General features: G+C 37.7%; 4 protein-coding genes across 5 annotated transcripts; all 4 read right to left on the reverse strand.

Moving 5' to 3' along the window:
* Positions 1 to 7,290: 7,290 nt before the first annotated feature.
* LOC114103581 (synphilin-1) lies at positions 7,291 to 155,404 on the reverse strand. Of its 2 annotated transcripts, XM_027949317.2 has the most exons (12): positions 155,052 to 155,404; positions 79,070 to 79,172; positions 65,849 to 65,921; positions 46,656 to 47,524; positions 44,883 to 45,062; positions 36,544 to 36,657; positions 28,382 to 28,507; positions 24,236 to 24,405; positions 19,620 to 19,712; positions 17,978 to 19,046; positions 16,594 to 16,664; positions 7,291 to 7,878 (listed from the first exon to the last, which is right to left on the reverse strand). In XM_027949317.2, exons 2-12 carry the CDS (start codon positions 79,124 to 79,126, stop codon positions 7,794 to 7,796), a joined length of 2,907 nt encoding a protein of 968 aa, XP_027805118.2. In that variant the 5' UTR covers positions 79,127 to 79,172; positions 155,052 to 155,404; the 3' UTR covers positions 7,291 to 7,793. The 2 variants fall into 2 exon arrangements, with proteins under 2 accessions (XP_027805118.2, XP_027805119.2); XM_027949318.2 differs by lacking the exon at positions 16,594 to 16,664.
* Positions 88,887 to 89,858, reverse strand: LOC114103551 (uncharacterized). The gene has a single exon (XM_027949287.2). The coding sequence runs from the start codon at positions 89,856 to 89,858 to the stop codon at positions 88,887 to 88,889; it is 972 nt and encodes a 323-aa protein (XP_027805088.2).
* A 96,769-nt stretch (positions 155,405 to 252,173) lies between the features above and the next one.
* LOC114103544 (zinc finger protein 475) lies at positions 252,174 to 255,245 on the reverse strand. The gene is made up of 2 exons (XM_027949278.2): positions 255,071 to 255,245; positions 252,174 to 252,325 (listed from the first exon to the last, which is right to left on the reverse strand). The coding sequence occupies exons 1-2, from the start codon at positions 255,243 to 255,245 to the stop codon at positions 252,174 to 252,176; spliced, it is 327 nt and encodes a 108-aa protein (XP_027805079.1).
* A 21,502-nt stretch (positions 255,246 to 276,747) lies between these two features.
* Positions 276,748 to 277,800, reverse strand: LOC114103540 (zinc finger protein 474-like). Its single transcript, XM_027949269.1, has one exon. It carries the CDS (start codon positions 277,798 to 277,800, stop codon positions 276,748 to 276,750), a length of 1,053 nt encoding a protein of 350 aa, XP_027805070.1.
* Positions 277,801 to 288,358: the final 10,558 nt, after the last annotated feature.

A 288,358-nucleotide genomic window follows, 5' to 3' on the forward strand; every position in this document is an offset into this window, starting at 1 on the left:
TTAACCATGGATTGCATTCTGCTGGAAACTTATCACAATCTGGCAATTGTTGGGAGTGTGACATCACAGGAATTTTTCTCACAGATGTGTGCGCAGATCCAGATAAACATGGCAGTTTGCAGTAGAATTCCAGGGACCTTGTCAGACAAGCCACAAATAGAATGGTTCCCTTCTTCCTGAAGTTTTCACAGATTTTAGGAACTGCTGCAACAATCCAGTATGTGGGCCAAAAAAGGTAATCACCATTAATAATGTAATGACAAAAACTCCTCAATCTAACTTCATTATTTACTCCCTGAACCTGCTATTTACTGCCTGTAACAAGATTATTAAAATTTTAAGTATGATTATATTTAAAAGTATATCTCTCAAAATAGATAAATATAAATAAATGGTACCAATAGGAGAAAATGACTTTAGCAATTTGCTTACATGCTCTTTATACTAATTTCATATAAATATGGAGAATAATAATGTTCATCTGTGAATAGCAAAATTTTTTGAGTAAAGGACAAATTTTATATATATATATATATATATATATATATATATATATATATATATATAGAGAGAGAGAGAGAGAGAGAGAGAGAGAGAGAGAGAGAAAACACGTGCACTAAAGGGGCAGCTCTCTTTCACTTCTTATGAGCTTTCTATACCTTGAATTCAGATAACATATTTTCTGTGTTGTGGAGTCAGCTTTCCTCCACAAATACCACCTCCCCGTCCTCCAGCTCCTTTCTTCATCCCACTAAGCCAGGATCTGGTCCTTGAGCCTGGAATTTATAGACCATAAGGGAACAGAATATGACTTTTTGTAATATAACTCAAGTTGGGGAAAGAAATAAAGACTCTTACCGTATGTTACAGGGAACTCACATAGTAGCTCTGAGTTAATCTCTGCAGTGAGGAAGATGGACTGTGTCCTTAGCACCCCAGCTGCAGAATCCTAAGCACTACCGTCTCCCTACCAAGCAAGGGAGGGTCACGGAGTGTGTTGGGATAGGTCATCTGAGAAGCAGCCATAAAACCAAAATAGATGTGCAAGGGATTTATTGGGGGGACATGCCCGAGAAGAGTAAAGAGGGGAGGAGTAGGAGTAGGTAGAGCCCTCAGGCAGTGATGTGCATCTGATACTGTGAGTTAGGAAGGAGGATTGGGCAGGAAGAACCTCAGACTGCAGCACATTTTGGAGAAAGTTTTGACCAGGTCAAGGGGAGTGCCAGGCCAGATTCCCATGATGGGAAGATATGCCCTGGTTCTAATACCTCTGCTGTGCTCGGGCACTGGCTAAGAAAACCAGGGAGGGAGTAGCCCTGGGCTGAGTGCATGAGCAGACTGTGTTCCCATAGCAGGGCCTCCTGAGGAGAGCCCTGAGTATGGCAATTCACAGTGGCCACAAGAGGAATGCATTGTGCTGAGCAAAGAAATGGTCAGAGGAAGCCTCACAGGGTCTAGAACTCAGGTCCTAGATTCAAGTTACAGCAAGAAGACAAGCAAAATAACACAGAATTTCTAAAACTCTGCTTTCTGTGGGTTCAGAAATATTGCCTGCTTCAGGAAAGAACTGAATGAACATTTTCCAAGTTTCTCTGAGTTTGACAAGCTACTGGTAAGGCCATTTGGCTGTGGATGTGTTGTATGTGATATGTTTTGATTCTCATTTTGCAATCCTCATTTTGATGCTTAATTACAGTACATGAGGACATGGGTAGCCAACCACTGTACCTGAATATATTTGTCTGTCTCTTGTTAAATACCAGCCTTACAAGGCAACTACTTGATCTCAGCCAAATCTAGAGCGATTCTTTCATCAACATTGCCCTCTGAGATGCTGAGGCCCATAGGATTCCTTATCTTTCCATGTTTGTGCATGTGAGTTCTCCCATCTTTAGTAACAATGAACATTTTGGAGGTAACAATTGTCTTAAGCTTTGAACCAGCTTTGCCTGCACATGGAGTGTTGGTTTGAACAATCACTTAAATTAAATTGAATGAGCAAGATTGGGTGGGTAGGAGGTAATGGAGAAAAAATAATGAAAACATATGTATTTATTTCAGGTGACTTGTTTTCAGAAAGGCTAGGGTGGCTTATAATGGAAGACACATATGTTTTAACCATTAAAATGATTAAAAAAATAAGAACAAAGGAAAGGCATGGAGTGGGAGAAATAGGTACTTTAGAGATACCTAGGCTAAGGATTGCTACTGAGATTAAATGCAAACTTTACTTTTGACCTTTTCCTGGCAGGCAAGTCAAAAAGGAAAATATAAGTTATATAAGGTTCTTATTAGCTAATAAAAAGAAACATGCCAGTTTATCTAGAGGCATATTTTCCCCTAGCACTAACTCTAAGAGGAATTTATTTTATGGCCCCTTATAGAACCATTGACTTTTTAAACATCTGATGGTTTCAATAACAGTTTTACAAAAAAAAAATGGAAACTTTTTTTTCTATATGGCTATTTCCTAATTTGATTTTTGATAAATGCCATAGAGCAGAGATGATATTTCTGCAAAGACATGGGGTATAGTTCACCCATCAGCAACAAAATGAAGTCGATGGATTACATCTGGGCCCAGAGTGTATGGAAGGATCCTGGGAATGGCACATTTTAATACTTATGACACAGGCTACTATATTTTCAATTTAACATTGTTACCAAACAAATGAAATTATACTCAAATAGAATATAACTTTAACTGCATTTCTTTGAAATTTGTCTAAATAGTTCTTCCCTAATGCACATATTTTGGCTTGACCCTGGACCTTCCTAATGGGAGAATGGTCTAAATTCCACATAGATATAATGATCTGAAATCGATTACAGTATGTCCTCAAAATATTAAGAGATAAACCACTTTGAGGGATGTGTGAGGTGTTTTTTAAAGACGAGTCCTCTGATATACACATCACTTTAAGCACAAAACACAACTAAACAAGTTTCTGTCCTACTCTGGGACTTCTTCAATACTTGAGCATGCTAAAATTCTGTCACAGATGGAATTTCCTGGTAAATAGATTATGACATCCAGATTAGTGTGCAGGAATTATATTGCAGTGGCTCTTGGGATCAACATTTATGAAAGGAAAAGAGGGAAAAGGTAAGGAAATGGGATTAGGCAGAGGAAGAAGCTGGGCCAAACCCATGATTAGTTATTAAGTTGAGATGGCTCTTTGGAGTTGTCCAGAGTTGGGTGAAGGGCTGGACCTGTGTATTTCCATACTGACCAGTCATTGCATACAGGTTGCCTGAGGAAGGGGTATGCTCTTGGGGAAGGGTGTGTTCTCTTCAGCCAAGGGTGATTCTTAGAGAAGGTTAACACATGAGGGCTTTGGGCTTTCAGTACTGTCAGCACTTGGGGAACATATCTTTTGTTTCAGAAGGTGGTTTCACATGGTTGTATAGGATTTTGTATGCACTGTTCATCTAACCAGCAAAACATATTTTAATCATAGAGCACAACCAAATGTCCCCCAGACTTGGCAGTAAATAGAATACAGTGACGTGCAATGCTGCTTTATTTCAACGACATGCATGTATACTCTGTCAACTGAGTATGAACACTAGGTTTTATATTTGGCTAGTCCTATGCCAAGTCAGATATCAGTGATTTAATCCATTAAGAGAGTTTATTTTTACTCAACAAATAATATAGGGTACAGTTCAGAGCTTGTACAGGTGCTCAAGAAACAGATTCCTTCCTATTTTCTACTTCTTGGCATGAGATTTTTATCCTCAAGACTAAACAGTCTGTGTTCTACACCAGAGAGAAAGAAGAGTGATGTACAAGGCACAAAATATTAGTGTCAGGTAAACTTCTTACTGTACAATATTTCTTGAACCCCCTCTAGGAATTTTACTTATCTTTTATTGACCCCAGATTGGGTCACAAGGCCATTCCTAGTTTCCAGGACATCTGGGCATGTTGATAATCAAGAGGAGTACCCAGCAAAGTGCCTGGTATTGGCTCAATCACCATTTGCTGAATTCATCAGCATACAGAAAGATGCTTCTTCTACTTACATGCACGGTCAGGAGGGAGTGGCAACTCACTTTGTTTTTGTAAAATACCTGGGTCTGGCATGATTCTACTTCCTGTAATTCCTTTGCCAGTATTCTTTCAAGGAAGATCCTGTATGTGAGGTTTTGAGATTTTATGAACAGAGGGTAGAGAAGAGTGAGGGAAATAAAAGAAGGGAGGGAAGAATGTAAGGGAGGGGAGAACGTAGGAAGAGAATGGAAGTGGGAGAAAGACACAAGGGAAGAAAAGGAGAGAAAGGGGAAAAAGAAAACTGAGGAAGAAATGAAAAGAAAAATAGATACATGGGTTGAAAAACTCATTAGCAGGTATTTACTAACCACCATCTATGAGAAGTGATGTTGAGATGCTGTTGAGATCAATGAACTTCTCATCCCACTAGGACATGGGAATCAAGTGCTGGAAAAGTCATGTAAAACTATGCAGTAAAGAAAAAAGGGAAATAAAGGTAACACAGGACATAAAGTTTGGCCCATCAAAAATGAGTGTTATGAGCAGTAGACAGAGAGGGTGAACTCCATTTTTATGGGAGAGGGGTGGAAATGGTACCAACTCTTGAAATAAATTTCTTATTCTTACTTAGCTTTATCAACTGATCTCAGTCTCAAGAATACATTGGGCATGGAAGAAAACACCTTAAACCCATTGTGTATCGAGGAAATTAAATATTTTTTTGTATCACAGAAATTGAGTATTTTTATAGTTATTTTCTTTATCCTGTATCATCATGTTGTTTCTGATTATCCACTTCGGAGAAAATTTTCTCAAAATCTTACTTGAAGATATCCTTTGAGAGTCGCATCCCTACTCCCAACCCATGATGCACATCCAGAACTTTGTTAGGATCAAAATCTTGATACTAATGTTTAATGAGAATAAATAATGGAAATTCAATCTGTTCAAAGTGGTGATGGTTTGGTGTCTTGTTATCTTTTCTAAGAAACATTCTTAATTTGATGTGTTCAACTTTGGAAATACAAATCTCTTTAGAGACATTAAAAAGCCAATCTTTAAAAGATGCTGACAGATGTTGTGATTTTTTTTTTTAACACTGGAACTGAGTTTCCCACTCTGCTGCATGTAATTAGGTACGCAGATAGAGCTTTACTCATTTTATTAGCCCAATGGGAGGGAGTTGGGCAGGAGCCACAAAGCTCTACTTACTAAAAGGAATCCCACTCTTTTTCTTTAACATGTAAATGTGTTTCAATTCCTATAGAAAAATAAGTTTGTGTTTTCATTTTTAAAATGCTACAGAAGACTAAGTTTGTGGTAAGAAAAACCTCATCTCTATCAATTTCAAGTAACCACAATTTATCCATTTCATAAGGAACTTGGACAGTAAAGATACTGTACACATGTAATTTAATGGCCAGCATTTTTAGTGTCTTAGCAACATCATTATACATAGAAAGCCCTGTATTGCAGTCTGGCCAATTTGAATCTGTTCAACTTTTATATTTTACCTATTTTATTCTTTGTTCTTCTTTACTTAATACTGTAGGGTCTAGGGCTGGGATTGTGGCTCAGCAGTAGAGTGCTTGCCTAGCATGTGTAAGGCCCTGGGTTCAATCCTCAGCACCACATAAAACTAAATAAATAAAGATATCGTGTCCAGCTACAACTAAAAAATAAATATTAAAAAAATACTGTGGGGTCTAATATGTTATTGGCATCAAACAGTTGAATTGTCAGGTAATGTCTTTTAAACTCTTAGAATTTTCTTTGCTATGTTTAATTGATCCATCTGTCTTGCTTAGACAATCTCTGCAGAGTGCCCAGATCCCTTCATCTTTCACTTCTAAGAACACAGTTTCAGAACCAAACTAGGACCTCCTGGGGACAGAGTGAGCACTATTTGAGTCCCTTATCTTTGCAGGTCCCATCTGGGCCCAGTCCTAAAAGTCACCATTATGTGACTCATGTCACCTCTGAACCAAGCAAAAACCACAGGAAATGCTATGGGCTTGCCACATATTCTCTTATTAGAATTTCAAGCAACAGGAGAGAACCATGAAATATGAGGATCAATCAAAGAGGGTAGATGAAGCCAAAGGACCAAAATCTGAGATATGGTCTCTTATTTGAGAACAAGACTGTGAGAAACGCAGAAGTACACATGGCACCAGGCTCTAATAGCAGGAATTTACAGGGCCCAAACAAGGACAGAGCCAGCTGGCTAAAATCCATAGACATGTTGCTCTCTAAATTGGAAGGAAACTACCTCCTAGATGTGCATGTAGGCCAATCTTGCCCTTTTCCAGGTTTCTTGAGGAGGCCCTGTCCCCAGTCCAAGACTGAAGAGTCCTCTGGAAGTAGAGCCAACTCCTGTGTATTAGCCCCTGTGTATAAGTCAATGCACTAATGAGATAGCATAGTGTAGAACGGACAGGATAATGAAGTGGGCTCATGAGCAAAATTGTACCAAAGCCTAGCTATGCTATTTACTAGAAGTGTTACATCGGACACAGGACTTAAACTTGCTTAAGTTTAATTTTCAAATCTATAAAATGCAAGTAGTGGCATCACCACATAATAGTGTTTGGTACATCAAAGGCACTCAAATATTAAAACCTTCTTTCATACCTCACTGCATCTCATCAACCCCAGGCTGATCCACACAGGGAAGATTGCCTCTAGATTCAGTCTGCTCTGCATACTGGGTTGCACAATGGTCCACATGAGACTACCTAACATTGCTAGCACACTATGCTCCCTCCTACTGGTAAGAATACATTCTACTTTCAAACTAAAACTTGTCAGACCTCTTATAGGCCATGCCAATGCTTTGAAAATAAGACTCTTGAAGTTTCAACAGAAATATATTTTTACATGATAAGATGAAACCTTTTGGAACTTACTGCTTACATGGATTGAAAGAGCTGCATCAACAATAAGCCTCTTATGAACTGGGGCTCCACACTGTCTCCTAAAGGGATTAGACAAGGCTTATAATGTGTTGGAAGCAAAAGAAAAAAGTGACCCAAGAAGGGACTAAATCCTTGGTTGTCATTTGTATTTTCCCATGTCAGCGCCAAGATCTGGGAAAGCAGAAGGATTGGCTTACTTTACTTTACTTGTCGGATCCTTTAGTATTTAATGAAATATAGAATGTTTTATTTGACCCCTATGGGAAAACAGTTAAACCGAGCAGTTTGTTCTTGAAATCAAATATCAGCAATCAAAATACTTTCAAAGTCCCTTAGAAATCAGAACATCACAGATTTATTAGAAAGTTGGTGCCCCAAGCTTATAGGTGGCTGTTAACATTGTTTTTTTTTCTTTCCTTTATACAAAAAGTAGAAATGACAGAAAAAACACTCGTGACAGAAAACAATACCACTGACCTGGTCTCATTGAGGAACAGAGCCAACACTGCCCATGTTAAGGGAGAAGGGAAGTTCAACCAACATTAGCGAATACTCATGCAACTGTTGAAATCCAAGACAGTGTCAGTGGCTTGGTGAATGTCCTGTGCACGGGGTGCCAATCCAACATTAAAAACATACATATGTTAAAAACAGTCATGCTTTTAAACAGCATCTTGTGAAAAACAAGATATATATATATATATGCAGATATCACCCAAAAATGTATATGACATAGTCTAATATAAATTTAAGGCATCCTGATATTCTGTTCTTCGGCTGGTGAGGCATTGTTCTTGTGGTTCTGTTTCCACAGAGGATAGTCCAGTAATTTCCAATGGTGTCCAAAGGGCATCAGTGAGAGAGAATAGAAAAGGGCTTTACAAAAAGAGTTCTTTTGACTCTGGCTCAGCAATGTGCTTTATGCTGTAAGATTTCTTCACTGTTCTATTGATGTCATTATGTCTAAATAGAAAAGAAACCACAGGCCAAAATTAGATAAAACTATGGTCCAGTTACAAGACAATGCCACTGAACAGTTCACCAAAAATTAAAATTATCCATACACAAACCACAATTGAAGAACACTTCATTCCAAAAGGCAAATTATTTTCTTTTCATGTATACCACTCTTTCAACAATAAAAGCAAGAGTCATATCACAACACATACTTGCTGAGCACATTTGAATTTGGCTCCAGAGTAATTTCTCAATCACACTGATTGGAATCCAGGCATCCTACAGTCAAGAGGATTTTTATCAGATCAAGCGAGTTAGAACAGTACTGATGGCTGAATGGAGGCAAGAGATTTTCATACTTGATTAAAACAAGATCTCTGGTGACACATTTTATTTTCCAGTTAGTTTAAGGAAAAATGCTTTTTATTTGGGTAAGTGATTACTAATTAGCATGTTGAAAAACCATAAGTAGGTAAATCCATGAGAAAATAAGGCAAATAGGGAGTGATAAGGCTGTTTTCCCCTCTATACATGATACCTCCCAAGTACATGATACCTCCCCCAAGTACAGGCTGGGGTTGTGGCTCAGTGGTAGAGCACTTGTATGAGGCACTGGGTTCGATTCTCAGCACCACATAAAAATAAATAAATAAAATAAAGGTATGGAGGTGTCCACATACAACTAAAAAACAAAAACAAAAACAAACTCAAGGCATGGAATAGCCTTGATTTTTAAATGAATTATCCTCTGAATAAGTTCATTCATTTTTTATTTGAGTTAAAAAGCTTTCAGAGAGAACCTACCTCCTTATGGTGGGAAAGCCTACACACCACTAAATTCCTGGGCGTTGCTACATAAGAGAAGACCAAACTGTTTCTGGTAATGGTTCTCCCTGACATGAGAACATGCTTGGATGCAGAGAGCCCCAATTGTGGTTTTCCGACCTCAAAATCTTGCTTGCTTACTACTATGGCTTGGATATGGTATGCAGGTTCATGTGTTGAACTTTAATCCCAGTTGTGAGTTATCAAGAGGGTGGAAATAATTCAACTCTGATACTTAGAAATGGGGATTTGGGGAGGTCATTAAGATTAGATAAGGATATTAGGGTGGAGCCCCCATGATTCAGTGCTGACAGTTTTATAAGAAGAGGAAAACCAGAGGATATTTATATCTGTGTTCCCTAATTTCCACCATGTGATGCCCTGCACCACCCTGGCACTCTACCAGCAAGAAAGTCATCACTAGATTTGTGACCCATCAAAATCAGATGTCCAGAAATATGAGCCAAAATAAGCCTGTTTTCTTTATAAAGTTACTAAGCTTCCGATATTTTGTAATAGTAATGCAAAACAGACTAATATGCCACTTAGCTTATTCATAATGTTCTATAAGCATTTGATCATCATCATCGGAAAGTTATAATTCTTATTTCTATTTATTCCTCTGAATAAAACTTCAGAGAATTATCAGTGTGCAAGTAAGGAAAAGGAAAAAAGTCAAAATAAAAACTTAATTTTTCAAAAGATGCTCTAGGGACTTCTAATTAAGCATGATAGATTAAATGCACACATTTATTACCTTTCTTGCAAACTAACACTTAAATTTAAGTAAGTAAAATTTAAAAAGGCATAAGCCTATATGAATAAGGGAAATGAGAGAAAAAAGATAAGAGACAAAATATCTATATTTCAGAAATGAGGTGAATAGATATTTGGAATTAACAGAAAAGAGAAAGCAGAAACCTGGGCCTATCATTGGGGAACCCATAAACTGATTTGCACTTCAAGATGCAGCAATTAGAAACAAAACATGCTGCTGAAGATGCTAGTAATTATGTGAAAGAATGGCAAGCTCTCTCTCTAGTACATAAAGACCTCCAACATTTTACCTGAAAAAAAGTAAAAAGCAAAACTGTATATGGTAAGCTACCTCTATTGTAAAAAAAGAAGACAGAATACACACTTGTATTTGTTTATAAAAATTTAAGTAAGATTTGTATATATAATGCTATAAAAAAGGAACCAAGATAAAACCAATAAAATGTTATTGGAAATTAACACTATCACTGCAGAAGTTAAAAAAAAATTGGAAGGGAAATTCCAGTAAATGTCCTAGAAATTAGAACTAGAAAAAGCCAAAGTATGGATAAAGATAGATTAGAAAATGTGAGGATCAATCTGGTATATCCCACATTTTAGAATACTAGGATTTCCAGAAAGAAAGAACAGAGCAAATGGAGAAGAGAAAATTTTCAAAGAAATTATATAAGACATTTTGCAGAGTTGAAGCACATAGGGTTCCAGATTGGAAAATACCTGTTGTGTGCCCATGGCCCAGGAATGAAAGCAGATGCATATCACAGCAAAGCAAGAAGAAATCAAAATAGTGAGGATAAAGAGAAAACCATAAAAACCTCCAAGAGATTAGTGATCAGAGAGGAATCGAAGTTCTCCATAGGCACATTGGAAGCAAAAGAAAATGAAATAATGTGTTCAAGAATCTGAGAGAAAATAATATACAATTATTCTATACCCAACCAAACATGCCTAATCTAGTAAATCGAGATATATTCAAATATGTAAGTTCTCAAGAAATTTAGCATTTATTCATCTTCTTAAGATGGGAAAGTGTATTTACTAGACCACAAGAATAACCTCTCCCCTCAAAAAGAGGAAAAGTCAGATGCAGCAAATAGAGTCTACACAGGAGAGAAGTAGAAGCAAATTCCTAGATGACACAGTTGGGAGGATCCAGGATGACAGCTGTGTGGCAGTGCCAGAATGCAGCTGCAGACTCAGGCAGGAACCCAGAGGAGGGATCCACAAACAGACACAGTGAGAGACACCAGAGTTTTTTGAAAGAAATGAAAGACGGCTTTTGTCTCAAGCAAAGTGTTTAGAAATATATGTGTATTAAGAATTGTACGGGCTGGGGATGTGGCTCAAGCGGTAGCACGCTCGCCTGGCATGCGCACAGCGCTGGGTTCAATCCTCAGCACCACATACAAAATACAAAATAAAAAGATGTTGTGTCCACCGAAAATTAAAAATAAATATTAAAAAATTCTCTTTCGTTAAAAAAAGAATTGTAATGCAAAAAAATGTACATGTATAATGGTATAAATTGATGTGAACATACTTTATATACAGAGATACGAAAAATTGTGCTCTATATGTGTAATAAGGATTGTAATGCATTCTACTGTTGTCATGTATTAAAAAAATAATAAAATCAATTAAAAAAATGAATTGTAAAATAAGGGATCAAAATTATTTCTAGGGAAAACATAAAATTATATGAGAAAGAATATGTAACATAGTATATAACATGGATCTTTTGTGATTAATATTTATGTAGCCATAATCATAGTAAATGCTGAATACTGATTTAACCCCAATATGTAACTTTACTAATGGCGGAAGAGAGGAAGTGAATGTGTGGGGAGGTGACGAGAGTTGGATGCTAAGACAAATTTGGTTCATTGGTAAGAATATGGACTTTGGAGCCAGGCTGATTAAATTCAAACCCCGGTTCCAACGATTTATAATCATTGTTACGTATCAGGCAAGATACGTAATCATCTGTGCCTGTTTGTAATATGTAAAATTTGGATAATAATAGTATCTGCCACACAGGGTCACTGTGAAGATTAAATCAGCATATGTATGTAAAGCATCTGGAATATTCTCTAGGATATTTTATTTTTGTCTTATTTTTGCAGTGCTAGAGATTGAATCCACGGCCTCATGCTAGCTAAGCAAGCACTCTGCCATTGAGATATATTCCCAGCTCTTCTCTAGGATATTTTAAGTGCTGTCATTATTTTTACTTTCTATGGTAGGATGCCAGTTTATAACAGGGATAACATCTGAAATTAAAAATTCATAAGGATGTTTTAGAAAATAATACTAGAGAAAATATCTGAAGGGAAAGTGGTTAATTCAGAGGGGTAGAAATAGAGAATGGGGTGAGTTGAGCACAAGGAACAGTAAATTTTTATTATAATGCTATTATTATATGTATTATTATATCTACATCATCTTGACAAAAAATAAAATTAAAAGGTTTTTAAAAGAAGGCTTAGGTTGTAGTCTAAAGATAATAAAGTTTATTTAGACTTTGATGGAAACACTTCTGCTTTAAAATGAGGTGCTGTATTCAAAACCCCCCAAAGAATACTCTTCTTGCAGAACAAAACCCAGCATGATTAGAGTTGAATCTAGACCAAGTAAAATGCTATCCTGAGACATTTATATGAATAATATAATAATAATTCAGTTCTCCCCAAACCCTTCAATTATGTAGTCCTGAATCACCAGTATTCAAAGGAACAAAAAGTGTTTGGGTAATTCTGGCACAAATCATTCAGATAATTTGCTGCTCCTTGATTTCATTTTTGGATATGAAATCACATACTGAGTGACCAAAATTGGAAAGGAGAAAAGGCTTACATTTAAATATCAGTTTTGCAAGTAATCGAGTATGCTGATTCATCTAGGCACAGATTCCATATTTCCACAGCCCCTGGAGACCAGACACACGCCAACAGGATCAGTGTGAAATGGTCCACAGCATGCAACACATCTCCACTGATGATAACAGAGAATGGGATTTTTGCTATCTTCCTTAAAGCTTTACTGAGAGCACCACTGTACATTCCACCTACTAAAAAACTGGGGTTCTGGTTTAAAGTTTGAAAACTTGTACTTGAAATGCTCGAACTAAAACTCACTGTAGGAAGAACAACTTGTGACCCCAAAGGGTTAATACAGACAATGCTTTCTTCTATGAGATAGACTTCGGTATTTTTCCTCTCATTTCTCTTTTCCTTTCCCTGCCTCCTTTTTCTTTCCCTACCTCTGCTTCTCTGCAAACATTTATGAAGTCCCTCCCATGTGCCAGGCACCAAGCTAAACCCTGGGAGAAGCCAGGGAGGTACAATGGAGCCATCAAGGAGCACTGCTTTCAGTAGTATTCTTACTGCTCTTCTCCCTTTAACACAGCTTACCATGCTTTAATTGTATCCTACTTTAATTCTCTCTTGAGAGTTCAGAAATCATGCCTCATTCTGGTATCGCAAAATGTGTGGCTCAGTGCTAAAGATGCTGTTGAAATGAATGGCCAGGTAAACCAGGGATGTGGCATCCAGGAAAGTTTCTACCTCTGTGCTCTGATCTCAGTGTAGCAAGGAAAAGCCTAATGACTGGCTGGGGCAGTGATGCTTGGCAAAGGCACTAGGAGGTGTCCAGCTAGAGTCTCTATTTGGTTTTCTTAAGTCTCCACCAACCAACCACTTCTTTGACTTAAAAGAGTTTGTAGACAGACTCTGCTCTTTTAATGTACAAAGATGCCCCTAATGGTGGCAGACATGTAGTATGAATATGACATGAATGGAATATCTCCCCCATTTGGTATGATGTAATTCACAACTGGACTTTGGGGAGTGTGGAAGGGAGGGTGGAAATGAAGAAAGGAGTTGTTTCTTCTTAGGTTTTCTGATTGTCATTAAACCAGAAATAGCATGATGAAAGAATGTCGTGGTGGGATGAGTGTGATTTCCAAGGCAGGTTCCCCTTCTGCACCCTCTATGGGGCACAGCAGATGACCACTGTCATAGCAGATGTCACATCATCATGGGCTTAACAGTGAAGTGGCTTTTGAAGAACCTTTTAATCTGTGCAAAATATTTGATGTTAGCTCTTGGCTCTGCCTATATAATTCCCAGTGTGACTAATTCCTTGGCAGTACAATCCATACTAATGGCATTTATTGCTTAAATGTCTTTTTAAGGAGTCTCCCCTAATGCTGGAGCTAGGATCAGGGTTTCATCAGGAGGCTGAGCCACCATGATCAGAGAAGGTGTCACTGGCTGTGGCCAGAGATTACCACCTTCTGCCTATTGCTAACTGGAATCAACATGCACTTCAGCGTTAGGGATCTCAGACAGACTTAAACTCTGGGAAAAAAATGTTTCATTGGCATTTTAAGACCGGTAATTGCAAAAATTCCCTTTGAGTTGTAATAACGCAAAACAAACTTATCTTTCATAAGAAAAAGTAAAGATAAATCTGCTTGTTATAAACCAACTCATCCTCTGCAGTTGAAACACACTAGGAAAGCTGTTGAAAGCAATAAGGTTGAATCTAATTTTAAAGGGCATTGAAAAGAAATTTAGATTCTTTGCTATCAAACTGTGACCAATTTAGAAAAACAAATAGCAAACAGAACTCCCTTACAGAGCTGACATTCTTTAAAATGTTCTATTTATTGCTCCAATTTTTCCTTTACTAGGAAAAATAAAAATTTCTTAGGAACTGAAATGAGATTTCATATATCTCTGGAATTGAGATCCATTGCCCCACTCTTCCCCAGGCCTCTGCTGACAGGACAGTGACTTTTAGGTAATTCCTGTGACCTGAGAGGAACCATCTGGTCTTCAAGTAATTCTGGAGCCAAGAATTGAGGCTGTTGATAAATACATGGGCTCCTTTCTTCTTGTAGTTGGGTCCCACTGGTGAAACGAGGCAGGCACTAGAGTCAATCAGGTATTTTTCATGCCAGCATTTTACTCTAATCTTAATTTCTCCAAGGATTCTTTATTTGAAATAGAGAGACCTGTCCTTGATTTATCTAAGGAATGAATCCGGCCAGTTCTCTTCACCTGTGTGTGATTATAAGTGAATCAGTGAAACATTTTTCTCTGCAATATGAAGAAAACTAGTGTCTCCTTTTTTATGGAAACACATGACAAATTAAAACTATGATAAATTGTAGGTTAATTTATAGGTTAGGGAGGAGAAGGGGTCAGGATACTTATTTAATACATTATTTTTACTTCTGGGTTTCTAAGTGGTTAGTGCTGAAATCAAACTTTGCTAATACATAAAGCCAGAGAATCTGGAGTGTGCAGAACTGAGCCATTGGAGGGATGGTTCCTTAAGCTGAGTGGGAAAGTGCTAACCTAGTGTCAGATATCCGAGTAGCCCCATAACCTCACTTTGTGCTCTGATTTTTGTAATCCTATTATAGCAAATTGCTCAGCTTTGTTCCTTTGCTTGTAAAAAGACAGGATGAAATATTTCTGGCAGGAGAATCTATTGTGATACTAATTGTCTTGTTCCCAGTGCCATAGAAGCCTGGAAGAAATGAGAGGTATTCATTTTCCTTCCTGCTCCCAGGGAATTTGCCAAGTGTGCTTCCTTTCCTGGGGGTGTTGCCAGTGACTTCTGATTAAGGACAAAAGAGAATTTCCCAGGCAGCAGAAGACACATTCAACCCAACATGGGGACAGAGAAGGATATAAGCGTGGGGAAACTGTATTGAAAGAAATATAAGTGGGTTACTCCCGGTGTCTGGGAGGGGAGTATTTCTTCCTCTTCCCTTTCTACCGCAGGCCTTTGACTCTCAGCCCTGGCCAAGATTCTCTGCCCTAGGATGGCTGGAAGCAGTCCAGGTACCTGCCTTCAGGCCACATGTGAGTGGTACCCAAGCAGACCACGGGTGACCAGCAAACACTGAATCTCCAAGGCTCTTACTTCAGTTTACTAATTCATAAGACCTTTAGGGCACCCCCTCGCACGACTGAGATTTAATCTCCCTCTAGCCTGAGTACAGACTTAGAGCAGATGAAAGCTGATTTAGAGATGGGAAAAAAAAGAGAGTTACTTTCTTGCACTTTAGTATACTGAACTAAAATCCAGATGAATAATAAATTCTCTCTCTCTCCTATCTCCCTCTCCTCCTCCTCCTCCTCCTCCTCCTCCTCCTCCTTCTTCTTCTCTCTCTCTCTCTCTCTCTCTCTCTCTGTCTCTCTCATACACACACACACACACACACTACACACATTCTTCGGAGAATTTTGGAAGAGTGCTTAATGGCATGTCATGGTTTAATTATTTACATGATTTAAAAGCAATAGTCTCCTTTTAAAATGGGTTTGGGGAATTAACTTTACTCAAATAAACCAGTCAAAAGACAGTGAGCTCATTAGCTCCCCTTGGGCTGCTCACTTTTTGCTCCTCCGCTCTCCTCCTGGTTAGGAAATTGTGCATACTCCCAGCACGGGGATGAACACCATGCTGCAGAAGGACTCTGCCCAAGGAGGTACCCCAATCACTGGGGACCCGATCTTCTCTCTTTCATGCACAGAGCCCATGCATTTTGTATTGGTTACTAATTCTGGGAAATTGTTTTTTTGGTGGGATTCTGGATAGGGATTGTGGTTCAAAATGCTAAGCTAGAGAAGTTTCAGCCTGGCAAAGCTTGCTTCTCCCAAGATTAGTAGGATGGTGATGAAAGGAGCTTTCCATCTATAGTCAGCCCTGAAATAAAACTCCAGCTCTGTTTCAAAGTTCTGATTCTGATTGGAGGCTGACTCCTTCTATCCATGACAGGAAATTTAATTTCAATACTTACTTGGTACTTGACTCCATTAAAACAAAGACCAGAAGCCAAAGTCAACTAAGAAACACAGCAAGTTTGTGAAATGAGTAGATTTTCTGACTGATGCTGGAACACAGCCCTTCCAACAGATACTAGTTACCTAAGTCCTAGTTACCATCTGCCCCTGCTTCTATTTTGGGGGCAGAGTTGCAACTTTCTTCTTCCTTGGTGTCATCAACTGCTGAAAGGTTCTACAGGTCCGTAATTTCAAAGCTCATGCACTTCAAAGCAAAGCCATGGCAATGCTGCACAATGCATCTCCAGGCACCACATACCGTGCATAGTTACGCAGATGCTCTTCAATCAGCGTGTTAGAGGAAAGATGGATGCAGCTGCTGTACATCTCCTAAAGAGGTGCAATTAAAATCATCTGAAAACATGCAACAAGCTCAGCACATGCACAGCCCCAGTAACACAAAGCATGCTGGAGACAGGGCAGAGGACAATAGCTGGAGAAACACTTTAGAGAGTAAGGAAACTATACAGAGGATTCTCCATTTTCTACTGATTAAGAGAATCTATTAAGTTACTTGGAAAAGTTTTATTTGAACAATTTAAATTTTGACATATTTAATCCAAGAGGTATGGTGTCTGGGCCTAGATGGAACAATCACATGCTAAAATCCATTATAACAAGGGCAATTTACAAAAAGAAATTGGTATATAATATGAAAATTGTTATTCAATCAATGGATTGGCTGAATCCATTGATTGATTTGGTAGCATAGAAAGAATGGGGACAGTTCTTAAGACTTTGGTGTGATTAGGATTTTACCATTATTGTCAAAAATATGTTATGAAGATCTGACACTCCGCTGGGTGGTTTATCTAGATAGAGTGTGGATGATCTGGGTCATTTTTTTCCACAGAGAGTTGTGCATTTTGGTTGCTCTGCTGTATTCTGATGGTGTGGGAAACACAGAGCATGCAGAAAACATTGTCTAAAAAGACGTTGGAAATCTCTGATTCAATGGATGCAAATCACAAATTATCATGCATGGGTTTCCAATAAAAGCAATTATCAGATGTAGTTTATGGCACACTCTGCCATCCCCTGTGTACTGGCAAGCATTTCAGACTCCTGCAGCCTCCAATCAACACTAGGGGTCTGTGTTTTAAAAATGCCAGTGTGGAGGCCCCCATGGTGTATTCATTTCAAAGGTCATTTGGAAGTTGAGTAGTTGAAAGTCTTATAAATAGAGTTTCTATTTATGTGCCTTTTAATTGGGCTTGAGAGTAAACTATCCAGTCACAGGGAAAGAACAAGCTCTTCCTGAGGCAGAATCAGTGCCAGCAAAGGACCTGGTTTTACATCAACTGGAGGTTTCATCTTATAGAAATGCCTCCAAGACTAGAACCCCTACCATCCAAAGGTCAAGCCATTGAGGAAAATCAAGAGACCAGAATATAATCTCTTGAGATTTATTTACCTAGCTGTCTGGCTGTCTCTCCCTCCCCCTCTCTCTTTCTCTTTCTAAAGGCAGAGCAAGTGGTATAGGTACTCTCACATGATATGTTTCATTAGAAACATGAGTTTGGCTTTAGGAGTGTTTCTGGGGATTCCCTCAGAGTGGTACAGGTCAGCAATCTGTAGGGTCAGGAACAACTGAACCAATTTTAGGGCAAAAAAAAAAATCATATTCTCCAAAGATCACTCACTGCCTTATTCTTTCCTTTGCTAGCAGAACTCGCAGGGTTTCCCTTGGCATCTGTCATCTTCCTTCCAAGTGAGGTTAAGGGCAACGTAGAGGTCTTCAGCTGGGTGGCTGCCTGATAGTTGTTATTATTGTTCTGGTTGCCACTCAGCGTCTCCATGATGGACCGAAAGGTTCCAAAAGGCCTTTTCAGTTGTTCCCCTGATTCACTACTTGTGGAGGTCCGCTGAAGGGTCCTGCCCTTATCTTTGTCTTTTTCTCCATTCAGTTCGAGGTTAGTTTGCTCCATCTGCACCACAGGCTCCTCAAAGGTAACTCTGAGTTTCAAGTTCTGAGCTGTCCGGCGTTTGGAAGAGGGAGACTTGAGGGCGCTCTTGGGACTCATGGCGACCTTCTGGGCCGCAGTGCTGTCAGGGCTGCACTGAGTGGGCTCTCCAGAGGGCTGGCTTGGAGGAGTGTTCCCCGAGACTGGACACTGGGGTTCCAAGTCTGGTTCGCTGCTCTCTGAGGTGGGAGATGGGCTATGGCCCTCTAGGGATTTAGAGGCCTTGGTACTAAAAGGAAACCTGCGTCCTGATGCCAAGGAGTGCTTCTTTATCATCAGGTGTAAGCTTTCTGCGCTGTCTATACTCTCCACGCTCTCCACAATGGGCTGCGGCCGGGGCCTGTCAGCCTTTCGCACAGGGGTGTTCTTGGGATCCTCAGAGTTGTTGGAGTCTGTGTCAGACTCACTCAGTGACCTCTGCATCAGCTGCCTCAGCCTGGCTAACTTGAGTTCCCTCTTCTCTAGAGGGATCTTTTTCAAGTTTCTAGAGGACGTCTGAGCATCCTGGAATTCCAAAGACAGCTTTTCTTGGGTACAAACGTTCTCTGAGATTTCTTTTCCCAATAACTGGCGCAGGATTTTATCAGAATCTTCGTCTTTTGCTTTGGCCCTAGCTCGGCTGGATGCTGACAGGTTTCCAAGGACCTGAATCCCTTCTTGGACTCCTGGTTTGCTTTTGGCTGTAGACTCATCTTCAGCGTCTGAAGATTTCCACTGGGGCTTTCTGGAAGCTGGTGAGGAGGGTGAGCTGAAAAGTGAATGTAGGACATACGACATGACTTCTTACTGGGCTAAATAAAGTGACTCAGCTATTTAAATTTTGACATATTTAATTTTGAATTTACACATAAACAAGAAAGCAGTTAAAGAATGATCACTTAATGACTTCTCAAAGCAATCTGCAAATACTCCATAGTTGCAAGTGTAGCTAAAGTACAGCATGCCTTTTACCTTAAGGCTACCAAATTTGCCTGTTTTACTGTTTACACATAATTTTGCATATTTTTCCCAATTAATTCAATTTCCCACAACCTTACTAACCTAAATATCCTTATTCCTGTTTCATAGGTCAAGAAATGAAAGAGACAGAGTAGATGAATTTGTTGTAGAACAAAATCACAGGGCGGGATCTGAGTTCAGGTCTTTGGATCCTAGGTTCATTGATTATTTCACTGTGACATTTTTTTTTTTTTGTTCCTGTTTATAAGAATAAAATGTTTTCTGTTGTCATTTTCTTAAAAGACTTTAAAAGGAAATCTAGAAGAAGGTTCAGGCATTTAATATATTTAAGAACTCCTTACACCAGTGTGCCTGGTCTTACCTGGGTGAGGAAGGGAGAGACTTGCCCTCTGATTTCTGGGCTTCTAGAAGTTGCTGGAGTTGGTTCTGCAGTGTGACTCGCTCCATTGTCTGTCTGCAGAAGACAAATAAAACACGGCTCTCGCTATAAACTAGGATGCATAAGATTTTTCAGTGATTTGAAATAAGACACACTAAATTAAAAAGCCTTTAAAAAGTACATAATCTTTTTCCTCAGAGTTTAGAAAGTTTCCTAAGAAAAGGATGCTTATTATGCACATTAGTGAAAAAACTGTAGCCTAAATGCTCATCTGTAAAACTAAGAAAATCAATTAAAATTACTTCTAATAATGTCAGCTATTAAAATGATAACATATTTGACTATGTATGGGCATTCAGAAGGTTTGTCTAATATATATATTTATTAGATGCAGGATACAGGGTATAAAATTCATTTAGAAAACACAAGTTATTACAGAAGTTGAAACAAATAAATCAACTGAGTCTTGCTTTGTAGAGATAAGCAGTATTTGCAGAGCCCTGTAATACTAGAGTGGTACCCCCAAAGATGTCCATCCATGTCCTAATCCCCGAAAGGTGTGACTGTGTCACCTTATGTGACAAAAGGGAAATAAGTTGTGTTATCAGCTGATGTTCTAATAGGAAGGTTTTACCAGTTCTACCAATGGCCTGGATAAACAGGACAGGACTTATCCTAAAGCCTCTAGAAAAGAACACAGCCACAACACCTTAATTTTAGTCTGGCAAGACCCTACTGGCCTCTGACCTACCAAGTGTTAAATCTGTACTATTTTAAACCAATAATTTTGTGATAATTTGTTATAAACAATGGAAAATGAATAAAATTAGCATAAAAGATGATAGCAAATCTCATGAGCTAGGGCATAGGAGGGAATAAATGAGTTACAAGTGCTAAAGCAATGACCATGCCTTGGATACCAGGAGAAGCCCAGTGTTCTCCTTGCAGGGGGTCACTGCAAACAACAGCCAGTGTCGGCCTAAATCTAGTTCTGTGGAGTCAGATTCTGACAATACCTTTCCATAAACCCCAACACTTTCTTTCTTTTTTTTTTGAGATGCTATCAGTTATATTCCTAATATTTCATTCTTAAGCCTGTGATCTCATTTTATCTTACTTATTCTGCCAGACTCACCTATTGAAAACTTAGTTGCTAAAAGAAACTAGCAAACTTTGTTAAAGGGCCAAAGAGTAAACATTTAAGGCTTGTGAGCAATACAGCTTCTGTCACTATTCAACTCTACCTTGCAGCATGCTACATCCTTACACATGACATACACAAATGTGTGTGGCTGTGTGCTAATAAAACTTTTCTTATGAAAATAGGTGGTAGGCTGGATTTGGTCCAGTCTACAGTTCATTTACCTTGGATTAACCAAAAATACATTAGAGCTTAGTGAAATTGGATAAAATGGATGAAGAAAGATTATATTCTTTTTATTTGTTTGTTTTTGTTACCAAGGGTACTTAACCACTGAGCAACACTCCCAGGACTTTTAATTTTTCATTTTGAGGTGGGTCTCACTAAGTTGTTTAGGGCCTTGCTAAGTTGCTGAGGCTGGCTTTGAACTTGCGATCCTCCTGCCTCAGCCTCTTGAGCTGCTGGGATTACAAGTGTGTGTCACTGCACTTAGCAGAAAAATTATATTCTGTTTGAAGGATTTATTAGGTGTCCTAAATGAATTATAACACAGTCAAAAAAATTATTAGGGGGCAGTTGGGTTGACTGCTGGCTGGAATCCCAGCTGTGAATGGGGAAGAAAGATTCTAAAGAAGACCTCAAAAAGGACCAATCAGCTTTAATCATAGAAAATATATGAGAATAAATCCTACTGTATGAGTTTGCTAGAGCTGTTGTAACAAAGTACCACAAACCAGGTAACTTAAGCAGGAATTATTGTCACATATTTCGGGAGGCCTAAGAAGTCCACAATGAAGGTATTGGCCAGACAGGTTCCTTCTGAGGCCGTGACAGTCTGGTCCATGCCTCTTTCTCACTTTGGGGGAGTTTGCTAAAAAGAACTTTGGTGTTCCTTGGTTTGTAGATGAATCACCCTGATTGCTGCCTTCATGTTCTCCCTGTATATATGTCCCTGTGTCTACATTTTCCACTTTTATAAGGATAGCTGTCATCTTGAATTAAGGCCTACCCATATGACCTCATTTTATCTTGACTACATCTGGGAAGACCCTGTCTATCTATAAATAACATCACATTCTGAGGTACTAGGGGTCTGGACTCCAACATAAATTTTTGGTTGGGACAGAATTCCACCCAAAATATTTAGACTTGTTGACTGGGACTTCACTAGAACTGAAGGTTGTCGTTCTAAAGAATAATTGTTTATTTAACTATACAGAGCTGGTGAAGGTATCATAGTAGGAAGACATATCAATTCTCTCTCCTCAGAGTTTTGCATTGAGAAGACTAGTATTTTGTATCTGCATCTGCCACTTTCTGTTACAGGTGCCCCACTGCCTGAGGGCACTCTATCAAGTGGATTTCTCTGTTCATTTCTAGTGTTGCCAACTTCACTGAGTACCCAGGAAGTGAAAGACTAGGGTCAACAAGATAACCTCTCACATTGTCACTGGCCTAACTGGAGACAACTGGAGGGATGCTGTCTCTTAGTGTATATGTGTGTTTTAACCCATGATCACCAACAGAGAGAACAGCCAGGCTGCTAAATTGGAGCAGTTCAATAAAACAGACACATAGCTCATGAAAGCTTGTCAGATTCCACCAGATGAAGACTGAGGAAAATGTTTTCTAATCTTTTCTCCATTTTAGAAAAATATTCTGTTGTATCATTTTGAAGTTCCTCATTATGGATATATCCATACACTGGAGGAAATGAATATTGTCAGAGAATTTTGGAAAAACATTAGGCAACATATATCCACATTTTCGAGATGTATGCTTTCTGTTCTAACAATTCCCTTCCTTAGAACTTATTTTTAGGAGTATCTACATAGATACATAAAGATATAGGTATGTTCACTGTGGAAAATAACTTACTGAATTGTTCATTACTTTGTGCACATTTTTTCTTCAATTATATTGAGACCTTTAAGCCTACCTAGCTAACCTGTCCAGGGAAGTTTTGTTTACTGGACAGAGCATGCTTCGAAGTAGCCCTTTATCTTAAATTTCATTTTATTTTCTATGAAAAGTCTCAACTCATTAAAAAGATTATTTTGGGTACTGGCAGGGGTAGGGATATAGACTAGTACCTTTAAGGCAAGAGAGTGAAAGTAGAGATAAGGGAGTTTTCCCCAGGTTTAGAGAAGATAAGAAGGTCCAAGGCTTTGCCATATTGTTGCATGATTTAGACCAATTAAGGCCTCTCCCCTGCCCTAGCCCTTTTATTTAAATGAGCTATAACCAGGGGACACACACACACACACACACACACACTATACACATATATTTTAATATTTTTTATATATATTCACTATACTATAGATTTCACTAGTTTATGTATATATATGTACATATATATGTATATATATGTGTGTGTGTGTGTGTATATATATAAATAAATTGAATACTGATTCCAATTTCCAGGGAACTCTCCCTAATACCATAACTGTAATTTATTGGTATGCTTTGAGCTCCTTCATCCTTCAGCTTGCTGGAGAGCCACCTGACAGATGTTCATCTGGCCCCCCTTTCCTCAAGCGTATCACGTGACAATGCTTCCCTGACACCCAGAGATGTAATGTGTACCCATTTAATAATCATATCAAGGAAAGAACTGACTTCAGTCACAGAGTGAACACTTTTCTATTCCTAGGATTCATTATTTTTTTATAGTAAATTTGCTGGTGATGGTAACCAAATCACTTACTGTAATTTTATCTATCTATCTATCTATCTCAGGCCACGGAGAGGGCTGAGGTCAGCCCTTGGAAAGCACACCAATAAATTACAGTTATGGTATTAGGGAGAGTTTCCTGGAAATTAGAATCAGTATTCAATTATATATATATATATATATATATATATATATATATATATATATATATATATAATATGCTAATATATTATATATAACATTATATATATATTATACATATATATTTTATATATGTTATATATAATATATATACATATATATTATATGTATATATTTATATGTGTTATATATAATATATTATATATATATGTATATGTATATATCCATCCCTAACCTTTTTTTCTCTCTCTCATGATCTTGATGATCTCCTAGAATATTAAGTACAGAAGGTTGAAGATGATACATATGTGTGCCTTCAATGTCCTGCTACATAATCTGGCCCTGAGATGTGAACATGAAGGCTCTCTCTCCTTTTTTATTGTGGCTCAAATTCCCTTTTTAGGGAGCTTGCTCTGCACTTTGTGGTTTAAATATCATTTTGCTGCTGCAGAGATGGCATGTTCAGCATGAACACTGGATGTGAACACTTAGGATGGGGGAAGAAAAGAAGAGAGGAGAATGCTGGAAATTCCCTCTACCACTGGAATGAAGGGAGCTCACCATGGCCCTTGGCCTGAAATCTGTTCATGACAATGGCAAATCATAACTTTGTTCTCACAGAATCTCGAGGCCACTTACTCCTTTAGCTGCTTGGTTAACTTTACCACCTGTGAGGCTAGTGACATGCAGGTCTCGACCACCACCAGGTACCGGGAGCACAGGGTGTGCCCCTGACGTTCAGCGCTCTGGGAGGGCTTTTCCCCAGCGTGATTCTGCATGGTGACGTTTGCTCCATACTCCACCAGGGTCTGTCAGAAAATGCAGAAACATGGAATTGTATCAGGTCCTCCATCTAAACATTTTTTAATGACTGTAACAGGATCAAGAAAGAACTCTTGTTATTCCAAAGCCCGTGGAATTGGGGGTGGTGATACCAGTACCTAGAAAAGAGAGCTGCTGGAGCCTATTTAGGGTTGAAGTCTGCCTCCTCCCTTCAGAGCCTACAAAGGTAGAGCTGGACCCATCCTACTATCCAACCCTACTGTACCCTAAGGGGGAGAGGTCTGGGAAAGGGAGGAGGCTGCTGCTGTCCATAGAGCTCTTTCCTTCCTGAAAGGTATAATGCTTGTGGTGGTTGGGTTCCAAAAGAATTGTTCATAAATTCAGAGATGCCTGTAAGATGGGAGGAATGAAATTCTGCTTATCTGTTCCTATTTGCTTGGGCTTTGATAGCTGGTTTTGTAACAACCCTTATTGATCTCTTGCTGAGCCCACCTGACCAGAAATAAAAAGAACTGAAGAGATGGCATGGCAGAGATTGGGGAAGCTATGAAGCAGCCCAGACCCTTACCATGTGTTATGGCCAGGATGTGTTTGTGGACTGAGCAGACTTTGTAGAAGGGAGCTTGGTGGGAACTTGCTTTCGGCATCCCCCATTCACACACAAAAGGAGAGGGTTCTCCAGAAGCACTTGACAGTGGATTGCCCCATAGGGTGAAGAAATTTATAGGAGAGGATGAGGCAAAGTGGGGGGCCAGGACTCCTATGTCAGGTACTGGTGGGGAAGACCCTACCACGGCACCCATCAGACAGATGTCATCTGAGGGTTGTCATAGAGCATGTCAGTGATCACAGCCAAAGAAGCAGTGACAACTTTCAGGGAGGACATGGCCTTTCCCAGTTAAGCAAAGAGACACTTGACTTTTTTTCTCTCCATACCTTCTCTTTGTCTTTGATACTGCAGCATGGAAGACAGAGGGGAGCAGGAGCTAAAGTGGTGTGTTAAAAGCAGATCAAGCCTCACTCCTAATCCTACATCCTTAATTTGGCTGGGGGTGGCGCTGGGAGAATGCTTTGAATCAGAAATAAGATTGAGGTTTTAAGCTGGTTTGAAGTAAAGTTTAATAGTCAAAGACAAGCCTAAAGCTATGGAATCTGGTCGAGGTATCAAGAGTAGAGGAGGAGATTTGATGCAGTGTGGCAGAAATCAATACTTTAAAAGCATAAAAGTTTTATTTAGTTTCTATTTATACTGTGATGCCATTAGACTCCACACAAAAAAGCTGTCACATCAATATTAATTAACCACCACAATCTGATATATTCTTTGACAGTTCATGGTGCGATTGCAAACCTTTAGATTTATTTTGGTAGTAATGGTTTTTTCCCACACACAATACATCTATTTAAATTCTTAGGCTACTTAAATCTGAAAGAGCATTAAGGAGCTTCTTTTTCCTTTTGGTTTATGATCACTCACCATGAAAGGTCAAATCACTATAAAGCCATTGCCACCTTCCTCAAGGGGTGTCCCAGAGACCCTGTCAGCATCGAGCTCTCCAGGAGACTGAGTATAAACACACACTGTTATTACTCCCCTGGACTCTGACCTCTGCAGTTTTCTTTCCACTGTTTTCCTTCCTCAGTCCCCTCCTCACTGCATAAGGCCCCTTGCTCACTCTCTCAGTCTCGTTTTCTTTTAAATCTCACATCCAGCGGACAGACCAAGGTTATCCAAGTTTCCACATCCATCGTATCTAGCGCCAAAAACATCATTTGTGTTAAGTGGAGTGATGAATGCTCTGGAAGGACTGACAGCCTCCCTTCACATGTTAAAAAAAAAAAAAAATAGGCCCACACCTGTAATTCCAGCAGCTCGGGAGGCTGAGGCAGGAAGATTGGGAGTTCAAGGCCAGCCTCAGCAAAATCGAGGTGCTAAGCAACTCAGTGAGACCCTGTCTCTAAATAAAATACAAAACAGGACTGGGGATGTGGTTCAGTGGTTGAGTGTCCCTGAGTTCAATCCCCAGAACCCCCTCCCCCTATTAAAAAAACAAACAAACTAGCATCTTACATAGAATTAGTGATAGCAGCTGGATGTCTTTGGCTTTCAGTTATTAGTACAAGCTGATAAAAAGTTTATTCCAAGACTATTTAACATTAGAGTATCTTGTGAAAGGGAAATATATGATTTTCAGTGTTCATTCAATTATCTTTTTGCCACAAAAAATAATGCTACTCCTTTAATCTTTTTGCAGATGTTGGGAAGAATTTAAATTTCTTTCCTTTATATACTTTCCAGTTTCTTACCATTCCTTTTATAAACTGGTGTCTGATGCCTTAAATTAGAAGATGTGTATTTTGCCAACAATAATGGGAAAATGTTCAGACACTTTATTTCCTATCAAGTCAATTCTTCAAAGAGCAGTTTCATGTGAGTACAAACTATAGTAAGCTTTCTGCTGGATCTCTGCTTTTGTTTTTATTATTAATCCCCTTTTTATATTCAAAGTTTTTCTGTGTAGTCTCCTATTATTTCCTGAGTCCTCTCTACTTTCTTGAGTAAATGGTTCTCACTGCTTACTTTTCTATTTCAAATACAGCCTAACCTGCACACAGTAGGGCATCAACAAGTACCTGTTGAATAAATGAATACACAGGGTTTGCAATAAAGGGAATAATGCGTACATAATCCAAAAGGAGTGCTGCTTTGTAGAGGTGGAAAATGTGTTACATGTTACAAGAACATCACATTTTGAACTGTATGAAATCGCTGAGGTGGAAATACTTTCTCCAGTCATGGCTTTCAACCATGTGTTGTCAATTTCCCTTTCCCTGAGATGTGGGGGGAAAAAATTCACAAATGTTCAGGCATTTTCAATGATAAGAATGGTCTGATTGGCCTGATCCTGGTAACCATAACTTATTGTCAAAAATAAAATTTCAGGCCAAACCTAAACTTCAACTTTGTCTGCCAAAGTCTTTGCTGTCCCTACACTACTGCTCCTCGCCCACCTGTTCCTCCTCCTCCTTAGGTCACCCTCTCTCTTTCTTCTGTCCCTGAGGGCCTTCAACATTTTCCAGGTGGAAAGTTCTATCCAGTTTTCACATGCATTCTCCCCCCACCTTCTGGGATGGCTCTCAGTGCCATGTGGAAAGTGACTCAGCTTTGGGCAGCTCTGTATTCTGTGGCATGATGAGATACCATTGCCTCTTTCTGCAGGAACCCATGCTTCTGGAGGGCTCCTCACATGGACTGGAGCAGGCAGAAGAGCCTCCCTCCCTTCTCCTGTGGCTCTGCTCCCCAGTCTTTTAATATCATCTCACACATTGAACACAAGAACATTTGGAAGGGATGCTGGGCTCAAAGCATGAGGCTGCTTGAGGCCTCTGGGTGGAATGGTTAGCCGACTGAGGCCCTGCCTAAGGTCCAAGAGGATCAGAACAAGGGGAAAAACCCTACAAGACCGACGATTTTTTAGTCTCTCAAGTGGGCTTCTGTTGTCCTCATTAGTGCATCTCTCCTCCCCAGGTATGCGGAAAATAGGACAGATTTTCCAGAAATGTATTAGAAGGATTCTTCATAGTAGGGGAGCAGTAGTCTAGCAAGAATGTGCTGTGTTTTCCCCCTTTCTCTAAAGTAGGGCTGAACTTCTCAAATGCATTCAAAGAGGCTCAGGTTTAGTTAGGGGTCCAAAAACATGGATATATTTTTTTATTTAGTCAGCATTAGGGCTTTATAGTGATGTTACTTTGGACTATTGAGAGAGCAGTACAAGTCCCTTTCAACACCCTCTGATGCTCCAGGAGAAACTCTTAGGGCTATTTGTGCCTACATGTGTGTGGATTTTTAGAAATAAAAATCTGTAACATTATAATTCTTTATTTACATCATAAAACAAAGGTGAACTAATCCAGGCATTCTCCCAGTGAGCAAAATTTCCATTTTTTTAAAAAAATTATTTGATAGCTCCTTCCTGTCTGCAGAGCAGCAGCACTGCATACCTGGATGCACCCGAGGTAGCCGTGCTGTGAGGCGACGTGAACAGCACTGTTGCCATCCTGGTCCACTTCATCCAGCGAGATACCTTGTTCTTGCATGAACTGAAGAAGCCACAACAGAATCTTCTCCTGTCAACACAAGAACACTAGGAATCACTGGAATATCATGCAGAGAAGCCACATATGAAGACAGAGGAAAACAAGACTCTAACTGGTGAAGAGTATGTAAAGGAAACTCACCTGTACCAAAAGAAAATTTCCATTCAGTACAAACTGAAAAATCCACAAATCTCTTACCAAAAATGAACGAAAGAGGAACACAAAGGGGATTCTAAGAGCAGGATGTTACCTTGGAAATGCTCTGGTTTTATTTACTTATTCTACCGGTGGGAGAACAATTCACAGAAAGTTGAAGAACTTCCTAAAAGTCACACAGCTAGACAGATCCAAGGTTGGAACTAGAATCAGGTCTTTTGGTTCCAAGGCTCTCAAGACAATGTTTTGGCTATTGTGTTAAACTGCCTGTGGGTTTCAAGTACATTCATAAAACCTTGGACTACTGAGATAGCTAGCTTTTACTTTTAAATTTATAATTCTTACACTGTGCCTCCTAATCCCATACCTCTGGCAAATCAACAGACTTAAAAAAAAGAGATAACACCTTAAATTGTCAAGATAACCCCACTGAAATACAACCAGAAACTGCTTGTTGGTGGTGTTTTAAAGGCAAAGTTTTTTTTCTTCTTCCATGTTAAAGGAAAGGGACCAAAAGCTCTGAACATAAACCTTTCAAAGGCAAAATCGTAGAGCAGTCAGTCTGTTTCGTCACCATCTGTTTGCATTTTACCCAGTGTTTTGTGGTATTTTTGTGTTATGCTTGGCCTTCAGAGAAAGCAGGGGGATGGGATTTCACTGTTTTAAAATAGAAAAATTAAATATAAAGTTAAAAAAAATATGAGAGTGGTAAAAACAACAGCATGAAGTTTAGTGGGTGGAATTTGACATTTAAAAAGATGATCATGTGTTTGAAATAGCCTTGAACTTCTTTCTTCTTAGCCTTTTAAAGGATTTTTTTTTCCAGTTATTTGCTCAGAGTGGTCATGAACTTTTATACTTTCCTGGATTAAATTTGCCTTTATCTTCCAAACATGCCAACTAATCTGCTAAAGGAATGTTGGACAAAAACAGCCAGTTCCTTTAATGTTTCACCTCTTATGCTGGGGGACAGGGTGCTGTTTATGAAGGTATCTGAGACATCAGGGACAGACTGAACATTTGCACCACACTCTTTCCAAATGAGCAAGTAGGGAGTAAGGAGTCCTAAAGAACAAGATGAGAAAAATGTAATCACTGCTTATAGCCTCCCAAGAATGCACCTGGGGAAGCAGGGTGAGTGTTAGCTGCAAAAGCAGACAGACCCTGTAGAAAGTGAAACCCTTAAGGATCCCCCAAGAAGGAGCAGAGCCCTAAGGTGAAGGTAGGGAGTTATATATAGAGTTTGGATATTCTGATATGCTTATATTTTGATATGCTCACATATTATCTATGCAAACCTGGAGAAAGTTGGAGCTGACATTTTGGTCCAGAACAGGTAATTTTTCCACATGCATGAGGTAAAACCACTTCCTTTACCTTTCCTAATTGGGTAGGAAAGAAATATTGCATTACTTTTACTTGGAAACAGATGATTGTACTATGTAATTTTTCTTTTTTGAGAGAGAGAGAGAGAGAGAGAGAATTTTAATATTTAATTTATTTTTTAGTTTTCAGCGGACACAACATCTTTGTTTTGTATGTGGTTCTGAGGATTGAACCCGGGCCGCATGCATGCCAGGCGAGTGCGCTACTGCTTGAGCCACATCCCCAGCCCCTGTAATCTTAACTCCTTAAAAAAATCTCAGTGAACCAGGATTGCAAGTTTGAGGCCAACCTAGATGACTTGGTAAGGCCCTGTCTCAAAATAAAAATAAAAGGGATTAGGATGTAGCACAGTGGTTGAGTACTACTGGGTTCAATCCCTAGTACCATAAAACAAATAAACAAATCAATGAGAACCTCAATGAGAAGTACTTTAGGATAAAAGGCATAACCAACCATTCTACAGTCAATGGCTAAGACATATGGATACTGCATGAGGAGGGCGGCCTGCTGTGTCCTCACTGGTGAAAAAAGATGGCGCAACCATATGCAAAATAAGCCTCTTCGGTGGGTCATTTTTAAGCCACAGTAACTTGGTTTGCTCCATAATATTAGAATATGGATTCTTAAAACTATAGACTGAAAGAAATTTTAGGGAATCATGCAGTTCAAACAGTCCTACTTTATAAATCAGAAAACTGAGGGAGAGGACATTTTTGTGTACTCTGATTTCTAGCAGCTCATTATTTAGTGCAAAGGAGTTTAAGGTATTTATCAATGTATTATCTGTACCTTCTTTTCATGCAAATTTTCTTATTTTTTTTTCAGACCCAATTATATAGTATTGTGGATACTATATTTGGATAGTCCACCTGCCCAAAGCATCATTTACTAAAATCACAGTATTCTGACTTTTAGCAGTGGGTGGGTGTAGGCAGTGGAATACAGCATTTCATAAGACTAGGAATTTTCCTGTTGTGGAAATCTGGGGTGAATCTAGGGCTCTTTGCAGAAGCCTGGTTACCATGCAGAATGAGACACACGAGGTCCATGTGAGCCAGACACAGTTCCCTGGCTCCAGAGAGCTCTACAAGCCAGGATCAGTCTGTATAGTTACAATAAACTCCCTTATTTTCTTACAGTGACAATTAGAGAGTTTACCTAATTTAAGACTTACGTAAAGGAAGAACAATTTTTGATTGTTCAGAACAAGTCAGGTGTTTGCCCAACAACTCCAAGTTAGTTTGGTGTTTTTATAGGACAATTTACTTTCCAAAGAAGATAGGCAGTTGGCTTAGCCAGTATACAAAAATAAAAATCCTTCCCATTATACCACACAGAGAAGTACTACTAAAAGAAATTAGCTGATTATATGCCTGGTCTTTTAACCATTCTCATTTAGGATTTCTGAGATGGACATAGAGGTGGCTAGCATCTGTAGTTTTGGTAAAACCAGAGAAATTCTGCTTGGGTTCTGGGGAACATACCTGTGAGATGCACAATTTAAACAATACCTCATGAGAAGATCAAAATATATATGGCCACTTTCTCCTTATTAAAGCACATGTGTATTTTATCTATAGGAAATTGTGTCTACCTCCCCTTAACCCTTTAACATATCTCCCCCCTTTCTCTCTCTGTTTGTGTCTATAGGGAGGAGAAGTTAAAGAAACAATATAACTTTGATTTTCATTTCCCTGTATTACTTTCAGAGAGCATCCAATGCTGTCACATAGATGAAAAGGCCCTCTGCATTACTTCCATTTCACAGAATGATTTTCCAACTTACATTTCATCCCTGCACCCACACATGCATCTCTCTGTTCAACTTGCATCTACTGACTAAAAACTTCCTTCATGTACCAATTTCCTTTTCTAGGGATTTTCTGATCTTTTGGTAACCTGATATAGTATTGTATTTTATGTGTTCCCAAAGGCAATGCAAGTTGTTTAAAGAGGCAATTAATACATGTAATTTATGAGACTTGCTGGATAAAGTCTAATAGAAAATTTAATTGAAAGTATGTCACAGTTTTATTGCTGGTATCAATAAAATCTCAATAGTTTGTGGTGCAATCACAAGTTCTGAAAAGAGTCAGCTTTGTTTGCAGCCATAGATCATCAAATCTACCATGCCATTGATTTTAAGATTCATTCCAGTTTTTGAGAAGTTAAAATGTAGGGGAAAAATGGCCAGCCATAATTTCATAATGTCATTTATTGAAGTAAATGTAGAATCTGGAGATGGTAAACTGTGGGGGGAAAGGTGCATGCAAAAATTGATTAAATAGGTTGAGGCCCAAATAATTCTTTGGCAAGTTTCTCTTATTTCTTTAGCTATGGTGAAATAAGTAAATAAATAATACTGATAGCAATAAAATAACAAATTATAACAGTCACAACTGTCAATATTTATCTAGTACCTTCATTGTATTGGGAAGTATGTTTGTTTTTTACTCAGTCTTTTGAACAATGTTATAAGGAAGGATCTATTATCCATATGGAGTAGATGAGGAAAGTGAGGTCCAGGGAGACCTTTTCTTCTTTCCTTTATTTTCTGTAAATGAATGTTTCTACGGCCATGCAGCTAGTAACTGGTGACTAGGATTTAAACCCAGACAGCTTGAGTTAGGGACCAATGCTTTTCTTGACTCTGCTTTCTATCTATGAACACAAACATGCACAACTACTCATTCCTCCACTGCCCTTAAATCTAAAGGACATTCTCTCTTTTTCAGGCCCATGGGTCAAAGAAATCACTGTTAACTGCCTGTCAGACTGTGGGCTGTGGAGTTCTGGCTCAGTTGGGTTTTTTTGAGATCAGTATTTGCAGAGCAGATGGATGCCAATGCTAATCAAAGATTTTTCTATTTTTCTCTCATCTGAAAATGTAGGCAGCACTTTCAGGTTGTTTACTTATTTCTGCACCATGGCAGTGAGACAATAAAGTCAATGGAATAATAATGTCAAGGGAATAGTCTCCTTTCTAAAGTCAGTTGGGGAGAAACGAGAAGAACAGAGCCTGCAGGAGCATCCCTCTTGCGGACAGGTCTACTGCTGCTCAAGCATGGGCATTCATAGGAATTGCTGAGCCTTTCCCTTTTCAGAAAGTGCTCTTTGAAAGTATCTGTTTCAGGGCAAACCTTTAAAATGGAGAATAAGTACAGCATAGGCAAAGGTGCTCTTGGTAAATGCTTGATGTTGGGATGCAATTTTTGTAGAAGGATGTCCTGACCAAATGGCATGTAAATGATTCAGAAACAAGGAATTACAAGCTTGATGTTGAAAGGCACAGAGAGCCAGTGACCAATGCAGAACAGGCTGATGCCCCAAGCAGCTGCAGGTGGGAATCTCTGCTGGAAGAGCCTGGATGCAACCTTCATGTTTGAATAAAAGAGCCCAACTTACATGGGCTTTGAATAGGAGCTTCGAATCAACATGGTTGTGACTCAATTGTTTTGGCAGCAACATCCCTCTTCTGGGATGGCAAGGCAGGCTTGGCTAAGGACACCTGCTTGTTCCCCCAGTCTCCCCAGGCTTTCACCTTGGTGCTCCCCGTGGCATGTTCCGCTAGGCACCATCAGGCAATGAAATAATTGTACCCTCTGAGACTTCAAGTGTCAAGAAGAGGAAAATCAATTCCTATCACCCAAAGATCTATCACTCCAGGAGGCCACTAAAAACTGCTGGCTACCCTGTGGTACTGAAGTCTTTAAAGGTAATTTTTACAAGAAAAAGGACACAAATTGGGAGTCGAATGGAGCCCATTCTTTAAGAATCGCTATGAGGGGCAGAGGGCAACTAAAATAAACGGAGAGAGGAATTTTCCTTGGTGCTATCTTTTCCAGAGGTATTTACTGAAGAAACAAAATCAGAACACACTCAAGTGCCTGCTTGATGTAGAAAAACTTGCATGTGCTGAATTCATTAGAAAACTGTTCAATAACAGTCTTCCTTGTGAAAATATTAGCCTTGTCATGGTTCCAAGTTCAGGCGTCTCTGCAGGTTATCTGTTACATAAGTGGCTGTGGCGGATATAGGACGGCTGGACAGAATTCACAGATCTAAAGGGCTTTTATATTTTCCACTTGGGCAGGAATGCTCTCCTAAGGGTGCTGCCCGGCTGCCCCCCCAACCCTCAAAGTTCTACTTAAGGTCAATAAAAAAATGCTTATCAGCTTGAAATAATCTAAAGATTGGTAATAAAGTAAAGCAAACGACACAGCTCTTCCAACAAGTCAGTAACTTCCATAGTTTCCTCTACTTCAGCTACACTTTACCCAGCCAGTCTCAGACAGGCCCCTTTCTTTTGTGGTATCCCAACAGATTCAAAATTATGAGGAACCTGCTGTGAATAAAGAAACTAGTATATATGAGCAACATTTCCCAAGATGAAGAATGCTGAATCTGAGATTCACTGAGAGGCTCAGAACAACTCTATCCTTTCCTCCTTGACTCTGGTAAACTCTGCCACAGATGTCTTAAAGTCCTTGTTAGGCTTTATAGGCAAAAGGACTTAGGAACATGAAACAATTACCCACACAATTTAATAAAATTCTGTTTTATACTGAAAGTGATTTATAAAAATTAACAGTGATCAATCCTCCTGAGCATTTAAAATTTCTATTCTTCCTTTTGCCGTTATAAGCAAAATAGGGCCACCTAAGCCAATGCCTATCAATCACTATTGGTTGTTTTTAGGACATTGTGGATGGGGACTAGCCAGTAAAATGCATGAAGAAAACTGAGTAACTGAAACATTTCAGACAGTGGCTTTTACATGTCTTAAATGTTCTTCCTGATCCTTTCTCCATTTCATAAATTTGCACAGTTGCTCACTTCAATGAGCAATGAAGTACTCTGTATATCAGTGTATTTATTGTTAGACAAAATGTAAAAAAGTCTTCTTCAGTTGTATCAATGCCACTGTTACAATCTGTACCAATTTTCTACACAGATGGGGACAAATAGAAACTGGCCCTGGAGTCTGAGGACCAGAGCAGAACTCTAGTCTTTTCTCTTCTAGCCATTAGACCATGTATAAGTCATTCAACTTTCTTTCTTCAGTCCCCTCATCTATACAATGGGGTTAAAAACATCTCATAGAGTTGTTTTAAGAACCAGATAATGTATACAAAACCCAATAGTATAGAGCCTGGCACACATAGGAAACATTATGTGTGTGTATGCCTCTGAATATATAATTTTATACATACAAAGTTTATTTATATTGTTTGAAATACATTTGTATCTGTATTAATTGAAGTTACTAAGGTAAAAAATAAATGATCAGTTAAAAAAAATAACAAAACTATCAGCTAGCATGACTCCAACTAATGAAAGACTGGTCAGGCTCAGTGGTGCACACCTGCAATCCCAGCTACTCAGGAGGCTGAAACAGGAAGATTCAAAGTTCAATACCAGCCTGGGCAACTTAGCAAAACCATGTCTCAAAATAAAATGAAAAAGAGGGTGAGGCATAGCTCAGTGGTGGAGTACTTGCCTAGCATATGCAAGGCTCTGGGTTTAATCACCCCCTTCTGTTAAAAAAAAAAAAAAAGACTGTGACAATATTCTTCAGTCTATTTTTTGAATTTGGGACTATTATGTTTGAAAAATCATAATCTCTTATTGACAATACCACAATTTACTGCCACTGGGAAAGTTTATGAAGTCAAAGGGATATAGTTATATGCATGAGAGGCGATTTTCTTTGCCGCAAATGTGATTAAATCTATTTTAATGCAGTTGCTGACTTTATTATTTTTAAGACTGAAATTGGTATTTTGTGGTTCCAATGTTGTTACAAGATAATTTATACTCATCTCCCTTAAGGGAAGATAGGTTTTTTAAAAATTTTTCACTCTATATACTGGATTCTGATCTGGGTATATCAATTACTCATGCTGGGATTTCCTAACAGAAATTAGTTGTAACTAGTTAGTGTGCTCATCTTTACTTGAGCAGACTTCCTTGATTAATGTCTTACAAAGATTTTCCTTCCAAATGTGGGTTTAATAAAGTATAGCATTTTAACTTTTGGTAAATGTTAAATGTACTTATTATAAAAATCTGAAAATATTGAACAAAAAAGAGCCACTTATAGTTCTATCTCTGCAATAATGACTACAAATATGTTGTACCATAGGTTTTTTTTTTCTGGTTTTACTTTCTATTTCTCTTTCTGTCTCTTCAAATTTCAAAGTTGGCACCAAATTATGGGAACAGTTCTGTATCATACATTTTAATTAATGTTACATAATTAGTTATACACACGAGAGGAAATTTCATATGAGAATTCCATCATATGAATATAGCTTTATTATTTATCCAATTTGCTATTCTTGGGTTAACAGGTTGTTTAAAAGTTTTTATTTTTTCATTAAAAAATGCTACAATTACTATCATTGCTTAAAAATCAATGAATATATTTTGAATATTTTATGTTTGGATTTTGATGAACAAATAAAAAGAAAACAAGTCAATTATATGGTGCATAAAGGGAAGATAACTTAAAAACTCCATACCTGGCCATAGCAGCCTGCATAATGAATAAGGCTTGGAAAATCCTTGGAACAACTCAGTTCGGCAATAGCTTCTGTTTCACTCACCATCCAGCGTACACACTCCAACTGACCATTCTAGATTTAAAAGAAAGAAAGTCAAAGTAATTCAGGTTTTAAAAATATCTCTGCACTCTTTCATGATCCACTTCTTTCACAATCGACTTCTTTCACTCTGCTTAGTACTTCTGAGATTCATCTAAGCTGCTACTTTTTATCAGTATTTTACTCCCTTTTTTATTGCTGAAAGTAGTCCATTGTCTCACTAGATCATAATTTGTTTATACACCTATTGAGAGTATTTGGATTGTTTCCATTTAGGGGATATTATAAATAAAGTTGCTATAAATATTTTTTTTGTGAATATGTCCTTTCATTCTGATAGGTAAATATGGAATTTACTTAGTCTACATAGGGTAATTTCCAGTTTATGACTGGAATTTCTGGATCATGTGTTGGTGTGTATTTGACTTTATGAAAAACTGTCAGACTGGTTTCCAAACTGGTTGACTACACTATCACTGGGAATGCTTGAGCATTCCAGTCGTTTCATATACAAGCCAGCAAACAATGTCAGTTATCTGTTATTATTAAAGTTTGTAAGCTAGAGCAACTATTTTCTAATACCCAAATAAAATAGTATTGTATCTGTTAATGAAAAATTAACAATCCATATTTAAAGTGCAAGAAATAAAATGAAGAATTGACAAATAGGATGGAATTGAACTAAAAAGCTTCTTCACAGCAGAGGAAACAATTAAGATGAGAAGAGGGAGCCTACAGAATGCAAGAAAACTTTGCCACCTGCACCTCAAATAGAGCACTAATCTCCAGAATATATAAAGAACTCAAAAATCTTAACACCAAAAAAACAAAAAAACTCAATCAATAAATGGGCAAATAAACTGAACAGACACTTCACAGAAGAAATATGAATAGTCAACAAATATATAAAAATTGTTCAACTCTAGCAGTTAGAGAATGCAAATTAAAACTATACTGAGATTTCATCTCACTTCAGTCAGAATGGCAATTATCAAGAATATAAGCAACAATAATTGGCAAGGATGTGGGGAAAAAGGCGCATTCATACATTGCTGGTGGGACTGCAAATTGGTGCAGCCAATATGGAAAGCAATATGGAGATTCCTTAGAAAACTGGTAATGGAACCACCATTTGACCTAGCCATCCCATTCCTTAGTTTATAACCAAAGGACTGAAAAACTGCATACTATAGGGACACAGCCATATCAATGTTTATAGCAGCACAATTCACAATAGCTAACTGTGGAACCAACCCAGATGCCCTTCAGTAGATGAATGGATAGGGAAACTTTGGTATATATACACAATGGAACATTTCTCAGCATTAAAAGAAAATAAAATCATGGCATTTGCAGGTAAATGGATAGAGCTAGAGAATATAATGCTAAGTGAAGTTAGCCAATCCCACAAAACCAAAGGCGGAATGTTTTCTCGGATATGACGATGCTGACTCATAATGGCAATGGAGGTGCAGCATGGGAGGAATGGAGGAACTTTAGATAGGGCAAAGAGGATGGAAGGGAAGGGACTGGGCAAGGGGGTAGAAATGATGGTGGAATAAGTTAGACATGTAGGAAGACAGAAATGGTGTGAAAATACTTTGTGTACAATCAGTGAATTGAAAATTTGTGCTCTATATGTGTAATATGAAATGAATTGCATTCTGCCATCATGTATAACAAATTAGAATAAATATAAAAAAAAGAATACAAGCTACAATAAATGTTGGCTGAATGTGTGGAAAAAAGGTACACTCAAACATTGCTGGTGGGGACTGCAAATTGGTGCAACCACTATGGAAAGCAGTTTTCCTTAGAAAATTTGGAATGGAACCACCATTTGAACCAGTTATCCCCCTCCTCAGTTAATACCCAAAGGACTTAAAATCAGCATACTACAGTGACACAGCCACATCAATGTTAATAGTTCAATTCACAATGGTTAAAGTATGGAACCAACCCAACTGCCATTCAACAGATGAATGGATAAAGAAAATGTATACACATGGAATATTACTTAAACATAAAAAGAATAAAATTATATCATTTTCCAGTAAATGGATGCAACTGGAGAATATTATGCTAAGTGAAATAAGCCAACCTCCCCCACCCCCCAAAAAAACAAAGGCTGAATGTTTTCTCTGATTTGTGGATGCTAGCTCACAATAAGGGGTGAATTGGGGAAGAACAGAAGTATTTTTGGATTAGACAAAAGGGAATGAAGGGAAGGGAAGAGGAATGGAAATAGGAAAGATAGTAGAATGAATCAGACATTACTATTTATATATATATATATATATATATATATATATATATATATATATATATATATATATATATATATATGATTATATGACCAATGTAATCCTACATCATGTATAACCAGAAGATAAGTTACATTCCATATATGTATAATATGTCAAAATTCATTCTACTATCATGTATAACTAATAAGAACAAATTAAATTAAAAAGGACAAATTAAATTACAAAGGATCTGAAAAAGTATAGCACCTACAATTATGTGCATTATATATTTGATAATAACAATAAGTAACTGTTAATGGTTTATGTATTATTATACTTTCATCTTTAGAGTGTACTCCTTCTACTTACTAAAAATAGAGTTTACTATCAAAACACACACACACACACACACATATACCAGGTAAATATCTTAATTGGTCAAATGTTAAAATTTTAAAAAGGAAAATACTCTTATAAAAGAATCAGTTTTTCATTGGTAAATGATAAAACTACCAACACACAAGGTCAAACAGCCACAACTTGGCACATTTTTTAGGAAAACAAAATGATTCTTAGGATCAAGAAGAACAGGAAAGTAGAAGTAGGTAAAAAAAAAAAAGAATGTAATTTTCTTGGAGTCTTTATAAGAGGTTTTATGAAGCCAGATATTATTCTCATCATTTTTTAGAATTTACATTTCTCTCCTATCTTGAAACCATTATTGGGTTTTACTCTCAGGTACTGTGAGAATTTCAGAAAATTAACAAAACATTTAAACAATTACAACACAGTTCATATAGAGGAAAAAGAATAAGAATGGTTGTGGGATCTCATGAAAATCATCTCATGAAAATCAAAGGGTGAAAAATGGAGTAGATGAAAGGGACTAGAAGGAGGGAGGAGGGAAGGGAAAGGGGCAATATTCTGGAATGACATTGACCAATTAGGTTTTTATATTCTGTGCATGTATGACTATGTAACAATGACTCCTGCTATTATGTGGAATTATAATGTATCAATAAAAATGTGGAAAAAATGTAGTCCACATATATTTGTTGAGGATTTTCAGGACTACTTATAGTATGATAGGCATATTCTAATGATTAAGACCCACACAGACTCTGGATTGGATTTAAATCCCTAGCCTGTCACTTAGTTACAAGATGTTGGGCAAGTTACTTTATCTCTGTAATAAGCAATGGATTCATCTGTGAAAGAGGGTTAATAGTAACTACCTCCCTAACATCACTGTGAGGATTAAATGAGATAAAGCATGCAGGCTTCCTAAGCACAGAAAACTTTTACCTTCTACTATTAGAACGCTTCCTTGGACTCTGATGGTAACTCTGCAGACAAATGAGACATTTAATCAGCTTCCTAGTTTGCACAGCATGGAACACAGAAAAGGAGTTAATGTGGGCATAGAGCCAGGGAAGGATTCAAAGAGGGTAGCATTTATGTTAGTATAATAGGATTATTGTCTTTTTATTTTAGAATCCTAATACTTATTTTCTCAAGGTGAAAAACTCTATTCTAAAAGCTAGATAGAAGAGGTGATCTGCTCATTCTTTATCCTTCCTTATTTGGATAATAGAATTTCAGTCAGCATTTCCCATCTATTTGCATGCAAATTCAGTGCCCTCTTTTTGAGATATAGTCATGTGCTACATTATGATGCGTCTGTCAACTTGTATATACTACTGTGGTCCCCTAAAATTACAATGGAGCTGAAAAATATAGCACCTACAATTATGTGCATTATATACTTGATAATAACAATAAACAACTGTTACTGGTTTATGTATTATTATACTTTCATCCTTAGAGTGTACTCCTTCTACTTACTAAAAATAGAGTTTACTATCAAAACACCATATCTTGATTCCATAAGAAGGCCACTTTGACCTATGCCCTCTGTGATGTTTGTACAAGCACAAGATTGCCTAACAACTCACTTCTCAGACCATATCTTTATCATTAAGTGACACATGCCTGTATTTGCATGATTAGATGTCCTTCTCTGTGCTCCATCTTGCTCTGGGAGGTTGGGTTTGGCTGATGGAGATCAGGAAAGCAGAGTAAGTTTCAGCTATCCTCTGCTCCTGGCTTCCATCTAGAGGGTTTCCAACTGGCCAGATGAGTCCTTCCTCCTACTAATGGATTAACTGACAGTACTAGGATTACTTTGATGCATCCAAGATCAAAAGCTGGCCAGTCCTTTCTGATCAGTCTCTCTAGTTAAGGTTCTTGCAACCATTCCTTCCCCAGCCCCTCCAGGCTTTAGGGTGGTAAGTGTGCTCTGACTGTTGCTGACCCCAGGAGACTGCACTTTCCAATAGACTCCCTTCATTCACTCCACCCACAATTTGGTGTATAATAATCCCGTCATTACAGACTTCCTTTAAATTTGAGTATGTCCAATGTTTCTATAAGAAGCAGACAAACAAACCTACTATATATTTTGTTTCATTCCCTTTGAATAAAGAAAGGGATAGGAATTCTATTCATTAGATACAAGAAAAATGGTTCAAATAAATTGGTATTTATACAGCACACAGAAATATGAGGCAAAGTTTTAGTAATTTCTTTCTCTCTCTCTCTCTGCTCACATTTGTTTCCACTCTAATTTTTATTATTTCCTTTCTTCTGCTTGCTTTGTATTAAGTTTGCTCTACTTTTTCTAATTTCCCAAGGTATATGATTAGGCTATTGCTTTGAGATCTCTTTCCCTTTCCTGCATCTTTTACAAATTCCCTTTAAATACAGCTTTAGCTGCATCCTGTAAGTGTTGTATTTTCATTTTATATAGTTTCTAATTTCCTTTATGGTTACTTCTCTGACCTATTAATTATTTTAGAGTATATTAATTCTTTACACTTATGGATATCCCAGATTTCCCTTGGTTATTTATTTCTAATTAGATTCTACAGTGATTGGAGAGCACAACTTTGTATTTCAATACTTAAAAATTTACTGAAATTTGTTTTTTATCTTAACATAGGATTTATCTTAGAAAAATTCCATGTACACTTGACAAGAATGCGTACTCTGTTGTCATTGGGTAGAATGTTCTTTTAGATGATTATTAGGTCTAATTTTTCAAGGAATCAACTTTTAAAATAAATAAAACACTGCTAAGAAGGCAGAAGAAATTATTATATCACTACTATGAGTTTGAAACTAGTATCACTTGCAATAAATATAAATACCAAGAAAAGAAACAAATGAACCAAAACATGATCTAATTCTAGCAAGAAATTTTTGCCTATCAAATTCTCTGGGTCTGGGGTTGCTCAGTGTGTTAAAAAGAAGTCAGTAAGGTTATGTGTTTGAAGTCATCTTATCACCAGACCAACACTGTGCTTTTGGGCTTAATCAGAATGACTGAAGAGAAGAATAACTAGGCAATTAAGGTCATTTTATTCCAGGTCTTTTTAGCTACTAAAATAATTTCTTATTAGTTCCATTTTAGAAAACAAGATTGCTTTAGTATTAGACATTTTAGAAATCCTTCTCCATTTCTTTTCTTAACCATCTCCAGAGGATACCAATAATGTCCTGAACTCTCAAAATATCTACTGTTGGGTCTTTCAAAAAGCACTCAATAAATTCTGCATGTGACTGGCATAATATATTATGTTTCCTTGAAGGAATTTAAGAGTGGGGGAGAGATGTTTTTAAGTTCTGATATGACTTTAAAACCCCCTTTCTCAGGTAATCTTTTCACATAATACCTTATCTCTGACTTTGCTCCCTGTCAGCTAAGTCATACTATCCAAGAAACTTCAGCCTGTTTGTACCAAGTGTGTTTGTCTTTAATGACATCAGGGCTCTGAGACCCTGTGTGTAATGAGGTGAAACACCTGGGTACTGGTGTTCAAAATAAGGCCCCCAAATGGAAGAATGATGACCCTCAGGGCTCTCTCAACTTCATCAGTGTCTATCAAAATGCACTGAATGGAGAGAGGCAGGACATACATCAGGACTGATTTCTAAAGGGGGTGGTGGTGACACTTATTATGAAATATTTGTTCTTACTGCTTTTACAAATTCTAGATTAAGTAATGGAGTGGAAGAGCACATCCACTTCTACAATCATTGTCCAGAAGTAAAAATGAGAAACCTGTGACACCAAATCAGTAACAGCTTTTGGGTCTTATGAATTGGATATTTGTCTTTTATTCAAATAAAAACAAAAACATTGTTGTTTAACTTTGCAGACTGCTTATGATATATGCATATCTTATATATCTTATATGATAACAATACTTTGTTGACTACAGGAGCTTGGGTATGAAAGAACACTCAAACATGTATACAACAGGAGGTATTTATGCTGAAGATTGGCTTTTTTTAACCATTAAGTTTCCTATGTATCTTTCTTCACAGAGATTTTAAATCCATCAAAACAAGCATGAGGGTGCATAAACTAAGAAAAACATGGGCTTTTGTCCAACTACAATATACCATTAGTTATGAAAATTACATTTTTATAAACAATAAAGCAGCAAGGCAAATGTCAACATTCACTGGGATTCCAAAAATATTTTATTTGTCATTGACACATGCCCATTGATGATCACATGTAACCCCTGTTTTCTTACAGAACTTTGTCACAGGACTAAATTTCAAATTTGCCAACTTGCACTGGTGTTACTGATGACACACCTGTCTTATCTACCAGGTTACCAGCTCTATAAGAACAAGAGTATGCCTTATTTAAATATGTATCTCCAGTGTCTAACTGGAGATACTAGATAGATGGGGTACATTCTGATAAACTCAACTAGACCAAACCCTGACTTCACATTTAATTTTCATCTCTTTATGGTGGCTGTTGTAGTTGAGTTGCTTGAGTTGACATAGCATTGTTCACAGCCAAAGGAAAATTATACCCACTATGGTCATAGGTTTCTTATTTTATTAAAATTATTTTTTATACTGTTTTTGAAGTCATTATTCACCCCTGAGCAAAAATAAATAAAATTGAACACATTTGCAAATATATAAAACTTTACTGAATGATAAACAAGTTAAAGATATAAAAATTCAACTTTGCATAAAAGATATATCAGAGGTAGGACGATTATTTGTTGTTCAAATGTAACATGTTTCATAATGAATTCACAAGTAGGTTATTTTAACTAGCAAGTTCCCCTAGTCAATATCAATATAATTCCATTTGTAAAAAATGTGATTATTTGACTTTTAGAAGACACAACTATTATGAAAGCAAAGTACATATGCAGAAGTGCAAGATGTATTATATTTCCTTGAACTTCACTTCTGGCTTTTTAATAAATGTGACTGAATTCTACATTTATTTGCCAAAGATCTTAAAAGTAACTTTAGTTTAATAGCTAACCTTCTCATGATCTGTTATATTTTACAGAGCACTCACTGCAGTACTATAAAAGTCCATGTTTTCTTGTATTGTGGTTTGTAAGTTTTAACTCCATCCTAGTTGGCATTAATTTGTGTAGTTTTTGACAGCATATTGTGCTATGCAAAAACTAAATGCAAAAGCCACACTGATATTCTAAACAACTCTTGATACCTGAAGACATTTAAACTTCGGATCTGATCCATTAAAAGTCTATTTTATTATCTGAAATACTCCTGAGTGCTATCATCCCTGAAAACACACCTTTTCCTCATTTGTCTTGCTCATTATTCTCACGTTAGGAAAAAATGACACAGTGTCTGATAGAGCCAGGTATGGTGAAGAATTTAAATTGCAGTCACCATGAATTACACAAGTCCTTAGCACTGCAATGGATCATTTTCTTCTCTATTGTCTGATTTGAAGCTTAACTTATTGGACAACAAATTGGAACAAATCTCAAAGCAGCTAGTGATGGAAATGGGTAATCTCTGACATGTGATGCGTTCATTGATGTTTGCTTGATAAATCACTCTCCTCTCCCTCCCGTCTAATACTTTAGCTTCACGGAATCTGAAAACACAGAAAACTGACTTTAGCTGAGGAGAGCCAAGCCCCCAACCAGTCACCTTGATGGCCAGGCCTGCTGGTGTCAATTTCTCGGTATTCCGCTCATTGAGGCAATCTTCCCCCATCAAAGAAGTGAGGTGCTGGAGACATTCTGCGTGTCCCTGCGATGCAGCGATGTGTAACAGGTTGTTTCCATTTTCATCATGAATTTTGTCTAGATTGTCTGCAGCTAGATGTGGCTGTACAAACAGTAGGATTAGAAAATAAGTCAACACATCAGAATAAGAGTCTGTGGGGGTTTTGCTCTGGGCTCTGGGAAGAAGTAATAAGCTTAATGAAGCCCTAATGGCAATGTAGGGATGAGAAAGTCAGAGTTCCTTGCCATTACTCCTTGGGATAATATGCCTCAGAATGTGAATTCTTAAGAGATGGGTCTTCACGTGAGACGTGACAACAGGGCTGGGGTCAGTGGGCTGTGGAGGCTTCAATTTGGCTTTCTAAAATGCAGTGACATTTATGGTAACTGGGAGGGTCCCTACATGTCTTTCCCTCTTGACTGCTAGGTCCTTGAGCTGGGGCTGTTTTATTCCCCGCTGTAGATCCACTGAATGAATAAAGAGACTACTGGTTTCTACCTGTCTGAATTGTGGAGAACTGGTTTTGACTACAAACTACATGATGTCTGCATCTACTAGTGTTTAGTGGGCACCTCCAGATACTGTCTCCTCCTTATTGCTCGTGGGGTCATCTGGAGGGTACTTAGACTTTCGTTTTCTCACCTCTAGTGAAACTGAGTTCCCTGAATATGAGACGGTTGATATAGAGATTGTTGGGGAACTAAGTGGTGTTCGCAATTGGGAAATATGAAAACATGGTAAGATCAAAGGAAGGGAATAAACCAACGAGAATAAGAGGAAGGAACCAGGAGAAATGGAAAATATATTTTCAGGAGAAAAAAAATTACCACTTTATTTGATTAAACTATCCAATTATATTGTCTATGGCAACAATGTTTGTGATAATAGACCAAGCACGTTATATTTTATCTACGTATGGCTTCACACTAAGTAGAAATACATGTCCAAGAAGCAGTGATTTTCTTGAATGAGGCTTTAATCAGCATTGTAGTAGGAGCCCAGGCTTGCTACTGTTTGATCCATGCCTGGAAGCCAGAAAAGAACAATGCAGGCAGATGGAGTGCTATTTGAGTTGAGCTCTGAGCTGAAGCAGAACAGACTTTTCTTACATCATGTTACTCTGTGTCTTGAGTCTTTGGAAACACTCCTTCAAGCTCCCTAGACATGCAGAGCTGGAACTAAGTAAAAACTATATGTGGGTCAGAGGGCAATCAAGCTCTAGGGTAAGCTTCTATCTGCAAATACTTTGCAAACATCCTGGCCCAACTCTCCTGAATAATGATCAGGATAAAACAGAAAACTCTCTGTTCACATATTTGGCAGGCCTGTCATCGACAAGGAACTGACATCCCTACAAATAACTGAGCGAGAGCATTGGGAACCATTTGAAAAGCAAAAAGAAAGACTTCAAGATTCAAGTGAAAAAAAGTGCTGGGCTCTCTTTGTTTTAGGTTAAATCTCTTTATTCCAGTTGAATTTTAAAAGTTAAAGTGAAATAACACTCCTTCTATATCAATTTGTTTTCCCTGTATTAACCTCCTAACTTTTTATTTTAAAACTCAAGAGGTCACACTCCCCAACCAAAGACACAAGAAAACATTAAACAAGATGCAAAATGCACATAACATCATTGTTAAGAATGGAGCTGATAACAACAGCTCTCTAGATTTGTGTATACCAAGGAGAGATACTTACCAAGAGAGATATTTGTCCTTCTTTCACGATGTTCAAGATGCTTTTTACTTTTTTCAGATACTCACTCCTTTCTTCTGGGCCTTGGGAGCTGGTCCAGCTCATGCCCTTGACCGGCTCTTCCAGTTTGGATTCTGTTTCTGCAGATTGCAGGTGGAAGCCCCGGAGCTGACAGTCCGGCATTGTCTTCTCAATCTTTCGGCTATGCAGGTCACTAAAGGCCTTGTTTAAGAAGTCTTTATTCTGGATTTCTGGCTCATATGCAGAGCCACATGTAACCAGAGGAGGTGAGCTCTCAGACTCTTCAGTGGAGAGCTTGTGCTGGTCGCGGAGGACAGTTGATGCTTTTCTCAAGTGAGGGCTTTTCACAGGAGAAAGAACACAGAATGGGGTCATACTGGATGGTGAGTTCTCAGTGCTTCCTGTAGAGGAGGCTTTGCCAGAAAGGCCATTGATGGTTGTGCATAAACCCAAAATTCTTTTTTCTGAAGTCACCTTGGTAAAAGAGGCAAGCTGTTGACTGGATTTAATGTAAGGCACATCCAGAATCTCATCCATGTCGAGGTCGTAATGTTCCAGTTCGCCCAGTGCAGTGCTGGACTCAGAGCTCTTACTGGGCAAGCCTCCCACTCCATCTTCAGGGCCAAGCTCCTCAGGTGGGGGGCCCTGGTCAGACTCACCCACCTTGGGGTACTCCACTTTATGGTTCTTTTGGTCATCACTTTCATTGTTCTCTAGAGTCTCTGGCTGATGTTTGAGTGGGGAAACTCGCTTCACTGGGCGAAATTTACTGTATACCTCAGCAATTCCTGTGGGCTTTTGTGCGTTTGTAATAAGAGTTGAGACTCCACAATTCCAGCTAGAGCTAGAAACTGTTTTGAAAAAAAATTAAAAGAGAAGACTATTACATTGGAATGCTGCACACATCTTGACCATGCAGGCAGATGTGGTCCACTCAAGTTATGCTCATAATTAAGCCCCTGTGTTAAGGAGATGACTTCAAGAGGACATATGTCCTTAAAAGGAATAATTTATACTTACTATTGAAAACAGTGAAAGATGAAACATGTTGACCAACAGAATTAGAAGATGGGATCCTCTGTGTTAAATGAACTTTCAAATGAAGTTAGGGAGGAAAAAGGGATACATTCACATACATGCACACACTCACTCCTCTCTAACATTTAAGAAGTCCCATATAAAGAAAGGGTAAATTACTTAACATTGCACAAACTCAAATGTGATTTACTGGCTGGGTGACTCATTAGTTTTCTATTAGGTGGTTAAGGAAAGAACAAAAAGGAATGAAGTGGTCAGGAGTTGAATGGACCATGGGACATAAACCATGGTTGAATTAACCTCACCCTAAGCTAAGTATCCTAAGTCCCCTTTCATGCAAGGGCATCTCATGGTGCTTCTGGCATTTGACACAGCAATGTCATACACTAACACCTCACAACAGAGCATGCTCTTCAAGATTTAACACTGCCCTCTATTCTTAGGAAAGCTGAACATGAACAAAAGGAAGAGTAAGTTGTAAAGGGAAGATTGGGTAGGAAGACTAATTTTTTCTATGCAAAGTTAGATAAAGATTTTCTGTTGGTTTACATTTAACTAAATGTCTGGTTGAGATGGAATAGAAAGTGAAACAGATACATTTAGAGGTGAAAGATAAGAATCACTACCTTTCCTACTTAGCCTCAATGCAAGATCACTCAGCACCTCCTCACTGGGGCAGGCAGATGAAGCAGCAACAGTATCCTCAGCCACGATGGTGTTGCTTCATCTCTGGTAGATGACAGGCATAGCACCCTTGGAAGCTTACAGGACACTCATTTATAGGTTTCTATTGATAGGTTTCTCCTGCCACTTAGTTTACAGCATTCTCCATCAAAGAGATGAGATTTCAGGACATGCCCAATTAGAAACCTCTCATGTATCTCTTTTCTTTGGAATGACAACAGGTGGGAAGGGTTCAACCCTAAAGCAAGCATACATGTGTGTCCTTTGCTTAAAGCACAAACAAATAATGAAAGACCCTGAAACAGGTATGTGTGTTTAGCTCTATTAACAACAGCAATGAGCCCTGGCTAGTCCTGATTCTTGGGGTGAATGCGTTCATTATTGAAGTTCCCTAAATTTAGGTTACTAATCATTCTTTCTGCCAGAATGTGTTCCAAAAGGATTCAGAGAAGTTCTGGAACCAAGCAAAGATATGAGAAAGAGTGTTTTAATCTGAATGCTATATAACTGTGAGTTAGTTCTATTCCCCAAATGGACCACAATACGGCGTGCAATTTCAGAAGGTCTTCACTATGTGGTCCACCCCTGGAGCCTTTTTGGCTCTGGCATTGTAGAACCTAAGAAGAAAATACTACCAGCTGTGAAGAAGGGCTGGTCTCCCTCCAATAAGTAACATGTAACAGAATTTGCAGAAGGGAAGGAAGGTATCAAGATGGCCTCAGACTGCTGCTTCTCTTCTCCTTTCTTGGCTCCAGTTCTTAGTCGTACACAGTGCTTGCCCCAGAGCAGACAATTAACAAATGCAAGTATGTGAATTTGAATCTCACTTTGCACAACACATTAAATCTTTTAAAATGCACAAAAGTGCATCCTTCTGAGGGATTTACAGTTTAATTTCACAGGGGACAAAAGTCCTGTTAATAAACTCAGAGGAGTGATAATCACCAATAAGAGCTAGATTTTCTAAAGTTATTTATGAAATGTAAATATGCAAAGGCAAAGACTAATTCCAGTTGGTCCCTTATAAATTTAAAAGTTTTCTGTCATTTATATATCCTTTTCTCTCTAAAAAATGTGAAGCTATGAAAAATTAACGTCTGCCAGAAATTTTTGCCAAGCCTTTCTCTCTCTTCCTTGAGAACACATGGTTACTTATATAAAACAGCAGATAGTGTACACAGAGTTTATAAGGTGTAAATATGCCTTTGATTTTATTCTATTGCTTTCTAAAAATGTTTTATTGGGAAAAATAAATATCCATAGACATTTATGAGATACATACTTATTATGGTATAGTATTTGATAATATTTGCCTTAATTTTCTTGGAACTTCTTAAAAATGTGCATCTCAGAATGTATTAAAAAATTTAAAGTACTTGTCTTAGTGGGTCAATACAACTAGTGCATTGTACTGATGTATTTATATATTATAACAGGTCATGGGTTCAAAGGGCTACTCTTTTATGTTGGCTTTATTTACATGTGAAATTTTTTCCAAGTGATACAGGGAAATGGATACCATATGTTTCCCAGCTGTTTTGTTCTGACAGGAGCCATTAAGAACGCTCTATGGAAATGAATTCTGTCTGAGTCTTATGAAAACACTTCTTTCCACAGAAGGGTCTAGAAACTAAAGAAGGAGCATCAACATTTAGGCTTGTTGTCCTTCCCCTTATTCAAACTTATGAATCTTTTTTAGGCTCAGGGTGAAATCTGTGCTTTCTAGTCTATATCTGGACTGCCAAGAAAAAGTCCCAGTCCTAAAAAATGGATTATTTCATGGGTTTTCATGAGAATGCTCTAATATATTGCTATATCATATACTTGGATGAGAAGAAAAGGCAATGCTATGCTATATGCAAAAGATAACATTCAATTAGTTTATTTCTCCTAAACTAGACAAATAGGTACTTTACAACAAAAGAAAAAGGGCCATTAATGACTAGTAAGATTTTCACTTCCAAATCTTTAGATCTACCAAAAATTTCACATTACTGTTGTTCCACTCCAATGCTATGTTTCTTATCATCTACGGAAACAAAGTTCAGAATAACTATGGTCACTGGGAAAATTTCTGGGCTAAATATACTTTCTGGATATCATGAAGAAATTCTTTACGTGCAAACAAAATATAAATCCCTGAACACTTTATCTATCTTAGATCTTTACAAGCTCCATGAAAAGAGGATCTGTGTCTAATTTATCTCTCTCTCTCTCTCCAAGCACCCAGAAAACTGCTTTACCTAAGTAGGTTTCTAAGACTTTTTGGTTGGATGGGTTCATTTTTTTTTTAACATCTTATAAAAGTAAACATGCTTAATATGCCTTAGACCTGTCTACCTGATTATATCACAAGTTTTCAAAAATAAGTAAATGAATGTGTGTATTTGATGCTGATTTATAGGCCAAAATATCTTTTCTCTCTGGCTGACATTTGGAATGACTCTTAGTTCAACTTTTGGAGTTGCTTGCTAACCCCTTACATCCATTTTTTCTTTTCTTTCCCCCGCTTTTTTTTTTTTTTTTTTTTTTTTTAGCCAGGATTAATGCAGCCTTGAGATACGTGAGAATTTGTAACAGGCAGCATGTTTCAACCTGGGATCTTATCTATCTGCACCTTTGTCTCCTTTCTACACACACACACACACACACACACACACACACACCCCTTTCTCTCCCCAAACATATTCCTCTTGATCCTGGCTTGGATAATCCCAAGACCATTTATGCAGTCTCTCAAGCAATCCATCTCCAAGGCATTGTTGATGATTCTGTTTCCATGACCCCTGCCCCACATCCCTCAGGAACTATCTTTTGGCTTTATTCTAAATCCTTCTTAAATCTGGACCCTCTTCATCCTCACTGTCTTGAGTGGGCCAGAGTGGGACCCTTGCCCACAGCCTCCACAATGTTTTCTCTGCTTCCATTTGTCTCCCTTTCCAGACCTGAGTTATTCCTGATTCAGATAAGTTTGTTTTTGTCACTCAGAAACAGCAAAACAACAACAAAACACACCTCAGGTGGCCTGTTCTTCCTAAAACACCACTTCCCCACATGTGGGAAGAATTTCCCTTCAGTGTCTAAGATGGTACACAGCAAACTTGCTAAATACCCCTGGCATGCAGAATAAGAGTGCTGTCCCCCCTCTCAATCCTTTTTCTTCTTTCTAATTCTTTTAAGGAGTCTCAGTTTAGTTCTAGAAGAAATTTAATTTCTCTCAAAACCTAAAATCTCCCTTTAGAAAACGAGATCGCACACCTCAGACTGAGAGGCTTTCATAAACAAAGAATTAATAGGAATGTTTTATATTCATCATGTTGACTTTAATGAGGATCTTGAATTGACTGCAAGTAACACTGGTTTACTGTAAACATCTGTTTACAGTAATGACAAAGTTTCTTTTAAAAACAAATGTTTAAAAGCTGAGTTTTACATAAAAATTGGATACTAATTAGAATAAATTATACCCCGTTAGTGTATGTATGTCAAAATATACTCTACTGTCATGTATATCTAAAAAAAATTTAAGTAAAAAATTAAAATCAGTGTTTTAGAAAAGCAAATAGATAATAGTATAAGTGGTTTACAGGTAAAGCAAAAATAGCAGAGATAGACCTTGGATATAACACATGTTGTGGAACTGAGTTGTTTTGGAAACCCTGGCTTTTGGGTTAATATCTAAATCCTTCAGCATGATATATAGTACTTCTTTTATTCACTAATTTACCTTTTGATCTCAGCACTCATAATTCACAAAATACTAGTTTGCCCTGCTTCTCCATTGCTAAATTCACCTATTTTGGATATATTATGTTCCTCCTTCACTGCTCCTGTCCTTGGGCTCCTTCTCTCTTGCAGTCTTCTCTGGCTGGGACTTGAGATCATCACACAAGATGCCATCAGGTGTTATCCCACTGAGGCACTTCCTCTGATTTTGGCAGGGAGTAGCTGCTCCTTGCTTCTCAGTGCTGATAATACCTGTACATACCCACAGTTGGGTATTTCTGAAGGTGATGCACCTGTTTACTCATGTGTCAGTCTCACCTCTCTCTTGAGAGTTCCTCAAGGGCAAAGGTTGCTCAAGAACCTACTTGTGTTTATGACTAGCCCTTTGTCTAGCACAGTACCTTTAAGATATTGGTGCTCAATGGCTAATTCTTTCAAAAAATGGATGAAGATAGGAGGGAGGGCAGAAAGAAAATGAAGGGAGAAAAAAGGAATATGCCAGATCAAAGATGCAAAATATAGCAAATAAATATGAGTTCTGTGTTGATATCAGCCTTGACACATTGTGGGCACACTGTGCTGAATAGTTCAAAGGTAGTGTTAGTGTGCCCTTGAAGATATTCAGACATTTACAAGATGTGTTCAATATTGAAGTACTTTCACCTATTTCCTGTGCTAAGTTCTTAGTCTCAGTTTCCTCATCTGTAAAATGAAGAGGCTAGCTATGATCTACCCCTAAATTTTATGTCTGTATGGAATGTCTATAAATAACAGGGCTCTTTATTCTGAATGAGTCACTATGAAACACTATAATTCTTCTGGATTCATGTATTTTACCAGATCTTCACAAATTCATAATTATGAGGCTAAGCTGATTGCTGACACAGAACAACTCTTTGGTTGTTGGGCCTGATAAATTAGTATTTTCTTAAGAAGATAATGTACAGTTTTGCTGCTCCAATGGTAGATCCAAATTTTAAGATTAAACATCAACACTGGCTCCTAAAATGACTATTTATTTTACTGCCAAATATGGAGTTATGTGGCCATATTGGAAAATTAGCTCAATACATGAGGGAGAGGAAGAAAAAGGTTATGTTTTAGGGTAAAATAGTGTTCCCCTGCTGTTTTTTATTAAATGGATCTATTTTCAGTGAGCAAGCAAGTGGTCAGCATTAGCTTTAATAGCTTTAAAGTAGACATAACAATACACATCTACAGCCTAAAAACCTAGGCTGCCTCAAGGACTTACCCTCTCCTCCAGCATTAATTAATTAATCCTTTCATTTTTACACCAAAAGGAGGAACATTAAAAAATATTAGAGGTGTCATTGTGAGAGTCATGGGTTTCCTTCATTCTATGTAAACTGAAATCTATATGGACCCACTTGATTGCAAGCACCCCAGGTTCTGTAAGAAATGATGACAAATTCTGTAAGAAGCAATTGCTTCTAGCACCTCATGTCAATAGGAAGAAACGTCTGGCGTCCAAGTGAGCACTACTGCTGGATGCTTTTCTGTTCTATAGTCTTTAGAGATTCCAGTGTATCCTGATCCAAGAACAGGTTGAGTTAATTCTGGACTGGTAGGGTATATCTGGACATTATGCTGGGAAGAGTGAATGTGAGAAGAATACATGTTTCTAGAATGTTTCCATGGGGTTGCTTTCTCATCCCTTTAAATGAAGCCACAGACCCTTTATTGAAAGTATACCAAGGCTGGAGGGAAAGTTCAGAGGTCTTTATTATTATTATTATTATTATTATTATTATTACTAATAATAATAATAATATAAAATACAGTCTGATCTATTCACATTTCAATGTTCAAATACTGTGGGAAAGAATTCAATGATTTGGGTTCTAAATTTCCTGTCTTTAAGTGGTTACTGATATCAAGCAGCTGTTGTTATATATGTCAGATTCATGATTTACGGTTCCTAGCTCTGTTCAGAATTGTGAAGACCTACCTGCTCAGGTAACTTTATGGCCTTTCTGTGCCCATTTCTTCATTCTACAAAAACTTTCTGAAATACTTGAGCCCTATTACTCTGGATAGAAAAGATATTCTATCATGAAGTCAGACTCAATATTTTGACAACTTTAAACCTTTGGGCTTCAAAAGCACAGTTTCCATAACTAGCGATTGGTGGGTCTAAAGAAAGTCCAAGCTTGCAGAGTTGTGTCATCTAAAAAGTATGCTGACCTTCACTTTGACATTAGCAAAACCTCAAGAGTGTTTTGTGTTCATTCCAGGCCCATTTACCAGGTTCCTTTTCTTTCTTTCTCTCCCTCTCTGGGTGGAAATGTAGAGAGACACACATCTAGCAACAGTGAAAAGGCTCATCATGCAGAGAAGCCTGAAGCAAGACTGAGCTTGTGAGCAGGCTCCATCTGTGTGCTTTCTAGCTGCGCAGGCACATGCTTGCCAGTTTTAACTGAAGGTGGCGGTGTTTTACAGTGCTGATCTACTGTCAAGGACAAAGAGCACCAGGTTACTGCTTCTTGGTAAGAGAAAACAAGAGGCAGATGAGCAGGCAGGTGGGAAGTTGGAAAATCCTTATTTTCTACTTCCATCTCCCCACACTGATAGCTCCAAAATGCCTCTTTACTTCGCTTCTGAGTATGGAGCATGTATCCACATTAAAAATTAGCATTAGATACCAAGAAGACAAAGAAAAGAAGATATGTCTTTAGGGTATAAGAGTGTTCCCTATATGTTTTTAGGGTATAATAGTGTTTTCTATTTTCCATGAGAAACAAAGTGGCAAGTCTGGGAAACCTGGTCTAAATTTTGAGAGAGATGCACTTTAGGGTCTCAAGGGAAAAAGAAATATAAGAACTAGCTCTGGCCTGCAGCCTGCTCTTCCTCTTGGCAGGCCCCTGCATCCGCCTGGGCGAGCGCCTGCCTCTCAGTTACAAGACTCTGAGAGAACAGGCAGGTGCAGAAGCACAAAGCAATGTGGGGGGAAGAGCAGACGGTGGCTCTTCCAGGATAAGCGAATGGCAAGGCTGCTGTGCCGGTGCTCAAGTGCAGCCAGCATACACTTCACGGGTGTTATTAGAAGCCATGGAAGAACGAGGCAAACGTGTATTAAGAATTCCACAAAATGATATATCTCAGTAGGAATTTTCCTAAAATTTCCATTTAACACTTTAAAATTGCCAATACATTTGTGTAAAAGTTTCTTATGTTTCTGAGTTTAAGGCAAGGGTGTATTTATATCAGAGATTCAGAAGATCAATGGGCAGTTCTCATGCATTCTCACTTGAAAATAAATGAGAACTCAGGGAATTTTAAGTATTATGTGGAAAATTACATAGCATTCTCATTTCTCAACCAGGACTGAGGTTCTCTGACTCCAACTTTCCATAGCATTGGAGGAACACTTTATCAAAATTAATTATTCCCTAAGCATTCACTTTACAATTTCTCTCTTTGGGTCACATGTAGGCTATGGAATCCCAGAACCCAGGGACAAAACCCGGTCACACACGTTTCAAATTTACTTTGACCTAAATCCCAACTGCACCCTCTGCCTAAACTTTTATAACCATTTACTATCTACCCTCAGTTTGGGAGTAAAGTTGGGAGAATGGCTTTTAATAATAACTTATTAAAAGCAGTTAAGAAGAAGAATTTCTCTACTTTATTTTTAGTAGTATTTGCCCAAATTTAGATTCATCATATCACTGAAAGTCTGTTCTTTCCATTGTAAGTTCCTTCCACTGATTGAATGTTGTGACTTCTTTTTAATACAATCAAGAGAAGCAGGAATATAATGAGGCATGTTCAGCAGTGTTATGTCGCAATCATGGGAAGAATGCTAAAGTAGTCTTACAAGATTCACTCGACACACATTTGTTCTCTGCCTTCTTTGCCCATGGTCCTAGGAGTGCAGAGGCAAATGGAATACACACAGATCTTCCAGACAATAATGCACATACACAGATGAAGGAAAAGTAAAAAATGCAAAGTGCTTTGAAGGAAACAAGAAGGGCACTGGAATAAAGAACATCTGAGAAGCCGCATCAAAGGGGTGACATTTAAACTAAAACCTGGAGATGACAAGAAGACAGTCATGTGAGGATCAGAGGGAAAATAAGAGATAATTTTGTGAAGATCTGGGTAGAGGGAAGCACCTTCACAAATACCTAAAGTAAAAGAGAATCTAGTAGGTTCTGTGATTGCTGGAGCAGAGGGAGCGAGAGTGAAGATGAACATGTGAGAGGTTATCAGGGGCCAATCCATTTGGGGGTCTTATTGACCACACACAAAAAAATTTGGTTTTTGTTTTAGCTGAAATAGAGTATCCTGAGGTGGTTTCACAGAGGCACATGTGTTCCTTCCTGGGTCTCTTGAATAAAGGCACTGATCCCATTTGTAAGGGCTCTTTCCCCATAATTTGATCACCCCTCTAAGGCTCCACCTTTGAATAATATCACCTTGTGGATTAGATTTCAATGTTCGGATTTTGAGGGGACACAAACACTCAGTCTATAGCATGGGGATATATATACTTTGAGCACAGAAGGAGGATAAGGGAGAGGGAGAATTCTAGATTCAGCAATGGAGTGGATTTTTTAGAAAGCTGAGCTCTGTTTACTAAGGGGAAAATCTGGGGAGGAACATGTTATGGAGGAGGATTGAAGAATTCCTCATGAGAATTCCATGAGACATCCAATGTAGAGCAAAGGAAAATGGAGTGTGGAGATGAGCAGCAGCAGTACCTGACACTGTGAGAAGGATGAGGGAGGCTTAGCAAGGGTGGGTCCTGTTGAATATCTAGCCTCACGTCAGTTTTTTTTTTTTTTAGAGAGAGAGAGATAATTTTTTAATATTTATTTTTCAGTTTTTGGTGGACACAACATCTTTATTTTATTTTTATGTGGTGCTGAGGATCGAAACCAGTGCCCTGCACATGCCAGGCGAGTGCATTACGTTTGAGCCACATCCCCAGCCCCTCACTTCAGTATTTAAAGTCCAGCAAAATGAATTGGAGTTGTAAAGGAAGGAGCTATAAGCGTGTCAGGAGGGAAGTGGGGAAAAGAGGTGGTCTCACAAAGCCAACAGAAGAGACTGTTCTCAGAAAGGAGTATCCAGTAGTCTTGAATACTGCCAAGAGCCGAAGAAAGATGAGATTTCAGAGTGTCAAAGGATCTGACAATACAGAACTGGTGACCTTTCCTGGAGAGGTGAGTCAAACCTGAGATGCTAAGGCAAAGAGAAGACTGAATAGAAGTGGGGTATCCATAAATTCTTAAGCAGCTTGGCTCTAAATGGGGTGGAGGGAGCAGAGAAACTCCAGAATTTTAGAGTGGGTGTTCATTTTTTTAAGATGGGAGGTTGAAAGTGTATGATGAGGGTAATGGCCTCACAGAGAAAAGAGACTGATGGTACAGATGGTACACATTCACACTTGAATGTGCATAAACAAATCACCTAGGGACCAGGCTTATTAAAATGCAGATTTTGATTCAAATAAAATGAAGAGAAGTGAAATTCCAATTATGATAAAACCTCAAAAGATTCCTCTTTGACCTCTTCATATATCTATCCACACCTCTGATACAGTTAGCAGCAATGCTCAGGAGATACCATCATGAGTAAAATTGCCCAAATAAGGTTTAGTCCTTGAGAGAAAACTGATTAAACTAGTATCATACTATTAATAAATTTGAAAACACAGATATGTAAAGAGTAGGAAAAGTATAGGAAGATAAGAACCAATACAGTGAGTTGGCAGAGGTACTGATACGACCGAGGCCGCATTGCCAATATAGAGGCCACTAGAAGCCTGTGGCTATTAAGCCCTTAAAATATAGCTGTCATATGTCAAAAATCATATGGGTTAAATAAAATATGTTATGAAATTAACCCATCTGTTAAATAACCATGTGGCTACTGGGAAGTTTTTACGTTATTTGGTGGCTCATATTTTTATTGGATGGTACTGGCCAAGGGAGTCACCCTGATGAGGTGACTTTGGAGGTGGAAAGGAGTGAAGGAAGTCACACCCGGTCCTTTCCATCTCCAAAGAGGTTCCTTGATGGACTGGCATGCTAAAGGCAGGGGAAGCAGCAGGCAAGGGAGCCTGCTGGTCCAGGGGAAGACCACTCCGGGCCCCCACAGCCATGGCCACAGAAGACAATTTCCCATTGCGCATACCTTGAGAATGATTTGGGAAAACACCAGCTGGTTCTGAGCAAGGGGAAGACGTGCTTGCATTTGCCTATTTGAGATCACTGTGCCTCAACAAGAATAATAAGTTAGACTGTAGGTAGTCTAAATCAGTGCTTCTCATACTTGAATGTGCATAAATGACTTACTGAGGGACGAGGCTCATTAAAATGCAGATTCTGATTCAGGGGTCTGGAGTGGGACTTAAGGGTCTGCAAAAGCTGCCCACAGCACTGTTGTTGGTCCTGACCACACTGCGAGATGCAAGGGCTGGGGTGAGCAAATGCTACAGAAGGGTCTGGACTTGTGTAGATGACTCTATTCTCTCTTTCAGAGGATCCTTCAACTACAGGGTTCTAGGATTCTGTTGGAATCACCTGAGTTTATTTTATTAGCTTTTCTTTTTCTTTTCTTCTTAGGGAAGACTAAAAGCAAAGAAGATATGGGGACAAAGAAGAGCCATTTAAAAGAGGAAAATAGAACCCATTTAATATTAGGAGACAAAAGAGGAAGAATATGCCTTCAGCAAGAAGTGGGATGCTGTCAGAGATACTCTAAAGCTCCCCAACACACACTCATACTCTCATAATGGACCAGGAAGATGGGATGCAGGAAACCATTTGTCCCTATGACTCCTGAGAAGGAAGTCGTGTGAGGTCACACAGGTAAAAGGCATTTTGCTTCTGTATCAGGTTTTCCTGTTCCTGTGCCTCCCTTTCCCTTCCTGCTCAGTGATGCTCCTCTCTGCACTTCTGGTTTCTCATCTTGCCTTACTGCAAATTCCTGGGAGCTCACCTCTCCCAAGAGATGGCCAGTTTGGGGGATGGGAGGTATGTTCCTTAGAGTCCAATAAAAATAAACCAAGATGTGGAAGAGCAGACTGTGAATCCCTTCCTCTAAGTTTCTTTTTCCTTAAATATTGTCTTTTTTGATTATGAATTCCTGAACTCCACTGCTATTAACATTTTAGAAAACCAGGTTGCATGGTGATTGCATTTATGGTTAAGCAAAGGGAAGACATGTTCAAGTAGAGAGAAGAGGCAAAGATGCAATGTATTTAAGCTATGCTACATTCCAGCCCCTTTCCTTATTTTGATACCATAAGAGTTTTATTTAAAATTTTCCTTCATTTCCTGTGCCATCTTTACCTACACTGATTTACATCTTTTATTCTCAGAACCATAAAGTGTTCATGGACTAAAGATGACAATCTCTTCCTTTGGACAGTTCTTCTTTCATAGGTAAGTTCTGTGGTTCATGCACAATGGTGGCCATGTGTATTGTGTAGTGATAGAAGAAAGGCAGCAGATAAAACTGTCTTCACCTTATGATTATGGCTGCCCCCCAAAATAATATAGCTTGGGAAAAAATACAGTAATTTTGTTTTGGTGGCAAGGTTAATAGTAGTTTTTAACGTTCTGTTTTTCAAATAATGGATGATATCATCTTTATAATTATAATACTGCAAACGAAAAATAAAAATAACTGTTCTACATGATGAACCTTCTCATCAAGAATGTAAAACAATTTGATGTTTTACCACTTGTAAATTTTCACTGTTGTTAAAATAAATGGGATTCTTTGTCATAAATGTGAGATTCTTTGCAGCATCGTGTTGAAAAGTTCATTTTCTTGACTGAGATCTTAGCAAATGTGTTTACCTATTCTTTGGAGTCCAGTTTATATTACGTCATGTGAAGTGGATTAATCAGCAGGCTTTTCCATTTAAACTGCCATACTTTCACTTTTATGCTTTGAGCATCCAACCTTACTACAAATTGAAAACAGAAGTTTTTATATATTTAGCATCATCAACTATGTCACAGCAAGGTCTACAGGATAAATTTCATGCCAACTTATTATTTTAGGTGATGACTGAAATCCTTGACAATCTCAGAACATCACATAAGTGTCTGTTTTAATAGGTTCAGTGTCTTGTCACAAAATTTGCATGCATTGGGTTTAAAAATACAGCAGATCTAAATGTTTTAAAATATACATTCTAAATGACTTCTGCTGAATACTAATTAAAAAATATTCGTCATACAAGGAACATTTTACATTACTAAAATGTAAAATTCTTTTGGAGTCTATTCTCCAAGACGTCACAGGATCATTTATTACTGTTATATAACTGATTTTTCAAACCTCAGTACATCTATGTTTTCAGACACAAAGCTGCATTAATATTTATTTGCCTTCTTTCATAAGAAAATGATTTATACAATGAGCTTAGCAGATATTTTGAAAGAATCACAAGACATTTGAAACATCATGAATTGAAACAAATGTGTATTTGAATATCTAATTAATTTTCAAAAATTCCAAGTCAATGAAATTGAATATGTTTTGATTTGAATACCATATGCTGCCATGATGTATTTTTATCCTCATTTGGAAAAAACCCACAGAGCAGAGTTAACATTCATTGCTGTCTTCTCTCCTCTTTTCCTATAAGAGTAGCAGGTATTGACCAGAGAATGCCTGAAAACATTTCACAAATAACTTCTCTCCTTAGCTGCCACTTTTTCACACATAAGTTCCTTTGCAGCTAATTCTAACCTATACTATTTGCTACACGTTATTCCTTAGACTAAATTACTTCTTTCTAAAATCTTTTGTTTGTTCTTTTTAGTTATAGATGACAGTGGAATGCATTTTGACATACATACATACATGGAGTACAACTTCACATTTTTGTGGTTGTACATATGTAGGGTTACACTGATCATGTATTCATATATGAACACAAGTAAGTTATGAGTGATTGATTCTACTGTCTTTCCTATTCTCATCCCCCCTCTCTTCCCTTCATTCCTTTTTGTCTAATCCAGTGAACTTCTATTCTTCCCTCCTCTCCACTTATTGAGAGCTAGCATCCACCTATCAGAGAGAACATCTAGCTTTTGGTTGTTTTGGGATTGGCTTATTAAACTTAGCATGATAGTCTCCAGTTTATCCATTTACTGGCAACCGCCATAATTTCATTCTTCTTTATGGCTGAATAATATTCCCTTGGGTATATATATCACATTAGCTATGTCCATTCATCTGTTGAAGAGCACCCAGGTTGGTTCCATAGCTTAGCAATTGTGAGTTGAGCTGCTATTATCATTGATGAGACTGCATCACTATAGTATGCTGATTTTAACAGTCTAAATTACTTCTCAGTTGACAAAAATTCATAGGAGTCCTGGAGACAGCAGAGATGCTTTCAAGTTCACTTGCTAACTCCAGAACTTTTGGACAAATTATTTACTCTGCAGACCTCAATTTCTTCATCAATAAAATGAACACAATGGTCCTCCCTCAGAGAATTCAGTTGAGGATACACAGGCTGCTTACAGAGGACCTGGCATAAAGCCTGGCACACTCAACATCTAAGAAACAATTCAGATACTTCAGCAGCACCTGTGCAGCTCCCAGCACAGCCTGTTCTAGGGCTTCTGGCTCCTTCCCTGCCTCCCCTCACTTGCCTGTGATTTTCTCCAATTTCCTCACCTTTCCTTTCAAAATCTCTTCTCACAAAAATCTGAAGCCCAGTGATAGTTGTGTAATTAATAGAGAATAGCTTAAATCATTATTTTTGTCAGGGAAAAATATAGATGTCAATAGGAATCAAAGTCTCTGATTAAAGGCAGGGCACTCTAACAAAGAACTTCCAGGCCTTGGTGAGCTGGAGGGAGGAGAAAGGAGCTGGGTCTCAGGCCCCTGTAACACTCTCCCACTGCAGTTCCTGGGAACCCCCACTGGAGCTGGCCCAGATGCAGAGATGAAAGAGGTAAGCCCTAGCTGTATGCCTTGCACAGGGGCTTCCAAAAGGCCACAACTAGGGCTTACTTGACATTCCTGCTCCTCTACACTCAGGAAGCAGGCAGAACTGATGAGCCCACTTGGGCAGGCAGAAAAGATATGTAATACATCCTAGGAGCTATTCCATGGGACTCACAGGTTCTGATCAGAACATCTGGAAAGACCCCTTGGATTCTTTTCTGGGTGTTCGGCTTTAAGAGGGACCCTGGAAAACCACAGTCATCCACCAGAGAACAAGAATGACCAGGATGCACATAAAACTGGAGGGAAATGTTAACCTGGAAAAGACCAAGACTGATGGCTATCTCTACACACTTAGCAGCACTCTTGTCCGGGAAGATTGTTCTTCTCAATAGTTCCAAGGAAGAATGAGGGTTGATGGGTGGAAAGTCAAGGGACATTGAGTTTGGCTGAATAACAACATTACCTTTATGAACAGGCTGCATCCTAAGACTGGGCACTCCCTGTCACCAAGTGATGAAATACAGGCAGAGTGACCCCAGGGTTGGGATAGTAAGAATCACCTTCAGAGACTGGCTTTGGAATACATATCTTTTTGTTTGTTTACCTTATAGAAAACTTTTTATTTATAAATAGTTTAAAAATTTCTATTAAAAATAAATTTATCTAATAGTTGCAAAATTAAGAACATTACCCCCCAACAGCTGTATATTCCTTCATCCACACTCATCCATTGTCAACATTTTACCCATTTGCTCTATTGTTTAGACTTTCTCACTTACTCTTTCTCTCAGACTTGATGATTTTTAAAGTCCCTTATTTACTAAGAACTCTGATTCTACATGCTGAGGCTTCTTTCCTGATATAGGTTGAGCGCTCCTAATTGACAAATCCAAAATGCTCCCAAATCTGAAACATTTTGGGTGCTGACATGATGCTCAACAAGTTTTGTTTCTCAGAGCTTTGCAAATTTTGGATATTTGGATTAAGAATGTTCAGCCACTTAAGTATGCAGAAATCCCCCAATTCCCCCCAAAAACCTCTGAAATCTGAAGCATTTTGCACAAGGAATACTCAACCCATGATAGAGGTTTAGAAAAACTGGAATCCTGCTGGTAGTGCTTTTCACTACGCTTAGTAGAAAACCTGAACTCCCTAGGGAGTTTGGCCTGGGCCATCTCCCTGATCTCACCTCTTATCATTCCTGTTCTTATCAACATGCAGCCACTTCACAGGTTTTGCTTTCTTCCTCATATTTGCTAAGATCATTCCTGGCTCAGGGATTTTGCCCTTCCTTAATTCCTTTGCCTTAAATCCCCAATCCTCTTCATTGCCTTTCACATGGCTGATTGTTCCAGTATTCCCTGACCTTCTAAGCTCTCCCTAAAACCCTTAAGTTATTCTTTCACATTCGCTCCTGTGGCCCCATATTACCCTCTGCAATGATCCTACTTGCCTTCTGACTTTTACCATGTTGAGATTTCTTTCAAAGTCCACATGTAATTAATTATACAGCAGTGCTGTACACAGGTGAATTTGTCTTGTGTGTCTTTTTCTAGGATTACTTTTTGTCTACTCGGAGGCTGGGAAACTGCCTCCAAATGGTCCATCAAGTTGGAGGTGGTATATGTGGTTTCATCGAGAGGTCTGAGCCTTTTCCTTGTACATCAATATTCTGGCAAATCTCATTATTTCTGATCACCCTTAGCCTGGTTCCTTGCTTTGGATGAAGTGCAAATTCTCATGAATGTGAAGCTGGCCTCCTTCACCACTGCAGAAGAACATCTAGAATCCCAGATGATGGACATGGCTGTTAGTTACAAGGCCTGAAGAGAAAGGAATAAACCAGCCCTAGGAAAAACAATTGTTGAAAGTTTCTGTTTATTCACTTAACTTGGTAAGTAAGAGTAATTATTTAACAGAGAAAAAGAAATTCACCACTTAATGGGAGGGAAAATGCAGATTTTAACAGCTTTAAAAGGATAGTATCCTATAGTTGCCACTAAGTCCATTTATCTGAGAGGTGGTATATGTAAAGAATAAGAGAACAAAATCTGGAGGCAGACTTCCTGGGGTCTGAATCCCAGTTTATGACTTAATTGCTGTGTGACTCTGGGCAAGATATTAAACTCTGTTCCTCAGTTTGCCCATCAATAGTATAAACTACTAATAGTACTAAGCTCTCAGGGCTATTAGAATTAATGTAGTTAACGGAAGTAAAGTACTTACAGAAATACTGAGTACATTAACAGTGCCTACTTCTTTACAATAAAGCATTTGCTGTTAAGTTTTCTTATGTTCCACCTCTAATTAGAGAGAAAATTTTATATCTGCAAAATGCCTTAATATACATTACCCAATTTTGATCCTAACAATAGCCTGGTGTCTTTGGTAAAAGAAATTTCTTCTTTATTCTATAGATAGCCACAGGTTCAAGGTCATGTAGCTGTTAAATGGCTGATTCTAACAAGAAACCTAGTCTTTAGTCTTTAGTCTCTGAACGTGGTGGCCTCTCTGTTGCAGTCTGTGGTCTCTGTCACTAACCACAGTCATTGGTTCAACTTTGAAACAAATGCTACCTTTTAAGGACATACTGCTTTGTAAGGCTTACAACCAAAAGCCTCTCTTAAACCCTATAGAACATGAGAATCTTTAAAATAAAAAGGTAGAACAAACTAAGGGCAAATGAAAAGTCTTATTTGAACTTTAAGCTATTTTCTGACCCAAACAAGGGTACATCACTTTCATTCACACTCACAAACAACATGCAGATAAACACACAGAGACCAGTTATTTTTCCTGTCTCATCTAAGCAAAATGTTGAAAGAAAACAATCCAGGGAAAAATTAGCTTTGCAAAAGTCCTTTGAGTAAGAAAGGCCTGGACTTCTGGTAGCTGTCTCGGTAGGGTACGTCTTTTTATTTTTAAACATGATATACATAATTTGAGGATTATCTTAAGCCTTCACCAACCATGGCTCTCCAAACTCTCCTTACTATGAGAGGAGGTCCAGCCTTGGCAAGGTTAATGGTGATGCCTTACGGTAATTACTGGGAAAAAAAAACAATAAACATCATTTCATAGTTTAATACCATGATATCATTCCCATCAATATCCTTTTTATTTTCATTTTTGCCCATCACAGTGAGAAAAGCAGAAAGCTTAATTTGATTTACACAGAGAAAAAACAAACCCTAAATGTACTTTTTTTTTTATTGAGGGAGGGGGCTGAAAGGAGAAAAGGTCAACCAGCTGGTTTTCATCTATATGCCATAATTCTCTGTTTAGTTTACACTATTAAACTCCAAAGCTTTTCTTTAATCTTAACTGTTACAGTATGCCTTATTGCAGATTCTATCATGTCGCACTCCTGATAGGGTTTCAGACTTTGGCAAAGCACCATCCCCCAAGCTGGTCCTTGCCATATGGGTAGTAAATACATCCAACATTTTTTCATTGGCGCCTGCATCATTATGTTTTGTCACCAATGCCTTCTTGGGTTTTCAGTAAATTGCTGCATACACTGTGGTTTGGAGATACTGAGATGATGTACAGTTTATCTGTACACAGCCGGGTCCTTATTAGGGCTTCTCTGTCCTGTTATCCTTTTGTGGATAACCTTAACAACCATTTGTTGAAGGTGGCAGGGAGGGGGTGTGAGCAGAGAAATTGCCAAAGGAAATGAAAACAGAAAGCAGGAGCAGCCATCAGGAGGGCAAACTATTTTGCAGGAGTCCTAAGGATGGGGGAAAGAGAAGAGCAGCCCAACTTACCTGATCTGTCTTCATTTTGCGAGTCACATCTTCGGCACAGCTCTGGGATGGTCTTGAGTGATGTGACTGAATACTGAATGGGAAGCCAAAGGAGAAAGGTGTAAAATAGCAAGTTAAAATGAGAACATTCATTCAAATAGGCTGGGGGGAGGTAATAAAAACACAAGAAGAGATACCTGGATGCTTTGGAAGTCTATCTCATTATACCTTAAATGGCAGCATCCTAAGCTTCACCTACAAGCATCTAAGCAGATGCAGATTAAAAAGAGGGCTGCTGACAGTCCTTCTTAAACTAACAAAGTGGGATGTAGCCAGCAGATGCTCCATCTCTCCTCACTTCTGCTACTTGGGAAAGATGGAAGAATTATATGACCTTAAGAGCTTCCAGAAGATGGCTATAACATTTGCATTCTGAATTCTCAACTGTGTATCATTATGAAAAACAGAGGAGTTATTATTATTATTATCATTGTTGTTGTTGTTGTTGTTATTATCTGTGGTGCTAGGGTCTAAATCCAGGGCCTTGATAATGCCAAGCAAACTTGCATTCTGAATCAGTTTTATACAGGAAGAGCCAAGTGGAGGAGCAACTGGCTTCCAAGGCAGTTAGGGGACACGTCTGTGTTGGATGCTGACTGGACAATGCAAATGTCCCTAATGTTGTCACTTATCACAGATTTTATTCTGTAGCATCTGTGGTCTCTGTGGGAAATACCAGAGTAATATCATAAAAAGTGAGAAGAGCATGATTCTGTGTTTGAAAGCTCATGTGTTTCACGTACAGATTAGTCTGAATTGAAAGAAACCACCTTTCATGCTTAGTCCAAGCACTGACTCAGGGGCTGGCTATCAGGATAACAAATTATGACATAGGAGACACAAAATCGGAAGAGCTAAAACAAATGTAAAATCAATAGCTATGATTTATGGTGAGTACATTTGATGCCAATCAATCTTTCTTTAGAGACGGGTGTTTTAAAACAAAATAAATAGGATGAACTCTTTCTTTAATCAAAGGCCAAGCAGGGACTGTCTTCAATTATGCACATACTTTAATTTGTAAAATGCAGCTTACTAAAAATATTTTTGCTCTGTACCTCTAAGAACAATGTTCTGATGTAAATGAGAATGTATCATAAATTACTTCACCAGTACAAAATTTGGGGGACTTGTGAGAAAACATTTATTCTAGAAGAAAAATGATCACTGGAAGCTCATTAGGATTATTCTAGCATTGCAAGTGAGAAATGTGTAATTAGGACACATTTTTCAATACGGAGGTTCTTTAGTTAGTGTGATTTTGATGGATGAAGCAAAGAATCTTCATGGAGACCTCCAGTGCTTTCTGCAGGCTATCAGCACAGCAAGATGGAGGGGGGTGCAGTCGTGCCTATTGTCAGTTTGCCAATTGCACTTCACAAACAAATTAAATTTCCAGTATTTCCAAGTGAAAAATGAAATCTCAAATGACTAATTAGAGAAATTATTCTTACCTATCTGATGCAATAGCATCCTATTTATGTTAGCCATTCCTCAGAGATTACTGGTACTTTAGCAGGTTCACTAGATATGCAGATGGAGGGATGATGGTCTCTTAAACCAAAATGGAAACCCAAAGTGTTTTCCCCTTTTATATAATATTCTTTGCGGCAGTGGGGGGGGGGGGGGGGGCGGGTCATCAAGGTTAATACTGAGAAGACATTTTTCTTGGTACTAATAAAATAATTTATGTTTATGGCCAAGTACAAGCTCTTGAAGGAATATAGGAGCTTCATAGGACCAACTGATAGAGATTAAATAATTACATAGACTATAATTCAATTAAATATTTTTTGTTTTGTTTTCCAAATACCCCATGAATGACTCTCCGACAAATACTCTTCCTCCTTCTCTCTCTCTCTCTCTTTTTTCCAAGGCAAAATTCTAGATAGAGGAAATTTAAGATTGATTGTGTTTAAATATAGTTAGTGACAAATTCAATAAGGTTTGCTCACTGACTTTAATGAAATACATCTTATTAAAATGGGTGATCTCCTATCTGCAATTCTAGACACATGCCTCCTAGCTCCCATCCCAATATCAGACTCATTAGGATCTCTGATTTATTAGTTGTTGTTCCAACTCTTCCTTTTTGACCACAAAAGCCCACGTGTGCAGTAAGTTTTAATTTGATGAGGTTTGAATTTGAACAGCACCAGCTGCCTGGCTGGTATGGGGATGGGGTCACAGGCAGAGACTAGCGTAACGGAGCAGCCCACTGCCTCAACCTACATCCCTCCCCACCACCCACAGCTATATAAAAATGTCACTTCTGAGAAGGCATACATTTGAATTCCTCACATGAAAACTTAGCCATCTGAGGGATAATGACCTTGAAGGAAAAGTCATGTCCTGCTCCTGGGAATGGACATAAAAAAGCACATCAATCTAAGGAAAGGTTGATGCGTTGGCCAGAAAATTAAAGTCTGGGGTAATTTTAAGGATGTGTGGAATGTAAAATCAGCTCTGACCTGAACAAATCTGTCATTTTTTTATAAAAAAAAAAACACTAGAAAAAAAAAGTAATTTGTATTTGGATAGAGGATCAAATTCAAAGGAACTCTGTAAAGATGGTTAAGATGTGATGGGAAGAAATACAGTGGAAACAATTCACAAAATCAACATGCAAAAAACATTTTCTTATTTACAAATTTGGGAATGAGCACAAAACCCAGGAATCTCCCTTGTGAGAGTACATTGTGCTACCATCTGGGAGCTAAAACGGAAGACTTCCCAGGCCTTCATCCCAATTCATAAGACAGATGGCCTTTTATAAGCAGCTGTCAGATGGCCACCTACCTCATTGTCAGGACAATGGCCAGCTCCCAGAGCAGTAAACTATTGTCATTTTGGCCCCATCAGAACCAAAGCCCAATGCATTTTCCTTGTTTGCTGTCCACCAATCCAAGTTTTATAGCCTCTTCTCTTGATTCTTATTATCCTTGGGTGATAAGAAGTGAGAGAGGGCTTGATGTTGTTGGAGAAACACGGTGTGTATTTCCTTTCACTAACTTGTCCTAATGTATTCCTTTTCTAGAATCTTCCAGAGGTTATTTTCACTGTGGGAAAATTCTTTCTTATATAAACTTCTTTTCCACTTTTCTACCATGTCTCAAGAAGGGTCCTTGCCAGAATTTAACCAGGTGCCCCAGCTTCTACAATGTCCTGTCCATCCAAAGTCTAGTTCTCCCTCTATTCCTTTACTCCAGGGTCCCTCTTGCCTGCAATGATTTATTCTAGCCATGCAATACCAAGGTCTGTATTTGTCGTGCCTTCTCCACAAAGCCCTGGCTGATTGTTTTTTCCCTAGCTGGCCTTTCTCAAGTCTTCTCTTGGTAAATTTCTGTCTTGTCTTGTGTTTGGTTGTTTCCTCTGTATAAGGGTTGGTTCCCATACAAGCTCGTGGGAAAGGATGATGTCTTTGACTTCTTCGTGTGCATGGCACATAAGGACTAATTAACTGAGGTAAATACCAGGATGTACATACATTTTACTACTCTTGGGCACAATTCTATAGATGTTCAAAAGAGCTTTTTCATGTTTAGGCAGTAAGTGGGAATTTCCTGCAAGCCTTCATATTGGCACTAGAATTAGTTTCCCAAAATACAAATGTGATTTAAGTGTGTTTCCATTTCAAATCCTTCAGGGGCTCTGCACAGCCTATAGGACAAAGGCCATGTGTCCTAGCATAGCATGAGCTCAGCTACATCTCTCATTATTATCTACTTCTCTTTTGATTGTAGCAAAAAAAAAATATTTTGTGTTCACCTGTTGTTTTACCTATCTATACCCTTTAATATGTGCTATTCCATCTACTAAATGCGATTCTATCCAGATGCAAATTCCTTCTAATTCTTTAAGATTTATCTGGATGTCATTTCTATAATATCTTTTCTGACTCTTCCAGATGGAATAAAATGTCAGCTTTCCAAGTGTGTTCTCTGGACCAGTGGTATCAATACTACCCAGGAATTCATTAGGAACTCACATTCTTGGGAGCCATCCCATAGCTACTGAGTTCAGAACTCTGATTATGGGGCCTAAAATGTATTTTTTACAGCCCTTCAGGGGGTTCTGAGGCATTTTGGGGTTCAAGAACTAATGCTCTGTATTTTTCCTTATTTTAGTCATTCATCCATTACAGAATCTATCACAAAACATTTCATCTATATATTTACATAAATGCTTTCTCTGCTTCTTGAGGGTGTGGTGGCCAACATTTTATTTATCTAAGACACTAAATATTTATTAAAGTGGATTAAATGCATTCATCTAGATAGTTTGTGATTTCAGACTCAGTAATAATAACTGAAGTGACCTTAGAAAAACCTATAACTACAAATGTAACAATAAAATCATGATACACTTAAAAGAAAAATACTCTCAATATGCTAACAGTAGGAGTACTCATTGATGTCTAAGTCTTTTGAGTAAAAGATATGATTTGTAGCCAGAAGATTTGGATTCAAGTGGCAGCTCTGACATTTATTTAACTTTGTGGTTCTGCACAAATAAATTATTTCATATCCTGGGACTTAGTTTCCCTATCTGTAAAACACAAACAATTATACAAGATAATATGGGTGAAGTCATTTAGTAAACTTTTATGTGGAATTAAAAGTTTGTCTCTTCTTTGTAACCTTTTCTATGAGTGTCCACAGCCCTTTCCTCATTTTTTATTCCTGATAGTTAAGTTGATTTTAAGCGTAGAATCAGACATGGGAAATAATGGTGCAGGAAGAGAGGAGGTGAGCTGGAATGAAAGGAAAGATGGTTCGGCCCATCACAGCATATTATTTGACTTATCTTTATTCTTTCTTCACCCAAGAGAGTTTGGGGCTGATGGCCGGCACTGAAAACTCAGCTTCAACGATCTACATACTGTGGGGTCGGGCTCCAAATTCCTCAATAGGACACCCATAGCACAAGAGTTAATAACTACAATCAACAAATGGGACTTACTCAAACTAAAAAGTTTTTTCTCAGCAAAAGAAACAATAAGAGAGGTAAATAGGGAGCCTACATCCTGGGAACAAGTCTTTACTCCTCACACTTCAGATAGAGCCCTAATATCCAGAGTATACAAAGAACTCAAAAAATTAGACAATAAGATAACAAATAACCCAATCAACAAATGGGCCAAGGACCTGAACAGACACTTCTCAGAGGAGGACATACAATCAATCAATAAGTACATGAAAAAATACTCACCATCTCTAGCAGTCAGAGAAATGCAAATCAAAACCACCCTAAGATACCATCTCACTCCAGTAAGATTGGCAGCCATTATGAAGTCAAACAACAAGTGCTGGCGAGGATGTGGGGAAAAGGGTACACTTGTACATTGCTGGTGGGACTGCAAATTGGTGCAGCCAATTTGGAAAGCAGTATGGAGATTTCTTGGAAAGCTGGGAATGGAACCACCATTTGACCCAGCTATTCCCCTTCTCGGTCTATTCCCTAAAGACCTAAAAAGAGCATGCTACAGGGACACTGCTACATCAATGTTCATAGCAGGACAATTCACAATAGCAAGACTGTGGAACCAACCTAGATGCCCTTCAATAGACGAATGGATAAAAAAAAATGTGGCATTTATACACAATGGAGTATTACTCTGCATTAAAAAATGACAAAATCATGGAATTTGCAGGGAAATGGATGGCATTAGAGCAGATTATGCTAAGTGAAGCTAGCCAATCCCTAAAAAACAAATGTCAAATGTCTTCTTTGATATAAGGAGAGTAACTAAGAACAGAGTAGGGACGAAGAGCAGGAGAAGAAGATTAACATTAAATAGGAATGAGAGGTGGGAGGGAAAGGGAGAGAGAAGGGAAATTGCATGGAAATGGAAGGAGACCCTCAGGGTTATACAAAATTACATACAAGAGGAAGTGAGGGGAAAGGGAAAAAAATAGAAGGGGGAGAAATGAATGACAGTAGAGGGGGTAGAGAGAGAAGAGGGGAGGGGAGGGGATAGTAGAGGATAGGAAAGGCAGCAGAATACAACAGACACTAGTATGGCAATATGTAAATCAATGGATGTGTAACTGATATGATTCTGCAATTTGTATATGGGGTAAAAATGGGAGTTCTAACCCACTTGAATCAAAGTATGAAATATGATATATCAAGAACTATGTAATGTTTTGAACAGCCAACAATAAAAATTAAAAAAAAAAAAGAAAAAAGAAAACTCAGCTTCAGACTGCATAGTTGATATGACACAAGAAAATTCTACATATCTCAGTTTATACCAGTTTTGTCACTCTGCCATGCAAAACAGTTGAAGCATGCATGGGATTTATAACAACAGTGAATGATTTCTACATTGGGCTATGGGGATCTCTGACCACCCTACATATTGTTTGGGACTGAAAAGCTTTGGCCCCTATTCCTGAAAATGAGAGCCAGTTGGGTGGACAAGCAGACATTACTCAAATGGAAATGAGCCACAGAAAATGAAAGAACAACACCCCCAGCACCTTTTCAAGCTAGTGACTTTTAAATAACTAAGGTCCCACTAGGTTTCCAAAAGAAACAATTAAGCCTTCCATCCAAACAACCATCATGAAGTTCATGATTTCTCATAGAGCCTTCCAAAATTTAGACAGGATCTTAACAGGCATACAATAAAAACAAGGACAGTAACGTGTACAAGCACAACAGGCCATGAAGGCAAAGAGACACAGCCAGAGAGATTTTCAGAGCATACTATTTTTCCAAAATGTTGTAGACCTCATCAAAGGCTTGCCCTTCCAATTCAGGAAGAATGCCCTGGCTTCGTGGCCCTCTGAGAATGTGGCACTAAGTCCACCCCTGCATCTCCAGCCTTCTGTGTGTGCCCACCTGTCATCTTCTCCCACCTCCTGAGGACCATGCCCTCCCAGCCATCATCCCTGCCTCCTTCCCTCCTTAGCCTCTTTCTTGATATCAGCTTCCCTCTGGATCCTATAAAAATTAAGAAGCACCCCTGCCACCTCAGAATGTTCTGCCACCTGACTGATGATGGGCTTTCCTGCTCTTGGGTTTGTTAGCCATCTTTGTGAAGGAATGGTCTCTGTTCTTATCTCTATTTCCTCATCTTTGCATTTATACCTCCTGTCACCCTGACATGGTCCTCCCACCACCTCACAGACACTGTGCTTGCCATGGCCACCAAGGGCCTTAACTGGAAAATCCAGTTGGTACTTTCACTCCTCATCTTGCTACTACTGACCAACTTGTCTTTAAGTTCCTTAAACCCTGTTCCCCCTTTTTGGATTCCTTAGTTTTCTTTTTATGTCTAAAAATTTCTTTACAGTTTCTTTTATACTAGTTCCCCCAACACACAACTTGCAGGATTATACTTCTGTGTAGTTTCTTCCTCAGGATACTCTTGGCTTTCATATTCCATGTTTTCACAGATGACTTAACTGCTCCCACAGTTCCCGCCGCCACCTTTCCACAGAACAGATAAGGATGGTCCACGTGTTCTTATATCTATCCCATTCTGCTTTAAGTACATTTATTTTCACCCATTGCCTAATTGCCAATAATGAAAAATATCACACTGCACCCTATTTTTAAAGGCATTTGATTTTTGCCCTGGCTCCTTATTTTTATATTTTCCAAGAGTTTTAAATACTTAATAATAATACAATTATTTTATGCTAGATCTTATTTCTGATGAGTATTTGGGAAAACTCAGTAACTCTTTTTGACCATTTTAAGAGTAAGCCAGGAAACGGCTATAGGACATCAACATATAATTTGCCTTTTCTGGATTAGATGATTCCTAATTTATTTCCTGAAAAGTATTAAGGAAACAAATTTTAAAATAGCATATGATGTTAGAAGAAGGTGTGAGGTTTTTGATAATGTGGGGCTGAAGAGGAGGAATGAGAGGGAATTTGTACTCAAGTACAGGACATTGTGAAAACACTACAAAAAAGATGAGTCATTCAAAATAGTTGCTAAAATGAGATCATATTGGGAAGCACTAAGAAAAATTTGAATACAAACAGAGCAGGTTAAATGCTGGAAGGGAAGGGCTGGTAGGACAGTGATACAGGAATGGAGCAGCCAGCATTGGTCACCTTCTAGGAAAGCGGGAGAAAACAGGGTTCATCTTTCTCTGATGATATTAGCTTCCCTCTGGATCCTAAAAAATTAAGAAGCACCCCTGCCACCTCAGGATGTTCTGCCGCCTGACTGATCATGGGCTTTCCTTGCTAGAGTGGAAGGGCAAGCCAGGTTGTTTGTATCTTGAATATCTTTCTACTCTGTTCCATACCTAAACTCATGTATCCTTTACACACCCCAACTCATGGCTGATGTCCACTTGAGAGGTTCTCCACCCCCTTTCTCAAGGTCTCCCACTGCTGTGAAATGGGTCTTTGCTGAAATGTAATAAAATTGGGGCAAATGTCAGGACACTGAATTGAGTAAAAAGTGGTATGCAAAAAAATCAGAAGAGGGCCAGGTAGCTCAGTGACAATGATGCCCAGACTACAAGGAATCTTTTTTCCCCCATCAGAATGTAAAAGCTCACTAAAATGAGATTGGTTTTGACCTAAGAATTTTTATTTTTCCATCAGACAGTAATTCAAGCACCTCAGAAAATGAATCAACAAAATTTTATGTGATTACTCTGGGTTACAATGACTTGGATCAAAAGGGATAGTAAAGAGGAAGGACACATATTTCTCTATCTTAATCTCATATTAAGACTTCCACAAAAAGTAGTTTCAGCAATTACCAAAAAGGTAAATTTTTACCAAAGTTTCAGTCAGAATGATACAGAAAGGCAACAAAAATTCTTGCAAAGAGGAAAAGATTATTTTAATCACTTTTATTTGTATGTGTACTTATGTATGTATCTATATTAACATGTGCACACATGTGGCTGTATGTATATGTGTACGCATATGTACAAGTATATATACTTATGTGTATATGAGTGTGTGTTTATATAATATATATGAATTTTCAAGTTTTTACCCATAAAATCCAAGGTGATAAGTAAAGATAATCATTATCGTTTTATAGAAGGGCAACATGAAATACAGTAAAATTAAAAGATTTGCTTAAGTTCCCTTTAGCTGGTTTTATTTTATTCATTTATAATATATGCCAACTCCCTTACTACCCAGAAGCAATCTGTAATCACTTCAGTGCCAAATGGGGATAGTGATGGGTGAAATGGCTGGTCTTAGGGACACCTCCATTCAACCAAGTTGCTCAGAGGGAAAAGTAATGTGTCAACAGTTCTGTATGTAAGTCCTGATCCTGCCACTTGCCCATCTGTAACCTGTGAAGATCACACCACCTCTGCAAACCTCAACTTTCTCATCTACAAAATGGGATGAAAGAAGAGCCTGTCCCCTAGAGGGAATGTGTGGCCTGAAGAACATAATTGACCTAAAGAGTTGAGCTCAGTGTGTGGCATAGTGGGCGAGTGATGATGGGTGGTGGCTTCAACAGATTCCTAGTGCAGTGTCTGCTGCATTCAGTCTTGGATATGATACTATTTTTAAGAACAGCAAGTTGGCCCTTCTTAATAAAATAAACACGCCATGGCTCCTAAGAATTCCAGAGGGTTTTTGTTTTTGTTTTAATTCTGGAGGGATCTGGCTCCCAGAGGAAAAAAGAAAGAAATCTGTAAACCCATTTGCAGTGACAGAAAAGCCCTGCTTTGAACCTTGTGTTTATGTGTGTCATCACCTCTCTCTCACAGATTCGCATTTATTGCACAATGTTCTGCCCTTTTTGATGGCAGAGTTACAAGAATGTATAGTTTAAAGTCTGCATTTTGCAAAGGATGTGCATTATTTTTGAGTCTGGGAAACTTCAAAATAATTTGGTTGCCTTCTGTGTTTTGTCTCATTAGGTAAAGGAAAAAAAAAAACTAGTTGTTTTTTAAACCAATATACAGCTTATGCTTTAATTAAAACAAGAACCAGGCTCATGACCAGAGGGGAAAACCATGAAACACAAAGCCTAAACTACGTAATAGGGCTATGGCTGGAGACTCAGAAGAGGCGTTTTCAACTCCAACATGATTTTTGTAAACATCTTTTTCAAGTGTAATGTGCGTTTTCCTCCCCACTCCTACCATTTAAACAGGAAAGTGGCAAAAGGGCCCTGAGAGATGAAGAAGGTTTATGGAATCCTAAAATTAAAAGCATGTTCATGGGAAATGACATTTGTTTTTATGCCAATAACTTAGCACACTGAAAATATTTTCATTTTTTTTCAATTTTAGCATTTGAATAATTTCCATTTACCCTGAAAGCAGCTGTAACATTCATTGCTCCTAGTTTACCTAAATAGGCTAACAATCATTTCAATATTTATGAGATTATATCTGCTCTTCTTTCCATGAAATCACTGCATAAGAACAGTACAATTCTGGCATATTTAAGGCATTAAACTTAGATGCACTGAATTATATTAAAATAATCTTCTATGCTGTAAATCAAAGTAGAGCTTGCCCACTTCCAAGGGGATTAACATAGATCAGTATCCTCAGTACTACCAACATTTTGGGTTGGGTAATTCTTCCTTGTAAGGGATTGTCTACAACCAACAGGGGATGTTTATAAACCTCCCTGGTCTCTCTACCCATTAGATGCCAGTAGTATTTCCCCAGTATAACAATAAAAAATGTCCCAGGTATTGCCAAATATTCTTGGGGTGGGGTGGGGAGGGAAGTAAAAATTCCCTGATGTGAAACACTGTGTTAAACCACACTCATCTTGTAGAGCCAGTCAAGTGTTATAACTGCAAGTGAATATTCTGGAGACAGATGTTCCTGACTAGGTGGGGGACATTCAACAAGGTATATAAGATCTCCATGCGTCCTTCCTCCTCTGACAGATGGAGATGCTAAGAGCACCTCCTTCACAGGACTGTTGTGAGGATTGAAGGAGATAATGCCTGTCCTACAGTCAGCTCAATAAACATCAGGCATTATTATCGCTTCATCAATTCTATATACTTGCAAACTTGATTCAAGCTTAACTGGAGGTTAAATATCCAAATGAAAGAAACATTTAAAGGGGGAAGTCTGGGTGGGGTTACACTATTACAGATGGACATTTTTATTTATGTTTCAGAGTGATCGAGTTATAGAAACTCAACTATTGCATAATCTTGTAGCCTAATTTGCTAAACAGTTTTAGTTATTGCTTAGCATATTTTATCTTTCAAGTAGAGCTTCCTAATTCATCAAAATTATGGGCTGCTGCCAGATGATTCCTCTGTAAATACAACTGCTCTGTTGTGTTTAAAAAAAAAAAAATCTTGACAGCATGCCTGGTCTTTTCCCTTGAGTTCTTTCTTCACCATTGGTCATATAAATATTATTGTATTATTCACTGAAATAATAACAAAAGCTACCATTTTTAAGAGTAATTTGCCATGTGCCAAGCTAAGTGTTTCACATACATTACTATTTCACCCAATCCTCAAAACAATCTTAAAAGATAGGTGAGAATCTCAGAGAGGTGAAGTTAATGTGCCCCAAATCATCCAGCCAGCAAAAGTGAGAACAAGATAGGAACCTAGGCTGGCTGCCTTCAAAGCCTGTGTCCTCATTTTTCTTTCTTTCCTTTTTTTTTTTTTTTTTCTTTTTAATACCAGGAATTGAACCCAAGGAGACTTAACTACTAAGCCACATCTCCAGCTCTTTTTAGTTTTTCTTTTAAGACAGGATCTCACTAAATTGCATAAGGCCTTGCTAAGTTGCTGAGGCTGGCCTCAAACTAGCAATCTTCCTGCCTCAGTCTCCCGAGTCACAGGCTTGTGCCACCACCACAACCTTATTATCCAACCCAGAGAGCTATCTCCCAATTCTTAATCATAACACAAGTTTCCTTTTCTACAACACGTTCCATCCTTCCCTCATAAGTCCATAGTTTCATTATTTTCCTTGTTCTTTCACCACTTAAATCAAAATACCTTGAAGGGAGTGGTCATAAGACAACTATTCTCTGAACACTTTCAAGTAATTGAGAGACCAACCACAGATAACAGAAAGATATCATGGGAAGAAGGAAACTCACTTCACATTAAATTTGAATGAGGATCAATTAAAACTGTCTGAAAGCTAAAATAGGAAAGGTTGAATTAACATTTTTTCTGATACAATAATAAAGAAAAATCATCAGATTATAAAAGAGGTAATTCATCAAATTCATCTCAGGGATCTAAATCTGATGTTACTTCAAGGTAATTAGTAAAGCAGAGGAATAAAACTGTTACAAGAGGTGGGTAAAGTAAGTTCATCATTTCCAAACAATTTCCAGGGGTGACCTAAAGTTTTGGACCCTGAGAGATCAACAGATGATGAAGTCAGATATTGTGAGCTCCTGGAAAGAAAAGTTTTATGTCTAGCTCAGAAACAGCACATGTCCCACCACAGACTTGAGAGCCCAATGTTTCTGGGGCACTAGATGCCAAGATGTCTGTGGGTGTGGCAGAACTGACTAGGTGGCCAAGGATAAGTCACATGGAGCTCTAAGCAAGGCACATGTAGACAATTCACTCAGAGCAGCCCTGAGTGAACCTGAAGAAGCAGAAAGTTTGTGAGTGTTATAGGAACTTAAAGAATCATCAGCCACAGTATTACATAATTAATAGAACCTCAAGGTCAGCTGGTCCAGTTGCTAAAGAGTTTTAGTTATTGCTTAGCTTATGACTCTTCCTGAATATTCCCAAACCAGTGTCCAGTTTGTGCTTTGATACCTACAGTGACTGAAAAAAAATCCCTTTATTTTTTATCAATTAATAAATGTCAATTTGGCTTCAATCTGTGTTGTTATGAACTGTGGAGAATGCTGGCATGGAGTAGCCAGATATATAAGAAAATTGAGAATTAAAATTCATAAGATTGATTATGTGCATACTCAGACAATCAATAATTTTGACAACACTGTAACAGATTAGGAATGGGAGGCTCAATGAGTTAAGTGCCTTGCCCTTCTAAGCTTGCACATAATTAGGTGGGGTTCACTTCTTGGTCCAGAGACCTTCAAATCACACTTTGATTACCACACAGAGTTCCTTGCTTTCAATTTCTAAATGTAGTCCTAGGAGTTGCTAATAAACAGATGACAATAAAGTATGAATTTGAAGGTAGAAGATCTTGAAAGCATTGTTTACAAGAAGTAACACTTTTTTAAAAGAAGTAATACTTACAGATATGTCATCACTAAAGTCAATTTCATCCAAATCAAGATATTCAGGGGCTTCCATTATTCTTCTTTGCACATTTTGAGTAAGATCAAATACTTATGATTTCCTGGCAAAGACAGAAATAAAAAAGAAAGGCAAAATGTTAGCTGTTTATAGCCAAAAATATTATCTATATTTAAACAAACATGAAAGTGAAAGATAATCAGGTGCCAGTATATTTCCAGAGTATATTCAGAGTATATTTCCCCTCTCCAAAGCCCCTCACTGGGCTTTCCAGAAGCAGGAGCACAGCTCCTCCACAGACCCCAGCATGGCTCCCCAGACAGCAGCCATAATTCTTTGCTTTACCTGATTTGCACTTGCTTGCCTTTGCCAGAGCAATAACATGGGTCAGAATTTTCCCCTATGATCAATGTTAGGATTCACTCCAATACACACCCTGCTCTCACCATACCCTGGGTGCACGTATGGGATTCAAAGAAAGGGAACCAGCCTGGGACTCTTAGGAAAACCATATTCATGTATTTCCTGAAGGCATATCCTTGGATTCTGTGCATAGAGCAATGAATACTAGGATCTCTACCACAATCATAGAAGTATAAGATACCAACTAATCTAGAGTAACAGCTATTTTAGAATTTGTGGTACAACATCCCATACAATTCTAAAAAGCTAAAAAGCTAAAAATCAAGAGGGTGGGCAGGGAGAAAGAATGAATGAATTAAGGAAAGAAAGAAAGGAAGGAAGCCTTCTTCTAAGTCTAAATCAGATTGAAGCCACAATTATTACATTGCCCTCTGCCTTAAACAGCTTTGTCTGACTGTGCCAGAGTGACCTGACACAGGCACCAGAATGTCCTCCGTCAGCACTTGCCTCGGGGCTGCCTGTGGCAATCCTTTAAACCTGTCAAGGTAAGATGCATTGCCTCTCACTTCATCTTCCCATCACTTATCATGATCACCGTCGGCAGTGGCAGTGGCACCTACAGATGTCAAGAGCAGAAATATAGATCTCCTGGCAGTGCCTTGGTGTGCAATTATCTTCTGCCAAACCAATTCTCAGATACTGAAAGAAAATTATATTTCCCACAACTTGTCTTTCTTATTATAAAAATTGTCTTATACACCCAGACTTGAGTATTTGAAATGATCCATTTTTCTCTCTTAGTTCTCTAATCAAGGTGTTCCTTGCTGAACAGAAAAGAGCCATTACTGGAGAGCGAAAGTGCATCTAGGCTGATGAAAATGGGCTTCTGAATACAAGATCAAGTGCAAAAATGCTTGTTTTTTTTTTAAAGGAAACTCTTACTCTAAATGCATTGCCTTCTTATTCGAGCTATTTCTCTCTCTTTTTTAAGCTATGTAAAATGTGTTATTACAATAAAGAGGAAAAAAATCATTCCTCAAACCTATCACCTAATTTTTCCTGTTTCCTTGCCTTTTTTTCCTCACACACATGCATCATTTTTTACATAGTTTTATTTATAGCAGGTAAAGAGTCCCAAGAAAAAATTTAGAATGCTATTTTTACAATCAAGTGAGATAATCTACTTATGATAAATGGATAAAGTTCTTCTGAAATCATAAGGGTTTTTTTTTTGGGGGGGGAGGGGTGCATCCTGAGGACTGAACTCAGGGACACTCAACCACTGAGACACATCCCCAGCCCGTTTTTTTGTATTTTATTTAGAGACAAGGTTTCACTGAGTTGCTTAGCATACCTTGCTGTTGCTGAGGCTGGCTTTGAACTCTCTATCCTCCTGCCTCAGCCTCCCAAGCTGCTGGGATAATAGGCGTGTGCCACATGTCCTGCTGAAATCACAAGTTTTTAAAAGAAAAGAAAATCAAATTTGTATTTGTAAAAATAATTTTAAGCCAGAAATTTTGTTATTGACAGAAATCCTAAAATAGGTGCTCAAGCAAATAGTTGGGTATAAAAATACATTACTTTTCCTTGTAATCCTTACAGAACTTTTCAGAGGAAAACACACACATTTGTACTTGAGAATTACTCAAAATAACTTTCTCTTTCTGGATTTCAGCTCATCAGCTAACAGTCTTTCTTCCAATCTAATTTCATTTCACTAAATCTGTCCTTCACAATGACTAGCTGATCTACAGACTCTTCCTGTGCCTTGGTGAACAACACAAAGATGATATGGTACAAATAAACAAACAAACAAAACAGGGGAGCTGCATGCTAATCCTTTCTTGGATGGACTCTATCTACTACAATTAAAACTATGGAAAAAATGGCATATGCCTGCAGGAAGGGAAGGGGGAGAAACATAGAAAATTAAGGTAGGTAATAAGTTGAAGGTACAATATTTTTTGTTTAACATAATCGTGCCATTTGTTTAGCTTTTAAAAAATAGCTCAAAATGAGCAAGCCATGCATTCAGAATCACCAGCAACATGGAAATATGAGGAAATTTATATCAGAACTGAGGACTAAGAAGATCTTTAAATATATGGAAATACAAAACTAAATACAAGATGAAGATGAATATGCCTTAACTAATCAACTTAGCAAAGAGTCACTGAATACCTGTTTGAGATGCTCTGACAATAGAGAGACAGGGCCCTATCCACTTGAGGTTTGTCATTCTAGTAGCATGTAACCAGTGGGTAATAACATGACATCAAAGCAGAAAGTCTTTGTGTCTGCACTTGAAGGAAGGTAGTGAAATTCTTCATTCTGTAGGCCAGAGGTAAGAGTTACAACAGCTGCAGCCCATTGTAGAAGACCTGGGTCCCTGCGCATGTTATTCTGGTTGGACGACCCAACTGAGACTAAGGGTCCAAGACACCAGGAGCTTTCCTTTGCTTCCTAGCAGGCCTCCACACACAGCCATCCACTTCATGATGTCTTATTCTGTCTATGTCACACTTTCTGTAGTCTGGTTTCGATGCTTCTTTCAAGGTGTCACTTTGAGAGCATTTACATTGCCAGTAAAAATGTGCAGAAATACCCACAGATCACCAATCCTGACTGTGTTTCCAATTGCTTCTTTACAGTCAGGGGTGAGTTCACAATTGTCCCCAAGGTCATTACTGTCTCCCTCTTTCTCATCTGCCCTTTCACAGATCATTGCCAGCTTTGGGTCCCCTTCTGAGGCAGTAAGGTGAGGTTGGGTCAAGATGAAACAAGATGAGGAAACTAAGCTAGAAAAGCAAGACCCTGGTCGATTTGCTCATCCTTCTCTTCTGCCACCTCCCACCAATCTGCAGTGGAAACCCAGAAACTCCCATTTCTGACTGCTGACATGTGTGCTGTAACAGAAAACTCAGCTACACAGGGCACATCAGAGGCCCATGAGCCAAGTCTGGCACACAGATGTGATTTGTTTGGCCCACATAGTATTTTAAAAAATCGAATCAGTTGCCAACTTGTAGACCTTGGGTAATTTCATATAAAATTCTGAATTTCTGGCTTTGCTTTAAAGTATCTGAAGCTACTGCAACATTGGTTCACTATCCCCATGACGCCAACAGTAGCTGCCCCCACCTATCTATGAGGTCTGTGCTCCCCACTTTACCAGATCCCCTCTGTGGTTGCTCTACTAAGGCACATGCCCTGCCTAATCTTGACTAAGCCTCAGAGGGTCACGCACTCAAATGCCCTGACCTTGTGGGTATTCAAGGGTTTGACCTTCAGAGGGAATTCAATATTAACAATAAGTACCATCACCACTATCATTACTACCACCTTTTTAAATTGGTGTCTCCTGCCAAAAATGTTGATGTCATTTGTAATTTAAGACAGAAGTTGTATTTTTAAGATGGTTTTAAATTCTTATAGCACAACAGCAACAAAACAAAATTTCTTACAAATAAACTACTGCTGGGGGTCACAATTTGTGCTTTCACTGAGTCTCTGTTTTCTTTCTTAGAAAACCTTCACAAACATAATGTTACAAGGTGGGGATTATGCTTCTAACTGGAATACGGGAGGGTTCTTGCTTTGTTGTGGATTTACATGGGTCCATTTTACTGCTGAGAGCAAAGAGGACAGAGGAAGTCATGCGAAGGGCAAGCCCAGATAGACCCCAAACCATCCTCCATCTGACACAAACCAGCAGCTCAGAGACAAGAGGGCTGCCCCTTCTCAGGCTAGCAAGGATGAGTTTATGCCTGAGTGAAAAGTAATTTTCAGGCTTCCCAGAATGGGCAGTTCAGCTTAAAATCCTTCCCATGAAATTTTTATTGCTACGTATCATAGTTGGCCATGGGCCCCCTTCAAGATCCCAGGACCTAGTCATCTGTAAATTTGTACTGCACCCCCATACCATGAGCCTACAACCTGCATCACTTATCCCTGGTTCTCTGAGATCTCCTGAGGGCTTTCTATTTTCTGATAGTCCCTCTCGCCACAACACACATCTCTCAAGATCTGACTTAAGTACTGTCCACTGATTGAAATTATCCCATTTCAAGCTCAGTTTGTTTTAAATGTATCTTCACTGCATTAGCAATTTTCAATTTGTTATTCATGTAGGCAAGTGTGTTCTGTGTTTTGTTTTTTTAAAAGAGAGGAAAGAAGATGCTAGGCTGGGGCAGGGTAGGAGAGAAAGGTAAAGGAAACATTTTTCAATGGTTTATTTGAAAATTTGAAATTTTTAAAAATTTGAGTAGAAAAACTCATAGGGAGGGAAAGAAGAAAAATATTAGAGCACAGGGACACAGAATCAGATGCTGGAATATATGCTGCATGGAAGCTGCTGGTGACATCTTGGTTTCTTCTTTGAATGCACCCAGAGTACAGGGAGAAACTTACCCCAACTCCAAACTAATGCCTGGCTTGGAGAGATGAAGAATGAAGTAAAAAAAATCATCAACCATGCACAGCATCTGTAGGCTTTTCCAACTTCCACAGAACTTTGATAAGCTGCCAAGAGCAGAAGTCCCTCCAATGCCTATTAAAATGTATGTTAGGGGCACATGCCCCTGATGGGTCTATCAACAACATGTCACCTTCTCATGAGTGACCTCAGAGATGGCCCCACTATTTCCCTCAAGGGAAGATTCCCCTGGGAAAGAGCTCAAAGTAACAGAGTTAAATGGGATCATAAAAAGTAGCTAAGCCACTGAAAATAGTATGTTTCCCTGTTCCCCAGTACTATGATTTTCGGTGACATCTTGATTTTTTCTTTTTTTTTTTTTTCTGTTGTTGTTATTTGGAAAAGAAAACTAACTAAAAATCATTTCAAATGAAGACTTCCAAAGAAATCTGTTGGGTAATGGCAGCATCACTGGAAAAAGCTTAGAGTGGCCAACAAAATTTCTTTGAGAAACCATACTCCATTTTAATGTATACATTCTAGTGTGCTTGGCTTATAAAAGGCTCATTGATTTGTGACCATAGTCACATATCACATAAATCGCTTTACTGAAATTCCTTTTAAAATGGATCGCCTCACTCCATTTTACAAGGAGTCAGTATGGACTCATTCTGAAGGCTCAAGTTACACACATTTCTCATTTTCTGCCAAAGTCACTATTCTTACATTTACCAGTGTACTATGAGTCTTGGTAATTAAAAATAAGCTGGGCTTGTCAAAATAAATGAGCAGAGTACATTTGGCCATGAGGTAACTTCAACTGATTTGCATTACAATTTATTTTTTCACTCTTGAACCCACCAACACTTGAGAAAATATAGCCACTCCCTTCCCCCACCCCGCACACACACACACACCTGCCAAATTCACACTGGGATAAATTTTCAGTGTGAAAGCCGGCATGTAGATATTCAGCTTACTTTCTTCAATGTAAGAGCTTTTTTAAAAAAATCACAAACTAAGAACTGGAAGGCTTGGGTGGAAATGTTGTCCCCGTTGGCTCAGTAACTTGGCCGGCAAGGAAGCATCTCCTTCCAAATGCTGGATTCAGTTTCCTTCCCTCTTTGATTCAACAGTGGCCAGAAGCATGGCAGTTGCTAAATGCCTAGTCTAGAAGCAGAAAAATGACAGAGGCAAGAAATTTCTACCAGAAAGAGGCAACTGAAGGAGTGCCAAGCAGTACACACAAGGAAAATTTGGGAAAGCACAGCCCTGCGGCTTTTCCCCTGTTGGTGTGTGGAATATTCTGGTGTACATGCTGCAGGGCTGTACAGTACACACAGTGTAAAGTGAGAGGAACAAGAAAACACACCGTTACAATGTAACACGGACTTGCTTAGATAAACACACAGGAACCTAGGAAGCTCGTCTAGACCTTAGAGAGGAGAGGAGCCTGCCTGGGGTAGACAGAAAGCTAAAGGATGAGGGGCAGGGGCAGGAAGAAACTCTAGGAACAGTTCTAGCATGGGCAGAGCCTGGAGGTGAGAATACTGAAAGAAGATTTCTAGAAACATGACTGATGTAGCACCTATTGCTAAACTTTTCCCTCTAAAAAGAGATTTTGAAGGGTGAACACCAGAGTGGTGGGGTGATAAATAGAAATACTCAGGGCCATATTTCTAAAGCTAGAGTGTAGACAGAGCACATTCTGGAACATCCTATTTTCTGGCTTATTTGAAAAAATACAAGTGAATATTTGATATCAGACAAAAGACTTCATTGTAATGTACTGAGCCTGCTCTAGCTCCTGGGGAAGGAATAATGTGTTTTCTCCGTGCTGTCCTGGGGGGTCATTCATGATTTCTGAACTCTAACACCAAGAATGAACTAACTTTCACTAGAACTTCAGAGCTTGGATAGACCTTAGTTTTTAAGCCTAGGGAAGAAATGCATGTTTATAATTATAATTTGTGTGTGTGTGTGTGTGTATGTGTGTGTGTGTGTGTGTGTGTGTGTGAGAGAGAGAGAGAGAGAGAGAGAGAGATTTAAAATGAATTTAACACTGCATCTTCTTCTTGGAAGAAGGGAACAATTCATGCTCACAGCAACTGTACAAGAGAGAATAAAAGAATATACAATAGAAAAAATACACATGAACACACACACACACACACACACACAAAATGAAAAGTATATTGTGTTCAGTTCTGGAGGTCACTTCTTAGGAAGGCCACATTCTAGGTGGACTGCAATGTACCAGGACACAGTGAGGAAGCCAAGACAGCCAGGATTGGGAAACTCTTGTCTTAGGAAGCAGGGCTAAGGAAATATCAACCTTATAGAAGAAAAAAATTCTCTTTTCTCTCAAGAATTTAAAAATTCAGCAGATAAAGAGAAGGATTTAATTTGAGGATAGATCTTAGAGGAAGTTGCAGAGATTCTGAAGGTGCTATAATGAAATAGGATGCTTTGCAAAATCGAAACCACCCAGAAAGAAATAGTTCAGACCAAAATTTGGAAGGATACACTGAGAAAGGAAGAAGGGAGGAGGGGATGGGAGGATGCAAAGGAGGAAGAGGAGAAGAAGCAGCAAGAAGAGTAAGAGGAACGAGACAATGAAGAAGGTGGAGAGAGAGAGGAGGAGGTTCTGTGTGGTCTGAGAGGACACTGGGAAAGGTCCTTGAGGTCCTTGGGACTGTCCTGATTTTTATCCTTCTTGAGGGTGCTACCTATGACAATCTCTGTGAATCTTGCTCATCCTCTTTCATTTGCTGTCCTAATCCCACCAGGAGCTTGAATGAAGTATGAGAGGAAAAGGGAGAGAACAAAAACGTTAAAATAAAAATAATTTTAAAAGAGAACTGGAATGTTGCTCACTCAGTGAGCATAGGACTTTCTGTTGCAGATGAAAGCTTATTAATTAATTCCACAAGGTGAAATGCTGATCTAATGAGACCCAAACAAAAAGAGAATATCTGGGAAGAAAAAGAAAGCATTTCTACCACTGGGAAGTTGAGTATGGGCCTAAGCCAACTGTGTCTTGCACTGGCTTCTGGAAATGAACTATGGAATAATCTGGGAACTGGTTTCTTAGTTATGTACAGGAAACTATCCAAATCCAAGTTCCAAATTTTTGGCACACCTGAGGTGGTCATGCTTTATTCTTGATTTTGCAAAGATTACTTATTTCTACAGTGGATTTGTTCGTTTGGTAATTGTTGAAATGTATGGAATACAGACAGCAATCCTGGTTCCCATTTTAGAGAGAAGGAGAAATGACAGGAATATGCACGGAGAGCACTGAAGATGACCTTTTGAGTCAGTTAACTTGACTTCATTCTGATCGTTTGTGGGGATTAAACTCTGAAGCAACCCTAGACTCATGGCTCTCAAACATTAGTGTGAATGAGAATCATCCAGAAGGCTCATTAAAACAGATTTCTGGCCCAGAGTTTGATTCAATAGATCTAAGGTGGGGGTCTAAGAATCTGCATTTCTGACAAGTTCCCAGGTAATGCTGATATTTCTGGTCCCAGGAACACATTTAAGAATCACAAACTAAGATCAGCATTCATTCCCAGCTCTGGCTACATCTGCATTTAATTAGAAGATGGTGACCTCTTCCCCACATCCTCCAGCTCCCCAGATGTTAACTTCATTATACAGGATCCATGCCTAGTGCCCTTCTGATTAAATTGCCTCAGTGGACTCCACTGAGCATTTCCCATGAAGACCACCTGGAAATCTCAGAAGGTCTTACGTCGGTCTGTTTTGTTTTTAATTCCCAGTGCTGTGTAAAGGACAGACATTGGCCCACACAATCCTACAGAATTTAAGCCTTGGCTACTTTAAAATTTACTTCCTCTGTAGTATATTCATGAGAGCAAAGATGTTCTAAGTCTCTTTTGTAAATGAGATCCAGATTTATAATTTTCAACGCAGTCTTTTTAGAGCAGGAATCTCAAATTCCAAGGTACTCATTCACTATAACTATCACAGAATAAATCCCAAGTCTAGTTATAAAAAAGGAAATTTTAAAAATATAACAGGAATAAGCTAAGAATTCAACGCTGACACAAATGTATGCACAGATATTTAAAATAACTATTCCCTGTACTAAAGCACTCTAAATGGCTACACTGAAAAATAAAAACCCAACCATGTATTTTTAATTGTAATTATAATGTGATTACTTTTATTGATCAAGAAACCAAATTATTAGGAACACTTTATTGGTTCTTTTGTAATTTGTAAATGTACCAATGTAATAACCAAAAGGGGAAATAAATCATGTATAAAATAAATGTCATTTTTTCTGACTAAAAGAGTATAGTTTGATATATGTTTTCATGTTTAAGCAATGACAGTGGGCTACCTGTCTGTAGCAACCAAACAGTTGTACACCTACATATACACACTGAATATAATTTAGCAAGTTAATTCTTTAATTCAATGCTTTTATTTAGCCCTAATATACTAAAGATACTTAGGGTAAGGCCAGTGAATAAAATATACTTCCAGATTACATGAGGTACTATTACTAAAAGTGCAAAAAAGGAACACCACACACCTACCTAATGTACTTCCAATATGTGTGGAGGCATTTCAAGAAAAACACAGATGAAAACATAAGATTACTCAGGAGTATCTTTGGGAATTCATCTAGGAAATGTTATCCTCAGTTTCAACAGTATGTTGTTTTTTTTATACAACACACTGCACAGAGTAAATACTTAATATAGTGTTAATTTTGAGTTCATTTCCAGACTGTGATTGTTGTTACTTTAGAATTGCTACATAAAAAGTCTTGGTATTATCCTAAATAACAAATGGTGTGATGACTATTTTTCTTCTATAGGCAATAACTTAGCGATCTTATGTCTTCCTCTTGCAGTTTCCCTCGTTAGTCTATTTTGGAGATGAGTCAATTCTCTAGCAGTCCTTTCAGAAACTGTTATTTAATAAGGGCTATGAAAACTTTAGCTGAACCCTCCAAACACAAAGCCTGTTTTCCGGGGATTAAAATTGAGTTCTTGGCTATTAAGCATATGGAGAAAGAGTAACATTCACAGACTGTGGTGCGGGTGTTTCCTCCTTGGCATTACAGAAAGACACCAACTTCATTTTATAATTAACCAACATAAGCAGGAAAGGACTGAGAGCAGAGAAGCCTGAAGAGAGGGCTGTGAGAACAGCTGGAATAAAGACATAGGCTGCCAAGTCTTTCAAGAAATAGACTAAGATAAAGTGAGAAATCCAAAGTGGAGTGATCAGCAACATTAATAAAATACTGAACTTGGCCCCTCTAAGAATTTCAGTTTCTGAATCATCATCTCCAATCCAGATGTCACCATATGTCATCTTCTTTTTCTCTGAGAGGAGGAAAGACATCCAGAAACAGACAAAGACTAAGATAGCTAAGGGAAGAATATCAATCAGAACTAAAAATATTTTCCCATAGTAAAACTCTACCTGCTTGTTTCCAAAGCCAATTAAGCAATCCATGTAAATCCTGTTAGTAGACAAGGAGTCTGTATAGTTTCCTGTGTTCAGGTATTCTGATTTTCTAGTATAAATTAAAACTGGGATGTACACTGCCACACCAGCCACCCAAAGTGCAGAGACCCGCTTCAGGGAATGTTTCTGTTGGTCCAGGTTTGCAGCCTCACTGGAGCAGTAGACAATGTGGTAGAGCTTCCGGTGGTAGAACAATGCAAAGTGTAACAGGAACCAGATGGCCAGTGAAGTTGTCAGGGCTGCAGTGAAGTGCAGAACTTTGCAACCAGCTGAATCCAGCACGATACCAGAAGAATACACAATTTTCATGACATTGACCACCAAGTTTTTTATAAGGTGGACAAATACAAGACTGAAAATGAGAAGAAATGATGTCTTCAAACATCCAGAGATGCACTTCCTTGTAGAATAAAATAAACAAGTGTTTCCCACAAAGCTGACAAGGATTAGCATGGCACAAGCAATGATCTCAAGCACATCTGCAGAGAGCTTCATGGTAAATGCCAAATCAGTATTTCAAATACCTTTTCTCTTCAGCTTGGCTCATTAGGCTTCCAGAACACTTTTGAGGGGCCTTTAAGAAAAAGATCTCTTGTTTTGTTTTTTTTTTTAAATCCACTATATTGAAAAAAATCTTCAACTGGTAATATTTTAACAGTTCAAAAACGGTCCGTAACAGAACTCTGCTTGCTCCAGCGATAAGCAGCTGAAAACAGAATGACTTCCCAAGAGAATGCTGTTATATCATCTCCAGGGGCTTAACTATGATGAAAGGTTCTAGGTATCATTGCTTAATTAAAAGTTCTCAGAAATATATTTATGGTACTCTAATGCAATTTCCTAGACATAGAATGATACAGTTTTCAAAACAATAGGGGGAGAATCAAGTTAAGTTCATTATAGCAAAGGAAAGATGGTCACTGGTTAAATCACCAGGAAATATCACAAAATATGAAAATATTCAAAATCACATAATACCAAATTAAGATTGAAGGGAATAACATGACAGATTTATACAAGTGTAGTATTTTGTACTTTACTATTTTTGCAAATCATGGATACCGTTACCTGTTCTGATGACCTCATGGGGTTGTTAGGAATACAAAAGATGATAGAAAATACTTGTGAAGAAAGTAGGGGAACAAAAAAGGAAAAAAGAGAGCCACAGAAGGCAGATGAAGATAGGGTAGGAAGAAAAGGAAGAAGACGTTTTTATAAATCTAGACACCATATCCATGACCAAATCTCTAAACTGTTGGTTAACAAAGTATTTAATAATTGGGAAATGATTAGAGAAATTTTCATGCTTGGAGAACAAGAGGCTGGGAAAAGCCTTCTCTTCTAAGTATGACTGGAGAGAGTATAGAGCAAGGGTAGAAAGATGGCACTGAAATACACTGTCAAAAAAAACCTGACATTAACTCACTTTCTGGATGAATCCTGTTGGCCAAGTATATCCGAATGATCTTACTTACTCTGAGGACAAAGTACTGTCATGCAGGGCTTAACAATAGATAGGCATAGGTTCTGAAAAAAATGCTTTGATATCTGATCTCATCATTGTGTGAACATCACAGAGTGTGATTACACAAACTGATGGCTGTGACATCACTAGATGGCACAATCTTATGGAATCACCATCATCTATGCAGTCTGTTAAATGAAAATCTTACGAGAATCCTGGCTGTACTTTCCCTCTATTGCATTTGCTTGTAAGTGTTGTTGTCAATCATCCTACTCTACACTGTCAAAACATGAACTTTCTCCTGACCCAGAAGTGCAGTGGAACTAGTTTACACTGTTGTGAGCAATTGTGCTCGCCTCTTTACAACTCTGTGTCCAGTGATTTCATGCTGACAACTTATAATTAGCAGTATCGGGAACACGCACACTATGGAAATTGGCAAATACTACAATTCAAGACGTTTTTTGGAGGGAAGCTATTTTCTTAAGTACAACAATGGTCTGAAAAAAAGGTATGGATTAGAATGATATGAAATTAGTTGATACTTTATCTGTATAAAAAAACCTCAGTATTTGGTATCTGCCACCCTTTCAGTAAGGAAATGAAAAACTCCTAGAGTCCAAGTGGCAAGAGAGTTATCACAGTATTAACAGAGAGAAAATCTACACCCCAAACTCCACTGCTGGGGTAGGTGGGGGTTAGGGTCTGACAATTTCCTACTAACTCCTTTTCCCCTAATTGTATACAAAGATGGCTAACTCACTCAGAGTTGCCACACACCAAATTTATCTTTCCTTAGAAATATCAATGCCAATTGTAGTCAAATAGGAAATCCTGTTTCTGATGATGATGATGATGATAATGATGATGACGATAGTGATAATAAAAATAACACAAAATAATGCTCATTTTGGCTATAATTTCTTTGACCCAGACACTGTGTTGGTGTTATGCTTTATAAATTTATATGATGTAATCTTTCATATAATTCTCATTTCACTGATAAGGAAATAAAAGACCAGAGAGTAAACTGCTCTAAGTTATGGGTGAATAAGACAGCAATCCCAGCCAGTTATGACTGATGTTCAAGCCACTGGCTCTTAGGCTCTCTTCACACATACTTTCAGACTATAGATTTTTCTACTAATTAGTCTCAATTTCCCACTAATGATTTATAATTGGTACATCCAACAGATAAAGTCTATGAACATGCTTATTTTGAGAAGACTTTCCTTGAGTTTATAATATACAAGTCATGAACATTTTTGAATGGTAATTGGTTTTTCCCGTTATCTTCCAATAATAATAAATACTAATGTTTACAGTTTGGTACCTTATGAAGTCCTACAAGCATTCTGTATGCTTGATTCAAGTTGCTTTACTTGAAATGGAAAAATACTCTATTCACAAGAGAACACACAAAAATGAAGAGCTTTCTTATATACCAATGATGAACTGCTGGAAAGAAATCAATAAAATTCCTCCATTCCCAGTAGCCCCCCAAAATACTTAGGAATAAATATAACTAAAGATATAAAAGAACTCTATAATTAAAATTATACAATGCTGAAGAAAAAAGTGAAGAAAACCTTAGAAGATGGAAAAACCTACCATGTTCATGGATAGGTAAAATCAATATCACCAAAATAGCCATAATATCAAAACCAATCTACAAATTCAATGTAATTCACATCAAAATACCAATGACATTCTTCACAGAACTAGAATAAACAGCCCTAAAATTTATATGAAAGAATAAAAGATCCAGAAGAGTCAAATCAATCCTGAGCAACAAGAGTAAGATGGGAGGCACCACAATACCTGATCTCAAATTATACTACAGAACTACAGTAACAAAAACAGCATGATGTTGGCATTAAAAAAACATATATGAAGACCAATGGAATAAACTAGAAGACTCAAACAAATGCACACAAATATAGTTATCAGACCCTTGACAAAGGTAACAATAGCCTTTTAAACAAATGGTGCATAGAAAAAGGGATATTGGTATATAGAAGAATGAAACTAAATCCCTACCTCTTACTCTGCACAAAAATCAACTCACAGTGGATCAAGGACCTAGAAATTAGACCAGAAAATTTGCAACTGCTAGAAGAAAATATAGGGACAATATTCCAATACACTGGCACAGCCACCAACCTCCTTAAGAGTCCAAAAGATCAAGAAATAAAGCTGAGAATCTATAAATGGTAGGTAATTAAATTTAAAAGATTCTGCACATCATAGGAAACAAGAGTATGTAGAGAGAGCCTACAGAATGGAGAATATCATTGCCAAATACACTTCCAACAGGGGCTTAATAACAAGAATATAAAAAGAACTTAAAAACTTTACACCAAAAAAACCTTAATAATCCACATAATAAATGGGCAAAATATCTAAAGAGACATTTCTCAAAATAAAAAATACAAATGGCCAGTCAACATATAAAAAGTTATTTAACATTTTAGCAATCACGAAGATGCAAATCAAACTACACTGAGATCTCCTCTCACCTCAGTTAGAAAGGCAATCACCAAGAATACAAATAATGATAATTGCTGATAAGGATGTGGGGGAAAAGCTACACTTAAACATTGTTGATGGGAGCAAATTAATACAACAACTTTAGAAAGCAGTATAGAGATTCCTCAAAAGACTAATGGTCTTTTGGTAACCATGTGACCCAGATATCCTACTTCTTGATATTTATCCAAAAATAATTAAAATCAGCATACTATAGTGATACATGCATAGGAACAGATAGGCATAAAGTAAATATTCCTAAATATAGAGCATCAAAATTCACAATAGCCAAGTTATGGAACCAGCCTAGGTGACCATCAATAGACAAACGGATAAAGAAGAGTAGGATATATGCACAATGTATTTCTACTCAGTCATAAAGTAGAGTGACATGATGTCATTTGCTCGTAAATGGATGGAACTGCAGAACATTAGGCTAAGTGAAATAATCCAGACTCAGAAAGTCAAGGGTCAAATATTTCCTCTCGTATGAGGAAGTTAGACAGAAAAATGTGCATCTCTTGAAAATAGAAGAGAGATCAGTAGAGAACAAATAGGGGACCAGTGGAAAAAGGGAAGAATTAGAGCAGGATGTTAACCAAATTATGCTGTGCACAGATATGAACATATCATAATTCATTCCAGTTTTAAATATAGTTATGTTTTAGTCAGCTTTTTCTCTGCTATGACTAAAAGGACTGACCAGAATAATTGTAGAGGAGGAAAAATTTACTTGAAGCCTCACAGTTTCAGAGGTCTTGATCCATAGAGAGCTCGTTCCACTCCTCAGGTCTCCAGGCAAGGCAGAACAACACGGTGGAGAGTGTGGCAGAGGGAAGCAGCTCACAGGATGATGGGGCACAAAAAGAGAAAGACCTCCACTTGCCAGAAACAAATATATACCCCAAAGCCAATGAACTGCTTCCTCCAGCCACACCCCACCTGCCTCCACTTACCACTCAGTTAACCCCATCAGGGATTAAGTCACTGATTAAGTTAAGGCTATAACCCAATCATTTCTCCTCCAAACCTTCTTGCATTGTCTCACACGTGAGCTTTTGGGGGACACATCTAAACCATAATAAACTGTAATGGGCCAATTAAAAACTAAGTAAATAAATAAATAAATAAGAAGAAAGACCAATAAAGTATCAGCAGGAAGGAGGAATAAAGGGAAAGAGGAAATACTAGAGACTGAAATGAGGAAAACTGTATTATATGCATTTATGAATATGTGAAAATGAACCTACTGTTTCATATAAGTATGATGCACTAATTTTTTCAAAAGGATCCAGAAGCACAAATGACTACCTGGGGTAGATTTGTAAAGTTGTGAAGGACAACCCTAAATGACAAGCAACCTATGAGCCCACTGTATTAATCCATTTCTCATAGAAAAATAACTGACACTGGATAATGTATAAAGAAAAGAAGTTTTATTTATCTCATAGGTTTGGAAGCTAAAATTCCAAGATCAGGCTTCCTTATTTGTTTGGCCCTTGGTGACAGCCCCTTGGCTTTGTTCCACTGTGGACGATATTATGTTAGAAGTGTGTATGAAAGGCAGAGATCACATGGTGGAAAAGGAAGTCAGAGAGAGAGAGAGAGAGAGAGAGAGAGAGAGAGAGAGAAAGGAGGGGTTAGTCTGACTTTTTCTAATAACCCACTCATGAGAACTAACCAGGATCCCATGGGAACTACATTAATTCCTTCCAAGGTCAGCCGATCCTAGGATCCCATCACCTTCCATTGGCTCTACCTATTCAAGGTTCTACCACCTTCAAATATGCACCCTTACTAAAGACCAAGCTTCCAATCTATGAACTTTTGGGGGATGCCCTCGAACCATATTCAAACCATAGGCTTTTCTTCCTCAAGTGCTCAAGTACAGTCTACAATGCAACATGTATCCATCCCCAGGAGTGCCAAAGTCTTGACTCATTCCCCTGTCACTCAAAAGTCCAAGACCAAAGTCTCATTTGAGAATCAAGGCAACCTGCTTCCAGGTAGAAGCCTATAAAATAAAAAACAAATTACACCTTTCTAAGCTTCAAGGGACAGGCAGACACAAATAAATATCGCCTAAAGAATAAATATATGCCTAAAGAATAAATATATGCCTAAAGAAAAGGGAAGCGGGGCGGGGTGGGGGAGGGTCACAGGTCTCTAGCAAGAATAAAATCCATCAGGATAGACACTTAATCTTGAAGTTCTAAATCTGACATCTTGTGCAACCTTTAGGGGAAAGGACCTTAATCCCTCAGGGAACCCTGTCCACTGGCTTTGCTGGTTTCAAGTGACACGGTTCTCTCTCTGGCTGTATGCTGAGGCCTGCAGTTTTACTAGGCTGGCTCTGCACACTGCTGGTTGCTCTACTTTCCTGGGGTCCCTGCTGTGGATCCACTTCAGCAGCTCCACCAGGCATTTTCTCAGTGGAGAATCTCTACTGGCTCTGGTTCTGGAGCAGGTCTCTGCCTGGCTTCCCAGACTTTCCTTTGAAATTCTGGTGGAAGCTGCCACCACCCCATAACGTTTGCGCTCTCTGCACCTGTAGAACTAGCACCACAAGAACACTATCAGAGTGTGCTGCCGACATGAACTGTGTTGGATTTCATTTGAACTATAGCTTCAGCCATGGAGTACATCACTAGTGAATAACAAAAAGACTCTTGTGGAAGACCCGGGCAACAAGTCCATGGAGAGATCACCGGAGTTCCCTGAAATATTTCTATTCTAGGTTTCTGGGCCTGTGATGGCAGAAGTGGCCTAGAAGGTTTCTGAGATACCCTGAAGGCCCAATTATCTTGCCAATTAGCATATAGTTCCTTTTTTCCCAGGTTAATCTCTTTAGCATGCTGGACTACTCTCTCATTGTGTTCTCTCAAAGGTGCTTTTTCTCTTCTCCCTTGGCCAAGCTATGAATTTTCCTCTTGCTCCCAAATCTCACTGGAAATATGACTAAAAGCAGCCAGAAAATGCTTTGCCATTTGGAAATTTTTTTCCACCAAATATCCTAGTACACCCCTCTTAAATTTATCCTTTCATAAAGCTCTAATGCATGGATACAACATAGTCAAGTTCTTTTAACAGTTTAAAAAGGACGACCTTTACTACAATTTCTCATAAAATCCTCATTTCTTTCTGAAAGTAGTTCCCTAGTCTTGTTTTCTGAGCCTTCATCAGAATCACCCCTAATGCCTCACATACAGCATTCCAGGATTTTTCCTAGGCAGCTCCTCCAAATTCTTCCAACTTCTGCTTGTTACTTAGGTCCAAAACGAGTTCTACATTTTTAAGTTCAGTTATAGTAATGATTCCAATTCTTGGTACCAATCTTCTGTATTTGATCCATTTTTCCATTGCTATAACAAAATACCTGAAGTTGAATACTTTTTAAAGAAAAGAGGTTTATTTAGCTCAGTTTGGAGGGTTTAAGGGCATGGCACCAACATCAGCTCAGCTCTGGTAAGGACCTCATGGAAGATAGCATCACAATGGCAGAAGTACATGTGGAAGGGAGAGGTCACATAGTGAGAAAGGAAGCCAGAAAGAGAGAAAGAAGGCCAGTCTTTCTCTTTTACAACAATCTTCTCATGAGAACCAGAGCTGCACAAGAACTCTGAGGGTAGCACCCTTAATGATCCACTCACCTCCCAACATCATCACACTGGTGAATGATCTTCCAATATATGAACCCCTGAGGAACACACTCTAACCATATTCAGACCATAGCACCCACCTTTATTTGAGATTTAACTCTGGGATAATAAATTTAAAAATTAACTATATAGTACTATTTTTCAGATATGCCCATAGTCATAAATATGGCAAACAACAGATTTTCCTTGGCATCAGGGAAAAAGTGTCATGTTTTTCTTTCAAGGTGATCTCTAATATTAGAAAAAAGAGACATTTTTAAATATAAGAGGAATATTATTAATCTTTGTGAATATTTGCTTACATGATGAATACTTTCCTTTATTAAGTATGTGACAATAGGACAAAGAGTGTTTACTGAGAACTTATTGTGTTCCATACTTATGCATATGTATGCCATTGTCCCTACCTAGAATTATATGGTTTAGTTGTAAGAACATGTTAATGTATAATATATATGTCATATATATATTATACTACATTCTGTATATACATGTATGATATGGGATATTATATTTGTATTTTAATATTTATCAATAACCAATAAAAGCGTACAAGTCAGGGCTGGGGATGTGGCTCAAGCGGTAACGCGCTTGCCTGGCATGCGTGGGGCGCTGGGTTCGATCCTCAGCACCACATAAAAATAAAATAAAGATGTTGTGTCCACCAAAAACTGAAAAATAAATATTAAAAACTTCTCTCTCTCTCAAAAAAAAAATGAATAAATCCATGTAATAGGTCACCAGGTTGTGAATGCAAACATAAACTGTCTGGGAAAGAGAGGGATCCATGTGGGTACTGTTTTAATCTCCAGTTCAAAAAAAAAAAAAAAGAAACTAAAGCCTGGAGAAAGTTAAGCCATTTACCTAAGCAGCATGAAGAAGTGGCATTGAACTCCAGGCCATTTGCTTTCAACAGCTCTTTTTGAGAGAGACGAAGGAGGGAAAGGTTGTTGTTAAACAGAGGTGCTGACAAACCTGGGCGCCAAGCCGGGGAATAACCATTGCAGTGACATTGGTGCCGTCCTCGCACCGATGAGCTCCTTAAAGCCAAAGTCCCATTTCTCAGAGTGATATCCATGGCCCAGAGCCAAGAGGGCCCAGGAGGCAATACTGCATCCTCCACCAAAGAAGGTAACTCTGATATGGACACTTCAAGAGGGAATGAAACAAAAAAAAAAAAAAATCTTTCTTTGAAAACCAAACATTGGCTCTGCCAATCCAACTTCACTGAGGTCACTTGAGAACAGAGGAGTTCAAAGGTTCTCTACAGCTTCCATTTACTTTGGCATAAGATTTAACAGAAAGAGAACTAAAGGGGAATTTATATGGCCCAGGCTATTTTCCAAATCTCAAACTGCTAAAAGTTATTTAGAATTTGCTTTAACTCCAAATCACATATAAAGTGGTTCAGATGTAAATGCTTTCCGTGTGGCATAAGGCAGTCTAGGTTTCCTTAAATGCACATATGCAGTTCCAATATTAAAATTTCAAGTGGAAATCCCTAAGTACCTCGGACTCCTCTTGATTGGAGACTGCCATTACTTTGTGCAAAGCTGGGTCAGAAAGTGGTGAAATAAAACACGCTGCCTTCATTTGGGCATTATGTTCTCACAGTAGCACTAAGATAAACAAACTTCAGAGGCTCAGGGAAGGGCATTTACTCCTTTAAATTAAGTATGTAATATAAATAAACGTCTTCTAAAAAGAGATGCCTGAAACTTGATTCAAAGTCTGAATCTATACGGGGGCACTGATGTATTTTAATGAAGATCAGGATGGAGTGGAGGAGGGGGACTTACATCTTGACAGCAGAGCTGGTCTAACCAAGCAGCATTATTCATTGACTCACAGAAAGATACTGCTGGAAACTGATTTATTCACTGGCCAGGAGCAAAAATTAATATTTGCATTTTTATATAAAACCAAATGGAAGGAATTACCAAATCTTCTACCTTTTAATCAGTGGTTGCCTGAAGTTCTTTTAAATTCTGAGCCAGTGAGGTTGTGACCAGCTAGGGTAGAACTACAAACCCCTAGCCCCAAATTAGAAGTGAATGGAGAAGAAATTTCAGGCTGGCTGAGGCCAGAGCAATTAAATGGTAATTGCCTTTTAGATATACTAATGTCGCTAATTATATTACTGTGCTAAGTGCTGGGAACTGTGGATAAGAGCTCCAGGCCACTCTGGTGGGAGAAGAAGAGAAAAGATTTATTAAGTCTGGCACTGAGCTGGAGCCTTCACATACGTTATCTCCTGAAATCCTTACAATAACCCTATGAGGTATTATTAGATTCAATAAGGCTGAGAAACTTGATCAGTTCCAGTTGGTTCGGGACTGAGTCAGAAGTCCCATCAGATTTGTGTGGCTCCAAAATGCAGTGGGTTGGCAAGCCCTTGAGTAGAAACAGAAAGAAATTTGTGACTTCTGGATATACTGGATTCAATAACTGGAAGCAACTGGTAGCAAAGAAAGATGAGAGAATTTGAGAACAAGGCCATGATGAAAAGTCGGCAAGTAGGAGGCCCCCAGGAGTATCTTTCGTCATTGTGTGTGGAAAGGAAGAGCCCCAGATGGGAAAGCTTTGTGAGCAGAATCTGGGATGCCCTTAGATCTGAATGCAGGAGGGTGGGAGGGAAGAAACTACCACCATAAGCAGATTGAGCCTATGGTGTTCAAGGAAGCTAACTCACTACGCTGGACACAGCAGGGACCAGGGAAGAGGTCCCCAGAATGATTAAGGCTAAAAGGCCTGCTGAACCTGAAAGTAAAGTGGAAGAGGCGGTGGCTACCTATACATCTGGCACTTTCCAGGCCAATCTATCAGAATGACAAAATCTGCTAAAGATGGCCCTAGGGATCAGAACCCAGAAGAGCTAGGCTAAATAATGTATGGACTGTGGAAGATTTGGCCAGCCCTGACTACTTATGTCAGGTTTCTAGGAAGAAGTTTCTCAGAGAAAATGAAATGTAAATAGACGTGTGTAGGTTTGTATGTATATGGTTGTGTGTGTGTGTGTGTGTGTGTGTGTGTGTGTGTATACTTACTCAGTCACACAGCTATGAGATGATCATGGGACTCAAACTCTGAACTCAGATGGAAAATTGCAGAATGATAATGGTTGCTAATTTTAACAAGTGTTTAGCTCCTAATATAATAACTATTATAGTAATAGAGGTACTTTCTGCTCAAAATGAAAACATGGTATACAGGATCTTTGCTAAAGACTGAAATTCTAAATACACTGTCTTTGCAGCACAAGCTCAGTCCTTCGATAAGAAACTGTGGAAAATCTCCCCTGCTTCTTCAGGTCTGACTCTGGCCCTAAGTCCCTTGGTCTCTATCTCTCTACCCTTTAAAGACCAACCTTATCTGCTTTGTTTTGTTTTGATGCATCCGACTATGCATAACCTCAATTTCTACCAACTCTACAAAAAAAAAAAAACCACCCAAATTCAGATTCCTCCCATGTTTTCTCCCTTTTCATCCAAACTTTCAAGAGAGGTATCTATCTATATCTATCATTGCATTGCTACTTTCTGATCTTCCTTTTACTTGTTAACCCAGCACAATTTAGTTTCTCCTTCTTTTTCCTCTGAAATTATCCAGAACATTATCATCTCCTAGCAGTAAATCCAAATCCCACATTGATATTATTTTTCTTTTATGCTCTTTTTTTTTTCTTTTGCTCCGTATGGCAAAAAATCTAGGCCCACTTCTCTTCTCACTCATATACTGACCTCTAAATACACAGATTCTATCTGCTCCTGGACATCACTACCTGATGTCCCATAGGATCCTCCTCAAACTTAACCTTGCCTGGCAACACCATCATCTTCTGCTCAACTAACATGAGAGACCTAGGTATTATGCTTGGGGCTTCTCTCTCCCTTATTTGCACATCTAGTCATCCCACCAATTAGATTTTATCCTTTCCATTCTTTCTACCATTTTCTTACTATTGCTTCTTATTGTTTTTTGCTTGAATACATCTGAGAACAAAAGACAAAGAAATTCGATTTTTATTTCCTCAAAAGCATTCTCTAACTCTACACAATTATTAAAGTGACCTAAAATACAAATATGTCCTTGCCACTTCCCCAGTAAAAACCCACCGTTCTATAGGACAGCTCCTCTCTAGGTCCTATGAAGCCTCCCATGTTGGGTGTCTGCCTTCTCTGCAGCTCCAACCAGTCTCTGACTCACTTGGGTAACTTCAGCAACAATGAGATTCTGGGCATATTCCAAGCTGTTTTCTTGTCCTGGTGTTTTGACTTAAGTTGATCCCTCTGAATCTATCCTCCTCTTCTCAAGGCCTCACCAAGCCTTCCAACCCCAGGACTTTGGCTTCTCACTTGCCAATGGTGCAGTCATTTGCCTATAAACTCACAAAGTCATCCTCCTAGGAAACTGCATTTCCTAAGCTCATTTGCCAACTGAATGGCTTCCAAGATGTCTGGCTAATGGGAGGCTCAGGAAGATGACTGAAGGCACTGGAGGGCAAGGATATTCCATCCCATCTTTTCTCCCTTTTCATCCAAACTTCCAAGAGAGGTATCTATCTGTATCTATCATTGCATTGCCATTGTCTCTCTTTCTCCCTCTGTCTCTCTGCCTGACTCCTGCCCCCACTGTCTGTCTGTCTGTATCTTACACACACACACACACACACACACACACACACACACACACTCTTTCTCTGCCTAGGCAATGTCTTCACATATCATCATTCTATCTTTGCTGGAAAGTTCTAACCTGTGGGTGGGAACAGACCTCTTCTCTTTGTCCTTTAAGCCCCTAGGCATGGCAGTGTCTTCCTTGCTATCAGTATTCTCAGGATTGCCTTACATTGCTTAGTCTGGTGTCTTGGCTCCTTTAGCTTTGTAGTAACAAATACTCTATTTTAAATTTCCCTCTGTGTGAAATATTTAGAGTGGTTTCTGTTTATTTGGACTCTACCATGAATAATTCACTTGTTTATTCTTTGAACTTATTCTAAAGACTCAGCTTAGGTGTTTACTTAGGAAGTAACATCCAGGAAGCTTTTAAGTTCACATTTGATTTCAAGTTTAGATTATATACCTGTCAACTCCTCTGTGCAGGAACTGACATTCCTGAACAATCACATTCAATGCACTTTCCATTACAATGTCATTCTCTGTCCATGCATCCACATTCCACATGAGGAGATCCTTTGTCTTGTTCACCCATAAACCACAGCAATCAGCATAGAATTTTAAAAGTATTGATGAAGGAAAACATGAAACTAAACAGGGATCTTTCTATAAAAAGCCAACTTTGGTTTAGCCACAGATGATGTCCTAAACTTTCTATACCAATACTACAAAAAAAGTTACCACAAACAAATCAGAGCTTTACATTTTAAAATAAATATGACACGCTGCCTTTTGGAAAAAAAAGTATGTATCATAAAATTGGCCATAATTAAAAAAAAATTAGGGGTTCAAGATTCCAAAGAGTCCAGAAAGAGAACTGGGAAGAGTAAGAAGAGTATGATATTTCATAACAGTAAATGAACCAAACGAGACACTGATCAAGGACCAGGGTAGTCAGGATGCCAAGTGGAAGAAAACATACCAATTAAAACAGTAGGTTCTTTTGATACTCATTTTATGTTCAAACTCTAGTCCTCCTCAAAGGCTTTATATGTGCCTATTTTATGATTATTCTGTTTTTTGTTTCCTTGCATTGGGAAAGCCATGAGACATCACTATTTACAAAATCAGATTGTCTAGCACATTTGTATCAGCTGACCAATGAGGAAAATAAGATCTAGAGGGGCCTGGTGGCTTGCTTAAGGCCACACAGCTTGCTAATGGAACTGTTAAATAAAAGACACAGATCTCCTGAGTTGTTCTGTCCACTACTCTTTTAAAATTAATTAAAACAAAGTAAAATAAAATTAACAAAACAAATATTTATTTTTTGACATTAGAGCAAGTTTGGTCTCAACTTGGTTGTTGCTCATGCCTTCCTAACAAAGCACTTAGTTCAAGTGACTTCATTAGCTTGACATCCATAAACACTGAACATCTCATTTTCATTATAACCAGGCAAAAGACATAGTAGTATAAGCATCATCTGCCTAGAAGGCATTTTTTTTTCTTTTTTTGTACTGGGGATTTAACCCAAGGTACTTAACCACTGAGCTACATTCCCAGACCTTTTTTATTTTTTATTTGAGATGGGGTCTCGCTAAATTGCCTAGGGCCTCACTAAATTACTCAGGTTGGCTTCAAGCTTGGGATCCTCCTGACTCAGCCTCTAGAGTCACTGGGATTACAGGTGTACACCACTGCATCCGGCTCCCAAAAGTCAATTTTTTGAATGTTCATCTGAAGTCCTGCTATCTAATGTAAAATATCTGAACAACAAAGAGTTGAATATAAATGCTGTGCTTTCATGTGTATAACAATAACATGTGGTTTATTTCTTTAAGAAAATCTTCAGTTTCAAAATATTTAAAAACCAATCAAGAGATGTTTTTAAACTCCTCACCAGCACTGTTCTAGGTGCTATGCAAAACACAGATTTTCTTCTTTATCTCTGATACCTAAGTTGTATTAGATCTTCATATTATAAATGTATATTTATTCCTAGTTTAATACCCATCTTCCCTTTTTTGGGGGTGTAACTCTCCCAGGTAAGGTATGGCCAAGGTGGTCAATTTCAAGCCCAGAGCCTTTGTGAATCCTGGAAAGCATATGCAGGACTTTCAGGCCAAGTTCCTTCTAGGAAGTGCTACCAACTGGTAGAATGCAATAAAGCATGCACGTGTGACTGGTTGAATGGCTGGCATTGAGCACAACCAAGTCAGTGAGAAAAACAATGGAGGCCATGGTACCTGGAACTTAAACATAGCTACTTTCCCTCCTGATGCTATCTTTTGTCTGGGGCTCAAACCCTTATCAATTTTTCAGGCAAGATCAGACAGGTTCAGGGTGGTATGGCTGCAGATACCTTCTGGAACTTTTCAAAATCTCCATTCCCCAAAGTGAAGCAAGCTGGAGCTCATGATGCTGCTGCATTATTCAATCCACTTACATGTGTTTGTTATCACTGTATCACTATGAAGGGGACATTGCCAAGGCCATCAAGTGTGGTTCATGCTTAGTTCAGCTTCATCGGACCCTCTGCTTCATTCCATCAAACTCCAACTAAGGTCTTGGCTCACTCCATTCTTGTTATCTAGTGAACCATGGACATTCTCCAGCTCCCCATCCCCTGGTTAATCTGATTCTGAACTTGGTAACTAGTACACATTCCTATGAGTTCTCAGACTTCAAACATTCCATTTCTACTGATAAGCCTTAAATTTCCCATTCAATATACCACAATTCTCTTCAAATCAATACTGCTATTCCTCTGAATAGCTCTGAGCTTAACAGTGATAAAACATGGTCTTCAATAATATTCTTTACACTTCCTCTATTCTCAGATTTTATTTTTTATTTTTTGGGGGGGGTGTGCTTTACCACTGAGCTAAAATCCCCAGTTCTTTTTTTAATTTTAAGACAAGATCTTGCTAAGTTGCTGAGGGTCTTGCTAAGTTGATGAGGCTGGCTTGAATTTGCAATCCTCCTGCCGCAGCCTCCCCCCTTGCTAGGATAACCGGTATGCACCACAACATCCAGCAGTGCTCAGATTCTTAAATCTCCAGTGTATCCCTGTAGTGAGCTCTACCGAAAATCTTTGTAGTCTTAGTTCTTTGTACCTCAATAGGCAACAGCATCCATATTATTCTGTGCCAGATTTCTACTCCATTAGCCATTCATCCACAGGCATTTAAATGATGGAGATTTGGTATCCTCACTGTAAAATAGGCTCTTGAGGGTATTGTGAAGATACTTTGATCTTGAACTATGAGGATTAAATGAGATAATACAGGCAAAGTCCTCAGTAGACGTTGTTATTGTTTTTACTCTTCTCCACTTGATCCTAATATGTCCCTTGAGAAGATAAGCAAAATTACTCAATGCATCCAGGTCAGCAGTGATTAGGAAATCAGGACTCTGCAGCTGGAATTTAGAATACTCACACATATTATCCTTTCTTCTTATTGTCCCCAACTGAATCCATTCCCTAGGAGCAGAAAACTTTCAGGATCATTATTTCATAAACATGACTAGCCAGGTTCTTTTGCTTGTTTTAATTTCTTTAATCACATTTATTTAGTCAGTTTTATAAATGATTAAAACTTGGGAGCTGGAGAATGTATCAACAGGACATGAAAAATCTTGTCCCCACCTTTCATTTTTTTATACCTAAGGTGTTGCTAGGAAATGATGATGTGATAGCAAAGAATCAAATAATGCTGACGAAAAAGCTATCCTGGCCTGGAAAGCCCAGGGGACAGGATGAACAAACATGCTGAAAAGGATCATGCTGGGGACCTTTGGGACATGATGTAGCTCTTCATCAGGGGACGACAATAATTCTACACAGGGAGCCCTGGTTTATCCAACTTCCCACAGTTTCCAGGGTGCATAGGGATATAAAAGTCATCATAACATGAAAATATTCATGAATTGGCTGTTTTAATAAACATTCCCCAATCCCGGCTTCTCTCTGTATCTATTAAATCAACATCTTTGGAATCTCACTGATGTGGGAGATTTAAAACCCTTCTTTAATGTAACACAAATAAAATACAAGTAGGTTGGAAGTGAAATTGCAAAGCTTGCAAAAGATGCAGGATTAGCTAAGTCAGAGAAAGTGATATTGAATATCTGAAATACACACCAGGCCACTAGCACACTTGGAACAGCTAATTTCAGAAACATATTAATAAAGAATGGTGGTATAATGGATGCTTAAAAAAGAATGATCTGACTACTAAAGAATACAGAGAGGACTTTGGATAAGTTGATAAAGCCCCAAAACATTTTTTTTTTCAAAACATTCTCTCTTACTATGTACTATAAAGTCAAACACAGAATGAAGGCTGTCATGTAGTATGAGTATATAATTGTGTTGAAATAAATGTTGGCCAATTCATCCCAAAGAGCTAAACTAAGTTTTGTTAAATATAGACATTCATAGACTTATTTTCATAATTTCATTTGGATTTTTCAAGACAAATTCAATTCAAGACAAATTCAAACTAGGTGATTTCTTTCCTTTGATTTTTGTTTTTTTGCTATTTACTATGAAAACATGGTTCCAAGTTTTTACTGGCTTCTTCTTTTTCTTCATTCCTCTCCTGAATATTCTTAGATAATGAGGCTTTCTGGTACATATAATCATACATTTTCTCATGGAGCATACTTAGAGACATTACAAATTAAACTTAAGTGCTAACTGAATGTAGTCCAAAAAAACCAGTTCTCTCCTTTTTTCCAAGTTCAGCTGTTGAATTTCATGAACTAAAGAGACATGACTGCAGTTTGAGCAACTACCACACGCCAAGCAGTTTACATGCTTAACTATTAAAACTTACAACAACTCTGCAAAGTTGGTACGATTATGCCTATTTTAGAGATAGGAAAATGGCTACATAGGTGAAGTAATATTCACTGATTCACAGAGCAAGTAACCAATAGAAAAAGGATTATAATCCACAACCCTACTCATCACCAACCTTCACAAGAAAGCAGCAGTTTCTCGGGCAGGCTGCACAGCCTGTCGGGAAGATAGATAATCCCCAGCTCCAACACGGGTCCAGGCATTCTGTTCCACTAAAGCTGCCATAGGCATCTGAAGCAATGGTATGCCTTCTTATGCATTTAACTTGTTGTGGGATATTCTTTCACTGGAAAGGCTGACCATGTTAAAAAGCACTTAGATGTCTATGAGCCAAAAGCAATTCTAACATCAAAATATTCACAAAATCCAAAAATGAATGGTGGAAAAGTGGTTTCAGGTGCTTCCTGGAATAATGCTTCCCTACACCTGCGTCGATGAACCCCACCACAAGTGCAGATAACTAACACTGACTGCATAAGGAGTTCTTAAAATCCAGCAGATTCTCTGAGCTGTAGAGTGTTCCCTACACAGAAATCCTTGCAGCATGAGATCCTCCTTTTCAGAAGTCGAAGGTATTATTATGTGTGGCTGAAGGCACTATTATTTTTGTTCATGTTGGAGAACAAAATCTTTATCTCTAACCCTACAGATCCATGGACTGCTTACCACTTAGCTTTTAAAGACCTATTACCCTCTACTTTTCCAATTAAAAATAAAACAAATACAGCTCTATACTAAGAACTATTGTATTGCTCTCATGCTATCTTATAAAATGAAATTGTTCACCGATTCATTAAGCCTTCTGAAGAAAGGCATAACAGATCTACCAATTATATTTGTTTTATTCAACCTCTAAAAATTTCATGTTTCTTATGATATTAAGACATTAGACGTGAAACCTACTCAAAAAGGTAAATGGTCTAACACTATTTTTATAGTTTAAATCTAATATTTATAGGATATAGACAACATGATTTAACAAGTTATTTTGAGCTTAAATTATTTATCTGTCTTAAATATGACCAATTTTGGGGGAACTGTTTTTATTTGAATACAATTATCATATCTACCATATGGAATTTTTTTAAAAAAAATCTAGACAACTATGAATTAACAATTGTTCTCTAGGAACCAGATAATTTTTAAAACATTAAATTATTACAAACCCAAGAATCAAACTTAAAAAAAAAAAACAACTATGTGATTTGTTTCAGAGAAGATGCAAATTCTCAGCCTTAGATTACCTTACTTCTTATTACATATATTCAGAAGTTTCTCTGAGTTCAAAAGTTCACAGTAACAATTTATAAGGGTATTAGCTCTGAAGCAAGCCAGAGGGAAAGCACTGCTTTTAATCAACACACACCAACAATCCTGACACAGCAGCAGATCTCGCCTATCCGGTATGATATAGGGTGCTGCAAATCCATACACTGTCAAGGCACTTTCAGAAAACACAATTTTTTTTTCACAAGTAAATTCAGAAATATAGCACAGGTAACAACTCACAGGCAAAGGCATTCCATATTTCCAGCTTTGAGGAACTGTAGCCTCAGTGAGGGTTAGCAAAAATCTTGTGAAATACATTCTAGAGATAAAGGAAGAAAATGGTTTATTGTGCTAAACAGAGACAAGGGGGAAATGGGCCTTTCTTCTGGAAGCAAGATAAAGACTTTATTTGAAGGACGTAGATCCCAAAGTGAGGCTCTAAGAAGACGAGGTGAAAGGTGGCATTAGTAAGAGAGGATTACATTACAATTAGTAAGAGGGGATTACATTACAATTTAAACATTTCCCCAGTTTCCTGTAGTATATTTAGAGACAAATTTTAATTTCTTTAATCTTAAATTTAAGTCTATTTTAGGGATGTGAAAGGATTGACAACAAATATTGAAGGGACGACAGTAATTCTTCCTGAAAAAATACAAAGCTCCTCTTCTTTCACTCACTCATTCACTCCATTCAGTATCTATTGAGCACCACACGTCAGACGTGGAGGTTGGACTTTCAACAGCTAACAAACCAAACAGGATCTCTGCCCCCAGAGAATGCATGTTTCAATGCAGCCCTGTTCAACAGAACTCTCTGGCTTATGGAAACATTCTGTACCTGTGCTGTCCAATATAGTAGCAGCTAGCCAGCCAACGATTGAGCATTTAAATGTGGGCTAGTGCAATCAAGGAACTGAATTTTAAATTTTATTTCACTTGAATTTATTATATTTTATTTATATTATTTTTACTTTATTTTTTTGGTACTGGGGATTAAACTCGGGGGTATTTGATTACTGAGCTACGTCCCCAGCTGTTTCTACTTTTTATTTTGAGACAGGGTTCTCACTAAAACGCTTAGGGTCTCACTAACTTGATGAGGCTGGGCTGGAACTGGCAATCTTCCTGCGTCAGCTTCCTGAGTCCCTGGGATCACAGGCAATGCCGCTGCACCCAGCTATTTTATTACATTTAAATTCAAGTAACCACATATGGATAGTGGCTGCCATACTGGATAGCACAATTTTAGTGGATTAATCAGACAATAAATAAGTAAATCACTAGATAAAGTCTTTTCAGGACTGGATAAGTGCACTAAGGGGGACAAAAGTTTGAAGGAGACAGGAATCCTGGGTTCTCTTAAGTATGATGAGTCAAGAAAGGCTAAGTTATAAGGAAGTACGTTATAGAAGAAACCTAATTGATGAAATAGAACATTCTGTAAAATATGTGGGGCAAGATTATTCCAGTTAGAGAGCATTGCAAGGTCAATAGCCCTAAAGATTTCAAGGAGTGAGCTCAGCAGAGACACACAGCAAGGCCACAGTGCAAGGGAATGGGACAATTGCAAGAAAAAGAGAAAGGCAGAGATATAATTCTGCAGGGCCATAAGGCCGTGAGAAGGAGTTTGGAGTTTATTCTTATGTAGAGAGAAGCCAAGTGAATGGTTTAAAGACTGAAAGGGTATCAAGTTTATTTATATTTAATAAGATTGGACCCAACATGGGGTTAGGTAAAAACAAGCCTGGAAGACAGGAAGAATAGAATCAGTGGCCCACTAGAAGGGTACTGCATTAGTCCAGGCCTGGTGCTCCAGGGGCTTGTGTAGAGCAATACCAGTGGTCAGACGATGAATGTGTTATGAGGGTACAGCCAGCAGGCTTTGGTGATGGATGACATGTGGTAAGTACATATGTGTAGTGAGGAAGGAAAAAAAGGAGTTGAGGATGAGTCCAAGGTTAGCTGTAGGGCTTATCCCACCACCACCACCAGATACTGGGGAGAGACTGAACTTGGAAGAAAGAAGGGAAAAAGTGCCCCAATTTCCAGAAGCAGTCTAACCATACAAGTCCTTATAAATATGTTAGGAAGCACTTCAGCATACATGTGTACGGGTGTGTTTTGTAAGTAAACAAAGTTTTAAGTAAAATGTGCCCAATTACTTTAGTCTGATCAAAAAGAATTCTTTAACTTTAAGCACATAAACTATGTAATGACCCTTTAAAAAGGAAGTCGACTCTTGCAACACTGTATTATTGCCAAGCTACCCTTCAGCATAGTATTGGACACAATCTCCATGTATTTAAACATGCATAAATGACATACACCTTCAAAAACAGTTACTCTAAACCATAACCAAATGTATCTAAAAGCATTTGGATACAGACCACTTCATTCTCTCATTACAAATGTTGGTTTCTAGTGTTTAACCTTGGCGTTGACAACATATTTCCTGACAAATTTACTGGCAGAAAAATCCTTCAAGGACTTCACAGGTACAGAATGTCACTGCATGTATGCATTTATCCTCAATTCAAATATATGAGGAAAAGGAGGAAGAAAGGAAAGCAAGTGACAGGGTTGGAAGCTCAACTTGCTATTCCTCACAAAGAGTCTAGGCCTGATACTGAACATAGGAGATGAGACAGAAAATTAGCTGTTACCTCTCTGTTGATTTGGTTCTCATTTATTTTATGCTGAGGATCTTCCCCTGCCAGGGGCTTTTCTAATGTTTTAAGAAATGTACTTTATTCTGCAACCTACCTGGCCCTATCTCATTAGATGCTCAAAGTGATATTTCCAACACTAGGGGAAAACCTAGTGTTTTGAACACTAGGTTTTGTCTGAACTCAGACAGCACTGAGTTCATAGGAAGGTGGATTTTATGGGCAATTTAATAGGATTTCAAGGATCATTTTAATTAAACATGATTATTTGCCTCATATATTGATCTTATAACTAATCACCTTAAAAGTGGGAGTTCCCTGTGTACCATTTTTGGCACAGAGTTGCTTCAGCTTATACTTAGAAGGAAGATGATAAAGAAACTTATATTACTAATGTTTCAGTTTGAAAAATCAAGCTATTTCATGTGTTGTTGTTTTTTTTTGGGGGGGGGGTGTCATCTTACACGTGAAGGACATTAATACAAGCAAAAGAGAATATGAAAATTTCAAGGGATCTTAACCTGCTTAAAATCTAAGTTGAGCTTGTTAGATGTTTGTTTACATAACCTATGGATAAGAAACAGGAACATCTGTACATGGAATTTGCTTACCTCCCTAGAAATGTCCATGGTATGAAGCTGAGCTCTTAAACAAAGAACATGTACGCCCTTACATATAAGCTCTTTTTTCGTACTAAAGATTATATGATCTCAAAGCCTAAACATTCTTTTGGAACATAAAACCAGAATTTATATCCTGGCACTTGCAGATTTGGGAGTTATGCCTAGAAAAACAAACATGTTTTCTTTAATTAGTCCTAAAGGAAAAGAAATACAACTAGAAATTAATATTATAGGTTTTAAAATGCATTAGAAAACATGGCTTATATATGTGAAGGAAATCTGAATTTGTACTAGGCAATCCAAATACACTGTCTGAATAAAAAGTATAAAAATAAATAAAGGCTCAGTTGATCTGATTTTCAAGGGATGTTTCATTTACTGTTTTTGATTAGTTTGTGTTTTTTGCTCATGTTTAAAACTCCTATTAGGCTGATCATTGAAAATATCATATAACCCATAATATTAACATGATGACTTCATGGAGATAGCTGCTCCAAGACAATCACCTCAGTCAGGGCAACTTTTCTTTCAATTGCCTTTGTTGAAAAATTGCATAAACATCCCAAGTCAGTTAATTCTTTCCATGGGCTTTAAGCCTCATTGACATGCAGATGAGAGTCTGATCAAATGACAAGTCTGGGAGCCAAGTGATGTGGCTGAGTCTCCCTGCATAGAAATGATGGGCACTGCAGCCTGCAAGCCCAGAGGAGCACTCAGCAAGGTCTGTGCTCTCATCACAGCCCTTCTGAAAGACCAAGGTCTCTCATAAAGCATATCGAACTACGCTCAATTCTCTAAACATTCTTCCCTTGAACAAAATGAAGCATGCAACAAGCAGAAAAAGAAAGGAAATCTTAGTATGTGCCTTAATAAAATGAAATATTTGGCTTTCTGAATAGGAATATTAATGTGAACCAAGGAAGTACAACCTCAAATGTCTGCCGGGGAAGGATAAGTCATATAAATGAGTTGGTTGGAAGACCTGAATTCTAAATTCCGTGAGCTCAGGGTCTAGCTGGGTCAGTCTAAATCCCATATTCTGGTGTGCTGCACCATGTCAGGGATATGGTATGTGCTCAATATACATGTATTACATGAATTCATAAATGTTGTCATTGAGTAGCTGTGCAATTTTCAGCTAATCACAGTCTCTGGGGAGCTCTCTTTTCCTCACTTCTGCAATGTGGTGGATAGTTTAGGCCTATGGTTTTCAGACTGCTTTACCCTGACTCTGTCCCCATTTTGGGCCCTGCCATAAGCCCTGTGTAAACGACAGCAGCTGTCTTCCCCTTCCCCACACACACTCTTATAACTGTTAGTATTTTAAGCTGTCTGTTGAAAGGTATTCAGTCCATAATTGTATAGCTTAATGAATTTTCACAAACTGAAGCATTCTCCTTCCTGCCCCATTTTAATCATGATCCCCCATCTTCTGAACCACATATAGGAAACCCAATGCTGAATCCCAAAATGACTTGCCTCGTTAACTTTATATAAACAGAGTCACAGAGGTATGCTCTTGTGCCTTCTTTCCTTTTTGTTCAACATGTTTGGGAGATTCATTCTGTTATATGTAATTATTGTTTCCTCTAGCTCTAAATTTCTGCTGATGCTAATTACTAATAAATAAGAATAAATCAGAAAAAAAGATAAGAAATAATACTTTCTTATCAATAAATAAGGAAAAAAATACTTTTGAAAACATCCAAGGCAATATAATGGGTCATACTAATAAAAAGAACCATTTCTAGACTAGGTGAGATTATCTTAATCTATATGTGTAGTAAAGGATCCCCTATGTAGACTGGGTTCAGTACCCACTGGTGGAAGCTGGTGATGACCCCAGAAGTGTTCTAAAGTTTCTTCAAGAATTCATGGTTTTAATGAAATGCTTGGTTACAGCCATGGCACATCAACTGGGAGTATCCAAACATTTACCTCTGAAACAAGGTGGTTTCAAGTAGCCTATAAGTCATTTGCATGAAATAACAAAAAATAAACATGTGTTCAAACAAATGAACTAATAGAAGGAATCCAAAATTATCTTCTGATGTTGTGTCATTTGCCCACACAATTAAAGTCCCCCTCCTTTGGCTTATAACTGTGAGGATTAAAAAAGTCTGATTCTTTTTACAAGGTTCAACAAGGTTCAAAGAGGACAAGAAATATCTGAAATTTTACATAGGTTAAAAAAAAAGCAGACAAACAAAAATTAAAATCCTTGAAGAACTTTTTTTGTAGTGGGGAACTATTTTCCCATGCCTACATGAAACCAATTTTTTTAAGGTTTCTAATGAAGATTTATGATACAACAGAATTATGCAAATTAAAAAAATCACTGGAATCTCACATTTGCCATTTTTTTCTTCAGCAAGGGATATAGAAAATACGGTAATACAGAGTAGATAACTTAGCCAAAGAAGGGAATTTCAACCCTGTGAATGAGAGTTCAATAGAAATTCCAGTAATATACAAGAAGCTGTTAAAGCTATTTTTTCAAAGAAGGTTTAATAATAATGTAGAGTTCTAAAAATCACCTGAAGCCTTGTAAAGACCTTTGAGATCATTATGCAAGGAGTGGTCTTATCTTTGATGATAATGCAGAACTGATAACATAAGGAACTAATTTTCTGGGAGGGTCTGGATGAAATCTGATAAGAAGAGCAGAGATGATAAGTGACTTTCACTGAAAATATCACACTAACCAATTTAATCCATTTGTGAAAACACCATTTACAAACACTAAGCATCCAAGATTTTGGAAATTGCACTTGCTGTTCATTGTTAAGCCCTGTTGCTTTCAAGACAGCAATTAGATGAATCAGACATGGCCTGCCTCCTACAGGGCATGAGAGGGTGAGATCAGAGCGCCCTGCTTTGTCTGCTTTTTGGAAGACCAGAGGTCATCGTCCCTGACAGAGCTCTCCTTCTGAGAAGGCCATCATCTGGTCTTCTGGTATACAGCTGACACACTGTATACAAACTCATTTGGTTTAGGTTTGAGTTGGCCAAGTTTGCTAAGCAGCCAGCCTTCCTCATGAGGTCAGCACAAACATCCCAGTTACAGCTGGAACCAAAAACAGACTATGTTGCATGCTGTTGATTAGTGTCCTTATTGAGGCCTGTCTGGGTCCTAATGACATTAAATGCAAAACGAAAAAAAGCTGCTCACTGGCTATACTAAGTATACAACCTCTACAGAAGAAACATGTCTTTAATCAGTTCATAGTCTTAATATTCCTCTGCAAATTCCTTATTTGTAAGCACATCAATTAGAGAAAGAAGACATAAAATGAGGAGAAAAAAAATGTTACAAAAAATAAAATATCCAGAGTATACAAAGAACTCAAAAAATTAGACAATAAGAGAACAAACAACCCAATAAACAAATGGGCCAAGGACCTGAACAGACACTTCTCAGAGGAGGACATACAATCAATCAACAAGTACATGAAAAAATGCTCACCATCTCTAGCTGTCAGAGAAATGCAAATCAAAACCACCCTAAGATACCATCTCACTCCAGTTAGATTGGCAGCCATTATGAAGTCAAACAACAACAAGTGCTGGCGAGGATGTGGGGAAAAGGGTACACTTGTACATTGCTGGTGGGACTGCAAATTGGTACAGCCAATTTGGAAAGCAGTATGGAGATTTCTTGGAAAGCTGGGAATGGAGCCACCATTTGACCCAGCTATTCCCCTTCTCGGTCTATTCCCTAAAGACCTAAAAAGAGCATGCTACAGGGACACTGCTACATCGATGTTCATAGCAGCACAATTCACAATAGCAAGACTGTGGAACCAACCTAGATGCCCTTCAATAGATGAATGGATAAAAAAAATGTGGCATTTATACACAATGGAGTATTACTCTGCATTAAAAAATGACAAAATCATAGAATTTACAGGGAAATGGATGGCATTAGAGCAGATTATGCTAAGTGAAGCTAGCCAATCCCTAAAAAACAAATGCCAAATGTCTTCTTTGATATAAGGAGAGTAACTAAGAACAGAGTAGGGTCGAAGAGCATGAGAAGAAGATTAACATTAAACAGGGATGAGAGGTGGGAGGGAAAGGGAGAGAGAAGGGAAATTGCATGGAAATGGAAGGAGACCCTCAGAGTTATACAAAAGTACATACAAGAGGAAGTGAGGGGAAAGGGAAAAATAATACAAGGGGGACAAATGAATGTCAATAGAGGGGGCAGAGAGAGAAGAGGGGAGGGGAGGGGAGGGGAGGGGGGATAGTAGAGGATAGGAAAGGCAGCAGAACACAACAGACACTAGTATGGCAATATGTAAATCAATGGATGTGTAACTGATGTGATTCTGCAACCTGTATATGGGGTAAAAATGGGAGCTCATAACCCACTTGAATCAAAGTGTGAAATATGATATATCAAGAACTATGTAATGTTTTGAACAGCCAACAATAAAAAATTTAAAAAAAAATAATTTAGGGCAGAAAAAGACTGAAAATGGGTACCAAGTTCATATGTAACAAAACATAAACCATAAACATAATGGTCTTTAGGACAAAAGAAAGCCATCAGCAAGAAAAAATACTGGAGATCTTAGTTGTCACATGATCTTTGGTGTTGGCTTCTGTTAAGCCTCTTTCTAAAGAAACCCTTTAGCCAGGCACAGTGGTACCCACTTGTAATCCCAGCCACAGGAGACTGACGCAGGAGGATTGCAAGTTCAAAGCCAGCCTCAGCAACTTAGCAAGACCCTGAGCAACTAGTGAGACCCTGTATCAAAATAAAAATTAAAAAGGGCTAGGGATGAAGCTCAGTGGTTAAACGCCTGAGTCCTATCCCTGGTAAAAAATAAAACAACAACAACAACAAAAAAGATAAGACCCTCCCCATCCCACCTCACCCTGGCTGTATTCTCACTTCATCATGAACAAACACCCTGATCACTTACACCTCCTCTCCATCCCATCTCGCCCTGGGAAGGCCTCCTCTGTCATGTGAAGAAGCCTGGAGGTGATTTGGAGAGCTGTCTCATGATCTCACCATACACATTCTGTGACTTTTAGGTTTTGTTACATATGTAAGCACAAAAAAAGCTAAAATAATATGGTTTTTGACCCCAAACCCTTGCAAGTGAGGTTGGTGAGCAATGAACTGTGAGTCAGCCTCTGAGCTAAAAACCAGAGAAATGATTTATAATCCTTTCCTAGTGATCAACATTGATTTACACAAAACTCTTTAATCCTTGTGAACCCTTTGTGAAACATTATTTGTCACAAAAGGAATGCGCACATCTAAACCACAAAGTCTACTTAGTATGCACTGAAGTAAACGAATAATATTTTAAAAATTATATCATCCCAATTTTTAAAAATGACCACTAGTTGTAACTAATTCTGGAGATGAATTAAGAAAAAAAAATGATCAGGAACTTAGTTACCTGTGAGGTCTCTTTCCTCTGAACATGAAGATCAGCAAACTTATTTATGCATTTACAAATATTTTCAGCTGGGAAGATCCCTAAATTTAGGTATCACCATATCTAACTTATTCCAAATGCAGAAATATGGCATAACTAAGAAAATGTAAATCTTGAAATAAATCTGTATAAACTTTTGTTATATGTAAATGAAACTGAGATTCTTCCCATCATCATATCCTTATCCATCGTTTCCTAACTTAATAATAAATTGCTGGATGTCTATTGAATATCAGCAAATTATAATAGTTGGAAGGAATATAATACAACTGCTCTTTCAAAGAACATCAAGCTGATGGGGGAGGCAAACTGCACAAGTCCAGAGATGATCTTCTAACTGGCCAGGAGGCTCTGTGATGGGTAAATGAGCAGGACAGCCAGGGCAGAGAATAGCCCGAGTAACAGCACTGAAGCTTTATTAAGCAACATTATTTAAGAAACAAAGTATACATTTGTGTGTAGAGGATAGGATACACAGTGGAATAAAACAGCAGAAGAGAACAGAAAGCATGAAAAATTATGATTTTGAAAAGGTCCTGTCAAGTCCTCAACCTCTCAGAAACACACGCACTGTTTTCTCTAAAGACAGCAAATAATAGCAGAAAAAATAAGTTGAAAAAATATTTAGTTCAAAATTGAGAAATGTGTTTTCTTGCTTAAGTTATCTCTTTCTTGTCAATAAAGATATAATATATTGCTATTTTTAAAAAATTTTATTTCTATAAGGGAAAATCTTATAAGTTTTCAAACATGTAAAAAGTGTAGGTAGGGTGCAAATCATATCGGTATTTATTTTTTCAGTTGCAAAGCTCAATGCTGAAAGTTCTATTTGATGTACTATTGGTGGCATTCACTAGAAATTCATGGAACAACTGTTAATAGTAATTTGTTTCAAGTTCTATCCACCCCACCACCCCTATCCCCCTGAGATTCTGATTTAATTGTTCTGGGCCTGGAGCCTGGGCTTCAGTATTTTTAAAGACTCCTCAGTGAATTTTAATGTATGTCCAGCATTGAGAATCACTGTGCTGAATAATTATGCTAAAAAGAGACAAATAAATACTGTGAGGTTTAAATGGAGGGGCCAACTGAGGCACATTCTATTCATAACTGATGATAGTAGAAATTTCAGAGCTGTGGTTTTATTCCAGAGGTCTTTATTATTAGAAAATAATAGGCAACAGAAAAGGGTCAATATACTTTTTCCCGAAAATAGTGAGAAATATCACGCTTGGGTATTATCTTAAATAAGTTCACTAAAATTATATCACAAGAAACAAAGTTTAAGCTGTAATTATAGCTATGAACTGAAGACTGAATCAAGTGTTAATTTTTTCAGTACATAATTTTTTCTTGTACAAAATTATAAAACATGGCCTGGCGCTGTGGTGCATGCCTGTAATCCCAGTGGCTCTGGAGGCTGAGGCAGGAGGATTGTGAGTTCAAAGTCAGCCTCGGCAACTTAGAGAGGCCCTAAGAAACTCAGTGAGACCCTGTCGCTAAATAAAATACAAAACAGTGCTGGGGATGTGGCTCAGTGACTGAGTGCCCCTGAGTTCAATACCTGGTACCAAAAAAAAAAAAATTATAAAACAGGTTAGCCTAAACCACAGCTACTATTGGCCAAATACTCAAAAAGTCATCAATTTTCCCAAGAGTTTCCCTTATCCTTTGAGTCTGAGATAATTCTCATATGAAACATCTATTTATGTCCTCATCCATTTTTGTCCTCTCATTTTCAATTGCTCCTTAGTCTAACTTTGCTAACGCTCACTTATTAATGAATTTATATGTGATACAGGCAGTTTTTTACATCAGTTCTTGAATTAAAGAACTCTTGCAATCAATTTGCTTTGTTATATGGACTGCATGTGTTTTATACATTGAACATTGTATTTTTTACATTAAATTGTGGTGCTGGAGATCCAAGCCAGGGCAAGCACTCTACCACTGAGCTGCACCCCAGTTGGTGGGGATTTAGAAGACTTATTTTACAACTAGTTATTTCATCAGTGAATACTTACAATCCTCTTATGACAACTTTGTAACTGAACTAGGAGATTCCGGTGATGTTGGTAGGGTACCTGTTACCCCAACACTTATTTAAGAATATTAAGGTAATAAAAAATAATAATTGCCTAGACCATAATGTTCCACAAAGTGAATGTGGGCTTATCCATTTTTTTTTCTTTTTAGTGCTGGACCTTGCTAGGCAAATATTCTACCATTGAGCTACATCTACCAGCTCTCTATGTCTTTTTCCTTTAATAAGCACAAATATCTTATCAAATATGAAGGAGTAAACTTCATAAATAGCTGTTTCTATAATTCCCATTTCTTTAAGCAGCACATAAAATACCAGGAATTTAAAATTTCAAGTTGCATATCAATCGTTAAATATTCTGATGAAAGGTAAATATCCCTTAAAATCTGAAATGATGGAAGAAAATCCCAGTCATCTGAACAAAATTTAAATATCACCAATATCTGTAGCATTATTTAGACACTGAAAACCACTACTGATTTAAGAGCTCAAAATAAAATAGCTATAGCTTAGATTGCTGGTAACATGCTTAGAAATGTTGAGTATACAAAAAACAAGAAAAAAATGGGAACTAGAATAGAAGCACTTTTATTTCTGATGTTTTTGATCAAAAAGGCCATCAGAGGAAATATCAGAATATGCTTCTTAAGTTCAATTTTGCCCCCTCCCTTCATAGCTTCACAGTGCTAATTTGTTTTTTGGATTTGGTACTGGAGATTGAACCTAGTGTTGCTTAACCTCTGAGCCACATCCCCAGCCCTTTTTATTTTTTATTTAGAGACAGGGTCTCCCTAAATTGCTTAGGGCCTCACTGAGTTGCTGAGTCTGCCCTCAAACTTGTGATCCCTCCTGCCTCAGACCCCTAAGTCCCTGGGATTACAGGTATGTGCCACCACACCAGGCCCTGTATGTGTGTATGTGTGAAAAGACACAAGACACTTCTTCATGTCACAATATTCTATAAGTTCAACAAAGAATAAGGTGCTCAGAGTTCAAATATGTCTTCATGAATGTATTCTTTTAATAAAAAATAAAAAGAATTTCTAGAAATTGAAAACTTAATTAGAATGGAGACAAAGAAAAAAATCATAATTTTTTCCTTGGTTTTTGCATACTAGACACATGTGGAGGTGCCACTGACTTTGAACTTACATGGAGCAACAGAACACAATCTCACAGGGCTATACTTATGGTTTTACTGCAATCTACACACATGCACCCCCCCCCCCCAAACACAAACATGCACCCGTAATTGTTATCTGTAGTCTAGCTTCAAGCACAGAAGCCGGTCAAGAGAGAAAAAAAGTCATTCCCTGAAGCACTCCCACAACCAGTCAAAGAAAGCAGAGCTGGTCAACAGATGTTCTTTGTAGTAAAGATGTAATGATGGCCACTTTATCCCAGAAAGCTTTGAAAAGCATTTCTCACAAAGACCTTCCAGAAAGCTGCAACATATTAAGAGTGACAAAGAATTCATAGTCTATCTTTCCAAGTTATTTGTGGGTAAAATGAAGAAAGACACGTAACACTGACTTCTTGAAGGTTCTACTGAAGTACATGCCTTTTGCTCCATCTGCATTAAAATATTCAGTTATCTCTCTAATCTAATGATAAAAATTCGCTCACTCACATCTGGGAATCATTCCTGCAAAGCTTGCCTCAAACTCTGTTTTAATTATTTGGTAATATAGTTAATGTGATTGAAAAAAGCCCTACACAATCCAGTGACAACTGCTTTCATTATATCTATAATTATATCCATATTATTAGTGTCATAACCTCACAGTTCAAATATCTCAGTAGTCAAAATTATTACTTTTATGTGGCTACTAAAAGGTTTTAAAATTGACTGCTTAGCTTTATACTAATGTGCACTGAACATGACAAAAGACTTGCAAATAGATCATTGCAACTCAACTTTCATTTATCCAAATTCCAGTAAGTCATTAGAAACAAATATGAGAGCCTAGAGTCTAGATTATCTCTGATTTTACAGTTCTAAAACTCTATTAGTCCATGAGCCTATTCTATGCAACAGACATAATGTAATCAAATTTATTGGTCGAATTGCCTTCCACTTGAATGAAAAGAGGAAGTGCTATTTTGACTTTGGAAAAATAATCAGCCATCAGAAGCTCTATTCCCTCCTACACTGAAATTTTTCTTTCAGCCTCATTTAATAATGTTAACATACTTAGAAAATGTAAAGCCATATAGAGAAAAATCAATATGGGATAAACGAAATAAATTTTTGAGTTAAAAATTAAATCTCTGAGAGGATGCATTCTACAGAACAATAAAGATGCTACTAGCCAAATCATTAGGGGTAAGCATTCTGTTGGATGTCCAAAAGTTATAGAACCATGATTTCCTTGAATTTCTATCACTTGAAAGAAGACCTGTGGCTATGGGCTACTCTAGTCCAAGGAGGAAAACCATGAGAGAACAGGCTTCCCGCAGTGCAGGGCCAGATAATATTAATCTTCCAGACCCTCATATTACCTATTAAGATGTTTTATACTTAGGTCTGGGGCTGCAGCTCAGTGGCAGAGTGTCTGCCTAGCATGTGTGAGGCACTGGGTTTGATCTTTAATACCACATAAAAAATAAATAAAGTAAAATAAAGGCACACTCTCCATCTACAACTATAAAAACACTTAAATAAAGACGTTGTATACTTAATGAAAACTGAACATGTCTAATTAGTGAACAAAACTATTTTATCTCAATTTTAGGCAGTCCTCTACTCCTTTCCTCTTTCTTTGTTCCCTGCCATCTCCACTCAGTTCAGCATCATTATAAAACTATACCAAAAAACCCTTACTGCAGGTATTGAGCAATGCTAGAATTTAGAATAGGCAAGATGCCATCACGTTATACCATAAATGGAGATGGAATAGTGTAGATCATGGGAGCTGAGTTTCAGGCAGGAATTTATCACATTATAATCCACTGTGAAATCGGGGGATCAATTCCTTTCCAGACACGGTCAATAAAGAAATGGTCTAGAACATTCACTTTCGTTCTTTTAGTTCTATAACTAATCTGTAATAAGCAAGTGTCCATTCTACAGTCCTAGGGCTGCCCTAGACTCGTCAGGACTTGACTTTCATTCCAGGAAGTAGTTATGGGGAAAGAAAAACAAATAAACAAAAATTAATATTCCTATTAATTATTTTGACCCTATGTTTAAAAGTATTAAATAGTAGATTCTTTAAAAGAGCTAACTAGGGGTCTGGAGCTGTAGCTCAGTGGTAGAGAGATGGCCTAGCACACATGAGGCCCTGGGTTCTATACTCAGCACCACATAAAAATAAATAAATAGAATAGGTGTTGTGGGAAAAAAAATTCTTCAAAATAAAAAGAGCTAACTAGGCATTCTAACTAAGAAACACACAGGCATTCAATCAACCAAGAACATGAAATTTGATATTAACATTTTTGGAAAGATAATGATATTAGTGAATTCTGCCATCTGCCCACGGCCAGGTTGGTCATTCATGTCAGTAGGATTCAGTACATAATCTGAAGAGGCCACACTCTTTAACTTGCTGCACACCTGTCCATCATGTTCAATACAAAAATATTTGGTGGAATGTATAGCTTTATTATTTACTGGCATTTTAATCCAATAATTTCTGGGCCTTATAACTAAGCCAAGGATTTTGTGATTCATTTTTATGATAAGGTGTAAATTTCCTATTAAAGGCAACTACTTTGATTCAAAAGATTGAGTGTGAAGGTGCTTAAAAACATTTGTAATTGGTTAAATTTGGGAAGCTGACAACATACATAAATTTTTAAAAGTTTTGAAAGGATAGATTAAAATTTTAAACTGATAATTAAAATTTTTGCTTAAAATTCAAAACTCTTAGTTTTTAGTTCTAATCAAAACAGCATTCAAAGGAATATTGTGCTTGTCCTTCTGAACCTTCCAGTGAGACCATGTAATAATAGACCTTTGCTTAGTGATATATTTGCAGTGACTACAGAAGAAATGCTAGTATTTTTCCTGCTATTTTCTCACGTCATGCATCATCTGGGCTTTTTCTCCTCATTTCCTTACAGCTAAAAGCTTTTTCTTCTCTGAAGTCATTGTTTGCATGACATGAAAAATAGACTCTAGTAAAACTAATTATATAAAATGAGGGGAAAACCTAAATCTCAATTATGGAATAATTAATTATAAAAGCACTAGGTGGAATGACTGTATGAAGCTGTGGCTTCTTCAATAAAAATTCTCTTAATTTATTTTCAGCTACATTTGTGATTTTTAATATCTTCCCTCTTTACCTTTTTACATAAATTATCCGTAAATAACTGACTCATTTAATCAACAATTACTTATGGGTTGCAAATTATGTGCCAGGTCTTAATCTATGCTCTGGGATTATACCACTGAACTAAAAAAAGAAAATCTTACTCTCACAAAACTTGCATTCAAGTGGAGGAGGAAGACAAGCAATTAAATTCATAATTTCAGTTGGGGGCTGGGACAACAAATACAATGAAGTGAAGTGAGGGTGACAGTCACAGGATTCTGCTATTTTCTAATAGATCGCAGAAGGCCTGGTAAAATGATGCATGGGCATAAGTGTCTGAGAAGAAAAAAGAAACCAGCTTAACCTTAGATATTAGCCACATTCTCCACTTTAGCTTGGCCATCAACAGTGTTGATTTTTTCCCCCTGTGTGTTTGTTGGTGCTTACAGTTGTATATAGTGTGTGAGTGTGTGTGTGTGTGTGTGTGTGTGTGTGTGTATATATATATATATATATATATATATATATATATATATGAAAAAAATCAACTCTGTACATGTGTACATGCACACAATATAATGATATAATTTGACCAATATCATTCCCCAGTATTCCCCTTTCCCTTTTCCCTCCTCTCCCACCTTCCCCTGGTCCCTTTCCTGTATTCTACTGATTTCCATTCAATTTTTATGAAAGTCCACCCACCTTTCTTGTCCTTTTTCTCTAGCTTTCACATATGAATGGAAACATACAACTTTTGACCTTTTGAGTATGGCTCTTTTTGCTTAATATAATGTTCTAAAGTTCCATCCATTTTCCTGTAAATGACACAATTTTATTGTTTTTATGGCTGAATAAAACTATATATATATATATATATATATATATATATATATATATATATATATCACATTGTTTTTATTGCATTCATCTATTGAAGGACATCAAGGCTGGTTCCATATTTATCTATTGTAAATTGTGCTATAAACATGGGTATATGTATATATTGCTATAGGATGATGACTTTAATTCTTTGGGGTAAATTTCCAGGAGTGGTATAGTTGAATCATACGGTGATTACATTCTCAGGTGAGGAACCTCCATACTTATTTCTATAGTGGTTGTCCTAATTTACAATCCCATCAATGGTGTGAAGGTGTTCCTTTTTCTCCACATCCTCTCCAGCATTTATTATTGATTGTGTTCTTGATGACTGCCATACTGACTGGTATGAGAAGAAATCTCATTGTGGTTTTGATTTTCATTTCTCTAATTGCTAAAATTGTTGAACATTTTGTTGACCATTGTATTTCTTCTTCTGAAAAGTATCTATTTAGCTCATTTGCTCATTTATTAATTGGGTGTTTGGCATTTTTTTAAATTCTTTACATATTCTGGATATTAATCCTCCATTTCAAGAGTAGTTAGTTAGCAAAGATTTTCTCCCATTGGGTAGGTTCTCCCTTCACATCCTTGACTGTTTTTTTTTAAATGTGCAAAAGCTTTTTAATTTGGTGCCATCCCATTTACTAGATCTTGGCATTATTTCCTGAGCTTTAGAGGTCCTGATGAGAGAGTTACCTGTGTCTTTGTGTTGGTGTGTTGACCTACATTTTCTTCTAAGAGTTGCAAAGTTTCTGGTCTAATTCTAGGTCTTTGATTTATTTTGAGATTATTTTGTGTAGAGTGAGAGAAAAGTAGCTAATTTTATTTTTCTATATATGGATAACCAGCATATGTTTTTAATACTTTTGTTAAGGATCAGATGACTGTATCTGTGTGGGATTTTTTGTGTGTGTGTTTTCTATTCTGTACTGTTAGTCTATGTTAGTCGGTTCTTAATGCCAGTGCCATACAACTTTTGTTAACTTTTTGATAGCTCTGTAGTATAATTTGAAGTCAGGTATCGAGATGCCTTCGATAGTGCTTTTTGCCTTAGAGTTACTTTGGCTATTCTGGGTCTTTTATTCTTCCAAATTAACTTCAGGACTGCTTTTTCTAGTTCTGTGAGGACTGTCATTGGTATTTTAATGGAGATTGCATAAATCTATATATTGCTTTTGGTAGTATGGACAGTTGAACAAAGTTAATTCTGCCTATTCATGAACAGGGGAGTTCTTTCCATCTTCTTATATCTTTTTCAATTTCTTCACCTCCTTGGTTAGATTTATTCCTAGGTTTGGGTGTTTGGGGGTGGTGGGAGGGAAGGCTACTGTGAATAGGATTGTTTTACTGATTTCTTTCTCAGCAGATTCATTTACTGGTGTACAGGAAAACTTCTTTTTTTTTTTCCCTATGTATATTTTGTAACCTGTTACTTTGCTGAATTTGTTTATTTGCTCTAGCAGTCTTTTAGTAAAGATTTTGGATCTTTTAATTATAGCATCATATCTGCAAACTGATAATTTGACTTCTTCCTTTCCTATTTTTATCCCTTTTGTTTTCTTCTCTAGCCTAGTTGCAACAGATCTGATATTTTGATGTCAATTTGTGGTTTTTCATCTGGTTAAGAGTCACAGAACAGCAATTCTCAACCTGGGGTGATTGTGCCTACTACTGGGCAAGATCTAGAGATTTTTGTTTGTGACACCTGAAAGAAGATGGCTTGCTACACACAGATAATGGATAGAAGTCAGAGACAGTATTAAATTAATTCTATGAGGCACAAGGACAGCTCCCCAGAACAAATGATCTGATCCAAAGCTCATTTGATTTGAATCAAGGCTGAAAAACAGTGCCTCGGAAACTAAGACAGAACTTCCTTTTCCCTAAACCCTCAACACCTAGAGAAAGTATAAAAAGAAATCATTACAGAACATTCTTAGTTATTATTTAAACCAAGACATAATTATCAATATTTCATTACTTCAGTTAAAAAACTGTTTAATACAAAAGCCATACTGATGTTGTTTCAAATACTCAGCAACTAAAATTCACACTAATTTCTACAGTCTCCAATTCAAAATATGGAATTTTTAATGATGCATTCGAACTCAATATGTATTGCCTTGGAATAAAAGATTTCAAATAGTAAAGATTATTGAGAAAAGAAGCAAAGAGTGAGAAAATTACTTTACAGTCAAGAGTTCAGTTCCACAAGCATGCACTTAGCTATCCACAAGCAAGGAGTTCTGAGAGGTAAGGAAAAGAGCTAGTCAAGTTAGTTTGAGAGTTAAGTACCTATGTTTCAACATTAAAGAGTTGTTTTTATAGTGTCATTGGAAAATCTGGTTGGTATGAGGACTCTTATAATTTTAACTCGTGAACATATTTGCTAAAACTATTTTAAGACACCATCTGTCCTGGCATCTCTTCCAATACAAGTGCAATCATATGTTTAAGAAGAAAGAAAGAAAAAAGACATTCTATTTTGTTTCTTACTTAAGGCAAATATGGAGATAGCAGTTCATATGTCAATTGCAGAGATCCTTTACAATCCATCTCTAAGATAAGAACAATATATCTTAAACATTCTGCTACTGGAAAAAAAGAGCAATGCCTGCTTATCATAGTCACCAAGAAAAGTGATAGAAAAAGGAAGCTAACATGGAATGCATCGTACATTTAGTGAGTAGGCAGACAGCCGGGAGACTTAAGGCTGTATTGGGGACAAGAGATTGGAAGTGAGAGTTGAGTCCTTTCCCAACAACTCAGCTGAATTATAACCAAGGGCAAGTTCCTTGACTTCTCTATAAGCTATTTTTTTCATCTGTAAATTGGGGATGATGGTCATCAAGGTCCCCCTAGGACTGTCATGAGGATTAAATAAGATAAGATCTAGAAGCACTTCCACTCAAAGGGCCACTCCATGAGAATCAATTGTAACTGACAGCTATTAGCCATTGTGATTAGCTGCCTGTGGACTGTTTGCTTTTCAGTATACAAATCCATATTCAATGATCTGAATCATTGCGAAGAGATGCCATATCTCTGCTTGTAAGGTTTCTAAGTACATGGGTACCAAAACAAAAGCAGTCAGACCATCAAGGATAAAAGTAGAAAGGGAGGAAAGTTGAAATCAAGTATCATAACTTCAGATATGTTAATACTGATATTTGGCAATTGGAAGCCTGATCAACATGAGAATGCCCAGATGATGGTCAACAGCTAAAACTGAAGATTTCCCATATGTCAACATCCCCAGAAGTGCCAGTTCCACTCTCATAGAAAGGAAGAAGGTGGCTTAAAGATAAAAAGCATACATTTTAAAAATTCTCTACAGAGACTCTGTTTACACTTTAATTTTTGATTCTAGGACATAATCAAGAAGCAGATTTGTAAGAGACAAAAGATTTTGGAAGAAGCTACATCCAGGATGAGGAACTGTTTATTTAATTTCTGCTTCTCTGACCACACCCCAGGTGTCTTCTCCTATCCCATATTTCCAAGATATTAGGGGTGGATTTCACATGGTTGGAGCCCGAGCACAGATAGGGGAGTTTCTTACGGAACCTGTGAGACAAAGGCTTTACTGCTCTTTTGAGGAAACATTAGAAGGGCTGTAGTTTTCACCCGTGACCAGAAGCATGGAAAATCATACCATTTCCCAAATCAAAGCTGGAGATTCACTGCATTTGTCTGAATGGAGGCGGAGTTCATTAAAACCTGGGATTAGGTTAATTTCCAAAGGTTTAGACCTGAGTCTTTAAAGGATTTTGCCTTTTCTAATACACTAAAAGTGAAAAACAAATTGTCTCCTCTGGTAAAAGTAAAACTATAAAAAGGGAACATTGCTAAGTATCTACATATATATTTTACCTTTTAGAGTATGTACTTCCCATTTTTATGTATTAGCTAGAAAATATCAATGACTAAAGTAGCTGTTTCAGTTAACTGGCCACAGTGTGTTACTCTGACATCTGAAAACAACTTAAATTTCAAAATCTTCCCAGAGGCCAGAGAATTGAGACTGCCCGACCTGTAAGCTCTGTATACCTCTCTTTCAACACTTTAAAAATGTACCCTTGTCAGTTTTAAGAGAGACAAGGTGTTGATTATCCTCACTGGTTAGCCAAGACATAAAGTAGAAATTTCTGGCACTAGAGAGAGTCTAACTTTAAATACGTCCTTCCTTACCATCAAGCAGGCTCTGGAGGTTGAAATTGAGGGAGGAGTGGAGTGCCAGAAATGTATTAAAATACATTTTTCTTCCCTCTTAGTTCCATGACCACTTGATTCAATTTATGAATGCCTAATCCCTGTTTAAGCTTAAATTCTAAGGTACTAAAGCTAATTTATGTAAGTTCTCCTGTAAGCAGCTTAATAAACAGGTATTACTCACCGTCAGCAAGTGCCTAATAAATTTGTCTAGACACAGGTGATGAAGTAGTAAAATTTTCCTTAAATTTTCCATGGAATTGTTGTATACCATATGTTTCTTTCAAATGTTTAAATATAAGTGTTTGCATATTTTTTAAAAAAGGGGACAATGAAATAATTGTTTATGCATGAGACAAACTGTAAATACTGAGGATGCTGTGGATATTGACAAAGAGATTAAAGTCAGACTGACTTTCTAAGTTATTTTCATGGCTGCTGTGAATATCTTGAAAAAAATGTTACTTTGCTTTGAAGTGTAAGCTTTTACCTGGAGATTGCCAGTAATATTAATGAAAGAGAGGAAGCCCTGCTGGTGAGGGAAGAGAGGGGTTGGTATTGGGAAGAATCTGGAATATTTTGTCACTTCCTTCTACTTATTCTCATTCCCATGTACTATTCCATAATTTTTACCAGGTAACTTAGTATAAATGAGTGGGGGAAATACGATGGCTCTCTGTGTTCCCATACAGTGAGGGAACAGTTCTGCAGAATGTTAGTTACATTTGGCTCCTCAGTATTCAAAATAATGCAATTGCATCTTGACTTCCTCATTCATCACATGTTCAAGAAGCAGAGCAAAATTCCCATGTTCTCCACTGAATAACCAAAATGAAACTCAACACATGGAAAAACTACCTCAGGAACAACAGGGAAAAAGAATCTCTTTACAGTTTCCAACTCTAGTATGGTTCATACAGTGACTTTTTCTAAAATGCTTGTAAGGGCAATTTATGAACTCTTGATTACTATAACACATTGTGCTCCTAAAAAAAGAAAAAGGTAATAGTAGTTTGGCTTCTTGTTGGTATGCCATTTTTTTATAGATTATTATATTGTCTTCAAGCTAAGTTGAGCCTGAAATTAATAAAATTAGTCCCCTGCTCAGCTATATGCATCTATTTTCCATTCTCATTCATCTTTTCTCTCTGCCCCTAAAGACAGACTTGGAGAGGAAGGAAACCTGTGTTCAGTGGTCGAACATTCATTGTTAGTTCCCAGACTTCTGTTCTAGAAGCCAGTATCAGTTGAACGTGAAAACAACTTGAGAAATCACAAGAGACCCTTCACAGCTGAACAGCTTGTGTTCCACAAATAGCACTTACATTTTCTGTTAAAAATGTTATAAAAACATATCAAGGATATCAGACAGACAAATGATCAGATAAAAACTGACCACAAAGGTTCGAATCAAGACAGGAAATCTCATACTGAGATATAAATGGGGAAGAGGAAATTTGGTATCCAATTTGGGTCAATCAATAATAAAAGACAATGTGCCAAATGAAACAGATTCCAGCCTCTCCCTGGTTTTGGCTAAATATTCTATACAGATGGCTTTGTATCCTATTGGAGAGTCACTATATTTTTTCGCACTTGAAGAAGAAAACTTTAACCTGTCCAAACCTGGTTTTGATTCTGTTTAGAAGATTCTATAAATATAATTTGTTTCATACTCAAAATGTATTGGTATGTCATATATAAAATGGAAAATGACCCAGGACTCCAGTCTCTTCTTGACTTAGATGGGAATGTGAATAATGGAGGACTTTGGGCTGCATGAAGCTCAAGTAAGAGATTGATTTGGCCTACTCTGTATTTTAAATCTCTCCAACACATACATATTTTTGTCTTCTTTTGAAAACCAGAAGATGTGGAGAAATTGGCACTGAATTCTTAAGTGACCACAAGTCTAAGAGACTCCAGACCTACACCATTCAATATACCAGTCTCCACCACTCCCCAATGCATAGTATTTTCGCCTTCCTCCTGGGGACCCAGTACCTTCCTGCCTTTGCAGGTATACAACTTTGGGATCCCTGCCCTAGGAGCAGAAGAGTGTGTGTGAATCCTGCTATACACACTCATGTTTATGTGATCTAGAGGTTTTAGGAAATGAGTATTCCCTTCGAGACTTGAATCAGACTTGAATGACAAATAAAACTTCCTTCAAAATCTATGGGGGTTTAAAATAACAATGAAATCTAAAGGTCCTTATTAAATCCCCATTCATTACATATGATTTCTCAAGGTATGATATTAGTACTTGATTTCTAATTTGGTTCTCATGTATAAAATAAATTGTCAGATCAGCATAACATATGAATGTATAGGTATACACAATGGTATTATTGTAATTCTGTGACCATTTTTATATTTAGAATAATAAAAAAGCTCTTAGTCTTTTCAGAACGATTAGTAATAATCTGATTTACAGATCTTTAGATTAATACTGATACATTACCCATATGTATTTTTGGGGGGAAGTACCAGGGATTGAGCTCAGGGACTCTCAACCACAGAATCACATCCCGAGATCTATTTTGTATTTTATTTAGAGACAGGGTCTCATTAAGCTTAGCACCTCACTTTTGCTGAGGTTGTCTTTGAACTCGCAGATCCTCCTGCCTCAGTGTCCTGAGCCACTGGGATTACAGGACTGCACCACCACATTCAGCATGAATATGTATTTTTAAGTCAACTAACCTATGGTTCTCAATAATATATGCAAGCTTATGTGTTTGTGATGTATTAAAACATCTATCTATAATTACCTAAATCCCTCTTTTTCTATTTAAAAAGGCAAATGTGTCATATTTTTAATACTTAAGTCCCAAATAATGTATGAGGCAGTTATGTAATATATATGAGACACTACAAGTATCAAGCAGAAATGTCTGTTCTTTTCAACCATTCTCAAAATCCTCCATTAAATTAAGATTTGAGCTGAACCAAATACAGGTGAATAAAGTAATAGTTGCTGGGGAAAAAGATGTCAAATACCTCAGATTGAGATTACCTTCACTTTTTTATATTAAGGAATATGTGACTGAAAATATAATGACTCTCCTTATTCCTTCTTTCAATTATAGACAATGAAATGTATGAAAATCTGACAAATGCCTTTAAATTCCCTTGGATTATCTGACACAAGCAGTATCCTTTTAAAATAAACAAAGGAACAAGAGAACCTTGTCTACTTTAATTGTGCCATCAAAAACAAACCAGAGGAAACCAACTGTCACACAGCGATGGAAGTTTTGTGTCATTTGTAACATAACTCAACTGTGGGCATCAGTCAACCATGGTCCCAGAAAAAGAGACACACAGCTCAGGCATTTTAATAAAATAAGAAGCCCTTAGGAAGTTATGCAAATTTAAATGAGTTTTAAATTCATTTCAAAATTCACTTACGTCACATATTTTAAGTGCATATGTTTACATTTTTCCTAGTGGCCACTAAAATCATTCCTTTCTACTAACTCCAAAATGTCCTCATTATGAATTAGAGAATTATAATACAGGGTCATTTGAAGATGGGTTTGTATATACTTATAAGTATATATTCATGTTTTTCCTTCCGCATGTTAATCCCATGGAGGGAGGGAAATCAAGCATTGGATTTGGAATCACTGGACCCACAGCCACCTCTGAATTCCACTACAGTATGCACTGTGCATTTCCTTTACCTGCTATATATCTATTAAATGGGATAGAAGTGCAGGGCAGAAGCCATTTCATTTTCATAAGATGCTGGGCCTCTGTCATCAGCACTACAGTCCTGCTAAGGTGGGGAAAAAATAATTCATTTTTACCAGCAGAGTTTGCGGCTAGAGCCAAATGAGATAAACACTCAGTTTAGATGTCAAATTTTTGAGGTCTGTGAGGACAAAATGCCAGATAAGAAAACAATGTTAAAACTGAGGTAGAAAGTTATCTGTTAAGGCAGAAATTTTCTGGCTGAAGTTCAAATTCTAGAACTAACAACATAGAATGTGACCAAGAAAAAAAGGCTTTGATTTGGGCAAATCTGGCTCTGAGTCATGACTCTACCTCTGACTGGCTATATTATCTCAGACAAGTCTCTTAACCTCTCTGATTCTGTTTACTTAGTAGTATTGGGACAACAGCACCTTATATGATAAATGATAAAACTTTAAGTGATAAAAATGTTAAGTTCCTAGACAGTACTAAGACCAAAAGTGGCTTACACTGTTTATCTATTACACACACACACACACACACACACACAACTTGATAACCCATGTATAACTAAACATATGATTTTCCCTTTTCTATGCAAAAAAAAAGTTTATTCAAATAACAAAATGTTTCTTAGGTTTATTTTCTTTGTAAAGAAAGCTTCTATGATTACACTATATAACTTAATGTCAATAATAAAATGTGGATATGACTTTTGATTATTTCCATACCTCCCTTAAAAATGCAAAATATTTTGGTCAATGACTCTGGAGAGCAGTGTTGTGTGGCCCCCAGCCTCCTTCTTAAGACTGAAGGATTTATTTCCCCAGCAGCTGGGAAGGACATTACTTGACTGGCTTCAGCTGAAATTGTCCCTTGACTAGACAGAGTCACTGTCCAGGGGCAGCCTGGGTCCAATGACTGGATGGCATGGAGTTATACAGGCCAGACCCCTTTGCTCCAACTTGGTACAATGCTGAACAGCCCTGTGAGCCTACATCAGAGCCCAGCTTCTCTTCTGCCCATGCTGGTTCCTTTCCTTCCTCCCACTGGTGCTGAACCCAAGAGCACTCCTTAACAAACTTCCTGCATGGAGTCTGTTTCCTGGGGACCCTTAACACAGCCATAAGGCCAGAGAAACCCTCTGCCAAAACTTTCAAAGTTAACAATGGTCAGGTTTCCTGTGCCATCCCAGCTAAGACACTTTTCATGAGAGCTGGCTTACCTTTTTGCTCTAAAATGACAACTGGGATACTTTTGGTTAAGAAAGATGAGAGGAAAAAACAAAACGTTTAACTCAGCCTAAAAATTGTTTTTACTTATATGGTCACTGAAGTGAATGGTTAATCAAACCGTGCAGTTATTTTGACTTTGTAGAGGCAAAAACTTAAGACACGCCATAGGAAGAAGCCTTACCATTTTGAGTCACTATCACTGTGCCTCTAGGACTTTTTACAAAACTATCCCTCCTCCCTAATAATTATATTCCACTAAAGATGAATACTAAAACATCAGCTTTTGTTTTTCTTTAAAATAAGATTATGTGGTATCTTGGTTATCGAGAAAAAAATAAAGAGGGGAAAAAATGCTTGAATATGTATTCAAAGTGCCTAAAAGTCTTCCTGCCACCCTTTCAACTGTGTTAGTTCTTTAAAGTGAAGGCATTTTGCCAAATGTAATCTGCTTGAATAAAATGTATGAAATATGATATGTCAAGAGCTTTGTAATGTTTTGAACAACTAATAAAAAAAAAGAAAAAAGATTTGAAAAAAAAAAAGAATATCTCCTAGCCCAAACTACATAGATTTAAAAACATCTCTGGCAATTTAATATTTCCTGAAAATTGTAGTCACTAAATTCATACCTATAGAATCAAAATCACTTTTACCCAAGGGACAAAGATTGAGGGAGTAATCCATAAATTACTGGGCACTTTTCCAAAATTACTGGTTTATTCATTTGTATGATGGTAACAATAAAATATTTCACATGCAATTTAAACTAATACTACTGCAAATTTGCAATTTTCTAACAAGATATTTTTCAACAGCAGCATCAAATTTCTAAAATAATTTTTTTCTACTATGAATCAACAGTTTCCAGATTTGGCTTTGTTTTAAACCATTTTCTTTAACCATTCCCCCTATCCCTCCATTTCAGCACCTGATGTCCACCGGCTATACTTGTGTGCCCCCTTCATGACTTACCTCTCTGCTGTGACTCTTTTGAGTATGAATTATTTAGGTGTTGACCCTGAAAGAAGAAACTGATGTGTCCATTCATTCTTTTCTGTAATAAGTAGCTAAACTCTTAAAAACCATCTTATTTTATTGTCACCCACATCTGAAAGAGGCAATGCAGTGTAATCATCCAGAGCATGAACTTAGATCTCAGGTTTCCAGGGTTCAAATCTCAGCTGGGCCTCGTTAGCTATGTGATTTGGGCAAGTCACTTTAGCACTTCCTAAGCTTTGTCATTCCTTTGCCTTATGGTAGATAGGTTAATCACTCCTTCCTCACCCGGTTATCATAAAGAGTAAGTAAGTTAACACATGCACAGCAATATAGACCAGAATCTGCATGTGGTACTACATACTGTGCAAGAGGTAGCTGTTATTAGTCACTCCATTTTCATTTTTCTTGGGTCCCTCTTCTTAGAGACTCTCTGGGAGAACTCTGTACTATCCCCTCATGGTATTGCTTGACTCATCTTCTTCATTCACTTCTCTTCTCAAGCTTGGTCTTCCATAACTGGTCTACTCTTTCTGGAGGCCTTTATCTCTACCAGAATGTATTCCATTTCCCAAAATTTCTGATGACTTCCCAGCCCACTTTGGCCTAACCATGTTATTATCTGAAATGTAATTTACTAACACTGATAGTAGATTGCAATTCATAATCTTCAAGGCACAAAAAATAAAGGACCACTGCACTGTACAACTTGGTGCTGTTTCTTTAAAAAAATTTTTTTTTGTTGTTATGGTGGTGGTGCTGTTTCTTTAATATGTTATAAAGTAAGCTTTATCTCAACTCAACTTGACAGAGTGGCTATAGTGGCCATGTCTCTCTACTAAACAGATTAGAGACAAAGTCATGCTTTCAGTTCAACAAATTTAACATGATAGCTTAAGAGCTGAAGGGAAATGGTGGGTAGGACAATTCGAATATAAGATGTAGATTCGAGTTAAATATGAACTTGAATTTTAAAGAGCCCACTGCAGTTCTGTAATTGAAGTATGATCTCCATCAACAAAGTGCCCTTATTTCTCCCTCTTCTAATGCTATCAGCCACAATATCAGCTCTATTTTAAGCTTTTGAGATTCCCAAGGCTGTTTGAAGTAGAAAGGACAGCATCCCACTTTTATAATGGCTACTGTGTGTTGGCTATGCAAGGCAGGCAATAGTAAAACCTAGTGGGAGTCAATAAACTGTGCAGATAGGACTCGGAAAATACCTAACCAACAAATAGGTTCTGTAATAATGTGACATTTTTATAGTCACATTTTTTAACCATAACAGCACTTGAATGGTACCCATTATAGTATTTCAATTTAGTCATTTATCTAAAAATGAGTTTTATCTTGGCTCATAAATAAACAGTGACATTTCAGCAATTTGAAAAGCTCAGCTTCACCTTTTGCTGTGAAGCTCATTTTACAATTACAGAAACACGTGCCCTTCTGTGCCATGTTGCTTAATCTTTGATTTATGGCTCCTATCTTTGTGGTAACCTCTTTGTATAAACTACACAAAGTTTGTACAAGCTCAGCTATTTCATTCTTATGTCTAATCTTAATTGGTTATTTTCTCTGTAGTGGCTAAGTCTTTCCCTCAAATAGAATAGGAGAAAAGTATTTACCATTTCAGTGCACCAAATACTATTTAGTATCTTAGTGTGTTCTGTCTGAAATAAGTAATGCAGTTTCTTACCAACCTAGCTAGCTCTAACAGAAAACCCTTGCTTTTCTGTCCTCTGCTTTTGCTACAGCTAATGTGCCTCACAACAAAGCCCTTAAGAGCAATTGCTGCCTGCACTCCTCCTTTCCCCACTTCACTTTCAGCAGGCTCCCTCAGCCAGCAGGCTAAGGGAAAGAAAATGAAAATGGCACATCAGAACCATTTCTCCTCCAGACTCATCTCACCTGCCTTTCAGTGGTGATACTTGGATATTTCCAGAGTCACTCCCAACTTCTCCCTCAGCCTCCAGCTTTAGGTCTTGACACATAAATCAGGGAACACGGGAGATGTTTTTTATGGCAGTGCACTTAATTCAGGGGAAATCTACGTCTTACTCAAGGTCCAAGGAGATGAGATAAGTGTAGGTTCTTATAATCCTCCCTTCACCTGTTTCCAAACATTACAGACTTGGCAGGTGGGCTGCAAGGTTTTTGCACTGGAGTTGCTGCCAATGACTTATTTCATTACAGATGTGAATTTTCTTCTCTGCATTTCACTATTTCTGTCATTTTGGAAAGTGGGAGAAATGTGCATTTACTCCATCATTTTTAAATAGAAGTCATTATAATTTTTTTATAAAAATATAGAAAGATGCTGATGTTTGAATACTGAGTTAAAAAATGCAGGATATAAAATTAGATATCTAGAATGATGCATAATTATGATACATGAAGGATGAAAACACAACAAAATGCCAAATTATTGTCTCAGAGTCAGAGAATGATTTTCAATTTTTCTATTGATACATCTTTGCATTTTTTGTGTGTGTTTCTGATGAACAACTCTTACATTATAAGTAGGAAACAATGTTTACAAAAACATATTCATGTGGAAACACAACCTATTTAGGACACTCTACTAAATCTAAGCCTATATTTACACACTTCAATCATTTAACAAATATTTATTGAATTTCTGCCATGGCACAGAGATCATACCAGGTTTGACAAATACAGTAGCAAACAAAGGAAAGTGTTGCATTCATCAGTTAATATTCTGTTGGGGGTAGACAGATAATAAACAAAGAAACATAGGATATGTTAAGTTGGGTTAAATGCTATGACAAAAAATAATAATTCAAGGTAAAGAAACAGGGGCTTATTTATCAAAGAAACCAAGGAAGGCAAAGAAAATGAACAAAAATAAAGGAGCCTCACTATGTTAATACTACAGGTGCTTATGATCCATTATAATTTAGTTATCTGTTAGGCAATACTACAGTCTGGATGTTTGTGTCCCTTCCCCCCAATTCATATGTTGAAATTAATCATCAATGTGATGGTATTAGGAGATGGGGGGCCTTTGAAGGATGATTAGGTTATGAAGGATTAGTGTCCTTCTAAGAGGTCCTAGAAAGCTGCCTGGTTTTCTTCTACCATACAAAGACATGGTGGAAATGTGCAATTTATGAATTAGAAAGTGGGTCCTCACTAGACACTGAAAACTGCTGGTGCCTTGATTTTGAACTTCTCACACTTCTCTGGAAGTGTGAGAAATGAATTTCTGCTATTTATATGCACCTAGTTTATTTTGTTATAGCAGCATGAACAAAGTAAGGCATTCTGATTCCAGGATCCACACTTATAACCATTGCTGGCTGCTAATAACTGACAAATCACTAAGCTTACAATTACTCCAACGGAAGCTTCATTTTCTACTAAGAGTTATAAAGTACATGGCATATGGCTATGTTCACTTGAACAATTAATTTTGAACCTAATTTAACAATTTTACTTGTACTTTTATAATTTTAAATATCTATGTTTAAAAGTCATGCCATTTTACCCTCTCATGATATATCTCTTTTGTCTGTTCAGCCTCTTGCCGTATAAGCTGCTTCTGTACTTACACCAGTTTGTTGCTCCTCTAATTCTAATAAGTTTGTTACACCAAAGTTACTAAGATGTGTAAGTTAAATAAAACAACTTCCCAGCTGAGATCTAGAATATAAGCTCGGTTCTCTATTCATCCATCCATCCAATCTCACTAAGATTATTTATAATAAATTATCTTCATTTGATTTCTAATGCTGCTACCATAGAATAGAACTTTTTTAAATTCTCACTTGTTTTTGCTGAAATGCCATCTTTATTGGAATCCCTAAAACAAATTTCTTGCCCAATCTTCAAATGTTTTGCCAGAATACCTTACGATAGCATACCTTGATTTTGTTTTTCTTCTTTAAAGGAGATCATGTATATAAATAAATTACCACCTTGTCTAGTCTATAATTGCTTAGTGAATACTTGCATTTTTGCATAGCTATGTGCCAGACAGGAGACTGCATGGGGAACATGACAAATATAACTGGAACATTATGTCTGGCACTGAGAGCCTGTGGTCTAGTGGAGACAAAGAAAGTAAATAATCTATGAACTGGGTGAAGGCAGAGGTCAGGAAAAATGAGTTGACAGGGCAAGGAGGCTAGGAACAGGAAGTGGAAAATACCCAAGAGATTAACTGACTCTGGAAATTTCAGGAAGCTTCAAGTTATTCAAGATTTGGAGAAGGGTAAGAGATTGGTTCTGGAGCCCATGAAGCTGGACAGGTTGGCAAGGCCAAAACCTTAAGGGCTGACGTTATGCTGAGGACTTTTTATTTTATCCTAGAGCCAAAGAGGACTTATTAAAAATTTACTAGCAAAAACACAGGCAAAATCAATTTTAGAAGTGCTATAGGAATAGGTAAGTATCCAAATTAAGATATTGCTGCAATAATCAAAGGGGGAAATGATGACAACTAAATAAAGACACTAGAAATAGTAGAAAGAAGACAATCATGGTAAGAATAATTTTAAAAAATTAATAAGGCAAGGCTTGTCGAGTGTCTGGATGCTGAAGTATATAAGGGGTAGGGATCAAGAGAACAGAATGATATAACTCTCCTGAAAACTGGGGCCATTTATTAAACAAGGAAATTGGGACAGAGCCAAGATTTGAAGGAAAAGCAATGAATTTACTTTGGATATAGACTTCATAAGAGTGGATAAAACATTAAAATACAGATGGTCAGAAAACAAAGAGGATCTCTAGTCCAAGACTAGAGAGAGATAAAAACTTGGAAATCACCAACAGAGGTGATAGGATAAGCCTTGAGAATGGATGACACAATCTATCTAGAATTATTCATTAATACTAGTCATTGAAAAACACACATAAACTCTCTTTCCATAGTGAGAAAGGTTTAAGATTTGGCTCAAATCATCCTTTTTAACCTCATCTCTTACCACTCCACACCATACATCTTATTGTGAAGTCACATCAAAATACAACTTCCCAAAGTCTGTTAGGTCCCAATGCTCTCCCCTAAATTTCCTGCTGGTGAACCCTCACTTGGCCCTTAACTCTAAATCAAATGCTACGCCCCACCCCGAGAAGCCTTTGGGAATCTGACCATCTTCCTCTCCATTCTCAGGAGAGTTCATTGCTCTCTCCCCATCTTCATACTATAGTATATGGTTCATGCCCCTACTACTGACATATAATTGTCCTTCTCCACCATGCAGAAAGTTCCTAAAAGAAAAAAAAAACTGCATCCACACAAGGAAAGGTACCAAAGCATGTTTACAGAACAACTGTGTAAAGTGATATGTCCTCTACATGTAAGTGCCATCAATTAATCTACCTTAAAGAACCCATGGCCACTATTTGGCAAGCAGCCACAGAAAGTTCTCAGGTATGATGTGATATCTGGAGTACGATCCATGCAGACATTTATTCTCACACTATTAGAATAGCCAATTACTCAAGTCAATACAATTGATGTGAAAACTGTAATCATTTAGAACAATTACCATGAATATACAGGTCTTCTCAGTGAAAATGTTACTATATTTCCTTCAAGGCAAAAAATAAAAGGAAATGAAATCTAAACAGAAGTAGAGGTTTGGACAAAGTGGTAGGAGGTTTCACTAGGATCAACTGGGAGATCATTATGGCATTTGATGTAATATCTCCTCCAAAAATGAGAGTTCAAAGACAATAAGTAGTTGAGAAAGTTTATATTTGTTTAACACCCAACATATGAAAGCATATCTTCATAAGAGATAAAGAAATAAACTACCTGGGATTGACCTTGAAGAAAATGCTAGTGAAAAAAATAAAGAGAGATCCACATGTTTAAATGACCATAATTCCTTCTAGAAACATCAGCTCCTCTGGTAATAGGGTATTTGTTTTTGCCTACTCAGCTCCTAACTCAAAAGGGACAATATATAAATCTTTATTTGGACTGACATCAAAAGACCTTTAAAATTGCTATTTCTCCCTTGACTCTACTTAATTGTAGAAAAGAGACACTTCTGAAATTTCCTTTTTCTCCTACAATGTTAGAGACTACTTGGGCAATTTTTCTAAGACACTGAAAGACACATCTCTAAGATCTGAAATTTTAATAACTGCTAACAAATTTATTATCAAATGGAAAGAAGTTGTAGTATACTTTGTGTTTTCAACTGATCTCTACTTCAAGAAATTTGTTAGTTTTTACTCTTGATAAATAATGAATATGCTATAAGTTATGGATGAGATGCTGCTAAATATCACAAAGTGAACTATTTTATGTGGCTCAAGAACACTCTAACACAGAAGTCAGAAAGATGTATATAAGTAGAAAATCTGCTACACAAATGATAATGCTTGTCTCCTACTCTGTGTGGACTGTAAATAAACAGATCTAGCCCCAGAAGCCTATAAGACATTCAGCCCTCAACTACCAGGAGGACACTAATGAGAAATATGTAGCCCTATCCCTTACAGTAATTAAGTTGAAGCACTGAGTTGTCCATGATTCAGCCCCATGATTACTTAGAGGTTATGGTAGGATTTTTTACTTTAGGAATACCCACTTATCTCAAGAAAGTTGTTTTAATTTACTAAATGCTTTGAAGTTGCAATATTCTTTTTCAGACATGTTGTGACTTTGTATCCTGGCTAAGAGCAACAAAAATGAAAATCCTTTCTTTACTTTTCAGTTCTGCCAACTAGAAACACTGTGTGACCTTACTCCTTGATTTATCTGTTTGGTTTTTCCCATTTTTAGCATTTGCAAGATAATAGTGGTTTCCCTCTCACCTTAAACAAAAAATTTTAAACTATGCAACAACAATACTGCAAATCCAATACTTTGCTTAAAAAGAAGAAAAAAAAAACAAGCAGAGGGTGTAGCTCGTTGCTACAGCATGCAGGCTTGGATTTAATACCAAGAACTGCAAAAAACAAACAAACAAAATGCTAATAATCATAAGACAGTCATGTGCCACACAATAATGTTTCAGTTAGTGACACACTATGATGCTTACTAGCTATCTTAGTTTGTATTAAGTATATTCTATGATATTCACACAAGGATGAAATTATCCAATGATGCATTTCTTAGTATGTGTCCCCAATATTAAGTGACAGGGAACTAACTATATTTAACTTTGTTGGATGCATACTACGAGCCAATCATTGTACTAAATTCTACTTAAACCATGTCATTCTTACAATGACTTTTGAAACAGGTAATTACTTCTATCAATCAGGTTCCTGACAGGACACAGGTAGCACACTCAAATGCAATTTGAGGGTAGTTTACTAAAAAGATCACTTGCAAAGGTATGGGAAGCAGAGTCTAAAGAAGCTATAAGAGACAGTGCAGGACCCTGAGCTGGTAAGACTCAGACAGTGCAGGACCCAGAAGTGTCTGGAGGAGGGCACAGTCACTGAACCAGAGAAGAGCCTTGAGGAGACAACAGAGGGTGGTGGCCTGGGAAGGGGGTGTCCAGGGAATAAATAGCCCAAACTCCCCTCTTGTTTGCTAATCTCCTGGTCATGCCTCCCTTTGGCCAAAACCCAACCATAGCCAGAGAACAAAGGAGGCTGCTAATTCATCTCCTTGGCAGGTGTTTTAGTACACAGAGCAGGTGGAGAAAGATAAAGTGGAACCGATTTCCATTGTTCCCATTTTATCCCCAAAGAGCAAAACTTACTTGAATAAATGAGATGATCAACAAATATTTGCTAATAAATAAATAAATAAACCATGTTGAAATACTGAGAGGTTCAATAAGCTATCCCAAGTGACAGACACAGAAAGCAGTTGAGTCAGGCCTTGCTCTGAGGGTCAAGCCCATACTCAGAACCAGTACATTCCTCTGCCTCCTTATCCCATGCCATTCATATACAGTTGGATATTTTCAGAGATGCTGAAAATGACTGCCCTCAAGAAGCTTGTAATCTATGTGGCAGGTTTCCTTTTCCATCTCATTATTGTCAAAGCTCTAAATTTTCTCCTAGCATCAATTCTATAAAAGCAGGCCTAAACCCCTTACAGTTCCATCACATATTCCAACTAGTGACTAAGCAGTGAGACTTTCCCTCACCTGGCATTTTGCCTATTTATTTGACCAAATCCAAAGCACCTCAATTCAGATGGTCTGAGTATAAGTAACAAAGGTAATGTGCTATATCTTTTCTGAGAAAAGCTCCTAACCTTGATTAATTGCAATGGAGTAAATCTTAGGTTTAGGTTTTAGATTATGAACACATTTACTCTGAAAGACATATAGAAAGATTAATTTATTCATCCAACATATTGATCATATAGAACCTATCAGACATTGTGCTAGATATTTGCACAGATAAAGAAAACAATTCTTACCAAAATTAACAATTGGCTTTCTACAGGAAGGACTTAATTATTCAGAGGGTAGGGGAAAGTGTGTACCTTCCAAAAGAGGCTGGGAGCTCATATGTTGGACTGCAGTCATAATCCTGCCCCCCCCACCCCAAGCATCCTTCTCTAATTTTATTCAGGTTTTTAAACTTGGATATAAGGATATGATCCTGTAATAAGCACAAGTCATCCTAACCCTGTTCCTGAGACACTTAAGTACTCTGCTAGTTTTCCATCTCTTATGGAAGAACCCCTGCTTTGAAATACCAGTCCCTTTGCACAGGGGATTGCTTCAAATAGACATCAAATAGGAATTTATCCCTGTGGGTTTTTTCTTAGTTCTGTTTTTTGAGCTTGGGGAGGACTCTTTCATGCCCAATTCAGACTAAAATAGTATACAGCAATCTTCATCTTTCTCAGGGACAAGGCAAGTGAGCTGGCATAGCTCCTCCCTTTCATGCTGTGCAAGCATGAGCTTTGCATTAAAAACACACACACACACACACAAAAAAAAAAAAACACTATTGTACACTGCATCATGCAGTGAGGTTTGCCAAAGGAGGGCAGAAAGAAAGAAAAGCAGAGTTGATTTCCTTCATGCAAGTTTTAATGATTTTGGAAAACTGTCAACCTGGACCAAATAAGGCAAGAATGCAAAACCATCAATTAGGTTCATGATAATTAGATTTCAAACAGCTATCCATTTTCTTGACAATTATAACAAATGGAAAAATTCACTCCACTAGAAATCCAAATACTTCATGATGCTTATTTCATAGAGGAGCTCTAGGTAAAAATCACATTTTCAAATATCCTCATGATATTTAGTTAGGTACAAACAATTGTACATCCACTGCAAAAGAAAGCTTTAAGTTTACAGGACTCCACTGCATGAAATACATTTACATACATTACAAAAGAGAGAAGCAATGATAGTCTCTTACTGGGAGAAATTTACGTCCTTCTTTTCACCAAATCAGTCTAACTTTCAAGGAGCTCCCAGCTCTGCTATATTTCCTAGCAACAGGAGTAAACATTGTACTACATCCAGTGCCCAAGATTTGTAACCATGTTAATCTGTGAGTACTCAACGTAATTAAAGATTAGACTTTTCAATTGTATTTTTAGTGCACAACAGTACTGCTAAATTATGATTATCAGTGGCTAAGTGTGCTTACGTCTGCAGAACTCAGGGAATGAAAATGAATCATTTATTTCCATCTTGATATGACTGTGCTTCTCAGAGGCGCTATTCTCTGAGTTCATGGGCCTTGGAGTTCATTGGAATTCTATGGTTAAAACAGCTTGGAGACCTCATTTATGAAAATTCCTTTAAACCTTTCACCACTTTGACGAATCCAGTCCAAGTTCACTGAGCCAATTCAAAAGTAGCTTTCAGCCTTTTTATAGGTTTTCAATTACACCAACACAGCACACCAGAGCCATCATGTTTGAAGAAGGATATTTTAGTTGCAGAGAGACATGAATCCTTTTTTAAAATACCCAAATGAAAGCAGCATTCCCCGAACTCGAGCAAACAGATGCAGAGCTTTGTCTATCTTGAACCATCCTTGTCTTACTAAACTCAAGATTGTCAAACTACTTAAAACATGGCTAATGTTTAGTTATTTGCTATATGATGTAGGCTGATTTTTTTAGTTTTTCAGAATTTCCTTTCGAGAACATTGGCAAGCCACCTCACTCTCAAACTGTTCCAGATAGTTCTTTGAGGAATTGTTCAAAACGTTTTCTAACTTATTAATCCCCCTAATATATAGCATGTGATAGTAAGATCTTCTTTTCCTGTATGAACCAGAAACAAAATCCCAAGTAAGTCAATGAGCTTCTCCAGGTTGAAACTGGTGATCAATGGTTAAGACTGAGGTAGGCCCAATTATACCTTTCATTCCAATGTCTTTTTAAGTGGGCCTGGCTAATTATTTTCTTTTTCCTTTTTGAGATGTTTGTATGACTTAATAGCTCAAACACTAATATTTTTCCCATTTTTAAACTCTGAATTTATTTGAAATATATAGGTAGTATTATTTTATGGAAGTACCAATATTTTAGACTTGGTCATATGGATTAATTTCAAATGACATTTATCATGAAGGGTAAAGCAGACAACCTAAAACATGCACATAAATTGTTTAGAAGCACAGGCAAAAATTTAAATACTATATGTGCAAAGGTAAATTTACTCGGGATATAAATCTGTGGTTCTCTCAGGGGGAAGAGTGATAATTCTAAATGATTGGAAACATCCAGAAAGTCCATAGTGATGGCCCTAACAGCTCCCTGATGCTGCCTGTTTCCTGAGCAGTTTATGTCACTTGGTCCTTTGTAATCTCAGTAGGAGGTTTGTTCAATGGATCAGTGTTTGTATTTGATCTGTGCTGCTGTTTGTTTTCTCATTCTATTAAATAAAATTATTATAATTTAACATACTAGGGTATTAAAGAGATAAAGCTATATGCTAAACAAGATGTGTATAGATAGGTAGGCTGAGGACAATTCTGGTGTAGGGGTAGAGACCTGGTTTGTGACTCAGAGGCCACCTGTCCATTCAGTTTGACCCAAATGCCATTCTGTGGCTCCTGGAAGATTGAGCTGGGAGCTCTGAGATAGGGGAGTAGTAAGCAGAGGCTGGACAGATGGGCCTTCACAGATCAATCCCTTCAGCTCCTGGGGCTACAAATAACCCTCCTTGTGGCTGGGGTTGTGGCTCAGTGATAGAGCACTTGCTTAGCACATGTAAGGCACTGGTTTGATCCTCAGCACCATTAAAAATTACTAAATAAGATACTGTGTCCATCTATAACTAAAAAAGTATAAAAAAAATAACCGTCCTTCATTGGTTAGTGTATTCACCATATACTGAGTGTCAGATGTGGGCCCATCAAATACTGCACTCTGCACCAGGGGAAAAAAAGATGACAACAATGCTTCCCCTACCCTCAAGCCCAGGTTGAAGAGCACAGACAGCTATGTATACCTCCTACAGAGTCAGCAGCAGAGGTTGGAACTGAGTGCTGAGGGAGACAGAGCAGGTGGTTGGTGAGTGTGTTTGGATGCTCAGAGTGTATAAGCCTATGATCCACAATGGGGGCCTGTCACTATATGTGGCTACTGAGTATTGGAAATGGGGCTAGTCTGAGTCACATATAAAATATACAACAAATTCCAAAGGCTTTGATTGGAAAAAAAAAAGAATGTAAGGTATCTGGTTAATGATGTTTTATATTGACTTCATGTGGACATGCTGTTTTGGATATGCTCTGTTAAGTAAAACTTAATGTCACCTGTTTTCTTTTACTTATAATGTGTCCACTGGAAAATGTTAAAGTACCTACATGGCTCACATTCATGAAGTCTAACACATTTCTCTTGGGCAGTACTGGGAATAGTCACAAAACACTTGCAGAGAAAACCTGGGAAGGCTACCCAGGGAGGCTATCCAGAGACTCAGAGATGCTGCCTCAGGAGCAGATGGGTGAGCGGGGAGAAGTAACTATGGAATGAGGAAGAGAACACACAGGGGAACCCACCAGGGGCTACAAAGAGGGAGCAGCGACTGGCCATGTGTTTGCTTTCTGAGCAGGATTTGTCTGCTGAATTCATTTGTAGCAAAGAGAGCCCAGAACATAAAGACCATGATAGTAACATCTCGAGTAAATTAGAAGCAGCTTGTGGTTTATAGTGAGCAATGCTCTACTGGGGACCAGACCAACTAGTTACCCCTGTCTTCACCCTGTCTGTGGTTAAGTCATTTGGTCACTCTTGCCTTCTCATCTGCAACAGGGACACTGAGATTAACTACTCTCACTGTGTGTCCCCTGATTCTGTCAACCAGGAAACAGAAGCACTCTAAAACATCCTGGAGGGAGGAAAGGCTAGAGAAGTTGACAATGGTTTGTAACTGAAGTTCTAAAGCTGCAAAGAACAGAGATTTGAGTAGAATAAATTATTTATACTTTCTTTTACATAAAAATTATCACACTTTATTTAAATTATTTATGAGCCCATTTCCTGGCAAGATATAAGGTAGATGTAAGTTCCACAAGCTCAGGATTCACTTCTGTCTGCTCACAGTTGTGACCGTAGGTTGGAGTAGGACAGGCTCCAGTGAATATCCCTGGAAGGGATCACATGGGGAATTTACAGTCATTTTTTGATGCTGAGTATCAACTCAGTTAAAATTTTCAGGTGTGAAAACTATAACCAGCAATGTAGTAGGAACGTACCTAGAGACGAGCAAGCCAGAAGTGCTGTCTTTAATGATGTCACCTGCTCTGTGTGTGAGACAGTTGTGGCAGGTGAAGGAGCAGAGTGAGCTACAACTTTCCTAGCCTTCTGGTGCTGGCTGTGCCTGCACTGGAGACATATCGGGGGCTCTGGCTGCAGAAGCAGCCACTTAACCAAGACATTGAAGTCTGAGAGAGGTCAGGACTAACAGAGGGTTCAAATTTCCCTGTTTCAGGTCGGATGCCTCATGTGGTAGGATAAATGAACATGGCAGCAGCATGAAATAACAGGGATACAGAACTGGGTTCTGCATTCAATTCCATTTCACCATTTGACAGTCCGGAGACAAGTTTCTTCTTATAACCTCATCCTCCATAACTTAGAACTAGGTTCATGGTGCATGTCTTAGAGGGTTGGTTATCTATGATATTTTCAAAAAAGCCTGTAAAATGTTAAATGATAAATGGTCAAGTGTAATACACAGTAAACACTCAACAATGGCTGTTTTCTTTCTTCTGTTTTAAACAGGGTTTTAGGGTACTATGGAGTACCAGGAGTCCATAGTATCCATGAAATACCAAGAAATCCAAAGATGGTATTTAATAGATCCTTGAAATCCCAGAAATTAAATAAAAAGGGCTGTGCATGTATGTGTTTGCATATCTTTTTCTCTAAGGAAATGATCCATAGCTTCATCCGAACCTCAGGCTGGAGACAGGTTAAGAACCATTGAGTTTCTGTGCCTTCCAAACTGTTTGGTTCCCTTTATGGAATGAGTCTGAATGACTCTCAAAGCCAAGCTTTTTCTGTGCCTGCTCAAGAGGCCTGCATTTCATACACAGCAGTACGACCGCCCTAGGAGGCTTTTATTATCTGGAAGCAGCAGGGTCACAAGAATATGACTGGAATCGCTAAGGTAGAAATTCTTAATTTCAGCTATAGTACTAAAGTCCTTGCCTCTTTACAACTTTTCCTTTGTCTTTTTGCCATAATTGATGCCCAACAGAGGCCACTAGAGTGTTTTAAGGGGTAGTCACTTCATCTTAGAAGATCAACAACAATGAAAATCATCTCAAGTGATCCAGGAGGGCCCAGTTAACACTTTATTCTCCTCCTCAGCAACCCAGATGAGTGTCTGGCAGCTGGACAGTCTCCAGGGAAAGGGAGTTTAGGGTCCATCAAGCCACCTCAACTCTCTAAATCCCAGTTTCCTCTTACATGAACAAAGGATAATAGATAACAACACCTCCTTCCCTAGGGCTGCTGTGAGGATTAAATAAAAAAGTAATTTTAAGGCATCCGGGGAGCACACAACACAGAGTATCTCATAAATATTAACTATTAAATCTCCTCTTTGATGTTAGGAAGGAAAATGACTCCTCATCTGGTCTCTAAAACAGCTTTGAACCTACAGATTCACTTTGGGCTGATGCTATTTTTCAGCCTCTTTCTTAAGGTAGTTGTTAATGATAGAGTAAAACACAATTATAAGAACACTTGGAAAAACTTAAAAAAAAACAAAACTCTCTGATCAGCAACTTCAAAGAGATCCTGCCCTTCATGTCCAATGTTCTAAGAGGAAAACTTGAGAATAAAGTTAAAGGAAATGGAATAACTCTAAACAGAAACTCGCTTAGAAAACCTAGAAATTAATGATTCAGCCCAGATTTTTTCATTCATTTGTTTTAAACATTACTGAGCATATATGGTGTGAGAAGCACTATATTAGGTCAGGGGATATGCAAAGACCAGAAAGTACAGTCATATTTCTTATTTTTATTTTATTTATTTATTTTTTGAGAGAGAGAGAAAATTTTTAATATCTATTTTTTAGTTTTCGGCGGACTCAACATCTTTGTATGTGGTGCTGAGGATCGAAACCGGGCCGCACGCATGCCAGGCTAGCGCGCTACCACTTGAGTCACATCCCCAGCCCAGTCCTATTTTTGACATTTGTGTAGAGGAAGATGGGTGCTCAGCAAAGGCGGGGGTTGAGTTGGGAAGGATTACTAGATGATTAATGGGTCAAGAAAAGAGAAACAATTCCCACTGAGACAATAGCACAAGAAAAAGCATGAGGACGAAGCAGAATATAGCCACTGGATGCTTTAAAAGTTAAGCAGGTCAGTCAGCATGGCCAGAATATGGGCAGCTAGAAGAAAACTCTGCTGAACATACCCCTCTCCTGCATCATGGAAGGCAGAGCCTGCATTATGGAAAACCTTGACATTACAGTCTGCAGCTTGGACTTTTCCCCAGGAAGATGATAAGGTTTTGAATGGTTCTTAGCAGGGAGTTTCAGGATTCGGTTTCATTTATCTGTTCTTTAAAAAGAGCACTCCAGCAGGTGAGACTGGAAGAGCATTCTCAAAGATGTCCCAAGAATAGTGAAATGGAAGGTCTGGAGTAGGGGGAGGAGGAGTGGGAGATGAGATCAAGAGCAGTCCCAGGCTTCTGGCCTGGGGATACAGATGGGAAAGGCAGTATCTGCTGTTTCTGCTCACACTGCACTCACTCCTTTTCAAAATTTTCTTTTAGAAAACATCCTTGCCAAGTGTGGGTGGCTCATGCTTGTAATCTCAGCAACTCAGCAGGCTCAGACAGGAGGATGGCAAGTTCAAGGCCAGCCTCACCAACTTTGTGAGGCACTATGCAACTTAGTGAGAAAATTAAAAAAAAAAAAAAAACAAGGGCTGGGTATGTGGCTCAGTGGTAGCATACTTGTGTGGTATGTGAGAGGCCATGAATTTGGTTCCCAAAGAGCCAGATGGGGAGGAAAGAACAATTACAAAATTCTTTCCCACTCTCAGGTCCCAGGACTTAGGAGGGTTCTGCTGACCACTCTCCCATTCACCTACTCTATCCTCAAATTGCTACTCTGATGCATACCTCCAACCCCTTCTGGAAGCACTGGACACATGAAGAAACCAGAGCCAAGTGGCATGGTCTAAATTTTGGTCATAAGAACAAGATCACGTCTGTGAATGTGATCAAAGTGGTCTAATCAGAGTTAATCCTTAATTTTTCTCTCTTCTTATAGGAGTTAAGACTAAAGTTGCTGATGACCAGTTTTCCACGAGGAAGAAGAAAGGAAATCAGAATTGGCTCATTCCTGAACTTTTCCTTTACATAAACCAGACTTTGCCCTTCCTACTTAAGTAAACTGGGTTTCTATCACAACCAAGAGTCCTAATACAAAAAAAGAAATATAAGTTTATTTTTATGACTGGCAGATTAAAAAAATCTACATTACTATGACAAGAGTGCCTTAAAACATTTAAATCTACAAAAGGCACTTAGGGATTTTATAGCAAACTCTACCCTGAATAATGAAAAGCCAGACCAGACTGTTTTAGAAAATGTTACTGCACCAGATAATGGCACATTCACTCATTCAATTAACATTTATTGAGTATCTTCAGGGTTCTTAGGCTTGTGCAATAAAAACTATAAAAGTGTATGCTTGGATTTTAGCTGGTCCATCCAAGGGCCTTCTATAAAGAGCAGCTGTGTATGCTGTTCAGACTAATTGTGTGAAGTCACAGAGGCCAGGTGTTTCTGTCTGGCCCAACAGCTGCACTTGGTGGTAAGGACACCACCTGAATTTCAGTCTGGCTGTCTATAAAATGAGGCTGATGAAGCAGCAACTCAAATGAGCTCTTAGGTGAAAGATAGAACAGAAAATGTTTAGAATTCCTCTCCTCACTAATAAAATGTCCCCTAATGTTTATGGAGGAGCCTGGATAAGGCATCACGCCAGGCCATCTTTTTTTTTTTTTCTTTGCTTTCCATGAGAAAATACCACTATTTGCATGGGCTTAACTGTTAACAATGCACCTACATCTCAACATATGTATGCCTAGGTGGTTGCCTCCTGCCCTGTTTGCTTTCTTGTGACTAAGTCCACATAAATCTCAAGTGTCCATCTTCAGTGAGCTTTTCTTGATTTTGCCACAATGTGTCCATCCCTACTTCTGATAGCACCACCTCAGTGTGTGCCATCTTGGTGGCACTAACTCCCCATTGTTTGACACCTTGGTAGGGCCATCAGTTCATGCATCTAACTCAAGAGTTTGCATGCCCCTCAAACTAGGCCAAAGGTATGTTCCTGACTAGTCTGCTGAATCCAAGCAGACTTCCGGATGTGCCTCTGGAGAAAGGACATCAGTTCTTCTTCCTAGATGGCCAGAGCAGTTGTTTCCATTCCGAGAGTGGTTCTTCTGACTTCCCTTTGACATCTTAGGGTATCCTCAATGTCACATTTTATTTTTTCTTGCTTTACAACTAAAAATACTTACCTATACACAATAGTCTATGGCAATTTAAACACAAAACAATAGCTAACATTCATAGCATACTCTGCAGCTTAGAATATACTTTCACCTTCAATTTATCTCTTTTAATCAACCTTTCTGGAACTGAATTTTCTCCTCCCCCCAAATAAATCACTTATTGATTTCTCTATTTCTCAGAACAGCACAATCATTCTTTCAGTCACTTAAGCTTTTTAAAATCTCAGAATGATTTTGACTTTATGCTTTTACTAACCCCTATAATCAGTCACCTAATTCTAAATATGGGATCTCCCAGATCAACCCCTTGCTTTTCATTTTCTCTGCGTCCACCTTTATCAGAGCCTTCCCTTCAACCCAGCCTTGCTCTGTGAGAGTGCCACCAGCTTATTGTCTGCAATGCCACTGTCAGAAGGATATGGCTAAGATTTTATTTTCATTGTGTCACTCATCTTCTTCCTGTGGTTTAAAGAACAAACATTATAGGACAATGGTTTACAAGGCAATTCCTTAACCTAAATTCTGGGTTTGCCATAAGCAAGCTCTTCCTCTTCTCTAGCTTACATTCCACTATTCCTCAGCAGAATACCTTTGCTAGAAATAAGTTTACTCAAAGGTGTCTACCCACCATCCTCCAGAAAAAGAAAAAGGTTGTAATTTTTTGCAGGTCCTTCTCATTTTAAGTGGAGTTCTTTCTACACTCGTTGAATCTGGGCTTATCTTATGATTTGATATAATTAATGGGAGAATAGCTAATGGGATACAAGCATAAGATTAAAAGTCACCTTTACCCTGGGAGTTGTTCTTTTTCTGTTCTTAGAACACTGGTTGCTATGTAAAAAATGCCCAGGCTAGCTGGCTGAAGAATGAAAGGTGCATGTGCCAGTCACCTGTGCACCTGATGGTGTGACAACTTTCAGACAAATCAGTGAGGCCATCCCAAGATTATTCGCTTGCTAACTGATGATGCTTGAAGGAACCCAGCCAGGATTAGCAGAAGCAGAAGCACCTGGCTGAAGTCAGATCAAACTGTTGACCAGAGGAATATGAGCTATATAGTTGTTTTAAGCAACTAAATTTGGGGGTTATTTTATAACTCATTTTTATGATTTGGGTACAAGGTGCCTCCCAAAAGCTCCTGTTAATATAAGAATATTCCGAGATAAAAATGATTATGAGAGCTATAACCTAAATCAGTACATCCTAGTTTGAATGGACTGACCATATGAGTGGTAACTATAGGCAGGTGAGGTGGGGTAAGGTTGGAGGTGGTGGGTTCTTGGGAGCATGCTCTGGAAGGGTTCTTTTTTCCTGTGGCTCCATCCCCTTCCCTTCTTTCTCTCTTTCTGCTTCCTGGCCCTGCCATGAACTGAGCACGGCCCTTCGCTTCATCTTGGGTCTAGAGCAAAGGAGTCAACTGTCTATAGACTGAGACCTCTGAAACTGTGAGCCCCAAATAAACGTCCCCTCCTCTAAATTGTTCTTGTTGGGAATTTTGGTCACAGTGATAAAAAGCTAACCAAAAACATTGATCAATCGATAACTGATATGGTCACTTCATCCTCCAAATTCCATCTCAATTACTATTTAGTATCTTGGGCATTCAATTAAAAAATGTCTTCTTTAATGTTTTGTTTCATTATTTAATTTTGATGTGTCCTATTTCCACCTATTAAGTTCCTTGTAAAAAGATTTTTTCTTTATGTTTCTATATTCCACATATGTGTGAAGTGAATAACAATAACTCCTTAGGAGTCTCTTAGTACTTTTTAGGGACCAGCAATCAATCACATCAATTAACAATCAGCATTTCAACATATTTCAATCATTAATTTTGAATGCTAAAAAGGAGTTGACAAGATGCAACCCACAAAATATAAAATCTATTTATCTAATTTCAAAATAACACATAATATATATTTATGGATTTGTGAATTTGTTTTCAGTAAATTTTGTACTGCAAGTGAACCTACATACCAATCAAAGGGACAAAAGGAAACAAATGTGTAAGGATGAGTGTTTCACAGGAGCGACTACTTGATTTTCACCAGGGTATTACTTTTTCCCAAGACACATATTTCTCCTACGTGGCTTACGACGGTAACCTGAAAAAATGCCAAAAACTAAGCTTTTATTCTAAGTGAGTCACTGATTCTCTTGTTGCTCTTCAATTAGATTTTGCATTTAAAAGAGAAATTCCCCTGTGTTTCTTATAATGATGCACCTGCTCCTTGGGAGATTTCCTCTTTTGACAAGAAATGCCTTAAATCTGGCAAGAAAAATGGCTCCGGGCTTTCTCTGATAATATCAAAGAACATTTGTTTGTATTAGATGTTTGTGTGGGTTTCCCTCCTCTTAAAAGCAATAAAGTACTGCTACGATTCTTTCCAAAACAACAGCACACTAAAAGTTTCTTGGCCTCTATTCTGTGTTTCCACTGTACACCTGCACCGGAACGAATGCCTGGAATTAGCAAAGCTGTGACATGGCAGAGAAATTCACTTGCTTTAGTCACTTCCTTTCAGACATCAACAAATGGTGAATGTCAAATTCATGAATACAGCATCATTTCCACTCTACTGTCTTAAAAACTTTCTTCATGGAATGCTTGCTATAGAGTCAAGGGTGACATTCAATGTTACATCCCTTCTTTCTAAATTTCCTTTATCATTATCTGAGATATTCAAAGATCTGTAAGAGAAGGCTGGTCATATTCTTTCTGATTCAAGGTTTGAAAATTCAGCATTTGATTATAGGTAACCCTCTACTAATACACCCTTCCAAAGACTTTTGTGACCAATACCAAAATGTCACATCCTTTTCTAATGGTTTTAACTGCATTTTAAAGGTGTTTCCCTTCACCCTACCATGTTGAATATAATTTGAGTTGCTTTAGAAACAGCCAATAAGCATTCTCTCCCAGGTGAGTACACATTAGCATATTGGTTTCCAACACCTTGTTCTCTTCGCTTTTTAAAATTTCAATATGTACAAATGAAATACAGACTACAACCTATTCCCAAGGGAGATGTCCGTTCCATAATACAAAAAATAGGTTTTCGCCTTCCTGCAGATTCAGCAACGAAAGGGGTGCTTGAAAATTACGTGTTTAGAGTGACACCTTGGAGAACTGACATACTCTGCACACATGTAATCCTCATAAACCTCCCAAGACAGCCCTTGCAAACTGCACCCTGGCTGGGCTCCATGGCACGTGGTGTGTGGCTAGATTGTCCAGCAGGGGTTCTCCCTTTTTCCAGGCTATTTGATGGGCACTTGTCAGTAACAACCAAAAGAAGTGGAGTCCAGCCTCCAACAAGTGAAAAGGGGTATAGACAGCAATGCTTCATTAATTAACTTTCCCAAGGAAAGCAATGTTCCCACAGGAAAAAACAACACGTTTCCACCCTCCTAGCGGTCCATTGAAAATGAGCAACAATGCTGTTGCCTTTTTGTTTCCTAAAGACTTTCTTTGCTGCAAGCAGTAGCGTGTTCCTCAAAGAATGCTAGTATTTCCTGTGGAAACTGTATGGCTGCCAGAAATGGCTCATAATTTTTCCTCTTTTCTTTCCGTAAAAAATGAAACAAACAAAACGTGGCACTTGACAATAGCCAAAATTGAGTTTCACCTCACTTACCACCTGCAGATGAAAGTCATCACCACAGAGAAGGCCAAGGGAGAAACATTCCCGCTTAAATGGACTTCCAGCGCAGGACAGCGCTGGAAGGCGGTCCGGTCCGAGCCCGGGCTGGACGGGGCAGCCAGGAAGCCTGGTGCTGATGGGAGAGGGGCTCCCCCTGGGCGGCGGCAACACCAGGTGTCCTCCTTCTTTACGTTTATTATTGTTGTTACTACCTTTGCTATTACTATTACTTCACCCTCTTCTTTTATCAGCTCTTGGGAGCCACTGCACTGCCCATCACTGCTTTTGATAAGATCAGAAGCGGCAGCAAGAATAATAACCACACGAAGAGGGCAGATAAAAAAGAACAATCCTTTGGAAACCGAGGCGGGAGCTATTTCCCCTTCCCCGGAGTAAAGCAACCGCTTGGCAGCCGCCGCCGCCGCCTCTGTTACTATAGAGACCTCCCCCCAAACCCTTTCTGCAGAGGCGCCTCAGCTGCCCCAAGCAGCCTCACAAAGGGGGCCCAGGGGGTAGAGGGAGAAGGGGCGACACCCGCCGGGGTCGCCCGGTGCAAAGTTGGAAAGGCATAGCCGCCGGTGCCGCCGCCCCTCGCCTCCCCGCGGGCGCCCGCTGAGGATCTGGACTCACCGGGTTGCCAAGCGCGCCAGCGACTCGGGACTGACAGACGGACAGATGGACGGCGGCGGCGGGAACAGGAACAGCCACAGTGAGAGCAGACGAGCGGCGGAGGCGCTGCCGCGGCTCCTCTACGTCACAATGCGGCCGGGCCTCTGGCGCCGCTCCCCGGGCCCCCCAACTGGCGCGCGCGGGCGGGGGTAGCCCCGGGGCGGCCGCGGCCGGGAGCCGGCGCCGAGGGATTCGGAGCGCGGCACGGGCGCACGGTCAGAGACCCGGGTGCGGCCACCACTGCTGAGGCTGTCGGAGTCGCCGCGCCCTCGGCTGCCGTGCGCACCCGCGCCCGCTCCCCAGGCCAGCTAGCCCTGCTCTGCCTGACTGACAGCGACCCTCCCCGCCCTCCCCGCGGCGCCCCCCGCCCGGCCCACGTCCCTCCCTCGCTGCTTCCTGACCGGGGATCCCCGGCCAGCCCGGCAGCTCCTGTGCACCGACCTGCTCCTTTCTTCTTTACCTTTGGCTCTTTTACCTCTACTGCCTTTGCTTTTCCCCAGCTGGGTTTCCCCTCTCCTTCCCGCCTACTTTTGGCCCCCGCTTCCCACTTTGCCCACCCCCACTTCGCGGCCTCTCCCCCTTGAAATGAAATCGCCCCTCACCGTGATCCATGCGTCAACCGCTGTCACCTCATTGGTCCCCAAACCATTCCTGGGTTCCAGCATAAACCGGGAGGGGGAGAACGGAAGGTGGGCTTGATCCTGGGAAACTGTTGTGTCTGAGAAGCGTTTTGGCAGAGTAATTTGCTTTGGCTCCGAGTCTTCAACCCTCAACCTTCCCCCTCCCCGAGGCTCGCCCACCCTTTTCGCCAAGTAGGGAAGGGCAAGGGGCGGGGAGGGGGGTCCTTTGCCCAGAATGTTCTGTGCTTAATTGTGGGTGGTGGTGAAGAGGATCTTGGTCTGAAATATTGGCTTGTTAATTCAACAACGTTTTAATGTACTCATGGCCCTATAGTTACATTAACTTTACTTTTAGTGTTTCTTAATTGTTTAGGGGCAGGATGAGGCGACAGTAATGCCTGCAGTGGTGACTGCCTCTTTCCTTTCTTATTTCCGAAATGAAATCAGGAGGGAGTGGAAGCATTTATGGTAACTTTGGCTCACGACCGCCTCGCTGTTGCCCTTTGGAAAGCTTTAAATGGTTTTAAAGAAATCTCTTTCCCAGGCAAGATGACTGTGAGCCTTCACTCAGCAGAGCAATTGAGGACCACAGTCTTGTCCCAGTGTTTGCCTACTTACCTGAAGCTGTCCCAGAGAGGTGTGAGGACCTAAGACCTGGCCAGTTTCAGAGCATCCTTGTTCCCTTTGCTATTTTCAGAGAAGAGCGCCAAGAACCAGATAAACCCAGCACAGTCTGGGTAGTGGCCATTGGGGATGTTTGTCATGTGTGACCCTGTCATTGAAAATATATTGTCAATAAAAAGAAAGTCCTGGTTGTTTAAACTGGTGTTCCCTGGGTAATTAGCGTAAGTAATTACTATATTCGGTCCCTATGGAGTGCATAGGAAAGAGGCAATTATGGGTCTAGGAATGGCCAGAGCAATCCTTGCCCTGGACCTATTTGGACTAGTATCATAGTCACTGAAATGGGGAGTAACTTAAATACCAGCAGACATTTCACGTGCTTTTAATTCCATTTCTTTCTTACTGAAAAGTTAAATTTCTTTCTCAGCTTGTGACTTTTAACCAAGAGCATGTCCTGCAGTATTATTTGTTTATTGTAACTGATCATATATAAGATTCTAAGTACTTATATGGAAAGTGGCTTCAGGAGTTTGAAAATACACATTATCCCTCAGTAGAAAATGTAAAATCAGATGACATCATATGGCACTAAAAATACTTGAAAATATTGGGTTTAATTTGTTCACATCTGGTTAAAATAAAACTGCTTTTTTTTTTCCTAGTGTAAACTTTTGAGAAAAAGCACATCTTGCTTTCATCCGGTAGATACGAATGTATTGTTGTCACCTTTAACATGATCTTCAAAGAACATACTTTTATTCTGTCTTTAAACATTTCTATGCTCTTCTTTTTAAAATCAAATGATTGGCAGAATCATTTTATTGAAGCATTATAAATTTTTCAACTGTCCTAAACATCCCCTAGCTCTAACAATGAGCCAGGTGTTAACTCAGTGTATCTGATTCAACAATAAGGGACTATTGTATGTACAGAAAATGGATGGTCTGGGAAAGAAACTTTCAGTTTTTATATAGCATACCATACTGTAAAGAGCAATCTTTGAGATGTTGTTTCAGCTATTTCCTTTATTTTTATAGTTCTTTTGTTCCTTTTTTTTTTTTCTGTTTCTAACATGTTTTTGATCACATACTTACCATTGTTTCCATGTGATTATTTTTGCAATGTGATTTAGATCTATGCTTGTATACACTTTCCCACATAGGCTGTGAGCTTGCTTTTGTTTGGACTGTTAGTTGGTTTGCTGCTTCTTTGCAAATTCTTGCCAAATGCAAACCACAAATTGATACACCAAAGTGTGGAAGTAGTTTGGTTGAAACAGATTTGAGATTGGATGGCAAGAATATTAGCTTCCTCAGCATAATGTTGGCTTATTTGCCAAGAAAACAAACTGCTTCTTCCTAGTCCTTCAGGCACTTCTTAGTGACATCCAGTCTCTGATACTGTTTTCTAATTAAACAGATGCCTCTAAAGGTACCTACAACCAATAGAGTAGTTTAGCAGCCACAGCCACTGGGCCACTTTCCCCTCTGAACAAACCCTATGCCCATGCATGCCACAGTGTAGGGTGTGTTTCTCCTAGAGTACTTGGCTTGTTTCTGCTTCTTGCTGGTTTCTTATCCCCTACCATTCAGTTGTCAGCTACCATCAACAATGACAAGGAATTTGTATTACTCATATTTGGATCTTCAACACTGAGCACATTTTTACACTCCGAGTTAGCTACTGAAAATAATTAGTGCAGAAGTGCATTTCACTGTATATCATCTGCCAAAGAGCTGCCATGTAATTGTTCATTCAATTATTACAATTAAACATCTGCCTCCTCTATCCTTTTGCCCAATTTCCATAATATATCTTTATTGTGCTATAAAAATCAGATGAAACTACCATAATATTGTCAGTGATCAAACAGGAATGTATTCTCTATTTTTTTATATTTTTAAGTGCAGATTTTTACTTAATAAAAATCCAACTCTGGCGTAAAGGCTCAGTTTTTACTGAGTGATTCTGGATCATTGGAAAGAGTATATTTGAGGTCCTTTTTAATAATTCAGTTGGGTCAGGCTACTTTTTTATTCTGAACCCAGGTTTGTTTCATTTATTTTGCCCTCATCACATATAAATCATTGTAAGTTATTTATATCAAGAATCAGACCATACTAAAGTCTTATGAAAATGTGATTGTATCAGTCAGGATAGGTTAGGTTATGCTGTGGTAACAATCATACAACCATCACTCTAAACTTCCATACATTAATAAAAATGTATTCCTTGCTCTCACTATACTGCAATTTTAGATCGGCTACATCTTTGCTTCACATCTTTCTCACTTTAAGACTCCAGCCTAGTGGAACAATATCACTGGCCACTCTAGTGAAAGAAAGAAATCTCTAGAGTGTCTTACACCAGGAATTAAATGCTCCAGTTCAGTCATTTTTGCTCACAACTCAGTGACCAAACTAGTTGTGTGGCTCTAGCCAATAAGAGCATGAGAAAGTACAACCCTACAATATATCCAGAATATTTTTAAATAAAAACATGAAGGAGTATGAACATATTACATTTCACTGTAGACATAAAACATAAGAGAACTCTCTGGATGTTTTACATAAAAGCAATACAACTATGAAAACTGATGCTGAACAAAAGTATAAATGCTATACCCATGTTAATTTCTTAACATGTTAGTTTCTGAAATAGCTCAGAAATAAAACTAATGAAACTATAGGGCTTTGACAAAGATGATTAGGAACCCACACTTTGATCATTTTTGAGTTTCAAAGAGAAAGGAATGATTAGAGATGATATATTGTTACCAGTTTTCTACTAGGTTCTAGAACATTTCCTCAATCCTCCTTTCTTGTATACTTGCCTCCATATCCTCCACTTCTTTAGAGCAATGTGTCCTTTTGTGCCTGAGCTGAGCATAAATAGGAATTGGATATTCCTTACCTGATCTGTTTCTATGGTAATTTCTTCACTAATGTTTATTTTTTTCCTTAAGTATTTCTTCCTTTCTCTTTTCTTGGGCCTTTGAGTTTAGCACTTCTAATAAAGTTATAACTGAAAAGGGAGATGAAATTCAAATATGGCATTGTGGCTGCTTAAAATATAGCAGCTTTGATTTAAAAACTTGGTGTAGAAGAAATTTTAAGGATTATTAATCTGATTCCCTAAGATTATCCTGGGAATCCAATTATTCCTATTACTGTGCCTTATGCAGTATTATAAATCATTAGAGGCTTTGTTGTTGGTGTTTTTAAATGGAAACAATTGGAAAATATACAAAAATACAACCAGAGACAGCCTGGGGCACAAATACAGAAAATATCTACAAGAGACTAAGGGGACTTCCTGTAAATCCTCCAATTTGTAAGCAGTGATCTTTCCCCTATGTTCATCTTCCCTAATGAGTCACCAGCAGAGAGCACAGTGAATCGGTAAAACTACCTATCATGGCATAAATGGAACCAGAATTCTTTGTTCCTTAAGCTATAATGGTAGCACATTGTGGATACTTATGCAATAATATATCCTTGTTCACAACCCTATTCTTATTGTAATCACACAGATTATATAAAATGTTATATACAAAACCTTTAAATTCATGCTTAAGTATTGCTATTGGCTCTCTGGAAATTTTAAGACTTTTTAAAATTTAGATTCTCTCATTTGATACTTAACTTTGGCTCATAAACAGCTTTTAACATTCTACTCAGGCTTTTAATGGTAATTTGACTAGCAATTCAAGAATGGATGAAGAAAGAGAACAAATTGTCAAAAATTAAACATCTTTGTTGTATATGGCCTTCACAAAAATAGAGGGGAGATCAGTGGACTAGAAGAAGGAGGGTAAAAGGGAGGGAGGAGGGAAAGAGGAAGAACTATGGAATGAAATTGACCAAATTTTGCTACATACATATAATACCACAGTGAATTCCACCTTGGTGTATATCTATAAAGCCCCAATTTAAAAAAAAACAAAAAACAATAAGTAATTAGAAGGAAGAACAGTGGAGTAAAGGAATTGGAATGAGGAAGGGAGGAGGGGAGGGAAAGAGGAAGTACTAGGGACAGAAATGGAGCAAATTATGTTCTATGCATGTATGATTATGTCATAGTGAACCCTGCTATCATGTACAAGTATAATGCTCTTATAAAAACATTTTTTAAAAGTCAAAAAATAAAATATCTTTAATGAGAGAATAGTATTAATATGTTTAACTCTAGAACTGAATGTTATATGATCTTGATATGTTTACCATTAATGTGATATAAATGGAAAAATACAAAGTACTTCATTATGAATTATTCAACAAATTATGAACAACTGTTATGTGCTTGGCCCTAGTGCCCTAGTATAGTTAATAAACACTTATATTGCAGTGTTGTTTACAATTACAGAAGCAAGAAACAGAAATAACTGTGGAAGAATACAAAGAGAGGATCTAATGTAACTTTGGATGGTCTGGGAAGGCCTCTGAGTATTGAAGAAGAAGAAGAAGTCAACACCATGAATAGTGAAGACATACATTCCATGTGGATGCAGCTTGCCCTGCTGAGTGTCCATCCATAACCACTTGGAAGCCAGAATAGTTCTCAGAGTAGCTTTCAAAAAGCCAAGAGATATGAGGAGGGTCATGTGCAATCTACTTCTTGGACAGGTATACACATGTACATAAACAAAACCAATCATCCACACCACCACTGTTAACCATAGACTTAGGAAATGAGCGTGGGGATGTTGACGTATGGAAGTGCTTGCAAAGCTTCTGGGCATTCCACATCACTGCTTGTTGCTCATCCCTAGAAAGTGTCTTCAAAGAAGATAGGAATTCCCAAGGCCTCCTGCCTGGTATAAGGATCAAGCCATAATACTAGAAATGTATGGCCAAGGTAGACAAGAGACTGTCTCAAAACCTTGGAGAATTGAGATTAGAACATAAAATAAATTTCAGGGGCAGCAGAAAATTATGAAAGTGATGGAAAAGTCTATGAGAATCATAAATAATCTGGAAGATACCTTTGCAAATTTTTATTATCTAATGTGGAATTTAGCTTGAGAATTATGAAATAGAAATTTAAAGAGCTCACTTTTAACTTTCCATATTTTCTGAAATCTATCATACTTCAGAAATAGCTTTTAATAGCTATATTGATTTAAGCGAAAAGAACTTGGAATCTTGGTCCACATTTGGGGAAACGTGATTTTTTAAAATAAAATCAATTTTATGTTCGGAGCATCCTAAACTACTTAGAAATATGTCATGATATATGAAAGTATCATAAATTCACAGCAAATGCTTTCAGTATAACCTGCAGGGTCTTTCTGTGGCTGCACTGTTCTACAGTAGCCCCAAGCTATGTATACTTATTGTACACTTAAAAGTTCAAATTGAGACACACTTTAATTATAGTATACGCACGGATTTCAAATTCTAAGTACACAAAAGATTGTAGAATATTCCATTAATAGTTGTATGAGTTTGGATATATTAGATTAAATAAAATATTCAAAATTAATTTCACCTGTTATTTTTATTTTTTAAGTCTAGCTACTAAGAGCCTAAAAATCACACATTTCTATTGGACAGCTCTATCCTAAAGCAATGTGAAAAATCATCCCTATCATACCTGCTCCCTAAACATCCATCCCCAACTGTTCTGTCAAAATGGACAGCAGTGTTGTCAGAGAGGGAACAATAGGCAGCTAACCAGCTACAGGTTTACATGGAAGGTAACAGATGGATGTGACAGCTAGGCAGTGTTGGAAAAATTGACGCTCCATAGAAAACTCATCAATAAATGTCAGAAGGAAACTACTAATGTGTTCTGTAGATGTTCCCAAAGACGGAAACTGGGAGCATTAAAAACAGAAGAACAAAACAAAACATTATTTTATTCTTGTGCTTAATGACTTAGGGGCTGCAGAACATATATTGCCCTCTAGATCTACTAGGCTTTTTCAAACAGGAGAACATGCTTGGTTCTCCAAACTTATACCCAACCTTCCTTCCGTGTCCATCCCAAACAAATGAACAGTCAGAAAATAAGTCTTTACAGTCTTTGGGTTAAACATCCAATGCACATTGCTCAAACTTCGTGACAATAACCCCATTCCAAGTAGAGTATGAAACAGATGTTGCTGATACTTAATGTGAGCTAAAGACAGAAAAACTATCATATCTTAACTATTTGGCTGAAGGAAAGTCTTTTCCCTTTAAAAGAGATGTGTAAATGCATACCCTTAGCAAACTAATATGTCAGGCTTCAAAGTGACCAGACTGCATACTTGATGTTTTACTAATCCTCCAGCTTCCCCTGTTTTGAGATGGTTATAGAAAAGTCCATTTTGGAATATTTTTCCTTTGGCTTTAACACTTGGCAGAGAAGTTCTGTGTCCTCTGCTTTTCCTTGAGTTAGTTATAAAACTGTTTGTCATCTCTAGCATCCGGAACACCTGCTTTTTAAAGGACTGTTGGCTCAGGAAAAAGAACATAAGTTATTTTTATGCAATAACTCACTAGCTTAAGACTTTTTAAAACCCTATCTGATAAAGTATACTTTCTTCCCTCATAATCAAATAAGGTATTTTTAAAATCAGAAATTTTCATTTTACTAGAATTTCCTTTTGACATAAATCATTGAGAGAATAAATAAATGACAGGGCAGTTGGCAAACCAGAGAAAGAGAAAAGCTTTTGGTCATAACAGGATACCCAGGGGAAGAAAAACATGCATAACCACATCTAACAATTCAGTGAGAAATTTTTAAAGAAATTATAGAAACCTAAGATAAAGAAATCTTCAAAAATTTATGAAGGGGTTGGGGCTGTGGCCCAGCGGTAGAGCACTTGCCTGGCATGTGTAAGGCACTGGGTTTTTTTCTCAGCCCCGCATATAAATAAATAAAATAAAATTCTATCAACAACCAAAAAAAATTTATTTTAAATTTATAAAGACCAAGAAGATGAGGGTAGCTCTGTTGTCCTTCTTATGGAATCAACACATTTAAAATCCCATACTTAGTGTACAGCTGTCTTTCTCTCTTGCCACAGTTATCTTTTCCTTCTGGGAACTCCCCTTTCTCTCCTATTGACAGCTTTGTTAAACACTTGACCTGCATCCCTCTCCATAGGGTTGAGCACATGACCAAGACTGTCCAATCAGAGGCTGTTATCCTCAAGTCTGTCATGATGGCCCAGGAGTAGAGACTGGTTGGAGCTATGGGGAAAAAGGCATTCTTTCATTTTCTTCTAGATTTTTTAGCTCAAAGGGTGATGAAATTTTAGGGCAGCTGTGGTTTCCAACTTCACTACCCTGAGGGGATAGACTGGTTGAGATTGAAACAATAAAGAAAAAAGTAGCTCTGAGAAGTGGAAAAAGAAAGACAATCTTGATGAAAAAATTTAAGTCCCTGGATTTCTTACTTATATGATCATAAAATTTCTACCCAAGTTCTCTTTTTGGCATAAACTAGTTTGAGTTTGGTTTTTGTCTCTTGTAAATCAAAATGTTCATGACTAATACATGATATTTGAGTGCAAATTAAGTTTATGTAACAAAAGACAAAGAAAATGAAGGAAGGGGGGAAAGAAATAATAATAAGAACCTTCAAAACTTAAAATGATAAAGAATTAGAAAAAATAGAGAAAACTTGCTTTCTCTATCAATATATTAGCAGAAACTATAGTCACTAAACTCTGATATTTCTCTCATTCTCTCTCTCTCTCTGTCTCTCTCTCTCTCTCTCTCACACACACACACACACACACACAATCTAAAGAGAAAAATTTAACTTATCCACTAGAATGGAAAAAAAAACTAATTGCAATAAAATTTTATTTTTCCTGGTGATGTAAATGGTCTGTACACCAATATACAAAGTTTTGAGCTGTATCTCTCAGCCCTTTCCATGTTATTTTTTTCTATTTCACTGTTTTCCTTTTTCTTAAGATTGAAAAACTAATCATGTTTTTAAAAATTAGTAAGCTAATGTATACCTGGTGTTATGATGTATGCCTATAATCCCAGCAACTTGAGAGGCTAATGCAGGAGGATCACAAGTTCAAGGTCAGACTCAGCAACTTTGCAAGATCCTGTTTCAAAATTTAAAAAATTTTAAAAATTATTGGCAATGTAGCTAAGTGGTAAAGCACCCCTAGTTTTAATTTCTAGCACCATGGAGACCAAAACAAAACAAAAAAAGAAGATGAGGGTGGCTCTGTTTGACTCTAAAAACTAAAGTATAATCATTAAAAAATTGAATAACAAAATAACATCTATTCAGTAAAAATTGAAGTATTACTTCAGACCTATTAAGTATATCCTTATATACTTTCAGATTCTTCTTCACATATATAAAATATTTTTTCAAACAAAACTGGAATCAAAGTATACATCATATTCCCAATTTAAGTCTACTTTTAAAAATTTTAAGGCAATTTATGGTTATATGTTCATGTTATATGTTCATACCTACAGATCCACTCCATTTTATTTAGTAGCTGAATATTTTGATGTGTTAATGGACATTTAGCATGTCTCCAGTTTTTAATTCACTTTTATTTTTACTATTAGACCCACAATACAATAAAGAACCTTCAATATATTCTTATACTCTTTTCTTTAATTATAATTTTGTATTATCATTGCAGCAGTTTCCTAATTGCAACTTATTAGCTAATGATCAGGATGAGGACTGAATGAAAACCTTCATCCTGCACACATCCTTATGCACACAGGGTCTGTGAGGCACTATTTGAAGTGTAACATGAGAAAAATCATCAGTGTAAATGAACTGTCCCAGGACTGGTGAGTTCACAGCCACAGTCACACTTGCACAGTCATCTTCCCTTCTGTTTGTGTCTAACATTCAAATCATGCTCCCCGGCTTACAAGTCTTGGCAGATGACTGACCTCTTTGCCTACATCTCTGCCATTTTCATTGTCAGCTGCTGTCAATTACCACATGAGACAGTTAGTAAAACAGTTCTTCACCTTCAGGCAGATGTCTGTTGTCCATTCATCTAGATCAAGAGGCTTACGAGCATCTCTAATTCTGAATTCTGTTGTGGTGTTTGGATTCTGGCAGGATTGACAATACAATTGCTGCTCTTTAATCAGCCCAGTGGACAGAAATCATTTATTTGCTTTCTTCTTTGAATCCCTTTCCAAAGGAGCTTCTAGAGTTTTACTCCAGTCCAGTTCTTTCTTATTTTCTTTGTATTATTATCAAGCCTGTAGACGGTACTAGCTCTTCTATGGTGGTAGTGGTGCTATATGATACTTAAGGTTACTGAAGCCTGACCCAATTACCTTTAATATTTCCCTTTACCTTCCTCAGGCAAGAGAACTTGAGAAAATGATTCTTTCTCGTGGTGGTCTATTGCCTGGATTAATTTTCTTTACTCTGGCGTTTTTATGTGCAGCACTTGTTCCCTTTCCTTGTTTGTCTAGATAACCTGACTGGTGTGGGATGTGCAGATGAATTGCCTGTGACCCCAGAGGATCCACAGAGCCTATGTTTGTTTTTATTTTATTGTTTTATTCAATTCTATTGAAAGTAAGAAAATGACATTAGAAAAAAAAATTGTAATTAAGTCTAATAGTGGCAATTATTTGGCCAAAAACTACTGGCTGACTAAAATAGCAAGCCCCACCTCAGGGGACAAAGGAGATAAACTGAAGGCAGATTCATGTTCAACCACAGATTTCAGGAGTCTGAAGCCTGTGTCAGCCAGTGTGGCTTCTGTTTTTCTTTGTTTGGCAATCATAAATGGCTGCCACCAAAGCAGGGGTCATTTCTGACTCAAGGCAAGGAACTGATTGCAAAATTGTGGGATAGTACCAACCTACTTACTTTGCTTGTCACCCACCCTCTACCTCTAAAAATAGCCCCTGATTTTCCTTGCGTCTGGAAACTCATTGTTCTAAGCCTTGACTGGGCTGCCCAGGACCCCACTTTATTGTCTATTCTTGGAACTGGGCTGTGCATCATATCTTGAGTTTTTCTGTTTTCACACAACACTTGGCACCAAAATATTCTTGATTTGTGTCCCACTCTCCCTAGATCCTAATGGATGTGGAATCAAGTTGGTAAACTCATGCAAGTTAAAGTCACTAGTGGGGACATGTCTTGGGTAAAATTATGTGCAGCTAAGAGGTTCTGTTTAGGTTCTCTATGCAAAAGGAGAAAACACAATGGTGACATTTTCAAGTACTTTCTATGGGAAGTGTTTGGTGACAGAAGTGCTTTCAGAAACTCCTCAAAACACATCAGAGACAGCTCCCTACCTCCCAGACCTAGGTCTGGCTTTCTGCCATCTTGACAGGAAACCTGATGGGCTATCCTAACAGAGCTGCAGCTACAGCTCAGCAGTCATTAGGTCTCCTCCCCACAGCAGGGGAAGAGAGCTCTGCCAGGAAACATTCTCCAACATGAGGCTGACTCTAGAATGCTCAAGGGAGAGGGAGTGAAAGATCTTGTTGTTTGAAACGTGTGGATTTCAATGGTTGCTTTTTTTTTTCACACTCATATCTCACTTCTTCCATGGCTGACCTGCCCTTGTCTGTTATGGAGCACACTGGCGAGTAGGTGTGCTAACTCCTGCTATATAATCTTATTTAAATGCCTCTCTTGCAATGTTGAACTAGTGAGCTGAAAAGAGACACATGTTCAGTCAAATTGGGACATAGGCAACGGCATTTTCCAACTGATAAGATGATTACTTTGGCCTCTTTTCATCTCAGTCTAATGTTTCTAACACTTACTTCCCTGTGTCATAATTATTTTTTCTTTAAACAGTATAGATTCCATGTAGTATTTTTAAAAAATATTTATTTTTTTTTTTTAGGTGTAGATGGACACAACACAATGCCTTTAGTTTTATGTGGTGCTGAGGATCGAACCTGGGTCCTGCCCATGCTAGGCAAGTGCTGTACCTCTGAGCCATAATCCCAGCCCCTCCATGTAGTATTTCAATTATGTATTCCAAGCAGTTTCTGAAACCATACTGTGTGATATAATTTTTAATTAAGGTAATAGAGAAGTTAGTTTAAAGTAATAATAAAGAAGTTTGCTATTTCTCTATACTTCTTAAATGCAAGTAAAACTTCATTTTGCAGATAGTAATAAACAAAATGCTCCAAAATATTTCCCTATATTAAATCAATAACTAGTTCTCAGGCCAATCTCTCTAGTTCTATTGGTATAAGGTGGTTTGAAAGAGCTAACCTATTACCAGGAGTAGATATTCTTGGCTACTTAACTATTTTGTATATGACTCTATCTGAACACAGTGCTTTCTAACTTTTCCATAGATAAAGACCTTTTTCAATTTATTTATTTTTAGTACCACATAAACAAAATTTATAGGTACATTAGTTAATTTTATGTTCAATGAAGTAGTGATTTGAGGGATTAAAGAATAATTGAAGACTTTGATTTTGATTGCTTTAGTACTCATAAATCAGCTATAAAAGGAAAACTTATTTACTTTTCACTCACTTAATTAAATATGTATTTCCCAATCATGTTCAAGAGAGAGGAATTACACAGCATGGGAAAACTTCACAGCTCAAGAAAAATAGTAAAAATTAGCATGCAGTTATAAATCCCTATCAGGAGATCTTAATGTTGGTGACAGGACATCAGGAATGAGCTAATTGGCAATGTAAGAAAGACCTGAGGTAGGAAGGAGATTTTCAAATCAATAGAGTAAACAATTGGTTGACATTAGATAGATAAGAGAAACTTGTTTTATACAGCTGTCTGAAAGCTATGTTTTCCCTTGCTCTCAGTCTGGGAAAGGCTGAGTATATAATGTAAAGTGGCAAATAGGGATAAATCCAGGGATTTCAGGTTTTCAGCTTGGGGCTTTGCCATAGTCCTAAATCATCCACATGGTCTCATTTCATCTTTCCCTGCTTTCTCCTCAAGCCCTGTGTAAGGGTAATAAATATATCTGTCATTTTCACATTTTGAGGCAAAGGTTTAGAAAGAAAGCAGAATTCCTCTGGGGATTTTTTTTTTTTTTTTAAGAAAATACCCTAATGGCCGGGGTCTGTTTGGCTATGAAAGTTGAAGCCCTCCCTCTCCTTCCCTTACCAGACCTAAAAACTGTTCCCCATCCTGTGATATGATTGCTCCTTATTAGCCACTATACCTTCTGCAGACCTCTATCACATTTAGCCTTAGGCTAATAGTACTGCGACAAGTGAAAAAACTCTTGTTTTTTCCAACTGCTATGTCACTCAGTTTCAGAGATACCATTCACTCCTGGAGGTGTTCTGGAAGTAGACTGCAGTGTGAGTGCTGCCCCCTAGCCTTGTGCAATAAAATAACCCTCAGTGCTGTCCAGACAGACAGGGGCCTATGGAAGGAGGTAGGCTGCATAGACACAGGAATTCCCGGAAAGAGACAAGCCAGTAAACCAATCCCCCAAGGAAATCTGTAAAAATGTGGGGATGGACATTGGGGCTGAGATGTTGATTTAGTTTATTTGGATATTAAAGCTGTGGCCCCTCAAAAAGGCTGGCAACTTTGGGATAACTCCTGGGCCTCCATTTCCAACCTGTCTTCACAAATATACAATATTTAAATTTCCTGTCAAAATGGGTCAGATCTGTGATTTGTGCAGAATGAGGGGATGTGGTCTGCCTGAGCAGAGGGAGAGAGGTCAAGAAGCTGTCCAAGCATAGTTCCCAGTGAACCCAATCTCCATAAGTTCTCTTTTCTGTTTATTAATAGCACGAAAAGCTAGAGAGTTTGTCCAAGAATTGAGAACTGAACATTGTACAGAATTAATTCAAATATGCATGCAATGAATTTTTGGTAAACAAACTCTGTTCTTAGAAAATGATTGCAGAATTAGGTAGAAAAAACAGCTTAAGATATTTGGGTTTTGTTTTTTTAATATAGACAACTGGTTTTCTCTTTCTTGCACAATTTTTCAAATGCACTTTAGTTCTTTGTTTCATATGCATAATACTGCCTACATCCTGGAAACATAAGACAATCAGAAGAATCATTCAAGAGTAAAGTGATGAACTTTGTATCAAACTGAGGTTAAACATTTTGATTCCTTCTGCCCTACAGGGTGTCTCTCACTATTTTAATAAAAGAAAACAAGCCTTTTTATATTTTAACTTAAAAGATTGGAATTATGGTATTCTAAGCTATTGTGTATCTGATTTAAAATATTTTGCATGTAAGAGAGCCAGATTAGGAGAAGGGTGAGTTCAGCTGCAGGAGTCATATGACACTAAAAAGCAGACACTTCAGAGGGGGAGTTGCTCCTGGTGAGGCAAATAAGAAGCAGCTGGGGCTCCAGAATTTCTTCTCATCCCAGACACTCCCAAACTGGGAACCAAAGTGCCAACTTGATGTGCAGGCTGAAATGCTTATCTTTAAATAGTCCTCTTAAATTCATCTTTCATCTATTATTATTAGGAACACACCACCCCCCATTCATGACCCCTAAACACACAAAATGGGTCTAAGACTCAATGATTAAAGAAATGGTAGAGAATCCTTATTCTTTTATGCGTCAGTGACTAGGTGCCAGGACAAGCATAAATTACCACAAAATATAGATCCATAATCTGAAAGCATAAATCTGCCATACTATTGGATAAGAAACTTGGCAGTTCAAAAACAAATGCTTTTGAAACAGGCAATGCACCTGGTGAAGGGATCTTTTCACAAGCCAGAAAATCTGGAAAATTACGTCAGGACCTTGTCTCCACTAGCACCAGCATTTAACTAAAAGATCAAGCATATCTTGAACACAGTCTAAGAAAATAGGAAGGGCTGGGGTTATAGCTCAGTGGTGGAGTGCCTGCTTCACACATGTGATGTACTGGGTTTGAGCCTTAGCCACATAAAAATAAATAAATAGATAGATAGATAGATAGATAGATAGATAGATAGATAGATATTGTATCCATCTACAACTAAAACTAAAAAAATGGGAAGATTTTTAGACACTATCACATTTGATCCTATTAATATTGTTTGTTACAGCACAGATGTATCAGCTGGTTATCAACTTTCTATATATGTTGCGCAGGGTTTAAATGAAAGTCAGTGGGGAGACAGAAGACTTGTGATTAGGTGCTCAACTTCAAATCAGGAGTACTTTTTTTCCCCTCCTGTTTGTTGTTACGCAGTAGTAGCAACATTGCAGTATCATCTGACAGCAAATTGTCTTTAGTCTTCCTAAAATATTCCATCTGGCCTGGGTACCCCCTGCAACAGGAAGATTTTTCACATATGTATGTAGATAGAGTCTGAATATATGTAAATTATAGTAGGCAGACTCAAAGCACAACTTGGGGACTTTGCCCTCTATACTGACTGAATACAACAACCCCCAGAGGAAGATCTCTGCTCATTAATGACAGGAGTGAGGATATATCATCACCACCCATCATCCACCCTCTGCCCACCAGGTCCAGCTCACAATGCCACATGGCCAGAACTATTGTTTGCACTGTCATGTATCACAGAAAAGAGTGGCCACTGAGAACTCCTTCAAATGAAGCGTGAGGATGATCAGGCCAGATCCACAGTGGACCTCTTCTCACTTTTGCAAGTGAGTGTGGTCCTTTGTACTCTTCACCCAGCACTAGGGAAGATCTGGGTCACACTGCAATACAGGGCTTGGTGGGGAAGGAGGCAAGGGCTGCAGTTGCTATTTGTACTTAGGCCACATGGTTCGACCCCAGATGCCTACTCATTTAAGGACTGCTCTTTGCCACAAATTCTGGGAATTCATATTCTCCTGGAACTGCCAAACAGTCCTGACATTATCCCAGTGATGGATGGCCTGGGTCATGGGTCTACCTGACCAAAACACATCCTGCAAAGCCAAATATTTCTGTCAGTAGAAAATAATCATGCTTGCCAAAATCTACAAATGCACAATTCCAATCTGTTAACACTTGTAAAAGACAGATACTTCCAGAACAATGAGTTTCCTTGAATTCTTTAGTCTCCTTGAATTCTTTAGTCTCCTATGTTGCCTTTATGTTGTTTTTTTTTTTTTTAACTGCATTTCAATTCCTATTTGGACATCAAGGCAAATGTGGACTTAAGGAGAATATACAAATGGCAGGATAAAGGATTACTAATCTGATCTCTAAGAGCAATGGTCAGGCATTTTGATGTGAAGCTATTTGTCCAATATGAGCTAATCACAATTTGGAACCAGTGCTTTAAAATTTTGTATTCAACTATACTCAAATAGCTTGAAATGCTTTAAAATAATTATAATTGCAACTGTTCAAAGAAATAGAGGCTTCACATGTTCCCACATTAAGTATTATCCAAGGAAGAAAATTCTGATCCCATGGGCTAATGAATATCAGAGGCCAGTTTATCCAGGGGAGTAAAATAGACTTATGCATGAAGGAGAGATCTCATGCTGGATAGTTTTAAATGATATCTGGTATTTGACATTATCACCTAAGCTTATAACAGTTGTTTCTGTTGGGGATTCTTTGTCTTGAGACTGTTGCTTGAGAGTTTTTGTTTGTTTGTTTAAATTTTATGCAGAAAGAGTTGTGACATTTTGTTTATAAGGTTAATGTGAAGTCCACACATCAGAGTTGAGGGTAAGCTGTATGGGGCATTGTAGTAATTAAGCTTTCCTTTGAAGTTGTAGATTCTTGGAAGGTGTATCTCCCAAGAAGTTCAGTCCTGCAATTTTGTGATTAGAAGAGTTTGCTATGTAATCATCAAATGGGAACTGGGGTGTGTGGGTGTGTGTGTGTGCATGTGCGCCTGGCGCATGTATGTATGTAAGCAAATGACACTACGCTTCTTATTTACGTGGATGTTTGAAATACCACTCATCAGACTAAATTAAAAACACTTTTTGTTGATCTGAATGTTTCTTTTTTTGAAATGTGCTGAGGAAAATGGGTCTGTTTGTAAATTCACTAGATCTCTAAGGAATTGGAGAATAGCAGGAGTAGGAATGAATATGAAGGTCCTTTGTGTTCATGTTTCAAAACCTTACATATATGTTGTTTTTATCATGTCTCCCATTAGTTAAATTAGAGGTGGGGCATGATAAAGTCCAAGTATTTTGATGTTTAAAAATTTTCGAGCTCAAAATTAAGGTTTCAAAAATTATCTGAAGAAATTAATAATGCAATTATGTTTGGGACTTTAGTAGTAACACAAACTGAACATTACTTTATAATTGTGGACTCATTAAATGAGATATAGCTACTTTTGAAGGTGAAAATCACTTTCCAGTTAACAAGAGTGGCTATTGAAGTTTCAAGGAAATTTCAGATATATATATTCCTACTACCTTCTTTAACCTCTTTAGAGAAAAATGATAGGTAAATATAAGCACTTAGATTATTTGCCAGGCTGGGCTTCACCAGGTGCAAACCATAACAAATTGAGAGAAATTCACATTTGGCAAATCCTCAAATGATGTTGGAAAAGATTGACTCTAACACACTGCCTTATGATGATGAATATTAATTTTTCTTTCAACACCACTCCTGGATCCCAAACTTCCCTTGTACTTCAGTACTGACAAGTTTAATGGTCCACCACAGAAAATTTATCCTTATGGATTATTTCCTATTTGATTGCTACCCTTTGTGTCAACTTTCTCTTATGTCATCTTAATTGTCCATAAAAATTAAAAATATGTATTTAGAGACTTCAGATATTTGCAATTCTTTATTTTCTGTAAGGTTTATTTAATTTTTAAAATGTGGGGGAGGCGGAATAGATACCAATAAGAAATTTACGGATGGCTGAGGAATCTTTGCAAAGTCACTGCAAATTCAAGCAAGCTTGACTGACGGAGATGAGAGATGGAGGAAAGGAAATTCTTCCAACTTGGATGATCTCAGATCTTCCTGTGACTCCAAAGGATGGTTCCTCTGGTTCTGTCCCCTCCTTTCACTAGCTCAATCTCTTTAAACCTAGACTTTGTAACAATCCCACCAGATATCATCCTCTCCGTAAAGCTTTCCCAGCTTCTGTGGGTCAAAAAGACCTGGGTATAGTGATGCCACCTGCTTCACGTTTCCTGCTAAGAATTGCTTTAGCTATTCTGGGTCTCTTATTTGAATGCTGACTGTTCTTTGCTTGTATGGACTATATTGAGGGGCATATAAAACTTTCTATTTTATATTATTGGTGTTTTTGGTTGTGTGCCACTTTTAAGGCTACTTGAAGACAGAGGCTTATTTACTTTTCTGCTCTACTTCAGTGCCTAGCATAATTTCACACACATATCATGTTTTCAATAAATGTTAGTTAAGTATATAAGTGAACAAAGTAAATAAATGAACGCATATCAGAATACAAATGGCATATCATCTATGTATCAAGGTTCAGGCACAATGGTGCAAAAAATAAAGACAGTCCTATGGCTTCAGGGTCTAATAGCAGACTTCAATTTCTAGATTGTAATTTTACAATTAGTTTCTCTGCACAGAGATTTTCATTTTGCATTTGGAATAATCCAATTAAGAAATTACTCATATAAGCTGTCATAATGTTAGTAAGTGTGCCATCATCAGAAAATAAAACTCATTAATAAGCCTGAAGACTGATAACAGAAAAAACACTATTGAAAGCCATAATTTGAATGAGATTAAGATACAAATTCTGCTTTATTAACATTTTGTATGAAGAAAGATTGCATATATATCCAGTATATTTTTGATTTTTCACATGCTACCTTGGATCTAAGTAATCAATACCATTTTCCATTTGTCTTGCAATAGTCCACAGAGTTTTGTGTATACAATATAGTCAGTATTTTAAAAATTGCTTAATAATTACCTATTGTCTCTCCATTATATTTCATTTGTCTCCTTTGTTTTGATATTTATAAAGTTTTATGAAATAATTAGAAAATAGGAAGAGAATATAATTGATTTTCCTTTTTTTGTTGTTTCAGTACTTTCTTTAATACTGGAGATTGAAATCAGGGGTGCTGTACCATTGAGCTACATTCCCCACCCTTTTTATTATTGTTTTTATTTTAATTGTGAGACAGGATCTCCCAAAAGTTGCTGAGGGTCTCACTAATTTGCTGAGGCTGACCTTGACTTTGTGATCCTCCTGCCTCAGCCTCCTAAGGCAGGCTGTTTTTTTTTTTTTTTTTTTTCTCTTGCCTCTCTTCCTTTATTAAGGCCCCAGCACCCAGCTCCTACAGCCTGGCAGAACTTATTATTTTTTAATTTTTTTTTATAGAACTGATTATTTTTAATTAAACTATTAATTTTAGATAACTGGAGTTTCACATAGTCTTAAGAAATAAAACAAAGATTATAATGTACACTTTATCTATTTTCTCTCAATGCATCTTCAAAACTATAGTATAATATTGATAGCCAGGATGTCAGCCTTGCTGTAGGTAAGAACAGACAGCTCCACAAGGATCCTTCTGTTGCCCTTTTATAGCAAATCTCATTCAGCCTCATCCCAATACACTAGTAATCAGTTCTTTATTTTCCATAATTATGCCATTTAAAGAATGTTATATAAATTAAATTGTATGGTGTATGGCCTTTAGGATTGACTCTTTAACTCAGAGGTTCACCCAAGTTGTCATGAGTATCCTTTTTTACTGATGAGTAGTATTTTATGGATGTACCAATTTGTTTGACCATTCACATTTTGAAAGATATGTAGGTCATTTTTTAGGTTTGGGGATATTATGAATAAAGCATCCATTACAAAATTCATGTTTGCACATAGTTTTTAATTTTCTGGGATTGCCCAACTATGCAATTACTGTGTCATACAGAGGCTTCCTGTTTCATTTTGTAAGAAAGTACCCAGTTGCTTTCTATTCGTGGTACTATTTTTTATTTCCACCAGCAATGCATGAGTGATTCAGTTTCTTTGTTTTCCTGTCAGTGTTTGGTGTTGCTCTTTTTTTTATTTTACCTAATTGGTATGTAGTGATATCTTATTGTGGTTATAATTTGCATTTCCCTAGTAGATTGCATCTTTTTATATGCTTATTTGTCAACTAAATATCCTCTCTGGTTAAACACCTATTCACAGGGCTGGGGGTGTAGCTCAGGTTGTGCATGTGCAGGGTCTTGGGTTCAATTTCTAGCTCTGCAAAAAAACAAAAACAAAAACAAACAAACAAACAAACAAACAAAAAACAGCAAAACAAAACAAAGCAAGAAATACCCTGTTCATGACTTTCTCTATTTGCATTATTTGGTTACTGTTGAGTTTCTAGTGTTCTTAATACATTCTATATCCTGGTCCTTTGTTGGACAGATAGTTTGAAAATGTTTTCTCCTATGTAGCTCCTGGAATTGAATTCAGGGGCACTCAACCACTGAGCCACAGTCCCATTGAGCCCTTTTTTGTTTATTATTTAGAGATAGGGTCTCACTGAGTTACTTAGCACCTTGCTATTGCTGAGGCTGGCTTTAAACTCACTATCCTCCTGCCTCAGCCTCCCAAGCAGCTGGGATTACAGGCATGCACCACCACGCCCTGCTTTAATTTCCTTTTAAGTATACTTTCATCAAAATTCAAAAATTTTAAAACTTTGAGGAGATCCAATTTACTTATTTTACCTTTTATAAATAATAATTTGGCCTCAAGTCTAAGAACTTACCTGGCCCTAGATCTCAAAGATTTTCTCCTAGTTGTTTTAAAGTTTAAAGTTTTACATTAAAGTCTGTGACCCATTTTCTTAATATTTGGATACAGTAAAAGAGTTGTGTTAATGTTTACTTTCCCCATTGTTCTTCTAGTCCAGAATTGGAAAAGATAGCCTTCCTTCATCAAATTAATTTTGTACTATATCAAATATCAGTTGAGCGTATTTCATGTGGGGTCTATTTATGAGTTCTCTAAACTGTTCCCTTGATCCTTAGGTCTATCTTTTCATCAGTTTCACTGTCTTGATTATATTATATCTACATAATCAGCCTGAGTAGAGCAGAGTGATTCCTTCTACCTTATTTACTGTTTCAAAACTATTTTAGTTGTACTAGGACCTATGCTTTCCCATATCAATATTAGAATTAACTTGTCTTATCACTTCCTACAAAAAAAACTTTCTGGAATTTTTAAAGGATAAGATAGTGTTAAACTATGGATAACTTTGGACAACCAACATCCTCATTATGTTAAATTTCTAATTTATAAATTCAGTGTCTCCCTATTTATTTATTGAGGTCTTTGATTTCTTTCTTGTTTTGGATGGAGTACCAGGGATTGAACTCAGGAGCACTCCCACTGAGTCACATCCAGACCTATTTTGCATCTTATTTAGAGACAGGGTCTCACTGGTTGCTTACCACCTCACTTTTGTTGAGTCTGGCTTTGAACTTGTGATTCTCCTGCCTCAGCCTCCCAAACTGCTGGGGATTACAGGCATACATCACTGTGTCTGGCTATCAGCATTTTTGACTTTGAGTTTTTGTTTATAACTTTAAGTTTATACCGAAGCATTTAATTTTCTTTGGAAAGATTGTTAACACTATTGTGATTTTAATTTTGTTTTTCATATGTTCCTTTGAATATAGAACTTATAATGTTTTTTTATGTTGATCTTGTGTTTGCATCCTTACTGAACTTATTAGTTTTAGAATTATTTTGTGTGTATCCCTTAGGATTTTGTATACAGATAATCATGTTATCTGCCATAGAAATATATATATATATTTTTTCCATTCTAATTTGTATTTAATTTTTCTTGTATTTAATAATTATTCCCCCCTCCTTTGTTTTCATCTTCATCTTTGTCTTATTGAAGTGGATAGAATTTCAAATACTATGTTGAATAAGAGTGGTATGGAGATTTCTTGGAAAATTGAGAATGGAACCACCATTTGACCCAGCTACCCCTGTCCTCAGTCTATACCCAAAGGACTTAAAAACAGCACACTACAGAGACACAGCCACATCAATGTTTATAGCAGCACAATTCACAGTAGCTAAACTGTGGAACCAACCTAGATGCCCTTCAGTAGATGAATGGATAAAAAAAATGTGGCATATATACACAATGGAATATTACTCAGCAAAAAAGAGAATAAAATCATAACATTTGCAGGTAAATGGATGGAGTTAGAGAAGATAATTCTAAGTGAAGTTAGCCAATTCCAAAAAACCAAATGCTGAATGTGTTCTCTGATATAAGGAAGCTGATTCATAGTGGGATAGGGATATGGAGCACGGGAGAAATAGATGAACTATAAATAGGGCAGGGGGGTTGGAGGGAAAGGGGGGGGCATGGGATTAGAAATGATGATGGATTGTGATGGTCATTGTTATCCAAAGTAAATGTATGAAGACACAAATTGGTGTCAACATACTTTATATACAACCAGAGATATAAAAAAAAATTGTGCTTTACATGTGTAATAAGAATTGTAATGCATTCTGCTGTTATATATAAAGAAAAAAAAGAATAAAGTAGTTATAAAAAAAGAATGGACATCCTTGTCTTGAGTCTTTTACAATTAAAAGTAATATCAGCTACATGTGTTTTGTAGATGCATTTTTATCGAGTTGAAGAAGATTCTCTTTTATTCCTAGTTTGCTAAGAGCTTTCACTATTAGTGAATGTAGAATTTGGTAAAATACTTTTTCTGCATTGATTAATAAGATCCTATGATCCTATCTTTGTCTTTATCCTGGGGATATGGTAGATTATATTGGACAATGTTTCAAATGTTGAACCAGCTTTGCATACCTGGAATAAACTCCATCGGGTCCTGGTGAATGGTTTATTTTGGTTCATGGTTTCAGAGGTTTCAGTCCCTGTTTGTGGTTGATTCCATTGTTTGGGGCCTGTGATGAGGCAGGGAGCACGTGTTAGAGCAAAGTGTCTTATCTCATGGTGTCTGGGAAGAAGAAGGAGGAGGAGGAAGAAGAGGAGAAGGAGGAGGAGCAGGAGGAGGAGGAGAAGGAGGAGGAGGAGAAAGAGAGAGAAGGGGAGGGGAGGAGAGAAGGAGAAGGAGAAAAGAAAAGGAAAGGAAATGAAAGGAAGGAAGGAAGGAAGGAAGGAAGGGGCAGGGTCCCAATACTTCTTCAAGGGCATGCCTCCATGACCTATTCCTTAGAACAGGCATCAATTCCCAAAGGTCTTACCACCTCCCAATAGCACCACAGGCCAGAAACCAGGTCTTTAATATATGAGCCTTTGGGAAACATTTCAGATCCAAATTATAGCAATACATATAATCATGCATTAAAGGATTCAATTTGCTAATGTTTCATTGTTAATTTGTTTAGTTTGGTAATATTTACTTTTAAAAATTATTTTAAAATTTTATTTATTATTTATTTATTTTATCTTTATTAATTTATTTTTATGTGGTGCTAAGGATTAAACCCAATGCCCAATACGTTCGAGGCAGATGCTCTACCCCTAAGTTACAGCTCCAGCCCTAATATTTACTTTTTCATACAACCTTCTGAAAGATATTGGCCAGTAGGTTTCTTTTTCTGTATTGTCTTTGTCTGATCTTAATATCCGGTTAGTAATACCTTCACACAATGAGCCAGGAAGTGTTCTTTCCTCTTCTGTTTTCTGGAAGAGGTTACGTAAAATTGGTTTTAAATCATTAAATGTTGGTAGAATTCTCTTGTGAAACCATCTGTTAGAAAATTCTTTATAAGTAGCATGTAAGTAATTAATTTAAGTTAGTGCTTGTAGAACTAGTTTACCTACTTCATCTTGGTTGAGTTTGGGTAATTTGTGGATTTTCAAGACCATTTCTTCTGAATTGTGAAATTTATAAACATAAAATTGTTTCTAATGTTCATTTTTTTTCTTTTTGATGTTTGCAGGCTTTATAGTGATAAATTCTGATTTTTCCCTAATATTGGAAAATTGTTCTCTCTCTCTCTCTCTCTCTCTCTCTCTCTCTCTCTCTCTCATATCAGTGGTGTTAGAGATTTATCGATTTTACAAAGAACTACCTTTTTGTTCCATTGATTTTCTCTGTTGTTTTCCTGTTTTCAATTACATTGATTAAAGCCCATTTTATTTTTTCCTTTGGCTCAATGATGTTAAAAATTCATTATTCTATATTTGCATTTGCATTTTAGAAGCAGCTAATTTTGGAATTGACCCAATAGTCCACAAATATAATTTCAATTGTGTTAAACACTGAATAATACTGGAATGGGTAACAATGTTCAACATTTAACTGTACAAGTAACAAAACAGTTTAGATATAAAATGAGAGCCTGTTAATTTGTAGATAATAAATTAAAGTCCTATTCACATTTCCATATAAAGCAATTATGGATATTTATAGTATTCATTCTCAATAAAAAAAAAGTCATGTCTAGGGAAAAAATTGCAACACATCTATAAATCACTATGCTCTCATATGTTGAGAGCTAAGAAAGTTTTATAAGGAGTCTTTCTTCTAAGGAGGAATAGGGCAACTGGAGAGTAGAAAATAAACTGGAGAGAAATGAATTATCCACACAGGAAAGAAGGGATCTTTCAGCTGAAATATAGATGGAAAATTTAGGTAGAGTCGTACACAAGAGAGGGCAAAAGAAACGTCTGAGTCAGGGAAAGATCATTCCCTAAAGAGAAGTAGGCTGCCAAAAAGCTGGGGTTTGCAACTGAGCTATGTTGAGAGAGAAAAGAAGACCTTTCTTTAAAAAAAAAAAAATCTAAGTTTTTAAAGACAAGCAAGATTAGAAGTAAAAACATTAATTAATTTATCTTTAGGAGCTTATTAATTCAACTTATAATCCTGCCCTCCTAACACTTGCAATCTAGCCAATTGAGTTAATTTCAGAGGTTTGCTTTAAAGTACATTATTCTTAAATTTTATATTCATATATTAGTCTACATTGTATTTGCTTAAGATGGACAATGAATTTTCAATATAAAGTTAAAGCCTTTAAACAACCTATACATTTATATGAATCTCTGAACTTTAGCAAATGTATCTCTCTCTTTTTTTTTTTTTTTTTTTTTGCAGTGCTAGGGATTGAACCCAGGGTCACATGGATGCCAGGCAAGCATTCCACCTCCAAGCCATGTCCCCAGCCCCAATTTATCTGTCTTAACAATTAGTCCCTTTGATCTACACTGAGTTTGGTTTTCTAAATACTAAAACATAAATAAGAACCTAGGTGTTCCATGTTTATGACTGCTGGAATACAAGAGCAACCTTTAGGTAATCCTATTTCATTTTTAAAGTTAGGTCTAGATAATAGTTTTTCCCATGTTTCTGAAGATGCCCAATTTCTATTTTGATTTATGTTCTTCTTTTAGATCCCTAAATATAAACCTTCATCAGTGTTTGTCTTCAGGTTGTTCTTCTTCTGGTCTAAAATTCCACAATATCTCAGTCTAGGATGTCTGAAATTGCCCCCAAATCCCCTCAAAATCTGTCAAACTGCCATGTGCATTTTCAAACTCAGCTCAAAAGTCACCTCCTCTGGAAAGTCATCTCTATATTCTTTCTCTCTAGAAGTATTTCCTGTATATACTCTTTCTGCTAACAACACTCATACCTCACCAAACTTTATTTTACATTTGTCTTCCTAATTGGACTGGATGGCAGAAGTTGGGTCCTATGTCTATAATATTCCAAGTCTCCAGCACAGAGAATGAGCTTGATAATAAATGCTGCTGAATGAATGGACACATTTATATAACCATGGTTACTTAATAACATTTAATTAAAATAGCTATCACACTGGGGCTGGGGTTGTAGGTCAGTGGCAGAGTGCTTGTCTGATACGTGCAAGGTACTGGATTAAATCCTCAGCACCATCCAAAAATAAGTAAATAAAGATATTGTGTCCATCTACAACTAAAAAAAATTTAAAAATAGCTATCAAACATACACAAAAATACTCAACATATTTAAAGTATTCTTCCTCTTCTTAAATGATGAAAAAATAGCTTAAAAGATTTTTAAAAAAATTTGTATACTTCTATAACATTCAGTGATAACCAATAAAACTTAACTTTATGAAAGAGTGAATATAACCTTAAGCAAGAAACGATGCCTTTGGCTTTTTTTATTTTTATTTTTAAAGAATTTCTACCAAGAGAAATTCTATCAGAAGACTGGTCACAACCTGGGATAAAATATTTGCAAGACACATCTGATATTTGTATAAAAATATACAAAGATCTCTTAAAACTCAACAATAAGATAAAGAACAGTACTTTGATAGAACAATGGGTTGAAACTTTGAACAGACATATCACAGAGAAAATACACAGATACCAAATAAGCATATGAAAGATGCTCTACATCGAAAGACATTAGAAAAATGCAAATTAAAATAACAGTAAGGTACCACTTCACGCCTATTAGGACTGCCAAAATCCAAAACAGTGACATCAAATGTTGGGCAGGATGTAGTGCCACAGGAATCCTCATTCATCGTTGGTAGGAATGCATAATGGAATATCTATTTAGGAAGATTGTTTCTAAAAAAAAAAAAAAGTAAACATACTTTCATCTTAAGATCCAGCAATCATGCCTGTTGGTGTTTACCTGGATGAATTGAAAAGTTATGTTCACACAAAATCCTGTATACAGATGTTCAGGGCAGCTATATTCATTTAAAACTTAGAAGTCATCAAGACATCATTTAATAGACAAATGGATAAACTGTTATCGCCAAACAACGGAATATTATTCAGCACTGAAATGAAATGAGCTCTGAAGTGATGAAAAGACACGGAGGAATCTTAATAACACATTGCTGTTTGAAATGAAAGAAGTAAATCTGTAAAGGTGACATACAGTATGGTTCTGAGTGTATGACATTCTGGAAAAGGCAAACCTATGAAGACAATAAAAAGATCAGTGATTGCCAGGTCAGGGAAACAGAAGATATTTAGACGAAGAACCCAGAGGGTTTTTAGGAGAGTGGAAATGAAAGTACTCTGATACTATAATGGTAGATATGTGACAAATATTTATCAAAGCACGAGAATGTACAAATCTTAACGCAAACTCTGGACTTTGGGTGATGATGTGTCACTGTGGGATCATTAGTTGTAACAAATGTACCATTCTGATGGGGGGTGTCGATAGTGGGGGAGGTTGTGAAATTGGGGGTGAAGATCAGAAAGCATACAAGAAATCTTTGTTTTCTTCTCAATTTTGCTGTGAACTTAAAACTTCTTTTTAAAAAATGTCTGTTAAACAAGAATATCCAGGGAGGGGAGAGAAGGGAGCATGGGGGCAGGAAAGATGGTGGAATGAGTTGAACATCATTACCCTAGGTACATATATGACCGCATATATGGTGTGACTGTACATTGTGTAAATCCAGAGAAATGAAAAGTTGTCCTCCATTTGTGCACAATGAATCAAAATGCATTCTGCTGTCATGTATAACTAATTAGAACAAATTAAAAAAAGAATATCCCTCCTACAATTTTTAGAGTAAATAGTTAAAACAAAAATGTCAATAGCATTGCATGCACAGAGCAGGATCTTGCTATCTGAAATGTGTCTTTATACCTGGAGCATTTTGCAAAGGTAGATGCTCAGATCCTTCCCTTCACTTACTGAATTTCTGTGTTTTTAAAAGTTCCTCAGGTATGCAAGTATTGGTATGCATATCAGAATTTGAGAGGTACTGGTGTGGAAAATAAAAAGTAAAACTGAGAACAAGAACTAGGTTCTTTTCTTACCTCATCCACATAAAAGTCATTTAGCATTGAGCAATGTATCTACACTGCAGGTTTCTAGTCTATAAAACAAGAGAATTGGACTGGGTCACTCTTCACAGTATGGTCCCTGGGAAGAGCAACATCCCTATCACCTGGGGTGTGTTAGAAATGCAAACTCTTCTGTCAGGCCCTCTGGCAGTGAGCCTACAAACTTGGCTTTGACAAGCCCTGCAAGTGTTTCTTACGAGACCTAAATTTGAGAACCACCAGATGATCTAACGTCTTCTTCAACCTTAACATTCTGTAAGCATTTGGAAGAATTTAAATGTCCCATGATCTTGAAGTAATAATACATATTGTCTTGAAATGTAATGTTTACACACTGATTAACTGATATCCTTTGCAATCTGATTGTGTTCTTATCTATTACATTTCTTATATTTTTTTTCAAAATATAAATATGTATATATAAACATTTCTATAAACTTTTATTGAATTTTTCAAGTAAGAGGAGCACATTCTGTGGACACAAATGGAACAATTGATTTGAAAACATTCCTTAGACAAAGAAATTCAGAGTTTGCTGCCCATTAGGGTATGAAGATTTTAATCTAACATAATAGCTTTTTTCTCTTTTGTAATTAGCAAACCACATATATTTAAGTACTAGAATGACTGGCTAGGGTCATTTTCATTATCATATCATTCCATGGGAATGTTATGAGTGTGTCTTCTACCCAATAAGATAATCTGAAAAAAAAAAAGCAGACAATGTAAACTTTAATTTGGGTTAAACACAGACAGGAATGCTATGATAGAATTTGGTAAGACAAAAATGCAGGCGATAATTTCTTGTCTGACTCGGATGAGAGAATTTGCTTTCATTTGAAATTCTGTCAAGAACAACACAGGTAAGCACTATGCTAAATCCCTATTTTTATCATCAGAGAATTCACAGTGTAAGAATCAAAGCTAGAACTTACAATGGGGAGAATAGTGGGCACAGACTCCCAGAAGATCAGCTTTCATTATCATACAGTTGTCAATATTATCGTGGGCACAAATGTCTACATTCCAAGATTATGACTGCAGGAGGCCATGTTTCATTCATTCCGTAAGCAACATGTCACCAACACAGCTCCAAGGGCTTTTTCTCCTAGCATATTACTATGAGCTATTTCCTAATATATTTCCTAATATAATAAGAGAGCAGTGGGAGATGATGCATTTACCTGCCTTAAGTATAATTGACTTTAACCATTTAATTTCTAATATATATTAGCCCTGGTAACTCATCAGTGCTACAAGTTTCTGGCTCTGGCATTTTCTATCCATTGCTAGCCACAGTACTGCCATTTTTGTTTGTTTGTTTTTTGGTTTTGGTTTTGTTTTCTCCAAAATATTTTTATTCTGTTGGTCTTTTAAGTCTCTATCAACAGAACATTTCCACCAATATTTTGGCCTAGAGTTTCAAAAGAAGAGTGTTCCATTTTACGAGAATAAAATTTGGCTTTTTACCTCTTATTTTGCAGAAAACAATTTACTGGCTTTCAGCACAAATCAAACAGACATCTTCAAAGCAAGAGACTCTCTGAAAATGGAGAGCTCTTGATATTCTGGTTTAAGTGTCCTAAACCAGCAGGTATTATGGTAGGTTTCTCTAACATTTTGCCTCATCAAGGGGATGACGTATTTGGATGACAAAGAGTCCTCTTGGCCCCAGGATAAAGAGTGCAGTGGGGGAAAGGAGGTGACACTGAGGAGACCTGGCAAAATAGGCTCTGCAGAGAATATGCTCAGAGAGGCACCCATTCCTCCAAATCCCAAAAGATCCCCCCAAACACATGATAGACAAGAGAAGGAGAGAGAAGGGTTGTCACGAGCAAAGAAGAGTTGGCAGAGGAGAAACTGCAGACGAAATAGAGAAAAAAAAGGAAGAAACAAGAGGGGGGGGGAAGAACAATAAAAAGAAAAGGGAGTGGGAGGAAGGAAATGCAAGTCTGAGGAAGAATCCCAGACAGAGAAGAGGCAGAGAAAAGGAAGTGGTATTCTGCTACCTTTCCTATCCTCTACCATCCCCCCTCCCTCCCTTCCCATCTTCTCTCTCTACCCCATCCACTGTAATTCATTTCTCTCCTTGTTTATTTTCCCATTCCCCTCACAACCTCTTATATGTAATTTTGTATAACAATGAGGGTCTTAAAAAAAAAAAAAGAAAAAGAAAAGGAAGTGGTAAAAGGGAGCAGGCTGAGGCGGGTATTTATCTTGGAGGGGTCCTGGTGGGTGTGGTCCTAGCATCTTGTCTAAGGGAGGCTCTGATAATTGCACGTCAGACAGCTGACAGCCTCTGCACCTCCCCAGCATTTACCTACAAATGCATCACTGGAGTGGATGAAATTAGATCCAGGGCTAGTCTCCTGAGATATATTGTTCCTGAGAGTAGAAAAAGGCAGAAGGTGAAATTTCTCTCCTGTCATCATTGGAAACGATTAGGCATAGTTTGAAGGAGGATCACACTATGGTGTTGTCACATCCCAATTAGCCTAGAAAAACGCTTTAGCTGCTATACAATTGTTTTTCCCATTATTCTTCCCATGATGGATTTTCGGTCACTGTTGGATGTGCATCAAGTTTTCCTTTGTTTAACATTTACAGGAGTCCCACTGTTGTGACATGAAGAGGTCTAGCACGGCCTCGTCCACACCTTGTCTTTATAAATTAATTGTTAAGTTCTTAAAAATTTAAATATTTAACTAATAAAGATGGCATATATTCACAGTGTATAATGTGGTTATTTGATATACATAACATCATCATTAATGATCATTGCAATCAGCTGGGTGTTTTCAGTCTGATGCATATACACTGTGTTTTTCTAATATTTATTTTTAGACATAGGTCTAGTTGGAAATTTTAAGGAAATAAGTCCAAATATTTTCTTAGTTTTATTAATAATGTAACAAAACTCAGTTTACTTCTGTTCAACCTGATTAGATTAATGTCATATGTTTATTTAGCTCCTGGTTATGTTTGGGCTACACATCAGTTTTATCATTCACATGTTTTATAATATTATCAAATTCCTTTTTTTCCAGCTATTTGATATCTGTTTGCCCCAAGAGAAAGTCTTTTATTACATGAACTATTGCTTTATATAAGAAGAGTTAAATTTTCTATTAATAAAAATATACTTTTTTCTTTTTCCTTACTGTTTTACAAACTAAGCTAATATCACTTATTCCTTTAAAATAATTTTATTATTATATTATCTTATAATTTATTTTCAGGATACTCTCCTGAATGCTAGACCAATAAATGACTCCCAATAAAACACCGGTTTTAAAAAATCCTCAATTTTGGGGGGAAAGAACCCCTACACAGACACTTTGGAATGTGTTCAACGTAAATGAGAATCATCAGTATGTAACGCTTTAGAATATATTGAAAGGAAAAAAATTTTCCAGAAGAGAAAGTACCTTAAAGTAATCTCTTAGCATCTGGTTCCCACCTGGAAAAGTAAATTTTATAGTTTAGCACTGTGATCATTTTAGAAATCTAATACAAACTGGATGTTATGTTCTCTTATTTCAGAATATTTCCATAACCAAACCTATGTTATGTTATTTTGGTCTTTCTATGCACATCTAAATACCTGTAAAACGTTGCAGAGAAGAATTAATTAAATTATACTGTGGTATTCTCAAGAGTACTAGCCAGAGCCAGTGTGTGTGGATGTGCTAGTCTTTGTGTCATGATGCCACTCAAGTCTTTAGTGTAAAAGTACAGCCACATCCATACCCAAGACTTGGGTGTAAGGCCTATGTATGCAGAGGGAGAACACATGCGGTGCTTCCTAAATGCAAAAATGTTACCGAAAGGTCTTCAATGCTTTCTTCCTCCTTCCTCCCCAGTCTCCTTTCCCTTTTGGTGGTGGGGATTGAACCAGGGGTGCTTTACTATTGAGCTGCATTCGCAGACCTTTCTTTTTTTTTTTAAATTTATTTTGAGACAGGGTCTTACTAACTTGCTAAATCAGACTCAAACTCTTGACCCTACTGTCTCATCCTCCTGAGCTGCTGGGATTACAGACATGTGCCACCGTGACTGGCTCTTTTTCCTTTTTCATATTATCATGGTGCCTGAAGGTGATTCTAATGCTTTCTTTCATAATATCAACTACTTTGCATTTACATTTTCCATTTGTTTCTTTAGTTCTTAAGTTTTGCATTATATATATATATATATATATTTTAAGTGAAAAGTGTCTATAAAACAACTAAACCTGAGCTGGGCTTGTGGCTCAGTGGTAGAGTGCTCACCTAGCACATACAAGGCCCTGGGTTCGATCTTCAGCAACACATAAAAGTAAAAAAAAAACCAAAAAAACAAAAAGTTTTTGTTTTTTTGGTTTTTTTTTTTACTTTTATGTGTATCACCTTTCCAGATGATGGCACACAAACTTGAATATCTCTCCTTTATAAATCCTCTATTTATGTGTGTCTTGTCCACTTAGTTCTCTCATGTGTGTTTCATGTGACCTTAAAAACAGATCTTCACAAATGTTATCTACATGCATAGATAACAAGATAGCTTTCTACTAGTTTCAACTGCTTTCTTCTTTTCTGGTAATTTTGTTGTTGTTGTTGTTAGCCCTAATTCTACCACTTGGTATTGCCAATCAAACTAGGTGACATGGTACAAAGGCCAAGAATGTATAAGATATTCCCCTTCCTTTCTTCATCATCTCACCCATCTTTCCCTCCTCTCACTGAACCAGTGTCCTTATACTATACCTCATGGCTCTCTCTTTCCAGACTTATCTCCTAATACGTGCACAGACTGTAGGCAGCATCTCTTATTGCTTATTTTAAATTAAAACATTATTTTATCATTGAATTATGGGTATTAGTTTTGGGACACCATATTATTTTCTACTTAAATGTTTGCCTGTATAAAAAATTATGTAAATAGTGTTTGATTAGATTTTATTAGCATTAATTAATTGTACTTTACTATTAGACACCTTGTAAAATTGGTACTATTCTAATTCTCACTCCATTTCTTAGCTGTAGGGACAAAAAAATATAATTAATCCCATTTGTAATAGTTTTGTTAATTTTTAGCTATTCTTTTTTATAGCCTAGAGGTTTTATAACTCTGCTTGAAAATAAACAAAGCTGTCAATGGAACAGAATAGACAGTCCAGGAAGAAATCCAAACATCCAATCAACTAATGTTTTTTTACTAACTAATTTTTGACAAGAGAACCAAGAGGACACAATGGAGAAAGGACAATCTCTTTAATGACTACTCCTGGGAAAACTGGATATTCACAAGCAAAAGAATGAAACTGGACCTTGTATTATGCCATACCAAAAAATCAACTCAAAATGGATTGAAGACCAAAACATGAGACCTAAAACCATGAAATCTCTAAAAGAAAACACAGAAGAAAAGCTCTTTGACATTCACCTTGGCAATAAGTCTTTGGATATTACACCAGAAGCAAAAGCAAACAAGTGGAACAACATTAAATTATACCTCTTCTGCTCAGCAAAAAATAAAAAATGGAATCATCAGATGACCCAGCTGTATTCTTCTCATTATATATTCAACAAATGAAAACACGACCTACAAATTAGGGAAAAATACATATCTGATAAGGAGTTAATCTTCAAAATATACAAGGAACTCACAATTCAACAGCTAAAAGAGTTTTTTTTAAATTTAAAACTGGACAAAGGACCTGAATAAACATCTCTCTAAAGAAGACATAGAAATGGCTGACAGATATATGAGAAGTTGCTCAACATCACTGATCATCAAGAAAATGCAAACCAAATCCATAATGAGATTTCACCTCGCACCTATTAAGATGGTTATTATTATCAAAAAAGACAAGGGATGGCAAATGTTGGGAGCCCTTGCATGCTATTGGTAGGAATATAAATTGGTATGGTCATATGGAAAACAATATGGATCTTCCTCAAAACATTAAAAATGGAACTAACAAATAACTCACCTGCATCTCTTCTCATTATATATTCAAAGGAAATGAAGTCAGAACCTGGCAGAGATATCTACATTCTCATGCTTATTGCAGTGTTATTCACAATAGCCAATAGAAGTGTCCATCATCAGATGCATGGAAAAAAGAAAATTAGTGCATACACAATACACACATATAAATGTTATTGAACCCTAAAAAGGAAGAGATCTTTCCATTTGCACCAACAAGGATAGTCCCGGAGGACATAATGCTAAGTGAAATAATCCAGATACAATAAGAAAAATACTATGTGGAATATGCATATTTAAAAGAGTCAAATACATAGAAATGGAGAGTAGAACGTGGTTACCAGAGGCAGGACTGTGGGGAGATGTACAGCATCTCATACTTCTAAATCTTCCTTAGTCATGTGATCCATCAAAATGCATCAGATATTTGTCATAGGGTCCTCTTCTTCAATAGGTAACCAGAACAGAATTAATCATAAAACTAATCCCGTCAGTGTGAAAGTGAGGTGATTCCTTTACCTTTTCAGAGAGCATGAGTTTTTCTCCAGGTGCACACCTTTCATTCTCTAGGGCTCGTTTCATGTGTCATCTCTTCAAAAAGATTTTCCCTGACCTCCTTCCTCTGTTCTCTACTCTACCATCATGTATTTAAATATTTGAATCAAAGCATTTCATTTTATGCATAAACCATAATTGCACAGCTTGATGGATTTCTACTCAGTGACATGCCCCATTACCCTCAGACAGATCCAGAAGTAGTACACCACCAGGGGCCCAGAGATCCACCTCATGTCCCCTTTGGGTCATTTCTCCTCTTCCACCTCAAAGGTAGCGACAATTCTGAAATCTGTATCATAGCCTAGTCTGCACATTTTTTGAGCCATATGAAATAGAATGTGCTTTTTGTATCTGAGTTTTCATGTGATACTATGTTTTGTTTATTACTCATGTTGTTGCATGTATCTCATTCATTTTCATCACTGAGTGACAGCAATACATTTCATTATGTAAATAAATAACATTTATACATTTTATTGTTGAACAATTTGATGTTTCTAATTTGGGACTATTACAAATAATACTTCTATGAGTATTTTTGTCCTTGTGTTTGCATAAACTTATGTGTGCAATTTTGCAGGCTTTTTATCTACATGAAATTATTAGCCCATAGAAAAAATATATATAAAATATAAGTTTAATATATATAAAATATAAGTTTCCCAAAATGGTTATATCAGTTTACATTTGTTCTATCACATAATAATAGATAATCAATTTTAAATTAAAGCCATTTTGGTGGGTGGCTTGTTCTATCTCATTGTGATTTTAACTTGTATTTCCTTAATGCCAATTAAAGTTTAGCACATTTTCATTTTTATTGTTCACATAGATATTCTCTTGTATGAAATACTTCCTCAAATTTCTTGCCTATTTTCCTGTTGTGTAATTTGTCTTGACTTTCTTACCAGTTTGCAGAGGTTCTTGACATATTCTGAATATGAATCCTTGCAAGATATGCATCTTTCCAATCTGCCATATTCCAGAAATACTTTTCATTTTGTTAATGACATCTTTGGGTAAACAGAACTAAATTTTGATGCGGTTTAGTTTATAGATCTTTTCTTTATGTTTAGTGCTTTTATGTTATGCTAACAAATACCTATTCAGTCTTCAAAATCAGAAAGGTATGTTCCATGCTGCCTTCTAGAAACACTGATATCTTTTTTATCTTTTATTGATTTTATTATTTTTAAATACATGATAGCAGTGAAATTCATTACAATTTTTATTACACATATAGAACACAATTTTTCATATCTCTGTATATAAAGTATGTTCATGCCAATTTATGCCGTTATGCATGTACTTTGTTTTTTTTTGCATTACAATTCTTAATACATATATATACCACAATTTTTCATCTCTGTTTGTATACAAAGTATGTTGACACCTAACTCAAGTCTTCATACATGTACTTTGTATAATGATGTCCATCACATTCCACCATCCTTGCTAATCCCCTGCCCCCTCAATTTCCCTCCCACCCTCTTTCCTATCTAGAATTAATCTAATCCTCCCATGCCCTCCCTCCCTACCCTATTCTGAGTCAACCTCCTTATATCAGAGAAAACATTCGGCAATTGAGAAACACTGATATCTTGTCTTGTATATTTGGATCTACAGTTAACCTGGAATTGATGCTTGGATATGAAGCAAGGCAAAAATAAAATTTCATTTATTTTAATATATAGATATCCAATTGACCCATCATCATTTATTGATAAGACTTCTCTTTCCCCACCTCTAAACAATACCATATTTGTTATAAATCAAAGATTTTTGGGGGTGTGTTTTTGAATTTTCTACAATGTTCTCTTCATTTGTTTCTCCTTTTCTAAACTATCATATTATTTTAATAATTGTAGATTTATGATATACCTTGATATTTACTTGTGTAAATCTTCCTACTTTGTTCTTCTGCAATAATGCCATGGTTATTGTTGGCTTTTGACATTTCCACATACATTTTAGATTTAGCTCCTTTATTTATAAATGCATGCACATGCATACACACACTCACACACACACACATACACAGGCACACACACAGGCACACATACATGCTGCTGAGTTCTTTTTTTTTTTAAATCAAGAATTCAAAACTTAACAAGAGTATTATGATCATGAAAAAATCCCGGTGTCTTTCATGAGCATATATTCTAAAAATCTAAAATAACATTTAATAAACCACTATGTCCAGCAGACATCTGAATAAAAATGTAGTCTCTGACTGACATTCATATATTCGAGTAAGCTACTGAATATTTCTATGCCACTAGACTGTAGTTTGAAATCTTCACTTATTATTGTCTTGTGAGGTTCAAATGAAATAATGCATACAAACCACTTGTGAGAGTGGCTCGTACATAGGATGCCAATAAAAGTAGAATATTATTATTAAGCTTATCTTGTAGCATTTCTTCATTCAATCTGCTATAATTCCCTCTTTATAAGTTTATATCCCTTTTAAAATTAAAATCACTGTGATTGTATGGTTCTTGACTTAGGTGACAGGGTCATGACCCAGGATCCATGCTTTCGTGAGCTGCAAATATCACAAATACAAAACTATTGGATTTACTAAAGAGCACATGGGTGCTTAATCACTAGAAAGTCTACCCTGAACGTTATCAGTGTAAACTGTCGTCCTAATAGTGAATACAGAAATAAACCATTCATGTCCCTTGGCCACATTTTTTGTCTGGTGCCTCCAAACAATGATGATTGCACTTCAGTGTTATAAGGTGTTGACTGTCGCCTGCCTATGTCAGAAGCAAATAGTCTTCTGAATCAAATCAGGAAGAGAAAAGACAAAATTATTTACTATCAAATTCTTATTATGCAGCATGAATGCAATAGAATTTTGCAAAACAAAGAATCATGTCTCTGTAGTGCTAAGATTCTCTGTTCTTGCTTTTCTTTATGTTCTACTTTGTGGTTCTAAAGATATGATATTCACAACAGTTGCACATAGTAGTAGCTGAAGTACATTTTGAAATATTAAGCAATTTTACTGTATGTAAGTCTAGACATAACAGGCATGAAGCATGTTACTAAATCTTTACGTTGGCAATAAAAAGTTATTTCACACTAGAAATGCAAATAGTTTTATTTTCATAAAAGTACTTAGTGACATTTCATTGTTTTCAAAACTTAAACATTTTCTGCTTTACTTATAGTTTTGGCTTTAAAAGAACATTTATAGCTTTTAAATATTTAGACATTAGTATATGGGCTTTCATTTATACTCTTGACAGGACCTGGCAGATGCGAAGTGGGTCTTTCTCTGAAATCCAAGACTGTGTCTCCTTCATCCCTCTGACCAGACATGAATTCCAAACACAAAAATTGCCTCTCCAAATATTCAATCAACAAAGTATTCTTTTTTGAGGTTATCAGGTATTTCAGAGCTGATAAGACTTTTGACACCTCTAAATTTTACTGTCAGAGGTAGCAACATTTAGACTCCCTCTACTCTGGCTTTGGGTAGGGTCACTGCTTGCTCAGACACTCTGCAAACTGTACTCCTTCCTTCTTAACCACTTCCTTCCCCAATAGCTCCGGAATTCCTTCATAGCCCATCTCTTGGGACTATCAGATTAAACTGAGCAGGAAAACTGGTAGAAAGGTTAATACAATTGGATCCAAATTTGGAATCATTTAAATTCAAGGGTTTAGATGCTAATTCTAGTCCCAGGGTAGGATTTTTTAAAAGCAGACTATTCCTGTTTAAATAATCTTCCTTAATGATGATATAAAGTAAAATAAGGTAGCTTTAAAATGTCCTGGGGACAATTTTTTTCTTTTGTCTTTTGGTTTGTGTTTCTGTCCACTCAGTCTGGGTACAGACGAACATAGCCACATAAAGTTGCCAGCTTAGGGGAAAAGACCAACATCATTTTGGATTTATTACAAAATGTAAAAAAAAAATATATGATTTAGACCTCCCACTGAGTTGCACTGAATCAATTTAACCAATTTTTACTTAATCGTTGTGATGCTTCTCTTTCTGTAACTCTTTTTCTTCTTCCTTCTCCTTCCCCTCTAACATCCTTTACCTAGAACAAAAGCTTAAAACTACAAGAATAATAGTAAATTTGTTCTAAATGCCTTAATGTATTCCAGTGCTTTAATCTGCATTCTTTATTTTAAATATTTTTTTAGTTGTTGATAGACCTTTATTTATTTGTATGTGGTGCTGAGACTCGAACCCAGTGCCCCACACATGCCAGGCAAGTGCGCTACCGCTGAGCCCCAGCCCCAGCCCCAGCCCCCTGCATTCTTTATCCATGTTCAACATATCACTGCCATCCTGGCACTTGGCATAGCGTTCATTTTAGATTGCCATCCTTAGATAGTTAAAACTCTTTCATGCCCGTGGTACCTTCTCTTCTGTAAGAACTGTGGATACCTCTCTGCATGTCTTTAACACTCAGAATATCTCCACTTTGGAGTTTAATGGTCTTTCTCTTTCCCAACCCAGTGCCTTGTACTCAGCAAGATGTGCTTTAGAAACTAATAAATAAGAAAAATAATTGCCTCCATGTTTATCAACTCAGCCTGTCTTCATCATGCATTTTGCCAGTTAAGGACTTGCAGTTTGCTTATATTTATCTATTTCCTGCCAAATGATTCTCTGCTCGACTCTTTCACAAACCAGGATCAGAAAAGAAGTTTAAGTTATTCTTATTTGATGACTTTATTTGGTTCTTTCATATTTCCAAGGCTCACTTTTCATCCATAAAATTAAAAATAGAAGCGAAAGTCATCTTTATTTTTATAATTGAACCCTTACTTAATTAAATTGGATTTCACTGGCAGGACTTAAAGGCATAAACCTTCCACTTCCTATCAACATCCTTTGTGATTCCTGCAGCCATTACTTCTGTGGCAGATGACTGTGGTTTGTGCTTTTGTTGTTGTTTTTAAATATATGTCCCTTACTGTTCTTTGGAAAGTGGCCATTGTTAACATGGAGGTTCTTCCATATTTCCACGTTTATGTTTGCCAGATGCTCTAGAATAAATGATTATTCAAACCATATTTGAGTTTTTTTCCCTCCACAGTTTAAACTTTGTATCCCCAAATCAATGAACTTAAAGCAGAATTTTCTTGTTATACATTTACAACATAATCACATGTATACAAAAGGCTTTTTTCCTGTTCATAGAAAATGCTATAGGCATTAGCTCTAACAATGCCAGTAAGGTCCCCAATATTCTGATGGGGACCTGATGTATCACCAAAACATCTGAGGCCAGGAGAAGAAAGTGGAAGGGGAATTGCCAAGCCACTGGAGGGTATCCTAAGGTCTCTTTCACTATCATCAATGTAGTAAGGCTAATAGCTACACCTACGCCTTAGGGCTTTAACTATCTGCACCAATGTTCAATCTAATATCCACTATAAAACATCAAGCAAATATTATTATTTTACAGAAGAAAAAAAATTTGTTTACTATGTAGATGCTTCTACAAAGGGTATGTTTCTCATCACCAGAGCTCTGTCTTTGAAAAAATTAAATGTAAGCTATCATGCTGCTTTTCTTCATCAATCAACACTTTTGTTTTTATAAATGTCCCTGCTATGATGCCAGGCTGTCTTTGCAAGTGCCAGCAACTTTCACAGAGGTATAGCCAAACAAATAAGAATGTGAAAAATACCTACCTAGCGGGCATCAATAGGAGCCAGAAAAGTACTTAGAGGTACTGACTGCAGTCTGAAAGAAGAGTTGGGTACTTACAGATGCTAAGTGCAGTCTAAAGTCCAGGTAAGCCTGCTCCTAAAGATAAGGTAACCTGGGCATATGGTCAGGATACTAGCAACAAAGGCTCAAGGGAGACGACATCATGGCTCACCCAGCAGGCATATTACATTCTGTACACAGACAGAAACTTGCAAATGAGATGCTTGTATGCAGGTAAAAATGAGAGCAGATATACCACTGTGGAATTGCTGCTGGAGTCTCCAGAAGCAACGTTGGCTTCTGCGGCAAGCTGAAAGAAAAGCACCCAAACAAATGGATGCACAAAGGAATGTGTTTCTACTTTACACGTGCTCCTGTGAATGCACGTGTGTGCGCGCACACACACACACGCGCACACACACACACACACACACATACACCTCTCCTCTGTGCTCTCCCTGCTCCTCTTCCTCTTTGTCCTTCTCCTTCTATTCCAAGCTTCTCTCCCCCTCTCTCCCTGTCTTCCTTCCTCCCTCCTCTATCGTCTTGAACAAAATGAATTCTTGTTTTTAACCTTTGTTTCTAAATTCCATTCATCTTAGCAGAGCCAAGAGGGACTGGCAAAGGGCCTGGAATTGGAGAGGGCATGTGAAGCTTAAAAACATAAAAATCATTAAAAATGTTTGCAACCCAAAGTGAATTCATATGCAGTCCCAAAGAAAAAAATAAGAAAGAAAGAAAAATGAAAAAGAAAAAGAGGCCTTTGACAGTTTCTGATGTTCCATAATTTGTACCATCATTTATTGACTCAGTTCCATACTGAGGAGCACTTATAGATTATTTAAATATACCAAAAAAGCATATATATATATATATATATATATATATATATATATATATATATCCTTTAAAAATAACTCCTCTGGTTAAATTTCTAGAGGTGGAGTTGTTAGTTCAAAAAGTATCTAATTTAATATTTTATACACATGCCGTATTGCCTCCAGAAATCTTTTTTTTTAATTTATTTATTTTTTTAGTTGTAGTTGGACACAATATCCTTATTTTTTATTTATTTATTTGTATATGGTGCTGAGGATCGAACCCAGGGCCTTGCCCATGTGAGGCGAGCACTCTACTGCTGAGCCGCAACCTCAGCTCCCTGAAATCCTTTATAGAACTGCATTCCCGCTAATAAAAGACTTGGTGTTTTGTGATCCCTATAGTCACATAAATCTGTGCTAATTTCATGAGTAAAAAATAACTCATATTGTCTTTCCATTGCTAAATTAGAAAAAGTAAATGTCTTTTCTATATGTTTTTCAGTCTTTTTCTTTCCATTTTTGATCTGCCTGTTATTTTCTGTGCTCTTTTCTCTGTTGGAGTGGTTAACAGTTGCCTTTGTCTCATTGATATGCCAGAAGTCTTTATATGCTAAATGCTTTACACACACACACACACACACACACATATTCTTTTTGTTTGGGGACTTACTTTGAAAGTTCATTTCATGGTTTATAATTTTGTAATAAGACTAATCAACATCTCATTATGAATCCTGAATTTCTTATACTGCTTAGAAAGATTTACCCATTTTAAGATTATAAAGTTATTCACCCATATTCCCTTCTTGTATCTGATAACTTCTTTCTTATGTCTCTTCTTTTTGTTATTTTATTCCTACACATTTAAATATTTGATCCATCTGGTAGTTATTTTCCCATAAAGGATTCCGTTTTCTTTTCCCCAAATATCTAGCCAGCAATCCCAATGTCATTTATTGGAAACTTAATTTAATTTTCTTCTCACCAATTTGAAAGTATATTTGTCATATACTTAAGTACCACACATCTTTGGGTCTATTTCTGACTTCTTTATTTTGTTTAACTTCAAGCTATTCCTTTGCCTTTGGTGGCAGTTTTGTCTTAGATACTGTAATTTATATGTTTTAGTACCTAGTAGGAAAAGTATTGGGTATGTTTCCTTTAAAGTTTTTTACAAACTTTCTTGATTTTTAAATGATCTGTTTTAAATTAATTTTAGAATAATTAATAAGCTCAAAAAGAAATCTTACTCTAATCATAAATAAAGATATGTAGATAATATTATTTTGAAGGAAATTAATAAATAAATGTTGAGGTTTTGGTAACCATGAACATGGCTAAATATGAGTTTAATCAAACACCTTTTAGCATCTTCTGTGATTCAATAAATAAATAAACAAAAATCTAATGGATTTTCAAATATGAATTTGATACATTCTCTGAGTTGATTTTGTAGTATTCTTTTAAAGTACTGTTAAATTAACTCTGCTAGTATATCATTGAGAACTTTTTGATGGGGGAGAGAGAGAGGAAGAGAGGAAGAAAGGAAGAGAAAAGGGAGGGAGAGAGGAAATCTGTTGGTTGTTACTATCACACATTGTAAAAGAATTTGAAGAAAAATTCCTTATTTTGTCTTGCTCTGTGTTGCTCAATATTAAATAATATTGAAATAATCTATTTCTTGGAAGAATGAAAAATATTGTTGAAGACATCTTATAGATCAGAAGCTTTTGGAAAATTATGGTAACATTTACATTTTCTCCCACAGTTTATATTCTATTTATTTCTTGAAAAAAAGAATCTAAGTTTTAAAAGCAACTAATATAAGTTGTACACAGTATTTTCACATAATGATTTTCTCATCATCTGCAGTCATTCTTCCTTTTCATATCTATTTTATACATTTGTGTTTCTTTGCTTTTTTCTCTTGTATTTAGTATTTTTAAATTATCTATTAATTGTGTCATATTTAGTCCCATTCATTCATGTATAATTTCTATAATTGTTCTCCTTTTGGTGTTTTGCTTTTTATTTTTAAAAATCCCTTTCTTCTGTTTTTCTCATTTTTCTAGCCTAACACATGGCATGTTATTCACTTATTTCCATTTTTTTTCTTTTTAAAAAATATAAATGTATAAAGTTGAAAATTTTCTCCCTCACTATTATTTTTGAGTAATTCTATAATTATGAGTTTGGTTTTTATTTAACAAGATTTGTTTAATAAAGAAATTTTCAGACTGGAGGTCTAGCTCACATGTACAAGGCTCCGGGTTCATTCCCCAGCATTCCCCACTCCCCCAAAAAGTCTTTTAAAATTTTCTTGTTTCCATCATTTAATGCATTTTTGCCAGAGAATGTTACTTATAATATTTCTACTTTGTGGATCTTATACTTTTATATTTCAAAAAAATATGAGAAATACCTGTAAGTACTGATGGGTCCTTGAAAAAAAATTCATTACTTTTTGTTTCTAGGGTTTGACATTTGACATGTACATATCTGTTAACTACTCTCACACACATTACTATTCAAATCTATATTTTTGCTAAATTTTGTCTTTTTAATTGAGAAGAATTTTGAAAGTGAAGTGTTGCCTTTCACTATTGTGATGCTCTTATCAATATATTTTTCATGTTCCATAATTTATATTTTATTCATAGTAATTCTTTTACAATTTCATAAGGAATTTTATAATAGTTTTATGAGGTCTTTTAACATTTATAATTTCTTTGTAGATTTTAACTGCATCAGGTGACTTAGGATGCTTGAATTCAACTCTGTCTGATAATATTATAAAGCTTCCTGCTACCACCATCTGTTTATTTAGAAAATTATTGTCATTTACTTTTATCATCAAACCAGCAGTTTTAGTCTTGTCATACTGTTTTCTTTTTTTTTTCAAAGATTTTTTTTTTTAATTTTAGTACCAAGGATTAAATTCAGGAGTGCCTACAAACTGAGCAACATTCTTCTCCCTTTTTATTTATTTATTTTTATTTTTTTAATTTGTTTTAATTAGTTACACATGACAGTACAATGACCTTGACATATCATACATTTGAATCACATGGGATACAATATCTCATTTTTCTGAGTATACAAGTTTCAGAATCACATTGGTCATGCATTCACATATATGCACACAGTAATAATAATGTCTGTTTCATTCTACTATCTTTCCTATCTCCCCAACCCCCCCTCCCCTCCCATCACTTCTCTCTACCTAATCTAAGGTAGCGCTATTCTTTTTTTTTTCCTCACATCTTCATATGTGTATTTTGTATAACAATGAGAGTCTTCTTCCACCATCCATGCAATTCCCTTTCTCCCTCCCTTTCCCTCCCACCCCTCTTCCCTATGTAGAGGTAATCTTCTTCCCATGCTCTTCCTCTCTTCCCCATTTTGAGTCACCCCCCTTATATCAGAGAAGACATTCCGCATTTGTTTTTTGGGGATTGGCTAACTTCACTTAGCATAATCTGCTCTATGTCATCCATTTCCCTGCAAGTGCCATGATCTTATTATTTTTTAGTGCTGAGTAATATTCCATTGTGTATATATGCCACATTCTTTTTAATCCATTCATCCATTGAAGGGCATCTAAGTTGGCTCCACAGTCTAGCTATTGTGAATTGTGCTGTTATAAACATCGATGTGGCTGTGTCCCTGTAGTATGCTGTTTTTAGGTCTTTTGGGTATAGTCCGAGAAGAGGAATAGCTGGGTCAAATGGTGGTTCCATTCCCAGCTTTCCAAGGAATCTCCATACTGCTTTCCAAATTGACTGCACCAATTTGCAGTCCCACCAGCAGTGTATGAGTGTACCTTTTTCTCTGCATCCTTGCCAGCACTTGTTGTTGTTTGTCTTCATAATGGCTGCCATTCTTACTGGAGTGAGATGGTATCTTAGAGTAGTTTTAATTTGCATTTCTCTGATTGCTAGGGATGATGAGCATTTTTTCGTATATTTGTTGATTGATTGTACATCCTCTTCTGAGAAGTGTCTGTTCAGGTCCTTGGCCCATTTGTTGATTGGGTTATTTTATTTATTTATTTATTTATTGGTGTTTAGCTTTTTTGAGTTCTTTGTATACCCTAGAGATTAGAGCTCTATCTGATGTGTAAGGGGTAAAAATTTGTTCTCAGGATGTAGGCTCCCTATTCACCTCACATATTATTTTTCTTGCTGAGAAAAAACTTTTTAGTTTGAATTCATCCCATTTGTTGATTCTTGGTTTTAATTATAACTGCTTTCTTATTTTCGTATTTCCTTTCTTTGCTGTTTTCTCTGAATTTGGAAAAACACTACAGACTGTATTAGGTTCAAAAAAGAATTGTGGTTATAGTGTAAAATATGTTTAGACCTATAGTTTTTTTTAACAAATTTTATTGTGTGTCTTTCAGGTATACAACAGGATATTATGAGATGTAAATAGAAAATAAAAATGTTAGTACAGTGAAGCAAATTAAATTTCCATCATCTCACAATTATCCATTTTTTATGTTATTTCTGGTAAGAACAGCTAAGTGTATGCATTAGCATGAATCCTATCTATATACAGTATATTTTTGTTAGCTGTGGTGCTCATGTTATATTTTAGATCTCTGGACTTGTTTGTTTTATATATCTACTGCTTTGTACTTATAACCAATACCTTCCAATTCCCTCCCACCATGGTAATTACTCTTGTTTTCTATCACTGTATATTTCATTTGTTGTTTTTTGTTTTGATTCTGTACTTAAGAGAAATCATGTGATTTTTTTTTTTTTTTAGAGCCTGGTTTATTTTACTTACTTCAGTTTCTTCCAGTCTCTCCACGTTGTGCCAAATGGCAAGATATCATTCTTTTCAAGGGTGGAATAATATTCCATTTCATATATGTAACACAGTTTTGTTATTCATTCCTCAATTGTTGGATATTTCATTTCCTTCTATATCATGGTTACTGTGAAAAATGCTACAATGAACATGGGAGTTCAGGTATCCTTCCAATGTCATGATTTTATTTGGGCTTATACCCAGAAGAAAATATATGGTTTAAATTTCTTTAGAAACCTTCACACTGATTTCCATAATGGCTGTACCAATCTACATTCTACCAACAATGTACTAGAGTTCTCTTTTCTCCATACTCTTGCTATTTGTCTTTTGATTTCCTAATAATAACTATCTTAATGAATGTGATGTGTTAATTCATAGAGGTTTTATTTTGCATTTCCCTAATGAGCACCTTTTCAATACCTATTGGTAATTTTCATATCTTCTTTGGAAAAATGTCTGTTCACATCTTTTGCTCATTTTTAATCATTATTTGTTTTTCTACTATTGAGTTGTATGAGTTCTTTATAAATGTGGATACTAACTACCTATCAGATAGATAGCTTGCAAATATTTTTCCCAATTTGTAGAATACTGTTTTATTTTAATTATTTATTTTACTGTGCTGAAGCTTTTAGTTTAATGTAGTCCCTTTACCTTATTTTTGCTTTTTTAGCCTGAGCTATTTGTGTTATATCCCCTCAAAAAATAATTGCAAAAGCCAATATCCAGAAACTTTTCCCCATGCACTATTTTAAGAATTTTATACTTTGTGGTATTATATTTAGGCTTTTATTCATTATGATTTGTTTCGTGTATATAGTTTAGGGTCCAATTTCATTCTTTTGCATGTGTGTATCAATTTTTCCTAGTACCATTTAATGAATAGGTTATCTTTTCCATGTTGTATCTTTTTGGCATCCTTGTAAAAAATTAGTTGAGTGTATGTGTTTGGATTTAGTTCTATGCTCTCTATTCTGCTCCAATGATTTATTTGTCTGTTTTTATGCCAGTATCATACAATTTTGATTACTTTGATTTGTAATCTAATTACATATCAGGAAGTGTGATAGCTTCAACATTTTCCCCCTCAGACTTGGTTTGGCTATCCAGACTTTTCTGTAGTAGCACTTGAATTTTAGGATATTTTTTTCTATTTTGTGAAGAATGCCATTCAGATTTTGACAAGGATTGCATAGAAATATATATACACACACACACACATACACATACATACATATGTAGTTTTAAGTAGCATATACATTTTAACAATTTTAATTCATTTAGTCACAAGCATGGAATATCATTCCATTTTTTATGTCCTCTTCAATTTTGTCCACCAATGTTACATATTTTTCAGCGTACAGGTCTTTCATTGACTTTGTTAAATTTATTCCTATGTATTTTACTTTTTTCTACTTATTACCATCAACATTTTTATATGAAGATGTTCAAACATATAATGTTGAGCCACATCCCCAGCCCTTTTTATTTTATTTTATTTTTAAAATTTTAGACAGGGTCTCACTAAGTTGCTTAGGGCCTCACTAAGTTCCTGAGGCTGGCTTTGAATGTGTGATCCTCCTGCCTCAGCCTCCTGATTATATGGGTTAACAGGCATGTGCCACTGCACCTGGCAACATTGACTCCTTAATATTTTATTGAACATGATTTAATATATGTCCATCCATCTAAACATCCCTCTATCTATCAGTATATCTTATTTGAGTGCATTCAAGTTGAATTGCAAGCATAAGTATATTTCTTCCTACATTGTTAAGCATGACTATTGTATTTTGCTTGTTTTGATTCTATTATAAATGTGATTGTTCACTTAAGTTCTTCAGCTAGGTTGTTTGTGTATAGAAATGACACGAATTTTTGAATGTTGATTTTATGTTCTATAAATTTCCTGAATTTATTAGATCTAATAGTCTCTTTTCCTTCTCCTTCCTTTTTATTTAGTGTGTGTGTGTGTGTGTGTGTGTAGTCCTTAGGATTCACTATATATAGGATCATGTCATTTGCAAATAGAGTTAATTTTATTTCTTCCATTCTGATTTAGATTTTTTGTTTCTTTCCTTTCTTTCTTCCTTCCTTCCTTCCTTCCTTCCTTCCTTCCTTCCTTCCTTCCTTTCTTGTTTCTTTTTCTTGTCTAATTGCTTTTAATAGTACATTCAGCATTATGTTGAAAAGAGGTGTCAAAAGTGGTTAGCCTTGTCTTGTATCAGATCTTAGAGAAAAGCTTTCATCTTTGATCATTGTTTATATTATTAGCTGTGGGTTTTTCATAAATGGCCTTTATTATGTAGAGGAAATTTATTTCCACAACTAAAATGTTAAGAATTTTTATCTAGAAAGAATTTTGAATTCTGTCGATTGCTTTTTCTGTGCCAATTGATAAAAGCCTGTGAGTTTTGTCTTTCAGTCTGTTAATATGATATTTTACATTGATTCATTTGTGTATGTCAAACCAGCCTTGCATGATGTGGATGAATCCCACTTGGTCATGATGTCAGAATAATCTTTTTGATGTGTTGTTTGACTTAATGTGCTAATATTTTTTTTATTATTTTCTCAATAATATTGCTCAGAGAAATTGCCCTGCAGGATTTATTTTCTTGTGATATCTTTGTTTTAGATATCAAGGTGATGTTGCCTAAAATGAGTTGGAAGTATTTCTCTAGCTCTATTTTTTTGAAGAGTTTAAGAAGTATTTCTATTAATTACTCTTGAACAAAAGTATTTCTATTACTGGTTCTTAAGTTGTGAAGAGATCTCGTTCTGGACTTTTCTTTGTTGGGAGGATTTTAACTGTATTTCATCCCTCTATTTGTTATTAGTTTTTTCAGGGTTTCTCTTTCTTCCTGACTCAATTATGGTAGGTTGTTTACCTTAAAAAAATTATTCATTTCCTTTAGATTACCCAACTTGTTGACATGTAATTATTTATAATAATCTCTTTTTATATCTGAGCTATCTGCCACAATCTCTTCACTTGCATTTTTAAAAATTTGTTTTAGTCTTTGATCATGTTCTTATTTGATTAATAATGGGTTGTCAATTTTATTAAAACAACTCTTACTGATATTTTTCTTTGGTTTTTCTTATTCTTTATTTAATTAAGTATCTTATATATTATTTTTATTATTATTTCTTCTGCTAGTCTTACATTTATTTTGTTCTTTTTTTTCAGTTCCTTGAGGCACAATTGTTAGGCTATTTATTTGGAATTCCTCTTCCTTTAAAAATATAAATGATTATTGCTATAACTGGTCCATTTCACAAATGCTTTTGTTTCATCCTGTATTTATTTGTCTCCTGTTATCTTCAAATTTCTCTTTTGATTTCTTCTTTCATCCACTGGGTTGTTCAGGAGCATGCTGTTTAATTTTCAAAAAATATTTGTGAATTTCTCAAGGTTCCTCATATCAGTGATTTCTAGTTTCATATGATTGTGATCTGAAATAATAGATATGATTTCAATTTTCTTGAATTTGTAAAGTTTTTTTTTTTTTGGCTCAACACATGATCTATCCTAGAGAATGTTCAGTGTGCTGGAGAAAAATGTGCTGTTGGAGAGTTCTGCGAAGGTCTGTTACGTCCATTTGGTTAAAAGTGTAATTTGAGCCTAGTATTTGCTTATTAATTTTACGTCTGTTCAATCTATTCACTATCTAAAGGGGGGGTATTTAACTTTTCTACTACTATTATATTGTTATCTATTTCTATTTCCTTCTTTTTTTTAACAAGGAAAAATCTTTTTTTTTTAATTTTTTGTTGTTGGCTGTTCAAAACATTACATAGTTCTTGATATATCATATTTCACACTTTGATTCAAGTGGGTTATGAGCTCCCATTATTACCCCATGTACAGATTGCAGAATCACATCAGTTACACATCCATTGATTTACATATTGCCATACTAGTGTCTGTTGTGTTCTGCTGCCTTTCCTATCCTCTACTATCCCCCCTCCCCTCCCCTCCCCTCCCCTCTTCTCTCTCTGCCCCCTCTACTGACATTCATTTGTCCCCCTTGTATTATTTTTCCCTTTCCCCTCACTTCCTCTTGTATGTACTTTTGTATAACTCTGAGGGTCTCCTTCCATTTCCATGCAATTTCCCTTCTCTCTCCCTTTCCCTCCCACCTCTCATCCCTGTTTAATGTTTATCTTCTTCTCATGCTCTTCGACCCTACTCTGTTCTTAGTTACTCTCCTTATATCAAAGAAGACATTTGGCATTTGTTTTTTAGGGATTGGCTAGCTTCACTTAGCATAATCTGCTCTAATGCCATCCATTTCCCTGTAAATTCTATGATTTTGTCATTTTTTTATGCAGAGTAATACTCCATTGTGTATAAATGCCACATTTTTTTTATCCATTCATCTATTGAAGGGCATCTAGGTTGGTTCCACAGTCTTGCTATTGTGAATTGTGCTGCTATGAACATCAATGTAGCAGTGTCCATGTAGCATGCTCTTTTTAGGTCTTTAGGGAATAGACCGAGAAGGGGAATAGCTGGGTCAAATGGTGGCTCCATTCCCAGCTTTCCAAGAAATCTCCATACTGCTTTCCAAATTGGCTGCACCAATTTGCAGTCCCACCAGCAATGTACAAGTGTACCCTTTTCCCCACATCCTCGCCAGCACTTGTTGTTGTTTGACTTCATAATGGCTGCCAATCTAACTGGAGTGAGATGGTATCTTAGGGTGGTTTTGATTTGCATTTCTCTGACTGCTAGAGATGGTGAGCATTTTTTCATGTACTTGTTGATTGATTGTATGTCCGCCTCTGAGAAGTGTCTGTTCAGGTCCTTGGCCCATTTGTTGATTGGGTTGTTTGTTCTCTTATTGTCTAATTTTTTGAGTTCTTTGTATACTCTGGATATTAGGGCTCTATCTGAAGTGTGAGGAGTAAAGATTTGTTCCCAGGATGTAGGCTCTCTATTTACCTCTCTTATTGTTTCTTTTGCTGAGAAAAAACTTTTTAGTTTGAGTAAGTCCCATTTGTTGATTCTAGTTATTAACTTTTGTGCTATGGGTGTCCTATTGAGGAATTTGGAGCCCGACCCCACAGTATGTAGATCGTAGCCAACTTTTTCTTCTATCAGACGGCATGTCTCTGATTTGATATCAAGCTCCTTGATCCATTTTGAATTCACTTTTGTGCATGGCGAGAGAAAGGGATTCAGTTTCATTTTGTTGCATATGGATTTCTAGTTTTCCCAGCACCATTTGTTGAAGATGCTATCCTTCCTCCATTGCATGCTTTTAGCCCCTTTATCAAATATAAGGTAGTCGTAGTTTTGTGGATTGGTTTCTGTGTCCTCTATTCTGTACCATTGGTCCACCCGCCTGTTTTGGTACCAGTACCATGCTGTTTTTGTTACTATTGCTCTGTAGTATAGTTTGAAGTCTGGTATCGCTATACCGCCTGATTCACACTTCCTGCTTAGCATTATTTTTGCTATTCTGGGTCGTTTATTTTTCCATATGAATTTCATGATTGCTTTCTCTATTTCTACAAGAAATGCCGTTGGGATTTTGATTGGCATTGCATTAAACCTATAGAGAACTTTTGGTAATATTGCCATTTTGATGATGTTAGTTCTGCCTATCCATGAACAGGGTATATTTTTCCATCTTCTAAGATCTTCTTCTATTTCTCTCTCTGGGGTTCTGTAGTTTTCATTGTACAAGTCTTTCACCTCTTTTGTTAGGTTGATTCCCAAGTATTTTATTTTTTTTGAAGATATTGTGAATGGAGTAGTTGTCCTCATTTCCATTTCAGAGGATTTGTCACTGATATACAGGAATGCCTTTGATTTATGCGTGTTGATTTTATATCCTGCCACTTTGCTGAATTCATTTATTAGCTCTAATAGTTTCTTTGTAGACCCTTTTGGGTCTGCTAGGTATAGAATCATGTCAGCTTCAAATAGTGATAATTTAAGTTCTTCTTTTCCTATTTTTATGCCTTTAATTTCTTTCGTCTGTCTAATTGCTCTGGCCAGTGTTTCGAGAACTATGTTGAACAGAAGTGGTGAGAGAGGGCATCCCTGTCTTGTTCCCGATTTTAGAGGGAATGCCTTCAATTTTTCTCCATTCAGAATGATGCTAGCCTGAGGCTTAGCATAGATTGCTTTTACAATATTGAGGTATGTTCCTGTTATCCCTAGTTTTTCTAGAGTTTTGAACATAAAGGGATGCTGTACTTTGTCGAATGCTTTTTCCGCATCTATCGAGATGATCATATGGTTCTTATTTTTAAGTCTATTGATGTCGTGAATAACATTTATTGATTTCCGTATATTGAACCAGCCTTGCATCCCAGGGATGAATCCTACTTGATCATGGTGCACAATTTTTTTGATATGTTTTTGTATCTGATTCGCCAGAATTTTATTGAGGATTTTTGCATCTAGGTTCATTAGAGATATTGGTCTGTAGTTTTCTTTCTTTGAAGTGACTTTGTCTGGTTTAGGTATCAGGGTGATGTTGGCCTCATAGAATGAATTTGGAAGTTCTCCCTCTTTTTCTATTTCCTGAAGTAGCTTGAAAAGTATTGGTATTAGTTCCTATTTAAAGGTTTTGTAAAACTCTGCTGTATACCCATCCGGTCCTGGGCTTTTCTAAGTTGGTAGTCTTTTGATGGTTTCTTCTATTTCCTCAATTGATATTGGTCTGTTTAGGTTGTCTATATCCTCCTGACTCAATCTGGGCAGATCATATGACTTAAGAAATTTATCGATGCCTTCACTATCTTCTAGTTTATTGGAGTATAAGGATTCAAAATAATTTTTGATTATCTTCTGTATATCTGAAGTGTCTGTTGTGATATTGCCTTTTTCATCCTGTATGCTAGTAATTTGAGTTCTCTCTCTTCTTCTCTTCGCTAGCATGGCTAAGGGTCTGTCGATTTTGTTTATTTTTTCAAAGAACCAACTTTTAGTTTTGTCAATTTTTTCAATTGTTTCTTTTGTTTCGATTTCATTAATTTCAGCTCTGATTTTAATTATTTCTTGCCTTCTACTTCTTTTGCTGTTGTTTTGCTCTTCTTTTTCTAGGATTTTGAGATGAAGTATGAGATCATTTATTTGTTGGTTTTTTCTTTTTTTAAGGAATGAACTCCAAGCAATGAATTTTCCTCTTAGAACTGCTTTCAATGTGTCCCATAGATTCTGATATGTTGTGTCTGTGTTTTCATTTATCTCTAAGAATTTTTTAATTTCCTCCTTGATGTCTTCTATAACCCATTGATCATTCAGTAACCTATTGTTCATTCTCCAAGTGATGTATTCTTTTTCCTTCCTTCTTCTATCGTTGATTTTCAGTTCCATTCCATTATGATCAGATAAGATGCATGGTATTATCTCTACTCCTTTATATTGTCTAAGAGTTGCCCTGTGACATAATATATGATCTATTTTTGAGAAGGATCCATGTGCTGCTGAGAAAAAAGTGTAACTGCTTGATGTTGGGTGGTATATTCTATATATGTCAATTAAGTCTAGGTTATTAATTGTGTTATTGAGTTCTATAGTTTCCTTATTCAACTTTTGTTTGGAAGATCTGTCCAGTGGCGAGAGAGGTGTGTTGAAGTCTCCCATGATTATTGTATGGTGGTCTATTAGACTCTTGAACTTGAGAAGAGTTTGTTTGACGAACATAGCTGCACCATTGTTTGGGGCATATATATTTATGATTGTTATGTCTTGTTGGTGTATGGTTCCCTTAAGCAGTATGTAGTGTCCCTCTTTATCCCTTTTGATTAACTTTGGCTTGAAATCTATTTTATTTGATATGAGTATGGACACTCCTGCTTGTTTCCGAAGTCCATATGAGTGATATGATTTTTCCCAACCTTTCACCTTCAGCCTATGTATGTCTTTTCCTATCAAATGCGTCTCCTGTAGGCAGCATATTGTTGGGTCTTGTTTTGTGATCCATTCTACTAGCCTGTGTGTCTTGATTGGTGAGTTTAAGCCAATACCATTTAGGGTTATTATTGAGATATTGGTTGTTCTTCCAGCCATATTTGTTTATTTATGTTACTAAACATGGTTTGTTTTCCTCTTTGATTATTTCCCCCCACTTTACTGTCCTACCTCCCACAGTTGGTTTTCATTGTTATTTTCCATTTCCTCTTCCTGTAATGTTTTGCCAAGGATGTTTTGAAGAGATGGTTTTCTAGCTGCAAATTCTTTTAACTTTTGTTTATTGTGGAAGGTTTTAATTTCATCTTCCATCCTGAAGCTTAATTTCACTGGAAACACAATTCTTGGTTGGAACCCATTTTCTTTCAGTGTTTGAAATATGTTATTCCAGGATCTTCTAGCTTTCAGAGTCTGTGTTGAAAGATCAGCTGTTATCCTGATTGGCTTACCCCTAAATGTGATCTGCTTCCTTTCTCTTGTAGCTTTTAAAATTCTCTCCTTATTCTGTATGTTGGGCATCTTCATTATAATGTGTCTAGGTGTGGGTCTCTTATGATTTTGCATATTCGGCATCCTGTAGGCTTCTAGGATTTGGGATTCTGTCTCATTCTTCAAGTCTGGGAAGTTTTCTCGTATTATTTCATTGAATAGATTGCTCATTCCTTTGGTTTGAAACTCTGTCCCTTCCTGTATCCCAATGACTCTTAAATTTGGTCTCTTGATGTTATCCCATATTTCTTGGATGTTCTGCTCATGGTTTCTTAACAGTCTTGCTGAGCTGTCTATGTTCTTTTCAAGTTGAAATACTTTATCTTCATTGTCTGATGTTCTATCTTCTAAGTGTTCTACTCTGCTGGTAGTATTCTCAATTGAGTTTTTAAGTTGGTTTATTGCTTCCTGCATTTCTAGGATTTCTGTTTGTTTGTTTTTTATAACCTCTATCTCCCTGTATAGTTGATCTTTTGCTTCTTGGATTTGTTCATGTAATTCATTGTTGAAGTGATCTTTCATTGTCTGATTTTGCTGTCTGATGTCTTCCTTGAGACTCCAGATCATCTGAAGCATGTATATCCTGAATTCTTTATCTGACATTCCATCTGCTGCAGCTATTACCTCTTCTAACGTTGAGTTTACCTGCATTGCTTGTGGTCCTTTCTTTCCTTGTCTCTTCATACTGTTCGTGTTCCTTTCTACTTGGTGAAACTGTTGTGCTATTGAATTTTCCCCCTATATATTAATATTGGTCTTGTATAGTTGCAAAGTCTCCCTCACAGGCGCGGGCGGCGGCTCTGCCCCTCCTCCAATTGAGGCAATGTGCCTACCACACCTGCAGGCCGCTGGGCCTGCTCTGCCGGTCGGTAGCAGGTCCGCCTACCTTGCAGGCGCAGGCGGCGGCTCTGTCCCTATGCGGGCCGCTAGGCTTTTTCTGTCGGTGGCCGCAGTTCTGCCTACTTTGCAGGCGCAGGCAGCGGCACTGCCCCTCTGCAGGCCTCTGGGGCTGTTCTGCCTGTGGGTCGCAGGTCCACCCACCTTGCAGGCGCGGGGGGGGGGGGCGGCTCTACCCTTCCTCAGGCCACTGGGCCTGTTCTGTCTGTCGGTTGCAGGTCTGGCCTGTTCTGATGGTGGTCACAGTTCCGTCTACCTTGCAGGCGCGGGGGGAAGGGGCGGCTCTCCCTCTCAGCAGGCCGCTGCTCCTCTTCTGCCGGTGGGTCGCAGGCCTGCCTACCTTGCAGGAGTGATTGGAAGCTCTGTCCCTCCGCGGGCCACTGGGCCTTTTCTGTCGGTGGTCACAGTTCCGCCTACCTGGCAGGCACGGGGGGTGGGGGGCGGCTCTGCCTCTCAGCAGGCCGCTGCTCCTCTTCTTCCGGTGGGTCGCAGGCCCGCCTACCTTGCAGGAGTGATTGGAAGCTCTGTCCCGCCGCGGGCCACTGGGCCTTTTCTGTCGGTGGTCACAGTTCCACCTACCTGGCAGGCGCGGGGGGTGGGGGGCGGCTCTGCCCCTCAGCAGGCCGCTGGGCCTGCTCTGTGGGTGGTCACAGTTCCCTCTACCTTGCCGGCGCAGGGGGAGGGGGCGGCTCTGCCTCTCAGCAGGCCGCTGCTCCTCTTCTTCCGGTGGGTCGCAGGCCCGCCTACTTGCAGGAGTGATTGGAAGCTCTGTCCCGCCGCGGGCCACTGGGCCTTTTCTGTCGGTGGTCACAGTTCCGCCTACCTGGCAGGCGCGGGCTATTTCCTTCTTGTCTGTAATTATGTCTTATCTATTTAAATGACCCAATGTTGGGTATATATGTTTTGCAATGCTTATGTCCTCTTGATGAATTTACCCATTTGTCATAAAATTATAACCTTCTTTGACCCTTGTAACAGCTTTCTCCTTGAAGCCCATTTTATCAAATATAAACAGTGGTATAGCTACCACTGTTCTCTTTCAGTTGCCATTTGCCATAGATTATTTTTTTCCATCTTTTCACTCTTAGCCTAAGTGGATCTTTTGTAGGCAGTATGTAATTGGATTTTTTAAAAAATACGAACCCATTCAGATACTCTATATTTTAGTAGGAGGATTTAATAAAGCTGCATTCGTGTTTATTATTGATTGGTGTAATGGTTTGGATATGACATGCCCCCCCAAAGTTCCTGTTAATGAAAAACTATTCAGAGGTAAAATGATTAGATCATGAGAGTAGTAACCTAATCGATTTGTCCTTGTTTGAATGGACTGACTGGAAGGTAACTGGGGGGTGGGGAGGCTGGAGGATGTGGTACACTGGGGGCATGTCCTTGTAGTCCTTCTCCTCCTCCCACCTTTCTCTTTCTCTCTCTGTTTTTTAACCCCAGTATGAGCAGAGCAGCTTACCTCCACTGGGCATTTCCCCCATTGTTATTAGTCAGCTTTCTCACTGCTGTGACTAAAGGACTTTACCAACATAATTGTAGAGGAGAAAAAGTTTATTCAGGGGCTCACAATTTCAGAGGTCTCCATCCATAGACAGCAGGTTCCATTCCTTGGGGCTTGAGGTGAGTCTAAACATCATGGTGGAAGATGTGAGGGAAGCAGCTCACAGGGTGATCAGAGAGCAGAGAGAGAGTCTCCATTTGCCAGATACAAAATATATACCCCAAAGACATGTGCCCAGTTCCCACCTCTTCCAGCCACATCCTAACACTTCAGTTACCACTTAGTTAATCACTATCAGGGGATTAATTCAATGATTGGCTTAGGACTCTTACAACCCAATCATTTCTCCTCTGAACCTTCTTGCATTGTCTCATCTGTGAGTTTTTGGAGGACATCTCACATCCAACCCACAACACTGATAATGTGTTGCCTGACTTTGGTCCCAAAGCAATGGAGTTGGTCATCTATGGACTGAGACCTCTTAAACCATGAGCCCCATATAACTCTCCTCCTCCTAAGGTGTTTTTTGGTCAGTTATTTTGATCACAGAGATGAAAAAGTAGTCAAAATAACAAGCAAGAACTTACTACTGCTATTTTGTGATTTTTGTTGTTTTGTAGCTACTTTGTTTATCTCTATTGCCTACCTTTATGAATTGACAATTTTCTGTACTGCTACTCTTTGGTTCCTTTCCTCCAAGGAGATTGAACCCAGAGGCACTTTATCATTAAGCTATATCCCCCACTATCCCTTTTTAAAATTTTTTGAGATAGGGTATTACTAAATTATCCAGGCTGGCCTTGAACATGTGATCCTCCTTCCTCTGCCTCTTGAGTACCTGGGATTACAAGTGTGTACCACTGTGTCTGGCTGGTTGCTTTTTCTTTTTTGTTGGTATGTTTGTTGTAGTTTATATATATTAGTTGTAGTTAGACATAAAGCTTTTATTTTATTTATTTATATGTGGTGCTGAGGTTTGAACCCTGGGCCTTGCATGTGCTAGGCAAGTGCTCTACTACTGAGCCACAATCCCAGCCCCTGTTGTAGGTTTTTTTTTTTTGTTGTTGTTGTTTGTTTTTTGTTCTGTGTGAACCTTGACACTTAATCAAAACAGAATCTGTCATTTTAAACTGATAGCAACTTCAGTTTCATATAAAAGCTCTAGAATTTTATCTATGCCGTTTTTGTTTTCAATGACCCAATTTACAAATTTTTATATTCTGAGTGACTTAACAAATATTATACCTTTATTGTTGACTATTTTGACTTGACAGGTCTAGTGGTAATGAATTCCCTTAGCTTTTGCTGTGAAAAGACTAGACGACTTTATTTCTGTTTCATTTCTGAAGGATATCTTTGAAAGGTGTATTATTCTTTACTGATAGTTTTTTTGTTGTTGTTGTTTTGGTTTGGTTTTCCTTTTCTCACTTTGAATCTACCAACCCATTCTCTGCTGACCTGCAAGGTCTTTTTTTTTTTTTCCTAAGAAATCTGTAGATAGTTTAATGGGGATTCACTTATATATAACTTTATACTTTTCAACTGCCACGTTTAAAATCCTTTTTTGATTTTTGAGAGTTTAATTGTAACATGCCTCAAAGAGGATCTCTTTAAATTGAAACAATTTGGGACATTTGGGCTTCTTGGATCTGAAGGCTCATCTCTCTCCCAAGACTTGGGAAGTTTTCAGGAATAATTTTATTAAATAAGTTTTCTGATTTTTTTCTTGTGTCTCCTCTACTTCTGTAACTTCTGTATGCACATATTTATTTGTTCACATAATGGTATCCTTAGATCCTTTAGGCTGTCTTCACACAATTTTCCTTTCTTTCTTCTTTCACTTTTTTCATCTGAATTCCTTCAAAAGATTTGTTTTTAAGTTCATGAGTTTTTCAACTTTTTTCTATCTAGTCTGCTGTTGAAATTCTCTATTGTATTTTTTATTTTGTTGATTTAATTTGTCAACTCTAATATTTATTTTTTATATCTATCTTATTGAATTTTTAATTTAGACCATGAATCATTTTCCTGATTCATTACCATGTCTATTTTTATTCTCTTATATCTTATTGAGTTTCTGTAAGATCATTACTTTCAATTCCTCTCAGGCAATTTGTAAATGTGTGTCTTCCAGGTCAGTTACTGGATTATTCTGTTCCTTTTGTGGTGTCATGCTTCCTGGCTTACTCATTTTCCTGTGCTGCTGTGTGGATGTCTATGCATCTGGTGGTAAATCCACTTCTTCCTTTTATAGAGAAACTCTTTACCTACATTCTAGTTGTGCAGGGTATTATGGCTCTGGTTTTGTGTGGAAAGATTGGTGTAGTCTCCATGCAGTGTCTTTACTTGTGATCAACATGAGGCATTCCAGGTGCCTCAATGCTCTAAGGAGTTTGTGGCAGAGATTATTGGTAGCTGCATAGGTTATCAGGATAAGAGACTTAGGGAATCTTCCTGTTTTTGTCTTCCTTGCAGTAGGAAGTCTTAGCTGTGGTCTTTCTCGTGGTGCTGGATTTGGCATGGCTCACAGGCAAGCACAGTAGCACTGAAATTCAGGATATAAGTTCTTAGAGTAATTATTAGACCATGTTTCTGGACTCAGAAATTAACAAAACACCTATAATACTTGAGATTTGAGGCATAAGTTCACTCTTCAAGGTATGCATAGATGTAGTTCTCTTATTAAGCGGAGGTCTCTGGGGCACCTCAGCAGATTGTACATATAGGGCTAGGATGAAGTTTGGGTTCTGATCCTGAGGTGAAAGGTCAGGGTATAGCACTGGAATGGCCCTAAGGGGAAAAGGCATGCTCCAGAGACTTGGGCCCCAGGGAGCAGAGTACAGCTGCAATTTGGAACCAGAACCAAAAGGGCACAGTGGCAGCTCCAGCTCTGAAAGGATTGAGGTATCATCACTCTGTAACCTGGGATGGTGGGACATGGCAGTAGCTCAGATTCTCTGAGGCCAACTGTACCAGCAGCAATGTCTGATAATGACAAAATGCTGCTGTGTTTGGGACCTCGGTGGTGGTGGTGGTGGGGGTGGGGGTGAGGAGCAGCACAGCAATGACTCCACTCCTTGGCGAAGTGCAGTACTTCAGAAGGTTGAATTGCAAAGGGCTAGTCCAGTTCCAGGGAGGCAGAGCACTGTGGCTGTTCAGACTGGAGAACAGGGTGCCAACGCCCAGTCAGGGCTCTGATTCATTGGGTCAAGAAGTTTCACATCTGTTGTGTCTCAGAAAACATGGCTACATGGGTCAGCAGAGCCCAGGAGCCAGGACACCACCTCTCCTTTGACACAGGAAGGTAACTACTTTAGTAGTTCAAGACTCTGAATTCCCAGACGTGGGTCATCACTGTAGCTTGACCCCAAAGGACATGGTGTATAAAAGCAGTTCTGTTCTGGAGTGGCATGCTACCAGCGGGCAAGGCACTACTGTGTCTGATGACAGGATGCAGCGGCTGCTCACTCCTTGAGAAGAGGCACTCTAGCAGTGGCTCCAACTCCAGGATGGCACAGCACAACAGCAGCACAAGCCATGGGGAGGGGAGTCAGGGCACAACATCGGCTCTTTAGGGGTAACAGCATGTGAACTCTAGGAAATGCCCTCAACTGGGTTCAGAGCCTTTTTTGGAGCTGACCCTGACAGGAAGATGGGGTGGCAAAGCCATTGTGTTTCTTTACCTTCTCTATGTGGCCCTCCTGGGTTTCCATTGCTTCCTGGCTGCCCTTCAGTGTTCTCCTTTAATTATTTTTGTTGAGATACAGCTGTTTGTTATTTTGGTTTTTTGTATGTGCATATTGCAGGGGAGAGTGCTAAGAGCTTATAGTTGACTACCGTGCTGATATCCTGTATGGTTCTTAATTTATCCATTTTGATTTAAAATAGTTATTTTTTAGCCATCTTGATACACTCAGAAATAAATGCTAATTTTATTTAATTAAGTGTTAGTTAGCATTTAGTACTTAATTTTAGTTTCTAATGGCTTACTTTTATCGCCCTTTTTTAAACCTAGAAAGACCGATGTACAAAGTGTTCTGATGTTTTGTGGAATGACTACGTCCCTAAGTTGGTGGTCTGAGGAATCATCTATTACATTGCTGAAAGTGCAAACCACAATAAGTGTTCAAGGTCACAAATTTTAAAACTTAAAATTCTCATAGACCACTTTATTTTACTCATCTTCAATAACAACAGAGAGACTTTGTTTCAATACTGTAAAGTGTTAAAATGAATGACCCATTATCTCCTTGCTCTACCTCAGACCATTCAGTTATTTTAGTCATGATATTTTAGTTTTGATTCTCCTTTCTTATTAAAATGCAAAAGAGTACTAAATGTGGTCAGTCTAATTTCTGTGCATAAAAACAAATCCACTGGAGGATGACACCCCACTCCATGCTGACAGTGGAAACTTATACTGATTAAGACACAATGTAACTTGATTGCTTTCTTATTTTTTGAGTGATAACATTCCTTATGGCATTATATTAAAAATTAGCCATGGCAAGGGAGTTAGGGAGGAGAAATGGGAACGAAATATATTTTCCCACCCACTGGAATTGTGGCCAACTGGCAGAAAATACCAAACATGTCAGCATATCACCCTGCTCTGGCTCAGTGGATCGTAATAGCCTCCATTCCCATCTATTCCCCAAGCACCAGAATAAATTCTGAGACTTACACCATTTCTCTGCAGGTTTGCCTTCGTGTGTGTGTGTGTGTGTGTGTACTCTGATGCACAATACAGTCTCCACCATGCAGAGAAACTGGAAATTGGTTGTTTCAATTTCTTCTTCAACATATAATCACCAATCCCACTGTCTCACACTGAATTTTAGAAAGTGAACCTTTGCAGTACCCCATGCCTGCCTAAGAATTAGGAGAATCTAATTCTGCCAAGGGATTTCTCAGAGTGGTGTGGCAAAGAGTTTTGCATGGCAACAGAGTCAACTAGCAACAATGCCTTAGTTTTTCTGTCTGCTTTGGAAACTGAAAAGATTGTTTTTCTTTATTTTTTCTGTTACTGTTAATTTTTTTAACAATATATGAAGTATTAGTGCTCTTTTGGATCTGATTATGATTTGGGTCCAGAAAAATGTGTAATCCCCAATGAAGAATATATTAAAAGAGCCAACTCCTTTCCAAAACTATATTAATCAGATGTTAGTATATGAATAACTTTTGGCTTAGTTAGAAAACTTATTCCTTCACCCATTTTTTTTTTTACTTAAAGCATACATTTTAAGAGTCATCTGTTTCCTTTTCAGTCAGGCTCCTTGCAAGAAACAGATGGCACAAAGTGGATAATTTGAGGATCGATTTTTAAAAGAGACCATTTATAAAGGTATGGGCATGATAGATGGGAAACACAGGTATGGTGCAGTACTTTGGGGTAAATAATAGTCAGGAACCACTCAGCCCAAGCTTGAGGGGGTAAACGGAAGAAGTTGTTACTGGAACCTTGAGAGAGAACTGGGTGAAGAAGGCCCCTCTAGAAAGCTGGGATTCTCGGGGAAGTCACATGGCCATGCTGGAAGAACCAACAAAGAGGAAATGAGGGGAGCAGATATCTAGGCCTCATTCTCTTCCTTCCTTGAGTCTCCCGATGGTGCTTCTATTGGCCAACCCCACCAAATCTCACAGAGCGGAGAACCCCAATGACGCTATGTTTAAGTCAACCCCCAGATATGCAGAGCATGGTGGAAAAAGTGAATGGAACAGCTGAAAAATATCTAGCACATTCCTATTTAAAATCAACTAATATTTATTTTAAAACTACATTTGAGGAATTTGTCATTTCCAAAAATTCATCACATGCATGAATTGGAACCCAAGGAGAATTTTCCCATAGATATTGAATCTCTAGACTGAAGGATACTGCCATGATGAAGTCTGGATAACTCCAAAGTTGCTGTCATGATTTGTATTTCAATACTGGCTTTATCACATATGGATTTTATATCTTTGAATAACTTACATCTGATCTCCGGTACTCAGTGTATTGGAATGGGGATGATAATTATGTCACTTTTACTTTTAGTCACAAGAGTGTTACTAGTATAAAATTATTTAGTATATGTGAAAATACTCCATGAACTAAAATAAACTTCAATTTTAATTTTCTTTGGAGGTATTTCTCTGAAGGCATGACATTTTCAACTTCTTTACAAGCCAAACTTTCTCCCTTGAAAGGGAGGCAGTATTGCCAAAGACATTTGGTCATTTAACAGTTCACAAATTTGTATCTCATGGAAGTAAGTGAATGCTCAGAGTATATATAGAGACTCTCTCCAGGGAATTAGTAATTTTCCTCATCACATCAAGTACATCTTACAAATAATGTTCTATAGACAGAGACTGCTTTGCTCATTAATTACATGCAGTTACCTCTACTCTAGAGAGAGGGTCTGGCTTGCCAAGTGAACTGCTGGTCTGGTTTCGCGAGGGAAGCAAAGAAATAATGCAACAGGCATTGCATTAAGGACCTTTGGGTATTATGTTCCCATCTCTCTCCCTCTGGAAATCTGAGTTGCTTCCAGAGATTATGGAAAATACACTCTGTAGGTACTTTGGGACATACATTCTGGGACCACCCCAGCAACAAGAGAAGATCAAACTTGGGGGATTTTAACAAACCTCTCTCAGAAAGGCAGGTAGTCAAAAACCATGTATGATTTTATAGGGGATTTGGAAAAAATAGCATACTTGAACAAGCAGATAAGCATTTGCAAAAAGATTTTCTCAAATACATAAGATTCATTCACAATAGTAGATCATATATTCGGGTAAAAATAAAATCACAATAAACTCCCAAGATCAAAAACCATAATGTACATCTTCTAATCAAAATACAACAAGAGAGCAATACAAGTTTACTTGAAAAATTTAAAACACACGAAACAATAAAATAATAAAAACTAAGTTAAAAGTACTTAATAAAATAAATATTGAATATAAAGGAACTAAATAATGCAAATGAGAAAAAATGTAAAAACACATCCAATAAATGTAAAAAAGGACTCAAAGCATATAGAATATGTAAGTCAAGCATGGCTTCTTTGAAACCACCAATAAAATAAACAAATCTTTGAAGACCTAATTAAGAATAAAACATTAGAATAACAAAAGAGATTATAAAATCTACAAAATTATGAAATAATAAGAGAATATTTTTATACAAGGTAACTTAAAAAATCAAAATGAATTTCCTAGAGAAATATGAATGAGATTTCACCAGGAAATTAAAAAAAAAAACAGAATAGATCAGCAGGACAAACCAAAAGAAAAACTCAGTCAAAACCCAGGCCCAGAGTATTTTGCATGGATTTCTCAAAATCATATCAGGATATTAAGAGAAGAGAATGCCATAGACTTCTTATAAAGCTACATGTGAAAACACTAAATAACATATTAGCACTTTTAATGAAAAACATAATTAATATAATAATACACATCATGATCAAAAAGTAGGTTTAACAGACTTGCTAAATAATGGAAAAACAATAAACAAATAGGTCAAAGGAATACAATAAATCATCTAAAAAAGTGTGTGTGTGTGTTTGTGTGTGTATATAAAGCAAGTCTAACTTTTGATAGATAGATATAGTTTACATTAAAAGATACTATTTCTAACCAGTGAAGATGTGATGAACTATGCAAAAAATGGGTCAGAATAATCAGCCATGAAAAAGGGTTAAATTTCCAGGTACAGTGGTGCAAGCTTGTAATCTCAGAGGCTCAGGAAGCTGAGGCAGCAGGATTATGAGTTCAAATCCAGCCATAGCAAAAGCAAGGTGCTAAGCAACTCAATGAGATCCTGTCTCCAAATAAAAATACAAAATAGGTCTAGGGATGAGATCAATGGCCAAAAGCCCTGAGTTCAATCCCTGGTACCAAAAAAAAAGGGTTAGATTTCTCCTTCATTTAATATCTTTCTAACTTTCATTTTACGGTGGTAAGAATAGTTATAATATAAGATCTACCCTCTTAAATTTTTAAGTGTGCAGTCCTATATTATCAACTACAGGCACAATGATATACAGGAGATCTCTAGAATTTCTTCTTTTTTAATATTTATTTTTTAGTTTTAGGTGGACATAATATATTTTTATTTTTATGTGGTGCTGAGAATCGAACCCAGTCCCCTGAATGCTAGGCAAGCGTACTACCACTTGAGACACATCCCCAGTCCCTTTCTTAACTGAAACTATGCCCATTGATTAGTAACTCCCCATTTCTTCCCCCATCCCTGAACTTTGCAGTCTGGGTTAAAGTATTTGATTCTATGAATTTGACTATTTTTAAATATCTCAATAGAAGTGGAATCACGCATTATTTGTTTTCTGTGACTTGCATTTCAAATGACATGATGTCCTCAAGACTCACCCATGTTAAAGCATATTGCAGAATTTCCTTCTTTGTAAAGGCTGAGTAGTAATCTATTATGTGTACCTACCATGTTTCTTTATCCATTTCTCTAAGGACATTTATTTTGTTTCTGTATTAGAATGTTAAGATTTCTTCGAGATCCTGATTTCTGTTTTGGATAATGCTTAAAAGCAGTATTCCCGAATCATATGATAGTTATATTTTTAATTTTTTTGGTAATCTCCATGTTGTTTTCCATAGCAGCTTCTCCATTAAACTTTCCATCAATAGTGTAGATGGGTTCTAGTTTCCCCACATATTCATCAACACTTGCTATCTTCTTTTTATTTTTTTACATGTTTTATTTTATTTTATTTTTTATTGATTTTATTTTTTTAAATACATGACAGCAGAATGCATTACAATTCTTATTACACATATATACCACAATTTTTCATATCTCTGTTTGTATATAAAGTAGGTTGACACCCAATTCGTGTCTTCATACATGTTCTTTGAATATTGATGTCCATCATATTCCACCATCCTTCTTTTTATAACAGTCACCCTGACAGATGTAAGGTTTTGATCAGGGTTTAAATTACCTGTTTTTGATTATTAGTGATGGTGAACTTTTTTTATGCCTGTTGGCCATTTTTACATCTTCTCTAGAGAAGTGTCTATATAAGCCCTTTGGTCTATGTGTCTGATGTTATGCCGCCACTGAACTGTTTTTATTACAGTAGCTTTGTAATATAACTTAAACTAGGAAGTCTAATCCTTCTAGTTTTGCTTTTTTGTTGTGATTCCATATAAATAATATTATTTCTTTAAAAAAATTCCATGAGGATAGCATTGAAATTGTAGACCATCTTGAGTAGGATAGATATTTTAACAATATTAAATCTCCAGTCCACTTGTTTGTGTATTCTTTCTTTCATCAATGTTTACCACAGTAAAATACTTTAAAAATAAAATTTATGTTGATAAGTAAGTAAACTTAAGATAAAATGAATGACAAGTGCTAGAAGAAACAAAATAGAATATATATTTTCTGAGTATATAGACAATAGCTCTCTCTTATCTATGGGGTTATGTTCTAATACACCTACTGGGTACCTGAAGCCCAAATAATACTGAACTCTATGTATACTGTTTTTCCAATACTAACACACCGATGATAAAGTTTAATTTTTAAATCAGGCAAGTGAGAGATTAACAACAAACAAAATAAAATAGGATAATTATAAGAATATGTTGTAATAAAATTTCCAGCATCTCTACTTTTGTGCTTTGGGGCATTGTTAAGTAAAATAAAGGTCCCTTGATCACAAGCACTACTAATATCATAACAGAGTGTTTGATAACTGAAATACATGATGTTGTGGTTTAGATACAAAGTGTCCCCCAAAAGCTCCTGTGTTGATGCAGAAATGTTCAGATGTGAGATGATTAGATTATCAGACCTGTAACCTAATCAGGACATCCAAGTTTGAGTGGACTAACTGGGTAGGCAGGTGAGACATGGCTGGAGGAGGTGGATCATTGGGTTCATACCCTGGAAGTCTCATCTTCCCTATAGCTCCTTCCTCTCTTCCTCCTTCTTCTCTCCCTCCTTCTCCTTCTTTTTCTTCTTGTCTGCCATGAGGTGAGTAGTGTTACTCTTCCAAGTCCTTCCATCATGATGTTCTGCCTCATCTTGGGCTCAGAGCAATGGAACTGACTAACCATGAATTAAACCTCTAAAACCACGAACCCAAATAAAATTTTCCCTCATTTCATTTGTTCTTGTCCATTATTTTCATCACAACAATGAAGAACTGATAAGGGAGACACTAAATGGCTTATGAATGGGTAGTGAATATAATATGGAAATGTTATACAAAGGGATGATTCACTGGGCTCAATCCTAGACTTTTTCTCATTTCTATTTCCACTTATTTCCTAAAGGATCTCATTCACCTTATGGTTCCACAATTCCTAAGTCTGTCCCAGACTCTCCCCTGTACTCCATATTCATATACCCAATCTTGGTTGTATAACAGGCATCTTAAACTTATCTGAAAATGAACTTTTCACCTTCCCCTAGTTCTTCTCCATGATTTCAACTCAGTAAATGGACTTCCATTCACTCAGTTGCTCAGGCCAACCTCTAAGGAGTTTTCTGTGTCTCTTCTCTTCTCTTGAAACTGACATCCAACCCATCTGTAAATCCAGTCAGCTCTATATCAACAGGATATCCTCAGAATGACTACTGCTCACCACTTCTACTGCCATCGACATAATCAAAGCCACCAGCATCTTTCTTTTGAATGAACTGCATTTGTCTCTTGGCTGGTCATCCTTTTCCACTATTCTTTCTTTAAGGAGTCTATATTCAAACAGAAGGTGGAAAGATTTCCTTAAAATGAAATTAGGATCATGTTCCTTCCCAGCTCAAAATCCTCCAATTGTTTCCCATCTCTTTGAATGAAAATTTAAGGTCTTTATCATGGTCTGCACAGTTCTACCTAATTAGTATCCTGGTTACATCTTCTGACTCATTTCTTCCTTCTACAAACTCACCCTTTTTATATTCTGACCCTCTTCTAGTTCCTCAGCTGAGCCACACATGTTTTTGCCATAGGACATTTGCTAATAACTGCTTTCTCTGTCTCAAAGTCTTTTCCCCTATGTCTGTGAATGATCTTCACTTTCTTCTTTAAATTCTGTGCCTAAACATAGATACTTCTTTGTGTACTCTGTCTAAACTGAGCTCATAACATTCCTATTACTCTTATTCCCCTATCCTGTTTTGTTTAAGAAAATTATCTATTTTTATTTTCCCCTTTCATCCCTTCAATGAAAGCCCCAAGAGTTCAGGGATTTTGTGTTTTCCATTTATACCCTGCATTCCCAGTGTGCCTGGAACATGGTCATAACCAAAAATTAACTTGTTTTCTATAAGTTTAAGACCAGCATTATTAATTTTCTAAAGAGAATTATGTGGTGTACTCATTCTCAAATATTTTATATCCCTCCCTGTGGAGGGATTATATATGTTTGCCCATGGAATTCAGACACAGCTGTGTGACCCTCTCTAGGCAGAAGCTTAAGAGCCTGTGTGTGGTTCACCATGTCTTCTTGGCCCCTCTACCACAGTAACCAGCAGTGTTCTAGACAGAGGCTGCTCTGTAAGCGTAGGCCCCAGAGAAAATGCTGTGGAGAAAAGCAACAGTCCAATATAGCATGTGTAGTAAATAAAGTTTGCTGTATTAAGCTATTGAGATTTTGGAACTGTTTCCATAGTATTACCTAATTTATCTTGACCAGTACAGGCACCTAGGCAACCATGGACAAAGGGACAGCCTGAGAGTAGCAAAGATATTTTGACATATTATGTAAGTTTGCCTGAGCTGGATATTCCTAACAATCTAGTGCCTTGCCACCACAATGTTTTATTTGAAGAAAAAAAAAAACTAGGATATTTATTTAAGCATGATCAGTGTCATTATCTTATTTCCTTATGTTTTCATGAAGTGCATTATAGGAAAAAGTAACTAAAGTTTCTTATGGATTTAAAGCTGTTTACCGAAACATGGCATATCTTAAGATCAAGTGAAAAACTTGCAAATGATACTGACAACAAAGCTGTGCCTCAGACTGACTGAATCTGAATCCCTGGGATTGGTGCCTTCAAATCGATATTATTTTTTGAGGTTCTCAGACTGACTCTGATGTGGCCGGTCCAATAACAAGGCAAATGTTTCTGTACTTAAGACCCTAAAAGACACGGAGCAATATATAGAATATTAAGAGCCTCTATTCTACACCACTTAAAAACGTACATGAAGACAGAGCCTCTACAATCTCTCACTGCTTCACAGCGCTTCAAATTGTGAGCAGAAAATTTTGCATATGTAGGATAACACTCTAAAGAAGAAAATGCTTACTTTAGTTTTACTTGCCATTTCAGTGGAAATAGGTCACTCTATACAAAATTCTCAAGGCAGAATGACTTAGATCCACTCTTGTACATATTTAATAGACAAGTATAAGAATGACATCAGAATGTAATACAACTGTTCTCTGTTTGGGCAAAGTGACATGGGTTCGGACCCAGTGGGAGAATTTCCTTCATTAATACAATATGGAAAATTTGCTTACATTATTTTGCAAGAGGAAATTCAGATGAAATATTAGCAGTCATCAAGAATCCTACAGGAAAACACCCGGATTTTATTGCTAGATGCCAGAAACAGCCCATGTTGGATGTGAAGAAAGAAACTGAACAACATATGGATATTTCCAAATGCAGAATATTTCCAAATGCAGATAGTATTATCAATAAAGGCTTACTTCTTGCACAAAAATGCATTTAACACCATTTATACTTTGTCCAGGGTTTCCTCCTCCTCAGTGATAGAGAAGTGAAAAAGAAAAGATTATAGCCTTTTGAATCCTTTATTTGATCTAAGTGGCAAAAGTTTAAAGGTTGAAGAAGAGAATAATTAGAGAGTTAGAGGAAGGATACTCATCTAACAAATCAGAACTCTTACACCTATTTGTAATGTATTGACTTTCAGGAGCAAGAAACAGTCACACTGAACAATTGCTGTCCAAAATGAGCTATGTAGTGGGTCACCATGCCAGAAGCAATAGCTGGGAGCAATGTGGCTCACTGGATAGCAGGATCAGTTCTGTATGCCTTGGCAGAAGGCCTCAGATTCATCCAGATACACATGCAGCGTTCAGGCAGAAACAGATAAACATCTACCGCCACTGACAGAGGAAGAGAACTGGTCTACCACATCAGGGCTTCTTTGTCTTCATTTTTAGTAATGCAAACACAAATGAGATTTTTCTTTCCCATGAAGTAACTAATTACTAGGTAAGTTATTTCAAGTCCTAGCATTACTACAAAGTAAAGCAAATGCCTTTCTGGCACCACCTTAAAAGAAGGATTTCAATTGGATTAGATTCCTTTAATCTGGATGAACATAATAATACCTTTTGAAAAAATCAAAAACAAATCCCTCCCTATTCCATCCTTTCTTCATTTCCACTTAAAAAATAGCCTTTATTATTCATATTTTATGACTAAGCATTGCCAATTATAGGCAAAAGTACAGATTTTGATAAATTGTCTGCATAATTTGAAATAATCTAAACATGAATAGTTGAATTATTTAGAAATTTGAGGGAATAAATATACATTACTTCACATGCACACAGGAGAGAAAGGAAAAGAGACAAGATATGATGAGCAAATATTTCCTATAGCTCCAGAATAATGACTCTGTGTTTTTGTAATTTTTCTGCTCAAATCATACCCTGTGAATTGAGTAAAGCTGAATTGCCTGGAAATTTTCATAATTTTTTGCTTTTCTGAAATTTGTATTTAGAAGGTTTGCAAAAAACTGTATTTTACACGTGTGTGTGTGTGTTTTTTTTCCCACTTTTATTTCCATGGGCTTATTTTAATTCTTAACAGATTAAGTGCTTATTATTACATGAAGTACTCACCTAAATGTAGTACAAAACAATACTGGGAAAGGTAAGAAAATTATTTCAGGTCTCAAGTCTACTTTGCTGGTTTTTATTTTTGGGGGGTGGGTACCCGGGACTGAACTCAGAGGTACTCAACCACTGAGCCACATCCCCAGCCCTATTTTGTATTTTATTTAGAGACAGGGTCTCAGTGAGTTGCTTAGGGCCTCACTTTCGCTGAGGCTGGCTTTAAACTTGCAACCCTCCTGCCTCAGCCTCTCAAGCCTCTGGGATTACAGGAGTGCCTTGCAGCTACTTGCCATTGTGAGAAATGAAGAATGCCTCCTCTTTTTCTCAGACCCCTCCAGCTTCTAATTCTCAATTAAGAGCCTGACAAACTTTAACTTCTCCTCAAAGATTCTCAGTAGAGCAATGGTTTCTTTTTATAAAGAGAATTTCACAAAACCATCTAAAAATCTACTTTAATCAGGGGAAATGTTTTTAATTGGGTAAATTGCTTTAAAAATCTACACTTTAGTTATTTCTTGTTTACCTGCTAGATCAAAGGGAAGAAGGAGTTCTGGAATGTAGTTATATGCTAACCAATGCTACTTCTGATATTTGAGAAGAAAAAAATCCCCCATAATTTTTAAAAATATTTTCCTTCCCATGAGTGGATAAGTTCTCTGAAGGTAAGAGCTATGACTGTTTTATTCACTTCTATGAAAAAATGTTTTAAAAAGTTAATGTATAAATGGACTTAAATAAATCAATGAGTCCAAATGACCAGCCAATCTGTATAGTGGGAGCATTAACCCCCTTCACATTCTGGCTAAACACAAACTGTGCTAGCCATTTATGGGGCTTTAATCCTTGGTTCAAGATAACATCATTTAGAAAGTGGTTTAGGGTTGAATGCTTTTTTGTCAGCTTTTTTTTTTTTTCAGTTGTAGATGGACACAATATCTTTATTTATTTATTTATTTTTATGTGGTGCAGAGGATCTAACCCAGTGCTTCACACCTGCAAGGCAAGCACTCTACCACTAAGCTATAGCCACAGTCCTTTTTTTCCCCAGCTTTTAAGAAGTTTCCAGAAATAAGGATTTGTGGGAGGGATGTGCTGATTGAGTTCCAGCTGCTGTTACACACTCATATCAGGATGAATGTCTAAGAATTTGAGAAAGCAGTGCGACATGTTGAGCAGTCAAGAGCTTCGTTCTGCTCAATACATTATGAATGTTTGTCAGGGTTTTTTTTGTTTTTTGTTTTTTACATTAGAAGATATTTTAGGATTTTTTTTTAATCATGTATTTTTAAAATTTTTTATTTGTTTTAATTAGTTGTGTATGACAGTAGAATGCATTTATGCACTTTGGTATATCATACATAGATGGGATATAATTTCTCATTTTTTTCTGAGTGTACATGTTGCAAAATCATATTGATCACATAGTCACATATATACATACAGTAATAATGTCTGTTTCATTCTACTATCTTTCCTTCCCCACATTCCCTCCACTTCCCTCCCCCTAATCTAAAATAATGCTATTCTTCCCTAGTGCCTCCCACCTTATTGTGAATTAGTATCTGCATATTAGAGAAAACATTCAGCCTTTGTTTTTTTTTTTTATTTCACTTAGCATGATATTCTCCAACTCCAACCATTTACTGGCAAATGCCATAATTTTACTCTTCTTTAAAGCTTAGTAATATTCCATTGAGTATATATATCACATTTTCTTTATCCATTCAACTATTGAGGGACACCTAGGTTGGTCCATAGTCTACCTCTTGTGAATTGAGCTGCTATAAACATTGATGTGGCTACGTCACTATAGTATGCGATTTAAAGTACTTTGGGTATAAACCAAGGAGTGGGATAGCTGGGTCAAATCGTGGTTAAATTTGGAACTATGTGTCAAAAACTGGAAAAGGTCTAAGATTTTAACTTATAAAATTAGATTGCCACAGTTTCATAGCAACTGGAAGAAGATACAAGAATCCTGATCAGATGTAAACAGTATATAACAACAGAATTAGAAATAATGTCATTTCTATGCTGGTCCCTGAGCTCCAGTTCTTCTAGGTCAATTTAACTATAATACTGCTGCACTCATAGTGAGTAGATATAGGACAGGAATTCCAAGCTCAGGCAAACTAATTCTTGTAAGAGCAGAAAGCATTCTTTTTTTTTTTTAATTTTTTATTGTCGGTTGTTCAAAACATTACAAATTTCTTGACATATCATATTCCACACTTTGATTCAAGTGGGTTATGAACTCCCACCTTCACCCCATACACAGATTGCAGAATCACATCAGTTACACATCCATTGATTTACATATTGCCATACTAGTGTCTGTTGTGCTCCGCTGCCTTTCCCATCCTCCACCATCCCCCTTCCCCACTTCTCCCCTCCCCTCCCCTCCTCTCTCTCTACCCCCTCCACTGTATAACCCTGAGGGTCTCCTTCCATTTCCATGCAATTTCCCTTCTCTCTCCCTTTCCCTCCCACCTCTCATCCCTGTTAAATGTTAATCTTCTTCCCATGCTCTTCGTCCCTAATATGTTCTTAGTTACTCTCCTTATATCAAAGAAGATATTTGGCATTTGTTTTTTAGGGATTGGCTAGCTTCACTTAGCATAATCTGCTCTAATGCCATCCATTTCCCTGCAAATTCTATGATTTTGTCATTTTTTAATGCAGAGTAATACTCCATTGTGTATAAATGCCACAAATTTTTTATCTATTCGTCTATTGAAGGGCATCTAGGTTGGTTCCACAGTCTTGCTATTGTGAATTGTGCTGCTATGAACATCGATGTAGCAGTGTCCCTGTAGCATGCTCTTTTTAGGTCTTTAGGGAATAGACTGAGAAGGGGAATAGCTGGGTCAAATGGTGGCTCCATTCCCAGCTTTCCAAGAAATCTCCATACTGCTTTCCAAATTGGCTGCACCAATTTGCAGTCCCACCAGCAATGTACAAGTGTACCCTTTTCCCCACATCCTCGCCAGCACTTGTTGTTGTTTGACTTCATAATGGCTGCCAATCTTACTGGAGTGAGATGGTATCTTAGGGTGGTTTTGATTTGCATTTCTCTGACTGCTAGAGATGGTGAGCATTTTTTCATGTACTTGTTGATTGACTATATGTCCTCCTCTGAGAAGTGTCTGTTCAGGTCCTTGGCCCATTTGTTGATTGGGTTGTTTGTTCTCTTATTGTCTAATTTTTTGAGTTCTTTGTATACTCTGGATATTAGGGCTCTATCTGAAGTGTGAGGAGTAAAGATTTGTTCCCAGGGTGTAGACTCCCTATTTACCTCTCTTATTGTTTCTTTTGCTGAGAAAAAACTTTTTAGTTTGAGTAAGTCCCATTTGTTGATTCTAGTTATTAACTTTTGTGCTATGGGTGTCCTATTGAGGAATTTGGAGCCCGACCCCACAGTATGTAGATTGTAGCCAACTTTTTCTTCTATCAGATGGCGTGTCTCTGATTTGATATCAAGCTCCTTGATCCATTTTGAATTCACTTTTGTGCATGGCGAGAGAAAGGGATTCAGTTTCATTTTGTTGCATATGGATTTCCAGTTTTCCCAGCACCATTTGTTGAAGATGCTATCCTTCCTCCATTGCATGCTTTTAGCCCCTTTATCAAATATAAGAAAGTTGTAGTTTTGTGGATTGGTTTCTGTGTCCTCTATTCTGTACCATTGGTCCACCCGCCTGTTTTGGTACCAGTACCATGCTGTTTTTGTTACTATTGCTCTGTAGTATAGTTTGAAGTCTGGTATCGCTATACCGCCTGATTCACACTTCCTGCTTAGCATTGTTTTTGCTATTCTGGGTCGTTTATTTTTCCATATGAATTTCATGATTGCTTTCTCTATTTCTACAAGAAATGCCGTTGGGATTTTGATTGGCATTGCATTAAACCTATAGAGAACTTTTGGTAATATCGCCATTTTGATGATGTTAGTTCTGCCTATCCATGAACAGGGTATATTTTTCCATCTTCTAAGATCTTCTTCTCTTTCTCTCTTTAGGGTTCTGTAGCTTTCATTGTATAAGTCTTTCACCTCTTTTTTTAGGTTGATTCCCAAGTATTTTATTTTTTTTGAAGATATTGTGAATGGAGTGGTTGTCCTCATTTCCATTTCAGAGGATTTGTCGCTGATATACAGGAATGCCTTTGATTTATGCGTGTTGATTTTATATCCTGCCACTTTGCTGAATTCATTTATTAGCTCTAATAGTTTCTTTGTAGACCCTTTTGGGTTTGCTAGGTATAGAATCATATCATCTGCAAATAGTGATAATTTAAGTTCTTCTTTTCCTATTTTTATGCCTTTAATTTCTTTCGTCTGTCTAATTGCTCTGGCCAGTGTTTGAAGAACTATGTTGAACAGAAGAGGAGAGAGAGGGCATCCCTGTCTTGTTCCAGATTTTAGAGGGAATGCCTTCAGTTTTTCTCCATTCAGAATGATGCTAGCCTGAGGCTTAGCATAGATTGCTTTTACAATATTGAGGTATGTTCCTGTTATCCCTAGTTTTTCTAGAGTTTTGAACATAAAGGGATGCTGTACTTTGTCGAATGCTTTTTCCGCATCTATCGAGATGATCATATGGTTCTTATTTTTAAGTCTATTGATGTGGTGAATAACATTTATTGATTTCCGTATATTGAACCAGCCTTGCATCCCAGGGATGAATCCTACTTGATCATGGTGCACAATTTTTTTGATATGTTTTTGTATCCGATTCGCCAGAATTTTATTGAGGATTTTTGCATCTAGGTTCATTAGAGATATTGGTCTGTAGTTTTCTTTCTTTGAAGTGTCTTTGTCTGGTTTAGGTATCAGGGTGATGTTGGCCTCATAGAATGAATTTGGAAGTTCTCCTTCTTTTTCTATTTCCTGAAGTAGCTTGAAAAGTATTGGTATTAGTTCTTCTTTAAAGGTTTTGTAAAACTCTGCTGTATACCCATCCGGTCCTGGGCTTTTCTTAGTTGGTAGTCTTTTGATGGTTTCTTCTATTTCCTCAATTGATATTGGTCTGTTTAGGTTGTCTATATCCTCCTGACTCAATCTGGGCAGATCATATGACTTAAGAAATTTATCTATGCCTTCACTATCTTCTAATTTATTGGAGTATAAGGATTCAAAATAGTTTTTGATTATCTTCTGTATTTCTGAAGTGTCTGTTGTGATATTGCCTTTTTCATCCCGTATGCTAGTAATTTGAGTTCTCTCTCTTCTTCTCTTCGCTAGCATGGCTAAGGGTCTGTCAATTTTGTTTATTTTTTCAAAGAACCAACTTTTAGTTTTGTCATTTTTTTCAATTGTTTCTTTTGTTTCGATTTCATTAATTTCAGCTCTGATTTTAATTATTTCTTGCCTTCTACTTCTTTTGCTGTTGTTTTGCTCTTCTTTTTCAAGGATTTTGAGATGAAGTATGAGATCATTTATTTGTTGGTTTTTTCTTTTTTTAAGGAATGAACTCCAAGCAATGAATTTTCCTCTTAGAACTGCTTTCAATGTGTCCCATAGATTCCGATATGTTGTGTCTGTGTTTTCATTTATCTCTAAGAATTTTTTAATTTCCTCCTTGATGTCTTCTATAACCCATTGATCATTCAGTAACCTATTGTTCATTCTCCAAGTGATATATGCTTTTTCCTTCCTTCTTTTATCATTGATTTTCAGTTTCATTCCATTATGATCAGATAAGATGCATGGTATTATCTCTACTCCTTTATATTGTCTAAGAGTTGCCCTGTGACATAATATATGATCTATTTTTGAGAAGGATCCATGTGCTGCTGAGAAAAAAGTGTAACTGCTTGATGTTGGGTGGTATATTCTATATATGTCAATTAAGTCTAGGTTATTAATTGTGTTATTGAGTTCTATAGTTTCCTTATTCAACTTTTGTTTGGAAGATCTGTCCAGTGGCGAGAGAGGTGTGTTGAAGTCTCCCATGATTATTGTATGGTGGTCTATTAGACTCTTGAACTTGAGAAGAGTTTGTTTGACGAACATAGCTGCACCATTGTTTGGGGCATAAATATTTATGATTGTTATGTCTTGTTGGTGTATGGTTCCCTTAAGCAGTATGTAGTGTCCCTCTTTATCCCTTTTGATTAACTTTGGCTTGAAATCTATTTTATTTGATATGAGTATGGACACTCCTGCTTGTTTCCGAAGTCCATATGAGTGATATGATTTTTCCCAACCTTTCACCTTCAGCCTATGTATGTCTTTTCCTATCAAATGCGTCTCCTGTAGGCAGCATATTGTTGGGTCTTGTTTTGTGATCCATTCTACTAGCCTGTGTCTCTTAATTGGTGAGTTTAAGCTATTAACATTTAGGGTTATTATTGAGATATGGGTTGTTCTTCCAGCCATATTTTTTTATTTCTGTTACTAAACATGGTTTGTTTTCCTCTTTGATTATTTTACCCCCTTTTACTGTCCTACCTCCCACTGTTGGTTTTCATTGTTATTTTCCATTTCCTCTTCCTGTAATGTTTTGGCGAGGATGTTTTGAAGAGATGGTTTTCTAGCTGCGAATTCTTTTAACTTTTGTTTATCGTGGAAGGTTTTAATTTCATCTTCCATCCTGAAGCTTAATTTCGCTGGATACACAATTCTTGGTTGGAACCCATTTTCTTTCAGTGTTTGAAATATGTTATTCCAGGATCTTCTAGCTTTCAGAGTCTGTGTTGAAAGATCAGCTGTTATCCTGATTGGCTTACCCCTAAATGTAATCTGCTTCCTTTCTCTTGTAGCTTTTAAAATTCTCTCCTTATTCTGTATGTTGGGCATCTTCATTATAATGTCTAGGTGTGGATCTCTTATGATTTTGCACATTCGGCATCCTGTAGGCTTCTAGGATTTGGGATTCTGTCTCATTCTTCAAGTCTTGGAAGTTTTCTCGTATTATTTCATTGAATAGATTGCTCATTCCTTTGGTTTGGAGCTCTATACCTTCCTGTATCCCAATGACTCTTAAGTTTGGTCTCTTTATGTTATCCCATATTTCTTGGATGTTCTGCTCATGGTTTCTTAACAGTCTTGCTGAGCTGTCTATGTTCTTTTCCAGTTGAAATACTTTGCCTTCATTGTCTGATGTTCTATCTTCTAAGTGTTCTACTCTGCTGGGAGTATTCTCCCTTGAGTTTTTAAGTTGGTTTATTGCTTCCTGCATTTCTAGGATATCTGTTTCTTTGTTTTTTATAACCTCTATCTCCCTGTATAGTTGATCCTTTGCTTCCTGGATTTGTTTGTGTAATTCATTGTCGAAGTGATCTTTCATTGTCTGATTTTGCTGTCTAATGTCTTCCTTGATACTCCAGATCATCTGAAGCATGTATATCCTGAATTCTTTATCTGACATTCCATCTGCTGCAGCTGTTACCTCTTCTAAAATTGCGTTGACCTGCATTGCTTGTGGTCCTTTCTTTCCTTGTCTTTTCATACTGCTTGCATTTCTGTCCTGCAGGCGCGGGCGGCGGCTCTGCTCTCTCCTTATTCCAATTGGGGTGTTGTGACTACCACACCGGCAGGTCACTGGGCCTGTTCTGGGCGCTGGCGGCGGCTCTGTTCTGCCCCTACTCCAATTGGGGTGACGAGTGTACCACGCCGGCAGGCCACCGGGCCTGATCTGCAGGTTGGTTGCAGGTTTGCCTACCCTGCAGGCGTGGGCGGCAGCTCTACTCTGCCCCTACTCCAAATGGGGTGACGTGTCTGTCGTACCAGCAGGCCACTGGGCCTGTCCCGCTGGTCGTTCGCAGATCTGCCCACCTTTCGGGCACGGGTGGTGGCTCTGCTCTGCCCCTACTCCAATTGGGGTGTCGTGACTACCCCGCCGGCAGGTCACTGGGCCTGTTCCTGACACGGGCGGCGACTCTGCTCTGCCCCTACTCCAATTAGGGTGATGTGTGTACCACGCCGGCAGGCTCCTGGGCCTGATCCGCCGGTCTGTCGCAGGTCTGCCTACCTTGCAGGCGTGGGCGGCGGCTCTGCCCTGCCCCTCCTACCACGCCTGCGGACCGCTGGGCCTGATCTGCAAGTTGGTCACAGGTCTGCTCACCCTGCGGGCACGGGTGGCGGTTCCGCTCCGCCCCCACTCCAATTGGGGTCACGTGACCACCACACTGGCAGGGCCTGATCCGGGCGTGGGCGAAGGATCTGCTCTGCCCCTACTCCAGTTGGGGTGACGTGTGTACCACGCTGGCAGGCCGCTGGGCCTGACCTGCCAGTCTGTCACAGGTCTGCTTACCTTGCAAGCACGGGCGGCGGCTCTGCCCTGCCCCTCCTACCATGCCCGTGTACCACTGGGTCGCGGGTCTGCCCACCTTGCTGGCGCGGGTGGCGGCTCCGCTCCGCCCCCTCTCCAATTGGGGTCACGCGGTCACCACGCCGGCGAGCCGCTGGGCCTGCTCCGGGCGCTGGCGGCGGCCCGGCTCCTCTTCTCTGGCTCGACGACAAATCGAGAGAGACTCGGGTGTCTGTGCCTCACCCCCCCTACCAGGAGACCAACTGTTTCTGTCGCCGCTGGTATTGATGAAGTTCTCTCCTCCACCGCTTTCTGATGACATCAGATCTCTGCCATGTTGGTATCCTATGTGAATGGCAGCATTTCGTTCCCCTTGCCGGGCAACCAAAGCAATGGGTGAGTCCTGACTGGCCATCAGCAGGACCCGGACCGAGAAGCAATTTCCGCGGGCTCCTAGCCCTGGGCCATGGCAGTTCCGGGAGCCGGAACTCGGCCGCTCCGTGCTCGGTGTATGCTCTGATAAGAGCAGGCTCCAAGAAGCAGCCTCCGCAGGCTCCCCAGCCCTGGGCCAGGGCCAGCAGAAAGCATTCTGACCCTTTGTTCTAGAGTGGCACAACATCTTCTAAGGCAGTTCACTATATAAACATCCTTAAAAATATGGCCCAGAGAAAAAGGTCCATCTGTATGTCTTTTGTAAGATGTGCGGAAACATGAGGCACGAGAAGTCTTGTCCCCCAACGTCATGTCTCTGCAAAGTTGTTCTCAAGGGGCTTTGTTAAGATAATTGATGCACACAGATGTATGCAGATATACATAAAGAAATCCTCCACTTTCCACATGGCTCATACACATGCTACTGTCAGGGGATGAAATCAGGTGAGTGAAAGGGTAGAAAGCCAAGTGTCTAGCTAAGAGAGTGCAGGGTGAATACCCCTTCCCATCACCCCGCTTTGGTGTGTCTAATGGAAGTTAGAGATCGATGCAGAAAACAGGGATGAAAAAAACTCCAAATATCCCATTCCTTTCTCCTGTCAGAATATATTGTCACTTGGGACAAGCTAAATTACTTCTCTTTATTTTCATTTATTCTTATTTAGAGCTTATAAAAGCCAAAATAACCTTTCAAAGTCTACTTAATCTCTGCTTAATATGCAGATAGTTTGTTATCCTCAAATGCCAGAGAAAACTCAGGAGCAAGAGTTCAGATATGTCAGGGGTTGCAAGGGCAAAGGAAAAAGAAGAAAAGCCATTTGTCATCTGTCGTACAAGGACCCAGCAGTGCCGATGTGGAAGTTCCATGAATGTGACTCACTCATGTTCTTGCTAATACAATTATGCTAAAAGTGAGCAGCATTTCGAGGTTTGGGGTAGGATTGTTCTTTAAAAAATCATCACCTGCCTTTACTTAGACTGAGGATCCTACCCATACAACAGGCCCTTGGGGTACACATTTAGTAAGCTGAAAGGGTTTTTTTTTTTTTTTGAGGAATGATATAAAGCTCTTGAGGATTTACAAACTGTTTCATCTGTCAGAAACTATTTATGCAGACTTGGCACATAGAGTGAATTATTCTTATTAAGCAAAAATTGAGAAATTTATTTAAGTCTCTACAGAAGGTTCCTGCAGTCTATCAGATGCTAAGACACTCTGTAACTATAAACTTAAGAGAAAAGAAATTACATGCCAGTGTGGATGTCTGCAGTGAGATGGACGACTCCAGAGAAAATGTGTCCCAGCTTTGTCCCTCATGCTGTTCATGCTAGGTGACCTTTCCATTCTCATTCCCTGGGGACCTTGGTGGGGGATGGGCTCTTTTGTAAGGAGTACATCCCAAGGACATGTGCCCTTTAACTTCCCCAGTGATATTCCTCCCTATGGTATTACTACTGCCATATAGAATATGCAAATACACTCAAGGACTTCTACAAAGTGCTAGGCATATGCATAGCAGTCTCCATGAATTCTTTCACTAATTTCTAGCAACAGTTCCACGAGGTACTATCATAAACCTCATTGGACAAATGTAGAAACTGAGGGGCAGAGATTGAAGAAGCTAATTAAGATGGAAGTCCCATAGTTGAAACAATAGATATGGGATGTAAACTCAGGAAGCCGAATCTGGGACAGACTCTTCTAACCACCCCATAATGTCTCACTGGGCTTCTGCTGCCAGAATGATGTGAATTATCAGCCTGATTTGGCTGATAAAACCTGGGATACACTAGGAAAATTTTCCAAGCAGCATTTTTCTCAGTGGCCACTCAGTCCAGAATGTTCTAATTTGCACAATTATAAGCATTAGTCTTATTACCCCTTTGCTTGTCTACCTTTTCCTTTATCTTTCTGAATATAGAGAGACTTACCAGTTCTAATTCTTCATAAATTTGCTGAATACACCCCCTTGCGGTGCTTGACACAGAGAGAGCTCTGGGAGATGCTTGATGACTGAACTTAGAAGGCAGATAATTCACATCCTACTGGGCTTATTAGTGTCAAAAGCATTTATTGAACACATCCTGCCTTAGGATGTACTACCTTTGTTCTTTCCTTTGAATAAACAAATCCCACATTTACACAATACATCTGCTCCATTGGCCTGGGATCATGGATGTAGCATGTCAAGCTCACTTGAACTAATTGCCCCATTATAAAAACATTTTGAAAGATTCACCTTTCTCCCCCCCAAAAAAAATTTTATTTAAAATTTAAATCAATATTTCTAAAACAGTTCCAGCCAACATAATCATTTTCCAAGACCCCATTAGTAATATTTATTAGATTCGCATGTAGTTTCTGATAAACGAGCGTCATCATAATAGAAATTGACATTTAAGACATGATGTCCTGGTATGTCCAGTGTCACTAGAACCACTTTGAGTACAATATATAAGAAATCAAAAGACAGTTGAGGACAGAAATGTTTTCTTATTAGTCTAGAGAAAAGATTCTAAACGTTATGTAAGTTGTGTCTTGAAGAGTTACCACATCAAAGAATCAAAATATTCTGTGATCAATATTCTCCATAGTTGCTCATGTCTACTTAGCTACTTTTGGTTAACTACCATGGCTTCTGCTTCTCTCTCTCTTTCTCTCTTTCTCTCACTCTCTCTCTCTCTATATATATATATATATAGATAGATAGATATAGATATCTATATATCTATATATATATAGAGAGAGACTATTATAGTTATATAATATTATATATATATAATATATATATATAATACTCTTGTCAACTGGTGTTAAATTATGCACTAATACCACCATTGAATGCTAAGAACTGACCAGTAAGATTGAGACAGTCATAGCCTGCTCTTCATGTAAGGATGAGTTCTTCCTTTCAATAGCTCCTTCTTTCATGATCCTGATTTTGTATTTATTGTGAAAGGTCACAAAATGCTCAGACTTTTTTCACAAAACCTGGAGTTAACTCCATTCACTCCTCAAAATCATCAATAGTCACATGATCCTACTTGTATTAAAACCAAGGAAGGAATTCTGCTCTCTTTTGCTTATTAATTATACTTATAGCTCAGAATCCTAAATGGACTTTGAAATAAGAGACACATTTCAGGCAAACATTTGGGGGGCTAGACAGTGGAACTGCACTGAAGCACTCCATAGACATCTAGCAGAACTCCCCAAAGTGATTTCTGCCTCTGCAATTGTAGGATTTTTGCCTTTATCTACTCTTCACTCCATTACCAGAACAAATTCTTCCCCCTTTTCAGAATCATTAGTAACTCTCTTTTGTTTCCTACTCTGACAACTATAAACTCTCCCTGGTTTTTGTGATCCTACGTAGGTTTGCCTTATACTTACTCTCTGAGCAGATTTTGAGATAGAGATTTGCATGTAGTATTGAGTCTGCTTTGAAAATCCACACATGTGGGGAAGAAATAGAAGCAGGAATGGCAGAGAGATGTTAGACTTTGAGACGGTAAGGAGACCTCTGATGATGCACGAAGAACCCCTGAAGCTGGAAGGTGGGACTGACCTATAGAATCATCTCTCCATTGGGGCAAGAGGGCTCTTAGCTTTTGTACCTTAGCATAAATTAATCATTGCATATGGCAGACCACTGAGTAGCAATAAGATCTTGGCCCTTGTGGCTCTCTTTAGTTGAGGGCAATTTCTGGAGCAGTCTCAGATGACAGACTTCAACAGTACCAACTTCAGCAGTTGGGGGATGAGTGTTTTAGACCCGAAAGAGGGTTTGGGGTGACATATGAGGACATCCACCATCTATTTTTTTTTTTTTTTTTTGGTTTTCCTCTCCAATACTTACTTCTTTAAGTTGGGTCCTGTATTATGAATGTTCATGATTTCATATTTAGAAACCTGAGTCTTTATTATAACTATTTTACTAACATCTCCATCTAACCTACTAACCTAGGTCTCTCTCTTTTTCTAATCTATTGAGATATTATCTCTTTTCAATATCTGAGTTGTTTGCAGCCCTCTCTGAGCACTCTGCTTTCTGAATGTGCCTTCAGTCTGTGGCATAATTAATATTTAAGTACAGTTTCTTTAGGAAGGAGAATAGGAGGAGGGAGGAGTGAAGGGAAAGGGCAGGGGACAGGGACTAAAATGGAACAAATCAAATTCCATGTATGCATGATTTTGTCAAAATGAATCTAACTTCTACATATAACTATAATGCTTTAATTTTAAAAATAAAAATAAATATATGTATTATCTCTTAGTTGAAGCAGTGATGTCATTGTTTTGTGTGCTTGAGCGCTAGAATAGGCAAATGAAGAAACAGGAGTGTCTGTCTTCTCATTTCGGATAGTGTACTTCTTGAGGACAAAGACCATGGTTTTGATTTATTGTGTACTCTACAATATATGCAAAGTGCTATGAATATTGGAAATGCACAATACCTTCACAAAAACATATGTGTTCAAACACTTACTTTGTGCCAAGAATAATTCTACATACTGAGGTTTCAATGATAAATACAATGAAGGCTCTACTTTCAAAGGAGATTACATTGTGGTTACTAAGAACTAGAAGCTAGTTTGTTACTCACTTTAGCTCGATGTTTTATTTGTCCTTATCCAGAAATAACAATGCTTAGAAAGAATCTCAAATAGCTGGACATGTTAGTACATGCCTGTAATCCCAACTATATGGGGTACTAAGTTAGGAGAATCAAAAGTTCAAGGACAGCCCCAGCAACTTAGTGAGACCCTGTATCAAAATAAAAAATAAGGGCTAAGGATGTAGCTCAGTGGTATAGCACTCCTGGGTTCAATTCCCAGTACTACCAAAAATATAAAAAATAAAAATAAAAGGAAGAAAGAAAGAAACTCAAGTAGTTAAAAATGTTTTTATCTTCCTTACATAATAAAGCTATATTGTGGTATTATGGTAATTGAGTAGCCCTGAAACCTCAGTGACTTAACAAAACAAAAATTTGCCAGACTCATTGTACCCAGACATGGGTTTGGTGCCTCTCCTCCTTCTTGAAACTAAACCCTTTGAAACGTGTGGCCTCCAAGTTCTCTTTACTAGGGAGAGAGTCAACGGCACACTGGTTCTTAACTCAGTCCTCTACTCCAGTTTATTGGCTATAAATAAACATATGGCCTTCAACTAACTGCAAGGGAACTTGGGAAATGTAAAACTAGAGGGAAGCCATGAGCACTAATTGTCTTTGCCATAATAGCCAATATCTGTTGAGTACTTCTAAGTGAAAATACCGTTTGAAGTGCATTATATTTATTATAACACAATGAGGTAAATTATAACATTTTTATAGATAAAGAAATGGAGGAACAAAAAGAATGAGTCATTTACTCAAGATCCCCTGGGTAATAATTGGTGGAGATACCATTTTTAATTCAAGATGTAAGCTCCAAATTCTATTCTATTTTCACCAACTATACTCATAAACAAACCAAAAACTCCCTAACAGAAATGCCTATCTCCTTCTGGGAAAGATCATTGACAAACATCCTGTAGAGCAATGTCTTCTTTTACTTTGGTATGATATAGAGACGATAATATGTCCTATTATAGAAGTTTCCTTTGAGTAACAGCCCTGCATGAAAATATTTGGGGTTTATTTTATTTTATTTTATTACTTTTCATAACAGTCATTAATAGTTGAAAGATTTCATTGAGCTCCCTTTGAATAATAAGTCATACCAAATTGTCTGCCAAGAGCCTTACCATTAAACTGAAAGCCATTGATGACTAAAATTTTATTGTCCTTTCCCAACTAAAAAAATCGTCTCAATGGTTAATATGTACAGAGGTTACTGAAACATACATGTTCCTTATGAATAGGAGTTTTCAGTGACTTTGGAAGAAAAAGAACTTCTTAAGGGCTCTGATTTTGTGTGTAAGTTTTCATTCTTCCCACTCCACTCTGACTCCTCCCTATCCTAATTTCCATGAGAACAAGGGGACCATAGAAAATCAAAATTATGCTTGCCTTAATGATGGGTTAAGAAGCGGGTGTGGGCATCTTCAAAGCCTGGATGGGAGGAAGAGCAGAGACTCTATTGCCACCTGCTGGGCTACAGATTTTCACCATACTCTCTGTTCCACCCTTGCTGATTCCAGAGCTCTGTTTCTAGCTCCTTTTGCAGGCTAACTTTAGATCTATGACATTGTCGATCTTTTGGTTTCAACTTTGATGAAAAATGCTGATGAAAAAGAAATTTAAAAGTTTAGCCGTCAGCATCAACTACTCTTTAAACTCATGCTAATTCATAAACAAGGATAATGACTAACCACTTCTGCACTGTGCTCAGTTGCTTCCAAGTGTTTTTCATTAAACGTAAGTGAAAACACTTCCCAGGATGCAATTTGAAGGGAATACTGTATTATTAATTGTATGCTGTGATTAGCCTTGGAAAGTGGAATATGTGAACCGGTTGAATAAAAATTGTTTTCTTCTTTCTGAATATCCATATTTAACAAGATTGGTACTGCTGAAAGTTTTAGTTTTCTAAAGAAAAAAATGTGATCTATATGAAGTGCTTTTCCAACTGTATAGTGATTTGCAATGATGCCTGGCATTTAATTTCATATAGCTTTGTATTTTAGCTATCTTGTTATAGAGCAGATATTGATGTGGACATTTTCAGGGTCTACGGCAAAACTTTACAAATATTTTCTATAGCCCTTAAGAAAAAAAAATAATTCAATTTAACAACATAGATTTAATAAATGAACTTAAGCTCCTGGTATTTAGAAATTTTCTGAATATGAAGTTTTAAATATCTCAAACTCTCAACTCCTTGTGTTTTAACTGTCTCTTGGAAAATTTTCTTGAAAAACACATGTCTGTGAAAATGGAGATGCCAATGAGACCATAAAAGGTACAAAATATACAAAAAAATTGATTTATTGGTAAAACAAAGAAATTATTGTGGATAGGTGGATAGAATTTAGGATTGCAGATTCATAATTTCTATAAAATTGTATAATTTTTATAAAAGTATAAATACACAAATTATATGCCATATTCCTGAGTGGAAGGAGTCCATATTGTAATCATGCTAATTACTCTTAAAATAACTTATCCGTTTGATTCAATGCAAATCAGTAAAATTATTTATGCTATTTGACAAACTTGATTTTAAAATTCACCTAGAAGAAGAAATGAGTAAGAAGAGTCAAGAAAACAATTCTATCGAGATACGTTCTAAAGATGTAATTGTGTAAGCAATGTGATTAAGTTGCGGACATAAATGAAAACGGATCAGTGGAACAGAATGGAACATCTAAAAATGGACCCATGTCTATATAGGATATGATACAGGAAATCTTCTTTGAAAAAAGTTAGATTCCTATTATGCATCATGAATAAAAATTTCAGATACATTAAGGGCAAAAAATAAAAACTAAAAAAATTTAGAAGAACTAAAGAGACTGTGAAGTTTTAGGAGGGAGGTGGAAGAAGGGTTTTTAAGTCAGACATCATATTCAGGAAGCAGAAAGCAAAAGCCTAACATATTTTACAACATTGAAATGTTTCATTGGCTACATGAATCAGTGATAAGACCACCTCACTTCTCTTCCACATATACCATGCCTGCAGCAGTAGTCAAGGGAGGTCCAGAAAGATCCCTTTAATCCTGCACCACTTTTTGGCCCCCAGTCTAGAAAGGAAGCCAGTGAGCACCACAAGCCTTGAACTCCAGTGGGGCTCCATATACTCCAAGTCGGGCTTCCCCACTCCTGATCCAGAGAATGAGTGCTCCCAGAACACTGCCTTTCTCCAGACCTCCCTTCTCCCAGCACCTCCTCATTGCCCTTGAGGAAGCTCTAACTAGGACTGATGAATCACTGTTCCCCCAAAGACCACCAGTACTAATCTCACTGGGAATTATAACTCTGTGTTCTTTAAACACAACCAGAAATTCAGGTTTCCCAGAGCATCATGGTTACTCTTATCCACAGACAGGTTTATATTACCCAAACTTCTACACATCCCTGACCTTCAGCCATATAATTACAGAGCTTAGTGCAAAAGGCAAATGTAGATTTTTGTGATGGTATCAGCAAAACATTAAAACATGCATGGGACCTTTCTAAGTGACTACACAGTTATATGCTCTTGAAGACAGCTCCCCATGCCCAAACCATCTCTTTTAGTGCCTCACACTATCATCTGCAAAATCCCCTGTATTATCAATTTCATTTTAAAATTTCCAGAGAATTCACCTTAATCTAACAAAAACATAGCTGTTCCTTGAGGAATACTGTTAGAACACACCTCGCACAGTGCCTAGGGGGGGAGTAGAAGTCCTCTTTTTTTCCTCCTTGCTTTCCCTTTTTAGAATGTTCTCTTCCTTTTTTCAAAAACACATTTTCAAAGAAGCAGCCCTCCATGTGTCCACACCACCCAGAATCCCACTTGGTCACAGTAATCTAAATGTCTCTCCAATGTAGCACTTAGTAGGTGCTCAAAAGTATGCATTAGAAAAGTTCATAAATGACTCATACAATTATTTAAAAAAAAAACTGAGTAGAATACTAATTCTACTTGCCCAACTGCATTGCATAATTTAAGTGTTTTGCCTGAATCACTTTATACTTTCTGTTTGTATTATCTACATATTTGCATTCTATGTGCTGCATACATTTTGTTGGAAAATGGGCCAAAACTGGCTTGTTGTGATGCCAAGTTGAAATATATATCCTAAATATTTATGATTATTCTTTTACAAAGTTGGCAGGGAAGAGAAAGATGGAGTCACTTGATACAACTCCAGGAGTAGATGCCTGTCCCTTTCATAGTTTCTAGTACAGTAAAAGGAAAGGAAAAATATTTTAGAAGAAAGAGAACCCAGTCTCAGCCTGGTAATGCTTGTGCCTGCTCATTGCTTCCAAATACTGCCCTCTGCTGGCTAGATGGTGCTAGAGTGCTTATTAACAGAAAGCTTGCTTATGAAAAGAAATGGCATAGATGAAGACAGAGACTATAAATGAGACAATGGAAATTAGGGAAAGATAAATATGGGAACAACAATGGGAAAGAAAGTTTATACCCTTCCCAACTTTTATGCCTGGCCATGTTTTTTCCTATAGAGGTCATCTTATTTAATGTCCTCCTGAGCAGAAATAGGCAAGTCACACAACCTGTTTAACTTGCATGAGTTCTTCCTGAAAGCTGGGAACTTGGAAGGAATGAAACTAAAACTGATCTTTTCATTGTCAACACCTCCTTCTTTGCTTGCACACAAATCCTGCCCCCACCCTTCATCTTTGTCCCAGCTGTTCCTCTGATTTGCTGTCCCCTGTTGTTCTCCCAGATGTACCCCCCCCCCACACACACACAACATAGCACACCCACTCAAATAGTTCAGAGCTTTCCCTGATCACACGAACCAGGTAAGGGCTTCCTTTGCTCATTGCTGAAAGATAGACTGAATTGGTTTACAGCCTCTGACTCTGGGTTCTCTACCTCTCTGGAAAAGACCACATTGTTGACAGAAGTTGGGAATTAATAGTGTTGGGGTGGGGAAGAGGAAGAGAAACAGTAACTTGAGCCAGAACAAGTAATTAAAACATGAACTTTGATAACTGCCTTTAAGTTGACCCCACAGTCTAGAATGCTCATGGCTCTGCACTTGCCCTCATCATGTTAAATGTCACTGACCACCAAGTCGGTTGCAGAGCTTCCCACCATGTTTCCCTTTACAGCACATCTAGAAAGTGTAATATCGACCCAGCACATTGGGGTTAATCAGTAAGGCTGCTTATAGCCAGAGGTGACTGGCGCCCTAAGCCCTAGAAGACGGTATGGAGGACCAAAGGAATTAATGTGTTAGTGTGCTAATCACAGGCACATTGGTTAGGAAACTGTGGTCTAGCAAATACAACAGAGGAAGGCAAAGTAACACGCCTTATCAAATTATCAGGAAATCCTGTGGACAAACCCCAGGGAGTAACAAAGAAAAACAGGCCAATTTGAGTGGAAACAAAACATACCCACTCCTCAGTCCTTGGAGTTCCACAGTCCCTATGGGTTTTTTTCCTTGGCTGTCCTCTAGTGCCCCTGCTGCCTTTACCATTTTACTCCTTCAGAGACAGCTGCAACTCCCCTCTTGTGAGTTTCCTATGACTTAGTGCTCCTGTCTGTGTTGGCTGCAAGATTTAGAACCTGTATGGCCCCAATGGGCACAGTTGCACTCGGTCTTGTGTTAACTGATGTTTTATTTGAACAGAGTGGCCTTCCAGGGTTACCTACCCCTTTGCTAGTTAAAAAAATCACAATCCTAATCCCCATTAGATGAGGTCAGGAATTCCAGTCCTCTGAAGACTCTGAAGGTCACTGAAAAGTATGTATAGGTAGTGGCTATTGTTTGCCACCTGTTGCTTCTAGTGGCCACTTTGCATGTTTCAAGAAGTTTCACCTTTTTTCTTGGTCTATTTGTCTTTTTGTAGACCTTAGCCCCCTTTTTAATTTTTTTTTAATTGTTCTAATTAGTTATACATGACTGTAGAATGCATTTTGACACATTGTATACAAATGGAGCACAATTTCTCATTCTTCTGGACCTACATGGTGCAGAGTCACTCCAGTAATGTAGTCATACATGCATAGGGTAATAATATCTCATTCCACTGTCTTTCCCATCCCCACATTCCTTCTATCCCCTCACACCCCTCTGCCCAATCCAAAATTCCTTCTTTCTTCCCTAGATCACCCCCCATTATGGATCAGCTTCCACTTATTAGAGAAAACAAATACCCAGAACAGATAATAGGTCAGAATGAATAATTAAACTTATTGAGGGCTTGAAGATAATATACAGAAGTAGAATTAGGATGCTGGAAAGAAACATGAATTGGTAACCGTGACCACTGCTTTTAAGACCACCAGTCTTATCCCAGAGTAAGGAATGCCTATCAGCTCTCACCTCAAACTATCTTGCTGACATGTTTTTGTAATTTCTAGACCCCCACCTGCAGGTGAGAGCTCACCTTGACCTAGTGCTGAGTCCAAAATTACAGTCTCTTTTTCCCCCCAAGCTCTAGCCAAAGGATGAAAAGTCAAGTTTATTCTATAATAATTGCCCAGTGTCAGAGATCTGCCCCAGTAAAGGTTAGGGTTAGCCATATTCTTTGCAAAATATTCTCTCAACTTTTTGTCCCAACTACCCTTATGAGACTAAATGCAGGACTAAACTTTTCATATCAAAAATATCCTAATATTATTCAAATAAAAACTTACAAAGTCTTTCCTCTAAAAAATAATGCTTATATTATTAATCTACAAAAATAGTTGCAAGTTTTTAAAATTTCACCTTTTTTTCATCCTAATTTACCAATTTTTCCTGCCTTTATCGCAAGAACAATATCTTGTACTCCTGGATTTGTGTCCAAATACTGTTGAGTTTCTATGAGAAGGAAAGCAGTCCCCCAACAAAAGCCAGGAGTAGATTTATGTTTGATTTGCATTATTGTTCCCCAAATCTCTAGTCACTTCTTCCTGCTGCCACAATTCCCAGGTTCTCTTGCACTTGGATACATCCACCTGGCCCAGATGTTGCCAGTGAATGTAATGATGAGCATTTCTTGCAGGTCTGCAGTACAAACCAAATGAGTAACTCCTTATTCTTTCGTGCTTTGGATTGGGCTGAAAGAGGAGGATCCCCTGCCTCCCCAGGGTAACTGTTGAGATCTGCTTGTTGAATGCTAAAACTGGTAAGTGCTTCACCAACTTACGGTCATGGATAATTCCATGAGGTAAACACCTCACTAAATTGACTACTTGCCCACTGCTCTTTTTAGAACAAGAAATAAGCCTCTATTCTATTTAAGTCATAGTTCTGTTTGGGGTCTATATGTTATCGCAACTAGCTTACCTTAACACAACTATAAATGGATAGCCTGTCAATCAGAGATGCCCCTACTCAGATGTGAAGTTACCAGATGGGAAAAGGGACACTAACTGTTAAGAAGAGGCCCACTTCCCATGCTCTTTTGACTTCCATTTCAAAATTTGTCTAAATTTGTGCCACATGGATGTCATTATTCTGGACAAAGACATAATACTTCTAGGAATATTCTTTAAAATAACTATATCACCTGAAAGAATTCATTCAAGCATAATCTCCTGTGAACTGCCTAGGAAACCCAAGTGTTTCAGATTTCTTTCTAAGGAAATTACTTGTGAAAAGTTAAAGGACACAGGCAGTAAAATGTAAAGGGGCAGGTTGGGAAAGGAGGAGAAATAACTAGAGCATGGATCTCTTGAGACTTTGCTCCAACAGAAACAAGTCTGGGCAGAGGTTGGTAGGTGGTGGCAGTGGAATAGTAGGAAAAACATTAAAGGTGGGACAGAGGGCAGAAGTTTCAAAGAGAGGAGATGAAAGTACTAAAGGCAAATTTACTACTTGATAAATTATCAAGCAACAACTCAGGGGCTTTTGCCCACCCTTTTCCTATACTTCAAGCAAGTAATTTTGATGGCTCACATTATTTTTTAGATCTGCACAGAGTTTCTCAGAAAAGCTGTGGGGGAAAAAAATCACAAGAGAGCTTTGGAATGTTTAAAAACAAATATGCACCTTTAGGTGTTTTGGCTATTTTTTAGTCAGTACCTTATTTAAAAATACAGTTACCACATAGTTATTTTCTTTCTGCCACAAATGAAAACAAATATGATTTTCAGACAAAACAGGTGGGCAAGACCTTGGGGCTATTAATGGTAAAAATCAGTTACCAAATAACTGCATTTGTCCATTTATTGTTATTTTTAGAACAAGCACATACATATGACAGAAAATATAAAAGGCAGTATTTTCCTTTAAAACATTAAAAATTGTCATCCAGAATTTACATGTATTGCAAAATGATGATATATCCAAGGGTATGAAATCCTGGATCGAGTTTTCATAGGCTATTGGCCCTAATGAGTGTTGTCTAGTTGTCCTCTCACTAAAACAATGGAGGTGGACAGTGTCCCTCCTGGATTCAAGAGCTCTACTTCTCTGATGAACAGATTTTATTGGTTCTACCATGTGTCACATATCTATATTTTGTGTTAGTTGTCAGTTGTTGCCGTTGATGATTACTACAAACTTTGTGACTCAAACAGCAGAGATTTTCTTACAGTTCTGTATGGTTAGAAGTTCAACTCTGGACTTACCTGATAAGAACATGGTGTTGGCAAGACTGAATTCATTTCTGGAGATTTGGGTGGGTGGCAGGCTCCATTTCCTTGCTCCATTTCATGTCATTTGGAGAATTTGATTCTGTGCATTTGTGGGACTGAGGCCCCAGTTTCTTTGCTGGCTATCATCTGGGGGCTGCCCTTAGTCCCTACAGTTATCTTTTGGCCCTTATATATGGTTCCCTTCATCTCAGAACCAACAATGGATCGTTAAATTCTTCTTATGCTACCATCTCTCTTACCTACCTTACTGCCTTCTTCCTCTTCTGCATTTAAGGATCCAAGTGATTAGAATGGTCCTACCAGGATAATCCAGGATTATCTTCCAATTCCAAGGTCTATAATCTTAATCACATCTGAATAGCCTCTATCTATCTATCTATCTATCTATCTATCTATCTATCTATCTATTTATTTATTTTGCCACTGTGACCAAAAGACCTGACAGGAATAATTTTAGAGAAGGAAAAGTCTATTTGGGTCTCATGGTTTCAGAGGTCTCAGTCCTTAGATGGCTAACTTCATTGCTCTGGGTCCAAGATGAAGCAAAACATCAAGGTAGAAGAGTTTGAAAGAGAAAAAGCAGCTCAGGACATGGCATTAAGGAATTAGAGCTCTTGCTCACCAGGGACAAAATATATATCTCAAAAACATGTCCCTAGTGACTCACCTCCTCCAGTCACACCTTACCTGCCTACAGTTACCACCCAGTTAATCCCTATTAGTGGATTAGTGCATTTATTAGGTTAAGGCTCTCATATCCCAATCATTTAATCTCTAAACTTTCTTGCATTGTCTCATACATGAGCTTTTGGGGGACACTTCATATCTAAACCATAACATTGAGCATCAGCATATTTGGGGACTACTAATTTGTCTAGCATTCTCAGCTAAGAGGCATCTGAAACAGCTTGACCTATAGGGTAATCAGTGTGAATCAATGATGGTACTTAACTCCATGATACCCAGCCGGTTCTCAATTACCCTGGCATTTAAGCTCACATTCAAGCTTATTTTTCCACTAAGTAGGACTGAAAGGCATTGTCAGAGATTTTGTGGAATTTTGGGCTTCCAGCTCCTCTCCCTGAACACCCTTCTCCTTTTAACCAAAAAGAATAAAAGCTCAAATTGAAACCATTCAAATTCAACCTTAGTGGGATGTCAAAACTAAGTTTACCTGGATGTGGAGAGCATGAGACTTCATTACACTGGAATTTGAATATTTTTTTGTAATACAATTTTAAAAGAACAAGGATAAAAGTGTACCATCCTATGATAACAGTGCTTTTTTCTCATGTATATTCTCTCTTCATGACCCAGTTGGCCTCTGCTGGAAACTTGACTGCTTTTCATTTGTGTTGTTTCTTCCAAGTGCAGAAAAATCTCGTTTTCTATTTCTCACCACAGAGAGCAGGCAGGGCTAGCAGAACCAAGCTTAGTGATAAGGGAAGGTGGACCACTGCCAGAGGAGGGAAAGGACCTCTCAGGACTCGGGAAGGAAAGGGCTGAACTTCCTGCCCTGACGTGATATGGGATTCAAGCCATGTGAATTAGTTTCAGTCAGGAGTATTAAAAAAATACTGCAAATATTAGTAGAAGACAAGTACAGAAAGACCAAAGGCAGTTTTCAGGGGATAGAGGTCTTTGGATGTCTGCTTTTTATCTATTCCTTGCTCACAAATGGCTCTGATTGTCAATAGCAATTTTTATTTCAATAAAGGAACTCAGACCAGTATACCCCAAGCCAAAGCAGTTCAACAGGGAACCATCCTTAAGACCCCATTTGTAAATAATAATAATGATAAATACTATGATGGGACCTGAATAGCCTTCTGTGATGGATCTGAAGGACTTGTGCTTGCACATAGTATAAAATTCCCCATTTATATCCCCCCCACAAGGTTGTGCTTATTTAGTCCCCTTCTAATAGGACATGTCCTGAAGTTTTGATGTGAATTCAAGGTGCAAATGAGTACCATCTGACCAGGCATGGCAACAGCTCGGGAGGCTGAGGCAGGATCGAGAGTTCAAAGCCAGACTCAGCAAAAGCCAGGCACTAAGCAATTCAGTGAGACCCTGTGTCTAAAAAAAAAAAAAATAAATACAAAAAAGGGCTAGGGATGTGGCTCAGTGGTTGAGTGCTCCTGAGTTCAATCCCTGGTACTCACTCCCTCTCCAAAAGAAAAAGAAAAACAAATTCTGGAATTCTTTCTGTGACCTCAACTACAGAAGAATTCAATTAAAATTTGTCAGTGCTAGGTAACGGAGTGAGGAGGGAATTGCATCATTGTTGATGCCTGTAATAACATTAATCCCACACCAGTAGTCACCTGGGTTAGCTCAGAGTTCCAAATACCTTCATCTAATATCTGCTCTTCATCATATTGGGGAATATCTTCAGGAACTCTTTCAAGGTTAAATTCATGGCTCATGGAGGTGCTAACCATTGTTAAAGAACTATTTTTAAAATTATAAAGATCTTTGCAGATGTCAACTCATTGGGAGAGGGCAGTTGGTAGAGATCAGGTGAGCTCTTTCCTATTAATGTTAAGACTTTGATGACTTGTGTTGAAAATGGACCAGAACTCTTGAATTGAGGTCATTGTAACTATGCTTGCTCCAGATTTAATTCCATGGAACATCTGTAGCTTAGATGAGGTGGAACCATACATGAAACCCCACAGAAAGCACCTTGATGTATCTCAAGCGGGCTCAGTGTTCTCTGAGGATGAACAATTCATGGAGCCTGTTCTTTTCAGCCACTTCACAACAATACTTCATTTGTGTTGTTGACACAACACAAGACTTCATTCATATAGATAAAAACACTGTTGTTTGATTTATCATACCCATGAATATCTTTAAGGCTCTGAGTGGCCATTCAGTTCAAAGTTGTGGGCAGAACTTTTGCTTTATCTCCCCTGATATTTAATTTCTGAAATATCAGCAACACACAGAAATATCTTTTGAAACCCCTAACACAAATGCAGGTCTAACTCATTGTTACCTGTCTAAGATAAACACAGACCAGCGGCAGAACAATAAATATCCCAAGATTTCCATTTTTTTTTTTTTTAGTTACTAGACATTGTGCAAGAATTTTTACCTTTGTCTGATCTTCTGTTATTATGGCTAATCATATTAATAATGCCACCAGGCATAAACAAAGACAGATATGATTGTAAACTCAGAAGCCGGAGAGTCCTAAATTTGTTCCCTAATCTATCCTATAACTCAAGCTCCGTGTGACCTTGAGTCAGCTGTTTAGTCTAAGCATCAGTTCCTTATCTGTAAAATAAGGATGATGACATCTACTTGTAGGGCTGAAGTAAGATGTATATAAGCTGATATACACAAAATACTTAGCCCACTGCCCAATCCATAGACCCTCAGCATATGTTAGATTCTTTCATCATTTTAGTCAAGATAAAAGAAATAGTGCCATATCTTTTACAAGATTCTCAATCCAGGGTATCTACAGAGTTTTTAAAAAGTTTGTTTCTTGCTTCCTTTGGAGCAGGCAGGAAAAACAGAACAATTAGCACAATTATCCTAACCCAACCCTGTATAATAAGTAGATGTATGACCAAAATATTAGGTTGAATGAATTTGCCTGTATAATTTGGAGCTGATTGTGCTGTGTAAAGTCATGGATGCAAGGCTTGCAAGAACCCAGTGGATCCAGAATGGCCCTGAAACTCAGCCATAAAATGAACAAAGATCTTAAGCAAGACTGCTGGGAGTCCATGCCATGCCATGCTGCCTGGGGGAGCAGCATTTCCTGGACAGAGCACCTCCCTGGCCCTGGCCTTCTCCCAGGACAGCCCTGCCTGGATGAATACACATTCAAGAGCTGTAAAATACAGAGCACTTTCACAACCCAATTACTGTGCATGGGACTTGGGTGGGGAGGCCTAAAATTTCCTGGCAGACTTTTAGACCTCAACAATGAAACACCTATAAACCCCTATGAGGGTATAAAGAGCTCTTGCTAGACTTATCTTCTATAGGAGGCAGGAGCTGGCTTCCACCCATTGTGATGAATTGTACTGCAGCATCTCCTGCCAACGAGGGTGGCACTGGCTAGGAAATCTCCAAAGCATTCCTTGCCATTATCAAGGGAATGTGAGTTAGATATGGTCCCTGTACTTTAAGTCCTCAGCGCTTTTTGAAAATGTCTGTCTTGAAGGATTTCAAGGAAAAAAGAAACTTCCCAACCAATAGCTCGTTGTCAAAATGTCCCTGGATCAGAAGGCATAGGGATAGGAAGGAATCCAGTTCTTGCTGGGACTGAAGGAATTGCCTCCAGTTGCCCTCAAAGCCTCTGTTGGCTTAACAATCATCCTAATTGTGAAGTTCAAAATCTTGTTCAGGAAAGTAGAATGCAGGAAAAATAGCAACGATGGGCTCAGAAATTTCCTTTAGATAAAAACTGCAGCTCTGATAAAAAACAGCTCGCTTGTAATTCTGCCTGACAAAAGTGTGAAACGGTCCCCAGTGTACGTAAGCACATGCAGCTGCTTGTTAAAGCCAAAGCACTCGCCCCATCCCATAATGGTGGTCAAACACTCTCACACCAAAGGCTGGGCCTCCCAGGCTGGGCCAGCATTTAGTCAACTCCAGTTTTCTGTGTTTCCTCTTTTCACCTCCTTTTTCTCCTTCCCACTCTAGCCCAGTTTGGTTCAAAGGGATTAATTCCTGTAACACTCCAGTGGAGAGAAAAGGGCTTTACTTGGCGGCTTTGGGTTTACAAGATCGCTGGTGAACAATCAGTCTGTCTGGCAGGAAGGTACGCCCACATATATTGCAGGGAACCAACTGGCTCTGGGCACTTGTCCAAGCAGCTTCATTTAAAGCATCAAGATCATAGAAACCTTTGGCTGGAAAGTTAAAGAAAAAGAGAAAGAAAAAAATGAAAAAAATAATAATAAAAAAAGAAAGAAAAGAGGGGGGAAACAGTAAAATGAATTAGTTTTCATTCTGGAAAACCATATTCTACTTTTTATGGAAAATATGTTCAGGAAATACCTGTTGACTGAGGTTTTTAAATAAATCATATGACTTTTGCCAAAAATAAATAAATAAATAAAAAGCGCTGCTTGCTGTTTCAAGGGTTGAGTCAAGTTAGCCATGAACCAGAGGTTTTTTACTCTTTGGACGTAAAAAGGGGAAGACAATGTTTTATGTGTTATGATATGCATTCTTCACTAATTATTAACATCTTTGCTTATATATTATTATCTTGCAAATATAACTTTTGGCTTTCTTTCAGCTGACTCTAAATATAAACTTACAGCGGTAAAAGGACATGTATTTGTATTTTCCTTCTATAATCCTTTAGTGGAATGTTTTTGGAGGCCAAAATTGGACAATTGAGAGTGAATTTAAGATGAATTATACCCTAAAAATTTATCATCTTTTCATAGCTGTGAACTTAGAGATTCTTTAAGTAATTAAGTGAAGAATGAAAATAGAATTCTTAATCTGATGAAAAGAAGTGTTCTTAAGAAAACAAAGTAGACAGTTGGAGAAATATAGAATCTTCATTGGCAGAGCATAGCGGAAAAAGGCATATGGCTTTATTTTGAGAAACAATGTGGGATTTAGCTTTAATAAGCCTTATTCAAATAGAGAGACTTTGGTATATTAAATTGACTATGTCTTAGAATCATCCAAAATAGACCCCCAAAATTTAGCCAAGCACTCAAAAATGTATTACTTAGTTTTTATCACTGGCAAGGCACATATTACTTCATTAAAGCCTACGCAATCTCATATGATTTCTATCTAGTGGTTCACACAAACATAACAAACCTTAGATTCTTAACATGCTTTCTCCTAATGTTCTTTATTTTTTTGCTCCATGGGAATTTAAACCCCCAAACAACCTAGTATTTCTCCTTTGGATAAAGAAAATATTACTTTCTATGTAGGATATAAACGTGTGTTTTGAGTGCTTTGAAAACTCTTTGAGAAAAGGACTGCACTGACTTTCTTATTACTCATATGAGTTTTAATACAGACTAAAAAATTCCAGAGTAGTCATTGATTCTAACTTGAATGTGATTCATCACATTTCTAAATGTTTTTCATGGTGCTTTGACTCTGGATCTGGAGCAAGGGTCATTTGAACTCTACGAAAAAGTCCATGAGTGGAGAACAGTGATGTGCATTCTATTTACCTAGGGATGAAGAGCACCTTCAGAGATAATAGTAGCATAGGATCAAGAGAAAAAGTTCAGGGAAGTAAAATTATAGGATCTACTTTTTCTGTCATAAGCAACAACAAGATAGTATCCCAAAAGGGCTTTTGAATCACCATTCTTCTTACTTCTTTTAGTTTTGGGATAATTATGGTCAAGCACAGAAAATGGTAAAGATCAGAAGGAAAGGAAATAGATTTTGACACTGAGAGTGAATTTAAGATGAGAATTGTTGGGAAGAGATTTTCAAGAAGGTAAACAATCTGGTTGTGGGCAAGTGTTCTACCTTCTATAGGTGGATGTTTTCATCTTGAGCTCTTTTGCCACCTGTCTGCAAGGACTGTGGATAGTTCCATTCTAGCAGCATCTAGAACTTTATTATGACAATCTAGATTTTGCTCTAGATTGTCGTTATTATGACAATCTAGATTTTGTTGTTATAAACTCTACTTGACTCACATCTTAACAGGAATGTTGGACTAACTGACAGTAAAATGACCTCCAAGGTACCTTTTAGCACTTGCACATCTATAGATACACAGGAGAATAAATGAACTAAAAGATACTCCGCTTAAAACCAAAAATTTCCTTTGAAGAGAATGAGGAGTGTAACTGAGAAAACAACAATGGTGGAAATATGGTGAGTCTGAGCTCACATGGCAAAAATATTCTATAACTATTATGTAACATCCTAAATGAGTAAATATGAGGTTCTGTGACAAAGTCGCACGTGACAGTTTCATTTAGTTTGCACAGTGCTTCACAAATTATTAATTGCACACATTTTAAAAATGTGGATATTTTGTATGAATGTCTACATTTCCAGTTTCTTTTGTATTACTGATAGATATGGCCACATTGGGCTAAATTTCTTAATGATAGCCCCAGCTGTTCCTGGGCAGCTGCTATTTCCTTTGGAGAGAGCTGATGCTCTCCAGCTCACCACAGTCCCCACCTTTCCTTGTCTTCATTTTTTCCTTCCCCTACACACAGACCCATTAATTAATTTGTAACCTGACGATATCGGATCCTGTAAGCACTTAAATTTGTTATCCCTGCTCTGCAGAGACACGTTCATATGTAAAATCAGGACTCTAGATTCACCAAAGGTTTTTAAGCTTTATGTTTTTTAAGTGTTATGTGTGATAATATATGAAACTAACTCTTGGAAAATACAGTAAATTCCAGCGGTCCCTCTCATGCAGTCTTGCCAGGACATAGTGTCTTTATGTCTCAGCATCTGAAGACAACCCTTTGCACGGGCATTCCACTACTGTTTTCCTATTTGGCTGAAGCCAAGGCAGTAAATGTTGCTGATTTTAGGTGTTTGAACAACTAAAAAAAAAAAAAAAGAATACCTCTACTTATAAGTTTAGAGAGAGAAGCCTCCCCTCTTGTACTCAAGTCACTCTAAGGACTTACCAGTAATGGTCCTGATTTCTGGTTTCTTTGGTTCTGGTCTCCTTAGCTCTTTAGGCAACAAGTTGTTTTCATTATGCCACTTTTTCAGGCATTGTGGCTCATGGATGCTAATAGATTTGGTTCCATATTCACGACCACAAATATAACAAACAACTGTTCGTGGACACTTTATCATTGTTGGCTGCAAATAATATGAAATCTGTTAGATAAAGTTTATAGTTGAAAATTATATTTTAAACATACTATATTTAAGGTGGCTGGGGTACGGCTCAGTGGTAAAGCCCTTACCTCCCACATGTGAGGCACTGGGTTCCATCCTCAGTACCACATAATAAATAAACAAAATAAAGACACTGCATCAATGTACAACTATATATATATATATATATATATATACACACACACACATACACACACACACACACACACACATATATATATATATATATATATATATATACATATACATATATATATAGTATATTCAAATTAGCTGGAAAATCAATATTACTTCTGAAAATTTCCAACCACTGTGGTGAATTTAACCTTTTTTGGTAACTAAGGAACCAAACTATGTTCTGAGTATATGTGACTTTGGAAGGAAATAAAAAAGAGGCAACCGGAATTCTCCATATTGGAATTATATAAAACGTATTTCCTCATTTAGCGAATATTAGTTGCCTTCTAACTATGACATCTGAGTCACAATGCCGGGAGAATACCAAGTCAAGCAAGAATTCTTCTTTCAGTAACATTGGTTCTCATATGTTCATATGCCTGAAAAATAAAGTACCGTTAGAGAGTTTAAAATAACAGTTAGTTCTGCCCAAATATCTCATTGCTTGTGTTTCTCTGTCCTTTTTCATCTGGAACAAACTCCCACTGGCAAGACTATTAATCAATAATAGATGAGAGTTGGTGGATAAATACCCATGTTCTTCACTAAGGTTGAGTCCAGCTTTCCAGAAGTTCCCAGTGAGATTGTACCACAGTTTATACTACAATATCTCTTTTATCTCTCTCCTCTTATTTCTTTTTCCTTTTTTTTTTTTTTTGGTTGTTATTGTTGTTGCTGAGAATTGAACCTAGGGTTTTGTGCATGGAAGGCAAGCACTCTACCAACTGAGCTATATCCCCAGCCCCCTTCTCCTCTTGTTTCTTTACTGGGGTATCCTGGATCACTTTCCAAATGAACTGCTTGAACTCAAATCCCTTTCTTAGTTTTGGGGGAACCAAACTCAAGTTCCCCCAGACTTGGTTTCTGGGGGAACCAAGTCTAAGTGAAAGTTATAAAATGCAGTAAAGAATTTCTTGCTTCTGTTTTGAATACAAAAAGGCACAATAAACAATGATCCTACCCGAAACAATGAGAACAAATCATATAGCCTACAGAATCATAAGCTTTAAGCCCACTGGAGACTCAAAGTTGTGATGTCAGGAAAAGAAATAAAACACTAAGTTAGCAGGCTTAAGTTCAAAATATCAGTAATTCAGATAAATATAAATGGCTCTAAAGAGAACAATTAAAATACACAGATTGCCAGATTGGATAAAAAAGAAAAAAAGCAAGACTCAACTCTTGTGCTGTTTACAAGAAATACATTATATGCACATAAAGATGCAAATAGCAAATAAATGAACAAATAAATAGAGAGATGCAAATAGGATACAAACAAAAGAATAGAGAAAATAGTCCATATAGTCTATGTAAACACTAAGCGAAAGAAAATTGGTGTGACTATGTTAGTAAAATGTGGTTGGAGTTCAGAGGATAGAAAAATTTCTTTCAGTTGTGAAGATCAGGGAAAGGTTCAAAAAGGTAGCATTTGAAAAATGCATAGAATTTAGACCAAAAAGACTGGGAAGGATGAAGAAGGCTATTAGGGACATGCAGAGCCTCAGGGACAGTAATCAGAAGGTGAGTCTAAAGAGAACAGATAATTTGCTAGCCTGATGTTCAGTGCAGCATTGGGAACTAGAAATAGGTATAGAACAGCTGTGCTGTGAACAACCATAAATGCCACACTAACGTCTGTATTTTATTTTGTAAATTATAAGAAGTTATTAAGCAGGAAATAAACTATACTTGTGCCTCAAGAAAGTTAGTTTGTTGGGGTGGGGTCGTAGCTCAGTGGTAGAGCTCTTGCCTAGCATGTGTGAGGCACTGGGTTCGATTCTCAGCACCACATTTTTTTTTCTTTTTTTTTTTTTTTTAATTGTTGGTTGTTCAAAACATTACATAGTTCTTGATATATCATCTTTCACACTTTGCTTCAAGTGGGTTATGAACTCCCATTTTTCAGCACCACATTTAAATACATAAAATAATGGTCCATTGACAACTTTAAAAAATAAAAGAAGAAAGTTTGTCTGCTCAGGGCTAATAGGACAGCATATTTATGAGAGTCTGGGCATTCATGGCTCAGGAAGTAAGAAAATAATATGTCCAAGAAAATGTCAATATTTTATTTTGATGATGGGGAAGTTGGTGATGTCATTTACAGAAAAGGAGACAACAGAAAAGGCAGTTTGGTAAAAAAGAAAAACATTGATTCTGTTCTGGACCTGTGGAGTTTGATATCCTAGTAGAATTTAATGTGAATAAATTCAGCCAAAACAGGAAATGTAGGTCTTCAATTCAGGATTAATGGATTTTGGAACTATTCACACAGAAAAAGATGTTTAAAACAGGAAAATTCCAGAAAAAGATGGCATTATAGAAAGCATACAGAGAAAAATTCCTGGTAGGATAACTGTAATAAAGATATTGAGACAAAGGATGTTGCAGGTAGAAAACAGTTTCAAATTTGCAGTTAAAGAAACAGGGCATGGAGAAAAAAATATTGCTCAGAATTCTGGAAATACTTTCTGGTTTCCGGAAAGATGTTGTCATCCACTCTGTCAAATAGTACAAAAAGTAATGGGTAGCTGAGAAAAGGATATTAGATTATATGTCAGCATCCTTTGAGTTTGGATCCAATGGAGTGGTAAAGACTACATTGTGAGGAATTAAAAATTAAGTCAAGGAAAGAAGAAGCACATTATAAGAAAGGATAAAAATGTCACAATGAAATCATTATTTTGTACAATTAATATGCACTAATCATTATAATAATGATTTTTTAAAAGCTTGCAGAAAGGAAACTTGAGTAGAATTGAAGAAACATCACTTTTGTTGGTTGTAGAATAAGATGTCTTAGGCAGAGACAACAGGTCCAAGAGAAAATTGGGTAATTTATAGAGAAAGATCCCAGAGAAGGGAGAGGGGAAGATGGAATCAAGGGCATAACTGGAGGAGCTGAGAGTAACTGATGAAGATCACATAGATGAACTTGACCTTCTACAGTATGAAGCAAACTATCTTCAAAGAATGAAGAGATTCCTACTCTGGGAATAGAAGAGTGAAAAATGATGTGATTAGACATCTTGGAAATTTGATAGTGATTCAATTAGGAAAAACTACTTACCAATTAATGTAAAAGACTTGGTTAAGAGAACTGCAAGAAATTTCAGAGAAGTAAAATGACCTCTTCAGTATATTCTTTAATAGCACCAGGAGGCAAGAAAACAGAAACAAATTAAATTGATGCTATAGTCCCCTTTGGGGGAATAAAACATGGTAAAATGTATATGTTTTAGAATCAACCTGCTCTTAACTACGACTACTGGGAATTACTTCTTTGAAATGGAGGACGCACAGAGCAAGAGCAAGATCAAAATCAGAAGGAAACACAAGTACAGTTTTTGCCTACCAGAAATAAAAACAGATTCTGAGTAAATACATAATTAACATAGACCAAGCAAAGTGAAAATCGGAGTTACCTTCTAAATGATCCAAGTTTTTCTAAAAGCATATTATTTGAGGTAGAATATCTTTATTTTATAGTAAATTATGCCAATAAACTATCTAAACTAATCAGAATAACTAAATAGTTGTTTATCTTTTTTTGTGTTTTTGCCATATATCAGGGTCTAACTCTTGAAAAGTAACTTGAATAGCACTTGGGGAATTCAAGACCTAAGAGAATATATTAAGTGTAAGCAATAATTTTTAAGTTATTGGAACTTGCAGCTGTAGGTTCCCTACTAATTTTTAGATGTTTATTTACTTGAAAGGTTAATTAAATGCATATTTTTTTCATTGAAAAATGAAGAGTTATTCTTTCTACTTTGAGAATAGTGAATTAAAATTCTACATGGAAAATATGAGCCAAATCCAGTATTTAACCAAGCATATAAGCAAAACAAATGACATGGGTCATGAGTGAAGACATTCGTGTCAATTTGTCAGAAATTTTCCCCTGGAAGGGAAAGTTAGAAGAAAACAGGCAGAAACAAGCCAGAAGACATGCACAGAACAACTGAAGGAGATGTGAGAGAAAATTAATACCACAAGGGGCTGAGATATCCTATATTATATTTTCCAAAGCTTCCCCTATGCTCCATATTTGTGGATGAACTTCAGCTGAACCTGCCACATATGGCATGTTATTGGGTCTTGAACATCTTACTTCTAAGCTCTGTTCAGGGAAGTGCAAAAACAACACAGCTACAATTGAAAAGAAAAATGTATCCCCATGGGTCTGAACAGAGAGATAGATAACCTATTTTATTTTTCATTAGTTTTACATTGTTAGCCTGAAACTTCCAGGGAAAGCTGAGCAATCTCAGGCATATGTGGCTATTGCCACTACCCTAACTGCTCGGGTTTTACTATTTAAGGTCTTTCCTTCAGTGTTTTCAGAAAGAAGTGGATGTATGGGAGATGAGAAGGATGAACAGGAAGAAGAGACCCTGCTCTGGCAGAACAAACAGCGAGTCCTCTCTTGGCTAATGTGCACTCCAATAACTTCAGTGACATGGCTTAACAGAGCAAGACAAGGGCGGTAGAAAATCAGCCTAGAGGGTTATGTGAGGACATGAAGCCCTGTCCATATGGAGCTTGCTGGAGTCAGCCACCTTCAGGAAAGTGTAATCAAAGGAAGGTGAAGAAGAAGTCAGCAAGTCTAAAGTTTCTGCAGAGCAAAGGATTAGATTAAGTTTTCCTATCAACATTTCAAATAATATTTGTAGCATTACTTGTTAATATCAGGGTGAAAGGCTTTCTCTTTTAAAAAAGTTAATCATTAAATCTACATAGTGCTATTTCAGGTGTGAACTGTTCTCTGGGGGATGAGGAAATGTCTCTGCACACATTAAGTCTGCTAGGGTGCATCACAATTTTGCTTATGTTCTTTTAGTTTCCTGGAAAAGTCGTTTCAGGCTGGATATAGAGAGAGGCACAAGAACACTTTGGGGGAAGCTTTCAGATGTGTGTAGTTCTTTTAACTTGAATCCACTAACTTTTCATATGTTTTCAATCATTTTTCTGGCCACTATTGGAATTATCATATTATTTTTCAAGCAGAATCTTTTTCATTTTGTTAATGTGTTTTCTCTGTTGGGAGCACCGCATGTTCAATGTTTTAGGTCAAGTCTGTGTGACACAAAAGAAAGTAAGCTCTTAACAAGTTTTCTCCTAATCAGAGTAAATGACTTGTCATCCATTCATTCATTTTTAATATTTTCATAGTTGTTACCTACTATGAACACAAAAGGGAGAAAATAAGGACCACGAAAAGAGGGTGGATTGGGAGAGAACCCTAAGAGAAGTATTGATAAGAGAGAAATGGACACCATTGTTCTAGAAAATCTAGACTAGGATGATTATTTCAAATAGTTTCAAATATCTCCTGGTGACCTCTCTGATAGCTCAGCCTAAATGGGAACTATGGAAGGAATCAACCTAAAAATTTAAGAGAACATATAAAGTATGGATAACAATTGGTCAGAAGGAGAAAGCAACACTAATACTATTGCCTAACACTAATAGTATTTCATGACTCTTCATGAAATAGGTATTGAAAACTAAAATGGGAATTGTTACAGAAGATCAATTTGTTCTACAATAAACACTAGGTCAACTTAATAGCATAAAAGTATAGTTGTATGATGTTATTTACAGAGCACTTAAGAGAGCCTGGTTCAAGGATGTAACTTTTTAGAGTTTTTTTTTTTTTTATTTCCCATGAAATGAAAATTGGTAAATAATGTTTGTGGTGTAGGAGGATCATTTGAAAGTCTGATAAATGTTATGGTAATCACCCCAGAAAAAAAATGAACATGTGTACAGAATTATGGATATGATTTCAATCAATTGGTGGACTCCCCAAAACCCATCCATCAGCCCTAGAAAGTGAGCTACTGAGCCTTTAGCTCCTTTGTTTAAGGAGACATTTAACACTATTTAAATGCCTTAAAAATACTAACTTCAAGCATTCAATAATTTAGGGAGCATACTGCCTCTGACTTTAGAGTGATTCCAGGTACTGATTTGTCTAGAATAGTTCTTATTATACTATTGTCTTGGCTAAGTCCTTCTTTGACTCTCTAAAATGTCTCTGCTTAGTCAGCAAATTACATAGTAATCCTACCTACCTCTGGTTCCCTTTGAACAACATCAATTAACAATAGTAATCAAGGGATGAAACAATAATAAAAGATATGACTAAAAGACTAGCAATTAATCCATTTCAATGTATAAGTAAGGCAAAATAACTGCAGAAATTTAAGTTTGAGAAAGGAATATAAAATGAGTATACCTTGAAAAATAATAATTTAATTATACAAAGTGGTAAGTGAAGAAGAGCTATAAAGAAGTTAATGACACTAAATTTCTCAATCTTTCATGTCAGTCAATTAAAGCAATGTAAAATTAAACTATGGAAGTAAGTTTTTGAAGTTTTATTATAACCTTTGTCATTTTTATAAGAATAATGAAATAATAAAGAATATCAACTCTAGAGTCAAAACTTAAGCAGGGATCAAGGAAGAAAATCAGTTCAAAAGGTAAAAGCAAGTGCAGCCTCAATTGCTTCCTGAAAAGTCTTTTAAGTAACTCTGAATAGATATTAAAAGATTATGTATATAATACAGCTAAATAGAATGAATTTGTAGCTGGAATTAGAATATTAAGAATGAATACAGCTTTGCTAGAATAAGATAAAAGTATAATGCTCTGGGTAAGGTTAAAAAAAATAAAATATGTATTTAGACTCTGCCCCCAGATCCTGACAAAGAGCTGCCAAAACCTTTGCAATTCCCTGAGTGAAAGAGGTAATAGGAGTTTCTTTGTTATATTTATTCTTAATCCTGGTTCCCGAAACTAGAGCTTCTAAGACCCTTAGAGTATATGAGTAGTAAAAAAAAGGGTTTTTTTTATGCTAATGAGATGACTGGTAGCCCTAGGAAGTTTCAGGATGGTAGCTTGTTGCAAGAAAGACCAAGACATTTTCAGAGGGCTGAAACTTTTAACCCCACCCCCTGACCTCTAAAGGAAGAGAAACTGGGGACTGAGTTAATCACCAATGCCCAAAGACTGAATCAATCGTTCCTATTGAATGGAACTTCCATAACAATCCTAATTGAAAGGGCTCAGAGAGCCTCCAGGTTGATAAATCACTCTGAGGTACTGAGAAGTAGGTACACCCAAAATGGGCACAAAAGCTCCATGTCACCCTTCATACCTTTCCCTATGTACCTCTTCATGTGGCGGTTCTGTACCCTAACCATGCATCAATAGTGGAGTAGAGATTTAGCAGATGACTCTAGAAAAAACAAATTTTTATGCCAAGAAAACTGCACTAGGCAAGTTAAGGCATTGTGGTATTGTGAGAGGTAGAGAGAAAGCAATGAGAGAACTTAATAAAAAGTGTTCAGGGAGTGTGTGAAGTCCTGTATGCAAGGATGAGGATTTAGATACAGAATCAATCAGATTAAGAAATGAGCTAGATGGGGCAACTTACAATTTTTATCTTGGTTGTCTCATATTGGAAAATGTATATTGATTCTGTCTGCATTAGATAGCAGTCTCAAGTCACAATAAAAACACTAAAGCAAGTGTAAATACCCATTAATGAATCAATAATAAAAATATAGCACAGCCATTCATTGAATTATTACTCTGTTCTAAAAAAAAAGAACTACTGCAAATTGCACCAATATGGGTGAAACTCTGAATAATCATGCTGAAAAGACTTAGATACAAAAAAATTTAAAATTCAAGCTAATCTGTAGTGGTCAAAAGTCAAATCAAGGATTTCCTGGAAGCTGAAAGTATAAGGTGGGGCAAAGGACTATAGGGAATTTGGAGTGATAATGGAAATGTGTTGTATCTTAATTAGTATATAAAACCACCAAAACTTTTGAATCACAAGTTTAATAGGTATAGTTTATTGTTGTAAATAGTTTCTCAAGAAAACTGACTAAAAACCACCCATGCAGATAAAGTTTAGTGATTTTTGCATTGCTATGCTCATATAAGTACACATTGTTGAGTAAAATTCCAAAATGAAATAATGTGTTTTAGAGTCACTTTTGCCAGGAATTAGGAGATCTATTAAATAGTGTATATTATAAACTCTTTGTCTCCCAAGAAGTTCTCCAGTTCAACAAAATAAATACTACACATCCCCAAACACAAAACCTGAAAAAGTAAAAGACCTGGGGAAAATTAGAAAATGTTTTATTGAGTTTTTTTTTTTAGTACATTATTTTTCATCCCTGACAGAGAAAGAGCACACTGGTAACAAACTCCATTCATATGAAATTTTACAAAGAAAAGTCAAATTCTATAGTGTCAGGACCTGGGCTCTTGCAGTCCAGAGATGAAAACACCAAAGTAGGACTCTCACTCTGTGGCCACATGCATGGTATTTTCTCTGTTGGAAACTAACTGACCAGTCTCTCATTTTCCAGTGTGAGGAACTTTAAGACTCGGTAGTACATAAAAGCAAGTGAGTGGTGTGTGTGTGTGTGTGTGTGTGTATGCATACAAGAACACAAGAGTGATTCATTACTTTTGGTTGATTTAGGAAATACTTGAAAGGATCTTCCCTTGCCTCGAACTACTCATCCCTTTACACCTTACTTGACTTGTCTTTGTCCTCCTCTCCATCTTATCATTATTTTCTTTAGGATCAGTCAGCTCAAGATGAAAGATCAAGCTGAGAACTTTGGCTCTAGAAAGTCGCAAGAACAATTACCCAACTGCTACCAAGGAATAGAGGAAGCCATTGGCATTCACACATTGGAAGGCAGTGGTTTGCTGGATTTATTTATTGTCATTGAAGCTTTTGGCCTGTTCTTCACCATGAGACCATTTTTGTTGGGCTGTGCCAAAACAATCATATCAAAATGTAAAAGATAATTTTTGTTATCATATTATTTTAAGTATGCACATGAAATTCCTGGCTCCTTCTCCCAAGTAACATGCTTTGTATATTACTTGGGAATATATTTTATAAATGATGAAAATTTAATGATTTTTTTTTCCTTTTTTTTTGAGTTGGCACCACAACATCCTTGCATCAAAACAGTCACATTCCCCAAGTCACTTGAGGTCATTCATTAACCTTGGAGTCAAAGAGAATTCAGGGGACCCAGAGGTGAAAGAGTATCCTAAAAAGAAAACAGCCCTTGTTAGCCTAAACCACGACTTTCAACAAATTAGAAAAAGGCATTCCTACCTTCAGACATTTTCCAACCATATGGTTTTAATCATTAATCTGTAACGATACAAGTTACAACTTGTGAAATAAAAAATAAAAGGTGACCATGGGAGAGATAGACATCACAATCCTCACCCTGTCTCACAGCTGGACCTAGAACTGTCCCTAGTTAATGTGTATTTTGTGTCTGAGATACAGCATGACTGCAGCATGGCTAGTCCGTAGTATCTGGCTTCAATCAGTTATTTTTCAGTTTCATAAATTCAATAACACAATGGATTCTAAAGAACAATAGTACAGTTCATTGTGAGAAGAAATAAACCAGAGATGTCTGCTGAAAGGGCAGCTGAGACTGATTCAGATGCGACCTGTGCAAAATGGAAATGCATCTGGAGGAAAGGGCTGCCTCCCAGTAGTTGATCCAGTTGCAGCCCAGAGTCCATTGCTCAGGAAGTATTTCTGCGTACCAGCTATGTGCCAGGCACTGTGCTAGGTACAGAAGGAGAACTGGCCCTAATGGTGGGAATGATCATACCCAACTCACTACCTTTACTGGGAAATATTTTTTAAAGGTTTATCTCTGGAGAAATAGGTCGACAGCTCTCTGTTTGGCAGGGGCAGAGCCCATTCCACATGACAGTAGTCCAAGAGTGAAGGGTGTGGGGAGGGTGAGAAGGGGAGCCGCTGAGTGGAGATAGCATTCCCCTGACTTCTCTGCTCACTGACATGTTTGAGCTCAGACAGATTAATTTTGAGAACTATTTTTCAGATAAGGAAACTTTTAAAATCCTGAACTTTTTGTGACCCTTTTTATTCTCAGGTTTGGCTCCCAGGTGTCTGACATGCAGGAATGACTTCCTGTTCTGTAGATTTATGCAGGTGATCCATATGCTGGTTAATGGTGGGGACTGCCTGTGCTCAGACATGAGGTATGCATGCTCTTGCTTCCTACACACACTGTCACACAACTATGTGGGTCCTGTCAGCATTGTGTCATCTGTAATGCTTCACTAGCCTGCGTCTCTACCTTCCCTTGCCTTCATACTCTGGTTCTTAAGATTGTAAATTGATGTACCTACAGCCATTTCAGTGAATGGGTATGTTTCATTTGGCCAGCTCAATGTTCTTAAAAGTTTTACATGTGAATATGTTTAGGTGGGACCCATTGTTCAGGATACCATGCTGCAGGCTCCAATGCTTCCCATTGCTCTCTATGCTGTCTGCGCTCCCCTGAATGCATTTGTGCTTATGACTCTGAACAACCTATTTCCCCAATCCCTCAATCTCCCTAGTAAAAAGTCTTTGCTTGTATCTCATTTCTAAGAAATGGGATGTTGTTTTAATGTGTCAGTGGCTAAAAAAAAAAAGGGGGTTGTTCATGGATCTTTGCTTTTTACCTGGCACCTCCTTAAAATTAGTGCTTTGATTCATAGGACTGAATCTCTGTGAAATTTAAAAAAAGAAAAAAAAAAACAAAAACACTTTTCAGGAAGGAGGGAAGGTATTTTAGTGCAGAAATAGCTCAGTGACACAGTAGAGATCAGCACACTGAAGATTGCCTGCTTGCTTTGAATTTAAGCATAACCGCAATTACAACAGATCTTGATGGAAGGCTTGAAGCCCATTCTTAAGCACAGTAGCTCTTACATTGAAGGGTGAGGTTGATTTCTAAGACATTGTATGCACAGTAAGAATGGGTAAACCTCAAGTCATTTACTTTCTGGAGGATTTTTGCATTCCCCACTGGATACCAGGCTATCAAAAACAGGACCTATCTTGCCACAGTCTGAGGGAATGTGTGATTGTGCAGCTGTTTGAATGGGTGTCATTCCTCAACAAGTGTTTTTCTTTCTGCATGACAAAATTAAACAAAGAATTTAGATCTTAGCTGCTGTTTCAGATTTTCTACACTCCTGATCCCTTCCATTATGCCAAATAATTGAGATGTCTGTGGTAAGTGCATAAGGCGCAGAAAGTTTGCATGGGAGAAATAAGAGAGAAAGTTCTCTCCCTTGTCCTGTGATGAAAAAAAGACAAAAAACTCTTTTATAGATCCTTGTATGTATTGAAATCATCTGACCAAGTAGCACAAAACTGGTTAACAATTACCCAGCATTTACTAAGAAACTGGTCCTGTGCTGTGCACTTTACATGCTTTATCTCTTTTATTTTCATAACAATCCTCTAGGCAAGGTAAGACTCAATACCCATATTTTACAAATTAGGAAACTGAGGCACAAATAATTTGTTTTGTCCCAGACTGTGGGCTTCTGACCGTGCTTTTCACCACATTACTACTATGGAGGGGGCGGGAGGGAGCTAACAAATGACGCATTATCAGGCATCATCCCAAATCCTTTGCATGCATTCTCTCATTTCAACCAGTGGCAGTATGGACATTGGGACTGGGGAAGTTCAGAAACTTGCTCAAAGGTTATGTGATTTTTGTTGTGTGTCTATGGTCTAAATCCAAGTCTGTCTGATTCCAGCGCTTTGAGAAATTTGGGATTAGAGATAATACAGTCATCAGTGGTTATGAAGTATCATGCTCTGCCAATGGGTCCACTGAGTCAGCCATTGAATGGGATTTGAGAGAAACCAAAAAAGCTTCTACTCTTGTTCTCTCAACTACTTAAATGTTTATTCCTTTGGGTTAAACATTGCTCTATCCCAGATCCTCTTTCAGAATGCAAGTGGACCTATGAGAGGTATTTTCCTACGAAGATCTCTAAACCTCCTTCTAAGAATAATATCAGTGGGTGGAGGTGGCAGGGGTTGGGAAGGTACAGAAAGTACTGAAAGGAAAAGGAGATTGGAATATGATGACAGGCCACCAAAGACTCATTTCTCAAAGTCAGAATTTTTGCCTACGGTCATTTAAAATAGTTTCAACAACTTGACTGAGACTGAAAGTGTACAATTAAATTTCCATTCCTTCAGGCATGTCCTGCACATGCAGACAAAATATAAATAGCATTTAAATATATAGGAGTAACTGTATAGTTCTGTCTCAAACCTCAACAATTGTAGAATTTGATTGTCTAGGAGCAACTGGTATTTCACATTTACTTCTGGTGTTTTCAAGCAATTCTACCCAAATCTCACATCTGGAAGGATCATTGTTTGAAATTAAATTGTTTTTGGAAATCACTGGATACCACATAAAGGAATTTTCCAATCCAGTCTGTCTATTATCCAACTTATAAGAGAGTCTATTACTTAAGATTTAAAGTTTATTTTTCTCCTTTTAACAATGAGGCTTGCCTTTTTATTTGGAAATACTGTAAATATTAAAGTATTTTCATATACCTAGTTTTTTTAAAAAAAGAACCATTGATATGTTGAGTATGTGTTAGACATTTTAGTTATTTGTTTATCCTGAGATACAATGTTGAAAATTCAGGTCAAAGAACTAATTCCAATTTTGAGTCTATTTCATGAAAGGAATATAGTTTCTTAGCTGAAGTTCCCCCCTGCCCCCTTTTTTCACATTTAAGATAAAACATTTCCCTGCTGATACCTTAAGGGACATTGATTGAATTTTTTTGATAAATTCTTGCCAAAAAATTTCTTTCCTGAAAGAAAATAGCTAGAGGATTTTACTGATATTTGGTTCCTGTGCTCACCAGTTGGGCAGTAGGTCTGACCTTCATGGTCAGTGACTTTTAGGTCACAGAGTGAAACAAAGCAATAAGGGAACCATGGGGGAAAGAGAGGAAAACCCACAAACAGAGACAGCCACTTCATCTGTCCAGTGTCCACAGTTACGATTAAAGGAAAGCATAGCCTCTATCTGACCTGAATTTATAAGTGAGGTTATTTTCAGGATCTGTTTTATTCTACAGTTTACATGCTAGTATGCTTTCACCTCATGGGTAAAGGCCAAAGGCCAAAGGAGTTTTCTGTTAAAAGAAGGCTATCAACTTGAATAGACCAGAAAGAATTCTAACTTTAACAGATATGTGTATATTTATACATACATGTATGTATACATATACATCTATGTATCTATCTTCCCCCTATCAGAGTTGGTGCTCGTATCTCTGTATCCTTGCTCATACCCTCTGCCTCCACTTACTTCCTGAAGCTTTAAGTTGGGATCAGTGATACCTTTGCGTTTTCACCTTCTCTGATTAAAGATCATCTGGAATGTGCATGCTGCTTAGGGACATTAAAGACAGATCATGGTGTCAGAGCAGATACTGGAGGAGGAATGTTATAAATTTATTGAGTTCCTGGATTTAGTAGGCCCTTCTTCAATTTGTAAAACATTTCTTTATATATAGGACAACCTGATAGAGGTCAATGCTAGAAAAAGATAGAGGATGTAAGGAGGAGAAGCATCAAGGGAAGGCAAAAAAAGAAATCCTAAGAAAAATTCTCTCTGCCTAGTCATAAGCAGAACTAGTGCCTCACATTGAGCACTGACATTTCTGCTCCCAGGACAGTCACCTCCAATTCAATAAGGATCCCTTCCAGGTTGTGTTGTACTGACTTTGTTGGTATTCTAAGAATTTGGGGAAAGATTTTAGTTGTTCCCATTATAATCTGGATTTCTAAGAACCATGTATATCCATTCAGTCATTATGTAAAGCTCTATTAAGCATCAATTACTAAGGAATTATGGATGTGTGTTGGGGCTGAAATCAGGGAGAGGGGGTTGACAGGAAGAACCAGGCTTATGAAGACATATGAAATCATTCAAGTTAGATTAGATTCTCATATTCTTTGAGAATATGACTGTGTTGAAATTTTTGTCAACTTTTGGTCTGATGTAATATTTGGTTTATAAAATGTGATACTGTCCTCTCACAGAAGTTATAATTTGTACTTTTTTTTTCCTTTCCAGAGAAGCACAAAGCCATATAAAACCCTATTTTTGCCTTGAGCTCTGGGTTCTGAGAGAGGCAGCATTATCTATCATAGTCTCTGTACCCACTAATACTTGATATATACTTATAAATTGAGACTGCATATAAAAATGATAGTTCGTTTGTAATTTGTATAGGTATTATTCTTCAAATTTTTAAATGAGACAACTATACACCAATTTCACTTTTGTTGTTGCTGCTTTAAAAGTTATAACACTCCCTCACCCTCTGCAACACACACATACACCATACATACAGATCCCCCTGGGTTGACTTTCAGAACTAACCATGTAAAAGGGTCTTTTACCTTAATGATGCACCTTTTACACCTGAGAGCCACGGGATCCTAGAAGGCTGCCCTGATATGCGGTCATGGTTGACCCCAAGGAAAGATGAAGATATGGCACATGGAGTTGGACATTAATAGTCCAGCTGCCAGCATCATCAAGGGGCAGTTTGTGAGGTCAAGGCTGGTTTTCATGACATCAGCCCAGCTGAGCAGGTGAACCAGGACCACTGATGGTTAAAAGGGCAAGCACCCCAATTGGGATCCCACTGATCTACCACTTTTATCTACCACTTCCAAAGAGTTCCAAGCATTCTTGGGATGATCGATCATAGAGGCAAATAGTTTTGGTTGTCATATTCTTGATTTCAGAAACTCAGTTTAACAGCAGGCACACGGAGACAAAGAACCAAGAAGGCTCTTAAAATTAGCCCTTTTCTCTTCCCCTTATACCTCTTTTCCATGAGGTAGGCTTGATAAGCTTGCTTGATATTCCATCAAGAAAATATAGGCTATAAACTAACACAATGAAGCTCCTCCATGACTCACTGCCATCTGACACACTTGCCTTCATCTGATTCAACACACTCCTGAAATAATGAAGCACCTTCCTCTCACATGTCTGGCACACACTGGTGATTCTTTTCCTGGAGTCTGCTTCCCCTCTAGGGTTTTCATTTTCTCTGATTTCCTCTCCTACTTATTCAATGTCCTTTCCATTGGATTTATATCCTAATCATTCAAATATATCCTGAAGACTCAGGATATCCGTAGTTTGAAGAAACCTTTCTAAACACAACATTTCCATTTGTAACCTATCACTAGTTCTCCTAGTCTTTAGAGCCAAACTTTTCAAAATGGGTCCTGTCTTTATCCTACATGCAATCTGCAGAGCCCACAACTACACTGAACATATCCTTTTCAAGGTCAGCAAATGAATCCACTCTGCCAAATCAAATCAATATTTTTTAACCACATTCTACACAACCTCTCGTCCTTCACACTATTTTTCATACCCTTATTCCTGATTTTTACTCTGACCTCAGCTCCCATAGCAGCATACTCTCTAGGCATTTGTCCTGTGTCTCCAGTTACTTATTCTCCAGCTGTCTCAGGGTTCATCCTGGGTCTGGTTTCTAGCCCAGTTCTCATTCTGATTTCTTTAGATGTGTGTTAATAATTCACAAGTGCATGTCCCAGCCCAGCCCTCTCCTCTGAGTTCCAGACAAATATATCCCTTTTAACTTACTTAAATATCTCACAATCATTTTTAATTTGATATATCCAGAATTAAACTATTGACTCTAATCCCCTACACCTGCTCTTTTTCAAGTCTTCCCCATCTTAGAAAATGACACAACTAGTGCAGCTGATTGAGTTCAAAATCTGGGAGTAAGCCTTGGCTTCTTTTCTTATCCCTGCACATCCCAGCTATCGCCAGGATCTGCCCATTATGCCTCTGCATGGCTCTCCTACCAAAAACTCAGGTCACGCCATCATCCACTCTTACCTGGGCTCCTGGAATAGACAAATGACTGGTATCCTGCTCTGTGGAGAGTGGCTGGAAGGAACAATGCTGCCCTATAGCCTTATTTTGTGCACCTGTCCCTTCTCTTATTAGATGCGAGCCACATGTGGACTTTTTACTTCTATGATCTTGCTCAACTCAGGACCTTCACACATGCATCCTGAATGTCTCCCCTTATAGCCATTCCATTACCTCATATCTGCTCTTGGCTAGTGCTTTCCCATCTTCTCAACTGAAGTATTCCCTCTTTGAGGCTTTCTCTAGCACTGTCATCTTGCAATTTGTTTGTATGTATTTTCATAGGAGTATAAACCATGAAGTAAAGACCTGTGTCTACATTTTCATGACTATATATTTAGTACTTAGGTCAATGCCTAATGATAAATACTAGTGAATGGACAGGCTTCTTCCTTCTTTGTCCTATCTAACACTCAAGCTTGGCAAAGTAGCTATGATTTTTCTCTATATTATTCCTCCAACTCTTTCATAGTGACATGAAAAGATGTGTTACTTTAGAATTAGACAGACCTGGCTCTGACACCCATATGTGAACCCATTGTGTAACTTGGGGAAGTTGCTTAACCTCAGTCTTCCTACCTGGGAACTAGAAAATACAATATCTATTTTACAACAATATTGTAAAGATTAAAATTAGATTATGCACATAAAGAGCTGATCATAAAGCTTAATGATGGTGTCCCCAACCAAATCCATGCTGAAACCAAGTCCCCAATGCAGCAGTAATAAGAAGTGTGGTATTTGGAAGGTAAGTCACAAGGGCTCCAGCCTCCTGAATGCTATTAGCACCATATGGTAAGGTTCAAAGTTGAAGGGAGCCCTTTCCTACCCTTCCATCCCTTCTGTCATGTGAGGACTCAGTGTTTTTCCCTACTCCAGAGGATAGAGCAACAAAGCTCCATCTTAGAAACAAAAAACAGCCCTCCCCAGAAACCAGTCCTGCTGGTAACTTGAATTTGGACTTTCCAGCCTCAAGAACTGTTAGGAATAAATTTCTGACCAGGCATGGTGGTGCATGCCTGTAATCCTAGCCACTCGGGAAACTGAAGCAAGAGGATCACAAGTTCAAAACAAGCCTCAACAATTGAGCGAGCCTCTCAAAATAAAAAAAATAGAAAGGGCTGGGGATATGGCTCAGTGGTTAAGCACCCCTGGGTTTAATCCCTGGTACCAGTGAAGCGGGGGCAGGGAGGAAGAAAGGAAGAAAGGAGTTGGGGGGGAGATGGGGGGAAGAGAGAGAGAGAGGGAGAGAGAAAGGAAGAAGTTTCTGTTGTGTAGAAATAACTCCATCTCCAGTATTTTTTTAATCAAGGTACTCATTAATAACTAGTTCCCTTTCATTCATTCTTCTCCTAAACTCCAAATTTGTCTTATCTAGCAGATACCTATGCACACATTCAAAATGTATAGATGCAAGAAAATCCATGCCACCCTTCTCAGTCTTTCTGATTTTGACCTTCCCACTAAGAGTTTCCCACATTAAAGAAAGAGATACTTCACCAGGAAACAGTATTTATACCTTTAAATCACATATGTTAACTGGTGTTTGTGTTACAAGGGTACCTTCTCAAATACATCTGGAGAGGAAAACAAGGAGAAGAAAGGCAGTAAGATATTTGGTAATGTAGAAGACATCACTTTAAAACACCAGATGGCAGCACCAGATGCTAGAGATGTGTCTGAGGAGCTTTTAGTTCAAACCTGGTCATAGAGGATGCCAAGAGGAGCTTAAAACTACATTCAGAGAGACAATTGTTTGTAGAAAAGTTAGTGTTCCTTTGAAAAACATGCCTATTTAGCAATAAAGGGCAGGATTTGTTTTAAGGACAATGTTTCATGTGTTACCAGCAAATCCCAAGAAAATTACCCCTAGCATTACCTAACTAATACATAGTTAACTAGGAAAAGGCCGTTGTTTATTTTACTCTGTCAATTTGTGTTCTCATTATTCTGAAAGGTTCTAAAGCTAAAGAATAGATTACCAACAGCTTCTGACATTCCATTTCATGGAACTTATGAACAAGGACTAACCAGTTTCTAAAGCAATAAAACAAAAAAGAAAGAAAATTGGATTTAAAATAAAGGGTCCATTTATTCATTCATCATAAAATAAGAAGTAATAATGACTTCTATTATTATATTCCTCAGTATAGCTTAGGAAATCATTTACTAAATAAACATCAAATCTCATTAAATAGATAAAACATTAAAATTTAAAATAATAATTTATGATTTTCTATATTATATGTCAAAATTTCATTTGACATTAATATCACATTTTAAATCTTGCTAAACTGGATACTGTTCATCCAGAGTTTTCCTCTTTCAGAGGAAAGAAAAGTAGCTCAATGCTTTACCAAATAGTGGGGAGAGCAACAGTCCCAGAACAGCCACACCCTTTAAATACAAATTCACACCAGGTTCTATTCCTCTTAAATGCTGTTAGTTTCCTTCACAACCTTGCTGTGAGATTAGAAGAGTAAACTTGGCCTTTATTTCAGATGATAAGCAGTGGGACAAATTCAAACTAATATGTGGTTTTAGGGCAAAGAAAATGCCTTCTGAGATCTTGGAGGTGAGCTTGTTTTATCAGCATTTATTTGTGTTCAGATTTGACCAAAGGATAATGGGAGCATCTGTGTCAAAGGGAATGGAGCCAAACTGTGTTGCAGGAATATTCTACACAAAGGGCAATGCACTGTGCCAGCAAAACAGTCATTGTCACCCAACTGAAGTAAATTGTTTCCAAGTAGTAAAATCATAATTCAGAAAAAAAAAGCCATTTCCCTCACCTGAGTTCAATTCAGGTTGAGGGAACCTTGAGAATATTAGGTAAGACAGGTGATTCTAATCTGAAGTCTGATCAAGGGTTCTAGAGGACAATTGCTCCAATTGACAAGAGAAGAAATGAAGTAGACATTGAATTGTACAAAGGAATGCCTGAGCATTCAGCCAAAAGTTATCTGTCATGGGGAGATGCAATTTTGAAATCTAATAATGTTATAGGGTAATGCTTTTTATGGAAAACAAGAGATTCACAGCACTATGTAGATTTTTGAATGGTACAAAGAAAGAAAAACTTCCACCGGGTTAAATTGCAATGGAAAAAGAATGCTACACTATGAAGGAAAGGTTTTGTGCTGAAAGCACTGTGGAATGACAAGCATCTTCTCCAGGGAGCTCAATGCTTAAACCATCTATGCTTTTCTGAAGCCTAGGAATATCTTCCTTTTTTTTATTATTTGAAATGGAACTCAGGGGTGCTCAACATTGAGCTACAACTCCACCCCTTTCAATTTTTTTTTTTTTTTTTTGAGATAAGATCTTGCTAAACTGCCCAGGCTGGCCTCGTACTTGCTTCAGCTTTCCAAGTTGTTGGGGTTACTATTATGTACCTGGCTAAATTTCTTCCATTTTAATTAACCCAAGCTTGTTTCAATTCTGGCAACTAAGGGGACCCTAAGTTGGATGAAATTTCTATGCCCTCCACCGATGCCTGTATGAATCCCTAACAGGCCAGCACACATTTGACAGTGGTGGGTGCTAGTTTCCCAATGATACATGGGTTTCAGCCTGAGAGCAGGGTTGGGTACATGTTGATATGGCAATGTCCTCTATATGGCCTTACTCAACTTACCGAAATGTACAAGTCACCAAAGGGCTATCACTGTCCTCTTTCTGACATTCTCCCCTCCAGACGACTGGGTGAGTCAGGAAGGTGTGTTTTTGTGACACTGTGGGCCCAGCCAGCCTCTTTTAGGAGTATGACTGAGAGAGTACATGTTGTGCTCAGCCTGTTGGCTCTGGTCTTAGAGCATAAAGTATGTGTTACAACAACAAGCACAAGAGTCCTAACCACACTCCTCCCTATCTCTAGATCTGTAATGAGAACATTTGAGGTAAATGCATACAATCAAGAAACAGGGCTGCAAGTTAGAATGCTAAGGGAGTTTCTGATTTGCAGCCATGAGATGCAGATTCTTTTTCTCTGATTCCAGACCCCACACATTTTGGAAGAAAAGCAACAGCCAGAAGATGGGGAAAACAGATCATGTTTATGAGACCAACTTGAAATCCATACCACATTTAAAAAGCTTGGGGTTTCATTATACAAAGAAGCTAGACAGTACCAGCCCCTACCCCAATGTTCATTGGAAAACTTAACCCAGCTCATTAGTCTGATTCCACCTTTAGAATCATTATCTTGGAATCTCCTAAACCAGTAATTCCATAATCATTTCATTTTAAACATGGAATTTAAGAACAAGGACTAGAAAGTCCCCAAAGTAATAATTTAAAGAAAGTTGGATTTTAAATAAAGGGTCATCTTCATTTGTTTGGCTTAATCTTTTACAACAGCTTGAGTAATTTGTGTTGCCCCAAAGGTCAATTTATAGACTTATTTGCTGCCTGAAGACTGTAGGAACTGCTGTTGCAGAGGCTGTGGTTTGGAGAATTTCAGAATACTGGGCATTCAAGAAACAAGCCACGGAAAAAAATCCTTGCCATCTCGTATTATAATTTGATATTGTGTAAGGTGTGACACAGACAGTGCATCCATTCCCTGGTTTAATGACAGGACAAACAGCATGGACCTTATCCTATCTTATAGTAGCCACTTTGATTGACATCCCTACCCAATCCTGGTTGATGGTGAGACCCCAGGTAAAAGTCCAAGAATTCTTCACCATACAAGTTGGGGACACCTGGAGGTACATATTTAGTGACTAAAGTCAGGGGTCAGGACCCTGTGATCAGTCCACACACAGAATATAGAGCAACAGTGGGATTAAGCACCTCCTAGAACCATAAACATATATCTAGTTGCTTCAATGTCTATGCTGGGGTTAAACCCCCATTTATTATAGTTGTGTAAGTGTTATAAGAATGTTGTATTTGCAGGGCATGTGTATTTCTGCAAGTGCTTCAGTGTTTAATTATTGCTAAAGTCATTTGAGGTTTTTGACATAGATTCTATTTTAGTAAGATAAACTCAGCATAACCCAACATTGCCAAAAATGAATTCCTAAGGTAGATGACTAAAATAAACCAGCAATAAATATTGGCTGTTGGAATGGGAATTATATCTCTGTAATGTAGACACAGCATTAATGACTCATTTTCAAATAACACTCTCTCCCAGGGATAATTGGTATGAGGGATCAGGGAAGAAAGAAGTCCATCTCTTTTAGGCAGCAGAATTGAAGAGGAATATGAACCCACCAGGCAAGGGTGTTCTTAGGTCTACTTTGTCAAGAGAGATATTGCCCCCAGAGTCCACAGGGGATCAACTTGGACAGGCTGCATTGAGGCAGAAATAAGACATTGAAATAAACCATCCTAGGGGCTGAGATGACTGATTTAGGGAACAGTTTTTTCTTATTCCCTTAGAAGCTGAATGTATCCCCAGATACACCTAATGCATCTTACATGGCATGAATTACCTTATCAGTCACACTGGGTGCTGCCATGTTCTTTTGATGCTTGGAATTAGTGGATGCATTTAGGCCATCTTTACTTCCTAAGGTCAAATTCTGAACTTGTGATCCATTGGATTGAGCTTTGCAACTCTTCTGGTGCACCAGAAGGCGATCTGGGGCAAAAGTCCGTTTACAGTTTGGGCAGGGAACAAGTTGAGCTTGACTTGACTCCTCTTGGCTGGGCCATCCAGTTGGAAGGGGCTGAGGCTTCTGTGGGAGTGGCAGGCGGAGCTCCTTAGGAAGCCTGTCGTTTTCTGCTTTCCACTTTTCCAGGCATTTGGGCTCATGAATAGGAAGAGAGAGTGTGCCAAATTCCCTACCACAAATATAGCAGATGAGAGTCCTTGGTCGGGCTGGGATACCACTAGAAGCTTTCTTGGGGCTGGGAAGATCATCAGAATTGTTGGGGTTTGGTACTCTGGGACCTTCACCCTTTGGCTTGCAGCTTCTCTGGTGAACAAGGAGACGATCTGGCAGGAAGGTGCGGCCACAAAACTCACAGGGCAGCAACTGAGCCTGGGCACTCTGAAATGCTGCCTCATTTTCTGCTGTAAGACTGTAGGACCCACTGCCACCGAGAGGCTGAGGTTTGGAGGGTTCTGGCCTCCTCAGGTGCTTGGGCAACTTGCTGTTTTCAATACGCCACTTCTCCAAGCACTGGGGTTCATGAATGGCTAGTGATTGGGACCCAAATTCTCGGCCACAAATGTAGCAGACCCGGAATCCAGGCCTGCGGGATGGGATCACAGGGAGGCTCAGCTGGTTTTCCGACATTGTGCTCCTAATTGGCCGTTTTGATAGTATCACTGTTCCAGGTCTACTCTTCTGAGCATTTGTCTTTATTTTTTCCCTAGGATTGACACACTCTGCTTCTGGCAAAAGGCTAAAATGGGTGTCACTCAATAGGATGCCTTGGTTGATGAGGAAGGTAGGTTCCTTTGAGTGGTGGAAAGTTTGTTGCAATTCGTTGGAAATCCTTTCCTTCTTTTCTCTTTCCATTAACAAAGAAGGTTTTCTCTAGCGCTTGCTCTGATTTGAGGCCAGATTCACTCTGGGCTTTTGCTTAGAGTGAAGACTTAGAATGAGGTTGGCTGTCCTGGGTTTCCATATTGTTGACAGTACCTTAGGCCCAAAGACCATGACTCAGAGCTTCATTGCAGGGCCGCTGTCTGGAATGTTGGAAAGTCCCCATGAAACCTCAGATGTCTCCAAGATCTGTGGAGGTAGGGTGGGAACATAAATAAAGAAGTTATTACACACACACATACACACCCCTGAGATCATAAGTGATAAAGGGCAGTACTGTTTTTAATTGGACTTGTATCCTCTTTGGCTAGCACAGTAATCAGCACACATGATTTATTCAATAAACATTAAAATAAATATGAAAAAAATTTCTATTTATGAATTGCACTGTTACTATGTTGAAAGAAATGTTCTGCCCAAAGAAAGATTGACAAATGCTGTATACTGCAGATACAGATGGCACAAACTAAGAGGCCGAGTTCAGGGTGAGAAGACCACAGAAGAGAAAACTAAGAACTGTGAAAATTAGATTAATGAAATCAGCAGATCATGCAAAGTAACATACAAACTTCCTACCTCAGGAATTCTTAACTTTTTAGTGCTATGGATCCTTTGACATTTCTATGAAACCTATGGACTTCTTGTAAAAGCAAAAGAAAAAGAATTTTCATTATTGTAGATGAAACCAATGTTGTTGAAATTTGTCCAATATTTTTAGTTGTGATGTGCATTTTAATTGAGATACAATAGTATTGCAGACTTCTTGAATATCCATGGACCTGCAGTGAGGAATCCTGGGGGTATATCTGCTCATCTTCTATGCCCAGATGTTGTTTGGTGCTCTATCTTTATGCATCATTCTTTATTTTCTTGTTTTGTATATGTATGTCTTCCAAATGTTTTTTTTTTTTTTTTTTTGGTACCAGGATTGAACCCAGGGGTTTAACCTCTGAGCCATATCTCCAGCTCTTTTTATATTTTATTATAGATAGGATCTCGCTGAGTTGCTGAGGGTCTCACTAAAATGCTGAGTCTGGCTTTGAACTCACAATCCACCTGCCTCAGCCTCCTGAGCTACTGGAATTATAGGCATGTGCCACCATATCAGGTCCAAATACTTTTTATAAAAAACATAGCCATTGTTTTTTCCCTAATGAACCAGAAGAAAGAACCAATAAGATGAAGATAAGATCTCATTATGGGCAAAAGCCTAAATAGTTTTTTATCTTGGGGAAGTCATAAGTAAATTTTACCATGAGTTGTCAATCTAGCCCAAAAAAGAAAATTTTCAGAAGTCTTAAAACTTGTTCATTTTCTGTGTGACCCAGATCAGGGTTAGAGACTCAAAAGCATGCATTCAGATCTTGGTGAGAGAAGCACCTGATCTGAGGCTAGACCCCATGTACCACAGCAAACACAAAAGTTCAGGCAGAGCAAGTACCCAGCAATAGTAATATGGAAACACAGGGTATCAGGTTTAAAAGGAACAAAATAGAGCTGTGAGATCTGAGCCCAGCTCCTATATTTTGATGCCAAGAAAAGTCTGAATCTTTGCAGTTCAGAGTATCAAATCAGGTCTGGCACAGAGAAGGAAGTTGTTCTTCATTTTGACAGATCCTAAGACAGTGATATTAACACATGTGGCAAAAGAATGTGTTGGCCCCAAACACAGTGGCCAGCATAGAAAATGAAACTCAGAGAGAACTACCACTTGAAGTATCAGTACCATCCAGAAGAGAAAGTAAGCCCAAAGAACATAAGGAATAGGGTAAAAAGATTTCACTGGGATTTTATCAGCATATTCATAAAGTAACCCCAAAACTACTTTTTTTCATTTGCTCTGATTTTTTGTTCACCAAGGACTTCATGATTTAGTTTCCCATTTTCTCTGATACCAGGAAGCAACAACGCCAAAAGTTCACAAAAAGACAGATTAAAAAAATCAGTGCAATCAAATTACCTCCTTTCTTCTAAACTATTTTCCCCTCCCTCCTTTCTCCCCCACCCCTCTCTCTCTCACACACACACACAGCTGTCAATTCTGTTCCCAGAAGATTAGAATACTGAGAAAACCCCATAACTCACCCCAACACTCCTACATTTCTTTTCTGATGAGGTAAGAGAGTAATATTTACGTGCCAGATGCCGCACTAATTTTTTTACATATACATAATTTCCGTTAATTCTCAAATCATGATGAGGCAGGTATTATTATTTCAACTTTTTTTTATAAACAAACTGTGACTCAGAAAAGACAAGTAACTCACCCAAGACAGTTTCTAAATGACAGAACTGGGAATCAATTCCAGTTCTCTTTGGCTCCAATATGTGGCTCTTTCCATTATTCATTCTGCCTAAATTCCACCAACAGAGCTTCTTCTCTTTAGTTTTGATCACTTTTTAAATGCACTATTCATATGCCTCAAGGGAGGGTGTAACTAAGCTCTTACTAGTCTTTATGTTCCCCTTTAGGAGAAGAAAGAGTCAAAAAGGAGGAGCAGGGAGAGGGCACAGATGGGAAAAGCAGAAGAGAGAGATTGGGGTTCTAGAAGACAGGATATTTCCTCAAGTAGAAGAGATCATTTTATTTTGCTATATGTGTGGTTTTTTAGATGATTTTTTTCTTACGTGAAGTGCAATACAGATGCTTTTCTTGATTTCACAAGCATCTGAAGAAAAAATGTACATAACCAGCCAGGGGTGGAGTTGGTAGGCGGGGGGTGGGGAGTGCAGTAGATCAGTGATGACTGTTCACTCTGTTTTGACAATGGACTCAGAGCCCAGTTTGCCCAAGGAGGCCGCGTGCTGTTCAGCTTGCAGCCACATCACCATTTGGATGAGAGATGGAGCTTTATGGTCCACAAGCATTTGTGCACACAAACAAGTTCTCTACCACAAACATGATGACACATCTTAAAATCCCATTTGAATCTTTATCTCATCTTTTCCTATCATTTCTCTCTTATCATGATTTTATAATGGTGTCAAAGTATAAAAGATGAGGTTGCTGGAAATGAGTAAATTTGGGGGACCTGAGGTATCTAATTCTGTCAGTGATTCTGCTAAGGCAGTATGCCATGGCACAGCATGGTCAGCTGCTCTACCCTATAAGTTAGTTCTAAAAGCAAAAGTTCTGGAAAATACTAAATACATATACTTAAATCACTTAAGAAATTGGCCTGTCACCCAGACACATCATAAAGCAATGTTGCTAGTTTATAAAGAGAACCACTTTGCAAAGCCAGCCAGCTTCACCCCAAGCATCTGTGGAGAAATGTTCACTCAGTTGGCCTGGATTCTTCATTTTGACCATATTTGCACATTGGCCATCTAAAGAATGTCTTGGAAGGCTCACGTTTTATCAATATGATGCCATTTTTCCATTCCCTTTGGGGTTTATGGGAGGGGGGAGAGACAAATTCACAAAGTTAAGTGTAATAACCATGGAAATCCAAGATCTATCTTGGCATTAGAGGCGTTTCTCTAAAAGAGGGGAAAGAATACAACCAAAAGTGATTAAGTCTTTTAAAAAATAATTTAGTCCTTTAAAATAAAACAAATATAATTGGTATATAACATGACTCCTCTTGGTTATTATTGAATATTAATACTTTAAATGGTTGCACATATAAATAAGAAAGAGTTGAGGCTGAAGCTGACGCTGAATGAAATTCTAAAGTAAAGGGGTTTTGTTTTTAATACCTTTCATCCACCCCACTCATCAGCTGCCACTTTTCCCAGCCTACTATCCTCATATTTCTCTCCAGTCTTTCTTACCAATGGGTCTTGCTTTCAAAAAGGAGCTGATAGACCCATTTATGACTGATGAGGCAATAGCCCTCCTAGAGTCTGGCAGAAATAGCTAGTTTCTTACCAGCAGCTATTTTTCCCAGGTCTCTTAAATTAACACAGCTCTTTTAGCTGGGACATGTTACCGAGCTAAAAATCTATGAGTTTCTTTGCAGCTAGTAGAAGTATTGGTGGGACTTGTAAGAGTGGAGGCACAATCTAATCCTCTTCCTTCCCTTTACACTGATGCTTAGAACATAGATGTGATGGCTAGACCTCTTAACAGACATCTTGGACCAGACTACCTCTACAGAACTGCTGACAGGACACAGCACAGACCTGAGCAAACTTAGGTCAGATTGTCACAGGGGTGGGAGTGGGGGTTAGAAGGGGAGTCCTAGAAGTCCCCTCTAAAGAGGAAAAGGGGACCTCAACTCAGCCCAGGCAGGTTTCTTTACTTTCTTTTACCGCAGTAAAGAATTCCAGGGCACATCAGATAGTAAAGCAACAGGGAAAAGAACACAGCAGGACAGGCTGGAACTCAAAGGAAGATGGCGCCCAGGTGCTCCAGGCGTGCACTTTGGGGATATCCAGTCTTCCTTTAAAGGCAACTGTGAGGGTGGGAATGGGAAAGCATGTGGCAACAATATTACCTTGGTAATGGTGGTTTCCTCTTCCTTCAGGAACCTCAGGTTGACATTCTCTCCCCATCTATAAGATGTTTGAAATGTGCCTAGACTATCAGTTCCTCTCTCTTTCTCAGATACTGAGAATTGAACCGAGGGATGCTTAACCACTAAGCCACATCCCCAGCCCTTTTTATATATTATTTAAAGACAGGGTCTTGCTGAGTTGCTTAGGGCCTTGCTAAATTTCTGAGGCTAGCTTTGAACTCAGGATCCTCCTGCATCAGCCTCTGGAGCCACTGGGATTACAGGTGTACACCACCGTACCTGGATACCAGTTTCTTAAAATGCATTTCCCTTTGCTTTATCTAACCCGAAAATACATTGTGTTTGCTAACACCATATTTAAGCTTTAATCAAAGTGAAGCAGTTTTTATGAATGAGTGAATTTATAGTAACTATAAGATTTGTAGATTTCTCAGAAATTTGAGAGTGACAGACCTGGAGCAAAAAACAGACCCAGGGAGTAAATCCAATTGTGGGGATTCTAGATTTACAGCTATCGTCTCTTTATCCTTCCTTTTTTTCTCCTTCCAGCCCGTCTTTATTTCCTCTATCTTACCTTGGTATGAGTTGCAGCATACCTTTCTTGGACTTTACTCACATAAGAGAAATGTTTATTTCCACTTTTTAGGGGTTTCTGATTCACATGAAATTTATTAGAGATTGAAATTAATATTTATTTCAACAGTAGTTTTTGACTTTGCACAAAATGAGTTATAACAGTGATGTTTCAAATTTTAAGGTTTTCCTTTTTCATATTGTGGTACTAGGTATTATACCTAGAGGTGTTCTACAACTGAACTACCTCTCCAGCTCTTTCTCACTTTCTATGTTTTATTTTGAGGCAGGGTCTCACTAACTTGTGATTCTCCTCCATCAGCCTTGGGATTACAGGTGTGCACCACCACACCCAGCCAAAATCTTCCCTTTTTAATATAATTATTTTTTAAGGGTGTAATGTTTGGGGGCAAAACTGACTTATTAAAACATACATAATTTCTTTAAAATCAGAACCAAAAGACTCAAAACTATAAATATTGTGCCAATGGAGCTTAACAAATTGATTTACAACATCTCCCTTCCTAGAGATGTTTTTTCTCTTTCTTTCTTTCTTTCTGGGGGCAGGGGGAGACATTTTTCCACATGAAAATAAAAACTGTTTTTTTCTATGAGCTTTTTAGAGAATCAGGAAGAACTATTGTGTCAGTTATTAACTTCCTGTGCTGATACTCCCAGCCCTCTCTCCTACCTTCAGCTGGCACTGAGATTCTGTACAGCTCACTTCTGCTTTGCCAGCTGGCTCCAGGGTATGCTCTGCCAATAGCATTACAAAGAAGAATGCAATGCTGTAGGAGGAAAAGGGGACTGACTCTCCTTTGAAGACTTCCTGGCTGCTTGTGGCTGCTGTGCGCATCACCCCAGCTGCACGTCTTAAACCCGCAGCAGCAGTTCTTTCCTGTAGTAACAGCTGAATCCAGTTTGCAGTTTTTTTCAACTCTTGTAAAACTGACTCACTGACCTTCCCCCACCAGTTGCCATCACCAGCCCGTCTGTGATTCACCTTGAAGAAATGATTTTCAGTCCATTGGGCACCTTTTCTGAGTTTTAATAATCTAAGCCTCTTTCCTTGTATCCTTCAGCCTTAGGAATGGCAACTATCACCTCCCTTGCAGTTATTTATTTTTTGCTACTTAGGTTACAATCTCATTCCTAGTTAACAGCACTTTATATTAAATTCTGCTTAAATAACAGGTATCGTTTCTGTCTCCTGACTGACATAACCACATTCAGAATATAAGTGATAAAAATTTGTGCTACTCAAGCTGCATGTTGCTTTGGTATTGCAATGACGTGCACACACACACACACAACAATTCTTTCACAACATTGGAGTTGGCTTTTTGTCACTGTGACCAAAATACCTGACAAGAACAACTTAGAGGAGGAAAATTTTATTTTGGCTCACAGTTTCAGAGGTTCAGTTCATGGCTGGCCAGTTCCATCACTCTGGGCCTGAGGTGAAGCAGAACATTATGGCTAAAGATTGTGGCCTGCTCTGCTCCACCCTGCCCAAAGCATCTGGGGAGCAGAGAGAGAGAAAGGGGCTGCTGGAAGATGAACCCTCTGGGACAGGTTCCCCAGTGACCCACCTCCTCTAGCCATACCCCATCTGATTCTAGTTGCCACCCAGTTAGTCCATTCAAACTAAGATGGACAGATTAGATCATGGCTCTCATAAACTAATTATTTTACCTCCTTTGTTAACACAGGAGCTTTTGGGGGATACCACATATCTAAACCATGTCAGCATTTTAGAAAATAAGATGCTTGCTTTAATGTTTGAAACTCATTTCAGTCCACAGAAATATATCTTTGTAATTTTTATACCATCACCATGGTTTAAGAGCCAGAAAATGATGCTCTTCCACTTGCCAGTAACTGACCTAAATTATAAGGGGACATTTTGCCATTTAAGTAGAGTTATATTTTCCTCAATTTTAAATGACATTCTGCTGATTACCCAACCACAGGCCATTGCTGCCACAGGGGGAGTCAAAGTAAAGTGATCCTACTCAGACCAAAGGTAACCAGAGGTGAAGGGAACTGGCCCAGTTTTCTGGCTGATTCTCCACACTTCTTTCTGGGCAGTACCAGGGGCCACTGGCCCCTGAAGTCCTCAGTAAATATGATATATGAGTAGATCAAAGGCCGTATGGGAACAAGGAACAACAAGGAACAATATGTTTAAGGCTAAAAACTAGAAAAACTTTCAAAAAAGTCATTTAGCCTAAGTCATGGCATAAAGGAATATTGGCATTTCCGGATTGATTTTGAATAGCTAGTAAAATTTTCTTTCTCTTGGTCTCCCCTTCACTGTTAAACCAAGAAAAGTTCTTTCACTTTCATTCAACCTAATTGTTAGGTATGGACATAATAGTCTATGGTGTTATAAAATCTATAGAAGTAAAAATGTGGGAGACAGGCCCTCTTTATACTTCTAACTAGAGCCTTCTGCAAGGTCATCTTATGTTGTTAAGGCTTATAATATCACCCTATGAAAGGTATTGTTAGATCAAGTCTATACTTTTCACTCTATATTGAGTATCCAAATCACAGATTACCCAAAACTCACAAATGCCACACAGGTATGACCTTGTAATTGCAATACTGACATCTGGAGTGGTGGAGAATTGGTTATGGAAACCAACAGTATAATCACATTAGAGGCCTATAATGCATTCAAAAGGCAGCCAGGGCTGGGGCTATGGCTCAGTGGTCAAGTGCCTGCCTAGCACGTGTGGGGCACTGGGTTCTATCCTCAGCATCCCATAAAAAATAAATAAATAAAATAAAGGAATTGTGTCCATACACAACCAATACATATGTATATTTAAAAAGGTAGGAAAATAGAAAAAGGTGGGGTGAAGGAAATCAGATTATTGACTAACAATGAGTAAAGTAACAAATGAGTAATTTCACATACCATAATTTTCTCACATTTAGGGTAATTCTATCCCAGGTGTTGGATCATAGGCCAAATATGGCCTATAAATATATTCTTTTTAGTCTGGAAAGAGTTAAAAATGTTTGAATTAGTTGCTATTATTTTAAAATTGAGAGATGTTCACATAAAATACAGATTTTTGTTTGTTTCTCTTGAAAAAGCAGAAGATCTAGCTATACAGAAACTACATCCCATGTGATCACATCCAACTTAAGCCAAAGCTGAATAAAAGTTGTGCCTATAATTCATCCAGCCAGTCTTCACTTTTCCAAAGTTTCTCACCAGCCAGCTGAGTTAGTTTATATTTTATGTCCAATATTTCCCACTAGCCTGATTCTTTAATTTATAGTTCATGCTTCATTCTCTGAGGCATTTGAGATTTTGACCCTTGCTTGAAACTGCCTCTTTCCCACATTTTTCTTCTTAATTAAATATTTGAGAATCACTTCAAGGAACTGAAAATCTGAGCCCTTCAGAAATTGGGAATCCACTTGAAGATATCCTATCTTTTCTGGAAGATGTTATTACTAAAGCCACAATATATTTATTAGTAAAAATTTAGAAGGGAATCTTCCCAATGAAGGTAGGTTAAGGCTGAAATGCATGGTTCAAAAAGGGAGAAAAAAGTCCAAAAGAAAATAAAGCATCAGTGCCCTAAAGAAGGACTGTTCCTAAGTTATGGGGAGTTATGAGACAACACACATTTATATATCAAAGAGCCAGCGTTTGGAACATCCATAAGCAAGACAATAGGGAAATAAAGACAAAAGTAAAACAATAGCAGACAAAAAATGTATTTCATGGATCATCTGCATGTTCTGAAGGCACTCCTGTAATTATTCAATTCTCATATGATATAATAAGAGCTACTCTTCTATTTAAGCCAATAGGCCTTGAGTTACCATTCAATGATGCTCCAGATGAGAAATGTTAGGTGTTTTCTCTTATTGGCTTAAAGAAAGAACCAGCCAATTAAAATAATCATAAACAAGCTATTAATATAAAGTATAGTTGGATTTTCAAAATTTGGTCTGGAATTATGCTTCCTTGTGGGGATTACAAAATTGGGTGCACTTTTCTTTCTGCCAAGTTAGCATTCAAGAAATACTTAAAAATTAGTTTGAACCAAATATGTGTAAGAACAGCACAGCGATTTCTTCTCAACATAGAATGAGATCTCCTAAATCTATCCAGAGTGTAAGATAATGTATTTTGATTTAAAAAAAAATTGAAAATTAGGTACTCATGTTTTAGAATTCAAAATAAAAAAGAATTTAAAATAGATGGATGTGTTTACTAGCCCCATTATGTGATATGCGTGCACAGTGTTTCTACTCTCTTGATTTACTGTCATTCAGAGCAACACTTTTGGCACTGACTTCCAAGCCACAGGGAACTAGCATCTGAAGTGCAGTCACTGGACTAGTGTACCCAGGTGGAAACAAACACAATGAAGAATAGAGCAGCCCTTGGAGGCTGCTTGGCCAGGATAGATTGGCATGGGAGAGATGGACCTGACTGTATCCTGAAGAAACCTTTTTAACTACATCCCCACTTTACCCTGCAACAGTCTCAAGGTTGTACCTTAGCTCCATCCACCTCTAGGAGGTCAGTACCTCCTGGAGCCTGGCTGAGTCTTAAATTGATCATTATTATCATTAATTATAGACATCAACACTCTCTGTTAATAATGATCTCTTCACCCAAAGCTAATCTGAGGAAAGCCTGGACAGGAAGTCACAGAGCAGGGCCCAGAAGGCAGGCTGGACTTCTGCTGTGTGTGTGAGTGAAAGCACCTCTGTGTTCATATGCTCATCGTGATTCCCCTGATGGTGACTCCTGGGACCTGGTAGTTGGGTCCACTTTGTGACTCATGTTTCTTCTGCTGTTGATATACGCCCACAAACTGAATGCTGTCTCTCAACATGGGCCTTTTGTGGCTATTCTCCCAACATCTCCTATCTTCCTGTGTAAATAAGTCATCAAAAAATCTATTGTCATTCCATTTGACATCACTGAATCTTGTAAACAAGGCACTCCTTCACAGGCCATATGGTTAGAGCTCATTGCTGACTCAGAATCCACTACATCTTTCCTGTCTCAGGAAGGCTTACACAAGATATCCCCTGATGAAGAAAACCACTAGAATGAATCTTCTAGTATCTACGGGGAAGTTGTTCATTCTCAGTATCCTAGGAGCCCAGGCAAAATATGAAATGTGGTGACAACTCTTTATTTGAAAACTTCCATAGTTTATGGCTTCAATATTATGTGGTTTAAATTTTACTGAAAGCCTCCCTTCACTGCATGTCCAATTACTATCAAATAACAAGGAAGTCAGTGAGAGTATCAATTGACTTGTTCTGTTTTTCTATAGTTAAAACAAAAAGATCTGCATGCATAGTTTAAGTCATACATAAAATTAGAAAGATTAGCATATTCAATTGGTCAAAGTAAATTACAGATCAACTTTGGATGCTGATGTCTCCCATCTTTCTTGTGTTTTCAACAGGACCTTTTTCTACCTTCTGTGTTCTATGTCACATTT

The sequence above is a fragment of the Marmota flaviventris genome (genome assembly GCF_047511675.1).
Source record: "Marmota flaviventris isolate mMarFla1 chromosome 5 unlocalized genomic scaffold, mMarFla1.hap1 SUPER_5_unloc_3, whole genome shotgun sequence".
In the NCBI taxonomy this organism is placed as follows: Eukaryota; Metazoa; Chordata; class Mammalia; order Rodentia; family Sciuridae; genus Marmota; species Marmota flaviventris.

Coding starts and splice junctions, on each gene's coding strand:
- LOC114103581 (XM_027949317.2), bottom strand. CDS start 79,126: ATGGAAGCCCCTGAATATCTTGATTTGGATGAAATTGACTTTAGTGAT. Junction 36,658..44,882: donor CAGCAGGCCTGGCCATCAAG/GTGACTGGTTGG, acceptor TTTTAAATCTAG/AATGGTCAGTTGGAGTGTGT. Junction 28,508..36,543: donor ATGCAGGCTGCTATGGCCAG/GTATGGAGTTTT, acceptor TTGTGTTGACAG/GAGAAGATTCTGTTGTGGCT.
- LOC114103551 (XM_027949287.2), bottom strand. CDS start 89,858: ATGAAGCTCTCTGCAGATGTGCTTGAGATCATTGCTTGTGCCATGCTA.
- LOC114103544 (XM_027949278.2), bottom strand. CDS start 255,245: ATGATAAAGTGTCCACGAACAGTTGTTTGTTATATTTGTGGTCGTGAA. Junction 252,326..255,070: donor AGAAATCAGGACCATTACTG/GTAAGTCCTTAG, acceptor TTAACTTTCCAG/CCAAAGGTTTCTATGATCTT.
- LOC114103540 (XM_027949269.1), bottom strand. CDS start 277,800: ATGGAAAGAGAAAAGAAGGAAAGGATTTCCAACGAATTGCAACAAACT.